Source organism: Microchirus variegatus (assembly GCF_963457635.1).
Source record: "Microchirus variegatus genome assembly, chromosome: 2".
Taxonomy (NCBI): Eukaryota; Metazoa; Chordata; class Actinopteri; order Pleuronectiformes; family Soleidae; genus Microchirus; species Microchirus variegatus.
Genome location: NC_139803.1, coordinates 7,451,373 through 7,739,730, shown reverse-complemented (window position 1 = coordinate 7,739,730; position 288,358 = coordinate 7,451,373). Strand labels below are relative to the sequence as shown.

Genomic DNA, 288,358 nt, shown 5'->3' with positions numbered 1-288,358 from the left:
TTATTTTACTACTTTTCTGCACATATCTGGTGTTGCTGCCAACAGTTTTCATCCACTATTTTCTCAAAAATTTTTTATTTTCCTCATCTAGACTTAATTTTTTAATTTGATTGCTTGATTGCATTCGTAATCCACAATACAGTGATTGCAATTAGAGGTCCGGCTCAAATATAAGAATAGCCGGTGATTGAAAGTTTTAATTTACTATTAATTTCATCTCCTACATTGCAGGCTTTTTTTTTATTGTCTCAAGATTATAAACTACATTGTTGGTATGTGTTTGTTTGCTTATGAGAAACACATTTGCAATACAATCAATAAAGATAAAGAAAAGTGTAATAAAACTACGATTCTTATTCTTATTTACAGTACTGTGCAAAAGTCTCACGGCACCACCAGCTTTTTAAAAAATAGTTTGGATTGGAATTCACAGTTTCTAGTTTTAAGAGAGTTGGTTGTGCACTTGTCTAAGGGAAGTCTAAGAAAAGCTGTTTCTTGGTTTGTGGCTATCGGAGAGAAGAGCGACTGTGGCTGAGATTGCTGCAGGAGAAAGGATCTTCCTTTCTGTCCTGAAGGGTGGGCCTCACATCCATCGTGATGTGCTGTCCTGATTTTTACCACCCTCTGCAGTGATTTGGCCGTCAAGTGTGTGGAGAAGCTTCCTTCCATCCAGACAGTAAAAAAAACAACCTTTTTTGGGAGTATCCTTCTTCACTAAACCTTCTCAGTCTTTGTGATGACATCAGTGCAGACAAACCAGCTGAGATCTTTACTGATGTTGATCCCGAAGGAACCAGAGGTGGAAAGTAACAAAATACATTTACTCAAGTTACTGTATTGAATACTTTTTTTGTGTATTTTGAATTTTTTAAGTACAATTTAAAGGATTTTGTATTTCACTTGAGTACGTATTGACTCAAGTATTGTACTTAGTTACTTTATAAATCCTATCCGTTACTGAGTAAAAATAAAAATTCAGCACAATGAATCGCTACAGGGGGAAAATATACACCAGAACCAGACGAATGATGATGTGATTAGCATTAGCACCATTAGCACTGGCGCGTGAACATAGAGGGCGTGCCCCAAAAGTGACGTAATATCCTGTGTCGCGGCGGGCGCGTGAGCTACAAAATAGTTTTGGATTTCTGACCCCTTGTCATATTTCGACTACCCTCACACCCCACGCAAAGTAACTAAGTAACTTTTACTTAAAGTACATTTCAAATGAACTACTTTTACTTCTACTTGAGTAATATTTAATCAAAGTATTGGTACTTTTACTTGAGTACAATATTTTAGTACTTTTTCCACCTCTGCCAGGAACTTGAAGCAGCCGACTCCTGTAGACCACAATCATCTCCTCCATGGTCTTGGAGCTCTGTGTGGAGATACTTCCTGCCAAAATGGCGTTGTTTTGGTTCTGACTCCATGATTACACGACATCCGCTCCATAAGTTAAATGCTGTTAGAGTAAATTTGCACGTTTCATTGTCCAGTCCATGTCTCAGTCGTTACGCAGTGAAAGGTCAGAGCGTGCAGCAGCAGCAGCAGCTCAACAGTCTCACTCTCCCTTGACAATCAATAGCAAAGTGACTCTGTGTTAAAAAGCCTTCCTGCCGGTGAAATGTCACCGCCCGTCACTGCAACAGATTAATTAATAATCGTTAATTAATTCACATTTTGTGGTGTCATTTATCGGTTGAAATAAATACACTTCAAAAATCCAGGTTGTGAGAGGCAGTGGCAGTTTGTCCATTTATCACTGTAACAGGAGCACGGCGGCGGCGGCGGCGGCTGCTCCACCGAGGGATTTCTCTCCTTACATTTCCTGCAAATTATTTCCTGTCCGTGGCCACGATTTATTGCCACGCACCAGAAAGATCACATTCCACCTCCATCTTCATCAATTCTGACCTGACATCGATTTAGTTTGGCTCCCAATATGTGTCGCTATGTTTCTCCAAATGTGCAGCGGTGATGGCACGTGCACTAACACTGTGCACTGTATTGATTCTTCCTCACCTTAGCACCAACAGGACATCACATGTCATAGAAAACTATTATTATTATTATTATAATAAGTACTAGTAGTATAAGAGGTACACTTGTTCAAATGCTACAGAAAAATCAAATTTTTCCAGTTTTCATATGAATATTAACACTTTTTTTAAACACTAATGAGAAGTTTTGCTCAAACAGTGTTAATTGGGCAAAAAGTCTACCTACAAAATCTGTTCTCAGCGTGACAGAGACGAGGCCAATTATCTGTGAGGGGAAAATACGCTGTGCAGCGTTCACAGAACACTTGTCACTTTCCCTTAATTCAAAAAATGCGAGTTGTTAACATCGTACGTCACGTGATGTGTTTATAATAATTTACAACAGCGGCAGTGGCGGGATTTGGGATTGGTATCCTCGAAAATGTGATAAAGGGACGTCACCAACATCGTATTCTGCTCTCTGCGGTAATTATATATAATTTTATCTCAGACTACAAGTAAGTTAAAAATTGCAGGGGAATAATTATAATATAGATGTTTAAAGGAAAGTGTGATAACTTTTTTGTAACGGGCATATATTACCACACTCCCCCTGGTGTTTCTCGTACGCTGTTCTCCTGTTTGTCCGTCTTTGTTTGTTTATTTCTTTCTCTCGAACCTGTAATCAAAACTAAAAATCTCTGGAGCAGCTAACAGATCCGCTGTGTTCACCAGCCACTCATTAACTTTGACGTTTGGCCCTTTTCAAGTCGAGCTCTCTCACTTCATTACTGCTTGAAAGGCTGCAAAAAAAAGCTACCCTTTTACAACAAAAATGCAGTGTTTTAATTTTTAGTCTTAGTCTTAGTGTATTATTTTATAGATAAAGCTCCAGGGAATTGAGACTGAATTCCCTTTTGTTGAAACACAATTGTGTGAGATGAAGATTGTAGGTGGTAATTTAGCAGCTTCTGTTCCCACAGTGTCACTTTTCACTTTTGTGTGTGCGAGGCTATTTTCAGTCTCTGTGAAGTTTCTTAAACGTCAACATATTTTTTAACGCTCGGAATATCATAAAAGACGTCGAACGTGGCCGTATGATGATATGAATTCATTAACGTAACATTATGGCGTGGTGAAGTAGGTGTGTACAAGTGATAAAAGTGTAAATTCATCGCCATCTAATCTGTGTTTAAGAGCCCGTTTTATGCACGACCATCTGCTTTAGGGCAGGAAGTTACAGCCCCCGACGCCCTAAAAGAAAGTTATTCCGCTGACCTCAAACGGTACAGAGACGCTTTTAAAAAGACAAGTTCACAAAGTCAAAAATGTCAAATGTGTCTTTCTCCTGAACTTGTTTGTCCTTGTTTTCACCCTTAAAGGTGCATTATGTAATAAATCTAAAGCAACTGGCCATAAAATCCTCCTAATATGTCACAGAGACTCAGGAATAATGTTCATATCACAAACTGAACTCACCAACAACAACAGTCCAGACAAAATATTTGCATTAAAAAAAATATTTTGCAGACTGCAAATCATGTTTATATTTTGAAATCATGTTTTGGCATGTGGCGCCACCTACCGCCGTCTACCAATCATTGCAGTCAGTAGAGTCTCAGCTGCCGAGTAACCACGGGTTGCCAGTTACGTCAGAAAACGAAACCTAAAAGACCTCTGTATTTTGAATTTGAATGTAGTAACAGTTTTTGACCACATTCTTACATATGGCGCCTTTAATGCCGCTTTTCAACTTTAAAACCACCAAGGTCATCGTCACAAAACGTCAGCTAAGGCGGCGATTTATTTTACCGCAGCACTGTGTGTGATTCACGTTGCGTGTGCGTTGTGTGACGTGGAGTCTGCTGCCCTGAAGGTGTGTTACATCAACGCGCTGACAGGAATAACCCGACTTTATCAAAGTGAAGTGACTCGTCGGTGTCCCTGCTCGCACATAAAAGACTCGGAGTAAAACTGTCTGTGTTTTACTTCCCCTGCACTTCTCTGTGTGAGTGTGAGTGAGTGAGTGGGAACTCTTATTAAATAGAAAAAACACACACTTTTTGTGCAGATGGAGAGAGATTCTCAGGTCTTTCTTTCAGGTGCAACTTGCCCCCCTGGGGGCATTCAGCATATACTCTGCGTAGATTAGCTGCACTTAGATATCTATCTTGTCGTGTCATCCTGTCGGCCAGAGAAGTAGGTTTAGAGTTTGTTTGAGGAGTGCAGCCAGGACTGGAAAAACAAAAAAAGGAGGCCAGGAGGATGAAGGAGGGAATGAAATGAGAGAGTAAATTAACGCAACGCTCTATTAATAGGACGGACGCATGGCCACGCTGGACGCTGCCAATCAGTCCTCCTCACTACTCGGCGGCGTCAAACCCGAGGTGGGTTCCATCTCTACCCCTGTTCGCCCTCTTCTTTTGAAGACAGATGGTCAGCGAAACCAATTAACCTTTCTTCTCGTCTCAGTCTTTCACCTTCAACACCGTTCTCTTCTCCATTCAAGGTTCTGCCTCTCTCAGGGGGTGGGGGAAGAGTTGGAGGGACTGGCACAATGTGAGCTTTTTCGCCGCAACACAAATGGCACCAAAGTGAACCACGAGCAGGAATTAGATGAGTTTTTTGTTTTTTTTGGTGTGTTTTTGTCCCTCCGGAGATATTGGCAGCCCATAAAAAAAGATAAAGCCAAACAGTTCTATGACGAGAGCCAAAACATCTCACGAGCAGCGCTTTTTTACTGTGGTAAATATTATAGAGAGTATTGAATTAAAGAGTTATTTTCAGGCCAGGAGAAAAGATAAACACATTTAGTGCACGGCACAGTGAGCAGAAAACCCTGTAAATTTGAAACAAAGTCAATAGTAAGAGAATCTGTGAAACTGTGCCTAAGTCAAATAAACAATGAAGGATAAACAAGTAGAGATATATTCTCTTCTCTCGGAGCACGAGACACAAAGTGATATCTCTAAACATGAAGCATTTTTAATGTAATGAAAATACATGATATAATTATGTGGTCGCTGCACACCGACTTTAATTGCCTCCATTTTATGTTTGGACCAATTTCATGTACGTTCAAACATGACAGCTCAGGAATGTGGATCCTCGCGATGATCTCAGTCACGTCATTAGACGCTTAGGCCGTGATTTACTCAAATGAATATTTATTTAGAGACTTTACTCCTGTATTTGTACTGCGTGCTTGCAGAATAGTAGTTTATAAAGACGCATAATAGATGGTTGTTGTTGTTGTTGTTGGTGTTTGGTTTGGGAAGAAGAAAACACTGTGTTATTCTTAACTGTAATCTATAATGACATGGCAGCAAATATAACGTTTATTTTCATGATATTTTATCCATTGACCAACCTGTTGATGTAATTAATGACCAATCAATAATAAAATCAATAGACATTTGGCCTAAAGGTGCTTTAATCTAGTAAATCCTGAAGTCCCTCCATCGGGTGAATGCCGCTCCCTGGGGTTCATTCCTGTTTGACCTCTGACCTTAAATCAACACAAGCATGTGTAAGAGGTGCAGTGTTGCAGTTTTAATGATTTATTTGTGATATGGAGCAAAAAATTAAGAAAATATTCACATTCAAGAAGCCGAATCAATCAGAAATCTTGTTTTAATCATGAAAAAACCTTCAAACTGATTCATCGATTGTCTAAAAAGTTTATAATTTAATTAGTAATTGTAGTGGGCCCCCCCAAAAGTGGTCATGGGGGACAAAAAAATCACAAAGGTTCCACATGACAACTTCCTGTAAACTTCTGTCCTATGTCAGGGTAAAAATATAAAAAATAAAACATACATTTTGTGTAATTATAACATGAAAATATGGTATAAATTGCAGTATGTTACAAGTGGGAGGGAAACTGTTCAACAACAAACTGCAGAAATGGATTCTGTCCTCCTGTTAATTGGTGTCGGCACGTTTTTGAGCATGTAGGACAATGGCTGACAGATGCAGAGAGGCACAGTGACGTTGATATTTGAGGATTTTCTCAAGATGAGGTCGGAGCCCGGTGATTGTTTTTCAGTATGTTGCAGGAGCACAGAGCGATTTATCTATCTATCTTCCTCTCTCCCTCTCTCTCTCTGTGTCGCATTGATCTCTGTCCCCCTGTTTGTTTCTCTCAGTGTTGTTGTGGTGATAAAGGGCCAGACATGACTGATGGTGACTGGCACACATGGATATTGCTTTTTTGGCAGAGGGAAGAAGAACGTTGACATACACGTTCACTCACAACGCGGTGACACTGACACCATCTCCAAGTGTTTTTACTCTGACACACACACACACACACACACACACACACACACACACACACACACACACACACACACACACACACACACACACACACACACACACACACACACACACACACACACACACACACACACACACACACACACACACACGTGCGGCACAAGAATGAATGTGAGAATGAGTCTTAAGAGGAGAGGAAGCTAATAGTGTCGCACCTTTCAGCAGCTGATAAAAGCGGCTCAGTGGGTTCGCAAAAATATCAACATCAAAGATAAACCTGCAATTAGAGGGTGTGTAAAAGTGAAAAGAACATGAGTTAGAATCCTCGTATTGTTGGTTAAATGGTGGTAGTTTCCATGGCGGTTTCCATAATTCAAATTCTCTACTTACTATTTAAAACATTAGGGAAACCTTTTCATAAATTACATACAGTACATAATAACTACATTTATTATGACACTGAATCCTATAAAAATACATAGAATAAAATTCAAACACTCGGGAGACGTCAAAAATACTCGGCTAAAAACAACAGAGATTCTTTCAAAATGAGGCCAAGAGGAAAAAAAAAAGCATAGACTAATGGAGAGTGAAGACGTGTGCTTAGTGCATCATGGGAGTTCCTGCAGCACTTTTGCTTTCGCTGGTTCCTCAAGGAGAAGAGAACATTCTATTTTAGAGACTTTAGGCACAAGTGAGCCCACGTTTTGAGAGTGAAGTGATCTGGATCTGTTATATGGTGGTTCTGTGTTAGTTCTGTAAAAAGAATTGGACTTAAAACATTTTATGGACTTATTGTGCCATGCTGATAATAAGGAACAATACACGTCAACAGGTAAAATAAAAATACAAATTCCCCAATCCTTCTGAGACTTACAAACACTCATACTCTTCTTAAGAGACACAAGCCTGAAAATAAATAATGTTTTCAAAATATGGAAATTCTATTCTCCAAGTATCCAAATAACCCAGTAATACAAGAACTGAACCAAAGCTATACTGATTTATTTTTTGCTCGTTGACTCATTTCAGTTTGACTGAAATTTAGTCGATTTGCATGTTCTGTGAGTCATACTTATATTAAAACAGAACTTAAGTAAAACTAAGGAGATCTCTGGTCAAATAACTGATCTTACGCTCCGTGCACAGACCATAAAAGGGCCAGAAAATGCTTTTGCCCATTTCTCTAGAATAACTGTCAATATTGGGCAGTTATTTACAATTCACTGCATGTTAAAGTAGTGTATTAACAATTCAAAATGAAAATTTGAACAGTATAAAACATATTTAAAATGGCCTTTGTTGGAGTTTTTGTCTCAATGTCCAAAAACAGGCCAAAAATTCTGTTTTTTATTCCAATTCTCTCTATTGTGACAGCAATGCTGATTTGCCGGCTTTCTGCAACAACGTGAGTGAAATTACCGTAATAACCACAAGTGGACCCTTTACGTGAAACTTCTCAGCTTTCAGAAACCGCTGTAATTTTTCCAATAACAAAAACCGTCACGTCATTACGGTCATGAAAAGTAAGCTTTACGCAAACATGTCGTCGTTTGTCGACCTTTTATAAAGTTGCTGTGTGTGTTTGAAGAGTATGAATGAAAGCTCATCAAAGCTCATTCATATCCCAATGAACTTCTTTGAGGTCTAATATGTCACTGAAAATAAAAGTGTAACTCTATTGTAGGTCAATGTGATTTTGTTTTATCTTCTCCACATCATGTTTTTACTAGTGGATAGGACACTTTAGTGTGCGTCTTGTGAGTCCAGAGGACACTTTATCGTGCAGTTGTTTTGTCCATGAGGGACAAATTCATTCATGTCCGGAAATGAACCAGAGGTTTTTTTTCTACGACTAAACCTCTAACTGTTCACGAGGAGCTGCCGTCTGCTGTGAATGTGTCCGCTGGGTCACGCCTTGAAATTACAGTTTGCATTAACTAACCCCATTATCAAAGCTAATAACTTCACGAATAAAACTTCTGTTCTGGACGCTCCTTTGGTCCCAGCGATGTGCAGTTTATATATTAAAGAAAACTTGTACATGAACCTTATTTAGTGAGATTATTTGTGATGAGGAGGAAGTAAGTTTGTGCAAAACAGCACTCTTAAAACGTCTGTGAAGTATATTTTTGTTTCTATCGATGAATACGGTGCGAGAATAATGGTTCCTGTACTTTATTTTGACAGAAGAAAAAAAGCATTTTCTTGTTTGTGATCAACAGTTGCTCTCTGCTGTCAAAGCACTCACATACTCTCACATCCCCGCCATTATCAGACACTGTGTCACAGTTGTTGCAGTACACAAGGGGAGGAAAAAGACGGAGGAATCATTTGATAGAGTTTCAGACAATGTGCCGCGGCTGCTCAACCTCGGCATGAGCCGATGCATGCCTATCTTGTCTCTCTGGCAATTCGCAGGAATAGCCTGATTGATATGACTGTGTGTGTCAGTGGAAGAGAAAAGGAAGGACAGAACTATTGTTTGGTTCATCATAGCCAAGACGATTTTGCTTTCAGGCCCATTTTCTTGAGCGTCTGATCGATAGAAAACCCTCGGTAACTACATGACATACTGTGATGTATAGTGAAGTCTCTCAGTGTCGTCAAAGCCTCATTGTTTTTGGTTGTACCCAGATGGCTGTGGTATTGACTTTTGCAGTAAAGCACCTTTCGTACGTCAGGAGAAAGAAATAATATAATGTGCATTTGTTCTTTACAATAACGGCTGAGTTACTGTATTTGATATAGAAACAGAAGCTGATGGAAACAGGCATTTATGTGCTTATGTGATTTCCACTATTAAAATCCATGTGGGCATGAGAGCCGATGATTTATTAAGTGGGATGGAGTCAACAAAACATATATCTTGTATTTACTGAGCAATGTGCTGGGATTATTGCTTTACACAGCGTGGGCAACACCAATGAGAGGGGTTTTCCTCTTTTACCTCTGGTAGCAGATGGAGTTTTAAATCTAAGCATCTCTTGTTGGTTTATGACACCAGAGTGAAGCTTTCTGAAATATAAGATGGAACCATGAGGAAATAAAGACATCTCAAACCTATTAATTATAGTGTTTACATGAAATCATAGCTTTTAAATTGATGCGACATTATTGATTTACTCTCATGCCTGTATTTGGAGACACATTCAATTCATTAATTCTGTTCTGTTATCATTTCTGACAATGTCTAGAAATTATAATATATAATTATATTATAATTGGAGAAACGAACAAGAAATAGAACAGAAGTAATCATTATTGCAGCACAAAAACGGTGCACGTACATAAGCACATTTTATAATAACATTTATTAATATAACCATCATGAAGATATAGTTCAAAAGTATCAGAAACACATCTCTGCCATTAAGAGAATGTTCTCGTATTATTATTCTTTTAGAAAATGGAAAAATAAGAAGAGGACAAAGGTTAAAAGATGCAAACTCCTTCGTCCAGTTCAGAGTTTTGATAAAAATGGATTTGTATTTGTTGATAATTGAAAATTCCTTCTGCATGTTCACATTGTGCTGAGCAGGAAGAAAAAAAAAGAAGAAGAAACTATTTCATTTGTACACTTTGTGAGCGTGGTTTTCCCCTGTTGCCCTTGAAATGTTTTCAGACACGGACGACGTGTTATTGGTGTTCCCCGTTTGGAGCAAAAGCCGGAAGACGAGCATGGCGTCGGGTAATGGCAGTAATGTGTTAATTGCTTTGGGAGATTCCAGCAGCAGCAGCAGCAGCAGCACAACGATGGTTGAGTACGACGGTTTTATATCAAGCTGCTCTCTTTTAGCGTGGCTCTGTGTGTGGTTTGATTTAGTGGCATTCACCTGCTCTGGGCTCTTCATCCATATGTGTTGTTTTAGTCTTTATAAGTAGCATAAGGTGCACATTTTCAGAGTTACTGGTTCATATTTTTCTCTGACGGTCTCTTCAGGGTGTACCCGCTCTTTTGACCTATATCCATACCAGAATAAGCTGTAGATAAGGGGTGGACATGGGACAAAGGGACAAAAATCAAGCCATCTTCCTCTTGCTCTTCACAACATCCAATTTTCTGACAAAACTGCTATTTGAATGGCACTTTAAAAGCAGCTTAATGTGTCGTACCCTCATGTTTTCCATTGTTTATTGCTCTTTACACACACAGACACAGAAAGTGGCCTGTAAACCTGGTCGCTCGCACTGTCACTAAACGCTGATTAGCTTCCGCTGACTTTGCGTGTCACCGGCGCAGTGCGGCGCCCCCCCACCGAGTAATTGGGTGATTTACGGCCCTGTCATTAAATGTGAATCGTTTAAATGTGTCGACGGGCCGCGCCAGTTGGCCACGCAGGAGCTGCCCAGTTCTGTGGGTGTTTAAAAAATTATGAAAGAAAATCTACCTGCAGATCGCCGGGACAGTGTCTGTGTCTTTCCAGATGGCCGTAGACGATGAATGATTGATGAATGCAGAAGAAAACGCGCGTGCTTGTTGTAGGTGGTCTAATTATTTGTGATTTAATTTTAGATATTTGCAGTGATGGATGACCACAAGTGTTGGTGCTGACAGAAAGTTTTATGGTGACTCAGAATTCTACTCAACACGTAGAAACTTTAAAGCGCGTCAACTACGGTGCAACAGGATCACGGCAGGTTCCACACCTGTCAGTCAGAGACACACACAGAGAGAAATCTGCAGCTGCAGTGATGGATGAAAAGTTAGCCTGTGTTTCCTGGTGAGGCAGATGGCCAGGTCAGAATTTGGCATAAAAATTATGAAAGGAATGGACCCAAGCTGCCGGTTACCAACTGTGCAGGTCGGTGTTGGGGGTTTAATGGTGTGGGGAAATGATTTCTTGGCAAAAAGTTGTGGTCCCTTGATAGTTTTCAGTCATTGTTGAAGTATAACGCTGCTTTATGTGTCCATGTGTCTCCCTCTGTGGAGTTATCTTTTGTTATCTGTGCCACAAAGAACTGAGGCTGTGAGCAAATGGAAGCCTTTTATTATCAATATGTTGCTGTAATTACTGAAAAATACATCAGTAATGAATGAATGAATGAATGGCTGCAGTGTGTTTTATTGTTAAAAAAAACATTAGAATGGGGACAGATAAGATGCAAAAAGGACGAGCAGCAGTGGAGAGAGGTCACGTTTTTGTGAGCTCAGCTTTGTTGAGACGATGCTTCGATGCCACAGATGAGTCTTAACACCGCTCATAAATTCTTTAGAGGACACAGTGGACACACTGACCTTTCTCTTTCCCTTATTCCCACTCCTCTCTCTCCCTATGTTCACCCCCCCCCCCCCCCCCACACACACACACACACACACTCAATCTTGCTCGCTCATTAACTCCTCAGCTTCATAACACTTTATCAATTTTTCACTCTCCCTCTCACACACAATCTCAGTTCCGTTGCCTTCTGCATTATCTGAACTTCCTCACTTTTCCACCCTCTGTATAACCTCTTCCGTTTCAGTCCCTCACTGTTGCCCCAGCAACTATACAAGGTGTCGGTGACTGACACTCGCCCATGTTGGTAATTTTGACATCATTTTTTTTTGTCTCGAGCGACCTCTGAATGAATAAAAGCCTGAAGCTGTCCGTCCAATCTCTCCCGCTCTAACTTTCTCTATGGGGCCAATTTAGCTCCTCGCCACTCGACTTCCCACCAAATGTGCGGCGGGCAGCTGGAGACTGGGAGTCATCATTATCCGCCCCGGCAACTAAACCAGAGCTGACCACATCTTTTACCTGCTGTTTCAGACCCCAAAGCTGTTTTCACAAGTCCTCTTCTATGAGAACATGAAGTAATTGCCCTGTGAAAAGTTTCAGAAGTGAAAACTGCTGTCGTTCAGCAGGATAAGTGCCTCTTTTCTCTTCTCTGCCCTCCTGCTCTGCTGTCGTATACATACAAATGCTCCCTCAGTGAGGTCTGATAATGGGGTTAATTGCAGACACAGCATACACTTTTCTGCATGTTTGCATGTTCTCCTCCCCTGTGTGCATGGGTTTTCTCCTGGTTTCCTCCCACACTCCAACAACATACAATATCAGTAAATTGGACACTTTAAATTGTAGTGAATGGTTGTTTATGTGTCCCTGTGATGGAACGAATGATTGAGAGAACGCCTCCCGTGACCCCCATGTGAAGGGTAAAGAGGTAGAAAATGTATATGGATGGACACGGCATACAAATAATCTGACATAGTTTCTGATGACAATGATGGAGCAGCAAAATAACATGAACAGCAGCAAAAATCCCTAAAGACAGTTACTCACTGTGCCTAAACCTCACCACATTCTGACAACATATTCATAATTATTAACCTAATTTCTGCCACAACCACTTAAAACATTGCCTCTATGTCCATTTAGCTCATTTTGGTTTGCAGAAACCTAATTCAAGGTTAATTTTGTTTACTGATCTAACTAATCATCCTAAAATAAAAATGTGCACAATGAAGTGAGACAAACATACAGTTTTTTCAGTTTCATCAAAAGTTAAAACTTTCTTTGGCTATTTCAAATCAAATCCAGATTTATTTGGGGGAAACTGTACGTCCAGATATTCTCACAAATAATGTAAGATTAGCTATAATTCAACTAATTTGACACAGATTGACTTGTGCAGTCATCACAGTATAGTTTAAAAAGATTTCACTTCCTGTTTATTCACATTAACAACCAGTCAAACACTGAGAGCAAACGGCAAAATCCACACATTGCTAATTTTGTCGTCTTGATCTGATCGGTTGTCACTCACTCGGCATTTACATACATTTACACATTATTCTCCCTGCTGCTGCTGCTGCTGCTGCTGCTGCTGCTGCTGCTGCTGCTGCTGCCTGTGCCCAGACTCTGCCGAGTATGTGTTTATCTAGACATGCACAATCAAACACGTGTGCATCCAGGCGGAATAACAACATCTGTTCATGTTACACAAGTAAGAGTGCGGTAGAGCTCACCTCCAAATGTTGCAGCAGTGTGGCATTGTTGTTTGTGTTATTTTCTGAGAGTAACAGAGATTGAGCGACGCAAGGGAAAGAAGGTTAAACAGATATGAGAGGAGGGAGGAGGGGGGTGAAAAAAATAAAAAAAGTAAGAGGCCAGAGAGTGGTTTGTGCAGCGAGTTAAGTTTGATAAAGATCATGTTCTTATCTCTGCGCCACCATGTTGTGAGCCACGAGCATCAAAGACAACAAGCTGCTGCTGCAGTGTTTCTGCGATAGAGGAGGGAAATGTACAACCACTGTCACCTGGATTTTGTTTTCTACAGTTCACAGCACTCTGTGACCTTCACCTGTGTGGATCATCAGTGCAAAGCTCCACTGACCCCGCACACAAACACACTTCTTCTGATGCTATAAGCTATCTGCAACTCTTGCTTTGTCTCTGTAACAACCTTCATAATGCAAAACATAATACAATCCCTGTTGAGATGTAAATGTATGGCAGCATAAGACATTACATTCTTGTGCTTTTGTAAGGCCAGATCCCATGTTTTTACATCAAATGGTTAAAGTAACATAATAATCTCCCCCAGGATTTAACTCATGACCATAAAGTTGTACTCTTCATGCTGTGCTGTGAAATCATGATAATGTACGATAAGTAATGTAATAAGCACTAAATTAAAGCCTGTAATTATTGTTCTATTTAACAGATTTTTGTTATTACTCCACTGCTATGAAATGGCCGGTGTTTCACAGGAAATGAGCCCAAAAAGTGAATAATTCACTGCCATGTTTAATGTAAAGTAGATTCATTTGGCTTGTAGGAGATGTTCTAAATTATGGCCAAATTATCAAATGTACACTAATGCATTTCTGCAGGTGAAGCCGCTAGCGGTGCTGCATGAGGTCAACCTCACCACAGCTGGTTGCCAGCGCATTATTAATTATAATAACTTACCATAACAGAAAGAGTAGCATGTATTTGGCTTTATGTTCAGTTTGGAAGATTTCTAAACTTTACCCTCTAACACACACCACATTTTTTTTTAATGTAAGAATTTGGGAGTAGCTGGAGCTGGAGCTTATCCCAGGTGACACTGGGCGAGAGGCATTACACACCCAGCCAATCACAGACAGACAAACCTCTGTTCACTGTAAAACCTACAGGCAATTTAGATTCTCTAATTACCTCATGCATGCATATAGACTGCAAACGAGAGGACTTAGAAGACAGGGAAATCTTAAGCCTTTGGGATGAACAAGGGGACGTTCACATGCTTATTATATTCTACATCACACTGAGATGAAAAAATCTAAACTTTTGGAATTCAGTGAGCACTTTCAATGTATAGTTCATATAGTTTAATTCAGTGAAGCTGCAGCAACTTCAGTTATCTCAGCAAGTGTAAGACCTAATAGTCTAAATGCATTGTTTTCCTAATCGTTTTAGATGAATTAATCCTAATTAGTCTCACTTTTTCTAAAGGAAATCACAATAGATGTCAAAAAACATAGCTTTTATGTTGCGTTTTTATTGTATTTATACCAAAAGGAAACGCTCTCCTGAGCACTGAGCACTTCTTGCTCTGACAAATATGAAGGTGTTGTGTTAAATATACGCTGCTCAACCTGTGTGTGTGTGTGTGTGTGTGTGTGTGTGTGTGTGTGTGTGTGTGTGTGTGGAAATTTCCCATGTGTAACACAACCTGGCCAAGCTGTGTGTGCCCCAGCCCAGTCAGTCACAGGTTCACGTAGCACAAGGCAGAATAAGGAAAAGGTGCAATTATCAGCGAAAACCTGTCGACAAGATTTATGGCCCACGACTTTTTTTCCCTTTAAAAAAAAAAAAAAAGAGTTGAGATTTAAACTTTGAGACTCGGTACAATAACATCCTGGCGACCCGTTCAGGGTGAACCCTTCTTTTGCCCCCGTGTCAGCAGGGATCGACACCAGCCGCATCCCTGCGGCTCATATGTGGAGGATAAAGTGGCAGACGATGGATGGAAGGATGGAAACTTTTCTAAAGTGTACATGTTTCCCATTTTTTAAGTGGAAACCTGCAGAAAGACAAACTTTTCTTCCTACATGAACCTTTGAATGGAAGATAATCTATGGAACCTCATTAGCTGGGAGGTAATTCCTTTCCTTGCGTAAAAAGCAAAGGCCACCGTAGTTCCCTGACACGCTTTGGGAAGAGGAGACCATCACCAATTCATTCACACTGGACCTTGAAAAAGCCTTTTAAAGTCTCCAAATGACTGAAGTTGTAGGATAAAAGAACCTGAGGATGAGAGGGCGTTCACATCATCGTTCAGTGACACAAACACAAGCTATAATCAGTTCAGTCCAGCCGATGTTGACTTGCATTTCTTTCATTTGTCAGTTTTTACTCTGCATCTCATTCCTCATATGTAGGTCTTCATTTAGGTGTTTTAAAATCTAACTCCTACAGTAATCAATACTGCAGCTTCCTTAATGACAAACGACATGAGAGCTTCAGGTTTTGAGATGGATCAGTCTGTTTCAAGCTCTTCCTTTTTTTCCTCCCGGTCTGTTGGTGATGAAAGAGCACCTTCAGACTTCCCCCGCACAAAAGATCCTGTTTGTTTTCCCTATTTTGTTACGTGAGCTGTCTTTGTTTGAAAGTGGTCTTTCCATCAGGACTCGGCACAAAAGACTTTCACACTGTGGTAAAAGGAAGACGACAGAGGTTTAAAGGGGAAACAGGAGAGATTGTGCCAAAGAGAAACAGACAGAGGTGAAGACAGGGGTGCCGAGAGGTGAGGAAAGCGTGGATTAAAAAAAATGCAAGTTGTGAGATTGGGGCCCAGTGGCACTCCCAAACACAAAACGCTTTCTAATATCTTTGGAGTTGGTCTGAACAAAGGGATGAGGAGAAAGGCTGGGCTCCAGACCCCAGGGTGATTTAATGCAGAGCTTGAATCAGAGTCTGTAGATCAATGACCACACTGGGGAATAGGATGTGTGGCGGAGGTTTTTTTTCTCTCCTCTCTTTCTCCACATGAGGCAATAGTTTCTCTGTTTTTCTCTGTTTTCCAAAGCCGGCATCCAAGCAAGTCTCTGATGGATTTACCAGCTCCATGAAGGCTCCTCTGTGAGAGGTCCTCTGCCTCTGCTGAGCAAAATCTCACTCCTGAGATGCATAAAAACGAGTTTTGTAACTATTTCTGCATCCTGAAAAAAAAAAAGAAATTGATAGCAACGCTCCCTGAGTGATTCAATACCACTTTGTGTTCACTTGTTGATGGGTGTGTATTTAGTGTACGACACAGTCAGACTGACAGACTGATGATTTCCATTTGAGATTGTCAACAGTTTCATTCCTCCACATTTTAAGTAATCACTGTGATGTAATCTCACACTCAACCCAGACTTGTTTCTGAGTAGAATTAATTTGTTTTATTTTATTAGGTATTTAAAAATGTGTCGTTTTATGGTTGCAATGAATGTTTGACAGTTTAATGTGCAATTTTAGTCAGACTAAGACAATAAATCGGTTTTCTTAATGTCATGTAAACATGTTAGTCCAACCAAAATTGAGCTAGTCTTAATCCTGGATAATGGGATTCATAGTCCGATTACTCCTACGTGTATAAGCTTAGTCGGACTTGAGTCGGACTCGAAGTTCTGCACAAAAGTTCCTCTTGTTTCGCAGCTACGAAACATACAGAACTACAGTGTATAGAGAGATACAGCGCCACCTATGGAGGTGGACGCAGATATACAGGGCTAATAAATCAATTTTCTCCTCTGCATGTATATTTGGATTCGACAAGTTTCTGTTTGTTGTCATATGTATATATATATCTTCAGATCAGTGTAGGGTTATGATTGGCCCTTTTTGGGACTGCACTGTACATTGTGTGGTCATAGAAAATCTGAAGGATGCAGCTCTTTCATGCTGCTCTTAATGGGGGAAATGAACTAAATGTATATTTGCTATTGTTGTCAACTGAGTCATTCAGTACTCATTCACTTTGAATGGACTTGCATCGCAGAGCTGCTCTGCTGCTTTGCCTTGCTGAATCGAATCATGAATGCAGATTGTTCTCGACAAGTGCTCGTCAAAGAAATCATGTAAAGTACATTTCAGACAAGGCTGTTCTCTCTCTATTGTTGACGTTTCTGCCATGTTCCAGCGGCTGTGCCTGAAGCAGCCTCAGGCACAGCCGCTGTCAAGCTTTAGAAGCACGTATACGTACATGTCAGTGCCGTGTTAGGGAGTAATCCTTTTCAGTTCCTCTTCAATGAAGTGCAAGGTGATTCTATCTTTTGTTTCTGTCCCTTAAAGAGCATCTTTTACATGTAAAGTTACCTTTATTCATCATCCATTAGGATTTCCAGTCAAGTAAACAAACAGAGGAAAGCTGCTCCTTTTTGAGCCTTGGATAAAGGGGAATCTTTCACATTTTACTCTAATGACTTTGCCTTTCTTAGCGTTAAATCGCTGTGTTTAATCAATGATGGGGACTCTTAATAATACACTACAATAGCCTATGGATTAGTGGACGCATTTAAACATTGGTTTTAATTAGAGCTGCACTTAAAGAGCTTCAATTGCTGGCGCGCGTGTGTGTGTGAATGGAGCTGGTCAGTCCAGAGAGGACGAGGACGTCAGAGGAATCAAAGCGAGGAAACAAGGAGTCCTGCGGTGGTGACTCAAAGTCACCTTGCGGAGGTCTGACCACTCATTAGGCTGAAAGAAAAATAACACGCTGGTCCGTGACCTCTCATCACTGTCATGCATTTGTCCCGTTGCCCTTTTAAATTAATAAAACAGGTTGTATGAAGTGGAACAAATTGTACAAAAAATAATGTCCTCATGACGAGAGAAACGTGGCCTTCTCTGTGGTTGTGAGATTGTGACAGTGCTGTCGGTCTGTTTGTTTCCTGTAGTCAGTGCTGGACCCCCCTTTGGACTGTGGTGCCTCTGTGACCTGCTGTGCCCCGTCTCCTCTCTGCTTTGGGGCTCTGCCGGCCATTGATTGGTGACTGTCTGCCCCTGTGAAGAAGAGCATAAAGGCCACCTTTTCCTCCCTGTGCAGACGGGCAAGTTGCACCCTCCAATTGTTGTTTTTTTTAATCTTTTGGTGTTTGCACTGCACACAGAGACACAAACACACAAATCCACAGATGGCTCTCCGTTTATCCCCCACTGCAAGCTCACACTGCATTCACACTCGCTAAAAGTGCATTTAAAAAGTTTAAATGTTGATTCGATCACAGCTGACAGTGTACCGCTGCTAAATTAAGGTACGTTCACACTCCGTGACTCCATGCTGTCTTTCTGATCAGGAGTTGTCGAATGAATTCATTATTAATGACTACTCACGCACATTTATCTCTCATCACAGTAGTTTTTTTTCTTTTAAACAACCCCAAAATATATATAACAACATCTGAAAATAGAAAAGATTATTTTGAGTATTCACTGTTAAACATGGTCTTTTTGGGAGTTTTGGTGACACCTCCTGGCCTTCATCCAATGACTGTGGATTTCTTTCCACAGTCTGTGTTGTATGGTCCTCTCAGGTGGCTCCTGCATCGTCTTATCTCCAACGTAACTCCGTGGCTCGATGCTCTTTTATACAACGACTGTGGGGTGCCATGTTCCCCCCTCCTTCGACACAGTCACATGCTGTCCAGGGTTAGTTCTCTGTGGCAGCTGAGGTCGTGGGTGTTTCTTCCTCACACAGCTGCTCTGTGATCCAGGTGCTGTCCAGGTGTCCCCTGTATTACCTGGGTATGCTCGGCTTGTTCAGTGAGGCAGTAACAGGTCTGGACAAAGATCAATTCTGTCAATAGGTGCTGCTCTGACTTGGAGTAAAGAGACGTGCAGGTCATCTCTATTCTGCTGTCACAAACGTCGTTCAATAAATACTATTTATAATATTTCTTTTTGGGGGTCGTGAGGTGAACTGGTGATTTGTTTTATTCACCGATCTGCTATTAATATTTTCATTATCATCATTACTGCATGGCTGGATACTGGAGTAGGCAGTGGATATTTTAAGTATGCATCTGCAGTCAACAACAGGTCATGGTAACCATCGATTTAGCAAAGAACAGAGGCTCTCGACTGCCAAGGCTTTGACGGCATTTCATTCATTCTTTTTTTTTAGATTTGCATCCTGATGATCTGCAAACTATTTCAATGTTCGTCATTTATCTTTGTCCAATAGACACTTCCTCTTGCCACCTGGCGTTTTTCCCAGTGCAAGCTCAATTCTGAAGAACCAGCATGCACGTATACTCTCTGGCCATCCCTGGTCAATGAGTTCTCTTAATGCACTGAGTTGAGTGTCTTGTTTTTCAGCTGAGACATGTATTATGGCGATGGCGTGCCTCTCTTCGATCGCATCGATTCCATCTACATGCTCATCCAGCTCCGTTTTCAGGGTCTTGGTGACCAGCTGGGAGTGTTTCTATTCTGTGTACGTACTTGACTTTTTAGTCATATCCCTGTGTCTTAATCAGCGAGTCTTGGTGTTTGCTGTCTGCAGTGGTTTGTGCACAGATGGCCGCCACAAGTGGTTTGTGGTCTGCTATCACACCGAGTGATTTCCCCATAAAGGGGAAAAGTGTGATATTGCTGCATTCCGTATGCTATTGCAAGCATTTCACGTTCTGTGTTGCTGTATCTTAAGTGGCAGTCTGTGTCAGTGTCTTTTGATGTGAAAGTTGAATGGTCTTTTATTCTGCACCAGTGCTAAGCCTGGGCCTTTTTTTTACGATGCATCCACTTCATGAGGCAGTGGTGTATTAGCATTATATTATTTCAAACATGCATGCTCTGTGAGTGCTGATTTGAAACCCTCTGAAGTCTTCTCAAGGTGTGACTGTGTATTCAGAACTTTACATTCAGCTTTCTCACTTAGTCCACTTGTATCTGTCTGAAGATGAGACACGCCGCCTTCAAATCAGGATCATTTTCATGTTAAGCAACTATTATGTTCTTCAGGTTTGTTAAGTGAGATGAATAACAGAAACTATGGTTGCGATCGTTTCAAGCGACCGTCGATATTTCACGACAAGTCTCAGAGATACCTAAGCCGAATGAACACTGGAGAAACAGCTTTCAATTGATTAAAACTGTCACGGTGAAAAAGTGGAAAAAGGGATCCAGCTATTGGAATATCATGAACACCGTTTATGACCATTTATCACACTTGGTCTTGCTCTGTTTAAGACGCTTGCCGTAATGTAATCAGCATTGTCCTAGAAACGCCGGCCTGTGCGGCAATAGATGTTTGCTTTGACGTTTTGTCCTGGGGTTGTCGTGAAATGGAAAAGGTTCAGTCTGGATTATTTTTCAAATGTAACAGATTAAACATAAAGTATTTCTTTAGTGTATATCTTTAGTACAGTAAGTAGAGCATAAAAATTAAATTTTCTTTCACATTTAACGCCATATGTCTGTTGGTTTGAATCTTTAAACCACTTAACCACAGAAATGTGAACTGTGCAATATTAACCTCCAAAAGATCAGTGAATGTTTAAGCTGCCTAATCTTGGAATATCCATAATGTGCCACATTAATCCCTAAAGGATGAAGTTTATAGATGTTTGAAGTGATCTCTCAAGGTTAACGTCTAAATATATTCACCAGATTGCCACAAAAACCTCTGAAAAGTGTAAATATATACAGATTATTATTTGTGCCTTTTAACTGGAAATCTCTAAGCTATGATCCTTTTAACCTTGCATAAGGTATGTTTCCAATGCTAAGCAGGTCTGTTAGCAGATGTCAAATTCATCTGTGTCCACAGAGGCACAGAAACTATGACCTGGACTTGACTCTCACACACATGTTTCCACAACATAAAGTAAAAGTAAAAAAACTCAAGGTGATGAGACCTCGTAATGATTTGTGCAACCACAGGAGATTAGATCGGTCTTTGGGTTTAGGTCAAACCGAGGCAAAAATGGACTTAACTTGAAAGAGTTGCCCCTCGTGTTCACTCGCTGTTAATTACAGGCTTTTGCTAAAAGCGCACCGTCCTTTCAAAGTGCCACAGGACCACATGCAGGTGCTCCCCAACAGCAGCATATTGATCTCATCATCAACCCAGACCTTCCCCCCTGCTGCCCCGTCTGCCTTCAATTAAACCACTTCTATAAAGCATCTACATCTAATCTTAATTAGATATTGAAGTCCGTTAATTAAAACATTATCTCGAGCGAAACACAGCTGGCCAGTCTGACGAACGAATCAATGAGGATGAGAGGATGCCATCGGAAGACGCCAAAACACTCGCACACACTCGCGGATCAAGTGTGTGTCAAATTAGACTGTGGAGAGGATTTGAGTTGCATGACCTGCATTTTTGAATGTCATCAAACAAGTAATACACACATTTAACTCATTTGTTTGTGTTTGAGGCATTTAAGTTGTACACTATACGAATATATTTATTCAACATTGTTCCCATTAACACATCATCAAAAATAATTGCTCCATCATTCCTCTCATGGTCGAAGTTACTTAAGTCATGATGAGATGAAATGAGCCATCGCTTTCTTACCTTTTCCCTTCATTTACACTAACGTCATCATATAATGGTCCATCAACATGGAACACATGAAGAATTCATTACATATTAATATTAATAAAAATAACGCAACTATTTTCCAATCACGCACAGAGACGTGTGATTGAAAAACAGCGTTAAATGATGCAGTCCAATCACCGTCGTGTCGCTGAAGCGTCTCATTCCCCCGCACACTAGTTTGATTGGCTCTTCCAGCTCATTTGTGGTGAATTTCCAGAGTACAGTGGCAAACTCTGAGACATGTCTGCATCTGGAAATTCAACCAATCAGCCGAAAAATAAAGCCATTGTTTCAATCTGGCTTGTATTCTTTAACGCCATCATCGTTGCTCATCATCGATCGACGTATTGGAATTTGTTGATCCAGCTGCAAATCTTCACAGTTTGGTAAAAAAGAGTTGAAATTATACTTGTTGTGATTAAAATCTACTGCCTCGTTCATCAAACGCCAGCGACTGTACAAACACAACAAGTTTGAATGGTTACAATACCATTTATTTAAAGCTGTGTGTTTTATTGACCGCTGCATCCAATTCAGCCTCTGCTAATTCAACTTGAATATTCCACACTAGGCGATCAGAGAGCTGTAAAAGGCAGTGATGATTCTATAGTTTCTATTTAATGTTGTTTTATTATTTGATATCAGCTTGAAATTCTGTTTGAAAGCCACCTTGTCCTTTTATATCTGGAAGTAGGCGGTGCATCTTGTGACTAATCTCGATGAGCTGTCAGCCTTGAAATGTCTGTATAAAGCAGCGCTGGTGATGACCCTGAAGCTGACACTGACTGCAGCGGTTCATGGTTTTTAATGTGTGTGGTTCAACAGTTCATATTAAAATGAGCTGTTTTCATTTTTGTATTGATGAGTCCACAACATACAACCACAGAAGAGTCTCATGATCATATGATTTAGGTATAGGATGGAAAATAATTAACAATATTTACCGGAGCACAGGCAGAGACAGACGCACTCATAAAGTATTGCCACAATTTTAGATCTCAACTATTTGGCTTCCACATCTCTTTTTGTAACCACCAGGTAATAAAAGTGTAGATTGTGCTGCCCTGGTCTCCTTTTTATCCCTTTTGCCCAGATGGGAAAAGGGAAATTTTCTTTAAAAGCACTCATCTTTGAAGTGATCAGAGTCCATCTGCGTCTCGACGGAGCTGCTCAGGTGCCGCGGTCCCTTTTTTCATTTCCCCTCTCTGATATGTCCTAGACTTCCTGGAAAATGATTGCCCGTCGTACTTTTCGGGCAATTTGTCTGGCTTTTATTATGTATATTTGGACTGTGTTTTGCCGCGTGGCTTCAAAAGATCTCTGCACTATATTTGCTTTTTTTAAATTCCATGCTCCTATATCTTATAAGTGCAGTAGCTTAAGAACTTTTTGATGTGCACTCTTCTGTGAGCTTTAGTGTGTCCTAACCTGTCTCACAAATCAGTGGACGTGTGTGATTTGAACATGCACAATTGCTTTAAATTTGTTTTTAAAAAGTGTAAAAATCTCAACACCCGCTGTCTTTTCCCGGCGTGTCCTGTGATCCTCGCTTGCTCGCTGCCAGGTGGTTGAATGCCCATTAGTCGTCTCCCTGTCTTCTCTGCTCCACCAGCTCCAGGCTCAACAGGCTCTACAGAGAGAATAAATTATTATCCACCCACAGGCTTTTGGCCTTCTCTGGCTTGGACCCCACCTATTTACACTCGCCACAAAATTGCATTTCCCCTTCAAATATTTGCCTTTATTAATGTTGTGCAGCATGGTAATTAATCTCCTCAACAAAGGTACCATCTGCCTGACCCCAAAAAATGGAATTATGCCTTTTCCATCCTGTGATTATCAAACACGTGGACATCAAACACGTGGACCGGAAAACAGCTTTAACAGAGGGAGAAAAAAACAAAACAGAGCAAAATGCTTGTTAAAAGATGAGCCAGCTCACCGTGTTTGTCCTCCCACTTCTCTGCCTCCGTGCACTCCATCTCGCTCCGACACCCGAGCCCCGCCCCCGCTGATTCACTACCTGACCACAGCTCTGCACTGCAGCCCTGGGAGATCACGTTGGGAAAGTGATGAACCTGTGCTAATGAAAATGAATGTTCCCACTTGGAACCCGATATAGGACCATTATGAGGTTTATTTGTAGGGGGTGGGGGGGCAGGATGCCAGACTCCGGGAGGAGGAGGAGTTTTGCTTGGCTCTCTGGGATGAGAACTCAGTGGAAGTCGTAGAAAGTCTCTCTGCCTTTGTGTTGTCTCAAATTCTCTCATCACACCGAAAGTCTCTTGCCATTGGGACGTCTATTATGTTTTTAATGTTCCTCTGCCTGTCAGCATCTGTGTCGCTGTTCTTTCAACACCAGAATGTCATCAAATCAGGTGAAAGCCTAATTTGTCTCACCTCATAATTTGTGCTGCACGGCACAGTCTAAATCACATTTTCTGCACTGACTGGAGGTGGGGATGTGTTGTCTTTGGAAGTGCACAAAAACATCTTCATTCTTCCATGTATACCTGGACTGACAGTACACATTCCATGTCCATGTCAGCACCTTATTGACATGGACAGCTGATGAAATGCACGTCCCTCATGGACACACTTGTAAATAATACATTTTTAGCTTCATGGTTAGAACATAAAGATGGATACATGCTGTGTTCCCGACAGGGAAAAGCCAGAGAACCTTATAACAGATATTATTAACCTTGGATGCTTTATCCACTGTAATATCCCAACAAGCCTCATGCATGGCCTGGAGAAGGTGAACATAAATATAGGTGTCTGTGTCGTCATAAACTTCCTACCATATAGAATTGAAAATGTTCTCCTGCAGGCTTCAGGGAGGGGCAGTATTCATGTAGACAGATGTTGCTGAATCATTTGGAAACACCAGTGGGTAAAAGGACCTTTGTGGTTCTACTCCCATCACAACTTGGAAATTCAATTTTAATAACATATAATCATTTTGAAATTGGTGTCTGATTGTCATTCACAAGTATGAGCAGAGTAATGTTGTGTAATTCGACCTCACACTGAAGATTCCCATTACCCTTTTTCCTCCAATATCCCATTTTCTGGGCCTCGTAGACAAACTCTCGTTAAGAATATATGATTGACGTGACGCTTCCCTGAAAAGTCTTCGGTAAATGTTTTTGTAGCATCCTCCTGCTTCTGAATCACCTCCACCCCTCACTGCAGCTCACTCTCCTGAGCTGTAACTCTCTCGCTTACATAACTTGTCCTTCAGTGTCTGGACTTGAATTTGTGTACATCAGTGCGTCAGTGATTTATGCCCGACGCGCCGCGCTGTTCTTGCGTTGATGTCGTTTGATGTGACCTGTGTTTTGTCCGGTGTTCTCATGAATATGTAAGTCCTGAACTGTGTCCACAACCCAGAAAAGTTAGACTAAAACTTCACCCAATGACAGAGCAGTGTTTATATTTCTCTCTCTCTGATTCCTCTCTGGATTTAAAAGGCCACTGTGAATTCAATCTCACTTCTCTTTACCTTTGTTTGTTATTGACACTCCGCGGACAAGGACACACGGATCTCATCTGAAAACGACTTTGCTCTTTTGCCATCCGTCTTCTTTTTAATCTTCCACCTCTTCTCCCTGTGTCTTCCTCCATTACCTTAAGGTCTTTGTCTTTTGGAGATCTACTTTGTTTCCATAAAACAATGGGTCCATTTGACTCATTTGGCCTTTGCTCGTGTGGTCAGGACAGCCTGCTGTAGATGAAACTGAGCATCAGAATGTGGAAGAAAAGGTGATTTCAGTGAATATGAATGTTGCATGGTCGTTGGTGCCAGATGGTCTGGTCTGAGTATTTCATAAACTGCTGATCTACTGGGATTTTCACACACAACTATCTCTATAGGCTTTAAAGAGAATGGTCTGAAAAAGGATAAAATAGTGTAGTTGACAATAACCAATGACTTGAGATGATAGAAAATAACAATAATGCCTCTCCTTCCACTGTATTAGGTGCCAACAATCTGAATTGTCCTGAGGTTCTGATTGGTGTGTGTCTACATTTTGACTCTTCAAACTGGGTTCCAGCCGTGGTGATTTAGATTTTTGATGACGCCGAATTCCAGTGCTTTCAGTTTTATATAAAAGGGATTTGCGAGTCGAGCTTTTCCACACTTACTCCTCATCTTTCATCTCTTCTTCAACTTCATAAAAGCTCACGCGTTTTCAAGAGGATTTTCAAGTTCAAAAGTCACTCTCACTTTTCCGACCGCTGGGCTCGGATGCTACTTTCATGTAGCACAAGAAAAGAAATGAGATGCACTTTTCACTTTGCCTCTTTCAACACTCCACCTCTGTTACCTGCAGTTCTTCTTTATCTCCTTTTGTTCCACTTGTGATATTTCTTTCTCTGCGTTTATTGTGCACTTGGCACATTTTTTTTTTTATGTCTTTCTGTTTCTTTCACTTTTCCATTTTCTTCTTCACCTCCCTTTCATCTCCCCCTCCCTGTGTCTCAGCTCTCCCTCATTTCACACCGGCATTCAAACCCCCTTTAAAACAGCTGAAGGGGATCTGAGGGAAGCTCCTGTTACAGCTGTTTATCCAATAAAGACCATTCAGAGTGGTAGCGGAAACATCAAAGTTTGCAAATATAATAAAAAGCCCCGAAGGTATTGAACAGAGATTTCGAGCCGTATTTTATTTATGAATAGAATTCATATTTTACACTTATCCGAGGCGCCGAGTTTAAACCCACAGGTAATGATGTAAACCAATTAGACAACTTTATGTAGAACAGTTGAGGCACAGCATGGATATAATGATCCTGGTGCAAACACGCGCACATCTTGATGCTAATCGCATGCAAAAGAACTTCTTTAATTAATCACGTTTAGCAGAGTGATACAGTCTCTCCCGCCTTGAGCTGCATTACAGGTCCACACACATCTTATCACCAGCTGTGATTTCATCATGCATCACACGCAAATGTTACCGTCTAATTTCTGGAAACTATCCACGCCACCGACTTGAGCGCCGTCTCACCCACCGGCTCCACGGGCCTCATCAGATTGCACAGGCCTTGTCAATAATTGAGTGCTCGCAAATCATTCATAAGGCGAGTTGCTCGCATGAAGCACACGCGGGGCTTTCGTCGAACTGCACTGCTTTAAAAAAAAACAAAAAAAAAAAACACCTTCCCATTTGTTTTTCTATCTTGTCACTTAATAAGAAATCATGCTCGACAGAGCTGTTGACAGAGAAGGATGTTAGTGATCAGCGCGGGGGAGAGCAGCTAACCTGGGTTTGAACTCGGTTGGGAAAGTGCAGTTGCTGTGCAACGCAGAGTGAAAGAGAGAGAGAGAGAGTTGTGTCTTATGCCATGAGCAATGGCTCAAACAGCATGAGTGTATATGTGTGTGTGTGTGTGTAGAGGAGGAGAGGAAGGGAATGTCTGCTCAGAGAAGCCAGGCCTCACACTTGGATGCGTCCAGCTGTGATGGTAATAGGAATGGGCAGAAAATCTGAGGCAGACTCTGTGCTAATGGTTCTCTCAAACTGGAAAGGATGGTGACCCCCCTGACCTCAGTGTTTGTTGTAGTCCCTTCTAGGACCCACGCGGTCATGGAAATATGTACACACACACACACGTGTTCTGACTGTCTGTTGAACCAAAGCGTTAGACATTTTATGACGTTTTCTGGACCCATTACTGCCAGAATTCCAGTTGCCCTTCGCACACAGGTTGTCATTTTTAAAGATGATCAATTGTCAAACAATACATTTAAATTAAAGAGTGTAATGTATGCATAATTTAACCTTGAAAAAAAAATGACATTTTCCTTTTTCCGGCACTTCTGTATTTAAACAAAAAAAGGAAATGTCAGAGCTTTCAGAAATAACAGTCTTGTTTTTATTCTAATGTAAAAAAAAAGGCCACTTTCATAGGGGACTTTTGCAATTTATCATAGCTGGAGAGTCACAGATGGGGAAGAGTTTCATTAATTAAGGCTCTGTTCCATCAAGTGTCCTGGGAAGCCTGTCCGGTTTGACAGCCTGTACTAAACCAAACCCTGGAGCTTCACACACACACACACACACACACACACACACACACACAAAAGTGCATCTTACTCTTGTGCTCTGGCACGTCAAAATGTCAGCTGTGAAAAATGTCTATGACAAGTTTAATGTTGACGGCAACATAAGAATCAGAATATTCATGCACACATCGTTGATGCAACTGTATCCTGCACGACTACAGCAGGCAGGGATAACTGCAGAAACACCAGTACTTTATTTTCTACGCCTCAGATTGTACATCTGCATTACTGCTTTATTATCATGTTAGCTGACTATGTTTGAAACTGTCCTATGATGCTACTTTGAGGCTTTGGGCAGTGTTTAAGGACCATTCACATTAAACTTTAGCTCGTTTCAGATGTTCACAAGCGTCCTGATATTTTTGCAGATAATCTCCTGTCGCTTTTGGGAGCCATACATTTAGCTCATATCGCCGTTTTACAGACTTTACCAAGATCATAAAAGGGGTCACTATATGACACTAAAAGGTGAAAACAAGCTCCTAATTCCTCAATGGAGGCAACAACATAGCACATAAAATGTTTGACAACTCGACCAGACGGACCAGTCACTCTGTGCAACTTAAATTATGCACCTTAATCAACTTTTGAGATGCACAAAAATTGATTTGTTTGTCCCCCAATCAATGCAGGTTTGAGAATCCTGCCAGAGCAGAAGGAGGACTGAGGCGAATCAATCAATCCGCTGAGGGTGAGTGGAATATCAAAGCGAGTTTGTGTGGTGGTCACACACTGACTGATAAATGCCACCACCACCTCCTGCAGCCAGAACTCAACTCGTGGAGAAACTCAAATGAGATTTGTCGACAACTGCGGCGTCGAGTGTCGCCGTGCCAGCGCGGCTCCAACGTGAATGGCAAAAACATAGATGTATGCACTCAGGGATGTACAGACAGAACACTATAACACTATAGGTTGCAAGACAATTTCTATTCTATTTTTGCCGTATTCTTTTGCACACATACATGATAATGTTGGCTTTATTTTTTGCCAGTGTAATTAAATCCAGACGTTGGGGGTTGTGCATATGTTCGTATACTGTACAGTGTGACATTTGCTTTTATCTCAAGGTAGTGGTCAACAAAGAAAGAGGCTAATTTTGTTTTAATATCCTCCTCGCCGTTATTGTCTTGTGTACGCGGTGGCAGGCGCGAGGCGAGGCGACGGGATGAATTATTATTCCTCTCCATCCACATTAAGGCCTGCAAATATAAACATTTCATTAATTTTATCTGATCAATTCATTTTTCTTTTTGCTTAGCTCGCTCCCCTGACTCTTATTTTTGCTGCACTTGTCCGTCTGAGTGTTATTCATTCATTACGTGTCCTCTTCTCTCTGATGTTGCCGATTACAGTTGTTTTGCACCAAATGCAGGGACTCCCAAAAACCAGCTCATTTCCACTTAAGAAAGAAGTTTGAATGTGTTTCTTTTTTTTGTTGCAGGCAGCAGAGGATACACTTTCAATAGAAGGAGGAACAAGGTAAGAATACACAGTGATTTCCAAGCATTAGATTTCCGAGCTCGTGCTCGAAGAGACGTGAAGACGCAAACGGAGCTGATAATGGAAAGAGATCAGATTCAGTCCTTTAAATTTAGGACATCTGTCGTCGCTTCTCTGCTAACCTACTCATCAGCTCTCAGCAAAGACATGTTTTTACTTTTATTACTTTCATCAAAAAGAAAACCTCCACATGTACAGCATCAATTATCCATTTATTCAACACACTTTATTTATGTAAGTCCGTGAGAAAAACAAGAACAAAAACAAGTGTGGAGGGCATGAAACTGAGGGAAGAGACAGACATTCTTGAAGCCTTGTGCCACATATAAAGTTATATCCACGGCATGATCTTTACCTGAACCCAAAAAACATGTTTGTGTGTATATGAGTGAGAGAGAGAGAGAGAGAGAGAGAGAGAGAGAGAGAGAGAGAGAGAGAGAGAGAGAGAGAGAGAGAGAGAGAGAGAGAGAGGCTTGACATGAAACTACTACGACTGCAACTTTCTTTAATTCATAACGATATTTTACTTGCTGAATATCATAAAAAAACAGCCAATGTCTTCTAGAATTAAACATTAGATGAAGATGAACACGAACAAAACAAAACATTCCCCTTCATTCAGCCTGACCTTCTGCCTGCATCGACTTATAGCACAGTTCCAGGTCCTGAACCAAAGTTTGAACCAAAAATAAATTGATTCGGACCCTAAAAGAAAGAAGTTTCCCAGCAGGAAACAAAGAAATTCAAACCATGACTTCATCAGTAGATGTCTCAATGTAATCTGTAGACAAGAGGACTAAAGAAGGACAACATATCAGTAGATACGTGCTAATCTCAGCTGACATCGGGCGATAGACGAGGTCACAACCTGGATAGATCGCCCGTCCATCACAGGGACATAGACGGTCAATTTAGAGTGTCCACTTTATTTAATCCCCGTATTGCATGTTTTTGGACTGTGGGAGGAAGCCGGAGAAAACCCACTCACACACGGGGAGAGAACATGCAAACTCCATGCAGAATGGAAAGCAAAAAAAGTAACTTTTCAAACCCCGTCTTCTCCTCTTCCTCGGCCCAACTTTCACTCTTCACCTGCTCGTCCCTCTGTGAAAAGACACCTGCTAAATTATCAAACAGTGTCCTTTCCGCTTCACATGGCTGCCCCTGGATTACATATCCGGGCTCTCCCTGCAGGCCTATTAAACACCAACCCAAGTCATGGTCACTGCCTGACTAGCTCCACATTCATAATGGTCATTAACTCAGTGACCGAAAATGAACGGTGGAACAATCCAATTCGGGGCAGATCTGAAATGCCTTTCACCAAGGGGGCCTTACATTGATAGTAGGCAATTTCACATCTCATTCGCCAAAAGTGGGTTTATTGAATATGAGAAGAGCGGAGAATTGCAATGGGTTTTCTTTACATTATAATCTGCGTAGAGAGGAAAAGAAAAAAAGGCTGCGAAATCTTTCAAGTCTTTGCAGTCGTCGTGTATCACACATTGCCTTGGGTAGATCCATTATCTGCTATAATCTATAATTTTTTTCCTTTTCACTTGGCCTGACAACCGGATTCAATGGAAGTCCTTACAGGTCCCCGCCAACGACGCAGCCACATTATTTTATTATTTCACAAAGACCTGCAGCTCCGATGAAAAGGAACGGGAGTCTTTTTTAGCCGCTTTGTTTCCATCAATAAAAACAGGGTTGGAAAACAATTGTATTCTAATCCTTTCAATCCGTCCCTGATCTTATCTCATGTATTCAAATGTGAGCCCAGGGGGCAGCACTGGGGGTTTGGAGCCCCCATGAAAAGAGGCAGTATTAGATTTGACTTCACCAGTCCATACCACGACACACCAGCCCGGAAATAACAACATTCAGCAGAGTGCACTTCACTTAATGAGACTCATATCCTTCGTGAGTACATCCTTCATTTGTACATCAATGAATAACCTGAATGCAAAGTATGTGCAGTTCAAATTAGCAATTTAATTTAGCAATGCGGTACAGTTTGATTACTGGTATGACATTTATTATCCCTGAATGAGGCTTTAAGGCTTTGTCAAACCAGCTCATGCAAAGAAAACTTTGCATGAATCCCAATTTGAAGCCAAAGTCCGCATCAGATGTTGGTGTCATCATCTGCTGCTGCATTGACCCGCGTGTCCTTGCCTCGCTGTCGTTCCTGCACGTCTGTCCCTCCCTCGCTCTCTCTCTCTCTCTCTCTCTCTCTCCTCTCCAAGTCATCATTTCTTTTGCACTGTTCCAGCGCAGATGTGCCTCAGGCTAGTCTGGTCAATGTTCCCTCTGATACGACGCTCATCAATGTTCCGGGTGTTTCTGCAGCAAAACCACCTTACCCAGGCAATTCACTGACCTTTGTGTCCGGAACTCTCTCCCCACACATCAGGTAAAATGGGTTCTCATTAATAGTTCACGACTCCTTCTTTCACCCTGTTTGTTACATTGATTCACCTTCTCGTTACACTTTCTCCCTTTTCTTATAGTTTTCAGGGAGCTGAACCCCCTCAGTGCTGTGCACTCATTTACACCAGAGCCTTTCTATTAACCTGGGGAGGAGTCTTTATTCTCTCACCCTCTCTTTCACTTCATCTCTTTCCATTTCCTTCTCCATACTTATCATGTCTTCACTGCCGTCCTTACCCACCTGCCAATTTTACACTCTTTCTTCCACCACTTTGTCCTTGTACTTTAGATAATTCTCTATTCTCATTTTCTGGTAATATCCAAGTAAGCAGGTAACAGACTAATAGAAAAAGGGGAAGGATAAAGGTCCTGTTGTGTACGTGTTCCATTGTCTTATAGTGTTTATTCTTTTCGGTGCGGTTTGCACTTTGTTTTATTGATTTTCTTGTTTTTCTCCTCCTTGTAAATACATGTGTGAGATAAATAAATAAATAAATAAATAAATAAATAAAGGGGAGCTGTCTGAGTCCAGGTTATTGTTTCAGTAATTCAAGTGTTGAACCGAAAACACAACAGAATATCAGTCATTTGCATTTTTAAGCACGAGTATGACTTAAAGATACTCATTGTTCACGATAAATTCATCATTTTTATTCTTTCAGCAGTCTCCCATCACTGATGGAAACATTTTAATATCTGCTTCTACACAAAACAAAAGAAAAAGAAAAATTGTGTCATACTGAAGCCATGTTTTTCCTAACAGCGGCAACTGTTTTGTAATACACTGTCAATGACGTTATTATTAAAGTTTGAATCTCTGACTGTCGGAAAACAAAGTCTTTCCGTTTTTTCTTGCTCTAATCATTTTTGACATGTTTTCACAAAGAGGAAATTAAAAGAAGACACTTAAAACACTGTGCTTCAACTTGTAAAGAACCGACTGATATCAAATTAGTGTTTTACTTATGCTGCGTTCTAAATGATTGCTCTTTCTAACAGGTTTCACTCTTCGTGATGCTGGGCACTGACGTTTGGCTGCCCTCTGCACTATTTCTTTAACCTTAAAAAAGGGGATTTTGCTGACCGTGCGTTTTTCCTTTTCCGTTGCACACTTTATTGCATTAATTTCCCTCCCACCTGAGACATTCATTTCACCAAAGTCTTAAAGTGTTGGCAGTTGAAGCAGTGGCGCTGGAATTATCATTCAGTATTGAGTGCCTTGCTCAAGTGCTTTTCAATGGCAAACAAGAGGGGAGAGAAGTTTTCAGTGGGTAACTTTCTCAGGTGCTTTATTTTAAAACGTTCCATCATTTTTGTCAGAGCAGAGGCTTGTCAGTGTTGAGTAGATTTACTTTTTTTTAATATATTCTGCATTTATTTAGAGACAGAGATGTTTTTGTACAGGATACTATAATAATTCTGACCACCTCTCATTTTCAGACTCAAGTATTTTCTATTAGACATAACTGGAGTGGGATTACAGCAGGTATTAGAGGTGTTAATACCTTTACCATTCTCCAAAGAAACAAGTAAATTAAGCCATCTGCCTTGACAGATAAGACAGAAACAGTTGAATTATACACTTTAAAAGCTTGTTGGTTTTGTATGAAGTCACGGTTTTGTGTTTTTTCAGGTTATTATTCGTGTTTTTCTTTTTATATTTGACTTTCCCTTTTAATCAGAGCTGGAAAGAAAAGTACTGGTCTAAAAATATACTCAAGTTAAAGTAAAAAAGTAGCTCGTTCAAACTTAGTTAGAGTTACTTTTTAGGTTAAAGTACACAAAAACCTACTCAACTACAGCAACATGAGTAAATTCTTATTCACTTTCCACCTCTGCTTTTAATGAATGACTAAGAAACAAACAGTAATGTTCATTCTATGTTTTTATGACCTGAGATAAACGTGTAACCATGAGCCGTGTAAAACCACAGAATTTGCTCCAAATGTGGCACTTAAAGGTATTTCTCACTCCTTGAGATGACACTAAGTTAATTATTTTTGCCACTCTTAATTGCTTTTTCAATCTGATAGATTGCTGTTTGAACATGATGGACGATCGACGGCGGAGAATCGTTAATGAAAGTGGTCACACGCACTTTTGGAAAATCATCAAACGGGCTGGCGTCCTTTCTGCTCTCATCTCCACTTCAACTGTGTTGCCGTCTGATGATGATTAATCAATCCAGCCACAAACTCATTTGACAACACCTCCTTTAGTGGTTTATATAATGCAGATAAGATGAGTATAACTTTTTCAAAGTGTTAGTTTAGTTCAGAAATAGTAATTTCCCAGTTTCACTTCATGGAGATGTTTCAGTGTAGATGATGCATGAAGATGGAACACTCACTTCTTTGGCCCTGGGGTGGGATTTAAACACACCACTATTATCTGTCCTTCAGTGGGATGTGACAAGCGGAAACCTGATGGTTTAAGTTTGTTTTTTAAATTTCAGTAGATTCAGGCTCATGAATGACTTGTATAAAATCAAAGCAATGGCCCCGTGTGAGAACCGACACTCGCTGGATATTTCCTCTGGAGCTGGTTGTGTCTGAAAATCCCAGGAGATCAATAGTTTCTGCATTAGATCAACAACAATGCCACGTTAAAGTGCAGAGGAGGTCAACTGAAGGTGCACTATAGAGGAAATGTCCTTAAGCCAAGATCTGGAAGCACGGTTTTTGATTTTTGTGTTCTGTGGCGGACTCGATGTTTGCATGAACCGCAGTTGAGATGGTGTAACTAATAAAGAGGCTGGTATCAATCGGGTATGATGACGATAACAGAAACACATTGGATGTGTTGTTTATTACTTCCGTGCACATCTCATCAAAGTCTGGCATCTCGCCAGGCGCTTCTGTCACGTCGAGATGAGAAGACGACGACGACGACGGCGACGACGACACGAGGAGCTGCTGAGGGGATCAGTGGACGCAGACACAGTATAATTACCCATTATTATTATTATAAACTGCAGCTGCTGAATGAGCTGTGATATAAAGACCAAACAAACTGTCGTTACGGAGCAAATGCACCTGGCTGCATGCACACAGACACATAGAAGGACACATTGACTGAGCTGTAGAAGTCAAACCACACCCCAGGACCACCCAGGACAACCTAGATTCACCCAATCCCTCAATTGCCACCTCCGTTATCACCCAGTCAATAAACTCTGGCCCCCGTTCAATTTGACAAGCATCTACATGGGGGAGAAAAGCAATCGCTTAGCACCGGCAGGTATATGATATTGACCGGGGGGAGATAACACTTAGCCTATTCAATCATGCAGGGGAGATTGGGCCAGTGAGGTTTAGGACCGGAGCCAATCCTGAGTGTCTGCACAGCCACTCAAGCAAAAGGCTGCAATAATGGAGGGCACGGAAGAGCCCAACAGCAAACAGACACATTTGTCCTTTCTATTACGATGAAGGAATGATGAGAAAACTAATGTGTGTGTGTGTGTGTGTGTGTGTGTGTGTGTGTGCATGGGACATCTACATCAATGATGTAGATGTGACCTTGTATGTTTTAATACTCACATAACTGATGAATTATTGTTTTTTTTTATTTTACTCTGTGTAGTTTGTTCATAAACTTTGGTAACTTTGCAAGTCTGCTCACTTTTTCACCTTTTCTCTCTACGGAGCAAAATAGTTTAATGTTACCATAATAATAATAATAATAATAATAAAAATAAATATGATTATGAATGGTTTCAATTTAAGTCATAAACTATAATATGCACCGTTTTATAATTACAAGTAACACAAAAGTACACACATATTTGCTCTAAATACATAATTATACATAATTATGAAGCGCCCCCCTCCCTCTCTCTCGTTTCAGGTCCCGGAAGTGCGGTCAACTCTCGCGATAGTTCTGAGTTGTGCCGTCAGAGAGAAAAACACCTGTGCGTCGTAAGTATGATTATCAGTTTAACACAGTGCGATCGCGGTAACAGAACGTTTTTTTTTTTAGCAATCTAACGCTGTTAGCGCTTAGCTATGTGTTAAATATACATCCCCACCTCGTTATTTTAATATATGAAGTGATTTTTCAGTCGTGTAACTGTACATTCCTGCTTTATAGATGATCCACGTGTGCGCGTCTGCTACAGATGCATTCGATGAAGCCGTGGTTTGTGCAGTAGTGGGTGTAGAATTAGCTGCTAAAGATGCTAAAGCTACAGATGCTTGTATTAATCAAGACAAGCAAAGTCATACATCTACTGTATTCTGACTGCAGTTGTGACTGTTTGCTTCTACATTACTGCACATTTGTTTGATGTTACTGTGATGTTAAAAATACCAGTTTTTTATTCATATTTATATTTAAAGTATAATTAAATTTTAAACTTGCATATGTATATATACATATGTATATGCAAAGTACACATATTACTTATATATATATACATATGTATATATATTTATGCACATATATACTGCTTATTCATATTCCCTATGTCTTTACATTGATGCAGTGCTCACTGCTCGGAGTCGTGCGTGCATGGAGGACCAAAGGAGCCAGAGGAAGATGCTGATCATCGACCATCTAACAGCAGGAGGATGAGAGAGAGTGAGGAACAGAACTCGACAACCATCAACTACAACCTCAGGTAAGTTCTATCCTGCTATTGTGTGTGATCCTGGGTCTCTTATTCCTGTAGTTTATACTGATAATAAATGTTTAAATATTGCATTTCCACTAGTGGCAGTTGCTGGAACAGGGGAAGCTCATTTATAAATTCTGCAGACGAACAACTAGATCGAGGAATGATTATGTAAAACTGAAATGCTATAATAGTGGTTTCCATTTACAGTGTATTTGTACAAATGAAAATGGTCCGCCTTTGTGTATGTTTCTGCAATAGCTGCAACATAGTCAATCAAAAAGTGGTTCCGTCTTTCGGGCAGTTCCTGCAATCGTTATGCAGAAGCCGAGCGTTCTGTTCGCCCACTGCTCCTTTGACTCTGAGAGAAGCTGAGCTTCCGTGGAAGTGATGTCTTATCTGCATTTGTTCAATCACCGTCGAGCTCACAGTAGTAAAATAAACCTTATTCTGTGTCGTTTTGAAGTTGAAGCTGAGCTTAAAGTGGTTTTAATGCGGAGACTATTGACACGTTCTAATAGCGTTCTAGTGCACCTTGACGACTGAGAGCAATCGCCACTGATTTCCACACATCTGTGTGAGCGTTGGTGCTCTTTGACAAAAACGAGGAAAGTGCTTATTGTGTTGACATTGCTTTCCTTTAGTCCTTAAGTGAGGAACGTGCTGCTGCGCTGATATTACCTTACAAAAACTACGTTGCTTCCCAGTGAACACAGTACATTAAATCCTCACACACTGCTGTCAGATTACTTGCAGTGGCTATTTCGTATATTGTGATTTATTTGCAGTATCACATTAACCCCCCCCCCCCACACACACACACCTCTCTCTCTTATTTCTCTCTCTCTCTCTTATCTCACTGATTTCTGACAGCAGAACATGACCTGCAGTCATCCCAGCAGGGCCCAATCAATACCAAGTTAATGAGTCACTTTTAGGTTGAATGAGAATTTGGTGTGTGTGTGTGTGTGTGTGAGTGTGAAGAACACCCAGACTGCCGTAACAGCCATTTTGGACATTTTATTATTCGCTACATAACCATTAAGACAGCGGCTGTGGCTTTTATTGTCTGTTCTAAACTGTCAGTTAAAAGTCTAAAGGTCAGCGAGGTCACAAGACTTAAAAATAGGATTGTTCTGATGTCATTGATTTCACTTCTCGGTCCTGTTTTGTCAAAACGTTGTCTTCACTCTACACCTGAATGTGTGAAAAGAAGTGTAAAGAATAGATTTCCTCATGCTCGAACTTGTTGCTTTCAGCAGTTTTTTGTAATTTAATGAGTTTCCTTTGGACACAGACATTTTGAACCTGGATTAAATGGAGACTGGTTGTTATTCTGACAGTAATCGTGGCATAGGTTTATCAATAACTTGCTTTTATGCTTATTTATGATTTAATTTGAAAGGAATGGAAGTGTGAAAAGTTGACGAAGTATACTTTATCAAGTTGTTACTGTTGTGTGGCGACACACTCTGGCGCCTCTTACTGCTTATGAAGTAATAATATAATTCACTTTAAAGCGGTTGATGGAGACGCACATAAATGCGTATTTTCTTTTTAGAAAAATTTAAAATTCTGGTTTAATGGCCTTTTCTGCCTTTTTATTCATTTAAATGAATATTGCAACAGTGTTTTTAACAGGATTATTTTGTCATAGTAGGAAACTGATAATGTTAATCAGGAAATAATTGTATTACTGTGCTGTTATGTAGGTCAATACCTGGGGAAACAGAGTTATAATTGCTGCAACATTAAAACCTCGTCGTATGTTGCCTGTAAATGGGAAACATGATTAGATTAGATGTGGAGGTTTTAATTAAAGGTAGGAAAAAGTTTATGGTTGAGATGAAGAAAGCGTTCAAGTATCAACAGGAGACAGAAATATTGAGCTGCAGTCGATTCTTAAAGATTTTGTGGATCATACACCGAGACCAGTTCTACAGAACTCAGGATCTTTATGCAGGTCATTGTCCAGGTAAACCTTCTCTCTCTCAGAGCTCCTGACAGTTTAACGTCGCCTGTAATGGAACATATTCGCTCGTCTGTGACTGTCACTTCAGCTCAATCACCTCCCGTTTTTCAGCGAGCCAGATTTATTTATTTTTTGGCACCTGACATATCGAGCCATTCGCTCTTCATCTCTGTCATCGCGTGGCACCGCGGCGACACATCACTGACAGTCGTTTTATTTCGGGTGTGTGCCCTTGTACCACTTGTGACATTGAGAGGTTTGCCCGCGTTTTTTTCCGCCTGCTTGTGTCTTGACAACGGGGATTCAGGCTTCACGCTTTAAAGTTCTTGTTTTGCGACTGGGAGACGTTTTGTGAATGAGACGTGACGGAAATGGAGTAGAACAGGCGGCTGGGTAAAAAGACCTTATAAATAGGTGACATTCTTGTTGGTCAAATTATCAGTTTGTAAGGAAATAAAACAACGGGAAAGTTCAGATATAAAGGAAAATAATTGAATGGGTATGAGTTGCAATCATATAATTATAATTTAGTAGTAAAAACTTTCATGAAAACCCTTAAAAATTCACTTACCACCTTCTACCACTTGAGGCCACCACATGGTGAAGTTGACAGTTTTGATGTATGTGTGTGTGTGTGTGTGTGTGAGGATGTGAAAGAACACTGTGGCTCAGGGTATTCTAAATAATAAGCTTAATTTTTCACGTTTTCTGTTGTTGTGCTTATTGGAGGTTTCCCCAGCTGCAGTCCTTGACTTTTTAAAGCATTATTTGTGAAGTGGATTTGCCACATCTGCTAAAAAAAAAAGCCCTCTCCTCTTCAAAAGTTTGACTCCTGGAGCAAACCCAGACGCTCCGTAAGGGTCATTTGTTTTAAACGAGACAGTGAAACAGCTGAACGGTTAGTTAGACAATGATCTGGGATATGACCCCGCTCACTCGCTGTAGAATTAACTGGAATGCATGGAGATAAAAGCAGATGATGCGTACTGACTTACCGCTGGTGATTCATCTATTCCTGTAACATTCCCGTAACATAATTAAGAAAAATGAATCACATAATTGGAAGTATTTAAACATGAAAAAATAGGTTTATATCCAAACCAAAAAAAGACTTTTCCGAACTCATTGTAAAGTTGTTGTACTTTTAATTGAGCACCACAGGGATGGCCATAAATCCTCATTGCAAAAAATGAACTTTTCATTTTTTAAATATCAGTTTTTATTAGTCAGCTCGTGTGTCTCTGGACAGCTGGAAGAGACCGCGTCCTCGCATGCATTATGGATGAGAGAAGGAGCCTCGTTACGCCGCATGTCAGCCCGAGTTCATACAGGAGAGGCTTTAAGTGCAGACTCAGGAAAACAAGTGTCGTCAGGACCTTTCATTCGCTATAAAAAGAAAGCCCCGAGTTCACCATCTGTAGCTCTTTTTTCATCAGTGGCAGGTATCCCTGTTTCATCAGTCATGTTGTGCCCTTTTTAAGTCACGATGGAATAAAACAGAGGGGGAATGTTTTCCTTTTGCGATAAACTCGTAAAAATAATCACCTTTTTTTTGTTCCCCGATTAATCTGCAACTGTCAGAAATTCACAGTCTGAATCTACCTCGAAATAGATTTGAGGTTTTTCTTTGACATAAAATAGTCAGCGAACACAGGGGATGTAGCATTAATGAAGATGCAGTTCTATTTAAATATGGAGCCTTAATTAATGTCATTAGCAACATGTTGGTTCACCTGCTTTCAAGGCTGCTGTGGAGAGTCTTTTCATCGTCTTTGATTCATTTTCTATTGGCCCGGTTGTCGTCCAGTGGGTGTTTTGACCTTGGGTTTACGTAACTTATATAACAGACACACCATATTGTCTGCGTCTTCTAACAATCTGCTGTTAAATGGGCGTATAGTTGAGAGTAAGGTTATATATTATACGCACAAAAGAGAGCGATCACACTATGTCAAGGCTACATGTTCCATCAGGTTCTGTCCCGACTCACATTGTCGGTGAAATTGGTCTCTCTCTCTCTCTCCCTGGATGAACTTCATCCCTGTTTCACACCAGACAATTTTTTTTTTACTTGTCTTAGCAGGACAAAAAAAAACAAAAAAACAATGGCACCAATTTATTCAAGTGGCCCAGTAAGTCATCACAGTGTGACAGTGATTCAGCATGCACTATACCAGGACCCTGCAAGCAACTCAACACACAGACACATTTATTTCTGTTGTTTTACCTGTGGATATTGCAGTGTATGTAGCAGTAATGTGTTTTAATGTCTAATTGATTAAGGAACTCTTATGATTTTCTTTATAATGGTTGGCTAGACTGTTTGTGATATCCAGAATATTTAAAAACTATGGACTGGCGATCTGTCCAGGGTGTGACCCAACCTTTCGCCCTATGTCAGCTGAGATCTTGTCCAGTTAAACCAGCATTTTGCATCGTGAGAGCAGCACAAATAGGGATTAGATGGCGACAATTAAAGTGCTTAAATCACTGCTCGAAGCAAAACTGATCTAAAAGTTAAGTAATGTAGTGTCTACCAACCAACAGTCAGATGAGCACTGATTGTACAGTAGTTTCTGCATCGTGTATACTGAATGTGAACAAGCATATCCTCAGTATTCTACTATAAAAGTGTTGTGCAGTAAGAACACACAGGGGTTATAGAGGTTGTTTACCACCACAAGCCTAAAGCACAGCTTTGGACATAGTTGAGTTTGAAACTCTCACGAAGGCTTGTAATGCTTCCATCTTAAACGCTGCAAGTTAACCCTCAAAAAGCCAAGTAGCCGGAAGAAGGTGAGAGCGTTTGTTAAAAGCAGTCAGAGTCAGAGTGATGGACTGTGGCCATTTCCTGGAAGCACTGAGTACGAGAGTGCAGCTCCAATTCCTCCCGAGCCCAGAAAAAATATTCCCATTTACAGAGCTTTGACACGCAGTGAATGAAACTTGAAATTTTCAATCACAGCACTTTATCTGTTTCTTGAAAGTCACCTGAGACGAGGGAGTATAAATGAGTTGTAATCATGTGTTGCCAAGCTCCTTTCTAAATTACCCATATTAGCGCGAACAGCTTGGACTGGTCCCAGATAATTACCGTTATCAATAACTCATGCTATTTTGCCTCATTTCCTGTGACTCTGCGCTGTTAGGCAGTCAACAATCTGTTAGTCACAGCATGGACTTTCAAGGAGACTTAATCACATTGTTAGAGGCTTTTGTCAAAGTAATGTGATTAGATTAGATGAGGAGAAGCATTGATTCTGAGGTAACAGACACGAGACTTTACTTGACGTTGACTGCAAATCACTAGGGTGTTTGTGGCTCATCGTGGCACTTCGTTTGCCAATTGTGACGTGTGTAGGATTTAATGTATGATATGTCGTTATATGTCGCTAGGGAGAAGAAAACAAGAGTGTGGTGACATCATGAAGTATTGTGTTCTCTATCACTGCAGTCACTGAAGCCACCTGGCTATTCATTCATTCTAGTTTTTTTCTTTTATTATTTATTTATTTATTTATAATAAAGTGATTCATCAGCAGAGGTCATTCACTCTCATTTGAAAAATGTGTCCCAAAAGGGCTGCAAGCTAAGCTGCTGCTGATGACTCCTCCAATTTGTTTTTCTCATATCATCCTGACACCTAAGATCAGTAATGGTTGCTTAAAACAAGGGATGGGAATCAGCACCAGTCTGAAATTGGTAAAAATCACTGGATTATTGGACAGTAGAGCAGCAACTAACGATTATTTTCATTATCAATTAATCTGTCGATTATTCTCTCTATCTCTATTTAAAATGTGTAAATTATGATTCTCTCGAATTACTTGTTTTTGTCCACAAACCGTTTAAACAGTTTTTAATGGATTATTTGATATATGGAGCAAAAAAAACAGAAAATATTCACATTTAAGAAGCTGGAAAATCAGAAAACCTAATAATAATGATGAAATATAACCTCAAACCGATTCATCAATTATCAAAATAGTTGACGATTTATTTAGTAATTGATTAAATATCGTTTAAACAAGTGATTGTTTCAGCGCTATTGGGCATATAATAATCCGATAGACTCCAAATAATCTATATATCGACTGTGAAAATTTAAATAAAAATCAGCAAAAGCATTTTTGCTGATTTTTATTGCTGATAAAAAATATTACTGAACAGCTTCATACGTTGATAAATGGTCTAAAATGACTGTATCAGACTAATATCGGTGTCTGCAGATACTCAAGTGTGTGATATCGGTATCGGATACTTGACAAAAAGGTACATTTGATGATTGGCACACTGGTACCATTAAAACATCTTGAACGAGATTTTACATTTTCTCTCGGTGTGAAATTTTGGGATAATATAAGCGCACACACCTCAGCCAAATATGTATCTTGTCAGTTTGTTAAAAACGAAAATAACCCCACCTTACTGTGTGCTTTATCTAGCTTACTTATATTCACACATATATAGCGCATGCAAATGACAATCTGTGAATTTTCTTTTCTTCAGTTGACGGGGGGAGCTAAAGTGAGATCATAATCTTAATCTCTTTTGATATGTCAGACCCGCACAGATTCCTGTTCGTGCCTTGTTCCATTCCGCTCAGTCTCGCCCTCAGGACTGTCTCACAGATAACGGGGGAAGAACAGACACAGGGATTTAACCTCCAGAGACGCAGTCCAGGAATGTCCTATTTGCATTAATGTGCATCACCTCGCACGTCAGGAATTTCACTCGCTATTGTATCGAGGAGGACAAAGACTTTACAGTGAGACACATACAGTAAATGGGTGATTTGTGAGCTGTTCATCACCAAGTGCTGAACTGAGATGATCACAGTATGACACACATTAGAGACGACACCTTCATCTTGCACTTATTTATTATCACATTACCTTTGCTTGTACAGTAGAATTTACCCAAAGAAACATTTGAGGGGAAAAACTCAAGCTTAATTGCTGTGAGAGTAGCGGAGAAGATTGGTGCCACTTTCCTCCGTCTGTTAAGTGTAAAGATTCATCCGGCAGACAGTTAAGCACAGCATTAAGACTAAAAACATTAGGAAACAGCCTGGTGCTTTCTGAAATTATACAAATCCAACTGCAATCTCCGCTAATGCTGCTTAACACGTTCGGGTTTGTGTTTTTGTCAGAGAATAAGCAAAAATAAAAGCGTTGCAGGTCGATTCATCATGTGTTATTGAGGTGGCTGCACTGAAGTCTAATTAAAAAAGCCTCCTGTGCTACAATTATCCATGTTTTAGAGGTGTTTTTGGGTGAAAACCCTGCAGCACAATCTGTTTTTTTAGGAATAAAAAGCAAACACAGCCTCTGTGAGAAAACGCTGGGCGCACATGAATGCACAAGTATAAACACGAGCACACATAAGCACTCTGTGTCGCACAGTTGATGTACTGTAGGGACGGAGTCTACTGTATCTACATGATTCATGAGGTGGCACTTGGACGGGGATTATGGTTTGACCCATTTTTTGTGTCATGTCTGCAATCAGTCTGGTCCCTGCCAGTTGTGCACACCTCCAAAAACAACAAATAAACCAAACATAAATCACTGTAAAATGTAGATGATGTAAAGAAATCAAAATTTAAGTTGATCCCATGTTTATACTTAGACTTAAGTGTCAAAACTCATAATAACTCAGTTTCAGTGTACAGTGATGGCCCTTTTTCGCTTCTCTTGCAGGAATCTTCAAATATAAAGGTCAAGGTGGAGATCAAAAAAATTGAAAATATAAAATATTAATAGAGTATTGGGCTTTTTTGGAGTTTACTCATTGACCATGAAATTGTGAGCATGTGTGGAGGGGGAAAGCTATTAATGACCAGACTTAAAAGGGAAATAAAAATCAATTCCACACACAAGAAAAAGGTGAACGCTTTGCTGCAGGCTTGTGTCAAATAAAGTTCCCCAAGGTTAGAATTACTTTTGCAGATTATCATTTTTGATCCTTGATCTCTGGCTGGACTAATTATTTTTGCAATTGTCAAAAATAATTGAAGCTTTGAGAGGTAACCTTGACTTATTTTTTGTTAGTCAATCTAATGATAACAGTCACAGTCACAGTCTCATATTTTAGTTAGACAAAAGTGTGTTTAGGTTCTGGACTCTTGTATGTTGTCCTGCTTTCAGTCTGCCTCAGGAGGAGCAGAGACTACTTAAAACACCGTGATAACACAGGACGACCACGAGTCTTTGACAAGTGCTCCACTGTGTGCCTGCCATGCAACTTTCTCTACGAGGAACAGAGACAAACTGTTCCTTGTACATTACAGTATGCGCGTTTTTTGAGAGTAGAGGGATTTCTCAGGGTAAGAAAAAAGGGAAATGCGGTTGCGGTAAGCAGGTGAAACAAAAGACAACACCGCCAAAGACACACGCGTCTGCATTTTAAATTATTTATCATGTGCAGTTTGTCGAATGTAATTAAATATTACAAATATCGCGGATCACAACATTGGTAACTTGATTTGTTGTTGTCGGTCAAACCGGGGAAACTAATTTAAACTCTTTTTTTGTGGTATCATAACTGTACTCTGTGCCACTGAGACACAAAAGCATGAATAAATCATTACCTGATCGTCTAAATGCAGTCTAAACTCTTTTCTGTCCTTCACAGCAGGCGTACTAGATAATAATCATGTTCAAACACAAACATGTTAATCCCACATGTCAGAAAATAAGTAAATATCGGAAACTGTTGCGATAAAATTGATTAAAACTACTACAACTCACAGATAAAGTGATTATAATGAAACATTGCTGTAGCTCAGAATCAAACCTCTTCACTTTTTTAGCCCTCCATGTTTTAAATAGTTGTGATGCAGTGTATGGAATGGTGAGATTGTGATGCAGAAGTGATCAGTGCATCAGTGAAAAAAAACATAAAAAAACCCTGAATCTCTTATTTTCTGTTTTCCGTCTGAATCAGCAGCTTTTAACTGGGGCTCGTTAGCGGTGACCTGCAGCGCCGTCGTCAGTGCAGCAATAACTCACAAATCAATTAAACTTATGAGCAGTGCTTGCGTAGGTTACTTTTTCCCAATGAACTCAACCTGAACTACTGACCTGAAACTGAGCACTGAGTAACAGTGATTTATTCATTTACTGACATTACAGCACATGTAGTCAAGGTCGGCCAGTTTCCCAGTTGGTCTTAATTCAGATGTAATAGCCTCAACTTGTCAACAATCTTGATGACATGTTTATTGATTATGCCGTAAACATTGTTTACAATATTTCCATCAAATATGTGCGTTTTTCTCTCTTTCCTACCACTCCCATTCATTAGTCCCTCACTTGAGATTTTTCTCCTCTTGCCTCTTAATTCACTCATTACCTTCATTATCTACCGTCGCCTACAGTGAGGCCTCATGCTGGTCTTTGCTGAGGAGCCGACATGTGTCACCGCTCCTCCTTCTTCATCCCAATAACGCCATGGTTGATCAATATACTGGATAACAGACCTTCTTGTCCTCCTCCCTCTGTATTATAATACAGTATTTTCATTGTCAACATTGTCATCTCACCAGTTTGCTGTCACTTTTCCCTCAGCTGTAATTGCCTGCATCACTCTGTCTCTCTCTCTCACACATCACTGATTAATCCCGTGACCTTGATAGTATACAAACAATTACAGAGTCAGCGTCATGCTAATTATCTGTTTACAACGTTGCCTGGTGTGAATATTATTCCAACAGCATCACCTCTCCATATCCTCCGTTAAAGGACGGATGGTGCAAGACTGCTGCAGATGCAGTCATGTGTACACTATGATAGTCTAATCTACACTGCGTCGGCCATGTTTTATGAGATACAGACACAGATCATCTTAATATTAAACTAGAAAAGCACTGGGAGAGCGCAAGGCAGCTCAGCCTCCCATAAAATAGCGATAAAAATAGTGATAGTGTCTACGGATCACGCCCAAAATTAAATCACATGTTCCTGGTCCCATTGGGGACATTTCATTCAAATCCGTCTGCGACTTTTCTAGTTATGTTGTTAACAGACAGACAGATAAACAAACTCCGGCAAAAACATATACCTCCTTGGTGGAGGTCAATAACACCATGTCTTCTCAGATGAGCATTTTGGATTTTTGGTAACTTGCAAATGTAGTCATTAGCTGTGGTTTCATGAAACTAGCACTGTCAGAGCCAACCCTGAGCCCTTTAATGACCTTCATCCAACTCATTTGCACAGTCTTTTTTTGGTATATCTTCTTCAGCTTGGTTTTAAAACAGTTAAATCCTCTTTTCTTTTATTGCCATTGTAAAGTGTGTAGTGACTCGGAGCAGCCTCTTTGTAAAGGGCCAGTCCTTCGACAGCTCACATTTATTTCACTCAGAAATACTACAGTATGAAAAAAAAAAAGGGTTTATGCCTTATCTCCAGTCCGGCGTGTTGTGCATGCTTCATGTGCGACATTCCGCACAAGCGCACATCCTTTCACTTCAAACAACAAAAGAAAAAGCCGGAGAGCTAATCAGACACCTGCTGCAGATAAATGTTGGGAGCCTCTTTTCTCTGGAAATGTGATTAAACTGTGTAGAGGGGCTCTGCGCTGAGGACAGAGAAACAGATCTGTTTACACATCTACGTGTCACAGTGGTCACAGCATGGATTTCTATAGATGTGCCACACTAGATATAGCATATCCAATCTATAAAGGGGATTAGATGGAGGCTCTCTGTGTATGCACAGCAGGAACCATAACAATGCTGTTAAAGTAAGAGAAGATGAAAACCCGGTGTGGTATCATATGTGGATAATGAGTTTGATGTGGATGGACTTTTTGCCAAGGCGTGAGTGGACATTTTCTGTTATATCTCAGGTTTAGGTCTCATATTATTGATCAGCAGCTCAGGTTTCCAGGTAATTTTTAAATGAAGGTGCTGCATGGGGGTTTTCTGACAAAGAAGCATTAAAGATTAAGATTAAAAAATGGAATCCTGATATCTTAAATGTGAAAAGTTATCCAGCAGTCGACGTTCCTGCTAATGTGCTGCAGGTTACTTTGTTTTGACCTTCTTTCAAGTTCACCCCAAACCACCTCCACATCCCTACGACTAATGACTTTTCTATATCTATAAAATCCAGTTAAGATTAGTGCTTTTACATTTTATAATTTGCAAAAAAAAAAAAACCATAACTCTATATATATTTTAGGAGTGAGAATACTAAAATGATTCCCTCCTGTGTGTGGACAGCTTTTTACACCACTAATTACATCCAACGCCACGGTTTTTATTTGAGCTATTATTTCTGAGTTGAGGTGAGGCCGGGGTGAACAACCCTCTTGTTTGTTACAGCCTCTCCTTTTGGTTGAGGCTGATAAGTTGAGCATGTTTTTATGCATTTGCCCATAAAACTGTTGAAAACAACATCCTCTCTTACACAGCAACCTCCTTGACCCCCCCCCCCCCTCTCTCTTCCTCACCCACTCTCAATTTCCCTCTGGTTGCCTCATCTCCGTCTCTCTCCACTCTCCCTCCTCACACTCCATCTGCAGCGAACTCCTCTGTGGTTAACTAGCGCCATCAGGTTGTGTTACTTTTCATTGTCTGCTAATTGGATTTAGGTGTTGTTAATTGTGTTCAGTGTTGTATCTGCTCACAGCTGCGCTGGCTGAGCCAAAGACCTGTGATTACTCTCATGTCACTAATTGCGCGGATGAGCTTTGCCAAAGCTCAGGCGAGCGTTTGGTAATGACGGTAAACACATTTTCAATTTATATGTCAGAGTAACGTGTGTACAAATTGAAGAGGGAGAATTGTGTACGTGTGTTTGTGTGTGTGTGTATGTGAGCAGATTAGTAGATGTGTTACAAATAATAATAGTCTGCAAAACAAAAACATGTGTAATGATAGCTTGTTCTAAAGTGCCACATGCTTTTGTTTTATTTTAAGTTATGCATGTATGAACAGTAAATGCACATGTTGCTTAAGTGGTTTAAATATAATATATTTAATATATTATTTATAACTCTTAAAACCTGCTTTTCATTCAGTCAAGTTTGAAGTCCCATTGTCCTTTTTTGTTTGAATTTCAACTTTAACAAACTGTTAATTAAGAACCACACAGTGTAGAGCTGAAACAATTACTGGATTAATCGATTATCAATCATGATTAGTTATTTTTTCATGATTAAAACAAGATTTCTGATTGTTTTAGCTTCTTAAATGTGAATATTTTCTTTGTTTCTTTGCACCATATAACAAAGAAATCATTAAAACTCAACAACACGACGTTCGAGAACATCATTATTTCCAGGTTTGACAAACACTGATCAAAGTTTTTTAACGTTCTCTGACATTTTATGGACCAAACCATTAATCGTGAAAATAATTTATCGATTATGAAAACAATCCTTCGTTGCAACTTTACATGATTTAATGTTTGGGTCAAGTGTTACTCACAGAGAATGTGTGGCCATTTATGAAAATCTACATCCTGATATGAAAGTGGATTCCCTCGTAATGCCTCTCTCGGTGTGCATAATGGTGTTTGGACAGTCATGAAACTGTTTTGACAGCTTAATTAATGCCGTCATCTCTGAGATTGACGCACTAATTACACAACGTGACAAAAATAATTATGATCTTTGATTCCGCTTTCCACTGAAGCAGGGGAACCTTGGCGTCTGAGAACCCTGCCGCCGTTTTAAAGTCTCTCTTCCATTTTATATTCTCGGCTTTGTCAGCTCTGACTTCTCCACCTGAAACAATTACATATTTGTCAAATAAACTGCCAGCACGCAAACCTCTCAACAGCCCTTCTCTCAACCTTGAATATAATGGATTTCCTTTTCGTTGTGAAGGCAACACCTGACGTATTGTCACCTCACATACGGTGAGATTGTCTGCTACAGGATGTCTGCAGAATCGTATTAGTGAAGTTCCAGGGTAAACGACTAAATAGTGAGGTAAAATAAGCTAAATCATCAAGCAAGGTTGAGCAGTTACTGCACGGATTCTGTGGTTGTTACATCTGTTTGGTCCATTGATGATATTAAAAGTATTCCAGGTCACACCACCATTTTATTTGGAGGATTTCATGACGACATTAAGGTGAATGACAACTTCTTCCCATTAAATTGTTTGAAAAATACACTTTTTCTTTGCACTCCCTCATTTGTTCTTTGTGCCAGGTTTTATTTGTTTGTGGGCGGGCCTTAGGAAGCTGCCTGCTGATTGGCCACTGAACTTTTGAGCGGCAGCTCAATGGACCGCTTGGAGTTGCTGTCTGTCTGGAACTTGTTCCCCAAGTTTTCCCCATCAATATCTGACAAAATAATTGTCGGATCTCAACGGGGAACAAGTTCCAGATATGGACAGCGAAGCCTGCTAGCCAATCAGCAGGCAGCTTCCTAAGGCCCGCCCATAAACAAAAAACCACAGCGCAAAGAACAAATCATGGATTGCAAAGAAGAAGTGTATTTTCAAACAATAAAATATAATATTTTTGATTATATTTTTATTAATATATTTTATTTGCTCCTTAAAAACTGTTGTGGTGTAAAATGTGTAACTTTCTGCTACAGTATGGACTACATGTCAACCATAAAGATTTGAGGAACAAATGGTGGGAGCCTTCCCCCCCAAGATACTTACTGTAGAAAACATAATCTGTTATTCCAGCCAGAGAATGTTTTAGAACGCATAAGATGCTGAGAAAAGCAGTGCTTTTGTGAAATAAAACAAATAGTGTTTACAATACGACAAAAATCTATATGTCCATCTGTTCATTTGTCTGTCCTCCCTCTATTCCACCCTCCTTTTGTTTCCTTCTCTCTCAGTCCTTTCACAGACTCTTTCACAAGCTCTGCATTACAGTGCTCTAATTACTCATTTGAACGCTCTGCCTCTCACAGTTTACAGGCCAAACACAAATAAAGTGGAGGGCAGAAAATGTCCCACGTAACATAAACCACCAAGTGCAAACATCACATCTATCTTGGGCACTGCGTGATGTCTGATATAACTAATGTGTTTGTGTAAGGGAGTGTGTGTGTGTAAAGCTGCATGTGCATATGCAGTATATTTTATGTGCATTTGCACATTTGTTTGTGTGTGTTTGTGTGTGTGTGTGTGTGTTTGTGATGCATTGACTTTGTAGGAGTGCGAGTACAGGATGTGTCCATTTGTCTGTCTCGCTGTGAATGTTTTAGTGTGTGAATCACAGAGTATAACTAATGTGTGCTGGCACCGTGATGTAAATGCATGAAGGGGGTAAAGCCACTTCAGCATTTACATCACGGTAACTGTCATTGCAAAAATCTGCGTCACAATCCACTCCCCTATAAAAGTCTGAACTAATTCAAACTAATGCATTTTGATGCATTCTTTATTAAGGGAGAACTGAAGGCATTTAAACTTATACATGTAGTGGTACGTGTGTCCACTGCCATGCTTCTTAGCATCGCATGCTTCATGGGTGTGCTGCTATACAGTGGTCCGGTAGATGGTTAGAAGGAACAATCGGTGACATGCTGACACCAAATTGCCAAATTGCACCTGATTGGATGAATGCTTCTGTGGGTCGTCTGCTGCCTGAGATTCAAATGGAGAGAAATAAGGCATAAAGTTTCTGTAGCTGCCTTTGTTTTATTTTGAAAACCAGTAGTTGTATTGTAAGTATGTTGTTTTGCAAGGTGGAGGAAGTTGAGACGGGATGATACCACATTTTTGTCTGATACCGATATCACTAACTACAGATACAGATATTAGTCCGAAACAGTCATTTTAGACCATTTATGAACATATGAAGCCGTTACCAGCACATATGACTCAGCTAAATTTGCCGATTGCTTCTGCTGATTTTTCATTTGACATTTTTAGAGTCTCAGTGAACAGTGAAGCATGTGATGTATAGATTTTTGGTTTGAATCAGATTTTATACTTTTGTCTGTCTGATATCAGGTCCAGTGATTTTGATACCGATTATAATATAGCGAGTGCGATGCCCCGTATCTCAAAACCCAACACTTTGCTATCAAATCTTTCAATGCATACACATTTTTAAAGAGTTCACACACTTACACTGACTGTGTTCCCCCTTTAGATTGTTCTAATGACTTATCTTTGCTCATTCTGCTCACCTCACCTTTTTTGGGGGGCAGCTGCTGCTCTCTAAACCCAACGCTGCGACTCCCCAGCGCTCGTTTTAAGGATTAGACTTTTTATGTAGTGTGGCCAATCGATAGCTCCTGCAAGTGATTTGGAACAGGTTATGCAATGTGCTCCAAACTGGCTGAAGCTCTCGGTTCTGTTGTGAATTAATGCTGAACTGGGAGAAAAAAAAGGACTCACGGTTGTATGTATGAACACAGTAAATCTTGATTATTTTATTTCATTTACCCCTTTTCATTAAGTCAAAAACATCTTCTGTTAAAAAAAAAAAGAAGCATCAAGTCAGATGATGTTGTGACAAATCTGAGAAAAGTTTCTCTGTCATCATTACAGCTCGGATGTTGACTTGAACAACACGTCAAGAAGTGGTAATTAGAGTGTCAGCACTGAGGAGGCACATTCCCTAATGGTGTGAGCCTTGTTGAGGCGTCAAGGACCCACATCAGCACATTATTAGTTAGTCACTGTTACTAAACAGCCTTGGATTCAGCGACAAACCTGTGTTTATAAAGTAGGCACTGCACCATTGTGGAAACAATGGCATACATATAAATTGTGACTTCTTTAGGCCATGCATAATGGGCTTATTCTTCTTATTGTTGTTATTATTATTGTAGTGGCTTAAGTAACATATGGTTGTGTTTCCACTAGCTCGACTCATGACGTCATAACCAGAGAAAATCCTGCTAAATGCTAAATTACATTTGTAAGTCCGACTATAAATCTGAAGATGAAAGAGTGACTCTGATGTGGTCACAATGTTCCCATCGGAATAAAGACGTTGCTCTTCTATAGGTTGTTAAACTGACTAATTTGGAGTCGTGCACTGTGCTCACTTTCCTCTCACTCCCTGCCACATTCTTACTTTTCCACTCTCGTCTCATTTTCCTCCATTGTTCCCATGAAATTAAATTATGCAAAATAGAAAAACAGTTGCCACAATCACGCACAGTGAGATTATTAGTGCTCGTCGCCGCGCTCTGGCTAATTAGTCAGATTTGATTGTTAATGCACTGCAAATTGGAGGTGGCAGGTGTCACTATGGCTCCTCGTGACAGCTCTTATTTAGAGGTGAGCAAGCAGCTCGGGCAAGACGAGCTTTGGCTGGGAGAAGGCAGACTGTTACAGACTGTCTTAGTCAATTTCTGTTTGTGTGTGTGTGCAGAGTTTATTCTCAACTATTTTCTCCGCCTCTCTCCTTTTCTTTGACCGTGTTTCTGTCTGTCACTGTGCTTTCACATGCTAAAAAAAACAATTACCTGTGTTTTAATGCTGTGTGATGTCTCTATAATGGTCGTATTGCATGTAAGACACTGCACTCCCCCTCCCTTCACATGCACCGAGTCTCTCGGATGCTGTCTCACTTTTTTTTTTTCTTGTTCTATATTTTTGGTATCTTATCTCCTCAGAGGAGAATGCCTGTGCTGTGCTGCCATATCTTACGCTGCTGCATAATACATGCTTTACTTTTAGATTCGCCGGTACTTGAGGGTAGAGTTTCTAAAATGTGAGTGTGTGTGAAAAGTTCCACCCTGTTGTTCAGTGTAATGTCACCAGTGGGTTGTAGGATTTATTTTATTTTGACATCTGATCATCAGCTGGTGCCCCACGGCCCACGTCTGGCATCCTATGATTTTTCGCTACGATTCATGAGACGCATTAATATATCAGAATATTTAAAGTTAGAATATCAGATATTTCCTCTCTGAGTTTGCAGCAATCGTATATACCTTGTTTTCACAACCTGGGTTTCACTTGCAGGTGCAACACTGATTGCACAGGTATAATCTGTTGTTGCTGCACTCTTGAATTTACTTGCTCCTAGAGCTGCAGCTAACGATTATATTCATAATCGATTCAGCTGTCGAGTATTTTCTCAATTAATGAAGTCATCGTTTGGTCCATAAAATGTCACAAAATATAGAAAAATATTGATCAATGTTTGTGAAACATGGAAATGATGATGTTTTTCTAGAGTTCCTTGTCATATGGAGCAAAGAATCCAGAACATATTCATATTTAAGAAGCTAAAACAATATGAAATCTGATTTTAATAATGAAAAAAACTACTTCTTATTAGTATAATGATATTTAAAGGTGCCATATGTAAGAATGTGGCCAAAAACAGTTACTACATTCAAATTCAAAATACCGAGGTCTTTTAGGTTTCGCTTTCTGACGTAACTGGCAACCCGTGGTTGCTCGGCAGCTGAGACTCTACTGACTAGAATGATTGGTAGATGGCGGTAGGTGGCACCACATGCCAAAACATGATTTCAAAACATAAACATTATTTGCAGTCTGCAAAATATTTTTTCTAATGCGCATATTTTGTCTGTACTGTTGTTGTTGGTGAGTTCAGATTGTTATATGAATATTATTCCTGACTCTCTGTGACATATTAGGAGGGTTTTATGGCCAGTTGCTTTAGATTTATTATATAATGCACCTTTAAGGTAAAAGTAGTTGCTGAAATCTGCTCTACAAGATACCGTTGCCGCCTGTCTCTTTAAATACCTATTTCTAAATTTACATTGTCATTTTCATCAATTCAGTGTGATATTCAATAGGATTCACTCTTATATTTTTCTGCAGATGTCACCCTTAATAGAAAATTGCATTATGAAAGAAAGAGTTCTGACCCAGTACAGAATGAGAAAAGATATGAATATATTGCTTTTATGGTCGAGTGTCTAGTGAGGTAACTTGTGTCTGAATTTCCAAATAAACCATCACAAATTACATAAAAAATAGTGGTTTTTATATTAGATGAGTGTCTAAATAAAGTTTTAAAACCTTCTCGATGTTGCCAGGAATGAAATGACACACATGACAGACATGAAAAATTAACCAGGATGTGTTTTTGCTTGCCATGCACTGTGCTCACGTCCTGGTGCTACCTGCTATGAGGAAGCACACGGCGTCATTCTGTGATTAACGGTGCGTGTAATGCGTCACAGTCGATTCTCGGGGAAACTCGAGAAAGGCATGAAGAGGCTCTGGGATTAATGTTTTTCGCCTTGTGTGCAGCATATGCATGCAAAAGCACAGCTTGCATGAGCACTCAATAACATGTACTTTTCACATATGACGTTATTACTTCACTCTAAAGTAACTGTACTGAAAGCCACTTAGCTCCCCTTCACCAGTATCCCAATGACTGGAGTGACTTCTCTTTATCCAAATTAGCTAAAGGGGAAAAAAACAACTTTAAAAATGTCATTTAGCCGCATTTATAAAAAGCCTTACAATTAGATTTATAATGTCGAAACCACGTCAACCTGTGTGTTATTCACACTGATCTTCAGGAATGATTTCATCTCTTTTTTATCACCCACAGTTCTCTGTGTTAAAAACACATTTGTATGGTAATCGTAGACTAAAGCTTGTGTGTCGTTCATCAGCTGTAAAAGCATCAGGCGGTTGCAGACGTTAAGTTTGGCTCTGATGTTTATTCTCCTCCACTTTTTTTTCCATTTCAGGATAACATTAAACACTCTGCCCTAATCTCTGAATGCACATCTTGTTTTGTCAGCTCAAATTTGTTCTGTCATAAAGAGTCCTGAAATGATGAATGATTAGCGTGAGGCGACGTCTGCAGCCTGCAGTGTTATCTGCTCTGCAGAAAAACCTCCGTCTACACTAAATCAAGTATCCGTCTGTTAAAGCATTCCATTCATTCGCCTGAATTATGGCAAAAACCCTATGGCTTTCATAAAAATGGAGGTGTAGAGAGAGAGAGAGAAACTACAGTTGAGTCAGTGTCTATGAACAGAAGCTAATCAGACCAGAACCCGGTGCTGCCTGCAGGTTCACCTTCATCAGGGCGCATACATTCAGGTCAATCACACTCCCGCTTTTGCTCATTCCTCATCACCTGTATGGTCACGAGCTTCTGGTAAAGACTGAAAGAAATAACTCCTGGAAAACAAGGAGCGTGGCTGCTGTTCAGGTGGATAGAAAAAGAAATCTCATGAAGGCTCAGCTATCTATGCGATCTCAGGGCCAGACCAGGGCTTTGCTGAATGGACTGTATCTCCCAGGCGGCCTGTGATTTGCCGGGGGGGATATGTGGAATGCTTGTTGTGATCACATCCCTGATACAGATACTGATAGTGGCAGGAGTTCTTGTACGATAGAGTCTGGTGGGTTTTTTTCCGTTTTGTCCTGAAATTAACCTTGAATTTGGCTCCAAATTGTAAATACCAGATCTTTTTTTGAGTCATTGACATTGATCAACAACCTGATCAGCCCCAAACAGATTTATGATGGTCTTTTTCTGGTTTTGTGTAGTGATTTGTTTCTTTTTTCTTTTGGACCATTAAGCATGAGTCATTACATTCCTTTAGCTGCCATTTTTCTTGGCAAATACAATCGCACATAACCCAGAGAGATCTTAAGTACACCAAACCAACATCTGGTGCCAATCTTTGTTTCTAACTTGAAATCATGCAGTTGATTAAGATAACAAAATTTATTCTTTGTATTTTTTAATTTTACCTGTAAATTTGATCTCTTTAGAGATTATTTATCTGTCAGTGACTTGGATTTGGCAACATACTGTGACCATTTTAAATAATAAATAAGGCATGAGCTGATGTTACTCCGTTGGTGCGATATTGGCCAACATCTCTGGATCGGGTTACATTGTGGGCTGTTTATTTCGTCTTTATAGTAATAATGTTTGTTACGCAGTTGCAGGATAGTTTGACATGGCTAGCACAGATGTGCACCATAGTCTAAAATGACTATATCAGACAGATATCGACAGATACTCGAGTTTGTGATATTGGTATCTGAGACAAGAGAGGAGGAAAAAGCTTCCATGCTCTGTGGAAACCTCTCCATTGAAAATCCCATGCAGTCTCATTGTGTTGTATCAGTTACTGAGCTCAGAGACTTATTGGCTGCAGTCGATCAATCCTTTGGGATCTGCTGTTGCTTTCAGTACTTTAACTGCTCCTCTCACTGTTTGTATTGCACTATATTCCTGTATATGTGCAGCTTCTCTCTTGACTACAATAAAAAGTCTCATTTACATTTTAAAAGCTGATCTTTGAAAGTGACACTCACCTTATTTTTTTTTACTCTTTTATCTTTCTATAGCGTCTTTCATTCTACGCACTAACGACTCATTTTCACTATTGAACTGCCCCGGTGGTCTACGCTTTTCATTATAGCTGTAATTAAATGACACCTGAAGCAAAAAAAAAGAGGTAGGCCCTGGGCTCTCAGCCTGAGGCAACATTACTATATTTAATCAACAGCCTTCTAATTACAGAGCATTCCTTTCAGCATTGCAAACACTAAGTGTGGTAGAATAAGGAGCACCTAGTTATTCTTGATCTTCATTTTTAAATAAAGGTAATATATATATATATATATATATATATATGCTGCAATTAAGCTTGCCACCAAAAAATGCTTATTTGCTTTTTTTAAATGATGCACTGTGGAATCTCACTCCCTTTATTACGGGACCTTGTATTTGTTAGAGCTAAGCAAGAAGTAGTTTTAATTAAGGTTGATGTAGTTTCCTGGAAAATGAATGTAAGTCAGTGTAATGTCCTCTGTTTTGTGTGTATGTGTGTGTGTGTGGCCATGGCTGTGCAGGCATTAGATTTGTGTATACACGTCTGATTGAATTTTGGGGGTTTGTTCTGCCTGGAGAGGAATCTTTATTTAACAGAGTTTGCATTTGTTCGGAAAGGCACTTAAGATAACGGAGGGAAATAAGAAGAGAGCGAGATAAAGAAAAGACAGTGAGAGAGAGGCAGTTTAGGGATACACAAGATTGGGAGCGCAACAGCCGTCTCTAATGAGAAGGATGGGACGAAGCCTCAAAGTGCTGTGTAGTGGAGGGTAGGGGGGAAGACGCTGAACATGTTGAACAACGGGGGGCCTGAAATAATTAGCTGACACTGGTGGCTGAATGAAACTGCGTCCTCTGAGACTCACTGAGACACGAGCACAGGGGAAGTTATCATAACAAGTTAACGGACTGAAAGCCTTTGCTGCACAGACGCCTTCAGGACAAATGCTAATTGTCATTTAGGCTGACATTTACCAACATCGGTTCAAATCCCCGGTCAGGATCTCTACATGAAGTATAACAACAAGCAGCAGCAACACGAGCAGCGAGACGTAAGGGAACAAGAGGGCAAGAGGCAGCGGTGTGTTGCAGGCTAAATTAATAATGATGAGGTATAGTTGTAATTATAAAAAGGAATTGACCTCTGGTGAATGAAGCTGTGAGAGTACGCAAGTACGCCCAACATGCAGATCGACAAAAGTTTGATATCCAACACTCAGATCCTCCTTTCCTTCTTGCCCAGAAACAAAATCACAATCGCATTTCAAAAAGGAGTCATATTCAGTGTCATATTGTTTCTACAGGTGTGGATGCAAATCAGGCTTTTAGCCAGCAGGGCGTCCGGACGTCCTGGGGACGAAAATAATGAGAAAATAATGAGAAATTAGACGCCCTACTTTTAGGCAGGACTTCCTCCCGTTTCCCCCGGTAACCACCGAAACGATGTTGTGATGACGCGCGTGTATAGACGGGCACATGCTGGCCGCAAAAGATCAGTTTGGAGCACCAATAAAACGATACCAACAAGACGCGAGGACACGGTGGAACAGCACCTATTAAATGCTGGAAAGTCTCTTTGCGCAAAAGCGAAACTTGGCTGCAGCGCAGAGCAGATTATGAACTCCCCGCAACAGAACTCTCTTCTCTCTCTCTTTGAGCAGTTAACTAAAGAGATCAGCTCATCTGATGCATCTTTTATTCCCTTAATTACAGCGCTAAAGTGTCTTCTACAGAAAGAATGAGAACCACGGAGTGAAAACAATGAAAAGTACGCTCTTGAGAATGTCAACATGTTTTACTAAGATCTACTCTGATCTCCTGTATTTCATCGCGACTGTACTCGATCCTCGTCATAAAGATGTATGTGTCATATATGGATGTGGGGATATAACTGCGCATAGAGATATTATCCATGATGCGTTGGATGTAGACATTGCGGAGAGCCCACTTACAGCAGCGCACAATGCAGGAGCGAGAGAAGAAGCAGGGGCGGTGCGCAGAAAAAAAAGGCCCGCACTAGATGAGGGGCACCCCTCAGTATGAAATAGTTCATTGCAGCATGTCTGCATAAAAAGATTATTATTATTTTTATTTTTTTCCCTATTAAACCAAATATTGACTGGTTACAAAGGAGTAAGTTTAACTAATGTGAAATATGTCTCAGCTCAGTTTGTTTCTTGATTCCAACCTACAGTTATCTAATAATCCCATACCTGTTATAGATATCATTGTAACCACTGTAATGGATGTTCTCCAACTTTTATTATGTAGTCATTTGATCTCAGACTAGTGTGTTTTTTACCAAAATCGTCTGCGGGCCTAGACTTTACCAAATCTTAACAACGGCATGCAGCCAGGTTTATGGAACCCACTGTACAAAACCATCAGCACTTGTTTGCCAGAGTATAAAGGTTGTACTTTTCCCTGCGATCATAGGGACAAGATGTTTCCAGAAGAGAAAAATGCCTGGTGCCTGGTACATACAATAGTAACAATAAGGAAAAGAGACAGAATAAAAGCAAGAGAAGGAGAAAAAGCATGGACATGGTGACACTGGCAATTACATAGAAAATGGATAGTTAACCATAGTGATCACTGGGTGCCAAACAGGATGCTTCTGCTTTTCTGTTGCCAACTAAAATGACTGCTTTTTATTTTATTTTTTTAAATACATGTGTCAAGTGGAAATTGTGTTGTGTCGCCACACTCAGTATTCTGTGCTGTGTCTATGGATCTTACCGTTGCACAGTGACTTCCAAATGTTTTTTGCAGGCACTTATTAAAAAAAAATGCACCATCACAGCTTACAGAGACTGAACAATCATCATTTTGATGTCTGAGCCACTGAAAAATGTAAATTTGACCTGCACCAGTGATGCTGTATACCATTCTTCCTCCATAAGGTGACAGAAACATCTGAAAATTGTCAGTGATTTAAAAAAAAAAAAAAAAAAACTACAGTATGGCCCCAGAGTACAGCTGTACAAACATTAAACTGAACATAAACAGTAGTTCCTGAAATAGAAGCATCAAGCTCCACACTTTTACAGTACCAAGTTTAATGAGTCTATTCGCTCTAGGTTTTCTTTCAGTTTGTCACCACATGCAGCATCTAAACCCGACTTCATGTGCTCACTGCAGTGGCCGAGCCCTCATTGTTGTTCATCCTGCCAGCTCACGACTTGCATTGGCACCGGAGATAAAACTGCACATTGTAGAGAGGTGGAGCACCTGACAGTGTCGCGTAACAACCACGTCCTTGTCCTCAATGTCAATAAAGGTGATGTTAATTGATTCCGGCGTCGTCCATTTGCAGTATCGCCCACTGCTGCCGAACCATTGGCTCATGGGCCTCATCAATCTGACCCGAGCTCATCAATCAACACCGCTGCCGTTGTTACTACAGTAGCTCGACCCAGACTAAACCAAGAAAGTTTCCAAATCCCAGCCCTGGACCCTTTTTATTGCTATTATGAAAGTGTTCTGACCCAGGTTTCATTTCCAATTCCTGGTTGGGGAAACTGCAAAAGACACAAAATGTACAGGACAGTAAACACGGGGGCAGATCAGTGGCTCTCTCCTCTGTCTGTTGCTAGACTTGTAAACAACATTGGTTGTGAGACCCAACATCAGGCACCTGGGAGGACATACAGGTGAATTATAACCTGAAGGATAAAACAGAGGTTGTCAGAATCATGAACATATTTTCTTGAGCACGCTGAACTCAAACTGAATTAAAGCATTTAGAAAATATTCATCTCCTCCATTTATACATTGTATTACTTCTCAGTGTTGGCCCCTGGAGACTGCATGACTTTAACATATTGAACTGGATATTTTATTCGTACCATTGTAACTCTATTCGAGACGTGTTTACTTTGCTTCTGCATAGTTTTCATTGGGGGAGCATTTTTATGTATGCAAGTACACAAAAATGACAAATGAAGGATGGTTGACTCATTTCTTCTCCCAGTTCCTATTCGTCACTGCCAGCTCCGATGTTTGCCTGAGGAGGTTTTTTTTTTACCTGCTAGAAAGCTTAATGTGGATGGGTGATGTATAGCTCAGTGTGGCTGCAGAGATACCATTACGAAAAAGAGGGATTGTGATTGGACGTGGAGGACCACTTGTGTTTTCTCCTACAGGTTTATGATGCAGATAAAGACAGCAATAAGTGAGTTGATTAAAGACTTGCTTCCTGATGATACACACTCAGCAAAGCTAGGGCCTCTTTAAACCAGTTTACCACAGTTACCAAATGGTACGGCAGGACTCTCGTATTCACTGAAGGGGAAATCAAAGTTACAGCACCATTGCTTTCACCTTGCGGCAGAGTTCACATGCAAGTTTTTACTCAGTAACATATAATTGATAGAAACTGTAATTATCGCTATGAGTAAGCTCTGGAATTAATGTGTAAGGAATTGAATGCATATTATTCCAAATTTTAATTTACGTTAACAAAGTAGTGGCTTTTAGTGCTTCTTATTTTCTTACTTTATAGTATACCTAATATTTACTGTAATTTTATTTTATTTGTATACCTTTTACATTTTTATCAATATTAATATTAAACTAGGACTGCACGCAGTCATCATAGGGCCCTCTCGTTCCCATACAAGTGTCCTCACTAAAGTGGCCCTCATGCAATTGTCCCTTAGGCAAGTCAGGGAGTGCAGCAGTTCCCTGACCGCAGAAATCTCCAAAATGGCAGAATTCCTGTTGAGTTGAGGCCTTGTTTACTGTCAACTTTTTTGTTGGTCTTGGTCTATGACATCTTCCCACCAAGTTTTGGGAAATTCTGTGAAACTCAATTTTTGCCTCACTCTGCAACACACTGGTCCAGAAACTATGCCTATATCGCATTTTTGCCAGACCTGACCTCCATGCCAGTGTTCTTATTTAATGAATGAACAAGAAAAAGGAATAAAGTGACTTTTTTCCACACATTATCCATTGCTTTTTCCCCCCAATCATAGCCTATGAAGTTAAATTATTAACTTCCCTGCATGTACTTAACAGTGTTTTCACCTCTACTGTATAGTTCAGTATTCAGTGGACACCATCATAGATAATCATACAGGTTCATCACCCCTTTACATCCCCTGTTCTCTTTAACAGCGGCGAGATAAAATGGAGTAAGAGTTGATATCCATCAGGGGATGGGCCCCACGGTGACTTTACTAGACTCTGTGGGATCATTAGGGCCTTTACACTTGATGTGATATTGTGTTTTTATGAGCTCTGTGCAGTAATCCATTAATAGGGCTGACACGCCATTAGGCTTTATTGATGTCCGATGCATGGTCTCACATGAAAACACCATTATTTGTCATGATCAAAGTTTAACACTGACACTCGGGTGATTTAATGGCACCGCAGGCCACCGAGACCTCGGTCTTTACCCTTCAAGGACATCCAGGTCGGTGGAATACACAAGTTGTGCGTACAGTTAAACTGACGGAGTTTTTTAGGTTAGATGCCACAGTTTTAGCACCATGTGCAAAAGTCGCCATTTGATTTGTTTGTTTAATACAGGCGACGCAGTAGTAAAATAACTAGTGTGACCTAACCGTTAACTTCTATATAGCACAACCCTGGCGCTCTTAAACCTGCAGTATTACCCTAATTAATGTTATTGATGAAACCTGTGTTTGTCCTATTATTTGACAAACACCTGTGAAAAAGGTTTATTACACCAGGTTTATTCAAGAATCTGCTTGAGCATTGCATACAGAACACATGTTGTACTAAAAAGCTGTTTGTGCCTCCTCCTGATGACACTGATTTCCCGTTCAGGGAGTGTTTATTCCATCCTCCTCTTAATAAAGTTACAATTACTGAATTTGTTATTTAATGACAAATTATGGGTCATTAAAATGAGTCCAAAAAATATTTTTGCCCTACAATAAAAGCATGTTTCTTTCATGTTGAACATGGACAAATTAAAGAGCCTTATTGCTCCTGCCTGCAGTACTTACCCTGCTTTAAGAGATAATTTTTCCTCAGGTTTCTGATTGCTGAAGCCTCATTTATTAAAGGGAGATATATCTCTTTATTTGTTTTGTGTTTTTGTAATGCTGAGTTAATACATTCTTTTTTTTTGCAGTGCTGCTGCTGCAGAACAACTCGCTTGTTCAGACTTTGTTCTCCGGCCTCGAGGGAAATCGAATATGTATTTGCCGTTCTCAAAGGATTTAAATAGGTTTAACTACATTAATAATTTCCAATAACATAAAAGAGGAAAATGTGGGTTTTCTGATGTGATATAAGAGCTTCTGCCACATAAGCATTTGGATGAATTCAGAAGTGGAGAGATAGATTTAGAACTTTAATTGATCTTAAAGCAAGGTTTTGCCTATACTCAGAAGCAGTAACATCTTTGTAAATTATTGCATATAAACAACTAATCCAGATTAATCCGGATTGTAGACTAGATACTCATATTTTAGTAGAAAACAGTTATTATTTAGCACATCACAAAGATAAGATAACACACATATAAAGAGCGTTTACTGAGAAGGACAATGAAACACCCCGTTTTGTGTTCACTGGCCATAAGGACCAAATAAAGGACAAAATAATAATTTAATCTCTGTCATTCATGAATTGAAGGTCATATATGGTATATATATTACCACCGCAGCTTAATAAATTACTTGAATTCAGGCAATATGTTCACATTATTTGCCATTTTCCCCCCGTTCTAATTTACTTTATCACATAAAAAGATAATCACGAAGACGACACCTGGTATCAATCATCCATCTGCAGTCACGTCAGGTTGCTAAGGGCATCCAGATGACACTGAAGCATGCTGGGACTTGTATGTTCTGTGGCTGCTCTGCGCGGCAAAGCCCCGTTGGTCAGGGTTAACGTCCAGGCGCCCTGATGATGAATGACAGTTATCTATTTTTATGGCTTGATATAGATCCATCAGCTTCCTCCAGAGAGTCCTCAGCATCCTCGCTGCCCCTTTCTGGAGGAGATTTTCCAGGTCACCAAAGCCAAGGTGAAAAACAAAACAACGCTCGCCAGCACACAGTTAACGAAACAAACACACATTCTTGTGGACACACTGTGTCACACACACACACCTCTGCCTCCTCTCTACTGGACATATGGAAATGCCAGCGCCTCCCAAGAGATGTTGGCTAATGTCAGGACATGTGGCTGTAATGGACCCAGGCCACACGTAAACTCCAGCTGTCCAGCTGTGTCAGGGAACGCCAGCCAAGGCTGTACCCACCACCCCCGCCCCCCTTCGTGTACCTACCTCTGCCTCCACCCCCAGGAGGGAAACTAATTGTGAGCATTATTGATTGCCACAGCAGATCTGCGCTGTCCAGCGGGTAAATAAGATGGATGGAGTTGTCAGGTTGTCATCAGGCAAGGTTTTTTGACAGCATGCCTCAGGGTGTGTACAACACAGTCCGGGTTAACTGAGGCGTACGCTGAGCGCTGGTGAGGCAGTGCAGTGCTGCAGCTTTGACTTTAGCACAGAAAAAACTCATGGCGAATGAAAGGCGTCCTACTTTTGTGTGAGATATCCAGCGCTAATAAGTACTCAAAGAGGTGACAAATGACACTTTTAAAAATTCAACATGTCTTTTCCAGAAACAGCCTCCTTGTTCCTCTGGGTCCCATTTCGCTAAAGTGATTTGCAGGCACTGCTTACATGCACCTTACAAATGATATCAGTCATACACAAATTGCTAATAAATGTGTGAGTTCCAGCAGTGTTGGGTAGTAACGTATAATATAATGTAAACAGCACTTTAAATAGACACTATTGTTATGCCTTTTCCCCCCTATTTGCTTATGGGCAAAAACAGAAGATAGCCCTTTGTCTCTTGTGCTATTTTTATTTTAAGATTACCTGGAGCAAGACAACAAAGTGAAAACAGGAAGTTCTGTTTATTTGCATTTTGTTTACTTATTTGCGCTGGAGTTTAATGTTGTGGTTTTCATCTTTGCCGGTGCTGCATTTGTTTGCTGTTTTATGTAGGCCAGTCCTGAAGTAATCCAAAAATATTTAAAATATCCAACAATTACATTCAAGGTAATATAGTTTGTTATCTGGAGTGAGATTCATTCATGGGCTCGCATGTTAATGGAAGTGTTTCAAATGCAAATTATTTCACAATTTCTTCCACAAATGTTTTCATGGAGCCATCAATAGACTTTAGCAGCATTTGTGTCGCTCAAAACACATCACAGACTGCACGCTTATATGCTATTGTTATGTATTTAGTATGTGTATAGAGGTTTTACTGCTTTATTAGGATTCATAAGGTCCCTCTCAGTGCAGCAGAGAGAACTGAATATGAAGCAGGCCTGTCAGTATTCCTGTGCCTCCTCTCTCTGCTCAGCACACTTTACAGATTGTATGAAAAGTAAACACTTCTTTTGGGCAAGGATTGCTTTCTAAATACTGTTGAGGATTTGGATGATTATGAAGGAATTGGATATAAAGGAAACCAGTGGAGTTTTAGATATCCATCACCCAATGCAAGCATCCTTTTACTACAAAGTTTCTCTGATGCATTTTAATTATTTGGAGGACAAATCATTGCTATTTTGAGGTAAAGAGTGATTCAGTCATCCATTAATGGATAACGGTTCAATACTTGTCTCATCTATTGATAAACAATGACAGCTACATGGTTGCTACTTTCTGGCTTTAACTCTCCCTGACCAACCGAGTCGTTTTCCAATAGCATCTTCTTACATTAATTCATTCAGAGGAGCAGCAGTGTGATACGTCAGGGTAGAGCTTGTTAATAGACGGACTGCCGGTGTTTGACTGCTGGTCAAATAATTTAAATGGACACAGGCATGATATTAAATATCATGCCTGTGTCCATTTAAATTATTTGTGTTATTTGTGCGTAACCTTTAAATATAACAAAGCTGTTGCCATGTGAGTTCACATGCTGAATAAGGTAATTTTCACGCCAAATAGTCCCCGCTACATTCATGTTCAGGGCGTGTAATGCGTTTTACATCATGACTAATGAAGGCCTGGCGGAAGCATAACAGCTACATACCGCGAGTAAACAGCTGCAAACAGTTAGAATATGGCTGAAAATTCCTAAAAGTTCCCACAAAAAGTTTCCTTATAGCTGTAACTCCTGCAGAAAACCATTGTGTGTGTAAGCTTCAGATCATAACCACTGAGAAACTGTTCCTCTCTCTGTCTGTAGAGTCTCTGGTAGTGTATTGGCAGTTACTCAGACTATGTAAATGTAGATTGTGTAAATTGAGCTATAACGGCTTGAAAACTTATACTGTATTTTAGCTTCTCCACTGAGAAAATACCAGATGAATCTTCTGTCACCAACAGTCGTCCACACAAAACTCCTGGATGAGCCGTTTATACTTGTGATCTTTACACTTCCTGTCATTGGTTTTAACAACACAGAAGTTGTGCAATGAGCCTGTTGCATGTTACAGGCTGCTCTGCCCGATTGAGGCTTTAATCCATTTGCAAATTGCATTGCTGCACTTACGAACTGATGATGTTATCCTCTGCAATGCAGCACATATGCACACGTAGGGTTAACACCTTAAAAAAACAAAACAAGACCTCAACTGATATTCCTCATAGTGCACCGTGGAGGCCTTGACTTTGAATCTTTTGACTTAATGGGCCTTTCTGTTGTATTTTACCTGGTAGAAGAATCCCCTAATGGTATCTGTGTAATGCAGCATTAACTCTCACAGGTGTCTGTAAATTATTCTTGGTAAGTAGTGCTGCTCCTGTCAGGTGGCGTTATGAGTCCCAGTTACTCAGAGAGACAGTGGTAATGGAAAGGTAAAGACAGCACAGGCATTTATGTCAAGCCTGCTGACAATGAACTGAAGACACTTTGGCGAGTTTGTCATCTGGAAAATGTTACATAAAAAAAAAGAAGATGAAGAAGAAGGTATTTACATGTTGAACTCACCCAGCAGCTTCCAGAAGGGCCCACATTGCATTGCTCCACATGACAACACCCCATTTACAGCGGAATGCTTCATCCTCAACTATCATTGGTGGTGTGACAAAAGAATTGAAAGTCAACAGATTATGTTTACTTCCAGAACAGAGCTTATCAAAGTGTCATTAGGCTGCTGTGATGCTCCCTTTTATATTTGTGGCTAATGATCCATGTAATATCCGTCCTTTCCCCCCGGATGTGCTGTTTTCCATCAAGAAAAGGCTATTAGGTATACTGTGTGCGGGCTATATATGTGTGTGGGGGGCTTTTTTGTGTGTGTGTGTGTGTGATCTATTTCTCGAATGATATGAATGACCCTTTGAAAAGAAAGGAACACAGTCCTGGCACACAAGGACACCAACTCTTTGCTTTTTCTGTATCCTTGAACAGAGCAAAAATTCTCTTTTTCAGTTTTCCGCACATTGCACGAGGCCATGCTTGATTGGTAGACTAATGCATGGGCTCATCTGTTATTATAATGTCTAATTAAAATAACCAAGTGGATACATAATTTGTCCTTTTTAAAAATAGAGTAATCAGGGGGGAAAGCTATGATCCCATATTTGCTGAATTTATAAAGTGTGATGCAAAAGAAAGAAATGAAGAGAGTTCTTTTTCCGCCTTCTCACAATGGTGAAAGAAATGCTTGCAAAGTGAAGAGGTTGCATTTATTTAAATGTGAGATTAAGCTGTCATTTCTCAGCTTTTAAGAAAAACGGTGAATTACACAGTCTCTGAAGCGCAATTAAAAATGTAGTATTTAAAGCTGCTGATGAAAGGTCTTTTCATCACGACGAATCCACAGATTCCATCTCATGACCCCCAAAGCAGTTTTTTTATCATTTAAACTAAGTATTTTTATTGTCTTTCAGGCGCCTTCGTTTCTCTGTGACCTTAAATTCTCTTTGGTTTCACCGCTGCTGTTTTTCCAGATGCAGCAGAAGCCACTTAATGAATGCAAAAAGCTCCGATCGGCCAACTGAACACCAACTGCCCACAGTGCCAGGTAGTTCACAGAAAAACCTTGCCCAAAATGAATTGGTGGACATAGTGGAGCACTTAACTACTGAACAGCCAAATACCTCCCCACAGGAGTACTCGGGCCAAAAGGAGAATGAATATTGGATCTGTTGGTGTTGCTGTATATAGTGTGATCGACAGCAGATATTGCCCTTGTAGGCCGTGCTAGTCCAAATAGGTTTTTAGGTTTAAAATAAAATCAACACTGTACTCTTAACTCCATTGCCTTAATAGATACAGCTACTTGAAGTCACTTAACAATGAAATATAACGTTTTTTGCTTTAATAAGACAATTTAGTACCACCAATTTAGTACCACCAGCGATAATATTATTATCGCTCTATGTCAGCTGAGACTGTGACCCTCCTGTGGAGGATAAAGCGGTAGAATACGGATGGATATAATATGCAAGTTTAAGCAAAAAACATGGACCAACGTGCTTTTCAAGCTCGATATAGTCCATGTGCTTTCCCCCCATGATTATCTTCTTCTTTTTTTGTATTTTAACATGCTCAAATTTATTGATTCTCTAAATGTGTGTCAGATTTTTGTTATCAGAAAATTAAAACCACTGCCCTGTGCTTTCAATAAGCAATAACAGAATGAAATGACACTGCTATTATGAGTTCAGTGGTTTATACTTATCTTATTAAAGAAAATGAACCTGCCATAATATTGAAGCTATTCCTTCACAACCAAGAAAAATGTTTTTAAGTTTCTTTTCATTTCTATTTGCCACTTTGCTTGTTAGGATAAATTTTACGTGCCTATCCAGATTCACCTTGACCCACTTCGCTGGTCTGTGCCCGTACACAGTCGCTCCTCCGCTGACAGAAGCGACTGGACCATGTGGGACACTGACTGCGCGGCGGGCTCAAGGATGTGTGTAGTGGTAGATTAACATGACGGCAGGCTGTACATATGGCAGAGATCAAACAATTAACCTGCTAGTGATTGGCCCTGCCATCGGGGTGCAGTAATTAGAGCTAAGTGGCCCCGAGACCAGACTGCAGTAATAGGAAAGCTCGCCACAGGGAAGAGTCAGCCTCTCGACGTCTGTCTGACTCTTCATACGTCCTGACACTCGGGGCTCTCTGCTGTTCGGTGCTTGTAATTACATATTTAAGTTTTTCCTTATGCTTTGACCTTTATACTATATGTATCATATGATACTGTGTCACCTAAATGCATGTAGTCGAAGGTAATCTAATCTATGTTCTCATTGATTTTCATTATCACGAGCAAATATAGAGTATTATATTACGGCATGTGCCCTCGTACACAGTCGGTCTGTTTGCATTTATCTTACACGCTGTCAAAGCATTCCCATGCTGATGTCTCGTGGACAAATCCACCGTGCATCACTGCACTCTGTGAGTAAAGTGATTCTTCATCTGATTCAGTTATTGATTTCTTTCGCTTTTTGGGAGGGGCGGGGTGGGGTGAGCTACAAGTGTAGCTGTTTTGTTCAAAGTTGTGCATTCGAGAGCGAGTAGGTGAGTTGTTTAATCCCGTCGTAGCCCAGGGACTATAATTGATGGAAGCGTGCTCGTTAAATTAACAGCGTAAAAAAAGGATTCAAAGCCACTCTGTGCTGCCTGAAGACTGTAACGATCTGTCTGCCACACACTGCGCTTTGGATAGCGACTGCAAGGCTCTCTTCCGACATGTGAGCATGCACCATGTGGCCTCTGTACTGTAGGCCTGTGGTGACTCTGACTACAATTATCTCTGCAAACCAAGTTCATAAGCAGGATTCTTTCACATTGCCTCGGCTTGTTTATTATGTTTGTTTCTTTTTACTTATTAAGTTACTGCAAGAAATGGTGCTAACTGCTTGTAGCCTTCGTCTGTTATTTGAGATGTTTCCACATTTGATCAGTTGCACGTGACCTATGCAAGCATGGAAGATAATGTTCGACCTTTTGAGACGTGAAAGTCAGTTATTGTGCATTATTATGCTGTCTTTAGTGTCGTATTTATGTAATGCACTGCAGCCTTTGTGTTAATCATGTCTTGAATTTGCTCCATTTGTCCAAAGTGACAGCATCAAGGTGCATATTTAGGAAAATGGATCTGAAACATGGTTGACCACATTAGATGGAGACTTGCATACACAGTTTTTATGTCTAAAAGAATTGTGCTGCAAATGAGGCTGTAAGGTCTGAATATCCAGTGGCTGGGAGGAGTTTCTCATGGTGCAGAAAGGGAGTGCTGGAGAACACCAGCTGAGCTTAGGTGAGCGCCGTCCCATCTCATTGGTATAGAGGAAATGATGCGATGCCTCCCATCCCAAGGTCATCCCATGCTACAGTGCTCCCCGCAAACAGTTTCCAGCATCGGAAATAACCATGTTGCATGAAGAGCCCGTGATGCTGGGTGATTTCAGAGCCAAGTGGTGGCTGTAATTCCATCGTTTGTGCCTGGAGGAAGTCATCTGTGCAGCTGTGTTTCCATGTTCTCTCATTGTAATGTTTCTTATATTTGTCTCCATGTCAATTTATTTTTTTATTTTAACTCTCAATGTGTTTTTTCTACTCCGCATACACTAATAACAGATTTTTCACAGTGCTATTTAACAATCAATTATTCAACAGTTGCTCTTAATGAATAGTCCGCTAATTTTAATAAAGTATATGCACTGTAGGCGTATGTTTTTTATAAAATCTGATTATTCCATTCATCCATCATCTGGTCTGTTTACTTTTTCAGGTTTTAGGGGTGGAGCTGAAGCTTGATCTTGGGCAAGAGGCCGACGACGCGCTGAACGTGTCACACAATCAACCAATCATGGTCACAATCGAAGGTATGTTAATTTTCAGTGTCGACTGTTTGTTCGACCACTTTTGGACATTGTTGTGATCTAAAAAGGTATTTATCCGTGTCACTATGGGAAAATTGCCCCTCTGTCACCAAATGGCACACATTTAGGCTACACCATGTGATCTCCTTTTCATATCCAGCGTAATATAACCAGCCCTGAATCTGTTTGGAGTCCCCCTGGGGAGACCTGCTTTAAAAACCTCTGCTGTAGAAACATTTCATTTTCTTCAATTTTTCTTTTTTTATATACTATATCATGTCCTCATTTTGAAGTTCCCTTTTTCCAAAAATGTAATTCCATTGTGTTAGATGGGGGTTATCAATGCACATTAATAGTACAGGTGACTAAATGGCTTATGTCCAATAATGTAAATGGAAAATAAATAAATTCCCCCCCCGTTCCTTTATTCAATCCTAGGCTTTTTGAAAAACACTTTTTTTTTCTTTATTTTTACCTCCATTCTCTCACTTTCTTAACTTCCCCTCTCACATTGTTCTCAGCCTGTCCCTTCCGCTCAATCCGAGGACATGTCCTCTCTCATATCTTACCAGTCAATGTTTACTGTCGGCTATAATGCAGCTCCCTCTGTAGAGAGGTTCCTCACACCAGCAGTGTTTTATCCTTGCACTTGTCTCTGGTGCCTTTTACCTCAAAGAGTGGCCATAGATTTATGTCAACGCTGCAGCTGATTGCAGGTTTAGAGCCGTATCAGCCAGCTGGCTGCTTTACTCTGCAAATAAACCCCCACTACCGGGAGGAATGGGTTTGGGAGGCAGGAGAGCTGCCACGTGAACGCCTTCCCAAACATTTCACTGTCTTGTCATTTGTCACAACTTAATGACTGCAGTTTTAATGTTATTGCCTTTTGAAGACCAGAGTTTCCTCTTTCACTCAGGTTATCCATCATTAAAGTGACATTGATTGCTATTGGATAATTTTGGATAGAGCAATCATGATTCATGACTGTCTTAAATAGAGATTGGTCTTGTCCAAATAGCATTTTTTTTTGCCCTCCGATAAAAGAAAAATCGATCTTGTATTTTGCATATTTTTTTTTTAGGATTTGGAAAGAAATTAGTTTTCATTCTTAACTGAACTCATCAATTTATGTTTCTCAAGGAATATTTCTTCATTGAAAAATATTTAGTTGAAAGTTAATCCTTGACCTCTGAGCAAAATGTAGTTTCACTCGTCAATTTCAACTGAAGTTTAATGGATAGGGTTTCCAAAGGAGGCTGACAAGGAATTTGATGGCTAACCCTAACCCTGATGTGCATTCATCGTTAAAGCAAGTGTGATGTTGTATAGAAGCTTTGGATGGTTTAGTTTATATTAAAAACCTTAAATATAACTCGCAGTAGATGTAGCTTACACTGTTTCTTATGAACAGTACAAAAATGGTCGCAGAGCTTGGATATATTTACTTTTCTCTCATTTTGGTGAAATTGTACTCATAATTTAACTTTGTTTGGTGGTAATATTATGGCTTAATGTGCACAGTCCCTTGGCTTGTACCTACTTTCTTTTTCAGGACAGTGAGAAAGTAAAAATTCAGCTAGTACTTTTATCACTGCTTCGACATTCATTGTAGTTACAGAGGAGCATTTTCGTCCTTGGCTCCTCCATTTATCCCACTCTCAGGCCTGCACCTTTTTATATGACACAGTGCACAGTGTTTTCTCTTCTCCTGCTCATGGTATGAAGCTATAACACAGCACTGAGCTGAGGGAAGGACAGGTGGTGGAAAAACCTCTCACACAGGCCTTTGTCCGATCTCCGATAAAGCCCAAATAACCCATGATGGATTATATCACAGCGCTGAAGTTTCTATACAGATTGACAGCTGTCAGCAGTTAAGATTAAATTTAAAGGAAAATATAACTTAAAATGATCATTGTATTTTAACGTTTCTTACTCGAAGCATCATTTGACACTTGTTATGGACGGATTGTCATTTTTCCTTAGACTTTGACATGAATTAACTTAATCTTGTTGCTCTCTGGCGTAGAATGAGGGGAAAGCTTATCAGAAAGTTGAAGATGTAATGCTGCATGTCTGGAATAATCTGGACTTCGGTTCTATCAGGATCATATACATTCATTCTGTCAGGTCTCTGTGGATTTAAAGTGTGCGTTGAACTCTTAAAACTTGAAACTGGCACTGGGTGCTGTGAGAAAAACTCAGTCCCTTGTTGTCCTGAGCTCTGTGGAATATTTATGCGTTCTTATAGTGTCTCTGTTGTATAGAGATACATTTTGAATAGAGCGGAAGCCTCTGCAGTAATAAAACTACTGAGTTACTACTACTGCAGTAACCAGGAGCTGGAAAAGTACTCGTATGTTTGTGCCCCCCTACTAAGTATTTTATAAATTTTTAAACTGACCTACAAGCAATGCACAAGCTTCATCCCACTGTTTCTTCTTCTTTTTTTTAATCTTCTCTGCCTCAGACTCACCTTTTTTAGGATGTCTTTTTTTTTAAAAAGTCCCAGCAGTGTTGCTTCCATGCTGCCAGGCAGACACAGATGGAAACAAGGGAGGGGAGGAACCATAATTCATTTTATTATTTGGACCAGTGTGTGCATAATTTTGTTTTTCCTGTCACGGCGTTTGTTGTTTCAGTTATTTATCTTAAATTCACGATTATTGCGAGGTTTTCGATGACTGCAGTTCAGCAACAGGTGCCTTTTTAAAAAGCTGCAGCCTTAAAGTCCTCCCACCTCCGCCCTCTTGATGCGCTCGTACACTCCCGGTGATTAAAGGCGACAGCGTCATGGATTCTCATCTGTCTCGCTCTGTGAATACTGCTGCACTTTGTTGCTGCTCGGAGGGACAGCAGTGGTGTGTTTAAGTATGTGGGAGGAGGGTGGGCCCGGTGTGTAGACAAGCACGATTGCTTTAAATTATATATACGGCTCATTGTTTCTTCTTAGTCGTTACAAATTTTAACCGTAATTACCCCCGGTGTCTGTGGAAGAGAGAGATTTACGCCACAAATAAAAGGTTATCGTGAAAATCTGGGAAAAGTGAAAACATGAGAAACCCCATGACTTGGGAGTGTCTGCTGCGGTCAGGAGAAGAGGAATTAAAAGTTAAACTGTTCAGTCAAGTGTGTGCAATATCAAAATTACCATATTCCATCATGATCTGTGAAAGTATTTCACAGAATTTCTAAATAAAAGTAGGGACCAGCACTTAGCCCTACAAAAAGAGAACTCGGCTTGTATCCGAAGGGGTTGCCGGTCCCAAGCCCTGATAAATGAGAGGGTTGTGTCAGGAAGAGCATCCGACGTAAATATGTCAAATCTTATATGCGGATCATCCGCTGTGGCGCCCCCTAAAGAGGGAGAAGCTGAAAGAGCAATAAATAAATAAATACATAAATATCAAAACCAGACATTTTAAGGTGATATTAAGTGCCGAGCCGCATGTGAGACCTCTGATTTAGCACCTATAGATGATGTATACATATTGAACTGGCTTCAAATGTGATATCTGCTTACATGTATTTGTTATATTTGGAATTCAATTCTGTTGTATCATGCTCTGTGTTGAGTGGTTGTTGTATTAGTGTTGTGTGTCCTATCAAGGGATTTGTGCAGTTTTAAAAACATATGAAACATGGCAGCGCCTGCACATAATCCACATGCTCACATGTACACTTACAGTATATGTGTGTTTGTGAGGGGGTCGTGATTGGTCATTCGCTCTCACAGAGAGAGGAAGAGCCATTTTCACAGGATGAACCATTTTATGGCAGAGTGGATGTTCACACTGACTGCACACACAGTCTCATTTCTTGTAGTAGACTGACCATTTCAATGTGAGTAAAAGTACTGCTCCTTTTATTAAATTAATCTGTTAAATAGGCTTCTTTAATGGACAGAGAAATAGTCTATAAATGACGTGGAGGGAGATGTTATTAAAGATGAGATGATGAGATTTTTTCCAAAAGATGGCTTGAATTTTAGTTTGAGGTCGTGACACTGAAGGACATTGTGTTCGGGTAATTCCTACTGCTGATGGTGTGTGTGGTTGGATTGTTGCAGGGAATGAAAGGACCGTGACAGAGTTAAAAGAAGCACATTTTGAACTGCTCATCGCTCCATGCAGAAGATTATTTTCTCAGAAGTCAGAGTAGAATTATCATCATAAACAATTTTAGACTTGCCACGCTTCTTTGAAGGTTCCTAAAAATTGATCATGGCAAGGAACAAGAACGACAGATGAGTTGGGGGCCGCACACACACGCACTTTATACTCAAAATGGATTCGGTACATGCAAAAGAATAGCAGAGCTGTGACGCCTTGTTCAAAAATGTATGATGAGATAAATAAGAAAGCACACAGATCCATGTGTGAGTGTGGGACACAAAGGCAAAGGCGTGATATACATATGCACACGCTTTATCTTCGTGTGTGTCTCTCTCTCTCACGTTCGCTGTCTGTGTCACTCCATTGTCTGCCTCTTTCATGGAGGTCTGCTTTTGTTCCTGAAATAGCGACAGAGAACAGACAACATGGTGCAACCGGAAAAATCTGAGACGACTGACAGAGATGATGACATCGGACTTGTTTACCTGCACAAAATATTCCAGATAAAAGCACACATCTGCGCAGGTGATATTCAAAATGAAGTGTTTATGTGGTCCCGTCCTCTCTTAATCTAAAACGGCAAAAACAGCAAAACAAGAGTCTTCAGAATTAAAAACTGTAAGCAGTACAGAATGTGTTGTGCTTGTAAAGATTTATAAAGTTCTAACGGTTAAACAAAGGACTGTCAGTCCGTGCAGCAGCAATATTTAAACGCAGCATCCAAAACAATGTGTTACACTTATCCCAGCAATCAAAACCCTGAGTTTAAAGCAGTTAAAGCGCGGAACATCGACTCATAACGGGGGTAAATGTCACCCCTGTCATCGTCTGCTTTGGCACTATGTAACTGCTGCTTTTTGGGTCCGTGCCACAAAAAAGGAACTGCAACATCCTGCTTTATAGCAACGCCTGAGTTATGGATCCAACCTGCGTAAAAACTCACTATTCCCATAAACATTAGTACTGGGGGGTGCAGAGCTTTGAGCGGCAATATCTGGCCAGACGAGTAATGGATATACATTTTCCTCCTCTCCATCTTTGCCACCTTCATCCGTGAAGGCGTGGTTGGCGGCGGAGGTAAACGATACTCGTAACAAGGCAGACATTTTGACATCATACTGGGCCAACAATGGCATTGTTCTACTCAAGTGTTGCAGTGAGCCCATGTCAGTGTGACCGTGCGAGAGCATGGACCGCACCACCACTGCTATATAGAAGTTAATTATTTTTTCATGTGCCATGTCAAAATGTTGCGTCTTGTTGGCTGTGACCTACATTTTAACAGACACTCCCGTCCCTGACACACATATGGAAAAGAGTCTCACTTTTAGCTCACTTCCTGTTGTTCCTTGTAACATAAAATGTGTTTTTTTTAGTTTTTAATGTGCCTTTTTATTTGTTCTCTTCAAACGTCATCTCTTTGTTTTGCTACCTCGGCTGTCAGCCGGTGCGGTTGTCTCTCTAAAGCCGGGTAAAAGAGGAAACTAAAGCAGTGTGTGAACTGCAAAATAAATGACATCAGACTGCTTTTATGCGTCTGTTAGTGTGGCTACTTTACCCGTTTGAACTCTCACTTAACTCCCTCATTAAGTCTTTCCCAGAAAGAAAGCGAGCAACAATTATCAAATGTACATTCTCTGAGAGAGGGAGAGCGTTCGATACAAGGATACAAAGTAAACAGACGCAGAACAAACAGAGGTGTTTAGTCTGAGCGTGGCTTCACAATACTAATAAAAGAAATCAAAAATTGAATGTAATTTGGCCTTTTCGATAGGATCTCGCAAACGATATTGAAATGACACGTCAGAGCGGAACAGTTGCTTTTCATCTTAGCATATTAATTACACCGAGGGAGTGACAACAACTAATGAGGATCGTTGCAGAAACCAGTCCCTCTGTGCCAAGCTGGCTCTCGGTCAACCATAATGACTAAGATTCACATCTACAGTATTGATCGGTCTCAGGGCTTTGGCAGGGCCAGCAGTCATTTATAATCCCTCTGTGTGGCGGCTCCTGATCTTTTGCCCCTCGCGGTTAAATAGTTTTTCGTTTCTCCACAATCTGGGAGTAGGGGAAAAAATAAAAAAAAAACGACAGGGTTATTAACTCTACCCATAAATGTTAAGTAAATAAAATGCTTTTCTTTCTTTCGCATGTCGGTGTACGGAGAAAACAGAATATTACAACTTGCATTTCCAGTCTCCATGGAATCTCATGTGTGTTGGAATGAAAGAGCACATATTCATCATTTGTAGTTTGATGTGCAAAACAGTTGCAAAATAGGAAAATCATAATTTACTCCATGATTGAAAGTGTGTACAGTAGAGTCTCATACTGTATGTGCTTAAATACTGGCCACTACATCACCTGAATTATAAAATAAAGCATCAGTACGCTTTCTATTTGGATGAAAATATCTTCACTAGCTGCTCTTATTGTAAAATTTCCTCTGACAAACTGTTAAAGTTACAGTATTTAAGTAAATGGATTATGATTTAGTCAAAGCTTGCAGTAATAGAAAATAAATACTTAGTTTTTTGACTTGGCTGAAGTTAAAATGACTGTAAATATTATTTGAAAAGGCATTTTTCCCCCCGATAACTTGTATTTTTGTTTAAAATGTCAGAATGTGTGTTTATATTTTGTATTATTGTATCATTTTTCCAGTTTCCAGTCCCTAAACTCTTTGCTGAAGCTTGTGACGGCTACAGCTGCAGAAGAAAAAAGGCTCCAAGCTTGGTGTTGGCAACAATGTTCTGGCTTTTTAGTTTCTGCACTGCTGTGAATGAGCTTTATTAACATAATCATACAATATAATCATTTCATAACATGAACCTCCACGTTGTTTTGCACAGTGGAACTAGTACTTCAAACTATGAAAAAACCTGGTTGTCAGGTTGAGAATGAATTTGAGCGTGTTATTGATTTATTTGCAGACTTTGCATGGGCTGGACTCTGTTATCCGTCTGAATCTTTGATCCTGTATGAGCCTGCTGGGCCCTGTTGACTCTTGGCCTCTCTTAATTTGAATCCCTGTTGCACCGTCTGAGTGTTTTGTTCAGTTTTGTGTAGATTATTCATTTATTTGTCAGTGGTTTGTGTTTTATTTTGATCAACTATGTGTGTTCAACCGTATTTGCTTTCAAATACAGCCTCAACTGTTTGTTGAATGGATTCTACAGGAGGTTGGAATCATTCTGCTCTTGTGATGACAGGATGGCATGCGATCATTCCTGCGCTCATGTCAGCTGCACATTTACGCTGCCAATCTTCTGTTCATCCACATCCCAAAGGTGTTTTACTGGATTCAGATCTGGCGACTGGGGAGAGACGGTGAACTCATCATCGGTGCGTTCATGATACCAGTTTTCAAGATGTCTTTCGCTTTGTGGTCGTAAAAAAAAAACATTTTCATGCCGGATGCAGCATTTAGAGAAAATGTTTAATGATGTGGTTGGTTAAGGATGTCAGACGGTCAGCAGTGATAATGAGTTTAATCAGTGCCATTCAAACAAAGACTGAATGGTGTGAAGGGGCCCAAAATTTGCCAAGAAAACATTCCACCACACCATTAAACCACAATCACTTGTCTGGACTTGGAGCAGTGTTGGGTCCATTGATTTTTCGCGTCGATGCCAAATTCTGACCGCGACCATCTGCCTCAACAGAAGCTCCATTTTCATCGTGCAAGTGTTTGTGAGCCTGTGTTCATCGCAGCCTTGGATTTTCTTTCTTTCTTTCTTTCTTTCTTGACTGACCAGAGTGAAAGACGTGATGTGAAAATCTGCCCTTGACATGTTGACATCACACTTCAGCAAAGCCATTAGTTACCACAGCTCCAACCAGTCTGGCCTTTCTTCTCTGACCCATGTCACCAAGTGCAAACACACCCCACATTGTGAACTTTATTAGCAACCACACTGTGGTTTTTTCTTTTTTTTTTTTAAATCAATATTTTATGAGGACTGTAAGTCCCGGTGTCCGGGCAGAATCTGGCAGATCGGTGACTGATTGGGATGAAAGTGTGAGGACATCCAGTGGGAGGATGAGGGAGTGGCAGGAGACCGAGGCCAAAATAAACTGGACCGAGACAGAAGTTGTGATCGACATGATGCTATGTCCAGAAGAGGGAATAGGGGACCTCAAATAGTGTACTTGTTTCCACACAACAGCCTAAAAGCAAATACACGTATATTAGTCCACACACAATGTGACACTGCACATTTTTGCCCCACAGGCATCCTCACCATGACTGTGTCTGTGTATTCAACCAAGTTCAGACCTCACTGTCTGGTATTACTACCCCCGCCCCCCCACCACCCCTCTAACTTTGTTAAATGTGCCAAATCCCATCAGACAGATCATCTCTTTGAGGGAATTACACATTAAGCTAAATGGCAGGAACACATTTAGGCCTCATAAACTTAATCAAAATCACAACTAATAGTACACGCTGTTATGGCAGCTACCCTTGAGGATCCCAGGGCCTGTATTAAAAAATAAAATAAAATAAATTTTACTCTGAAGAGACATCATTGGATTTTTCCGGCTAACAAAATTATATTAAGATTCATAGGTTTCTATTTCTGTAATCATGTTCCACCGGCCTATCCCAAAATTAGAATTTAATGAAATGAAATCAAAGTGTACAAGATTGACTGCTGTGCAGTTTGTTACAGCAGGACATGAACACAGTCATTTGCTGTTTTTTAACTGTACAGTTCCACTCGTAAACAGTTGGTAACAGTAAATCCAATGTGGTTTGAAGTCAAATGAAGTGACTTTTGGACCAATTTGGATTAAATGTTCTCCTGAATGTATCATTCAGCAGCTGAAGGGTTTTACACTCAATGTTGGGGTAAACTTTGTGTGTAAAGTAGTTTTTAATGTTATTATCAAAGTTCATGAGGTGGATTTCTTTTTAACTTTGTCTTTCAGGCTTGTTTTCACATACACAATAATATTACAAAACTATTTTACCGTTTTATTTTCAATCTGCTCAGACAAAAAAAACAGGTGTTTGACTCCAGTGTGTGTGTGTGCGTGTTAAGAGAGACTGACTTGAATGAATGAATGAATATATAATATGTAAAATCCCATTTGTGGATGCTTTTAATTGTGCTCAACATGTTAATTATTTAGTTGAATTCTCCAAAGGGGAGAAATTAATAAAAGAGCAAACCGTTTCGCACGCTTTGCCGGCAGTGCATCATTTGCATATGGCCTCCCTGCACGCCCTCTGTTATACCTCCACTTTCCCCTTGGGGGAGCACCTCCCAACTGTGAATGAATGATGTCTATTTTTAGCTGTAACTGGTCAAGCACTGCTTGACTTGGCGTTTCCCTTGTGGCAGACGAAGGGGTTATTAAGCAGGCATATTAAGTATATTTAATCAGAAGTGTGTGTGTTCATGTTACGTCCTCTGTGTGTGTGTGTGTGTGTGTGTGTGTGTGTGTGTGTGTGTGTGTGTGTGTGTGTGTGTGTGTGTGTGTGTGTGTGTGTGTGTGATCCTCCCTCTCTGTTGCTAACAACTCCTCCAAGCAGCTCACTCTTGCAGGTGTCACACGGAGTCAGGGCAGCAAAGCCATCAGAGAGAAATATGGGCTGTAAGTTGGAGCTGAAGCACCATTACCACCAGCGTCTTACTGCAGCTTTCATCTGTTAGCTCTATCTCAATGGTCATCTGGGGAACCTGGTGGCTTGGCTGCCATCATATTAAAGGTGTTCGGGAGGAGGAGGAAACAGTGACCATTAAATAAGGGTATAGGGGGCGAGGCACTGCGGGTGTTGCACCAACACGGGGGCAGAGACTGACAAATGTGGCGGAAGTGTGGAAGCGTGTGAGCATGTTTGTGGGAAAGAGAGCGAGAGGAAGATGCTGCAAAAGCCCTGGGTTTATCCAGAAGAAACATCATGTCAGAAGGCCACAGAGAGAATGTGACTGTCATTGAACTAATGTGCTGTACCTGATACTGTTCAGGTTTCTCTGAGCTTTGTTTAATCAAGTACTATAATAATAATAGCTTTATTTGTATAGCACCTTTAAAAAAACAGCAGTTAAGTGCTTTTTCATACAAATTGAAATACACACATATAAACAGTATAAATAAAACCAATATTAATTAATTTACAAAGGATAAAAATGTAACATGTAAGTGTGTGATTGAGGTGCGTAACCACAGTGCTTTTAAAGTAAGAAGCTGCGTGTTTGTGTTTATTATTATCATTATTTAATTTTTTAATAAATGGCCTTTACTTTTAGTTTTCACAAACTAAAGCTGACCAAGGTAAAAGTATCCTCCAGGACTCCAGGAGACGAGGAGGGAGTTGCCGCTCTTTAATGCTGCAGCTGCATGAACCATATTCCACACAACATTAATTTTTCAACTGGTGGTGCAGCACAAATTCAACCCGATGATTGATGTGCTTTATTTAACACGTTGCAGTTCACTAAATTGCTGTAAACCTCAAATGCGAGCAAAATAACTCAAAGATAGAGAGTGAAATATGGAGGAGAGACAACTTTTTTGTCTCAGAAATCTTATTTTCAATTTTTTCTTAAACAATGAATAATATATAACATTTAATTCAAACAGCATGACAACAATTTTTTTGGTATCGCTGCTCTTAAACAGCAACCTGCAGAGACTGAGGAATGAACATTAGAAACGCAGAGAGAAACAGCTAATAAGAAAATAGTCTGTTCTTTATGGAACAAGCTTGAAAAACTGTGGTCAGTTATGGCCGTGTTAATCCAAACTTCAATATTGTACAGTTATATTAACTCTTAGAACCCAGAGCATTTAAGCTGCTTTTTTTCCATTATTATGTTTAAATGTACAGAATATACAGAGATTATAATAATGTGCATTATAGTGTCTTATGTCCCTTTTTTCAGCGCAAGCTGATGAAAGATTTCTTTCATTTTCACCAACCATATAAAAACACCACTCAAAATGTTAAAAATTGGATTGAATTTATGACATTTGAGAGTTCAGAGGGCACTTGGCTCGTTTCTGAACAAAAGGAACAGAAAAACGGTTCTATTTATGTGGTTTCTGCACCAATTATTGCTGCTTTATATAATTGCTAAAATTGTGATTATTAGATAGATAGATAGATAGATAGATAGATAGATAGATAGATAGATAGATACTTTATTCATCTCACAGAGAAATTCACATCTCACAGAGAAATTCACATGATTAAAATGAATCATAACTTTGATTCAACAATACATAAGAAGATATCTGATGTTCATATAAGGAGTTGTGTATTATTCCCACAGCAATTTGCCATGGGTGCTATGGGTTAACACTGTTGTTGGCTTGAGCAGGTCATCCAGTCGATGTAAAACCAAGCACAATATTCACATCACATCACATCAATTATTAAGTAGCTCAAGATTCTACTGTAAATGGTGTAGATGTGTGTGTACTTGCTGTGGTGAGATGTTGGAAAAGGACTTAAAGTAGAGTTTGTGGTTCTATCTCGTGGTCTCTGTGTCTCTGTCTCTTAGGGAGCAGCTCGGTGAGAGCAACCTTTTAGTGCTGACACATGCCTCAGTGCCCTGAAGGTTGAAGGGAGATGATCTTATGTTTCAGATGTATGACTGGAAAAAAAAAAACACACTTCTGAGCTAATGATGACTGCTGTGCATTCTTCATCCCTAAAAGCTAAACTCACTTTGACCCGTAGTGGATGTAGCTGTAGGTAAGAATGCACGTAATGGTGCTTTGGCGATGCGATTCATGGATTCATGAGGTCCGTGTGAGCCCCCCTCCAGGGTCGATTCATATTTGTACCATTTAGGTATGATTGATTCGCCACTCAGGGCACGCCTACAGCAGTCAGATCGTCTCGGCGTTGCCCAGAGAGCTGTAGGTTTTATGAATAGATGTGATATGCATTTGTCAATAATATGGATCGGGACATTTCCACCGCAATGTCCCAGAGACGGTTGATGGAAAGTGTGTTTGTGTCTGTGAATTCTGAAGTTGTCCTTGTGAAAATTTATTTTGAAAAGTGTGTTGAAGTGGGGGTTTATCAGTGTGTTTTTCAGGGTCAGTGACAAATTTTGCGTCACGTTGCCAAGTTTAATAGAGACTTGAGTATAAATAAGAAGTGTGTTGTTAGAGCGACGTCATGCTCAGTGTGTTACTTTTACTCATTATAATAAGTCACTAATAAGTCGCTCAGAGTCAGAGGATTGTTCTGAATCCCACACCAGAGGACATGCTGTCATTGTGAGTCCACTTATTACCTCTCTTTGGTTTAGATAACTCTCAGATTAATAGATTATTGGACTGAAATCATCAATAGCATCCAAAATCCAACAAAGTATAGGCCTGTAAAAGTCCGATTTTACTCAGACTAAGACAACGATTAGAACGATACAGAGCCACCTATGGAGGCTGAGTGAGACGTACATGGCAAATGAATACATTTTGTCCTCCATATGTTTACTCAGACTTGGCAAGTTCTCTGAAATCTTAGTTTTAGTTCTTATCTTAGTCAGACTATGGCTCGTACCTTACAAGAGATATCTTTTGCAATAACAAACAACAGATGCAATTAAAGTTATATAAAACACTTGCACACTCATTCAATGAAACAAGGGCTTGAATTTGAAGTTCAGATTGTAATTTAGATGTAAACACATGCACTGACTCTATAGCAGCCAAGAATAGCACCACCTTAGCCCCACCTCTTGAAGCTGTAATCCTATAGGGCACATACGTTTTCAGGAAATGTGCTAAGTAGTTTTTTTGTTTTTTTCCGTCTTCAAAGAACCAACCCTCTCTTCTTCTCTGTCCCACATCAGCCCCCCACCACCATTTTAATTGACTTCCTTATCGCTACCTCTTTGTTATGTGTCCAATTAATTTAAAAGCAGATATTTGAAACACAACCATAAACTGGCATTTGTGAATTATATATAAAAGAGTATTTGAGACTTTCTTTCTTTCTTTGGCTGTTATTCTTTTTCCACTCGTCTTTTTTTTTTTCATTATCGTGATAAATGTTACATTGACCATTAATGTTTTAGCGCCACATGCAACTTTGATGGTGGTGGGGGGCGCCAACATTCATGTGTGTCTTTTGAGTATGGTATGTAGGCCTAATTGTGCTGTGCACAGTTATCCCATGTCCCACTTTAAACCAAAGGGAAGAGGAGGAGGAAAAGGGGTGAAAGTGCTTGATGCGCGTTTGCAGTCACTGCATTCGGCAGCCCGACAGTGTTGGTGCGAGTAGAAAGCGAAATAAAATATGGATTATGATACTTCTGTCAACATTTGACTGTTGAGTATTCTCGCTGGATGAACGCAGACATGAGCCACATGTTTCTGTTTGCCTCTGATCTTCGGTTTCCGTCATCTTGGCATCTTTGATTGTCTTTATATTGCTTCAAACTAAAGATAACACATTTTATGAACTAAATTCATTCAGGTAAGTCCAATTTAAGTTATTTTTTGTCAACTTGTCAATGTTCGAAAAGTTGCATTTAAGTGCGTCTGGGCCATGTTATCTTTATATTATTGACTGCAGTAGATTAAAAAAAAAAAAAAAGCTTTATATTGCATTTTGTGCCTGAACTTAACTTAAAAACTCTCTCAAAATGATGCAATTTTGCAAAAACCTACATTTATTAACAAAGTATAATAATGTTCCATCCCTTAAATGAAGAAATGAACCTTAAACATCTGCAAATACTGTTTGAAATCCCTCCATTCTTTGGTCTCTGCTGTAGTCTCTTATCACTCACACCAACACTTGCACGCAGGCTGTTTCTGCACATACACAACTCAGACACACACACACAGACACACACACGCGCATATGTCGCTTTCCAGTGCGATGAATCTGCAGATGCTGCCTCGCCGCATGTTGGCGTGCAGCGGTTGACGTCAGAGAGAGAGAGAGAGAGAGAGAGAGAGGAGTGAGTGGAGTTGAAATAGGGCAGAGCAGGAGCGGGAGCGCAGCGCTGTGAACGAACCAGGAGCCCGGACGAGCCGGAGGATGGCAAACCGCTGCAGCTGCTGAGAGTTGGGACATCGCTATATATATATAAAAACCCGTCACTACTGACGAACACAGCTGCTACTGACACCCGAAGCCTATTCATTCAAAGCCCGAGCGACACGAGAGAGAAGAGGAGCTGTGGAACTAAAGGAGCGCAGTTTGGACAGCGTCGCCGCGAGGAACGCTGTGGCACGTTCAGCTCGAATTTCCCTTTTCTTGTCTGTCCCTTTTGCCTGAGAGTAACGCAGGTAAGAAGACAGATGCGTTTACCTACGCTGGCTCTCGTGTGTGTGAAGATATATTTGTTGTTTTTGTTTAAACAAGTTTGGATGTTTTTTGGGGGAGCACGACGTTGCGGCGTCGTGTGTGTGTTTGTGTGTGTGTGCGTCAGGAGTGAACGCAGACAGGGAGGATGTTGACTGCGACTTATTCATTTTGGATTAGTTGTGTGAGTAAAGCTGAGCGGAAATGTGTCATTAAATAAGATGGGGAGCTCTCGGGTTTGCAGCCGTGGAGATGCCAGTGTATATGTGTGTGCGTGTTGCTGCGTTATAGCGCAGGTCGATGTCAGTGACAGCCTGTGCTGATGTTTAACCACACTCTCTGGTTTGCCGTCTATTAGAGGTTTATCATTCAATATGTAGCCAATATGTCAGATTCAAACCCTGGTGTAAAGAATTCAGCGGCGCTGCCTGCTCGAAAATAATAACAGCGTAGTGTTTGACAATAATGGCTCCAGAAGAAGTCTCCGCTGCCCGGATGCGCCAGGTTTGCTCACGCAGCAGAGGCACTGGCAGTGATAACACGGAGAGTCACGCACACTCCGCACTTGGCTTCTCGGTCCCCACCTTTAACCTGCTCTCATGCCCAATAGCTCATTTCAAGACTTCATCTCTTAATAATTTAGTGTCTTTTTAAAGCAGTATACTCCCTTCACCTTGTGCTAAAACTCTCCTGAATAGCAGGGTTCTTAAAGGAATGAGATTTCCCCTCTTCTAAATGTGTTAAATGAGCTGCTCCATCTCTCTCTGTCTCACGGGGAAATCGTCATTGCACCCCGGCAGCTGAGGCTCCGGTGGCGGCCGAGCAGAGTTGAGCCACTGGAGCTCTCCATGGTTCTGAACAGAGCTCTCCGCGGTTCTGAACAGAGCCCTCCATGGTTCTCAACAGAGCTCTCCATGGTTCTGAACCGTGCTCTCCTCTCCGTGGTTCTGAACAGAACTCTCCATGGTGCTGAACTGGCTCCAGCTCCTCTACCCTCTCTACTTTCCCGCTGTCGCACTCCATCCTTTCTGGGTTAGGTGATTTCACCCCCTGTACCCTGAACAACATAATCATAACTATTCATCACTGTGCTATCTGATGAAAAAGGGGAATAAAGGCTGTAAATTCTACCGTTCCACTCAGACACATTTTAACACACGTGAACACACACACGTACACATACAACACGCTTACTTGCAAGCTCACGCAGAGACCCTGGATCAATATCTTCCCTTTGCTCCTGTATAAGAATATTAACGGGCAGCAGTTTCTCTGCTGGGATCTGTTTGTTACGGCAAACCTCTTGCCTCCAACTCGTAAATTTATTGTGACACACATCCGATAGTTTTAATTAGCCTATAGTCGCTCGCTCGTTCTTTTGCCAGAGATGAGAATGAAGCATGAAAGCACAAGCATACTATACTGTATGATTCCTGCCATGGGAAGGTAACATGTATGGATGATTTATGGATTCATTGGTTTTTCAAGTCATTTGTTGTGCTCGTGACTTACTCAGTGATACTGCAATTTAGAAAAAGCGGGAATAACAAGGATGAATCATTGTCTAATTCGACCCATTTCAATTTAGACTTAATTATGGACTTATAGTTCAATACTATATGAATAAAATTGGATAATGATACATGGAAAATACAGCCCAATACATAGACGATTCCCAAAAGCACACATACGTGTATAATACAGTATCTCAAAAGGTATATGAATATCTATACATGTCAAAGGAGGTATCTGTACCAAACAGGACCAAACTTATGCCAATTAGTGATGCACAAACAATCATCTTGTGAGAGTCTCAGGGCATCACCACCTGTAGTAGATTTGTTCATGTGTGCAGGATGCAGAGGTTTTAAAGAGATAATTGGAACACTTATTTAACCTACATGTGAGCATGTTAGCTTGAAAATACCAGTTCTAAGACCTATTGGATCTACAGTTGAGTAAAAGAAGGTTTAACAAGACTCCTTTCGTACCTTATGAAATCACAGAGAAACTCTTGCATATTCTTTTTTCCCTTTCTTCTTCCAGGGGCCACATCATGTCCTCAACCCTTCAGAGCAGTTTCACAGCCCACCCCGGGGTCACAGTCAGCGGGGTTGAGAAATAATGATGTGGCCCAGAATAGTGACTCAGTTGGGCTTATTGCAGTTTGCAATCTGGCGTGTAACTTATTAGCTGTCTCGCAGAGAGCCATTACAGTGCAGTGTCCAGCAGATTATGGCTGCTTGTTGTGCTTCAGAGACAGACTAATAGTGGGATGAGTCACACACTTACAGATAGTTACCGGGAACACACGCCAGCATACGACCACATGGGTGAGTGTGGTCACACACAGACACATACTGTACACACGTACATGTGTTTTATAGATGCACACAGACTGAAAAGTGTAACATTTCAGTCATAAGAGTTGAATTAGCCCCTTGGGGGTATCCTCTTTCTTTCCACTATGCAGTTAAACCCTGCAAAAACCACAACCAGCTTGAAGTTATATATAGTTATATATGTGTGTGTATAAGCATGAGATAGTTTTCTTCTTCCCTGCTAAAATAGAGTCAAACCTGCAGTTTTGTGGTTGTTCTTGAGGGAGAATTAGATTTGTTTAGTTGCCAGTAATTTTTGTGTGGCTTGCATTGTTGATGTTTAATTAGAACAGACACTGGTTTGTTTGTGCACCAAAGAACTGAGCTGTGCAGTGCTGAAATTAATAATTATAAGCCCTATATAGAGTTTCTTAACCCTGCAAATTTTCTCTTATAATAAACGGGACACATATTGGCGTAAGTGGAGAAATACTCTTTTGTGTTGCCCCTTGAAGGCATGAGGTCAGATCCAGAGACAAGATTGCAGGTTTTGAGTTCAGTGTCTCGCCCCGGGACATTTTCACTGAGTAAAATGCTGGCAGACATAAGAGGGTTAAGACTTCGGGTTGTTTCGGGGCGAGAAAAAGCACCTCTTGACTTCTCTGCTGCTTGTGTTCCTAAATCCTCGGAAAGAGGGAAGTCTGAGTGTGGCAGTGATTCTGATGTTTTGGCAAGCTTAGAAACATTGCTTGTTTTTAATTTTGTAGTGTATTCTTTACCGCCATTCATCATCTAGCATCTCCGATTACTAAGAAACCTATTAACCTCAACATTAGATGCAGTTTGAGTGCATAGTTTTAATGTTGTGAGTGGTCTGTTTATCTGGTTTTGTTTGCATTTTCAAGCCCATCTTCTTTTGCTCTGCTCAGATTTTTTATTATTTAACCTTTATTTAACCAGATAAAAAAAATTGAAATAAATGATGTTTTGTTCAGTTTGGAGGGTATTCCAAACGTAAGGCAATGATGGCTTTTGGTTCTCTGAAGAAAAGTGCAAAGATAAACAGGAACCAAATCATCCAGTGAGTGTAGCTTCTTATATTCAAGAAAGACATGGCAGCTTTTAGCATGGATCAGTTGTTAATGCAAGAAAGCATAGGCCAAGATTTGAGATCCCCAAACACACAATGGCAGTGATGGATGATAAGACGGCTGTTGTTGAGGAGATAGAGCAGGTCATCCACTTGTCCTTGTGTTCCTGGTGCCAAGACCCAAATTGCTCCCGATGGCTTTGCTCTTCGTGTGTGAAGGGAAACTTAAGTGTAAGACGTACGAGTGCTTTATAATTGATGTGACTTTGTAATGCAAAGTGCGTTTGAGTGGTCATTGTAAACATGAACACCATTTTAACGAGGATTTTGTTTTCCCCAAGTTCAGACTTCAAGGTAAGCACATTTGTTACATGACGCCCTGGATGGCAATTCCACGTTACTTTTAATTAGAATGAATGAAATTTTGTCAGATGAGTTTTAATGTCCCACTCTTCAGCGCTTTAATTGCTTGGCATCACGTCGCCTCGGCCCCATGCTGAGCTTGTCTAATAAGGAGCAGGATTTATTTCCACACAACTAAGCAATTCCCCCGTGGGTAAAACCAACCCCCACTTACTTCTGTTCTTTTTTTAATGCCTCGTGATTTGTTAAGGTTTTTCCAAAAGAATCCAAAACAAACCAAACAGAAGCACAAATGCATTACAGATGGTGAGTCACACTCTTATGGGCTGGCACTTTTGAGGATGAGATTAGTATTAAATTGAACCTTGTGTGTTTAGCTTGGGGGCAGCACACTTGACACCCTGATTTGAATGAGACCTCTGACAATAGGAAGCACTTAATAGCAATCAAACTGAAAGTGAGAATGATCGCAAACTTGCCCCATTGCATTCTACACTTCTTTATTCCAGAGAACAGATTACAGTCGACTCAGTCCTGTGTTCTCCCCGATGAGCGTGTGACTACACAATGGGAACACACAACACTGTTCACTTGAAATTCCGCTCACTAATGTTGAACTTGGAGAAAACGACCTTTACCGCTGCATCCCATATGAACGCAGCAGCTGAGCCTCAGACCATCAGCTCTGCCTGACTGTTGGGCAAATAGTGCTTTCTGCCTCCTTTTTGCCTGAATGCAGGGGAAACTGATGAAAGAGTCAGCAGAGACATAGAATCGCATAGAGGGGGGTTATGGAAAGGTTACAGGCAGATCTGTTCTTTCTGCAGCTGAGTTTAGTCACCAATCTGCCAGTCCCTTATCCCTTATTCCGTCCGTGGACTCTGACAAAGCTTTTCCCCCCTCAAGTTATTTCGTTATTGTCCAAGCCATTGTCTAAATCCTCTTGCTCAGTGCTCAATTAGTAGTGATCATCTTGCTTTGTGGTGTAAATGGCTTGTCGCTGCGGCAAAGGAGAGCAGCGAGTGTAGCTCATTCTCTTGTTGGACTAAAAGGAAGAGAAAAAACTAGGTACAAATAATCATTTGGAAGTAATAAATGTCTTTTTGATGGAGCTGCAGAAGGAAACAACTGTCAGAAAGTGACACTCATGCAACATGCAGACAAACAAACGCCTTTGGGAACATTAAGAACACTCTTCTGAAGGTCCAAATACTTCGGGAATAGGGAAGTGCATTAACTCTGGATGTGTTGAGATAATTTTGTTTTCTTGAGCCTGCGGTAACAATGCATTGTGCTCAGGTACACCGCGTGTTACATTAGCAGCCCTTTGTCATACAAATTATACTTCTAAAACTGTAGCAGCAGATACTTTTGTAGGTAATGTAATCACTCGTATTAGTTTGTTCAGACGAGGCAGTGTTTTCGTTGGATAAATGGAGCTGAACATTTTGTTTGTGGTGGCAACAGAGTCGGTGCAAGGTGAAATAATGAAAATAAGCACATAGATCCACTCTGTTTTCTGTATTAGGAGAACAAAATATGTCCTTCACCTTAACCAAGTGCTGTGAGTTTTTAAACCGAACCATAAAAATGTTAAATTTAGGTGAAAATTGTCAAGACGAGACTGTGTGCCTTGAAATTTGTCACATTCAGGACAATTTCTTTGCAAAATCTGCCTTTGCTTTTGCGTTTCATAGAAACGTTTAGGAGACAGGGCTGTATTATTAAAGATGAATCATTTTCCCTCTTCACATATATTGATTTCTGGTTGCTGCAGCCCAGAGCAAAGGCTTCAGACCACAACAAGCAACTATTACTGTGTTCCAGTGGTTCTCTGGTCAGTGATGATGATCTATACAAACCATATATTTCTCCAGAAATGCCCCTGTAAAGCTATTTATCCTCAGGAATATGTTGGTTTTTTTTCCATGTTGTTTGCACCCACCGCTGCTTTGCTTCTGCTCTATAATTAGATGGAGTCTGTTAACCAGGGAAAACACTCTGTCAGGGCACTACAAGTCCCCCAATAACTCTATTTCTTTATTTTATATTATTATTTTTTCTTGCTCTTAGAGTCACACCATACAGCTTAGCACGATTTGGGCTTCAACTCACATGGACTGCTGATGTGGTCACACAAGAAAAGCCAAACATAAAGAGGCAGATGATGAGAATAGAGCATGACACACACAAATAAAAGAAGGAGCTCCCATTCTCCCCTCGTCGTCTCCAGATTGAGGCTTATAACCACCTCACAACCTGAAGCCGCTGCTTCTTCAAAGTGACAGAAAGAGACAAAGAGAGAGTGTCAGCCAACAATGAATCCTTAGGTAACAGAGAAGCCAAGCTGATAAGGAATATGTGGCCTTCCCCGAAAAAAAAAAAAAACATCAGCCTGGATTCTTTTCTCTCCAGAGTCTCCGAGCCCTTTTCTCGTTTCTCGTGCACGCTGTGGGTGCAATTGAGCACAATCTAAAAACACACATGTGCAGATGTTTCTGGGCAAAATGAATATATTAAGCACTGACATAGTTGTTTTTTTCTTTGACATGCTGTAATTGCTTTAATTGTGTCCCTTTTGTTTCTCTCATTGTTTTCTCCTTCAATTTCCTGTCTTTTTGCGTCTCTCAAACTCCTCTACAAATGACGGCATGTTTGTACTGTCTCTTTTATTACTTCACTTCTCAGCCAATTTTCCATCAAGTACTACTATTGTGACGTTATTGCGGCTAAAATGTCCTCAGCTTATATGATTTTATGACTTGGAAGGCGCATGTTTTAGCCATATTACTACAAATGAAATAGAGATTTCCCTACCCTAGATAAACAGTTTTTTGGGTGTTGGGCTGGGTAATAATTTCATAAATCCATATCCCGATATAGCTTTATTATTCATGCGTTGCATAAACACACTTTAAGGTGTAAGACATGGAGTCACTTTGAATATTTTGCCTCTTTCTGTTCCCTAAACATGTCAATCAGCTGATATCCTGCTATGATATCAACTGATCATCCTGATAATCTGTTTGGTTAAGCCCTAACTGGGTGTCATTTAGGGCTGAAAAATACTCGCAATATCTTATAAAGCCAAAATGTGTGTCAAAATATCATTTAAGATGAATTATTTTCTTCAGACTGAAGAAAACATCTTTGTTTCTCACAGATCTGTACAAATATCACACAGTAATCATTGCAATCATCATGAAAATGAGAATAATGATGTGTAAAAATGACCATTCCCTCTGAGTTTGGTGTCATTCCCTGCAGCTGTGTCCATTCATTTCAAGATTGCACATAAAATCCACAGCATCTTGAGACGTTCTGAATTGATCAGTCTGGCCTCATACAAACACAGTATATTCCTCCGTGCCGCCATAGACCTTCACTGTTCTTCTAACACTTTTAAATTCACATCACTGTCTTAGGCACCGCTCTGCACACGGTGGCACATGCCTTCATTACCATGGACTCACACACACACACACACACACACACACAGTGTAGTTTATTTGTAGTCGGTGCCAAATCCACAGTCACAGGGTTGAAAAGAGAAATGCAACTGTTTACTACTGTGTGTTAGAAAACTACTACACTTCCTCGCTCTTATAGGAGACACAAATATGATGCAAAACATACGAGCTATAGTTCAGAGAGCCTGACTCAAGTTTACCGCCACACTCGCACATATGACGTACTCATCTCACGGCAACCCACACACGCCCTCTTCATCTTGTCCGTGTACTTAAACTGTCACCGCTTGGCTCTTTTTTTTTTTGCTACTTACCTGCTGCTGACTCCACTCACCTGAAATCTATGTCACAGCTTTTTTTTTTTTTTTAAAGAGGCTCCAGTTTCCCCGGCTTACAGTCGCACATCTCAGAGGGAGCTCGATGAGGGAGTAACGAGGTCAGAGCCCAGACACCCAAAATTAATCTAGTAGATTTTCCACATTTACATACTGCAAAAAACTGATATATTTATGACTCGTGTCTCATATGACACCAGTCTGAAGTCTCCTCGAATGGGTTTGGGTATACAGTCATATCTAGTTGTGATTTTCCATTAAATATTTTCGATTGTGAGCAGTATTTGCTGTGTACACTGCAAAAAATGGAAATATGTTTTTGTGTTATTGACTTGAATTCAGTGTATTTATCTAATTACACACATTTTTTGGACTTATTTACTTATTTAGGCTAAAGATACTGAAGATATTTTTTCTTGTTTCAATAAATTTGGCTTGAAACTAGTAATTTTCCCCTAATAGTTGTTATAATGAATAATAATAATAATAATAATATTTTCTTGTTTTTTAGAGGCATTTTTTGCAGTGCGGAGCAAAATATTAGCCACTGTACCTAAGAATGAGAACATAAAGATATAAATTATAGCGAAAATTGCATTTTGTTTTATTGGTTTTGATCAAAAACCAACATTTTTTCGAATTTCAAATTGGAATTTTGATTTGAAAACTATAAATTGCTCACCTAGTCTGTTCCCCTTTCCTGTCCTTTTCCCAACTGCCACCAGTCTCCATAATCAAGTCGATTTTAACTACTCGCTGTGTGTGTTGACTGTCAGTCCCCTGCCTCCTGTCCGTGCAGCAGTGTTTATGAGTCCTTTACAGTACAGTGAATGACAGGTCATAACCTTATCTGTCCCACTCTACTGTGCTGTATTAATCCTCTTTGGGGGACACCACTCCAGAGCGTCCTGACATTTATTACAGTTCTTGTCATAAAGTATATAAATAAAAGCGAGGTGGGGGAAAGAAAAAACAACTTGCATATCTTGTTCACTAGAAGATAACATGCAGTGATCCTGATGTGTAGACTGAGTGACACCTTTGGCATCTTCAGGATGTTCTCAGAGCCCACTGTAATAAAAAATGACACACGGATGAGTGCGGTTGTTTTTGCATCCAGGTGTCGTGAGCAATTTTTGGGCAGACTTGGTTCCCCGGGCGGCTGTGGCAGCTTCATACTCTCAGTCTTAGTAAGTGAAACCTGGAGGCAGCCGCGGATAGAGCAGCCACATGCAGCACGATAACAGAGATTCAGCTGGAGAGGGGTTTTCAGCGTCGGTTTCACACAGCACTCTGACTAACAGCACGTCGAGTGGTTTTCTTCCAAAATGGAGCATGCAGCAATTGGAGGGGAAAAACAGTGACTTACTCTCACAAAATAAGAGAGTGCAGTATGTTGTTCGCTTTAAAGGTGAGTAGGCCAAACCGATCGACCACATTCTTTCTCTTCCTATTAATCAGAGGATATTTTCGACATAAATCTGTATGCACCACAGTCGTAAAATTAGCTTAATACAATGCTTCATATGCAAAATATTTCACTTCAGGGCGGTGAACTACAAACCTTACAGTTTCAGCATATGCTGTTCACCGTTTCGCAGATGTTATTTCTTCTTCCCTGCCCCTCCCCTCCCCTCCTTTTGTAATATTTTTTTAAATGCTCAGCACTTTGCAGGGAGGTAGCACGCTGTGCAGGGACTGCTTGTCTTACTGGAACTGAACGTGTCATTTTTAACGGTGACAGCGAAACCTACCTGGGGCACCGAGAGCAGGAAGGAGAGCTCAGACTGATCACTCGGATTTGTCTGAGAGCTCAGCTGGAGGCCTTCGCTTGGCTCCCGTTACAGAGAGAAGAGGTGCCTCCACATTTACTGGCTTCTTTCGCTCGTGCTTATTTTGGTCACATTCTTGCAGGCAGAGGTCACATTAGCTGCTTCATTCATTGTCTAATTCTCATCCTTAGAGGGTCACAGAGGAGCTGGAGTTAATCCCACCTAATTTGGGAAAGAGGCAGGGTTACAAGAGCTGGGTTTTGCATATATCACCATATGATACATACTGCAATTTCACATCATTTACAGAAATAGACATGTGCCATGTGCTGCTGCATTGATTCAGTACAGGGTTGACAGCGGATCAGTCACCACTTTATCATTGTTTTGCTCACATGTATCGACAAACAACCGCGGCTGCACAGTTCACAGTCACACAATCTCATTAAATTAACCTTTAAAGAGTGTGGGGGAGAAAACCCTGTTCATGTAAATAACACACAAAAATAAGCGGGATTCAAACAAGCTGAGGTCACAGGACTAAAAGAGCATTACATATTTTTGACTCAGAATCTGAAGTACTGTATATGTACACATACAAGGGATTTGACCGTACTAAGTATAGTTGTTGCTGCCAATGTACTTATACTCAGTTCATATACTGTATTGGAAAAATGCTGTAAATGGAAGGGAAAAAACCTCGGGAAACTGCTGTCTCGGATCCATACATGATATTGCTGACACATATCACCATTATCCACCGTGTGACAGTTTGCGTGCTTTGTTTTTTGTAGTTTCTCACACTGAAGGAGGAACATGTTTTTGATCCGTAAATAATCACACGAACACGCAATTTTCATCTAGTATCGGCACGGAGACTTAATTCCCCACTGATTCAAGGTCATAATTGGATCCAATTTAGTTCAAATTAGTCTCTTGGTGCCTGTTTTGCATGTGTGTAATTATATTTGCTTGAAATACATCACAACCTCCATACACCTAATTGTCAAGAACAACTTTTGCTACACTGAGATCCTCGACAACCACAACACTATCCCTCTATTTATATTTGTATATATACTATTTACGCCTGAATTATCAGCTCAATGTTTGACTGATGCCTTAAATACCTTACACCGACTTCCTTTTTTAAAGTGTGATGGTTCCCAGATGGCTCTGCTGTACCTAAACACTGCATATTAAAGACAATGAGATGGCTATTTAATAGGAAGAGAGGTTTAGTTCCTGGACTGTCTGCGTCACAAACAACCAGACGCATCTAAAATCAAGTGAAGTGGTTTTGTTTTCCAATTATCTTCCTGTGTGAGGTAATATTTCAATGACAAAGTACTTTTGTGGCAATAAAAGGTCCAGTGTGTGACACTGAGGAGGATTCACTTGATATACTTCCCATTTTTTGAGGCCACCATCTTGTGAGTAGTGCATTTTGCGTTGTGAAACAGAAGCTTGAACGTGCTTTCTGTCACGCACAGGCTACTGTTGTTCCCTGATGTGCTTGAGAAAGGCAGAGGTAAACAATTTAGTCTCTTTTTACACTCGACACCTTTAATAAACTTCTATAGTTATTATTATACACACTTTTTTAAAGTTGTCCCACCTTGAACCCCATCCTTGTTTTCATTGATCTTTAGCCAGCGCTGGTGTGACGGAGCGTATGAATGGAGGCTTCTTTTTCTGTGGATGGTGCAGTGGCATTCATGGTCAAATGTCAGGTGTCACATGACATTAAAAATGCATTTGTTTATTCCCTTATGTGCTCACTGTTTGCTTTTTTCTCTGTCCAAACTCTGAAGACGATTCCTTGCTTTGCATTTAGCACTAATGCGTGAGAGGAAGTGTGTTCCCCCCGTGGTCCTGTTTCGTCCGCTTTATTTAATTTTTCACCTTTCTTTTTAAATCTATTATTACAAGCTTGTGATTCAACTAATAACATGCTGGTTCAGTTGCTAATTTAAAAAGCCCTTAAACCATTTCCTCCCCCAAAAAAAACTCATGTAGAGAAAATGAGTATGAAATTTCGGAAGTGACTGAAAATGGAGATTAGCTCTGCAGTGCGCTTTAATCATCAAACAATACTTTTGTTGGCAGAAAATGAGCAGTTGTGAGGAGGGGAAGAAAAAAGGCAGATAGGGAGAGACAGTGGGCTGGGATGACATGCGTCTTTTAGCACATTTTAGTCGGCATGTAATGCTTGTCCCTCGCTGAGGAAGTGTGATCTGAACAGAGCTGCCTCTGGGTGTGCCGGTTTTTAAAAAGTCTGTCTCTTTAAGCTCTTTAATATTCTGGTCAAACAATGGCTTCCTCTTAGACTTTCTCCCTCCTGAGGAATTTCAAAAAGGGACCATTCATTCTGCACAACTAGTGCCCTGTTTGTGTGTGTGTAGTCCTGTGTGTGGGCCAATGCCAGAGGGCCAGGCGCCACCATTAAGACAGTGACTGGCAGATCTCATTTGGTGTTTAATTTCACAAGGGTGTGGAGTTCTCATCTCTGAGCGCCCTTTAGCCCAGGGCTAGCTGGGCTAAATGATGTCGGTGTTTCCTTGTCGAATGATGTTTACAATGACAGGACTTTTCCATATGATTAGTGGCACTGGCTAATAACTAAGTGAATTTCCTCGAGTACTCGAGTATATACGTTTCTTGCAAGTTCTGTAAAACTATCTGCTGTTTTCTTGGCTCTGGGGACATAGTTTTGGCAGAAATAAAATGACAAATTGGCAGCGGTCACAAACTTAAATGACCTTGGGGGCCTCCAAGCATCTCATCTCTCCAGTTTGGGGCCAGCGATATGAACTCTTACTCGTTTTCAGTCGTAAAATCTGATAGATATTTCATAGAATTTCAAAATAAGATCGTCTGTGTTCATGCGAAACAATAAAAGTGTAATTGTGACTCCAAAATCGATCTATTGCTTCAAAAAAATACATAAATAACTCCATTATAACTTCACATTAAGTGGCAGGAGACATACAATTGATTAGAGAGCCACATTTTTGATGATTATTATCTTTATGTTGAGAAATCAAGCTTAGGCTACCTTACATGTTTTAATTCTCGAACATGGGATTGCACACCTCTCCTTACTTGTTACTCTAAATTTATAACCATATGAAGACCACAAACTTTAATTTATGAGTTGGAAAGAGCCAGTGTAAGCTCACACGTACATGATGGAGGCTTCAACTCCACTATTTTTCATTCACTTAGATAGGTAACACTCCATTAAATATCTGACAGTACTGTAGAGTGCTGTACTACAGGCCAAATGCATTTTAATGTGTTTAAAGAGTAAATTGACTTTCCTTTGTAATGGATTTCACCACTGAATAAAATAAAATCCTACAATTTTGAAGTGGTTTTAAGAAAAAAAATCTGTATTTATTAGAAAATGAAAAGATTCAATTGCAGTCAGCGGGACCTGAGCATGATAGGTCAAGGTGAACGACGGTACAGTCGCTGTGTTCTGTATTCTCCTGAAGAACTGCTGCAGATGTTAAACTGCTGCTGCCCATAAACACTGTTTGAGATGCACTGCGTTGTTTTTGTGCCCTTGTTTCAGTTCAGTTCAGACATTTTATGGCCTCCCCCCCCTGAGGGAGGGAGATTTGTTTTCCCGACCGATTCTGCAGTAACACACACAATAAAGTCACATTATAAAAGTGTAAGATACCAATAAAAACAATAAACACATTACCTGAGCGCGTCTAACGAACTGCCGTGTCACAAAGTCTGCCCATAAACGCTGTTGGCTGATAAGATGAGAGTCCTATAAATATTTCTCATAAATGCAAAAGTTCTACTGGAGCAAATCAATATACATTAACTCATTCGTTGTCTACTGCTATGCTTCATGATGTGTCAATACTATGGCGTTTATTAGATGCAGACACAGACAGGCACGACAAAGAGGACAAACACACAAAAGAGAAGAAGACACAGCAGGAGGACATGAGGGGGAGAAAAAGTGAAACAGCCTCATCCTATCAGACGACAGCCGTTTGTTTCGACTGAAATTACCTGGAGATTTGTATACGCATCTCGACGTGTGTGTGTGTGTGTGTGTGTGTGTGTCATGTAAGTGAAATTGATCTGTGGAGTTTGGACTTCAAGCGTCCACGCCGCACACTCCGCCGTTTGCAACTTCAGAGGAGCTGTCTCTTCAAACGAGTCAAGGATTCAAGGCTTCGTTGTCATGTGCAAGAAAACCAAAGATGTTATCTCTGCACTACCTGATCAAGAACAAAATAAATACTATATGTTTAGAATATATAATACTACAAGGAAAGACTAAAACATACTATATACAGTGTTTGAGTTGTTATATAAAGTGCAGATAGTGGTATTGAGTCTTTCAGCCTTGGTGTTCTGCGTTACACGCTCCTGCATTGTCTTCTCGATGGCAGGAGTGTGAAGAGGTCGGTGCTGAGGGTGTGTTTGAGTGTTTGATGACATTGTGGGCCCTTCTGAGGACCCTTCTCTGCTGGTGAATGTCCTGCAGAGAGGACAGGGCCGCTCTTGTGATGCCGCTGTGCTGTTTTTAAAGACTCTCTGCAAGCGCCTATTGTCCATAGCACTTATGGAAAGTTCCTTTCTTGTGACAAATGTACTTATTGTAAGTCGCTTTGGACAAAAGCGTCTGCCAAATGCCCTAAATGTAAATGTAAATGTCTGCCTGCAGTGGTTGATGTTTCTCTCAGGGTTTTGCATATGTCTGCTGATGACACGACGGGTCGTGCGTGTTGTGATCCATGCATGCAGATAGGAGGGGTCTGTGAGCTATTTGACTGCTAAAAAGTGCAGTGTTATTGTTTATGATTGTCAGTTTTTTGGGGCTGCTGAGATCAGGCTTTGCCACATTTGTCTGGAGTCAACTGCAGAGTAGAAACATTACAGCCTCTGTCTCTTTCTTAATCATCCATATTACCTTATATGTCCTCTGTTTCAGAGGACCATACCTTAATTGGGGCATTATGTGCTGCCTGCAGGCTGGATACTGAGAGTCTCATTGGAAGCATTTGCCTTTGTTTGTATACATGTGATTAAGTGTGTTTTTTTTTGTTTTGCTCTTGTTAGAATATTAACATCTGTTCCACGTCTCTGCTGAGCAATGCTTGGACACAGTCTGTGCATCCACACACCCGTGAGTTGAGATATAAATACACCTTCCTGCTCCTCATCCTCCTCGTTTGGTCAGCTCTGCGGTCACCTTTGTAGACGGAGTGTGTCTGCAGCTGGAGCGGCACAGTCGAGGGGGTCAGCCAGGTTTCCGTGAACAGTTGAGTTGAGTTAGAAGTCTGGCTTTTAGTTTGTTCAACTTGCTTCCCAACGTGTCTCTCTGTCAAGCTTCGACTGTTGTCACAATAATAAAAAGTAGAGAAAAACACTTCGATCAGGAGAGAGACACAGAGACGTCTGCCACGGTGTTCGCCATCTTACGTCTCCACATTCTCTTTGTTGTATTGTCTCTTTGATGTTTGTACAGCTGTATTACGCTCTGTGTGTGCATGCATGAATATCATTTGAGGTGTTTATTTGTCTCTTAAAATATAGATATCTATAAACAGCAGTGTTTAACAATTCAACTGTGGCTTTTGTAGCTGCTGTCAGCACAAAGTCATTGAGTTTTGAGGCATCACAGTTTAGTCTGTCCATGTTTGTCTTTGTTAGGTCATGATGTTCCCGCTTGTGTGTCATAAATAGCTTCTGAAATACGGCTCGGTTATTTTGGGAAAATCTGTTTTTGTCATGAATCCTGTACATCAATGGCATGTCCTCCTAAACAAGACGTACTTAATACTTATTTGAGCTCAGCTCATTTGTCTTCATCTGAGGAGAAGGACTTGAGGTTGATGATGGCGTTCTGTTAATCACAATTAAATCTAAGTGAATGAAAGCAATTTGCATACAATAAGGATTATGACAGATTGCAATCACAGATATGGTGCGAAGGTTTACAGGTACATTTATAAAATAATTCACAAGTGAACAACTTTGACATGGTTAATCTAATACAATTAGAACATATGAAGTAGATTATGCCTCTGCGTGATTGTGCACAGGTACAGAATTGAAGTAAACTGTCCCATTAGCTCTAAACCCAGATGAATCTAGGGCTATTTTAGGAGATGAGGTTTCGTCTAAGGATTTAGTTTTTATTGTGTTTTTACTGTCTCACTCCAGGTCGACACTCATGGGAAGCCTGGGTGTTTGGGCCGTGGCTGTGGCCGCGCTGCTGGGAACGTGGGGTTGCTGTCTGGCGGAAGGACACAAAGGCAGCCGGCGAGACGGCGTGGATAGAGCCGGCGTGTCCCGTTCCTCCTCTCAGGAAACACATTTCATGGTATGTATCCCAACACACAAAAACATCAAGGTCCCACCGAGGCCATCACCTTCACTCTCTATCACGCAAGAGAAACACTCGGGGGAGTATAAATCAATCATATCACACGTAAATCAAATCAAGAGTTAGACAGAAAAATAAAGTCAGCCAAAACATACGTGTGTTTAGTTTAAATCCTGTTGAAAAAGCTTGTGAATTTCAATCCCCTGATATGCCCATTTTAAAATATTTAAAAGTTAAATTGACTTTGAATAACTGATGTACACCCAGGGATCATTAAGGAAATATTTGGAATGCAACTTTGAGGTGTAAATACAGATGAGGCTGCAGGACTCATACATTGATAAATCTTGAATCCTCTGATTTTTAAACATTCCTACGGCACTCGGATTAGTCTTAAGAAGTGCACTTAAACACCATTTTGCCCAAAGTATGGTCACCCCATGGATCAATAAGTCACACCAAAGCACTGAATACAAATGAGAACACAAACACTGACACAAATCTATGGAAAACATGGAGTGGGTAGCTGATATTTAATGATGCATCTACTGTAACATATTAAAATGTGTGGATAACACCTCTTTTTGTCGGTTGAGTTGCGTCTGGTGAGCTACTTTATGGCCAAATAATATAAAAAATCTTTACTCTGTTGGTGCTGTTGATTTGATGACCCTAATAAGTCATATCACAAACCATATCTCTACCTTTACTGTGTCTCAGAAATGTGTCTCAGCACGATCTGACAAACGTAACAGTATGTTCGGTGTTAATATACACGGCTTGTTGCCAGCTCGCCTAATTCTTGGCAGTGTCTGAATAGCTGTGGTTTTTTTTTTCAGCATTCGCCAAAAGCCCTAAAAAAATATATTCCAAGGATTTTTGATCAATGCACGTGTTTCATGATTCATTTTGCTTTGAAAGCTAATCAAGGCCAATGAACTGTTATTGTAAAAGTAGAATATTCTAGAACAAGTAGAAAGAAAGACTTTTAAAATAGGGTTCATTTTAATCTCATCCATGTTCCTTACAGAATAAACCCTGGATTTAAGCTTTTACTGCTTATTCTTACATTCATATTGTTAATAAATCATTTAAATTTGACAATGAGGCCTTAGTGTGGTACATTGCAAACAAATGATGGATATTATATCACTCATGACACCATGTAGACAATGGAAATTGGAAATGATCATGACCGAAACCGAAAATCTGTGTCTGTGAATGCTTGTCCACCCTTAACCAGCCACTATACGAGCCAGGCGGCTAAATTAGCATCTCCAGTTCTGGAGAGATAACAACTGCACAAAAGCCTTTTCAAAACTGACAAGCAGTGAATGTAAAACAGCAACAAAGTGCCACTCTAGTAATTATCTCACTCACATTATTATTAATCCAAATAATGTGGGATGTGAAAAGGAAAATGGATTGATCGTTTTTTCTCCCTCATCTTTGTACAAAACGTTCCAGTTAATTCAAAGTTCAATTGTATACGTATAGCCGTGCTTCAGTTTTGTCAAATTTTACTGCTAACAACAACTTTTCCTTTGCGTTTCTTTTATCTTTTTTGAGGCGTGATTGGTTGAGATAATTACTCAAACACTTCCCGGCGAGTTTCTGAATGAGCCAGCCTCCGTTTGCGCACACAAAACGAATCGTGGGTTAAAAGGGAGAAAAAAAGACGAGCCCCTGCGAGCAAACCGTTCCTTGCCAGCCTGAATGAGCCCTTTAACAAATGTTGTCTGCATAACAGAAAACATAAAGCCCGAGCAGATTGTCGAGCAGACAGACACATAGCACACAGCCCTGTGGTCGTCCTAATTCTTTGTGAAATGAAGCATGTACACCCCCTGCTCTGCTCTGTGAGTCTGACTCACTTCGGGCTCTGCCAAGTTGGCAGAGCTGCTGTGGAATGTAAGTCGCCTGTGGTTTTGTCCCCTGAGATGCCTCGATGTAAAAAAAGAAGAAGAAGAAGAAGAAAAAAAAAAAAAGACTTCCCCCATGGACGCGAATCACAACTTAAAAAGCTGTCAATTGATGCCAAAATTTAAAATTGACCCTGGAGTGAATTATGCAAATCATTGAATTCACATAATTTCACAGCATGCACTCTCAAAGCCTTTTGGAAATGAATAAGTCGAGCCAGATGCCTTTTTTTTCTCTCCGAGTAAAATCCCCTCAGAACAATACAAACATAGGAAGTGTTTGGGGGAATAACAGGCTGACAGAAGAGATTTAAAGCCTAAGAAAATCCATACAGGGTTAGTCAAATAAAAAAAAAATATATGATATATTTTATAGCACTGCTGGATCGTAGTATCTGCAGGTAACTGAGGTCAGCGTGAGTCCACTCTGCAAAAGACAACTGGAACAATAACTGGAAATGATGATGTTCTCAAATGTTGTGTTTTGTCCACAAACCAAAATGATTCACTATTAATGATTTCTTTGTTATCTGGAGCAAAGAAACAGAGAAAATATTCACATTTAAGAAGCTGAAACGATCAGAAATCATGTTTTAATCATGAAAAAACCTTCAAACCAATTGATTGAGTATCAAAACCGTACATAAACATGGCTGCGTCAGTCGAGATTGTCACTTCTTATTGAAAGTCAACACTGACGAGTGTGCATTTGTTCTGATTTGTTTTCTGCTCTCTGTGGAGAAAGAAAACACTAAAGTGGTTAAGCGATTTCGTGGGGAACCAAATTGAGGGAATTGCACTCATTGGATAAAGAGTTTGGGATTGAAGTGGGTTATGAATTGAATAAAAACAGAATATGTGCAGAAACAATGAAGGAAACATGAAAAAAAAAGCATTCTCTGTCTCGATAATTGCAGGTTGTTCTTGTAGCACGGCTGCCTAACTTCATTTACATTTTGTTTATGAGTCAAATATTTCCTTATTTACTTTTGTATTACTGTGTAGGCCTCAGAGGGTTATTTGGTTTTTTTTCAGTTTCACTGTTTGATCATTTTGTGCCCAAAGGTGTTAAACAGAACCTGTGCAGTTGTTGCCATCAGCAGCTATACAATACAGTGTGTTAGTATGTCTACCTTCAGTAATGTGACCCTTTTCTATTTGAAACAAGACTGGATTGGAGCCGCGAGAGCCAAAATGTGGCAGTTACACCACAAATGGAGATCGACACTGAAAGGGGTTGTTGCTTAACTCTCGATGTGCTGAATAATTGAGGATTATACTTTTGCTGTCGAGTTTTATGGTCTCATAAAAACCACGGAACTACTCCTAAAACATGTTGTTTCCAGGATGTGAGAAAGTTAAAGAGAATATTGATGGAGGATAATACATGACAGTGTAGCCCATATTTTGAGTGAAATATACATGGAGAGCAAATTGGGAAATGAAGGAGGGTGAAATTGGGCCGTGTGACTGTGAAGTGTGAAATAGAGGTAAGAGCTGTGTCATATTCTGACGAGGAAACGGGCGACATGAACTTATTACGCTGAAGATATCTTCGCTGTGGCACCCGTTTGTCTAAACTTGGTACGGTATGTAAAGAGGAGTCATTGCGAATCAAAGCAGATGTTGTTTTCATGTCGTGCACGTCAACTCTTTCTCTGTCACATCCATCCACACTGTACAGTTCTGGGTTAAAGGACACATCGGCACACTCAACATTAAGATTATAATTCTCTCTCCTGAAGGTCAGATTTGCTGTGTGCAGTTTGCCGTGTGTGTGTGTGTGTGTCAAAACCAGACCTTGACGTTTGAGTTTGATCCGCTCTCTGCTCTCGGCGGAGAAATAAATTGCATTACTTACAAAAACATCAGTCAGCACTCAGAACAGTGATGGACAAACATTTTTAAGGCACTTATTGTAGAATTGTCTGGCCAAGTCTGGTATCAAGTGGCGTGTTAGCACCGAGTGGAACGGTTCACTTCTGGTACGGTATGTCATTTTTTTGTGTTTCCATTAGGAATGATACCAATCGTTCGGTACCAGAGCAATAGTATGGTACGGTACAGGTGGAGACTTTGTTTCTGGAAGCTAGGAACACATTTAAATTTATGATGATGCACAGAAGAGTGTTTTTTTTAGCCTTTGGTTCTATTTGAGGATTCATCAAAAGTATGCTTGTGAAGGTATAGTTCATTTCCAAGGTTTTTTGGCTGCTTCTAATTTAGCTCATTAAGTAGTGTGTTAGTGAATTACTGTTAGTTAAGACAGTGTTGTATGTGCATAGGTGAACTCTTGAGAAAACGCAGACGTTGCACTTTCCGTCCCTGCTTCACCCTCTTTTGTTCTGATCAGGCAGCGTCTTGAAAAGGTCAAAGCATATGTGTTCTTTGTATTATAATAACCGAAGCTGCAGCTTAACGAATATACAAGAGCTGAGTTGACTTTGGTTTTACATACACACAGGCAACAACTGGTTTAAGAACCACAGATAGATAGTGGGTAAATGTGAACATATTATGGGTCCTTGAATGCAGAAGAACCTGCATTGCACAGCATAAGAGACACAATATATGTTGCAGTGACGGTGATATCAGAGTCATCTTTGGTGTGAGCAACAAAGATGGAGGAGGTCATAGTTTTTACAATAACCTATAGAAATGAATATCCACTTCAACTTGAAATGCACTGAAATGCAAGCGCTTTTTCACTATGCAACCCCACACTTTGCTGTGGTATATGACTAATTAAAAAAAGATAAGTCATCAGGCTCAGAGGGAATGCCAAAATAAATCAAATTAAATATTGATTAACAAAGGCAACAACGTCCCTTTTTTTCAGGGACCTATCAGCATATATAATTACCTCGAGAATATGTATTTCTATATTTTTACAACCCATTGAAAGCCCTAGAGTTTCCAGCGTGTCACCCTCTCTGCTCGCTCCTCACCGTGCCAACAGAAACTGCCACCTCACAAGTTTTTCTTTGAAGATAATGCCTGCAGAGCGGCTCAGAGTCAGCTTCTTTTTTTTTTCTGGAGAGGTTGTACGTGTCTCTCCTCTCTCCTCCCTCCTCCTCCACTCTGCTTCTCTCATCTAAACCCTGCACTCTTGTCACTGCACCTGCGGCTTGCACCGCCACCATTCCACTCTCACCATCTTGGCCTATAACTGTCGTTGTCTCAGCCCAGAGAGGCGTGATCACTCTCCTAAAAGTCAAGGAAGGTGCATCGTTTGCACACCCGCGCCCTTTTCATATTCGTCCTACACTGAATTTAAGTGGACATCTTCAGCTTATAGTGTTTTGCTTCATGTACGATATTTTTATACTATAGAAACTGAAAACTCACCAATATAGACCTCCAATATGCTATTTTAGATACCATAGGTATCTCTTAACCATAACATTATAATTATCAATTGTGTATTGACTCTGAAACCACCCTCTCATATTGTGCTCAAAATCAACCTCTTTATTTGTGTAAAGTACACTTTCTTCACTTCATATGATATCCTGCTTGCAAGTCAAAGATAGATAAATTCCACATTCCGCTCCAGACACGAGCATTGCCAAAATAATATCGTTAAAAGTTGATTGATGGGAGTTTCTGAGTGGCCTTACTCGTCCTGAAAATAACAATGACAGCAAAGCAGTGCCTTAGACACGTACTGCAGTAAGCATTAAATAAGCCTGGAAATGAAGCGAGAGGAGGTGAAGCATATTAAAACACAATAACTCTTTCTCTTTGCATCATCGCTGTCTCGCCATTTTGCCAACAACTAATCCTATAAGCCGGCGAAGCATTGTCCCATCTAATCAGCCTCTATCAGCGGCTTCTGAGCGTCTAAAAAGCTTCAGATTTCCCCCGTAATTGAAACTCACTGGGGTTTTCCCTCCATTTGCTTCATTTAAATTCTGTTGGTAGTTATTTACATTTCCTCTTGAGAGAAAAACACAAACAGCCTCCAAATCTAATGTGTGTGTGTGAAGTTATATTATGGACACTTTTGTCCCTGAAAGCTGAACGTGTCACTAGAAAAGGCGAGTATGAAAAAAGCTCATCCCGCAGAGTCATGGTGAGCGGAGGACAGTATTTTTAGACACACGGCCTTTCTTTCACCTCCATGCTCGGTGTGACTCCCTAATCAATTGATCAAACAGCAGCACTCGAGATGATGGAAGGCGGTGCTGATGAGTACACTCAATTTTATCCCGCCATCATAAGGAAGCATGTCTGCAATTAAGATGGACAGATGGCAGAGGAGGAAAGAGTGATCGAGGAAGAGGGAGGCGGTGACAGGAGGCTCTAAAAGTGCTGGGTTTTCCTCGCGAGGCTCTCGGTCCCCCGGGAAGCTGAAAGGGCCTCGCAGACACATATGTTTTATCACGGAGCCTCATTACTGGTGACATCCACACTGAGGGACACGAATGCAAAATGTCACAACACTTCAATTGCCGCCACATATCGCCTTCCTCTGAAGCAGCGTGTTGTATCGGAAAAGACCTCCCTCTGTTCTATTTTTAAAACGGCGTGTTGGTCGCCTTTGTTTTGCCACGGGTACGAAAACATTCCTGGTGCTGCTGTAACAAGCGCCAAGTGATCAGCGGCTAACAAGCGAGCACACGATGCACACTGCACAAAGGACAAAACACAACAACTGCAGGTGTGTTAGTAAGTACAATACTGCACTGATTCTATAGTACTCAGTACTCATAGTACTGGACTGGAGTGATGAAAACTGTACATACACCAGCTGGAAAACTTAATTTCTAGTGTGTTGCAGTGAATTTTATGGCGTGTTTCCACCTAGTGGAACAGTTTGGTTCGAATAGTACCAAAATCGTTCCATTTTTTTCGGTACACTTCTGTTGGGTAACCAGAGTAATGGTACGATACAGTGAGGGTGGAGCTAGATGCATGGCGATGAGCTCATTGGGCGACAGGAAAAATGTCTCTCCCTTGCGACCAGTGTTTCTTCAACGCTGATCGTCTATTCTCACACAACGCTTGCCGTCTTGTTGAGACAAACAGCAACAAACCGAACAGGCTCGGAGTTGAAGTCTAACGTTTATAATCTGTCAAACTTTTCATATTTACAATTGGTTTGTTCCAGACAGACAGGGATTCCGAAGCCTGTGGCAACGTCCGGACCAATGAACTGTCGCTCCAAAATGCAGTAGCCAATCAGCAGGCAGCTTTAACAATAAACAATAAAATCCACTATTTTTTAATGATAATATCAATATTTTATTTGCCTCGTATATAATATATTTAAACACAAGACTGACTGAGGGGCTTCACTGTTCCAAACCAAACTATACCGTGATGGAAGCACGGCTTTAGTACTTAACATCCAAACCTTAAACCAGACGTTTTCCATTTAAATCCTGTGTCTGTACATTTTCTTCCTCTCCCCAATCACATCTGTCACATTAGTAGGACAATGGAGCCAGAATATGGCCTCACATTTTACTTATCTGCCCCTGTCACTGATGAGGATGAGGCGATGCTTACATTTACAGAACATTTGGTATTTTGCTATGTCATGTGTCAAAAGAGAAAAAAAGAAAATGTTGATTGCACTGTTCTGCCTCATGCAGCAAATTGTTTTTTAATATTCCACCGTGTCGGTAAATCACAGCTGGACATGATTGTTCTCCTTTTTATCGTCGAAACACTTGCGTTGAAGGGTCAAGTATTTGCAGTTTATTCTTATGGTTTCAACGTGCGTGACACGCTGATAAACATGCCACGGCGATAAAGTAGTAACACCTGCATCTTGCGTCCTGTTGTTGTGTTTATTTCCAGCTGTGTAATTGAACCGACTCGGGGCTGTGCCATTGTGAAAAGGTCTTCTTGTTTCCTTTCTGTCATCCTCCATATATTCTTCCGCCATCTGGTCACCGTTGATTTTTGTTGCCGCTGTTTGTCTCCACAAGCACAGAAGAGGAAGAAGAAGAAGAAGAGGAAACGACACGCTAACGAATGGGCTGCAAAAAAGGCTGCAGAAAAAAGCCGGTATTCGTCTCACTTTCCCCGAGCCCTGTAATAACCACTTTTGTGTGTGCTCTCTGTTTGCAGGAGAGGGGGAAAGCAGACGTGAACATCGATCAATGTGAGTACACTTACTGTGTTCAAAACAAACAGCATTTTTCAAAAAATATGCCATGTTGTTCTCCACGACGTTCCTTTTCATCTGCAGTTACAGCGGCACACACTTTGACTTTCTTATCACAGAGGAAACCGCTGTTGGAAAGTAATCTGAGTTGAAATGGCTCTCATAAAAATGGACCATGCGGTCTTTCGTGTCTGTCGGAGACTTCTGATGATGTGTGGGGAAAAATCAGAATCACATGTGTGGAAACATTTCAGATTTAAAGTTTGAAAGCAATGTCAGTGCATGACGCCATTGTGGAACAGACAGGATAAGCCATTTCGCTTTTGAGTCGCATTTGACCAAACCAGAGAAATGAAAAAGGGAGGACTTTATATTGTGACACACCGCGATCCTCCCCTATGTCAACATAAGCACCTGAACCACTCAATTCACAGTGACAACACGTCTATAAGTTCAACAATATATTTGATCCGGCAGAATAATTATTCCGCTGTCAGCCAGTGTCAGCCCCTCTGTCAGGAATGATGACAGGAGACCGCAGATAGAAAGAAGTGCTGTTTGTTTGGCTCCAGCCTTGTAGACAGTTTTTACAGTGACTGCTCAGACAGGTGATGCTATACAAATTAAATCAGGCATTTTTTTCCGCATGTGGATTCTCAGATACCGTTGTGTCCACAAACAGAGAGACTATTTCAACTGCGTTGTTCAGTCCTTTATTTTCTGTACCGTTAATAGACGGACAGAAAAGTGATTTTTAAATGCTGCAATGCACTAAAATCACTCGATCTGCGTCAGGTATTCTGATACGTCATGGTACCATCATGTAATCCATAGATTTCAAAATGTAACTTTATTCCAAATAGCAAAAAACCCATATACTCGTAATGTCGCTACATGTATTTTGTTAGTTTCCATTACTGACTAGTAACTTGTTGTTGAATGCTGTGTAAATGCCCAGCTTTCAAGGCCTTCCTTGTGAAAGCCCAGTATAAATTTGGCTGTTTTAACTTTGGTAGAATGGCAGCAGAATGTTTTACCACTAATGCAGCCATTAAAGACTTAATCTGTCGAAGCATCTGAGCCGGCGATCACCACTCTGAAGATTACAGTTTCATTACAGGTTCAATCTAAAAAAGTTTCTAAAAGTCCAACGTTTCAATACTTTTCAGCCAAGTGGTGTCAGCAGTTGTAGCAGTAAGAAGTTATATATATATATTACATATACAATATAGGTTGCTCAGTGAGGTGTTGCAGTTTGGAAACAATAATGTTTGTTTCTTAATTTCGTTTTTTGGTCGCTTTTACATCTCATAATTCAATATTTTTTGAGTTCTCTGCTCAATGTTTTGTCAAGTATTTGTAATGACACGGCTTCTTGTGACATGTCCTTTCTTACTGTTGTGTTTATTGACTAAACATTCACAGTTTTTGTGTGTGTGTATGTGTCTGTATTGTGCCGTGTGACAGTGAGCCCGAGCAGTCGCTGTCTAAGTATGTGTAACGGCAGTATTTCCAGGGCTCACTGCTTCCTATTTGACAAGTGACTTCCTCTGAAAGCATTAGGCCTATTATGATGTGTTGCCTTCATCTTCACGGCAAAAACACTGTTTCTGTTTTGGCCAGCAGGTTTCTCTCCTCACCTAAACATGACCCGGAGGATTTATTTCCTTCTCCTCCTTTATTATTCGACATCCGCTACCTGTTTTCTTTGTTATTTATATATATATATATATATATATATATATATATATATTTGTCTCCTTTTAACACTGTATCACTTATGTAGTTTCCTAAGTGATAATTGCGTTTCCTGGTTAATTGCGTTTTCTGAGTTTTACCACAGTTATACATCATCCTTAGAGAAAACATAATGAGGTGTTTCTGTGATGGCACATCACAGATGTTGATGCTTACATATTTGCATATAATAGATGTACAGCAGCATTGATATGGTAGCTTGATGAGGAGTGACGTGCAGAAAATACTGGACCAAAAATAATGAATAACCTTAAATAGTACACAGGTGATGTTAAAGGTCTCAATCTAATTGTCATTCATCACATTTTTGTCCAAATTGTACTAATTTGCAGTTCACAACAGTTCATATTAAAAAATAGAAAATAGTTTTACTTTTCCGAAGTTCCAGTTTAGTTTCCTTCTGTGCTTCATAAAGGCTGTGCATTAGGGTCGGGCAGTTCCAACATATGCAAGCGAGAGTGATTCATGCAGAAAAACCAGGAAAATAATTTTCTCAGCAGCTGTACCTTTATTTATTTATTTCCCTTCTTTGCATTCCAGGTATTTTTCTCAGCGCATATGCCACATAGCAGTAATCAGCTGGTTTTTAAAAGATGGGAAGTGGAAAAGTAAGGGAAAAAATAGTTGCAGTCGCTGTCTTTCAGTAAGAAGCTCCGACACACTCTGTGTGTGAACGTTGAGATTGTGTTAATTAACGTATTAATATTGACAGCACCACATTTTTGTAATATTGCGGCTTTGGCTTGGTGGCTCGCCCAAGGAGGAGTGTTGATGCAGACGTTTTCATTTCGATCTCGTTCATGTTGCAATGGCGTCACTGTATCTACGGAGTTTCCTCGGCTGCATCATCAGTCGCAGTCAGGGTTTTGCCCTGAAGAGATTAAACTATTCCGAAATAAGCTCAACTGGAAAATCAATAATGGAGTCGCTAGGGTATTTAAGTGTTTAATGCAACTGAAATGTGTAAGTACGTTATTAGAATTTATATTCAAATACTATAATATACAGGAATAGTGAGTCATTTCATCTCCACCACTCATCTCCAGATCATAACAAAGATATTCAGTCTAGAGAACTTGTGATGATCAGATTAATGATGAACCCTAACCCATCTCCTTACAGACGTCACAAATATTCTGCTAACCACATGCTTGTGCTCAGACGTTAATTTGAATATGAATGTATTAAGTACATTTTTAGTTATTTCATCACTGTAAATTCATCAGGGACAAGTGATATGAATAGGAATGAAGAATGCAGTCCATATAGTTTTACAGCATAGCCTTTGCTCGCAGAATTGCAGAATCATGTGCTTTTTATTTTCTCCAGTGTGAGAGACATCCGACATAAGTGTCTGGTTAGAAGAATTAGAGGTAAACCTATCAATCTTTTCTCTTCAGACCAAAGTAAAGATGCGAGTTTCCATGTTTCAATTGCCAGTTCCCTGAAATGTCAGTATAAAGCATTGTGGTTCTCTTGTATGACTGGTGCCTTTTCAACAATGCAGTACTCTTTTGCTGTTTGTGCTCTTTTACTCTGTGTTCTTTTTAACTTTGATGCCTTGAGCAGACCATTTCCCAAAGTCTTCTTGGTCTCACACATCCATGTTTGCACGAGATCTCCGGTCATGTCAGACTAAACGGTTTTGTTTCATTCATTTTTACAAAAAAAAGAAGAAAAAGTACCATAGCCTCAAAGGCATGTAATGAAAAAACTTGTGATATTATGAATAACTATGAGATCAATCATATTAAGATCCGCTGGACAACAGCAATTGGGGTGAAGTGTCTCTAGAGGCCCATGATTGCTTTTAAAGGAAGAGAAAATCACATTCTAACATTCTACGAGACTGATTTCAACACCATGCCAGTTCACTTCCTGCTTCATGAGGCTACTTCTTACTCATTTGCATAATGTGCTGTAGTAAAGAAGCAGTATTTATCAATCAATCAATCAATCAATCTTTATTTATATAGCCCACAGTTTACAAAACATAGTTTGTCTCACGGGACTTCACAGGGTTGGTAACATCCTCTGTCCTTAGACCTTCGACCAGGGTAAGGAAAAACTACCAGGGAAAAAAAAACCCTTGTAAAAGGGAAAAAGGGTAGAAACCTTAGGGAGAAATAACCAAAATAACCAAAATAACCTTTTCCTAACTTTACATTTCCCTTCAGAGTAAAGGTGAACCTTGTATTGTCATATACTGTATGTATCAATATCAAATTATATTAAATGAATTTCAAAAATTCATTAAAATTATTAAAATTTTCACTTTCACTTTTCAAAAATTTAGACTTTAGTCTCAAACACAAAAAGTATCCCGGAATGACTTAAAATTTACCATCATAATAGTCGGCATCGCCCTGAACAAGGATCCATTGAAAATATTTGCAAACCTTTTAAGGAATAATTTTATTGAATTTTTGAAATTCTGGAAATGATCCATTTGCCCTGAAGCACTTTGACAGTGAGCTGACTTTAGTCAAAAACAAAAAGTATCTCGGAATGACTTGAAATTTACCATCATAATAGTCGGCATCGCCCTAGTATATCATGCTTGAGCTTGAGTATCACAACCATGTTTAGTTGGTTTAATTTTTTCAAACCAGTGCTGATGGCTCTCCAGCACTCCTCCTGTGCAGCATAGCTATTGCCACTCTTTCACATGAAGTGCTAAATTAAGGGGAAAGGGTGAATATCTTCACCAGCTGACAGACCTGTTATTTGCCCGGGCCTGTCATTTGAGGACAGCTGCTTTTAATATTGTGAGCCTCTTTCCACTCTGCATGCAGATTTCCCTCTTGAGACTAATTATCCGCTGCCTGTTTGTATGCTAAACTACATGCATGCTGTGTCAAATTCAGGCAATTTCATTTCATTTTCTTGATTTGCTCTCCTTTTGATGATGATCGGTGTAGCTCTTTTGGTTATCGTTTGCTTTACCGAGTCACTGTAACTATTTTTCGCCCTCGTCCCTTAACTTTACTCCCTTTTTCACTCAGCCTTTTATTATGCCATCTTCACTCCTCACATTGAGAGGATGACATTAATCAAACTGCCCCAGTTTTACCTCTGGACCACAGATGCTACTAGGAAAAGTGCTACACTGCAAACATTGCATACGACGGTTTTAAGATAGCTCAGACAGGAATTTGCATTTAATTACATTTCACTGGTTGGTAATGCTTGAACCACCCCTGCTGAAAAAAGTCCCACTGTGGAAAATGTGCAGCCATTTCCATTGAATAAGCCTTTCATGGTGCATTGTTGTTGTCAGTAGGATCTATATGCAATAAATTAATATTGCCCATTTATCTTCCCAGTGAGCGGTGATTAATTTGGCCTTGAGTGCTTAATTTATGAACCTTTGCGGAGGCCTAATCAGAGATTGTTACCATCACAAATTAAACAATGTGAGGAGGCAAAGCAAGTTAAGCAGTCCTGTGGTTCATTTAGATTGTAATTGGGTGAGAACTAGGGACAAAGTTGACAAAGAGACTCTAATAAGCAGCAAATGACTGGGGAGGAAGCTGGGAGGAGAGTGGAAGCAGCCTGAAACCAGGGATAAAGGAGGAGCGATGGGCCAACACAATATAAATGCTTGAAAGCCATAGCTTTTCTACAAAGACACAATATTTGGTTTCATGTGATTACTTATTTAAAAGAATAATAGTTCATGATTAAATTCTTGAAGTTTGTGTCCCTGAGATAAGACACTTTGTCCTTTTTGCTGTTGAGTTTGATGATCTCATCAAAGTGACATCAAAGAAAAAGTGACACAATTTGGATGGTAGCACATCAAAGGGGGATCAAAGGAAAGGTGGTAGTTTAAGGTTGGTTATTTAGGGTTGTGATCCAAACGTCTCCTCCTAACTGACTTTATTGCTGCCCATCAAACACCATTTAAAAAACTCAGTGTCACGGATATTTGCTAACTCAAGATGCAGATCTTTGTGAAGACCCTGACTGGCAAGTCAGTTACCCTGGAGGTGGAGCCCACTGACACCACCGAGAATGTCAAGGCCAAGATCCAAGATAAGGAAGGTATCCCTCCAGACCAGCAGCGACTCATATTTGCTGGCAAGCAGCTGGAAGATGGTCGCACCCTGTCTGACTACAACATCCAGAAGGAGTCAACCCTCCATCTTGTGCTCCGTTTGAGGGGGGGAATGCAGATCTTTGTGAAGACCCTGACTGGAAAGACCATCACCCTGGAAGTGGAGTCCAGTGATACCGTTGAAAACATCAAGGCCAAAATCCAGGATAAGGAAGGCATCCCTCCAGACCAGCAGCGACTCATCTTTGCTGGCAAGCAACTGGAAGATGGCCGCACCCTGTCCGACTACAACATCCAGAAGGAGTCAACCCTCCATCTTGTGCTCCGTTTGAGGGGAGGAATGCAGATCTTTGTGAAGACACTTACTGGAAAGACCATCACCCTGGAAGTGGAGTCCAGTGATACCGTTGAAAACATCAAGGCCAAAATCCAGGATAAGGAAGGAATCCCTCCAGACCAGCAGCGTCTCATCTTTGCTGGCAAGCAGCTAGAAGATGGCCGCACCCTGTCCGACTACAACATCCAGAAGGAATCAACCCTCCATCTTGTGCTCCGCTTAAGAGGAGGAATGCAGATCTTTGTGAAGACCCTGACGGCTAAGACCATTACATTGGAGGTTGAGTCCAATGATACCGTTGAAAACATCAAGGCCAAAATCCAAGATAAGGAAGGCATCCCACCAGACCAGCAGCGACTCATCTTTGCCGGCAAGCAACTGGAAGATGGCCGCACCCTGTCTGACTACAACATCCAGAAGGAGTCAACCCTCCATCTTGTTCTCCGTTTGAGGGGTGGAATGCAGATCTTTGTGAAGACTCTGACTGGAAAGACCATCACCCTGGAAGTGGAGTCCAGTGATACTGTTGAAAACATCAAGGCCAAAATCCAGGATAAGGAAGGTATCCCTCCAGACCAGCAGCGTCTCATCTTTGCCGGCAAGCAACTGGAAGATGGCCGCACCCTGTCCGACTACAACATCCAGAAGGAGTCAACCCTCCATCTTGTGCTCCGTTTGAGGGGTGGAATGCAGATCTTTGTGAAGACCTTGACTGGCAAGACCATCACTCTGGAAGTGGAGTCTAGTGACACCGTTGAAAACATCAAGGCCAAAATCCAAGATAAGGAGGGCATCCCACCAGACCAGCAGCGACTCATCTTTGCCGGCAAGCAACTGGAAGATGGCCGCACCCTGTCTGACTACAACATCCAGAAGGAGTCAACCCTCCATCTTGTCCTCCGCTTGAGAGGGGGAATGCAGATCTTTGTGAAGACCCTCACTGGCAAGACCATCACCCTGGAGGTAGAGCCCAGTGACACCATTGACAATGTGAAAGCCAAAATCCAGGATAAGGAAGGCATCCCTCCAGACCAGCAGCGTCTCATCTTTGCTGGCAAGCAGTTGGAAGAGGGCCGCACCCTGTCTGACTACAACATCCAGAAGGAGTCAACCCTCCATCTTGTGCTCCGCTTGAGGGGTGGAATGCAGATCTTTGTGAAGACCCTGACTGGAAAGACCATTACATTGGAGGTGGAGTCCAGTGATACAATTGAAAACATCAAGGCCAAAATCCAGGATAAGGAAGGAATCCCACCAGACCAGCAACGACTCATCTTTGCTGGCAAACAGCTGGAAGATGGCCGCACCCTGTCCGACTACAACATCCAGAAGGAGTCAACCCTCCATCTTGTGCTCCGCTTGAGAGGAGGAATGCAGATCTTTGTGAAGACCCTGTCTGGCTGATGGTGATCCAGTGTGATCACTGGAGGTGGAGCCCAGTGACACACTTGAAAATGTCATCTCCCCATAGTTGAAGATCAGCAGCATCTCGTCTTTGGCAGTTGACATTACAGACAGAACATTACTGAAAGGAAGTGCAAAAATACATTATGTTCTGCTGTAGTTCTCAATTTGAATCACTTCATTTACAAATCTTTCTCTTTGAAATTCAGTATGCTTTATATCAATGAGCTTTCTGTTAGTGTGTTCATTTCGTCATGCATTTTGTGATAAATGTGCCAGTTTGCGGCGCTTCCATATGTAATACTATCACATTAACACGTTGCATAATTAGAACTTGCAATAAGAAAAAAGTCTATCTTTTGCACAAAGTCTCGATCACTATCTCATTCCCATCAAAAATCTGTGTGAAATGTGATTTCATGAAACTGGAAAGCAATAAAGCTTAACAATTGAAAAGTGCAGGGAGTCATTTGAGACCTAATCAACACAGTAAAATTGAAAAAGGCTTTGCTAAAATCAAACCTGTCATAGACATTCTGAGTATCTTCTGAGAAAAGCATCTCTGTTAAACCCGGCTCACTTGAGGCATGGCTTAAGTCTGCGGCCAGTGACACTAGCAGTGTTTTGGCAACAGATGCTACACATTGCAACTTTAAGGTTCCTAACAATATAATTCTAACAATTTATGGTGTCATGAATCTGAATTTATTTTGGCTGGGAGTTGTGGCTCATTTCCTGTTTTATCTCATTCACATACAGCCAAAGTTTCATGGTGCGATCATTATGCCAAAAAGTCTGAAAGTCAAAACACAAAAAAGGGGGATTGTTGTGGCAGTGATCTAAGCTCCATGTTGAGCAAGGCTAGAGACACCACTGAAGGGCTTAAGGAGGGCACACAGTCTCTCCAGGGGCTTAGTAGGACTGACATTGGCACAAGTGGACCTTCTCTCTCTCACACACACACACACTTGAGTGAAGTTAAAGTGACAAGTGCAGCATCTTAGGCTTCGACTGACTCACATTGCCCTGTGTGTACTCTTTCTATTGAGACAACTCTCTTTAGGCATTTGGAAATAGCTTGTTTAGTGACGTATAGTGCAGCCCTGAGCAAGGTACCCAACCATTGCTTACCATATCTCCGGTGACCAGTGATGAGTACGGGCAGGGGCCTGTGATTCCAGTCACTTTACGTACCATTATGTTGCCTTTTCCTTCCAATTTTAGGTATCACTCACTGCAGGTCAACTCCTGTACGAGCCCTGCTGCTTCTGCTGTGTGTTAGCATCATTATGGGCCCTCTAGATCCATTCTTTACCTTCATCCCCCCTGATTTTTACTGCCTTACCCATCAACAGTGGAAGGCTTTATGAGCTGAGAACAAAAATGATTGCTTTTGAATTCAGATTATATGCCTCTGTGCTCGGCTCCTTCCTTTCCCGGTCGAAAAGGAAAGAAGCCACTCGTCCCTCTCTTTCTCCTGCTCTCACACCCAACACACACACACACAGATGCTGGAGTTTGAAGATAAGTTATTGTGATTTGGATCTCGACCAGCAAGGTCTTCGGTAGCACTTTGCAGAGGACAAGGTGTATTTGCATACCCCCAGGGAAGTTGAAATATTAATAAGCTGCTGTCAGGTCACATCTATATGACTGAGTAAACACGTTCGCTCTTAAATACTTTCCTATAACTCAGATGTCACCAGTGTCCTTCTTGGGCGTTCACTGTTTTTTTGAATGTACTGAATATTTATTTGTCACAGATGCTACTGATTTGTGACGTGGTCTTTGTTTGATGTGTTGTGGGGTCAGAATTGGTCAGATTGAAGTAGTCAGGGCAGTTGTTTTTATTTGTTCCTCTTAATCCTTTAAAGTGGCATATAAACATTTTACAATTGGCTTTTATACCAACACAGAGAAGGCCCTGCCAAAATCCCTCTGGTTCGTAAATTGCATCAGAGACGACCAATGTTGTAGAAGATCCAGAAAGATGGACCAGTCTCACAGCAGAAATACCCATTTCAGTGTTGGGAAAGTACATTATTGATGCAAAACCGTAGCTAAGAGCTCAATGTTTCTCAGTATAGACCTGAGCGATGAATAAGTGTTGTGTTTTAGCTCCGGCAAGAACTGGACATAGCCGTGGCCACCCTGCAATAAACTGTAAAAGTGACTGGCAATGGGTCATTTGAGGAGACAATTACTTTCAGGCGGGGATTAAATTAAAATTTTTCGTCAGGGCAATGGCAACAGCCACTTGAAAAATTAACTGTTCAGTTTCTCATTCTATGTATGCAAAAAAAAATGGTTGGTTTCCACTAAATTCAAGCCTATTAATGCTGTAAAGAAAAAAAGCTGTGGTCTGACTGCAGAGCGAGAGCATGTCTCCTCGGCTTGCCCTTCATCTCACACAGTAAAAAGGTAGTGAATCTTCTTTGCAGATAAAATCAGTATGTGATGCCTCCAAAATGAGGTTATGACTCTTACAGACACCTGATTTGTCACTCTCTCTACATCCACGACGACCAAAGCTCTCAAGAGTGCTGATAAACGTCATGATGCAGATGAGCAGCATCAACTTGCAAGTCAAAGACGAACCTCCAAGCTTTGAGTTTGAAAGTGAGCTGCCAGATTTTGGCCAATGCCAATGCAGAACTTACCGTATTGATATTACCTGTAAGTATTGCACTGTATTGTGTGAGGGTGAGAACAAGACAAAAGCAAGGTGACGCAGAGAAAATTGCCTGTTGTACAAGTACGGAAGGTCTCTCTCAGACTCCTTATTGATTTATGATCTCACTACTGCCGCCAAGTGCTTACTCACTTTGGTTTGGAGTTGTTGGGTCTCTGTAAATAAGTGTCTTTATGAAAAGTGCCCTGAGGTAACTTTTCTCATGATTTGGTGCTGTATCTTTAGTCCCAATCTGTAAACTAGATCACATCAGTGAGACATTACTCTCGTTTTGCCCTCTTCAGCAGTTTGCGAAATGGACGATATATACGCCATGTTTGTATGGAAGACCTTTAAATGACAAAGAAATTTAATTTGCTTGACTTGAAGATGCCCAGGTTTCAGGCGGAACTCTTGGGGCTGTAAGGAATCGAGACAGCGAGTGTGTAGAGATAAAAATAAATCAACTAGGCTTAAATATAATGATTTTCTTTGTAACAAAAAAGCGTTTTAATATGGAATTTTGTATTCTCCAACATAATTATGAAATATGACAAGCAATTATCATTGTCTGCATATTGGCAGCGTGCGTGAGCGAGGGCTCTGCCAGGATTCTGCCTTTGCTTATGTGCTTTTAGAATTCAATGAGCAATAAGATGATATTTCTTTGAAGCTCTTTGTCCAAATCCACTCCTCTTTTTTGTCAGAGAGAGAAAGAGCACATGAACGCATTGTGATTTCAACAAACTACTATTTACCTTTATCCCACACTGAAGAGTCTCCAGAAATAACCTCACAGGTTTTTTTTCTTTTTTGCAGGATTCTCGTAGTACAGATAGAGAATCTATTTTTAACCCCCAAAAAAGTCGCCTCAATCCCAGAAGCCTTTTAAAAATGCGAGAAGATTAATGAGAATCCTATTGTGGATGTAATTTAGAAACAAATCAGAGCGGTAATGGCACCCGTGGCTTGTCAGGTGGGTTTGCTTGTCCTTAGATATATTTGCCGCTTTCCTCTGGAATTAAATCACTGAATAATTTATTATCCGACAAATTCAAATGTGAAATGGCTTAGGCAGCCGTCTACCAAGGGAGGGAGCAATGCAACAGTGGCAATAATGGCAAATAGAACAGGCATTGACTTTCTTTTTTTTGTTCTCGGATAGAGCCAAGGATTGTGCCGCCGCAGTGACTGGAGTCACGCGTGTGATGACATGATGGATGAGATCATTTATGGTATAGTGCCAGCAATCCCAGGTTAATTACGTTATGAAACAGTTAAATCATCTCAAATTAAAACAAAATAATAATAAAAAAAGTTCATTATTATTAAAACTTCCCACTCCACTGGGCTGGAGAATGTTCCTCTCAAAGGTCTAGCTTGAGTTAGTTTTTTTCTGATAAGTGCAGTTCAGAGCATGTTAATAATAAGCAGCTTTACAATCTCATAGCTCAGGTTCTCGGTCTTCACAAGAATTAAAACAAATGTGATTACATTCAATCAGATGTATATCTTAATTTCAAACATGTATATTATACTCTGTTATACATGTTCTAAGTTCTCTCACTGTCAGAGAAAGAGAAAGTTGTCCAGGCTTGGATTCATGAGACGTTTTACTTTCGCTTTCCTTGCCCTTTTCATTACGTTGTTTCACCGTCTTCACAGTCATTTATTTGTTTTACTGCCAATTTTCATGACAGTGGTTTCTCTGTAATGCATCGCCACTCTGTCAACACTGAGGAATTAAGATTATTGCTCATGTTTTGTGCTGCAGTTGTCCCAGGATTATCTGATTGTTTTGCACCAAACTTAAGAAAAAAAAGTATCTATCTGTGTTTAATGTAGTTTCTGACCCAGGTTTTGAAGACTAAGACATGAAGAAGAACATATAAAGAGGTTGTATAGATCGATATGATAATGGATATTTGCATGCAACCATAATAACTTCCCAGTTAGTGACTATTAAGACTATTAAGTGTCACTGTTTCTGTAGATTCTCACTCCTAAAATACCACAAACTTATCTTAAAGTTAACGGCAAAGTGGAGATGAATAGGCAATCCTGTAGAAGAATAAAATATCCCTCACATCTCATCTGCTCTCTCATGGGATAGATATACAGTCTCCAGTCACATGCAGGAATTGCATTTCATATTCAAACACAAATAGAGCAATTTGGTGCAAATAGCATGAATAATAGTGTGTAGGGGGGACACACTCCCAGGTGTGTGAGTGACACCCAGGTCCTGGAGAAGAGGCCGCTTCAACCTGAATGCATCAGCAGCCAAAGCTCAGGCGCATGGAAATATGGCGGTGGACGACTTAGGGTGTCATTGGTTAAGGACATCAGTGAGGAGCAAGAGAGGGAAGAGAGATTTGTAATGAAACTGCTACTTGCCATACTAAGCAGGAGTATAGCAAGTAGTAGGGTGGAATCAAAACGGAGGCTGCTGTGGCTCGCACGGTCATTTTTTTTAAAGAATCAGAATGAGCCGTCTCTCAGCGGAGTGAGCTATGAGATGATTCAGCTGTCACTGTAAAAGATGATTAAAAGTGGGCTGGGATTAAAGTAATCAGTCCAATGTTGCTTTGCTGAAAAACTAATTTCAGAAAAGTGCCTCTCTGGGCCAGCTCCATTCAAACAGAAGTGTTTTGGAGTCTTTTGGAACAGTTAAGCATCATTTATACTCTATTGCATGGACACTTTTGATAATTGTCGCTTCACAAAACAAAAAGTCAATTTGTGTTTTTAAACAACATGCTTAAGTTGTCTTTATAGTTCGCACACTGTCCTCCAGCAGCCTCTTTAGTATTGTATCGGCTGCACTGTTGTTAAACAACAGCTATTTTATTTGTGAATAACACACCTGAGTAAGATCTAAACATAACACCTAAATAAATCTCCCTGGTTCATTGTGCAATCCCCGTGTTTACCTTAATCATTCAGTGACACGCGGCGCTTTGGTTTCTAGCCGACAGTCTAATTTGCATCTATTATAAATGGATAGCGTAATAACAAACTGTAGGAGTGAAAGTCAACCACTAAGCGTTTGCAGCAAAGCGGAACACAACCCACGTCGCTGTACAATAAAAAGTCTGGAGAGGTTTTCGTTATTCTAAAGACGGTGTTTTCGGAGCGAGCCTTTATCTTAATCACAGCTTACCGTCAACAGTATGAAGATACCAGAAAGAGTAGCACAACCAACCTCTTCTTTTGTTTTCTTACCCAGACTCCTGCTCTGCCATTGTTGCCTCTTTTTTTTGTTTACATCTGTACAGGTTAACGTTCTCCGAGATTGAAAATGCATAACAATAACCACTTAGCTTTGAGACCAACTGACGTGGATTGACCAATAATGAAGTTGCAGCTTTTTTCAATTCAATTGTATTTGCATAGCACCAAGTCACAACATATATTATCTCAAGGCGCTGTACATAGACAGAACCAGACTCAAATATGTGCAGCCATCTGCCTAGACAGGTTGGGGTGAAAGGAAAAATGGGGGACAGAGGAGAGGTGGGAGAGAGTTCTTTTATGCATCTCCATGACTCACTACTCACGACTGTTAAGTGATGAAAGTGTCTCTGTATGTGAACTTAATAGGGATATTATTGTTAAACAACTTGAAATAATAATTTTATAAGATACAAGGTATTTAAATAGTTAAATAATACAAACGACCCCTGAATACACCAATGACTGTCATAAACGGTCAGGCTTTCTATGCCTCGGCCAGTCTTCATATCCTTTCAATCTTTTACTCTGAAGATGCCTCCAGAAAGCTTTTAAAAAATCCTTTGCATGGCTTTTTGAAATATGTTATTGCACCATTTGTAAATGTAATAATAAAAAAAGGAAGAACGAAGTGCATTCAAACCCAAGCCCATTTGCAGCCCCCACACACACACCACACACTCTGTGTGACTCATCACACCAAGCTCATACTGTTCTGAATACAGTGTTCTATTTAACTTTTAAAATGCAGAGTATTATGGGTAGGACGTTCAAGGACCCCATTTGTCTTATCGTGCTGGCCATTTTTATCTTTATCGTTTACTATCTGCACAATTCACAGAGCATCCAAAATTATCATTAATCATATCAAATAGTATATACCTTAAAGGTTTTTTTGTTTGTTTGTTTCTCACTTTTTATCTTCAGCTGTACTAAACTAAGGTATACAGTATATATACCCTATTTACTGAGCTGAATGCTGTAGCTTTAAAGCATTTCTTATCATCCTGCTCTGCTCCTACAACATAACCTGAAGAATAGAGGATGAAAATAGACAGAATAGTATCTGTGAAGTTGAATGATTGTGTTTGCATGCTTTTCAATTGGCACTGACTTGTCTTGGTTGCTTGCCCTTGCTACCTTTCTGCTTTAGAACTCTTGCCCATAATTATTAATTCATTTGGACAATTGATCTGGATTGCATTTATACATTTGTTGGATGTGGTAACAGTTGTGGCTCATGATTGTGTGTTAAAACATTCGCTATAACCAAAGCTGCAAAGATGTAGGTGTTAATTTCTTTACTTTAGCTTCCTCATTAGCAGTTTCTGGCACCACGGCACTTTGAAGCGTGTATTTACACGACATGCCGCAGCCTCCTGTCAGTGCAGAGAGCAACTTTTTTCTGTTATTATCCAACTTTTTGTACCATTGAGCCCTCCAGCAACACGTTAACAGCCATTTTGCATCGCAGCTTTTTGACATTCAATGATCACCACCCCCCCATGCTGCACAGACTCATAAAAACCCCTCTGCAGTTCAAAGGCAGCACTCGCTCCCGCGGGGGATTCTCATCTCAGATTGTGACAGAGAGTAAAATTAGCTAATGATTCTCCATTTTACCTGACTTTGAAGATGCATTTAATTCTGACCTCTATTAAAAATCTGAGAGCCAAAAAGGCATCTGAAGTCATTTGTTTGCACTTTCTTTTTCTCAACTTGTATCGACTTGAAGTCGAAATAGGAGCCGCGTTGCCCACGGACGAGGCGGCTAATTAAGGCCCTGCTGTGTTTTCATCATTCTCCTTCCACATTCATTTGGCATATTAGGAGAAAATGCTCTGAGAAATGTAATTACATTCATGCATCATTAATAGCATATCTCAGTGTTATTAAGATGGGTAACAGAGAATCATGGACTCGTGGCCCTTATCGATTGATTGCGCACAATTTAAACACATAATATTTCAATAAAGTTATAAATACTTAAAACGTTCCCCCTCGAGAGGAAGTGAGACACTCAGCTGTGGGAGATAATGAAATAAAATTTGTCATCGGCCCTTTGTTTGCATTTTAAGAAATGGATTATGGGATACATGCATTCAGTATTCATGTGGCTTTTTGAGCAGTATCAGTTTTTCATAGATTTGGACATCACTATGCAAAGAGTAACACAATGTCTCTCTCTCTGTTAAATGTCTGCTCTCTTTGTTGTGGCTCATCATTGTTTTTGCTGTGGAATACTAATATAGTGACTATTTCAATTCTCACGATTATTTGTCCTCCACACACTTTTAAGATGGCAAATTCATCTTAAAATTGACTGAATTAATAAGAATCTAAATTGTCTTTGTATGTCAGCATGGGAAAAAAAGAAAATTGGAAGCTCTGTGCATGCACAAATGAAAGTATTGTAAATTTCCTTTTTCTTTCTGCCTAGGGATCAATAAAAGAAGAGCAGTGAATGTTGGATATTTTTGCAAATCTATCTGCCATGTCTGTCGGCTATAACCAGTTTGATGTTTTTGTTTCTGCTCTGTATGCTCTGTTTGTTAGACATGACAAAGTTTCATAGATGTTTTTCTTCTTCAACTTTAACCAAGGCGCTTTTAAGATATGCAGATACCCAAATATTACACATCTCATTGGACATTTTCACATAATTTTTCGTATCTGGGGGTGCTATATGACAATACATGTAATTTAATGCTTGTGGACGTGAATAACAGGCATGCACATCGTTACTTGAAAGCCTCGATGCTGGATGTCAAAGCTGAAAACAGAGAGCATTGCTTCCTCTCTATCTCCACGCTTTATTGATCTCTATTGGATTTTTTGCCTTCAACGTGCTCTCACCAAACCCCGAGGTTAACCTCCACAGACACCTTAAAGGCAATCTGAAGTTTATAGTGACTCGACCAGTAAAGGAGAATGAATGAGGCAGACTCACTCCTTCATTACCCAAAGGTAACTTCAGTGCAGCTTAACCCTCAGTGCGGTAATTCCAGAACACTAACTCTCATGTTTTCCCATTCTTCTTCATGAGGCTTCTTCTGTGGAGATTAGAGGTAATAAAAATAATAAAAAACTGTGTAATTGTGGAACCTCCATCAAAACGTCAACGGCTTCCGTTGAGTATTTACAAAAAAAACACAGTGAAAAATATAGTTAATATGTGGATTTAATTGTCACAGTTCACAACACTTTTTAAGAAGCAAATAAAATTTTATTGAGCAGCAGATAGCTTCTTAAGGCCCGCCCTTGGTCAGAATAACATTTGTACAGTATATTGAGTTATTTTCTTTGTTACATTGTTAGGTAAAAGTAAGTTGAAATACATCAGCAGAGAGAGGTTGCATAGATGTTTACAGCTGGAGTTATTTCTGGACTCACGCTGAACTGAAGCGTGCGTTACCTTGAGGGCTCGGCAGCGTTGCCAGGTCGTGCTGTGCCATGCTGTAGCGTGCTGGGCCGGGCCGGGCCTGGGTGGGTGTCTGTGCAAGACGGCCTTTGTTCACACTGGGAGGTCGAGCTGGAGACGGTGTACTCCTCTTAATGGAGTGCCTCGCTGAAAACGATGCTGTTTGTTGTAAAAACAAGACTTTGCTCATAAACTCAGCACATATATATATATATATATATACTGTAATATAAACACATGCCTCTGGCTCTCACCACTCCCATTGATCAGCGCAGCAAGAGCTCTGCTACATCAGGATTCAATCGTCAGTGTTAATTTAACTTAAGTGAGGGTTAAAATCAACATCCTGCTCGTCTTCATATAATTCCACATCCGTCACTGTGGTCATTTTTAAAAAGATATCTGCTGTAGGAGCTTCTACTACTTGCTGAGCATATTATGGTCAAAGTAGAGCAGCTATTTCACCTTCTCGCCTCATGTATGCAAGAAGATGAATATAGAGCTGTGGCGTTGATTCATGCCAGTTGTCTTTTCTCCCTAACTTTGTTTGTCTCTCCAAAAACACTCTCCTTCTCTCTCTCTCTCTCTCTCTCTCTCTCTCTCATTCTGTGTCAATATCTGATCCTTCCTTTGATCGGCTGCCTGTTTTCTGAATGAAGCATGACTTGGCCAAAAAACACAGGCAAATGTTTGTTGTCAGTTCTTGCTGAATAAGCCAAACAACGATTGTCCCTGGTCTTAAATATTGATTCTGTAGGCCAAGGATGTTGTTTAATGAATTTGTGTTTTGGAGCTTTTGTTGGCTGATGCAGGGGCTGTGTGAGTTTATACGGCACTTAGATCTGCTTTAAATTGCAATTTCTTCAACGTGTAATCTTGTATTATCGGTCATAACTGTCACTCTATCCCACTCTTGTAGAGAAGTCTCCTCCTCTCTTTTTCCTTTTGTATTTACTACTTTTTTTTAGGGGTTAAGGTCATGCTTTTAAGAGAGTGATTATTTCTTTTAGGCCAAAAACCATAATGGCAACCTTTTGATTTTTGAGAGCAACTGATTGGCTGCGGCTTCCCCCTCTCATCATCAGCGGCAGCAGCAATCATGAGACTTGATTGAAGATGATTGGTCACCTGTGGTGATGGTCAAATTCAGGTGATGGAGGGTCTAATGTCGGCTGCCGATGCTCACATGTCTCACCTTTGATCGCAGGAAATACCAGATCACAACAAAAATGGGTGTACGAGTCTGAATTTTGCACATCATCTGAGAGATGCACCTTTAGAGTGCTGTGCATGTTGACTCCTGAGGAAAAATCCATTAGTTCTTCTTTGAGCGAGCACTTAGCGACAGTGGCGCTGGAAAAAAAAAAGTATCTTTTGACAGAAACAAAACCTCTGACGGTGCACGACTCAGTGTGGACAGTCATCTGCCTCAGCTGCTCGCTTAGAAAAAGAGAAAGAGCTCAATGGATAAAGGCGGGTAGACAGAAGACAGGAAGACTGGTTGTTATCACAACAATAATAATAGCAGTGATTTTAGGTGTAGTGCTGTTATCAGTTGTAAAAGATGGACTATTTCCTCTTCAAATCTAAATAATTAGAGCCCTGGAATTACTACAGTGCTGTATGACGTCAGTGTTCCAACTGTTTGCTGTGAGCAGACATTTATTTATAATTTGGTACTTTTCAGTGTCCAGCATCATCTTTCTGTTTTACAAAGTCTCCAACTCTGTCAATAACTTATAGCCTAATAACATTGGCAGCCTTCGGCTTCACTGGGTGCCCGCCTGAGCTTGTCCCTGTTCCCCGTGTATAATCAGTTTTTGCTGCTGATCATATTTGTATTTCCAGCCCCTCTCTCTCTCTCTCTATCTGCTTACACAGCATTACCTATTGCAGTGTTTCATTATCAGGTGTATACGGGAGGAGCGAGAAGAGATATTTGCTAAAACAAACAATCGCTCCTTTGTTTGCGAGTACGTCTATCGCCTCCCCTGACACAATTATCTGTTTGTGTAGCAGGAGTTTGTGAAAATGGAAGATAAGTTTTGTTTGCTCTAATGGATTTGCCTGAGAGAATAAAGTAGAAATAAAGAGTGTCATATGGGAAATGAAGGAACTGTTAAGCTCAATTACCCAACATATGGCATACATTTCCAGTAGTTTTGGTTTAGTCTGTTTATTAGGACCCAAAAACACAATAGGAACATAATCTGCAATAAATGACCCACAATTAAAGTCTGTCACTAAAGCCCAGATGGTTGATAGAACAATATCCCAGGGCTGCGAAGACATCATCCCATATATCACGTATGTGTATCTGTGGAGGATATGGATGTCAGACTAGTTTAATTTATGTTTATGGTTTTTTTTTTTGAAAGAGAGGAAAGTTACGTGATTAATTACGCTGGAAGACCACGTATGAATAAACTGGATTGTGCTGAACTGCAGGAATTGTGATGTGAAAATAGAAGAAGCAGATTATTATATGTTAAAACCTGAATAAAAACATTGTATTTATGGAAAATACTGTGTATGATTGCACTGCTCTGCAGACATAAATGCAGATTTGAATTTAAGCACAATTTGTATTATTTGTTATCATTAACACTTGTATTTTAACAGATGGAGTGAAAAAGAAATTGGCTTAAATATATCAGCCAAATAAATCTGCACATCATTTATCAGCTACTGGCTGCCCTCATTTCCAAAATTTGGCATCATATTGGTCCATCGCTACCTCCAACCAAAAGAAAGAAACTGCTTTTCTTTTAAATGGCTTTTGGAGCAGAGCAGAGCCATGTGATCTGGCTTTCTTCAAAGAGCCACAATTCCCCATCTCAGTGGTGTGCGTTTCCACAGCAGCTTAATGCTTCCCCAGGAAGAGCCACATGCTCCCCTCAACTAACAGCTTGTGGGGCGAGAAAACAAACCACCGAGTGTACAAAGAGCTTACTGTACGGTGAACAGAGGGAACCGGGTAAACAGTGCCGTCCTATGGTTTTAGCAAGTGGATTCCAGTTAATATTGTTCCTCAGATGGAGGAGGGAGGACATGACCTCAGTCTAAGACAACAAAGCAAAAATACTAATATTTCTGTTTTGACTTAGAATTCTTTTTGACAGTAAAAGTCAGCATCCATGCATATTTAAAGCAGCAACAGTTGTTTAAGAGAGAGTGGCGGGTACAGTTTATGTGAAAGGGCTGTCGTGGATGTTGAAAAAGAAGTCAGCAGCACTGCAAAAAAGTCTGGAGGCTGAAAACATCAGCTTTTTATCACTGGGTGCACGGTTGACTGCGTCCCATATTGTTCGGGGACAGACAGGCCCCATCCGTCTCTATTGGTTTCCATACAGTCGGCGGCTCGATGGATCAGAAAAGGAGCGTTGAGCATGAAATGTCAGTGTGATTTGATTGCTTGGTTTATCACACACACTTTTTTTTCTGAGAATGGCTGCTGTTGTTGTTTGTCACTCTTTTGGCTGTCCTCCCTTCATCGTTTCTTCAAAGCGCATTTGAATAAACACGGCTTACATGATGTCTTTATACTCTACCTTCTCCTGCCTTTGTTTTTGCTTCTCGAGTTCTTCTTGTGTTTATTGGCGTTTGTGAGTGCACTGCTGCCTCCTATTGGTCTGACATGTCCACACTCTGTCTTGTTCTGTTCCACTGAGAAGCTCCAGCTGGGCTCGAGTGCAACAGTCGCAGTGGAACTCAGGGCGAGCTGTCAGGCCTGGTGTTTGGCTCATTCACAAACTTGTGTCCATTGATGACGTGGAGTCGATAAATCTAGAAAAAGCACAGGAGGAAAATGTCTCTACCTTTTGTCCCCCCCCCCCCCCCCCACGAGTGAAACTCAACCTTGAGGTTTCACACTGTGCCAATGATGATGACCGACCACAAAATGAAAGCAATTTCATCCACCAACGAGAACCTTGAATGGGCGGAAATCACACTCGCATGCACGCTCTCTGCTACAAGTGAGCCCGCATGGACACGTGCATGCATGCATGGAGGCGTCTCTGCATCAGTCTCAATTGAGCCTGAGTTTTTAATAGGAAACAGAACAGCGTAATAAATAACACAAGTCATGCGTGTACTGTTACTAATGATCTTTAGATTAGCCATTATGAGGTAGCAACAGTGCTAACAGTCACTTAATTACTCTCCGCGGATGCCTGCGACATTTTGTTTTTGCAAAATTCAAAAGTCAGGCAGCCACGAAAATACAACTCATACGTTGTTGAAGAGAAAGTGATTATTAACACTGTACGTGTGTATGTGAGCGTGCGTCTCTGTGTGATTGAACAATCTAATTATTTGTCCCTGCAGGTTAAAGAATCATGTGTGGGCACTTTCATACAATCGAGTCATGAAATTCACTTGGACGATGAATCGAGGAGTTTGTAATGATGCGTGCAGAGCGAGTCGAAGCATGTATTTAAATTATGAATGTTATATTGGGGGAAAAAAGTGACCAGGTGCACTCTAGATTTGCTTGTGGGTCTCATGTGTCGACGATTAAAGAGCCTGTGCTGCTCACATTGATCATTTAGATTGCTTGTTTTTCTTGTGGCACTTCAGCGCTGGCAGGCTCAGATATGTACGTCCATACCTCCGCGTGCCCTTCTGATTAATGGGGTGGCAGCGTGACCTTGTGCAGTGATTGACCCAGAAGTTGTTACAGGATTTGTTTCTACTTCAGTCCCCGAAAAGCAGCTATCAATAGCCACTCACCCCGTGTAAGTCACTCTGAGTAATAACCTTATATAACATATAACGTTTTTTGGAGTGCAGCTTTTCCCCCCAACTGTCTTTGATGAATGTTTTTAATAACCAGATGTGATAGAAGATGACCTTTGTTAGCATTTTTGCAATCAAGACAATAGTTGTATTTCTTCTCAACGTGTGCCTACGTATACACATTTAGATGTCACACTAATCCACCCCGTGTCTATCAGCCGTCCTCAGTGCTGTCAAGTGTCTCTGTGCATACATACCTCCTCCTCTGTGGGTGATCCATAACACATTATTATGAATTTCAGTTTTAATTTAGCTGCAGGAGGCACGATAATGCAATCTCTGCCTATGCAATTACAAATATACACAACAGACGCATTAAAACTGTACATTATCTGAAGTCATTAAGTCTGGCTGTCATGTGATAATGCCCTGAAAATACATTTTCCATATACGTCAGTCCTCCACTCGGCTATAAGAGCAGTATAGTATAGTCTTAAGAAAACAAAGCTTTAAGATGCTGCAAAAAGGTTGTAGCCGCTTCATTTCTATTTATAATTATAATTATTACATTATTTGCCAGATATTGTACAGTGTAATGGTCTTATACATGAGTATATGTGTGTGGTTAGACTGATATTTTCATTTTCGCCAACTATACAAACACACCTGAGCAAAAAGCACTCAAAATGTTTAAAATCAGATTGAATTTGTGAAACTAGGCTTGTTTTTATGAACAAAAACAAAACAATATTGGGACTTTTTGTGACAATTACTGCTACTTTATATCACTGCTAAACATGCAGTATGAAATGAATCATAACTTTGATTCAACAACACATAAGAAGACACAAAAAGTGCATTTTTAGGATGTCCATATAAGGAGTTCATCCAGGCTGCTGCTACACTTCCCCATCAGATAACAACTATATTTGTTTACCTCATTTTTACACGACGTGACACTTTGATTTCATTTTAAGCTCCGCGTCGTTTCTCACCTCCCTCAGCAATCTCTCCCCCCCCCCAACCCCCTGCTGTGTGTGTGTTGTCAACTGACGACAAAACGGCGGGGGAAACAATTAATGTCTTCACGCATGCATGTCTATATGCCAATATATCCGCTGTATCCACAACACTTAATGGTGTTGACGGTGACGCCGTGTTTCCGTAAGGCAAGAAAAAAGATGTGTGTGTGAGAGAAGTAAGAAGATAAAGCAAGGCACAAAAGCAGCAGGCAAAGAGAGACATTTAGTCGTGTAGATTCTAGACTCTAAAGAGGAGGAGGAGGAGAGCGAAAAGGAACATTATTAAAAGTGGCACATGATTGCATTGTTTACTCCTCTAATCCTTTCTCTTTCCTCCCACCCATCACTGTCCTCTGAGATGAAATTCCTCGTTCTCCACTGTATATATTTATAAGTGCTCTTGGCTGCATATGTGTTAAATATTACTTATTCCTATGCATATACGGCCATAAACATGGAGGAAAAGTGTGTGAGAAATGTTGTGTTTCTCAGGGAATCGATGCCACACAGTATAGAGCAACATCAATTTTATATTCCATTTGCAGAATATTGAATTGATCATCCTCTGGCGGCATTTGTGCAAAATTAAATGGTTTTCTAAATCAGTGCCTTCAAGCAGTCCTCGCTACTTCATTTGCGTCGTTCTGTCAGATCACACACACACACACACACACACACACAGCTGAAAACATTGGCCTATAAAAAATGACAAGGAATATTAGAATAAGGTGCTGAAAGAAACTTGGAAAAAAAAGAGAAGTGGCTCCACTTGCCGTTGTCAGTTTTGAAAGTTGTATCAATGAATATAAATAACAGTTATTGGAAGACATTTGTCAGACTTGAAGCTGCAAAACTTTTCCGAATTCATTTTTTTTTTTAAGAAGCAATTTTCCCATCTGTGTACGCTTTGAAATATATCAAAGCAATTTCGCTATCCAAGCTGTAACAAACACTTTCTGTTATATCAGTTTCTTGTATTGATCTTGTGCCAGAGGGGCAAAAAAACACCTCACTCGTACCCAAAATCTTTGTTTTCTTTGTATGCAGATTCCTAAATATGACCTTGTTGAAGCTGTTAAAGCTGCAGTTGTTTAAGTTTTGTGTTTTATGTCCTGTGTCTGAATTTGATTTACGATGCCAGCCCACGGGGCGGCCTTGAGCGGTGACCTCGCTGTGTTTGTCTCTCGCCACACAAACGATTTTTATACCGCTTATGAAATTAGAAATTATTGCATTGTTCTGAAAAAGAAAGTTTAAGTTTGGTGAAAAGAAAAGGGAGAACATCATGCTCAGCATTCTCCTCTCTCTCTGGTCTGGTTCCCACAGCGATGTCCATAATTCAATTAAAACCTATCGGGGATAGCACAATAAAGCCATTGAGATCATTCCCATTGAGGGTTTTTGTGGTCCTTAATTAACATCCCTATCTCCTGCCATGGCTGTTCATGGAGAGTTAAGGGCAAAAGAAGGCCACGGCAGCTCCATAAAAATGCAAATGGTAGTCACCTGTTTAATGCAAATCACTGCAAAAGGTGAAGTTAAATCCAGTTTGATTTAAACTAAACCTCATAGAAATTCAGCCTCTTTCTTTTTTAGTTTGTCATGTTAACAGGATGCGTTAATGTGGCCACGTTATCATGATATTATCATCTGCATGACATGCACCTTTATATGACTTTTCCACAATCAAAAACAACACTTTTTTGTCATTGCTAGTTTGGATATGCAGCAAAACATGCATTGCTGTTTATCTATTTAACAAAATCATTTTTATATGTTTCCTTAATGGTTAATACACCAGTGTGTAGAAGCTCTTTAACCAAAGTAGTGCTTAAATATAATTATTATTGTTCATATTTACTGTTTTGCAAAAAATCTGAAAAGCACATTACTATTTCTTGATTAAGATGTCAAATTATAGTTATTTATTTTCATGTCTGAACAGAAAAATTAGTTTTAGTTGTTGTAATGCTACGCTTGATTAATTTCTGAGTTCTCAGAGAAGATGCCCAATGATTAATATTTGGGTAATTGAGTTTGTTATTTTTATGTTTTCTCATTTTTTTTATGACAGGTGGTCTAATAAATGAAGCACTATACCTAGTAAAATAAATATCTCAAGTAAAAATCACAGTTATTTACCCACTGCACACCCACAAATTGCAAATTTGCATGAAGACCACACTATAACAATTATGCAACTTCATATACATGTATATGTATATGTGTGTGCTATTGTACTACATTTTAACATATATATACATATATATATGTTAAAATGTAGTACAATAGCAGCAGTGTGAGTCCATTACCAATAACAGCTCAGACTGAGCTATACAGTAGTAACCTATTTAACAAAACTGGCCCAGACTCCTTCAATAATCCATCATCACCATCCTCAGCACGTATGACCTGTAAACACACAGCGACGATTACATTTGCATATGCTTTTTTTTTTCCTCCAAAGGAGAAGTTATCACAATAAATCTCAATTAAGTGTTGACCTGTTGCACTCCCAACCTCCCAGTGAGGACAGGCCCGAGGCTTTTCTGTCATTTCTCGTAAAGAATGAGCAGATTTTCCCGCTGCACCTTTGACCTGGTGATATTAAACATTTTCCTTATTATAAATACCACTGAATCCCAGTTCCGTGTCATACTCTGTAATATACACAGCTCTCTTATATTACCAGTATTACAGGTCACAGCTAACTAGTGAGCCAGAGAACTATAGAAGAGGGGTAGGTCATTGAATTCATACATTTGAAATATATACATTAGGCTGCTAAGCTGTAGCTTACGGCTCTTCTATTGCTGCTTTGATAATATACTGTAAGTGAATTCAAAATATAAATCAATCCAGATATAAGGGATCTGAAGTCTGAAGACCCTGGTATACTGCAGCACAGATTTTGGAACCACATGCAAAGGTGAAGTTGGGTACTCGCAAGTATTAAGCCCCCGCTCACGAAGCAGAAAAAAGCATTTCAACAACAGAAGAAGTAGTTGCCAAGTAAAGTCTTTTTCTGGCAACCCTCAGACTCCCCTGCAATCCCCTCGAATCAGACTTGTCCAAGGTAGCTGTAGCATCGTTCTCTTCTTTTTTGGTAGGAATGTGTCCTATTCCTTGCCATCCAGGTTAGATGTAACCCTCATCCCCTTATTTTATTGGCATGGATGGAGGGTCATTCCTGCTTGTGACAGTTTTAAGTGAAATTATAGCATAATAGGGTAAAGTAGAGGGTCTAATTGATGTCCTTTAACCACCATCATCATGGTATTTTTCGTCATTGTCTCGCTCTCCTCTCTTTATCACATTTCCCTTTTACCAGAGACATCATGTTTCAGACTCATCCCCTCCTCCTCCTCCCACCACCACTCCCTCCTTTTTTTCCCCCTGTCTGCATCTAAAGTCTGGCTTCACATTGACATGACGGGCCGCGTTCCCAGGAGTTCCGCTGGCCAGTCAGTCAGTCAGCCAGCTGAACTCCAGTGGCTCCACTATGGTGGGATCCAGGTCCATTATCTCCATGCCAGGTGGGTCTCTGTGGAGATGCAGAATGGTTGATGACTCCCACTCACCCCACCCCCCCCCCCCCCCCCTCCCTACCCCCCATTCCCTTCGCTTAATCCTGCCTTCTGGACAACTAACAGGGGACGCTCGCCCGGGCCTCATGCAAACTTTATGATAACGGAGACCGTCGTCTCTTTTGTGCGCGCTGTATGATGTGTCGTTCAATGCTGCACTTATTCTAACCCTGATTTCTGCTGAATTATTGATAATCAACAAGGTCAGGGGTTTGCTTTTAGTTCTCCCCTGCGGCGCGGCACACAGCTTAGCGCCGCATTTTGCTCTCATAATATCATCACCGCCCAGACGGCGGTAGACGACGCTCTCAAAAGCAGCCAGGCTTTCATGCGTTGAAGTGGTGAACTTAAATAAGTCTATATGCGTATATGTGTGGGTGTGTGCTTAGATGTGTCTTATCTTAGACATTCTGCATGTTTTGTCTTCATAACTTTGAAATGCAGTCGCGTGAGGAAGATAGAACTGAGAAGATGACAATTAAGAGCAGTTTGCGTAGTTTACAGACATCGCCGACCTTTCCTGCCCTTTGCGCTCACGCAGTTAAAACACTACTGACTCCGCCTTTCGCTCTATGTCAGCTGAGATCTGCACCAGCACCCCATGTGACCCTCATGTGGAGGATAAAGCGGTAAAATGGATGGATTACGGTCATTATCATCGATGTCTGTAATGTGCACTACTCTAAAATATATATACTTCCATTTAGATCCAAGCTAAGGTCCTTAAGTAATTGTTAAGGACTTTCATTTAAACGAGAAACTGCATGAAATAGAGGGTAAAAAAGAGAGGGCTTTTAAAACATGTCTGTCAGACCTCTTCGTCCGTGTTAAATTGTTCCAGTGAACATTTACTCAGCTGCTATAAATGAAATCCTCCGTCTCTCCCAACAGATTCAGCCCTGTTAGCATGTGGCGAAACACCTCTAACGCGCCCATTTATCCTCATTATTATAATCCCTCATCATATATAGAGGATTGTGACAGATTAGGTTTGACTAAAGCTTTGCATTTTTATCTTTTTATCTTCATTCATTTTGTGGGGAAAGCTAATATCTGACACCACAGTGTCTTTCACCTTTTGCTTGTAGAGAAAAATGTGTGAATCAACATTTATCCAAACATTTTGACAGCGTTGTATCACAGTCTGTGTTCTTCCAAGTGTTTACTCAGATAAGTTGAGTATATAACATTCACACAATATATAAATACACTCTATGACACTTTTTTATTCTTGCAGGAACATGACAGATGTCTACTCTTTGCGGTTCTTTGCATGTGCACACATCTGTGTGTGCACATTGCGACAGACAATCATTTTCTCCATGGCTCCCCTTCATAAGATATTTACACGGCCTATCTATTATAGATTGTGATCTAATTGAAGCTGAGTGTTCCGATTTTGCCCCCTCAATGAACTCAAAAACACAAGCACCAGGTAAAAAAAAAACTGGTTTTAGTCACATTTTGTTTAAAAATAATAATGCATGAGTCGTAGCCAAAGTTGTTTGGTTTCTTTCACTCCTTTGTTTTGGATAAATGTCAAGCAAAAAAAAAAATATCACAAAACAACAAACCCCAAGTGGTTTCAGCTCAACATCTCCCCTTATTTGTCCTTAAAATACACAATTTAATGAAATACTAAGATATGTAGCTCTTGAACAACACAGCGTGGTCAAAAGTTGAATGATTTCCAGTGTTTATCTTACTTCTTACTGTGCAATTTGTGTAAAAAGATTCAACTATGTTTGCACTCTTTGCAGACACATGGGTGTTTGACTTGTGTATTTCAACTCTGTGTTGCCAGAAGCAAGGATATTGCTCCACATCATCTGCTCTGGATTCCCATTTATACCCCCATCACTGACATGATGTCTTTGCCTCCAGGCCTCAAAAATCTGGAGAGTTTTTTTGTACAGTGGTTGAGTTTGGTGTAGATGACGTCTTAGTGCAGACCGGCAAACGTGGAGCCAAGACGGTTCACTTCCATGGGCTCTTGTACTGTATACCAAAAGTCAGTTAGAGTGTTTTTTCTTTTCTTTGCTCCAGATAACAAAGACGTCGTTAAAACCGAATCATGTTGGTTTGTGGACAAAAACAAGACGTTTGAGAACATAATTATTTCAAGGTTTGAGGACCAAAATTATTCAGTTTTAATCATTTTTATATAGTCGCATTTAAAAATCAGAAAAAAATCAGAAATCTGATTTTATAAACACTCAAACAGATTCATCGGTTATCAAAATAGTTGACCATTAAGTTCCTGCTCATCTCCACTTTCCATAGGACAAAGTATAGGAGTATTTCTAGCCCTTCGTCAGAGTATTTAACAATGGCTTCAAACAAGGATAAGCTCATCATTATCAAGGATCAGAACAATCTATTTAATAATCCTGATGTTATGCAGCAGCATGTGAGCGCTCCGTGTAATTCAGCACAAACGAGACCCTCCGCGTTTCCACGAATACCAAATCACACGGACTCTGTCCGTCAGATTTTTAACAGCTAAATCTAAAAATCCTGCTCGTGTCCATCGCATATGCCCACATCTCCAGGCAAGAGGCGTATTTCTGGACTCCTGTAAACACACACACTGTCTGTTCCAACGCTCTAAATCCCTAATCCTCAACACGTTGGGCCAGATCCACCTCTCCCTCTCTCTCTCTCTCTCTCTATCTAACACATTACTACGCCTCACACTGACAAACGTTGCCAGCACACAGACACACACACACACACACACACAGTGGTCCTTTAGATGCTTCACTCATTCATTTCATCATGCACGCTGCCCTGCAGTCACCTCATCCCTCCATCCCCAGTCTCCCTGAACTGATTCCATGTGTTGTCTTTCCATCCCTTTCTCTCAGTTTCCCCCCTTGATCCTCGCACCTTCCATCTTCTTTTCACGCTTTTATCTCTGCCTCAAACACCAGGTCCAGACTTTATCCAGCGATCTCACCTGTGTGTCCTCTTAAAAAAACACACACACACACACACACACACCGCTCTCTATCATCGCTTCATTCTTTAACGATCACTTTAATGAATGCTGAAACTTGGAGGTGAGGTTACTTTTTCTCGCTCGGAAAAGGAAGGTCATTGGCAAAAGTGAACTCTCGAGTGTTTAATGCAGAGCTACTGAGGCAACGTGTGCAGTACATATATATATATATATATTAAAATGTTCAACAAATAATACATACCTTGGCTTAAAGGTTAGCAATTGAATAATAACAGATTTAATCAAGAGAATTTACATAATTATGTGTTTGTGAGAAATGGAATCAGAAACATTTGGAATTGTATCTATATTTTTCCTTTCATGCCACCCACATGCCTGGTTTTTAACCCACTAATATCAAAACAGCATTATTCTCATATTTCTATGGGATTCTAGAGTTTGCTATCCCCTCTATTGCACTTTTTGGAGATTTCCATCAAATCAAGGTTGGATATGATTCTTTCGATGCTTGACTTCGACACCATTTGTAGCTTTCAGTAACGTCACTTCCACAAAGACCTGAAGGGCAAAACAAAACCCCCAACTTTTCACCTATATGCAGAAATCACTGCAGAAACATTTTGGTATCAAAAAAAGAAATTCTCATTTTGGTCACTTGCAATCCTTTCACTGCTCCATATTTCAAGGGCTGAAAACAGCAAAGTGTCTGCCTCAGCTCGACTTCAGCGATGTCCACCCACATTATATCCTGTGGAGAATCCTTCACCCGACCCTGTCCAGAAATGTGTCATTCCACAGCTGATATTGTTCATTATTTGTGTGTTTACAGCGCCTATGTTAACAAAATCACAGGATGCTTAGTAAACCATCTGAGAACATAGACTCTGAATGTACAGTAGTGCAGTGCTTGTCCTGCATGATGAAAAAAAAATCTGTAATATTAAGCAGACAACACATGCACAACAGTTGACTTAAGTCTGACACAGCTCATTTAAGAATGTCAAGTTGGAAATGCTACGACTGCCTGAGGGAAATATCACAACAAGAACAAGAGAGGGCAAGAGCGGAAAAAAAAACGTGAAATGTTTTATTCAACACAGGCCACAGAACTACTATTTACAGCTCTGTTCACAGTTTACATTTAAAGCGTAATATGCATTACAGTGTGTAAATGCTGGATAATCAAATGTTTTCCTCCTGATGAACTCACAGTAGAACATAGGCATGAATTAAGTCCTGTTCTCCAATAGAGAGAGTAATAAAAAAAAAGTAGAAGTGACAAAATGAACCCGTCTCAGTTCACGCAGCTCGCAATTACTCTTCTGGCCGAATTCTATCAAGGTCAAAATGTCACATTACTTTTGTCTCTTATCTACAAAGGCCTCCCGTTCCCCACCTCTTTGTCCTTTGTCTTCTTCAATACGTCGTCTTCCAGAGAGAACTCTCTCCTCGTTTCTCTCCTGCCAACACTCTTCCCTTCCTTTTGTTTACTGTCTCTTTCTCTTCCTCTCCATCGCCGTCCTCTCCTCACTCCTGGGGTGATGACAGTCGGCTGTCGGAGGCCAAAAAAACGACTCTCTCTGTGACCACAGAACAGAAACGACAGTGATGACATCACTCACTGAACATACTTTTTAGTCCATACTTTACAGTTGTTCTCTTTTATTTATTCATGTGTTTGTGCACAGATGTATTCATGTGTACGTGCCTTTATTTTCCTTTTTTTTTTTTTTACCACTGATTATTAAGTCTTACAAGGGAGAAAAAGAAGAATATTTTTCTCCATGCCTTTTGGGTACCTCGAGGCAAATCATCATTTAAATATTAGGCCTGTCAGTTTTACAAGAGGGAAAAAAAAATGGTGATTTATTATTCAGTATTTCTAATTCTGTGCTGTTTTGGCTTTCTTTTCCTGCCTTGGTCCCCATTGTCTCTGAGTAGAACTTGACTTTACTGTAGCGTGATGGTAGCGTCACATGTGAATTGAATGACATTGTTATAGTCCTGATTCTGGTTATAGTATAATATTTTGCCTCAAATCTGTGGTTTATCTTAGTTTTCAGTAAGGATAGGACGATACCACTTTTTGGCGTCTGATATGACACCGATATCACAAACTCGAGTGTCTACCGATACCGATATTACTAATTTTTGACCATTTATGAACGTATGAAGCTGTTAACAACACATTTGAGTCATTTCAAAGACGTAATTGTCCAACTATTGTTCTCTCACTGCATAGTGAAGCGTGTGATTTATGTGATTTTATGTGATCCAGTGATTTTGACAGATACCGATTCCCATCCCTAGTTTTAATTCAGATTTATGAAGATTTTCCTCAGTAGTTTTCTGTACTTAATAATCTAAAGACATTCTGACCTGTGAGAGTAGAGAAACACACACACACACACACACACACACACACACACACAGGTGTAAATAAAATGACAACAGCTGAATTCACTTAAGCTGCTTTGTTCTTGCCAGCTCGCAGTCACGCTGTGGTGCCTTACTGGGACGAAATGGACCACAAAATCTTAATACACATCCTGAGGGTTTTCTTGCGGTGAAATAACATCCATAAAAAGGCGTATTTAGATATTAGATTTCGGGTTTAGCTTTCAGTGTGGTTCAATAAAATGAAAAATAAGATGTTCTATTAAAAAAAAACTCTTGTGAATCTCCAGACCTTAATACCTGAAAAGTATTGCATTACCACACTGTTAAGGATGATAGAATATGCTATTTTACCAGCATCTGTACTGTAAAAGCTTAACAAATGTGATAAAAGTGTACTTAGTTTGTCTTGATCATTTCATCATTATAGAAATAACACATTTATTGTGATTCTATGGCTTTAGAATTGGCGATAACTTGGTCACTTTCAATATCTGGCAGTTATTCAACCGTACAGGAATCACAGAATCTGAGAAGCTGACGTCACAAACGCGTGACAAGCTGGAAAATCTTGTGACGTTTTTGTCAAAAAATACACTATTACTAATAAAAGTGCTCAGTCGGCAAAGTTCAGAACTCCCTGACTACATGGGGATTACTGGACATCGGGAGCAGAAGAGCACATCTTAGGAGTTCTTCATTATTTCTCCACACCACTCTTTCATTACTCAACTGAATCAAGGAAACCTCCGACGTCGTTGTGTCTGTTATTATCCCGTGGCTCTGTTCCGAAGTCAATGCGAAGTTTCTCTCTCCTTGTTTCCTCTGAAATTAGTCATCAGTGTCACTCGACATCACTTGGCAGCCTTCCCCACCTTTGTTCATCTCTGCCTAATTGGATCAGTCTGATTAACTCTCTTTGTGGTAATTGGTCTGAGTCTTTGTTCGTGTAATTGGATTTTTTTTTTTTCTTCCTTCACTTTCTTTTCACTTGTGCCATTAAAGTAGACTCACAAAGCAGCCAGATATGGAACAATTTCCATAGCTCGAGCAAAATAAGTAAACACACACACACGTGTTTAAATATATTCAAGCGATTATGCAGTGTGTATTTTTGTATAATTCCATACGCGCGTTTCAGCGCGACATGATTGGAAAATTGATGGTAATAACATTGTTAGTGATTTTTTTTTTGTTCACTGCGAAAGCCACACAAGCTGCTTCTGCTTTAGAGTCCTTGAGAGGGTGAAGCCGCAGGCGATTGAATATTCCGTGTCACAACTCTGAATATATTGCAACAATGCACTTGTAAGGTACTCGTGAGCAAGTAAACAAGTCCTACTTGTTTATATACTGTCAGATATAAGTCCAATACCATTACCATCCACATAGTGCTCCCTTAGTGATAGTGTGAGAACACTCGCCAGGTTTTTCCAGGCACTACTCGTTCCCTTTGGTTATTTTATTTTATGGCATTTAACACGTTGATGACACTGTTGCTGTAACTTGAAATCCCTTCTTTACATCGCAATTGTTTGCAACTATAATCTGCAAGTACGCTTGTGGAAGACTAAATCCATATTTGCATAAACAAAGGAGGGCACAGATTTCCAGTCGTAGTTTCGAAATTTATTCATTGAATATTATTATGCAAGCACAGGGGAATCATAAAAATCAATCTAGGGGGGTTTATATGCACACATTTTACATACAGCATGTATCTCCCACTCCTTCAACAGTCCATTTAGGTGCTAAGCTCGAGATGAAAAGAAGCAAATTGCCCCATTTGCACAGGACTAATATTACCTGAGGGACGCACACGGATTCACAATGACAGCGACCATCTTGGGTTTTATCTTGTGTAAATCTTCCGTGTCGAAGAGCGACGTCCCCTCGATGATACTCATCTTATGCAAATAGTTGAGTAAAACATGATTTATTTCTCCGCCACAGTTTGTTTGTCTTAATTTAATCTTGTGAATATGACATTTATCATTTTATTTACATCATATAACCTTTTGAATCAACCCTCAGTGTGGTTTTGATGTGTGCTAATTATTCAGATTTTGATAGTGAGCCAAAAAATGTAAATAGAAAATTACTTTCCAACTGTATTGGAAAATTACAACCTATAATACTTATTTCCATAATAATTGTTAGTAGGGGTCGGTCAAAATATCGACTCGGTGTTGGTGTATCCAAGTCCTTCCTTGTGCAATATTAAGAAATCATGTATCGTGATGTTATTGGTATCGTATCACAGAATCGCTGTATCATGATATTATTGGTATTGTATCACAGAATCGCCGTATCATGATATTATTGGTACCGTGGACCACGCATTGTGTATCACATCGTGAGATACCCTGCGATTCCCAAGAAGGTCACTGGTTTGAATCCTGGTGTAACCAAGTGTCTCTCTGTGTGGGGTTTTCATGTTTTACTGGCCCCCTCCCACAGTCCAAACATCCCAATTCTCGGTTTAAAAGGACATTAAATTGACATTACACAAAGTAGTGTCCATCCAGCAAAACCATTGCATCATCCATTGCATTGTTTTACTGCTCAAACACCACAATCTAATTTGAGCTCATACACAAAGCCAATCGATGCATCTCTTATGGGCAACATGCTGTAGTCTTTTTAACTGCTCCTCTTCCATCTGGCAAACCCATTGCTCTTAAACAAGAATCTATTGTGGTCAATATTGTTTGCCCTCTAAATGGACTTAATTCACACCACTGTGGCTGTGTGAATGGGGGCATTTAGCAGCAGCAGCAGCAGCAGCTGACCCGACGGAGGAGGCTTATGTAAGTCGTGTGAGAAGACGTAGCCTCTTGATCTTCTTCCTCACACCTTTGCACCTCTCCTCTGTGGCCTCTCACCCTGCGGGGCCCTATTAGTCATCCTGGCTGTGGGAGGGAGGCCATCAGGGGCGTTTGGTCTCTGTTCTCCCAGAGCCCTGCAGCAGAGGGAGGTGCATGTGTAGTGTCAGCACAAATACAGTATTCTATACTGTAGAGAGCGAGAGAGATGTATAAATAGAGAGATAAATAACAAGAGGTGAGAGCAAGATGAGGCTGAAGATGGATCGAAGGGATTAAGATGTTGTTGATAATAAACGGCGGAACGGAGAGCACATCGGGAAGCTTTGGCCGATATGAAAGACGTTATTTTTATAAAGTACTTACACAGACTGAAGCACACAGCAAAATCCAACACCCATTTTTTTTCTCATGCATGTTTGTAGACTGAAATGAAAGATTGAGATTTAATGACCCTTATATGGTACAGGATTTTTTTTCTGTTTATTTCTTTCACTTTACATTTGTACACTAAAGACTTTGGAGATCTATATGGCTGCTCAAATCTGCTGCGGGGAAAGAAAAAAAAAATTGCATTGTACATCTTATTTTATCTTTTGCTGTGCCGGCATGAATGTGACCATGTGAGTGTGACAGCTGAAAAAGAAACGGATGTTCAATTCCAGGATTGCTGTAACCTTAGTTGTAACTGCAGCAGCAGAACAGAGCAGTTGTAGATAATAGTATTATTATTATTATTACAGATGGTGTGAAGCAGTTTTTGCATTTGTACTTTTTTTCTGCTTCTACTTGACACATGTAGACATGTAAACACAGAGCATATACATGTACAGCTCACACCTACACACCGTTAACTAACAAACAACAAAGTGTTCTGTGGAACTTTGGTCCCTATAGTAAGTCAGAGCAAATTATGTGTCACATTTGCATGAAATTCTCCATAAAAACAGTTCATTGTTATATGGGGTATAATACAAGTGTCCAATCAATGCTTGGATTTATGTATGTGAAAGAAAATCATCTACTATTTTAGCTTTTGTTGATTTTTGTTGTTGTTTTTTGAGGTTGTTAGTCTGTAACATAACAGGTAACATAATGTGCATCCTGTTTTTCAAGTGAATACAGGTGCTGTCAAGCAATACTATCAGACCTGACCAAGCGAGCGCTTGTATGTGAGATCTAAACACTGAGAGAGAGTTGTGTGGAGCTGATTGGCTTAATTAGCATTGTGTGGACTCATTTGACTATTTGTTTTTGTTTAAATGTGACACACTACAGTTTAAAGTCATTTACAAATACATTAGAACAGCAGCTGCTCTTTTACCAAACTAACAAACATCTCTGACTCAAACTGAACCAGTCTGTCAGACTGTCACCAATCAGGGCTTGTTTTTTGCCCGTTTCCTGACATTTTTTTCTTAATTTTTTTATACTTAATTAGTGAGGAGAGCCCAGAGGCTGCAGCATTATTCATTATTACACAAGAGAGGAAGCATCGACACCCTCCAAAAATCATTCCCAGCTCCCTGTAGAGAAAAGCCCACTCAGTGATACATGTCAAGTGACCATGTGACTGACAGCTGACGGGTGTGAATTTCATTTCACTTCACCTTTTATGTTTTTTTTCCCCCAGCTCTAATCTCCATACCCTTTGGGCAAAAGCACTGCAGGTTGCCTAAAAAGAAATCATGTCGTGTCTACTGTGACTTCATTTTAATGCTTGAACTCACTCTTTTTTTCCCCCCAGTTTGTGAATGTGATTGATAATCAGCTAGTTACTTTTGAGTTAACACTCCCTTTTTTTTTTAATGCACTCAGTTTATTTTACCTCCCACTGCAACATTTTAAGAGTCTCAGCGGATGGTAATTAACGGATAAGCACTGGCTTGCAATGCAGTGGAGCTTCATGGCCGGCGTTCGGGCAGTGCAAAAGCTCATCTGTCGCTGTTGGGTAAAACGCTCGAGGTTGGAAAGTGTCAATTCAAATAAATGAATAAGGGAAGCAGCCTTGCATGTTAAGACTTGATTCAAAGGGAGGAGTTATACAAAAAAGTTAAGAGTGAGGTGCTACATGGAGAAAAATGGTTAAAGTAAATATAGTGGCTATATTTACATGTTCAGTTTTATCAAGCTAAGGCCGTAGTCTGACTAAGGCAGGCAATCTTGCAGAGTCTGAGTAAACGTAAAGGATTTATTGACCGTGTATGTCTGACTCCACCTCTGTAGATGGCGCTGTATCTCTCTATAAGCTAGTGCGTATTGAAACACCTGTTGAAGTCCAACTCCAGTCCGAATAAACGTATACATGCAGGTACATGGAGTAATCGTACTCGGGCTGCAACTAACGATTATTTCCAGAAAATGGCAGAAAATGTTGATCAGTGTTTCAGCTCTAAATCGGACTATGAACAGCATTATCCAGTTCTCTTAGTCCGACTAAGACTAGCTCGATTATTGTCGGACTATTGTTTTTACATGACATTAAGGAAACGTCATTGTTATCTCAGTACGACTAAAATCAGACTTTTAACATGCATGCGAGTGAGAGATGTACTGAATGATCTCGTAGTGCCCTGCCTGGTGACCTAGATTTTTCCAATCAGTGAGGAAAAAAAAAAGAGTTGCCCACAAACCCCCTCGAGAGAAATCCCTGACGTACTGGAGCATGTAGGAGGTCCGTGTAGCAGCAGCATCCCCAGCTCTCACAGGTCATTCCTTTAAGAGAGGTGAGCCTCCCGGAAGAGCGGCTGCAGATACGAAGGGATCAGGAGATCAATACAGGCCTTTCAGCTCAAGCAGTCAGATGAGCCCGGTGACATTTCCATTCTAAAGCGCAGACCAAATATCCCCCTGTTCTGTGGAGGCTGAGCCAACCTTTCCCACGTCTGTCTCGCATCTTAATATTCATTCATTTGTGTTTTTCGCTCTTTAACTTCTGTGCAACTGCTTTTGTTCATCTCTTGACTTTGAATTCCGAATCCTTTGCTTTGTGAGTATAATGTAATACCTTTTTTAAATTGTTTTTTTTCCCTCATATACTTTATTCTTTAATGTTTTCACCACAGCACAATCAGCTCTGTGTTATGTTACTACAACAGTAGGCATAAAATCTCATGTCTATAGCTAACATTTAAATCTATAGGGACAGTTTTCTTCGCAGTGAAAGCCAGCAAACTCAAAAAGACATTGTTGGTTTGCCTTTGTCATTTGTGGAGTTGTGAACTACGGAATTCGCCGCAGGGTCAAACTTGCTGTCACTCAGAGACGTTTCTGCCTCAACTGAAACTGACCATGTGCCAACTTGTTGCTATTTCATAGGCATCAGCGAAAAAAAAGCTGATCGCTCCCCACACCTGTCTGCTCTCCGGATTTGGCTTCCCGTGATGTCTCTCTCAGAAAACTGAACTGAAGCTGAAGGGGGTGGCCTGTTGACACAGTAGAGTAGATCCGGCGCGCGTCACCAGATAGTGCACGATGTGCCTGTATCGAAGGGTACTTTGAGGGATCATTTCAAGCATCGCAGCAGCAGCAGCAGCAGCAGCGCTGGGAGCAGCGTATCATTGCACAAGGTGACTACTTTTAAGAGGAAGGCAGTGAAATTTAAATCAGGTACACGTTCCTCTTCATAGGTGCATTTTACAGTGCATTATACATCGCCTCCTCCATGTGAATCCTCACATTAAACTAAAGGACAATCAATCTGATTAGTAGATCATGTTTTCATGGGAGTAGAAGCAACCAGGTCCTTATTTTCCTTCTCTGCTTTTCCTATTTAAATAATAATTGCAAACAGCGGGTTAGAGCAAACAAAACATGTTTATTTGTGCAGATGTTTGTTAAGGAATCAAGAACTGCACGGAGAACAATATGCTAATTCATGTATTAAATGGAAAACATAGCATCTTGTCATTTTCAGTACAACTGTTCCATGTACTCTTTTCTTTTATTTAACTTTTATTTTATCAGGATAATCCCACTGAGATTGCGAATCTCTTTTTTCCAAGGGCGTCCTGGCTTAGCACTTAGTCTGTATAAGTGAAGTGTGACACGAAGAGAGTGTCACAGTGCCTGCAGATAACGGCGAGTATTAGTGAGTGGGTTCTAAATTCAGTCATCAAGTTAGCGCTCTTTAACAGCGCCAGTCCACTCAGAGTTAACACTAAGGCACTAACCTGCCATTAAGACGGAGATCACGAGGACACTTCATACGCTGACATTCAGACTTTGCAGCACTTAGTGTTGAACAATGGCTCTCGTAATAAGTTAATATTAAATTAAATCATCTCCCTGAGTTACTTAACCGCCGCGTCGCTTTAGTCTCTCGTGTGCAGACGAGACGGAAAGTCTGGTTTACATCAGTCTTCTTTGTTTGGATATCAATGCAGCTCTTTGTCGTGCAGTGTACTGTGCATATGCAGTGAACGTTCCCTAGGACTTATTAATGTCGTCTATTTGCAGCTTTCTGTGTCATTTAATATGCTGCTCTATGTGGAAAAGTCTTAATATGCTGCAGTTTCTGTGTAGTATTTTTAGGTTTCTGTGGTTTTAAGGTCTATCCCCTTGCTGTTGTTGCAGTTATCGGAAAAACAGTCTGCTCTTCACAAAAAGCAATAATATACAGTATGTATGTCACTTATAGTGTTTCAGATCATATCAAATGAATGTGAGGGTCAGTTGTAGTTGATTTAGATTAGGTCAAATAAGGCCATAAAAAATGACTGATATTCCAGTTTTCAGAAATCGACACCGTTTTGGTTTCATTGCAGCGAGCAGATTTTGTCCTCTTCTGCATTTACAACCGCAGCTTGTTTCACCGAGAAGTTTCCACTTGTTTTCCATTGATATTCCTGCTCAGCGTGCACGTCAGAAGCAGTTTGTCCTACTGTGCAGCACAAGGTAGACAGCATTTGACCGTGCATCTTTGAAGTTAATTATCTACAGCTGCTTCGGAGCAAACGGATCAGCAGATGTGACGCGGCCGTGAAAACAAACGTGCATTAAAGAACACAAATGTTTACAGTCAGCTACACATCTGTACTCTGGCATAAGTTACAATTTAAAGAATCAACACGAGAACAGCTTGGGGGCTGAAGCCCCTCCATTCTCGTCTGTAAATGTCAGACGTTGATATCTTGGAGGATTTGTGGCTGCACAGCCTCTGTGTGTCCATGGATCAGAGAGGTTTAGAACATGGCTGTGCAGCAGGCGGCGAGTCCCACATCAGCAGGGCAAATGTTCTTCCATTCTAATTAGTAAGAAGCTCAGCGCTGTCTCTCAGTGAGGAAAATGTCTCAAAAAAAACAACAAACTCTCTCTCTCTCTGTAGCTTTAAATTAAATGCAAAATAAATATAGTCTGCTGCAAATTGCCTTTAAATGTTTAAAGGGTTTAAAGAGCTTGAGTCTCGCCTTAGGTATAAATATATTGAGGCATATTTTTGCTGCTTAATAGAGCGGGACTGTGTTTTTTTTATGTGTGTGTTTGTTTGTGCTGCAGGTATTACTCATGTTGTGGGGACCGAATATTTGTTTACACACTTGTCTTCACTTTGGAGACAAAATCCCCATAAAGTAAATGATCACATTTTAAAGTAAAGACATGTTGAGGAGCACGAAGTTAGGTTCAGGTAAGGGTTAGGGTTAGTCCAGTAGTAGTTATGGTTAAGTCAATGTAATGTCCTCTGAAGTTATGGAGACTGTGAACTTTTCAGGACCCATAGTCCTCAGGAAGATAAAACCATGGTCCTAATGTTATTAGGTTAACTGGTTATGGTCATGGTTAGGGGTGAGGCTTTCATTAGGTCAGGCATGTCCAAAGTCCGGCCCACAGTTTCGGTTTTATAATGTCTTATTTATGGCTCGGGACGGAGTGGGACAGAAAATCATCACCACTTGCGTGACATCCACGTTAGCTCAGCTTGTCAGGAGAATTTTGAAACTAGAGTCTTGAGTTTGCAAACCCAGCCATGATGCACAAATTCATGCATTCATCTCTGATTTTGTTATCTATGTTATATCCAGATGGGCAAAATAGTTCACTCCTGCATGGCTTGGTTTTGGTTATATTGCCATTTATAAATGAAAATTGTAACTTTAACTGTTACAAAAAAAGGTCTGAACATACAGATTATTCACTCTGGATTCAGATCATCAATGGCTTTATCACAGCAAATATAAAACGACTTAGGGCTGTCACGGTGAAAGGATTCCCACTGCACTTATTGAGAGTGCAATTACAATGTTGTGAAAAACAAACACTAATATCACATATACAAATCTAAATATCTCATAAATCTAAAATACTCTCCCTTCAGTGTGACATTGTGTCACCGTGTCTGCAGGGCATTTATGTCATTCACTCTGTTTTTGATTTCACGGACATCTGAATGACACAGAGTAGTCTCCTCATTGTCTGTGTTCCTGTAAATGGGAACATGATTTTCAAAATGTTTGCAGATGTTTAATTAAGGTAAGAAATAGGGAAAGTGTTCTTTTTCGGCTCTGCCCTACGTTCCACAGCCTTCACTTTTGAAAAGCAGAAGGCTCCATCCATTTTTATATACAATCTATGGCTGAGACTGACAAGATTGTAGCCTCCCCTTAGCAAAGGCTGTCTGCCTGACTGACTGCCTCAGTTGTGCTGTGCCTCCAGTTATGCTCTCATCCACTTAGGCCAACATAAAAGGAAAAATAAAAGGGGGGGAATCTATCGCGTCTGTCAAAAAGTGTCTGAAATAGTCTTAGCACTTTTTTTCTTTTCTCCCCCCCACACAAACCCACGTGTTCACATGCAATTATCGACAGAGTTCCTTTGCTAAACATGTCCAGGAAATCTCTGATTAGAGCGGACAATGCCCGGTCTCAATTTCCCCGAAGCCCAGCGGAGCTCGATAGCAGATTGGTATTGACAAAGAGAGACACAGCGAGTGTGCAGACAAAGAGACGAAAAGACAAGAGGATCAGCAAAGAGAACTAATGTCAGGGATGCAAGGCTTTGAAAGCATGTGGTCAGCCTGGAATTGTTTTGGCACCTCGGAAGCGCCCTGAACTTGTAAGAGCCGTTTATAAGCACTGTGACGGCAGCTTAGCCATGGAGGATTATCAAATGACACTTTTAGCTTTCTAAAAGCGAGCCACTGCTGCAGCCAATATGGTCCAAGAGCGTTCAAGACAAATGAAAAAGCTCGAGCAAGTACTTAGTTTAATGTCAGACAACAAGTGTATTGTAGATTCCATTTTTTGTGTGTGTGTGTGTGTGTTTGTTTGAGCGAACGTTTAATCTTCCACGCTTGGAGAACGCATCTTGTAATCGCCCCCCGACCTTGACATGAACGGCAAGGTCACGGGGGAATCGGGCCTGTTTTGCATTTGTCGAGACACGCACAACAATTAGTAAGCTGGATTAATTGAGTTTGTTCTCCTCATCCTCTCCACGCTCCATTCAGGATTTACACTACCTGATGCCATAGGTTTCATTAACATCAGTCATAATCGCTCAGCTCTAGCTGCTGTTTTCAGGTGATTTTAGTTGTTTTGACTCAAAAATATCATCATGAACATGTACGTATTTGAATAACTGGACGTGTATGCTTCACGTGGGATGAAAATGAAGCTGTTTCACAAACAAACATCTCAAAAAGAAGCAGTGAAAGGATTAGAACTGAGGGGTTGTTCAGCGTTGTTTGCTTTAGCGATTGTAAATGAAATAATTTGATTTACATCAAATATTGTGTTGATAAACTAAGTAGTAATTAGTTTGTTTATAATGTGAGTGTGCAAGCACAGATGGTTGGTATTAATGACTGAACACAGGAGTGGAGGGTTTGTTTTCTTTTGTACCGACACCTCAAAGTGAGTTGGAGGTTTTTATGTGTGTGTTATATATATATATGTATATGTATATATATATATATAGGGCTGTGAAGCACACACATAAACACAATGCATGTGTGCTTAAAGTGGGACACTCAAATAACTTGTAGAGCTGTGTTTTCAGAGTGTAGAGCAGCTCTCAGCAGTTCATCAGCATAATAGACAAGTCGCACCTTGCTGTGCAGCACATTGATCCCCAACAGCAACACAATCTCCTCTGTTATTGAATATCCTGAGTATTAACTATGATTGTTCTCCAAATCTACAAATTCCGTTCAGCAATGTTCCTGTAAAGTCCTGGGTTTTCCACCGAGGGGATAATACAGAGCTGACCTCTTATCAGCATCTCACCCTCAAAACATAAATCCATCTCTGATATCATAACAAGAGAGGAGAGGAGAGTCCTGGTCAAGATTGTAGAGTCAGGAAAGATCAATCCAAGGTGGTGCATGTGGCTGGATCAGCAGCTTTTTGACTTGCTTTAAGTGCAAATGGATTAAATCAGGGTAGAGGAGGGAGGAGGGAGGAGGGAGGAGGGAGGAGGGCGATGCCTTGTGTCCTAGACAATGTGCGGTGATGTTAGAGATGCTGGCGTGTGCAGTGTGCATTAGTGTGTGTGCTCTTGTGTGTTTGTCAGACTAGAAGTGGAACAAGAAGAAACTCTGTGTGTGTGTTGATGGGTGCAGAAGTAGGTTTCCGCCTGTGATATGGGTGTACTCACACGTTCAGGTATGCAATCTCCTCGCGTGTTTACACACAGATGTGCAAACACACTTGTGGATGAGCGCTGAGAGGTGTTAATAAGCACACCTGGCTGTTTGATTTGTAGGATTGTATTAAAAAATAGGATTCTCCTTGTTAGCACCATCCTTTAACTGCGATCCTGACTGGAGGCGTGAGGCTCAAGTTTGCACGTCTATTTCTGGGCACATGCTGCATATTTCATCTTGTTACTTTTGTTGGAACTGAGAAGTTTTGTTTTTGTTCTAGTGCATGTAATGTAAAAATTAGTTGGCTCAAAGATGAAGTGCTTTTTTTATAGAGTATATATAAGCAACATTAACTTTTTTAAGTTTGCATACGACCATTTGGATCAGGCAAGAAGAGGATTACTATGTCTCCTTTATCAGCTTTTAGTAAATAATGTGATTGCCACAGACTGTACAGAAGTAAATGTTCTTACTTTTCAGATCATTTCATCTACTGGATATCAAACAGCTCAACCACAATGAAGAAATGCAATTCTTGCCTTCTTCTTTTTCTAAATAAATCCTCCTCTCTTGCTTTTCCCAGCCCTTCCCGACCCAGACGAGGATCCCTGTCAGAGGACCTACTGCGGACGCGGTCGCCAGTGCGTGCTGATGGCGGACACCGGCCGCGCCGAGTGCGTCTGCCAGGAGAAGTGTCGGCCCTCGTTTGTGCCGGTGTGCGGCTCGGACGGCCGGTTCTACGAGAACCACTGCGAGGTCTACCGCACCGCCTGTCTACAGCGGAGACGGATCTATGTGGTGCACAGCAAGGACTGCTTCTTCAGAGGTAAGACACTGTTAAGCTGCTGAAAAACACAGCTCGACGTGTTATTTCGAAAGCGCCAGAGACACTTTGATTTAATCAATCTGCATTAAATCTGCACTTGGATTGGTGACCGAGTGAAAAGACATAACCGCCTTTGTTTTATCACTGTAGTTTGAGAACTTTTAATTTATGCTTAAAAGAAAGAAAAGTTGCTAAAGAAGAATTGACTCGGGGAAAGGAAATGACACCAAGTGTGTGTGATTCAAGAGAATTACAGAAACAGAGTGAAACTCTAAATTATCATAACACATGAAAACCCATGCACGTCTATTAACATCATCAAGATGCTGAGATCATGTTTTATTTCCTTTGTTTTTTTTGCATTTCCGTCGATGCACAAAGCAGCACAGCAGCTGTGCGACTGCATCGCTGAGTATCGCACAGATTAACACTTTTCTGCGTGAAAATTTCCCTCAGATGTTTCCTTCCTTTTTAATGTGATACCTGTGGGGGCAACATTTCAGAGCTATTCCAGAGTGAAATGAGGCTTTGACTTTAGTTTAACGTCGACGCAATTGTTTTGTAACACTTTGCCACCCGTCAGGTTCTCGTCACACGCATCAATCACTGTGGAAATCACGCTGCTGCTGCTGTCAGCCACATACTCAGCACATACAAAAGAAGGGAAATTGTTTGTCGGATGGTGCTGCAGGCTGTGGCTCAGGGTCAAGTTCTTTTTTGGAAATAATAACACAGGTGTCATTGTCGCGAGTGCCACGCTGTGATTTCATCTTATCATTTAAAATAGTCCATTCTTTTGTACTTTCTCCACATAAATGGAGTCCTATCCGAGGATTGCGAGTTCATTTATTGTGTACACACACACACAGAGTCGAACCACCTGAGACACCGCCGGCCCCGCATTGTATCTGCTTCTGCGTCGATAAACCCCGGCTCCCACAAATCACCACTCGGTTCCTGTGGCTCGCCGGTTCTCTATGGTAAATCATTAAAATGGTCACTTCTCGACGATCACTCATTAGAAGAAGCGCTCGCTCAGCATGAACGGTCACAGTTACTATCCAGCGAGCGGTTCAGTACGCTTCATCATGACTTCGATTTAGTGTTACCTATCTGCACAAACGCGATTAGTTTAATGGTATATGTACAGTGCACCTGCAGGCGCCCACTCTTTAATTTTTGTTTTCCAGAATCTTAGACTTATATTAAATGTTGTTAATTATCCCTCAGGGTTTTGATGTTAAGTGTTGAGAGCTTTATTCCTTTATTTTATAAGGGCCTGAGGATTGTTATCCTTCAGATTATTATTATATCTGTGGCTTTATGGTCATTTTTGAGGGGGTTAACGTGCTTAAAAATTTGGCATGGAGGTCAGGTCGGTGAAAAATTTTATAGTGGCATAGGGCTTAAACCTGTTCTTATAGCGCTATATAGCTCTATAGCGCCCCCAGAAGTTGGGTGATGGTCATACAAAAATTGGTAATTTTTGACACGAGAGAAAGTCACCAAAATTGCGTGAAATTGTCTAAGTCGCACATTGTTGTTTTGATTTTGACCAAACTTGGTACACTTGTTGCTCTCATGATTCCAAACAAATTTCTAATCTACTTCCATTAGCTCCACCCACCCAGCAGTCGGCCATTTTGGATAAAAACAAAAATGGCTCGTCTACACATTTGAACAAACTCGTCCCAACGAGACAAGTTAATTATTAAAAGCTTTCAAAGGTGTGGCCAGAAGATCAGAAGGGGTGGCCTCAGAACTCCGTTAAAATGGCAGGAAAACGACTTTAAAATTCCACTTTTTGAAAGCTTTAACTTAAAGAACTGCATGAAATGTATCACAGTCATCGAATGTGATGAGATTTTTTTGCTGCTCTAAAGCAAACTCCTGATTTAAAACCTCATCACGTTTTAATGGATTTCGCAGGTGCCCTAATATAAATCTATAATTATCAAATGAGTCAAATGACTCTAGACTTTAAAATCTATCCCTAATGCAACAAAAAAAAAAAGGGTTAGGTTGGAATTGCTCATGAAGTTGTGCACGTTTGTCTTGCTTCCCCCTGCAGAGTTTTGTTTTACTTTGAACCAAATTGAATTAAAAGTAGATTTTTTTTTTTTTGCAATAAATGTTTTGTGCCCATTTTTAGAGCCTGGGGATTATTATATGTTAGACTGCAAAATGTTCTTAAAATCATTCTCTAACCCACACTCTCACAGAAGAAAATAGATCATTCAATTCCCTGTAGCTATGCACTGCCACATGGCCAAAAAAAAAGCCTCTTTTTTTTCCTCTTTTTTTCACCCTTTTTTTGTAATTCTGCCTTCAAATTTGATCAACCAAAAAACGCTCTGCTGTGAAAGCCAATTTCCTTCAGCTGAAGGCTACGGCCAGAGTCACACTGTCAAATTTGGTGAGTACTTATGCAGGCTTTCGTTTCATCATATCGGGATTACTGTGATTTTACTGTGCACAGTCGGCTCAAATCTCTTCACTCCAGCAAAAGTAAGAGGAGCCGTATTTTTATTGTGCTGACCTCCTTTTTGCACGAGCACTCACTTACATACCAGATTTTGTTGTTCTTGAAGGTTCCGCTCTTAACCGGCCGCTCACGTTCAGCTGAAAATGTATTTTAAGTGTAAGAGAGAATTGCTTTGATTATTTATGCCTGCGCCGAGGCTGCAAATGAATAGATTTTGTCATCTTTAATTTTATTTGAATAATGTCGCTGCTGATTTTTACACAAATATTTCCTGGATAAATTAATAAACCATCAGACTTACCCATTTGTGCTAAATATTTATGTCAGTCTTCAAACACCTGTTGTAAAATCTGTTGTTTAACAAGAATTTAAGTGAAAAGGTTTACTTTTTTTGAGGAGAAGGGGCAGTTCAGGTCATATTTCTTCAAATGTCATCTATATACATCTAGTTTTCTTGAAGCAACTGGACTTCAAGACATTTGCAAGTCCTGTTGCGACTGTTTCAGTGACATTACCTCACAAGTTGAGTCACATTTTTACTTATATTGTCTGAGAGGAGATGGTTAAATGGTTCAAACCACAGTTGAGGAGAACAGTGACGGAATCTGTATGTGCGAGCTCATTTATTCTCCTTTTATTCCATCTGTAGTCTGCGTCTGACCTAATAGGACTGGTGTACTCGAGAGTGTTTGGCGATGGCTTTGTGGTGTGTGTGTGTGTGTGTGTGTGTGTGACAAGGAGTTCTGAGTGTCTTTAATGCCAAGTAGCTGAGGTCTGCTCACACCATGAAACCTTAGACGGTTCCACTCGGCTCAAACCGTAATCCATATTAACAGTAAGTGCAGAACAAATACCAAACATCCCATTTTTTTCTTCACAGTTTAGTAAAAGAGAGGCAGTGTCGGTGTCAGTGTTGAAAACCAAAATAGAATAATTTCATTACTTTTACATGTTTTAGTGTGCTGCTGGATTCTGTTTTCTTTTGCAGCCTTGGTAAGATTAGTGTGAGCTCGCTCAAGCTGTCTAATCCACCCAGACTCGGCACAGAAACAACAGATGACTGTCACCGCGGCTTCTCTGAATGACAACTTGATAAATGGCTCAAAGTTATGTGACCCCCAAATGTCTTCATTAGGGACACGCTGGCACCAAAAAAAAGACTGAGAGGGCAGAAGCACTCAAACTTAATAACCCGTATAGATCGTCACTGCCAAAACTCATAAAATGGCTGTTCCTTGAGTTCTTTTTTTTAATCTATGTATAAGAGAAGCTTAACAGTAACTGACGCCTGATGTGACGAGCAACACACTGATCCATGTTGATCTGCAGATCATATTTACAGGACAAAAGAGCTCATTTTACAACAAACCAGCTGCTATATTCTTGGTATCTTGACTTTGAAAATAGGTTTATTATTTATTTAATAAACTTAAATAAGTAATTACTCCATCCAATGCCTGATTTTGAAAAAATGAGAGCTGAATGAGCAAGAGGAGGGAGGGAGAGTGGGGAGCAGTACACGGGGGTGCGTTTGAAAACCTTTAACCGTTTTACTAACACAGTTGATTAATCACTGTCATCTTCCTGATGAGTAGGAAGCTCCGAGTGAAGTTCACTTCAAAGAGACATCTGTTTCCGCCGGGTCACGTCAGGCCCTCGGCGTCACACTGTGACTACGACCGCTTCATTAAGGACAAGCTCCGCTCTTTTTTTTTACTTGGTTGTGACGCTGTTGCCTCTCAGACCGGACGGTTGTTGTGCCGCCAATGTGAGCAGATCCATGCATCTATTCATGTGGCCATCCTTGTACGTCAAGCCCATTATTCCTCAACCGTTTGCCCGATAACCCCTAAGGAGGTCCACCTTGATCACAGTTGGCGTTATGTATTTTCATTAAAGCCCATGATATCGAATTCAGCAGCTAGATTTCAATATATCCCTCCATCATTTCCCTTTCACCCATCCATCATCTTTCCGTGGATATCTTCCTGTGAGAGCTGCCCCAACTATTCAGATTATTCCTTATCATCGGAGCTTGTTTGGTGCATTTGAATAGAGGGCAGCCGCGGTTATTGCATTTGTCATTAAAGCTGCCTCCCTCGTCTTTTCCTCTCCACCCACTCCACAGCCAGTGGCAGCTCTCTCTGCCTCTGCTTGTCCATCTTATTACTCGCTCCTCCACTGCTCCACTCTGTGACTGAGGCCATTAACTTGGTCACACAAACACATATGGCTCAACGTTGGTGTGAAGTCCAGCCCTGCAGCTTTAGTTATGTACACACAGAGGTTGGATGGGGTCACTGCGAGATGCTTTTTATGGCTGTTGTTTTTTTTTTAGCTTGCAGATTCATCAATTCTTCACACTCCTCCTCGTTTCCAAGTGTGTCACAGGAATTAAATTGTCTTTATTTTCTCTCAGCATCACTGTTGCAGAAGATCTCACTCAACAGGGAAGGATTACAGGGAACTTTTCAAAATAAAATATAATATAGTCTTGATGTTGACACAGAAGTTGACTTTAATTCCTTTAAAAAATAGTCTTTGAAACAATATATTATGCACAAGCACCAAAGCATGGTCTCAGAAAGAATTACTTTTTTTAGTACATTACTTAAATGTAAATGTTTTTTTTCTTTTGTTTGTTTATTTCGCTTGTAAAAATCAATTTTGGGGTTCTGTTGTCTTCTACCAAACATCTTTCAGCTCAATATCTCAATCACACTAGTTTATAGATGTTTATTGATTTTATTACTCAATTATTAATCGATCACTAAATTAATCGTCCACTATTTTTATAATCGATTCATCGGTTTGAAGCTTTTTTCATGATTAAAACAAGATGTCTGATTATTTTAGAGTCTTAAATGTGAATATTCTCCGGTTTATGACACAATAGACATTGTTATTTAATCTTATGACAAACAGTAGATAATCATATTACACAGCAATGCGTCAAATAACATATTATCATTGGACTGGAAGTTTTTTGTTAGGTTAATAAGGACTAATACCAGCTTGGGCAGCCAGGTGTGACACACACACATAAACACACACACGCCCTCCAGGCATCCCTTGACAGCCCTTTATTTGTTATAGTGACTTTATTAATGAGTGGTCATCTATCCCCATCTTTCTTCTCATTGGTCACATGGGTCTTACCTCATTAAGCCCATTTTTTTTTTTTTTTTTTTTTATCTCCACAGATTCATTATGGTAGAAGTATTTTGCCATATGAAATTGATGCCCTGTCCCATATAGAGATGCCCCCTGGTCCTGCTCCTGGTCCCCAGCCTCATGAACATCACTCTCCCCTATAAAAACAGAAAGCTCTCTTTGGACACTCGTGTCCCCTGCTATACTGCGGTCGTGGGACATCGTCAAGGATACAAGGATCAGATCTGGTGATTAGATTTAGGCTTACGGGAGTCTCACTTTCCAATTCTTTTAAGCCTGTCCAACCAAAGGAATGATAATTAATGTAGTCTCTTCGTGCTTTGGTTTAATTTTCTTTTCAAAAAGCAATTGCACACATTTCTTTTGCCTCTCGGTAATTCATTTCTGCAAAATTATAACTTCACTAACACAACTTTTGCAAGAATTCATTCCTTACTTTTTTTTAAATAAAGCCCACACTAAGACATGCAGGGCAAAGGAAAAAATATGTCGTGTTTCATACAGCGCGTATGTGTCACTGCCGCACAGAAGATTAAATCTTTATCCAACATCACTCAGTGAAAATAAATTAGTAAAGCTGCTCCACTTGTTGGCAGCAGTAAATGGCGGCAAAGATGTCAAATCTGGGCACACTTCTTTACTGGAGTCCCAGAGGTAATAAGATTTGTGTAGTGGTGCAGCTTCAAAGGCCCTGACACTGTGTTGACAGCTGGCTGTCATTGAGTGTCTCGAGCTGACTCCTTCTCTCATGCCCTTTGAGGGTCATTCAGCACCAGTTGTTTTTCGACTGATTTTGGTGTTGGAGTGTAAAGGTGAGCAGCCTGACTCACTCAATCAGTGAGGGGTTTTTTTTTGTTGTTGGCTTAGGCTTAGATTTTTATAGGATATAAGGCTGTCATGATATCAGATTTTCTCATAACTCACAGTGACAGTGATGCAACAATATCCATAGAGTTTAAAGATAATGATAATGCTGCCAGTCAAACTCCCATTTAATGCTGTAACTATCTTCAAAATACAGATACAACATAGGATTGTGATGGTTGGTGATCGAAAATGGTCACATGAGTGCACTGTGAGTCAGTTATTTCAGAGTAGCTTCTGAGGCTTCAAACTTTGTGGTTTGTGCAGTTCATTTGAGGAGGTGTGAACGTGCAACCCGGAGTCTCACGTGCACCCAAGAAGCAAACTCCGGTCTGCCTAAAAGCATAGGTTTCACGCAGAGCATTGTGGGTAAACACAAGCAACACATACGCGTGTGTAGAACGATAGCCGGGATAGCTTATTATCATTGTTTGTCTCGTCTTCTCCTTAAGTAGTTTCTGATGCGGCGAGGAGGAGAACATGTTATTCAAAAGGTTCAGTGTGAAAGCAAATTCGGACCAGCTGAATGTTGAGGACTATTGGGTGTGAAAACGACCTTAGAATCCTTTAAATCTTGGATTTGGGATTCATGTTCCCTGTGCTCGTTTTTTTGCATACCTTGTTTCTGGTATTCCTGCGTCATCTTTTGACTTCGCAAACCAAATTACCGACGACTACAATGAAGATTAACTTTCTAACTAATTTAATAGAATTGTCTCATAGAATCTAATGAACACCAAGTCTTTGAATGTTTAGGAGTTGATTAGTCTCACTTTCCCCAGCTCTCTTTTTGCACACAAACACGCCGTCTCCTCGTTTTTTTTGTCTTGGTTTACTCGCACAAACACATACTCACGCATGCAAAGATGTTCGTTTCCTCACATGAATGAAGACACGCCACCTCTGTCATGACAAAACAAACTAATCTCTCCTGAAAGAGAATGTTTATTCACGGCTAAGAGATTTTGACATGCTTGTCACAACACTGGCATTGCCTATCACTTTGCCTTTTCAGTCGTGAGCTCGACTCCGTGGCTCCACAATGGGCCTCTTGGATCGGGTGAGCGGCTTTAGCTTGTGATGCATTTTGCCTACGGACTGGCGCATGTGGCTTCATTGGTAATTGAAATATAAGCTGGGGGAAAATCAATTGATATTGCAGTGCATTTTAGAATTTATCCTCTCCATTTCCTTTTATGTCTGCCTACTTTTCATTGTTTGAGTATTTACCACATCGCACAATGTTGACTATATTTGGCAGAAGCCATTTCTGCAAATCTGTCTCATCCCTTGTGGAATTAACAAGTGGGTACTGCATAATTTCCGACGCTGTTCGTCGACACCGTCTGCATTTTATGACTCTTCATATCACCACTTTTTAAAAAGCTGTTGGCAAATGCGCTGAGAAAATTGCAAAGTGACGAATGAATTTGTTTGGCCCACACCCTTCATTTCACAATGTGTTCATCTGTTTAATGGTTGCATAAAAGGAGAATACAGACGGCTGCCAGCTCCTCTGGACCCAACTTTGAAAACTTTGCTCGTCAGACATGTTTTTGTTATCAAAGCTTGGATATAATAACTAAATACTAAGATTACACACTACATCGAGTGTGCTATGAGTGCCAGTCCCTAATTGGGAGGGTTGCTTCAGGAAGGGCGTATCATCTAATGTGTTGAGAAGTGAAATGACTTTCATATAACATGAAAAAGCAGTGGTTTATCTCTTTATCCACCTCTTAGAGTGCATCCACATCTAATAGCCTACGTTGTTGGTTTGCATTTGATACGGTTCGTCATTCTCAGCTGGTTTGGCTCACGTTCACCTGCCAAACACAGAGGATGGATATGCCTTTTCATGGCGGTCTCTTAGCAGCTCTCCTCCTGGTTCTCCCGTCTTTTTCCTTAGAAATAATCCACGACCACCTCTTTCAAGTGAGCTAGAGTTTGGTTGTGTGGTCTCAGACTAAATTCACACTAAAGGCCACATGATACTTCTCCGACTGCGTAACCACGGAGACCCCTCAAGCTTTCATACTTCTGCGTCGTGGACGGATACGCGCTGCAATTTCCCGCCCGATCAGTAGGGGTCGCTGTGCAAGGTTGTTGTGCTTTTGGCTACAGTGAGCAATGGCGTCCGAGAGAGAAAGAGAGAGAAATACTGTTGTTGTTGAAACAGTGGCTCTTTTGTCACTTCTCTGTGTCACGGAACACAGTTTTAAGATAATTTGAGGCGAGAAATTGGCCATTTAGAGTCTAAACATGTGGTGATCAGCTCCGCCTCTGTGGACGCTCGGTGCGCACTGTGAGCCGCTTCGCTTCACTCGGCCTGTCCTGAGGACCAATCGCAGCTCTTGCCGTCTCCGTTGTCCCTTGACGGAGTGACGGACACTTAAAAAATATTTTGTGCAGTCGGAGTCGACCCAGAGGAGTATAAATTGGGCTTAACACACCATACTAAGTTGGTAAATGCACCATGCAACCATAAGGTTCATATGAGGAGCTGTGTCTCTAGCCTGTGTTGAATTGGTTCAGAGCTTAAGTGTGAGTCTGAAAAACATACAAGCATCACCTCGAGGCAAAGTGACCCTGGGTAGAAAAAAAAAGAAAAAACATCATACACGCTATATGTCTCTGACAAACAGCCACAGACACATAAAACTGGCTCTGGGTCTAAAATATACTCAAGGCCACGCTCGCTCCTAATCCATCACAGCATTTTTTTAAACTCAGTACGATCTAAAATATTCATTTCCACATCCGTTTAATTTGTGTTTCCAATACAGTGTTTGGTATGCAGTGAGTTCCTCTACCCTGTGTTTAGAAATGTTTTTCCTCCGGTGTTCATCACGACTGCCTCGGGTCCCAAATAAGAAGGCCCTTAATATTTAATAATACAGTTCTGCCCACACACAAATACGCCCGTGCTGCATGTAGGCAGGTGGACCAATGTATGTGTTTTTCTATAGATGAATTAATGTGGATATAAGTGAATGTTTTCCGTATGAGTCGGCTCTAACTGGTCTCTCGCTGTAGCTCCACTAGTTTGAGTGACACTGTGCCCTTGCTCATTATTAGCAACTACAGCATATCAGCGCCACGGGCCTATTTGCATCATCGAGTCGTGCGCTCTACCATAAGTCGCTGACGATGGAGAGGGCTCCGTTTCTAAGACCCAAAGGGAGTAATGACCCCCCAAACAATTGCCTGCGGGGAGATTATCCATCCGTGTTATTGTTTTTAAGCTCATCCCACATGATTTCCTCAGAGAATCGGAGCGGTATGGATGGATGCTGCTGACCTTTTTTTTGTTTTAGGGAGCGCTACATGTGTCACCGATGTTAGCGGGGAGCGGTAACTTCCTCTCGAAGGTTGGGCTCCATCTGGTCACAGTCCCCGTGCTGCTCCTGTGCCTGCTGGCACCACTCACGGCGTCGCTGCCAAATTCATCTACTGTATTTACAATTTACTTTTTTAATTAGATTGAGTGTTTGGGCCTGTTGGCTGAGTCTTATTGTTTAGAATTCTTACATCACAGTTTTTTGTGTTTTCCTGCGATGGGGAAAAGTGAACATTTAAAAGTGTTATATCATTAAGTTCTTCAGAAAAATGCTAATCATGTGTAAACTTAAGGTTAAGTGGTATTTAATTCTGTCTCTGGCAAACCTCATTTTAATTCCACTGTTTTTAATCCTTCTGAAAGTTAATCTTATCTAAATAAACTTGAAACAGTATCTACACAGGACAGTTTAGTGCTATACATGTAAACCTTTCAATACATATACTACATCCATAATTATCCCACCCATATTGCATTATTGACCACGCTTGAATTCGAAGCGTCCACTTTAGGCTTCTGTTTATTGGACATAATGTCATTTGAAATATTTGCTCTCCAACAGAATCAATATATTCAAATCAGTTACTGGGCTAATTGTATATGAAATGCCTCTCCTCTGATGCTGCAAACCGATGGTGTCCCCTATGCATAGAAAAGTCCATTTATATGAAAATAAAATAAAACATTAAAGTAGAAAAGAGTGTATATAATTGTATTTGCAAATCCCCTTAACTCCTTTATTGTTTTGAAATGCGACACAGTGCACAATTAAGCAGCAGCAGCAGCTCTGCAGTCCAATTACAATAATATATGAAACCACATTTTTTTTCTAGTTAACTTAAATTTACCATAGAAACTAGAAGAATACAATTTGAACAACAGTAATACATTTCTGCGAGTGGACTAAAGAAGAAGTAGTATTTTTGACAGTTGACTCAGCTGCAGTAATATACAGTGTATATAGATATTTTCCCTATACAGTTAAAACCTTATACAGCCGTTATGTAACTTTAAAGTCGCTCACACCTGCAAGTTCTTTGCTTGTTCTCAACATGATCAGCGTCTCTGTGTCTCACTTAAAGACCTTTTTAAAGAACATTGGTCCACTTAGGTTGTCAAACCTGTGACCTCTCTTTTGACGATTCTTAAATCACTCGATAACTACGGCTGTTACAGACGATTCACAGCACAGCGATCTGTTTGGACACGTGGTCGGACACACCTTGATTATTCCTCCTGCTTATTTCCATATCAGTCAGTTAGATTTCTCTGCTTGTGTGTTTTTAAGGTGCTTTTACATTCTTACATATTATAGCAAACACTGAATATAGAGCTGGGATGTGTTATAGGAGAAGCACTCTGAATACGGGTCATCGTGAGCGAACCTGTAATGAGAGATAAACCGCACAATCTCCGACACTGTACACACACAGTTATTGTTTCTGTGTAAGCTGGGTTGTCCACATCAGAGTGTGTAGTGTGTATATAATCCTGGACCGAGCTCATTTGACACAGGTTAATTAATTTGTTATCTCAGATGACGGCGATGAGAACATGTGTGGGATTTACAAAAAAGAAATAAATAATCACACCTGAACTGAGACAAACTACTGCACGGTGTCTGATTGGTGCTGCTATTTAGATGTACTCATATCCATTGTGGCCCCGGTGTCTGCTGCCTTATCTGTGGGAGACACACAATGTTATTTGTCTCGGTGTGTGTCTCTGTCTCTCTTTAGTGTGTGTGTGTGTGTGTGTGTGTGTGTGTGTGTGTGTGTGTGTGTGTGTGTGTGTGTGTGTGTGTGTGTGTGTGAGCGCAGGATCACAGGCAAGAGAGGATGATAATTGAAATCCTGAGTGGCAGGTCACTTTCATGATAAACAAACACTGCATATTTGTGCTTCAGTAATTGCTTTTGAAGAGCAGCGATAGTGCTCCTCCAGGAAATTTGCAAAAGTTACTTTTAAAAAGTACAAATACACAATAAACACAAGAGTGTGTGTGTGTGTGTGTGGGGAGAGAGAGACCACAAACGCAGCTCTTTTCTGCAGGACATTTGCTATGGAACGCTGCACTAGTGGTCGGCCTGAGAGCTTCAATGACAGGGCAAGTGCACGCCTCCCTACCCCACACACACACACACACATGCTGGAGTTTAGGCCCCAGAGCTCACAGTGACTTCCATCATTGCCTTCTTTTCTAGTGCGAACAGAGCAATGAAGCAACCATCCCTGCAGCTACACCCATGTCTCTCTCTCTCAGCTTCTTCACTCATTTGTCCCCGGTGCCTCAACCTAGCTGTCCGAGCCCTCTCCTCTCCTTTATCCTTCTCTCTTCCCCCCCTTTTCCTCCCTCCTTCCTCCTGTCCTCACTAGTTATTCACTCATCCACTTCACTCTCTATCCCTGAGGCCCCCATCCTGCTGGCCCATGTTCCCTTTTTCCCCTTCTACTTTCCTCTCCACCTGCCCCACGACACTAAAAAAAGAAAACGGTTGACAAACTTAATGCATTTGTTCATTCAAACTGACGCAGGTGGGCTGTCTTCATATAGCCTCCTATAGTTTAAGCTTGAATGAACTCAATTCGTTTAAGTCCGACCAATTAAAGTATTTAGTTTTCTTTTCTCCACTCTCGCCTTGTGCTCATTGTTTTATAAGATAGTGGGAAACCTTGCTGTGCGTCTCAGACTCTTTATGTGCCGTTTTAATCATGATTCAATGCAGAAATGTGAGTTTCTCATTGCGATTCTTTCTACCTCGAGAGCAGCTCTGCCCTAAGAAGTCTATCTTCCTTTGAGTGTTCTCACCATATACAGTCAACTCTTGTCCCTTGGCCATATATTTCCTGACTTCATTGTTCTCTTTTCATCACCTTCCCCCTTTTTCCTCTCCGTCTGACGACCTGAAGGCGAGCCCTCTATCGTCAGCCGTCGCATTAAGCGCTCCCCTTCCCCCCCCCCATGTTCAAAATCCACCTGAACATGAACTGTCTCTCCGTTATATCCCAGTCCATCACTTCCAAACGAGCCGACAATAATCTGTCTAACACAAAGAGACGCTCTCTGTCTCCTGAGCTGTGTGAGGCGACGGTGATTCAGGCCACCGCGTTACCTCCCCACAGCTGCTGCTGCCGAGAGAACAGAGTGCTGGCATTAACCTCAAATATGTCTCTCACTCACGTATTAAGTTATTATCCTGAATGTGACTATGCCTGTAAACCCACAGGGCAGTGCTATTGTAAAACTCAAAGACTTTTTTTCTTTTCTGCAAGCTGCTGAATGAACTTGACCTGAGAAATACTTCCTGTGTGGGGACGACGCGATACAGTTAATTTTGTAATAAACCACTGTGCTGCAGTTTAAAGGCTCTCTTGGTATCCGTTGACTTTATCTCCATGAATGCACATTCATTTTTAGAACTTCTCTTCAAGGAGGCTTCTGCACTAAATTCAGGGCTATTGTTTAGCCCGCTTTCTGGGTCATTGTCATCCGTTTTAGCCTCACAGCTAATGGCCTCACTAATTGCCGTTGGCCTGCAGTAGTTAAGGGCCAGTTGCTCCAGTGTTTGCCGTTAATGTTAACCTCGTTCTCGTTGGGTTTTGTTATTGCGTCAAGGTGAAGCGCACCCATGCCCAATTTGCCAGCGTCGTGTTATTTATGGATACCGCCGTGTATTCCCAACGTAACCCCCACTCAACAGGTTGTTTTTTTTTATTGTCACTGGCGCCGATTCTTTCAAGAAAAGAGATTGAGCTTCTGTACCTCTGCACTTCTCTTCTGAGCCTAAAAACACCTAAACTTTTGACTCATTTTCATTTTTTCATCACTGCATCAGAGCCGCATCTCCTTAATAGGATGTTAATCCACCCTGCCACTGTAAGAAGTGCTTAAGCACGCGACTGTGCAAAGACGCTTAATTACTCAAACAGGTGCTTGCCACTGAAGCCGAACGGATGCTTTCCAGAGCACTCTATTAATTGAAACCCATTATTAATAACAGACTGCGGCTCATCCCTTAGATCCCCCTCTGATTTATTTAGCATCACACAAAGATCAGGCCGTGGAAATTAGAGATTTACAAGACAGTGGTGGCGTCAGGAATAAAATGTGAGCATTCGGCGTGAGTAATTCATCATCACATACTCTCCAAACGATGGCTTTTTTTATGCTTTCATTCACTGGCCTGTGACGGAAGCTTAAATGAGCAGTTCATGCTACATTAGTGAGTAACATACTGCCTTTTATAACCCTGTCTCATGAGAGAGCACACATGACAGACATGACGAGAAATTAGCAGGTGTGCAGGAGAAATGAGATGATGATGCTCTCTTTTCCTATCGCTGATTACATGTTATGCACTGACCTTGTGTGGAATGGGTTAATGCAAAATGTTGTGCACACACAGCCAACACAGGCAGACGTGCGTACACATCTACACACACTTACACACTTTTTTTTCTAATGCGATTACCTCGGCAGAAATTTATAGACCCAGTTAATCTAACAGCAGGCGCCGAGCACCATTTCATATACTTGTGTTTTAATTCCAATTAAAACCCTGGGCTGTGGACAAACAAATTTTTCTAAAGCAATTACTTTGGGAAGGAGATAAAATACGGCACCGACCTTTGAGCAACCCTTCCCGATACCCAAAATCTCCAACCAAAAATAAAACTCCAGATCGACAAATCTCCTGGTAAGCTTAGCCACATGGCAACGGAGCTGCAATAAACTCTCGCTGACATTTGTCAGATTTATGTGTGTGGGAAGTGTGGCTGTGCCTGACAGCCTGCAAGCAGTCTTTCTTAATCTAAACAGCCAATAGAGTTAAAGCTAATGATTCATATCTGCAATTATTCACATGCAATACAGTGGGAAAGCACAGTGGCCAATATGGTTGTAACTATTCCAGGGGTTACTGACATGAACCCTTTTAATTTTTTGCACAATTTCTTGTGCTTCATTGTAGATTTTAATATAAGTGGATTTAAAATCTATTTAAGATCCTGTTAATACGTTTTTTTTTTCCATATTACAGTTCTGTTTTTTTTGTTTTGCATGTGTTTGATCAACCAGTGGTGAATTTAACTGATTAGACAAAGTCAGGTTAAGTCAGGTTCACTTTGATCTAGGAGGGGATGGTCATTCTGGCAGCACTCATGGTATAGTATTAATACATAATGACAGCAAATCATTATTCCATTAATTGTTTAATTTTCAGTGAGTTTCCATTTGGAGGGCATTTCTTATTTCAGTTGCTGACAGATCATGAAATCTATGTAATAAAATATCCTGATTTTAATATAAAGATTTTGAAAAAGCTTGATGTTTTATTGCAAAAAGCCTCATTGGTCCTTGCAGTTTTAAATCACATGGAGTGATTTAGGGTCAGTAGGTGAGTGTAGGTGAATATTTATCCTATTGGCAATTCATCCACACAGAAACGGCATTTTGGAAGACCTGAAAACCGATCCCAGATTGTGAAAATTTCAAAACGTGAAACCTTGTTTCTCCATGTAGGCGATGAATACTCTTGTGCTGGCATTCACTGTCCCCCGTCTTTGTCATCGTCGTCATTGTCGTCGTCCTTCTCTTGTGTTTGGAGATTGTTTGGCAGTGTCTGTGCCAACTGCTTTCAATGAAAGCAACTAAAGCCAGACTGAAAAGACACTTGATTTCACTGGAACACATTCTGTCCTCAGTGAATTCAGACGTGAAGGTGAAGAAGAAGAAGAAGAACTTTCTCCCTCCCTGTGTCTGGCACAGTAAATAGAGCTAGATGAAGCTCATTGGGGTGGAGACATTTCCTGAAACATTCCCATGAAACCTTTTCAAAACGACAAAGGAAAAAGCTCACTCACATTTTCACTCATTCCGTGTGGATCCAGTCTTAGTCCTTGAAACCCTCCCCAAAAATTCAAGCTCCTAACTTGATCACGACTCCTGCAGAGCCTCTGTAACTCCAGGTCTTTGATCATCCAAGTCAAGAGCATCCTATGGCTCTGCCTTTTGAGCCTGGCCTCATGCGTGGATCCCCCGCTGGTGTGAACCATAAATCTGCTGGCTGGCAGATCCAGAGCTCCTTCCTCATAGAATAAAAGTCGTTATTAATGTTGACATGGACTGTCTTGATTAATACGTTTAGCAGCAACTTATTTTCCTAATTTCCTAATCTGTAGTGTGCCACTGATGAATTGAGAATTCCATATATGTGACTCTGTATATGCCCTCAGGTGTGTGTGTAGTCAAATATTGCCAATTATGGATTAGACAGGACTTAGATAGGCTTATGTTTGATGCGAGCCTGCCCCAAATAAACGCCCGTTATCCTATGTTAATGACATTAATATGAGCTCTTTCACTCAATTATACTGTAGTATATGCTTGGTATTCTGCTAAAAAGAAAAAAATGGATATTGTTCCTCTTGGATTTAAAGAGGTGCTGCCTTTGTCTCGCGTGGGTGGATAGTGATTGACGTACAGTACAGCGTCTGCAGTGACGCTGCTTTTGACCAAGTGGTCGATCGTGGTGATGTAGAAGCTGAACGCTGGATGTTTTATAGCTGAACCATGTTTCATCTATCACTCCTGCATATATATTTGATGCAGTGAGTGTCAGAATAACAGTATGCACTTTGCTCACTCTCTGGAACAGGGCAAAGCTTGTGTGCTTTTTTTGTTTTTGCCCAAAAGTATAGAGAGACTTGGTTGGTTGGTTTGTAGGTAGGTAAAAAAGAAAGCAAACTAAATATATAAATGCAGAAAATTTAATTGGAGATGGTAGGAAACACACGAAATGCTTTGACTTCATTTTAGGAATGCCAAATTGAAAACAAACACCAAATGGTGCCATTTAAAAATCAATCTAAGAGTTAATTGTGCGTATCTTTGAGGCCCTTGAGGAACACTTAGGATGTGTATTTCCTCTCTCATAAAGCATTTGCAGAGCTGATTTTTTCTTTTCTTTAAATTGGTTGCTGTATTTTCTACATCCATATTTCCCCCCGTTGACAGTCCTTTCCTGGCGCTTTCTCGTCGACTGCTTGATTTCCTGCCGTGTTCCTATAAATCAGTGGCATTGTGTGAAACAATTCACTGTGACATACTGTACTTAATAGGCCAGACTCCTAATTACTTTGTTCTGCCATTAATTTTGATGCCTTTTACACCTGACGAACAGCAGGTAGTAGTTTATTACACAAGTTGCCAATTTGCCCTTGTCACATCATACAAGAGCCCCGGGGTAACCTGATTACATACGTCGTTAGTCACTTCCACTTCCTGCCAGTATGCATTTGTACATTTTCAAAGTATTAATGCTGTGACTTTGCATCCGGTGGGACTTTCGTTGCAAAAGCTTCAATTACCGCAAGACACCAAGCTTTTCGTTTTGCAAGGGATTTTGATTTCCCCTCTGAAAAGGCAAATTATTGCATTTAAAAAAAATCTGATTTATCAAAGGCAGGAGGCTGGAAAAGCAAAAAAAAAAAAGGGCAAGAGACCAAGTGTGCAGGCCATTTAACACTTGGAAAGGAAGTCTTGCCAGTGTAGATCAAATAGATTGCAATTAGCTTTGCAACACAGGACCTTTCAGAGATAGAAAGATAGAAAAGAAGACATGGAATTCTGGTGAATGTGAGATAAATCAAGACTTGATCCCATTAACTTGACTCCCCTGCACTCTGCAGCGCTTAGTTTTCCCCCTCTTTGTGGTCTCAAATCAGGCCACGGAATTTTCATATGTAGAATTAGTGTAATCTTGTTTATCTCTTTTCAACCTCTGCAGGAGTCCTGAGATACACGGGGGATTATACGTCTCTGTGTGTTCTGTTGTTGAAGAAACCCTGTGGAGCGTTTGCCAAAAATTTGGTGTGCCCACTTCCTAGTCTTTGTTATCTCATACTTTTTATAGCACTGTCTCTGGGGCGGGGTGGTGGGGACTGTATGAAAACTGCATATAGCTCCCAGAAAATAAAACAATTCCCCAGCAAGCATTTAAAAGTCCAATACTGTTGAAAATATTTCCTCTCAAAAATGTCAGGGCCCCAGAGGCCCTGTTACCACTTCGCAGAGAGAATAACCTCTCACCGTCAGCTGTGCTGCTGTACTGTATGTGTCCTTGCCTGGGTGTGTGTGTGGGGGGTGTGGAGTCCCAGTGCAGAGCAAGGATGTGTGACCTACTCCTCAGAAACCCTCAGGACCACATGTGGAGATGTGGACCCTATGTGAGGATAATGACCTCCTGGTCTCCCAGCACAGAGGGACATTCTTTGAAGACCGATGTCCAGACCAGAATAATGTGGGGTCTCCAGATGATTGTTATCTCCGTGGCTTTTTTCCTCAGGCCTACTTCTTTTTTGTTAGGATTGATTTTATTCTTTACCTGATGGTGTTCCATGTCCTCTTTATAACTTTTTTTGACTATTGTTGATGCAGAAAAGAAGCTTTCTGCATGGAGTTTGCATGTTCTCCCCGTTTGTGTTCTGCGGCTTCCCCCACAGTATAAAAACATACAAGTTTTGGGGATTATGTAAAATTGTACACTCTAAATTGACCGTAGAAGTGATAGTGAGTGGTTGTACCCCGCCTTTCGACCCTATGTCAGCTATGTCAATACTTAATAAATCCCGGTGTGAGAAATCGGGTGCGTTACCTTCAGAATTAAAATAACACTCGGCAAGAAAATAAAGAATAAGAATGAAGAAAACACAATTATTAGCAGCAGATTAAAATATATATACCTTAACGTGAATTATGTCCATAAAGTGTGTGCTTATTAAGTCAAATGACCTTTACGTTCTGTGGCAATAAATATCACTGAATAATGAATAGAATGTAGCAGTTAAAGTGACTTGAAGCAGATGCTGTTTATAATGCAATTATGCTGTCAAACCCACAGGGTTTAGAAGAGCACATGATTTACCTGAGCAGCAGAGATGTGTTTTTGTACCAAGTATTTTAGCATAATAATATATTGTATAGTATATATTAATATATGACCTTAAGATTTGGATATGACCCCTAGCATTGGGGCTCATGTCATCAAGTGAGAGACGAACCAGCAGCATCTATAGAACTTTGACCTGCAACAGTGACACCAGATAAACGTTAGAACCTGCAGATGAACGGTATCAATACTGCATTACTAATATTAGAGATTATTACTGTTGGAGCTCAGTGAAAATCTGTTTATAAGTTATATAAAATGCGTTTGGTTCGTTTTTTTTAACAATATCAAGTTTTCCTTTACCTTGTTAACCAGTTTCGGGAGTGCATCTTCCGCCTTCCTCAGAAATGTACGCACATTTCCTTATTTCCACTGACTCCATGATCCCCTGTGCACAAATGACTCTCGCTTCTTCCCAATTCATTATGTGATTCTGTCGTTTGCGATGGCCTGGAATGGATGATTTGAAGTTTTCCTTGTTAACCAGCGAAAGGAAAGCTTCCTGTTGTCTAAAAAATTGGATTCACTGTCAAAGTAGTCACAGATGATCCACTTTATACCCAGATCAGACGTTTTTCCTCAAGTATTGAAAGCAAAAGATCAACGTTATGTGTCCAGACCTCACAAGGAAACGTGGACGTTAGTGTTTTTGCTGCTGCTGCTGCTGCTGCTGACTGACAGAGATCGAGCCAGAGAGAGAGAGAGCATCAGTCAACAGGTAGAGCAGGTAAGGCAGTGCCATGAGCTCATTACAGCAGTTGATGAATAGATTTCTGCTCGAGTGGAAGAGGAGGCAGTGGTTTGTGCCCGAGGATGTTCCTTTCCAAAGAGCAGGAGGGACTCCAGGACGCAGCCTCTGAACTCTTCCCCAGGTAGCTGGTGATGGCCCACGACTAGGCAAACACTGTTCATCATGTCATGCCCGTTGGCAAATGGGAAGAGTACTGGGACAATATTTGGAAAGTGTTCTTCTGGAAAGTCTGTGTGACAGAGAGAGAGAGAGAGAGAGAGAGCTCATTGTGAATGTTCCAAAAGGTTGTAGCTTTTTCCCCATTCTTCTCTCTCTCTCTCTGTGTCCGTCTGTCCATCTGTGTAATAGCTCATATTCATCGTAGTCACTTTTCACCTTCCTTGTTGTCGACGGCATTGCGGTTTTCAAATGATGCGTCTGTTTGTGAGAAGCAGTAGATAGAAATTACAGTATATTTTATTGTTTCTCATTGTTTTACATCGATCCTGCTGAACTACTCAAATGAATCAATATTTATGAAGCAGTGCTGTCGTCTTATAGCTGCAGATGTAAACCACAGTCTCTCTCGCTCTCTTTTTAACCGTTTTGAAGCCAAGTTCGTTCTATATTTAGCTCGTAAAGCAATCAACAAAGAGCCAAGCTGTGGTTATGGATTATGCAGAGATACCAGCCGGAACTTTTTTCTGTGCATAGTTATACCAATAACTTCAACACTTCAACAACTTTATAGTGATTATTGAGGAAATAAAAGCATTATATTTTTTAGCATGTGTCACTCTTACTGCACACTAATAGAGCTCAACATTCATTTCAATTAAATCATGGAAAGTAGTTCTATCACTAACTAAGTTTAAGTTTCAAAAAGTATATCTGAACTTAATGTAAGAGTAGTCAATAACTGGTTATTTCCTTGTGTTCTCGTGCTCTGACGGATACCTTCTGTGTTTTTGTTGGCTATTAATGATTCACACAATAGATGAGAAGAAATACGAAATAAGAAAATGCCTATTGGAGGATTCAATTTCCTGTTTTTACAGCTGGGTTTTTTCTTCTTCTTCTTTTCTCCCAGAGGGAATCACTTACCCACTCAACTCTCTGTGGGAATTACACCAAAAATAACTTGAGGTGGATATTCTTAGAGTTAATACTGTTATCCTGACATTCCTCTGCAGTCGCTTCTCCATCTTAACTCGAAGAAATGGTGATAGCATTGGTGATGAAAACACTGCGGCATTGGTTTTGATGTCGTCAGCCTTCGTTTCTGTGTGTTCCCATGGTTTTAAAATTCTACCTCCGCTAGTTGCATTAATGTTTATTAATACAAATCATCACTTTCAATGTCGAGTATGCACTTACCTTCTATTTTTATTTTTAAGCGTCACTTTCAGCAGTGTCGTTTTTTCAGAGTGAAGCCAATGTGACATTTGAAAGACTTTCAGGGTAATTACAGTGAGTTTGAAGAAAGTCCTTATGCAGTGACAGAAGAGGGTTTCTCTGTTACTCGTTACCTTATTTTCTCTGGAGTGTGCTGTTTTGGAAGACGGACGTCACCAACACTTCATCCCTGTTTTCCTTTTTCTGAAAGTACATGGTATTTCTTTGTGCGCGTCCCGGAGAATGACATTTAGTCAGGACTCATTTGTGTCAAAGCCCCATCATTTGAGCTTTGAGATACTTTTTTTCCCATCCAGTTTGCTGTGAGATTATTTCCTGTAGTTGCTTGGAATTGAAGACCAAAATCCAGCAGCTTATGGTGTTTGCCGTTATTGTTTTACATGCCTAAGCAAATCGGAATATACGAGTTCAAATCAGGCACAGAGAAGTGCCATTGACTACAAATTATAAATGCAAATTGCCTGTCTTGTTAATACAGGGGTGTCAAACTCATTATAGTTCAACTCAAGTAGACCAGACCAGTAAGAGAATCGCATAATAACCCATAAACATCGAGAAATCCAAACGTTTCCCTTTGTTTTAGACTTAATGAAGTATCTTTGTACAAAATATATCATGAACAACTTACAACGCGAGTTCCTTCACGTTGTACTCTTTAAAACGTGTCCATGAGTTCATAATTCTAAAGAAGAACCTATCATTAATGATAATATATTGTCTCTCTCTTTGTGTACCACAGTAATCTGAAATTTAGTACTAATTTGTGTAACATAAAAACATTACCAACACCAAAGATTAAAATAGCAATACCGCACTTCCTCTTAAAGTAATTGAATCTCCTCCCATAATTTATGACCACGAGTGGATGCTGATTATGTGCCACAGACGGTGCTGTAGGAAAAGCATTAACCTGTCAAAGGAATTATTTATCCTTATTCTTTATTCTCATTATTTCATGAGGGGAGCCAGGACAGTCTCTCATTATCACTGCCATCTCTCCCCGACTCCCCATTATCGGCGCCTTCCTCCTGGGCCAAAAGTTGCCCCCTTTTCCTTTAACAGCTGACAAACTTGAGCCGGAACGGTGCATCTAAAATGAGTTTGAAAGCGCCGTTTGATGGCGGTTAGTATTAATGTCTCCTTGGAAGACGTTAGATGTTAGTGATTCTGGGGCCAGATCAATCTGCATATATTCATGGCAATTATATGGTAATTTAAGAAGGAAGCCTTGCATTCATGAATACCGCTCATCAATCACAATGCCAAGGTTTAAAAATTCCGACACCGTCGTAGAACATGTAATGCCCGATGGCCTACTTTGCAGAGTGCATGGCTGTCCGAGTCATGTCAGGCGTACGAGTTTGGCCAATTAAAGGTATTTAATTTGAGTAGATTTTCTGGTTTGTTTGCTGTAGATGATTCATGTGTCCAGACGTGTCTGCTCCTCTTACTTTTATTGCTGTAGGAGAAAGGTTTCATTTTCATTTTTCTGTTCATTCTCGAGCTGATCAATAGCAGGCGATATATCAGCCCAACACAGAAGCTACAATATAGGTTCCCAGGAAACATTTTTCACACATATTAAATCGGGGAGTTGCACCAATCCAAAGTTTATTGGTCAATACAGAGCACAGTATCAGATGGTGCTGCGAGCGGGGGGAATGCGTCTGAACTGCCAAACGTTTGTTGGCAGCGCACTTTGCTGCCTCATTACGTTGACATAAAAATGGTAGGAACATACTGTAGATAGCAGTGTTTCTCAACCCTGGTCCCAGGGACACACTTTTATTGCGTGTTTTTAGATGTCGCCCTGCTCTGACACACACGAGGAAACGTTTAAAAAACATGCAGGGACGCCAAGACAAGGGTTCGGAAGCATAGAATTTTCTTCATCTGTGTAAAATGTCCTCATTCGGCAAAGATTTGTCCTGATTGGAATTTACAATTCCATCGTCTACATGGATGAGAATTTAAATGAGCAAATGATGGTGTTTGTTCACATGCATCAAGCATTCAGTCTTACTATTTTGACATTTGCATTATTGTCTAATTCTCCAGAAGTAAACGCGGAAGAAGAAGCTTCACTTCAGCTTCTGTAGTAAACACTGTCCACTATTATCCATCTCATTTTCCTCTTCTGCGTCTGGGACTTCCTTGTCTGTTTGAAATATGGCACGTCGGAATATGGCACCAAACAGGAAGTCATGATTGGATCGAATGTTCATATCACACCAGCCGTTTTTCCCCGGTATTAAATTTGCTTACGAAAGTTGCATCATATCAGAGAGATGCCATATTTAAATGATATGCTTGTATTCTGATCAGGCTTTTATTCTGATGACTTGTACATCAGTGAATTGCTAACATTAGATAAATATGTAGCACCAACACCAACATAAATAGCTGCATCTTCTGCATAAAAATGGTCTGAACCCTGGCAAGACAAAAGAGCTTGATATTCTTTTTGTTTTCAAACCTTTTAAACGTGTGACAAAGTGAAGTGATTACTGTTTACACTGTTGCATTTAAGGCCAGATCACAGACTGCTGCACTAAATATGACAATGGGAGTAAGAACAAGCAATTAGCCAAAGATTGATGTCGGTTTCCCCCCCGCCAACAAAGTGAGATTGAAACCGTTTACCTGGACTGTAAATGAGATCTTTGGCACGACAACTGGCAGCGTTTAGAGTCGATCACCAGGTGTCCAGACAGATGCTGTGTGATTCCCTCAAGGGTTAGAGAGGAGCAGTGTGTGTGTGTGTGTGTGTGTGTGTGTGTGTGTGTGTGTGTGTGTGTGTGTGTGTGTGTGTGTGTGTGTGTGTGTGTGTGTGTGTGTGTGTGTGTGTGTGTGTGTGTGTGTGTGTGTGTGTGTGTGTGTGTGTGTGTAAAAGTGTATCTCCATGTGTACAGTGATGCATGTGCGAGCGAATTGAATTATTTACACGGAGCTACATGAGAATGATGCTTTTAGTTCAGAGGGAAGGAGGAAGGAGTCACAGAGTCACATAAGGAAAGCAGCAGGGAAGAAGAATGTGGCCAGCTGTGATCACGAAGCAGTCGGCCATCCACTAATCACAAGGTCTGCGGTTTGATTCCTGGCTCCCTCAGTCCTTGGGCAGGACACTGAACCTGAAAAGTGCACAAAATCGACTCTGTATGTCCTCTGAATGTGAATATGTGAATATGACTTGAGTGGTTGTTACAAGCCCTATTTTACACCCAGTTTTGGGATGTTTTGGACTAATGCACTTGTCGTTTTACCATCAAGCAGCCATCTTGTTAATTTAGAGACTGCAGCACTGATGTTGGCATGTTTGTCCTAAAGCCAGAAGCAATTACACTTGTTTTGTTTAGGGATGTACGCCCTCGTGAAACACAGTGCATGCCACAAGCGCAAGCTGTTCCCTTGTCCTTATACAACCTGGAAAGTCTCACAGGTTGCAAACACATTAAGCGTTTAAAGGAAGCAGGAGATGAAAACATACACAGGATTACAGTAATTAGAGACTAAATGCAACCACACTCATGGCACAGGAATCCTTTTCTTTTTGGATCTGGACACTCCCTACCTGCACTTTTGCCACACACTTATATATGTGCTTAGATTGTTAAAAAGAGCCCACAGTGTTTCTCATCCTGATTAAATTATGAAGTGGCTGCAGCAGCAGTTGCCGACATATGCCCAATCACGGACAAGCACTGCAGCACTCCAAGGAGAAAGAAATCACACACGTTTTAGCAATGGAAATTAGAAGTGGGAGGGAGATGGATAAATAGAGCATGCTGTGAAAGGTGTGTGTGTGTGTGATTTTTTCCATCTTCAGCCTCTCATCAGTTGAAGTGGCACTCCATCACACACACAAACAAACAAAAGCTGATTTATTATCTCACTCTCATCACACCCAAGTCCCCATAACTGTAAACACTGTTCAACATTTTCATTTTGACTGCACAATAACTTTTTTTTTTTTTTATCCTAATATTATTACAGCCTCCACTGATAAATAATCATCTAAAAATATTGTCGCTGTACATTTTTTCCATTCGATGGATGAAGGATGTGCTCGACAAGCGATATCTGCATTCCAGTGCTTTTTAAACAGGAATATTTTTAGTTATTTTAACATTTATATATCACCACACTCCCCTTGGGAAATGCTCGGTACAATTTCAGTTGCACAGTTCCTGCAAAAAAAAATAAAAAAATACAAGTGGGTGGTTAACAACTTACACAAGGACATGTTGACAGCAGTGGTCGAAGAAAAAAGAGGGAGTAATACTCATTATGTCCTGAAACCAACCAATTTTTCCTGCTCTGTCCAGGGAATTAAATGTAGAGAAAAACCCTCTTTTCACAATCTTGTTTCTCATTTGCTCCTCCTGCACAGATCTTCCGTGCCACTTTGCCCTGTGCTCTTACAGCCATTTTTATTATATTTTTCATTAAAAAAAGCTTTTCATCACAGCAATCAATCAAAAGGAGCCTCGCTTATGACTCAAATTAGCCGCGTACGTCCTTGATGAAACTGTAGTTTTTTGCTGAACGTTGGAGCAGAAATGTGTGCAAAAATGATTTGGTTCTGCGGTAAACAACCCGTCCTTGTTTGGCGCGTTCAAGGACACTATGGAATCAGCAGCTGCACTGCAGAACAACAAACAAGACTTGTAGTTTTGTCTTTTTTCCTTTTGATTCTTCTCTTGTCAGCTTGTCAGCGTCCTTGACGAGATCAAACGTGATTTTTTTTTTTTCAGACCCCATCCCCGCTTTAAAGAAGAGATTATACTTTTTAAATGGTGATGCGATGTGAAACATACCTGTCTAGTAGTCGGCGAGCTGAAACAGTCCTTTAAGGCTTGGTTAAAAGCTGTCAGCAATGACTGTGTTCAACGTCAAAACCCATGTTCCTTTAGTAATATCAGGACCAGTGAGAGGAGTGAGTTTAGTCGTTTTCAATAAGTTACGTTCCTTTAAAAAAAAAAACTATCAATTTGACCTCATATCAACCAATATTTTCTGTTTATTTTAATTACACCACATTGTACAGTATCCCACGGTGTAATATGAGTTGCACTCTGCATTTTTTCCCTCCTAATATTTATTTTGGGAGTTTCCACAAATATCGTCGTCAGCGTGCAGGTCTTAGGCGTCCCGTCACCACCGTTGACGACTCTGTCTTCTCCTGCTGTAATCGTCGCTTATTCTCGTATTCATCCCATAATGGGATCATTGCTCCGTGTGACGGAGGATTATTTTGAGCAAAGCGTGCGGAAATAAAAGTAAACTCATTTACATGAATTCATAAATTCATTCTTAATGCTGTGTGTACTTTTGCTGCAAAAAGAGCCGGTTGTCTGCTCTTTACTTTCTTTCCCCTAAAGTTGCTGTGTGTTCTTTTTTGATCACCTGTTGCTGGACCCAGTTGTGTCCTGATGTAACCTTCCTTGTTCTGAAACACCTGTTTCCTGGCACTAACAATGTTATCCTCTTTTGATCTCGGCCATGGCAGCGTGTGTGTGTGCGTGTGCTATACACCTGTGTGTGTAATTTCTAATTAGATTAAACAACATCTTCTGAAATGTTGCTCTCCTTTAGCGACATTTGGCAGAAGTTGGCAGTTTCATGCAGCCGTGCAGAGATGACTCCGCCCATGTTGAGTAGGTACTATTTTTGTAGTGGAAAACCAACCTGTGCCGTGCCGTGCCATGTCCGTGCCGGTGCCATGCTGAGGCGAGTGGAAAATCGAAGTCTTATAATATTAAGTCTCTCCAACTGTGAGCGGTGCGACTGATTTGTGTATAGCACAGAAATAAAAACACTTCACACTCACAGAAAGTCACAGATTGGACATTAATATGATTAATCAAGGACTGAATAAAACATTTAAAATGTCACAATAGCATCATCTAGTTATCAGTTTATTCACGGCATAAATGATCAACACTCCTAAAGGATATAATTAATACTAAAATAAAGTAGGACTTTTCTTTTTTTTTCTTTTATTGACGGCTGCAAATAAGCCTGAGCCTGAGTGGGACTAATTTGTTCAGAACTGCTGACAAAACCTTGGAGCATGGAGAGTGAGCGTACGATTAGCATAATCTATAAATGTCTGACTGTGTAGAATACAGTTAAAGTGAATCAAATTTGGCTCAGCGGTTCATTGCAATTGTGGGCTACTTAATTAAAGCATTAATAGGAAGACGGATGTTCGCTGACACACTGAGTGTGAATCGGTTTTAATTGAAAGCGCAAAAACAAAAACGTACATGCAAACGTTTGCCTTCGCTCTCTACTTTTATTGAATCAAAATGGCGAGATGAGTTGAAAGCAGACGGCACTCGGATGGCCTTTGTATTTTGTAAATCGCAGCGCTGTGTATACGGATGAGTGGCTCGTATAATTAGATTCAATTAGAAATTTCATTCAAAACGGCAGATAGTATAATTAGTTTTAATAAGGCTTTGAACAAATTAATATTGAGATTTACTTCCATCTTCCTTCCCCCCCCCAAGAGAGGATGACAGTTAATCCACTGTTTGGGATAGTAAACGCTTGGATTTTCTTTCTGCGTTATCCGTTAATTGCTCACTTTTAATTCATTATTCTGGTTTGGTGAAGAAGCTCCAGCCTCATTATGTCCTGCAACCAGCCGATGTTTCTCTGCTTACGTGCAGACAGATGCTCCTAAAACAAAGATGGTCGCCTTGCTGCTGTAAGTGCCTGGCTGCCACTAACCATTTTTAATAAGAACCCCTTTTTGTGTGTAGTTTCTCTCGTACTGTACATGGAGAGAGATGAATAATTGTCGTTATTACTCTTTGTGTATCTGGTTGTGTACAATATCTGGTAAAATAAGACTAACCCTAACCATAAACACTTAAATAAAAGAAAATGTCTTCATCATTGTTCCTAAATCAAGTGGTTTTGGAAACCCCTGAGTTCTCTACTGTTGTTTGGCAGAAATTAAATCATCAGAATCTTGATTTAAACGTTAGTTTGTCCCCTTTAACTTTTGCCGTTGCTCTTACACTGTTCCCCAAGAAATTAAGAGCAGCCACTATAAGTCATCATGGACAGGGGGGCATTGTTAATTAAAGAAAGTACAGTGATGAACTGTGTTTCCCCTAATGTCTTAAATTAGTCACTGCCAGGAGCATGGTGTAACACACTGTTACACCATGCTCTACTGTACATGTGACCAACTGGCCTAAATACGCTGTACTACTTCCCCACATGCACATGCATCTCATTTCTTTAGTCTCTTTTGCTGTTTGTTTAAAACTACCCGTATTTGTTAAAGTGGAGTAGTAAAGTAGTGCACCGTACGATTTGCACTCAGGGTCTCCCTACAGTTTGTAAACAGTATTGTTTGTTACAACTATTGCTTACTCTGGTGAGGTTCCAATGGAGCTGAGCCGAAACTAAAATGTGGACGTGGACAGACTGCAGTCCACTGATTGGTCAGAGAGTGTCAGTGTCGTCACTGGAAGAGTCATGAGCCCAACGATTGACGCAAGAATCAAAACAAACATGCTACACTGTAGATCAGTTAAAATGACTTAAAAATCCTGAAAACATGTGTACATATAGATTTAAATATCAACCCTGCATAAGCAGCAACTCCTACTATACATCTGAATCTACATTGTTTCTCTGCCTTGAATATGTTATGATATAAAAGGGGAAAAAAAAACGCCACATCACAATAGAAATGTAATAAAATGTCATGAAATAAATCCCCACACGTCAGAGCTCAGAGTCACTTCATCCCAGATCTGCATGTGCTGAGTGACAGTCTTCGGCACGAGCGCAGGGATCTGGAGGCTTGGCCCCCGGATCCTCAGGGGCCAAAGAGCCAATGGGTATTTAAGTAGCTGCAGATCCCAGAGCTTTGAAACACGTCATTCCACTTGACAAGCTACTGTCTGAAGCACTGGCTTCCACTGTAATGAAACTGTAAAGTCAGAATGCCCTCTATCCTCTGATAGTCTGTTGTACTCTTGAAGAACGCCATCACCAAAGGCTTGTATGGAAGCAAAAATATCACAGTTACACTAAAAGTCACATATATATTTATAGAAGCAATCCTCTGAAGGCACGTGGACTGATACAGGTATCATAACTGACAGATTTACCTACTCTGTGCTCATTTATTTGAATAATAACTCATAGTCCATCCAGGTCACCTCACTGGTAATGAGGAACTACTACAACACATAATATTTCTTTCTTTTTTGTGTGTATTCACTGGTTTGTGTTTGAATTTTTTCTCTCTCTTATTGTTTGATGAATTCCCCCAACAGTGGCATGATGTGTGTGACCCTGATAGTTTCACATAATGAACTGAGGAAGCAAACACGCACACAGGAAGCCCATATCAACAAGAGCCAGGCACAGAATTCAGAAGTGCTGTGTGTTGTTGTTGTTTTTTTTAATTTCCCCCTTCATTAGTTCTGTTTTCTGGTTAATGGCCTGCTCTGCTACTGTACTCCACCAGCTGGCAGAGAAAAGAGACCAACTCCAGTTGTGAAACCTTCAACGAGTCAATATCATGTCATTACTGCCAGAGAAATACCGATATAAATAAATAAATCTGTGTTTTCTTTGATGTATCTTCATACCTGAAAATGGGGACATAGAAGACAATAGGGCAAAACAATAACTTAGTGTTTTGATGCCCCAGAAGTCGTCGGATGTAAAAACATCCATTTTGCTATGTTTTAGTGCAGCTTCGACTCCTTCTACTCTGACAAAAGGACACTGAAAACAAAGCTTTTTCTTCTAAGGAAGACTTTGGAATTTGAACCTGTATTCAGGTCTAACTGTGCCACTTGTGGAATATGTTAAAGTGCTTATAACATCTCAAATACGGGTACTTTTTAACCCTTTAACACCAAGACTTTGGATCCATTTTCTGGCCTGTTTTTTGGACATTGAGACAAAAACTCAAACATATGTCATTTTAAATATGTGTGATACTGTTTAAATGTCAAATTGATAATGCACTATTTTAAGTACAATAACTGCCAGATATCGAAAGTTATTCTGGAAAAATGGGGCAAAAGCATGTACTCACAGGACATTTTCTGGCCCTTTTATTGTTAAAATAAGCAAAAAAAAAAGTAAAGACAGACATTTGAGGCTTAGCTGTTAAAGGGTTAAAGGAGGGAAGGTATTACTTGGATTATATTGAGTATATAGGCAGTATTTTGGCTTTACAGTGTCAGTGTTATGATCCTGGTTTTGGGCGTTTGGACAAACAACCTCTTCCCGAAGTGTTGTCAGAAAAAAGTTGATTCAAATCCAACAAGATAATCGAGTTCTAAAAGATATCTCTCACATGTTTATTGTAGGTCGAGAGTGGAAAGCCAGGAGGAAAATACATCTACATTAATATGTTTTTAGTAATTGAATCGTCAAGTGTGATATGAGAACAATCTCAACAGTCGAATAAGTGCTTTTCTTTAGTGAACAATGTCCACAACATGTGCCTCTCCATTGGCGGTGTAATGAACTGTCTCCAATGACCTAATGAACTTAAAGAATGGAAAAGAAAAGGCTTCACCTTTATGTACCAACAAGCAATAACGGCTGTATTATAATCACTGGAAGGGAAATAGATGACTACATTATCAGGTGATTGTGTTGCCTCTCATTAGCTCAGGGGGAGGAAACATTCCCATTATAATTGAGAGCTGTCATCAATGTTGAAATTAGCTCCCTATGTTTGTTTCATGTGCTGCTAATGAAAACACCGTCGCTATTTCATGATTGTATGAAGTCAAATGTTGCCAACCCATTCATTTTGCCTCCCGGGGGAATCATCTGAGACTAAATTGATTTCCATTGTATGCTTGGAATGGCTGCTGATATAAGGAATATTTTTTGGATTTTAAGACAATTAGCATGTTTCCCTTTTTATATATTAGAAAATTATATAAGGTGGTTTCACTTTTGCAAAGAATCCTCTGAAATATCACACCCATTAAACTACAAATGAAGCCGTATGTCACACTTTAATGCCATCATTGCTCTTTTAGCAGTGTAGTTAGGTGTTGGCGCTGGTACATTTATGTGAGAAAGAAAAAAAGAAAAAAAAAGAATAGAGAAAGAAAATCTCCTGTCAAGAGACTCCCACACAAAATACTTTTGCCTCTGAAGCGGTTGTGACCTATTGAGAAAAAAAAGAATAGTAGATGAACAATCTTCTTAAGGCGATTGTTCTCATACAGAATTTAGATGCACACTAAAAAGGGAAGAGAAAAAGCAATGTTCTCAGTGTCCTTTGTTCGTTTTTCTCTTTGTTTTTCTGCAGAATATTTTTGGTATGTCGAGGATCACAACGAGAAACCTAAACATTCCTCTGACCTGGCAACCATTATTAGTCCATAACATTTGCTGGTTGTCATTTGAGATGTTTCTTCATGAGCGTTTTACATACACCTCTTACTGTCTTGTGATTACATAAAATATCTAGATTTTTCACTAAGATCAATCAGCACCAAAGCTAATATTTAAGGTTCTAGTACAAGGTGCTTAGAAACTCAAGGAGTTATTCTTGAAGTAAATTGCGTTTTTGAGGCCTTCCCATACCCCACGACTCCAAAATTTACTGGTGAAATCCATTCGGTGAAAAAGCGTGGAAAAATTGGAAGTGGGAGGGGCTTACAAAAATGAAAATCAGCTTTCATCAGGTGAACTTTTTGTCGTGTTTCACGTCCATGAAAGTTGGTATACACAGTCCTACAGGACGGCCGCCATCTTGGACTAAACGGCAATTTTTTGGTGATTTTGGCGAATTTGCACCAGCGGTATTTGAACGAACTAAACTAGAGTTTTCGTGCGATCATCTTCAAGCTTGTTTCCTCTAAATTCATATTTAGACATATTCCATTCGGACTTTTATCATGCTGTCATCGTGTTTGCAATTTTGCCCGACATTAAATTGAGTCAAAACAGCGTTCTTAAGAAATGGACAGTTAGATATTTCCCCTGATCATTTAAAATTGGGCCTTACAGATTGCTTTTAGAAGGGAGGGGTGGTTGGATGATGACAAGTGCACTCTTCAGAGATTGTGGAAATTGCCTGAATAAGGGAGCCACAATTGTCAGTGAATCAGTTTCCAAGCAACAACAAAAACATTTTTAGGAAAGATTAAGCCCAGTCAATGCTTATATATGCTATAGTCTGCTATGAGTGCTTTACATCAGGAGCATTGTACACGATCAACAAAGACAAAGAGAAAATGTGTGGAAGCTGGTGCAAAGCTCATTACATGAAGAGGAAGTCAGAAGCAGCTGGGTTGTGGGATTAGTTTTAGCCTTTCAATAAGATGAAATCTGGTGATGATGCTAGAGGACAAAAAAGGCTTGTGTATCAGTGTAAAAAAGGTGTGCGAGTAAAAAGGCCTATACTATATGTGACGTCAAACATTACATTAAGTACAAGGCAGCGTGCCGTCGTCATGCCAACTGTTTGGAGTGTCAACCGCAGCAGTGTTTGCGGAATTGAACATCCATCATTCAGCCATCATCCGCAGGTCGCTATTGGCAATCTGGCGAAGTCCAAGCAGAGGTGATGTAGTGCAGCTCAGAATGCTAATGACGGACAGACCTATGCAAAGTCATGATGTGTGTGTGTGTGTAACATAAATCAAACATGATTGAAAAGACAAATGGAATGTACAATTATAGAATTTAGTAAAAATTGTTTACCATCAAAACAAGAAAAGAGATTCTGATTAGGTGTGGGAACATTCACATTATCACAATTCATCGTTCTAACACAACATCATTTCATGAGGTTTGTGGAGTCTGAATATAGGTTTTTTTTATGCTGTTATTGATGTAGAGGTGGAGGAGGGAGTGGTAAGAAACTGGCATTGAAAGTGGAATTCATTTTGAGGTTGACTGAAGGTGTCGAGCCACTTGGTGAATGGTGATGTTGGTTGCCTTGAACGAGTACGGGGAGAGAAATACAAATTGAGTGTGCGAGTACGTGTGTGGCAAGTTCAGAACTATTTAAGCATTTAGTTTCAGCACGGCTCACATTTTCACTTACTTAAAATGACCACTTTTTTTTGTGTGTGTGTGCCTCTGAAACTCCCCCCCCCCCCCACCCCACAAGGTCACAGTGGTATTTGTGCAGGGTAATGTGGGATGTTAGTCCAGGGTTCTCTGTCGTCACCGGGGATCAGCTAGGCCACATGCAGCCAGAGGCGGGCCATCTACTCCCGTCTCCACATCTAGGCAATTTAAAAAGCTGTATACTCGTGGGATCATCAGGCAGCAGCTTGCAAGCCTCAGCAAGAGCAATGAATGGCCTTGAGATTACTGTAACTTACACTGCAGGTGTACGGGAGAGGGGAGGATAGATGCTAAAAATGTAATCAACGCCCGCGCCTGTTCCCAGTCTCAATCTATTAGCAGTAGTCGTGGCTGGGTAATTATTTTTCTTTTGCTAAATCCGCTCCAGCAGGCCTGAAGGTGCAAGTTCAACTGTATTTATATGAATTCTCTGCTTTTCAAGATCAGCTTATTCTGTGTGTTGTTGGTTTTTGTGGTGAACAGGAACCTGGCTGCGTCCTACAGGTCGTTACTGTTCTTCTGCAAAGACACACCGGAGAGTCTGCATTAGTGCAGTATAGAGGACGGCTATTACGGCCAAAACAGAATGCAGATTGGAGGCAATTTTCTGTTTGACTGGACTGCAATTTGTGAGGGAGCCACATATGGCGGGCATGAAAAATGTGAACGCAAATCCACCGAGGCCACCAAACACCCAGCCCTGCACCTGCGCTACGAGGCATTTTGCTTACAGCACCAGCTGCATGTGAAACATTTGTGGAGGCCGAGAAGACCTATGCCCCTCAGTTCTAAAGGGAAAAAGGACCCCTTACCTTAAGTCAGAGGTGTCAAACTGGCGGCACACATCACTTCATACCATGTTACTATGAAAACATGGCCTGTAATACTAAATATTACCATGCAATTACAGAATACGCTTCTCTGGTGTCTTAATTTACAGTTCTCCATGTTATTATTGGCTTAATTTTAGATTTGTCTATTTATGTTGCATCATAAATATGTTATGATTATGAGGTATGCATCCTTCCATTTTAAAACAAGCACTTTTACTTTGAAATTCTGCAAAGTATCATCATGAAAATCTCTGTTCATGATGGAATACTGTGTAATGCAGGCATAGGACAGGGCTGGATAATGTCCCAAGTGGAAGTTAATTATATTTAATATAAGATAATTAACAAAACTGGTCAGCTATTACTCAATTGACAATGAACCAAACCCAAATACGACCTTAAACAACAGCAGCATTTAAAAACAAGCTCTAAATCAACAGAAAACCACTCACTTCCTGAGAAAAAGGGCACCGGAGATGGTCTCGTCTTTTTCAACTGTGTCATCCATGCAACTGGGGTTTTTTTCTGTGAAAGTATAAGAGTGAAGGATGAGATGCGGAGACAGGAATAGATATAGTGCTGATGTGTGTAGTGCTGATTTGCAGTTTTAAGAAGACTAAAGGCTTGTACACAGACAGCAGGCACTCAGCAGAGTGAATGCTACTGTACTATTTCTGCTTCACTGCCTTGCCAATAACTTTGGTGTTTGCAATGGGTCTCTCGATTGGTCCGTGCCAAGCTGCAAACACTCTGATAAGGCTGCGCGAGCACACACTGGTCCATTCTGTGTATGGCGAGGCAAACTGGCACACAATTCGCCTCCACTCAGGATATCAAGAGGCATCGTTTTAAATCAGTGAGGGTCATGCATTAGTCTCGGGGGGGAAAAAAAACTATGTATATGAAAAAAAAAGTACTTTTTTAAATGTTTTTGATATGGGATTATTTTTGAAAATGTCAATGAAAGGTTTTCTTAGAGCAGGCCCGTAATCCACCACTCCTGCCCCGTGATATTACATTCATGGTCAGTCGTGACAGCTCGCAGCCAATCTTATCAGTGGACTCCTCCAGTCCCCAGTCACAGTCAGGGAAGTCTTAATAGCTTGACAGTTCACAAGCTTATACTCCACTGATCGTTCACACTGCTGCTGCTGCTGCTGTTGACCCAGGTTGCAGCAAACTCCCGCCACCTCGCCAGCCTCTTCCTCCTCCTCCTCCTCCTCCTCCTCCTGCTGTTCTTTGTAGATGGATGCTGTGCAAGCTGTTTCTGAATAATGGCTGAGTTTGTGCCGTGGTTTTCATATTTATGGAAATGTATGAAATCTACGGAGCTTTTGTACAGCACTTCCTACAGAATGTCTCACGTGCTGCTCGGGATGCATCTGGAGTGGAATGCTCTCCTGTCAGATGAATCCTTTGTTTTAATAGCATGCTGCAGCTTTATATTACTGCACGTGTCTAACTAAATTTAGAATGCAAATATGGATTCGGTTTTGTGCCATTGGATATATTTAGGCGCAGATACTCACTTAGTTGTAATACCGTATTACCGCTTATCAGAAAGTTAATCGTGATGAAATTCTATTATATGTTGTGTTAATTGTGAAGGAAGAAAATGGTCAATATATCACATGTGTGACTGGAATATCCTGTCTAACTCATTCTCATCATCTATGATGCTATTAAATTATCTTTCACTCAAAAATATGTATCCCATCTGCGATGTCTCTGACCAAACAGAAGAATGCACCTGTTTAAGAATGTAAAACTAAATTATGTGATGAATCCTTTTGGTCCGGATAATCACGATATGAAATTATAAAATCGTCCCATGCCTAATTGTACATACATAATATATATATTATATATATTAACTATGCCTAGTTTATGTTTCACACGTCATACTAAAGACTTGATGTACTTGATGCTTGTTTCATGCAAGTTCGACACATGGAACTTTGGTGTAATGAATAATAGAACAGGCAAAGTTAAAGGTTTTGAGTGTTTTCACTTACAGAAAAATGGCGGATCGACTGTTTGGCTGCTCGCAGTAAGCCGATTTAAACAGCTGCCAACAGCGATTATGCAACACGGGGCTCTTCGGCGACTCGTGTTACCCTTCCAAGATTGGTTCTTTAGACCTCGCTGCCCTGAGGAGCAAAGAGTGTCCATCATATTCATAATTATCCTGAAGTGAGGTCTATCACCATTGCATATTAGTGGTGCACAGACAGCATGGCAGTAAATAATCCCATCATTTCAGCCACAGGAGGGGGGGTGAGACAGACATAAATTTAACTGGGAACATTTTTACATCCTTGGGGGCAGTGTAGGGACGTTTCATCATCTGAAGGATTGATGCTTTGGATTTCCCCGTCGCTTCTTACATTTTTTTCTGGAGAAGCCCAAGAATTTTTTTTTTGGGGTGGCATTTATTTAAATCATACATGATAATTTGGAATATATCCCAAACTCTGCAGCTATAAGATCCTGATAAGAGCACCTACACTTCACTCACTCCATCAGGATTGAATATGAGGTTTCCCTCCTCACTCACTGATTCATTTTTAGTAGAACATTCAATTTAACACCATTTTCCAAGCTTCATTCAATCTTATCTTCTGTCCTTTATCCATTTTTATGAATGTTCTTCTTCATACCATTTGAATTTACAGCATAGAAGTACCTCAGAATGTTTTAAGTAATTACCACAGAGGAACAAGGGTGACAATAAATGATGTCCCCAGGTTCCTGTGTGAACAGGGCAAATATTAGAATAAATGTGTGAATGTAATTTTACATGTATTGAATATCTCTTTTATAACATTATGTGTAGTTTTTCATTAAGAAATCAGATGTACACAAAAAGAAGTGTCACATAATATTCATTTAAACTTGATTTTTGGAAATCTGTACTTCTGTACAATCTTCTTTGGCAAACATCAAGCAAACCAGCATCAAATTCTTGCGATTACTTAGTCCTGGAACATTTATACAGTACAGTACTGTGTCTTATGCACTGAAAAAATCCCACTGCAGCTCAAACAGGAGCTGTTTTTCCATGTTGCAGCTTTATCTCTCACGGCTGACACTTCCTTATATACAGTATCTACCTCCCTACAAAGTTCTTTGACTTTTTGTCCTCCCTTTTCAGTCCATTCATTCGAGCATGACAGCAACTTTCTTATCTGCCTCTGTTTTCCTCCTGCTCCGACACTTAAGAAAAGTGCGAGCGTTGGCGAACGCTCGATCCGATCGGTGGGGAGGAGCTCAGTCTCTGAGACATTTGGGGGCCGTCGGTGATGCAAGCGGCTTCGCTCCCGATCACTCACTTAAGTGGCTAACATTTCAAAACATGAAGATAGTCTCAGTCCCTCTAGACCAATAAAACAGCGTTAGAGTCATGGGAGGTGGATGCACTGTAATGCAGACAGATATTTCTCTGCCACTGCTGCAACTGCTGTGCTCAGCAGAATATAAAAGAGTGAATCAAAGGGCATTCACTTCAGCAAATATTCACCCTAACATCCAGGTGTAACGACGATGGAGAATACAAGATGACGGAGCCGAGGAGATAAACAGGTCATCATGGCACAAAAGTAATTTATGACCTTAACCTCTGTCAGTGCAGGAACACTGGAGGAATATGTTTCCCCCTGACACGAGTCTTTAAAATGCCGTTTAAGATATGAAGCTTTTTGCTTCCGTGTCGGTGACGGCCATGGCATGAGATTGGCTTTTGGATCGTCCGTTCATCCATTATGTATATCTGTCATTTTTAAATGCCCACTATCTACTCATACAATGTCAGTACAGTGTGTGCTTGGTTCCCTCTCTATGTATGAAAATGACTTCATAATAAAAACCGCCTTGCCGACTTTGTTTGGACTGACATCAGAACGCCACAAGGCGTGGGTGCCATTTTACCCTGGAAGGTCAGGAACTCTCAAACTGTAGGTCAGATTGCTATGGTTCTCCACGTGAAAATCATCTTCTAAATTAAATCACATATTTGTTTTGTCTTTTACGTGAAGTTGTTGGGAGTGCAGAGAAACATCTGACATCACAGCATGATCGGCTGTAAAGAGCACACACTGCTGGTGCTGGTGTTGGTGTGGATTACCCTTGCCTCTTGATTTGTCCTCTTGAATTTCTGGTCAGAACAAACAAGGGCCTTTCTACATGGAGCTTGCATGTTCATGGGTTTTCTCTGGGTTTTTTTGGTTTCCTCCCACAGTCCAAAATAGAGTAGTGTAGCTCTGGGGATTAGGCAATTTTTTTTGTCTCCATGTGGCCTTGTGCTGGACTCCGCCTTTCGCCCTATGTCTGCTGGGATCGGCACCAGCTCCCCTCGCGACCCTCAGGTGGAGGATAAAGCGGTGTAAGATGGATGGATGGATGAATTTCTGCTCATAAACAAACATGATGAAGTGACCAGACTTGAAATCAGTACACAGTATCTCACAACATGCATGGCATGTTTTTTTCAATTTGGCACGAACATTCACTTGGACTCCAAATTAAATATCTCAAGAATCCATAGATAAACTATGATGTAAAACATGTAAATCAGAGTGCTTTCAAATGTCCTTTCATCATACTTTCTTCCCTGAATAGATTCTTGTGGGGGCAGAGAAAGCCGGAGGAGCAAAAAGACAATTGTTCTCTCCGCCTATAACAAGATCTAAATCTACGTGGGAAGGGGTGTTAATTTATTTCTGTCCTTCCAGAGCGGGGACATGAGTGACAGTTAGGTGATGATCCCTCATGTCTGATCCCTCTCACGCCCCATTCTCCTTTGCAGGAATAACATTGAACGGGGATTTAGCCGAGACCTTGACTTTGACTGCCTGCTCGCAGAGAGGAGTGCACATTGTCTTTGCTGTGTGGGTGTACAGTCCAGCTTTGTGTTTTATTATATAGAAAGATTGCCAGTGTGGAGATGTGTATGTGTGTGTTTGTTCTCGTATATGTGGCTTTGTGAGGGCCAAAAATCTTATAAACCAGACAGAGTGAGGACATTAAATGTGGGTTAACCTAAAATTTTTAGCTGGTCCTTACATCTTTAAAGGGATTTTGGGGCATTGAGACCTGGTTTTAAGGGTTTGGAGTTAGAATTGTGATGGTTAAGGCTGTCTATGAGTGTCTGTCCTCATTATGAATGAAGCGCAAACGTGTGTGTGTGTGTGTGTGTGTGTGTGTGTGTGTGTGTGTGTGTGTGTGTGTGTGTCTGTCATTGATAACTGAGATTTATTGGATTGATGGCTTCCTTTCATTACTCAGTGTCTTCTGCATTGATGTCCATCACCGAGCTAAACCGTCCAAGGCTTTGATAGATGATGTGCATGAATAACAATTCAAAGAACAATAAATTATAGGCCCTCCTAACCTAAATTCGGAATAATTTTGTACTTTATTCTGTCAGTTGATACCGTATGCAGTTAATCAAAGCAAAATACAGTATCAAATGTGTATTTTTCCACACCTATGTGTTTAAAAGTATTAATAATTAAGCCTTTTAAAGATCTGTTAGTGTTGGTTGTTGGTGCTCCTGCCTTATTGCTTTTTTATCAGCTTACTGCTTTACAAACTACCAGTAACATAGTTGTATACCACAATTATTACGGTTACATAGCTAAATATCTCAATATTCTGTAAAAATGCAGCAGGTCAGTCGGACATTGTACTAAATATCAGTAACAACTACAGTAAATGAGTCATCGTGTGTTCCAATAATAGCTTTACTGAAATGACAACAGAGAGGGTCATTTGTCATGTATTGTGCATTATTTTTTGACACAGATTATTAATATTTCAAGGGAAATTGTTTGTTTACTACACAGGGAGCAAGCAGGACATGTCACGAACCAATCTATGTTGTATGCTTTCGTCACTCAAGTGTCGACCACTTTAAAAAGATAATTTACGTTTATTGAGTCCATGATAATGACTCGGCCTGAGCTTTTTTTTTTTTTTAAATCCATCCAGCCCATGTACTCCCAGAGGAGAATCTTCTGCTCTGCAGTGACGGGGTGGGGACGCCACTTAATGATTTATTCATCTGTGACATTTTTTTCCCCATATCTTTTCTTCTGTCATCGCCATGTTTTTTTACTCCCTCGTGTATGTTTTGCCATCCCACCACCATCAGGAGATGCTAAAGCAAAGGAGTGACGAAAAAGTAAAGAAAACAATAACTCCTCTCTCTTTGTATCACGTTCCCCGCAGCATGTCACACTTTTGTTTTGCATAATTATTGATTTCAAGTGTGAGGAGTAAGTGCCGAGTGCTGCGCCTGATTAATTTGTTGTCTCTCATTTTCCAGAGTCTCGCACAGAGTCTGGCGGTCCATTTTGAATCATGAGCTCTAATCCCATAGTGAAAAAAAAAAAAAAAAAAACACTTGAGAAGGTATAAATGAGGATGTTTACCTTTTGTTTTCATGTGGATTCAAGGATTACTCGTACTCATTAATTAGACCCCCTGCATTGAACAGCTGTCAGACAAATTATACACACTAATAAACAATATTTTCTTAAATGAATAAGCACTCAATAAACCACAGATACTCATTATTTACACCTCTTACCTCCTTTTACCTCTCCTCACTGTTTACGACGCATAATCCAATTTACAGCTTCCATCCAAAGGCGTCGGCTTATGTCGTCGAGGTTAATCGAAATTGTCGTGTGTTTGCTTTGCTTCTTGCAGTGAACGCGTGCACCATGTCCGAGTACAACCGGCTGAAGAGCATGCTTCTGGACATGCAGCCCAAAGTGCTGAAGACCGCGGAGCAGAGCCAGCAGAGCGACATGGACGAGAAGAGAGCCGTGGTGGACGCCATGTTCAAATACCTGGACGTGAACCAGGACGACCGGCTGGTCAGTGACGAGCTGGAGAAGGTGGGTGTCAAGCAAAGGTCGGCGAGGATAAATATGGATCTGTATTATACCGTATAATTGAGAAGATGTCCGATTGATCCCTAAACTTACGGTATATAGTAGGTATATAGTAGGCGAGTCAATCTGGTTCCATAGGAGGAAAAGAGGCTATATGCAGCAATAAGAAGAATAAGGGATCCTGCAGCAGATGGTACGGCCCTCATAGAGCCTTCATCTCAACATATGGTATCCCACGAAGAGACAGAAGACTCTTACTGTACATCCGTCTGTATGAAGTAGAGATATGAAAAATGACCCCTGGTAAACTTAGCGTACAAAGGAGAAGATAATCAATCATCAAAGTATTTTGAAAATTAACTACTTTTTTCTCCCCTTTTGCACAAGAGTTGACCTTTCAGTGTTTTTTATTGAAATGCGTTTTATCTGAATATTTAATGGATTTTGCGACTGAATTCGTTTGACTCTTTCAAGACCTTCCCTGTTAAAAGTTAAAAACACATTGAAATTCTCAAAATAATGAAAAATGTTTCTTACATTTAATTTTTTAGTGGCGTTCCAGTCAGATTTTTTTTCTCTTTTGTTCCTTCTGTTCGTCAATGTTTCTTAGACTATGACCAGTTGGAACAATTAGTCATTATGTTAAACAATGACAAAGTGTTTACTGGTCTAATGGAAAACAGTTGGAGAGATTGGGAAGGGATTGGCGTTGATCTCCACTGGCATCATCTGGTATCAGGGAACTGGGCATGAGAGATAATTGCTGATGAGACACCTCTCTGTCAGCCAAAATGCAGCGAACCACGTTTGAGTCACTCCAGACTGAACCACAAAGATTCATTTTATCATTTTCTTATTATACTGCCTCACATGTAGAATATGAAAAAGTGAAACCAAAGAAAAACAAGCAGCTAAATATAGACTCAAATGCCACAGCTATTAATCTTTTGTCATTTCATCGCGGTTCTAAATGACAACACGTGCCGTCCTCCTGTAAAATTAAAAAAGATTGAGTGATTTTGTTTTCTTTTCTTTTGCCCTAGTTTTATAGTCGCGAGAAATAATAGAAAAAATCGATTTGAAGCCGCATTGAAGATCCAACAAAAGATTCTGATCAATCACAGCAGGCAGTTACTAATGCTGACACGTTACCAGGGAGTCTTCTTGAGTGAAAACATTCTTATTCTGTAGGAATTCATATATTTAGTGCGTCTGAATGCTTCTTGGTCATCAATTCAGTCTCCAAAGTGGAAAGTTGTCTTGTGTCGCGGGTGATTCTCCGAGGCGGAATTCCGAAATCTTTTGAGTTTAAATGTTTCATTTTGGACGGATCAGTGGGTCTGATTGAGTCAATGCATGGTTCCAGTCGGCTGTCGGCGTCTCGTAATCGATCGCGACACATTTGCAGCGCCGTAGAATCCATTGGGGGAGATATTTACCGACTGGAAAACCATCACTGAAGGAATCAAACGTGGAATTTATGCTGCTTTAGTCCAAAAGAAAAGAAAAATAAAGTCCTTTTCTTTCTTAAAAATGATGAATACGAGCAGTTTCACATGACCTTTACTGTAAATGCATACATTTACTTTGCAGACGTCAAATATCTTCTACAATAAATTGAATAACGTGGTATGGCAACTTCAAGCTGCAATCGTTTTACAAAGATGGACTCGCATTGAGTTTGGCTTTTTGTCACCATTAGTCTTTTTAGTGCTTTTGCAAAAAAAGAGGCAGAGTTTTCTGTTTATCTCCCTAAAAGTGTGTTAAAAGATGGATCCCCTGGGAAACTGAAGTGTCAGAGAGGGTTCATATATGACGGTGAAGAGATAGGTTTGTCTCCCCAGTGAAACATCCTTTAAATTAAGTCAGGTTCATAGGTATAGATAGAGATGTTCTGAAAATGAAAAGCAATCAGAAACAGGACTTCAGGTGACAGATTACACTTTTAAACTCTTCTCTTTCTTTTCTCTAATATAATGAACTGTCTCTCTCAGAACAAGCCACTCTCTGCGAGGGGATGTTATTCTATACATCGGGGCAATGAAAAGCTCCACTGAACATTACTTATAATGATAATTTCATTTAATATGCAACTCATTTCCAATCACCACTGCTCCGGCTCTAAACTCTGTAGATCACTTTTACAACTTGGAAGTGAAGCAAAAAAAAAAAAAAGCTTGCACCATCATTTCCAATTTAGATAAAGCACAATCATTCAAATATATACAACAGACTGTAGACAAATGTACAGGATGCTGTGAGTCCGGCTGTGGTTTGCAAAATGTCAAAGTTCTTTCTTCTGTTGCTGTATATGAACACATATATCTTTGTGTGTTAGCTCTCCATGAAGGAGCACCTAGAAGACAGCTTGTTGGAGTGCACCATGCAGGACCTGCTGCGTTACGACGACTACAACAACGACGGACACCTCAGTCTGCACGAGTTCTACACGGCTTTCCGTAAGTCTGTTCTCTTTCTTTCAGTCTTTCTGTCCTTTCATTCCAAAACCATAGACCAGGGGCGTCAAATTCAGATGACCTGAGGGCCAATGAGCATCGTCTAATCTGGTCATGGGGGGGGCGGTCTGGAGGAAAACAGAGGGAAAACACAACTTTGATCACAATATTCCATCATGATGTCACAATAAAGATATTCATGATGATATATAACAGAATTTCAACGTAAAAGTGCTTGTTTTGACATAGAACAATGTGTACATCAGTATAATGACATAAATGAATCTAAGTTTAAGTCAATAATAACACGGCCATCTGCAATTAAAACACCAAACAGGCTTTTAAATACTGTATATGTAATTAATCATGTAACTTAATGTTGAAGTAATGCATGCAATACTGTGATACTAATAACCAAATGTCTTATTACTATTATAATAAGACTTTCCACATATGGCCCACAGGCCACCACTGCCATAGACCATAGTATCTAACATTTAAATGGAAAACAGACCATTTAACCTATACATTTGTTTAGCATCGGGCTTTAATGCCTTACCGTTTTCTCCTTTTCAGTCTTGTCATGGTCAGTTTGGTTTCATCTGCCGGTGTTAAAGACGTCACCCATTCTTTGTAACACGAGAAAGACACAGTTTTACTCTCAGTTGCTGTTTACATCTTCCCTGCTACACTCAGCCTCCCTAAATCAGTATAAAAGTGTTTCAGCCTCAGATAAATTGGTAATTGCACTATAGCTCTTGTGCCCAGACCCATCGATGATTGTGGCATCTGGGACAGCCGTGATAGCCTTTAAAGCTGGAGCTGAGCGAATGCTGAGATACCAATAATCGGAGTTTCACCCTGTTACTGTGCTTTTTTTTTTTTTTTTTTTTGATGGATTTCATAGAGAAACTTGCTGCAACTTGTGCTTTGTGTGCTCCAAACTGCACGGAAATATCCTTCAATGGAATCTGAAATGAGCGTTTCTAAAGTTGATGAATCCACGGTTTAGCTGTGGCAGGTGGCCATTTTAAAGACTCTCACCTCAGCCTGTGCAGCTCCATTAAGCCCAACTACTAATTCAACCTCCTAATGACTGGTTGTAGGGGAACCATACTGCTATTATTTGGTTACACTCCCCTCACCTTCCAGATGGGCCGTGAGCAGCTTGCCTGGTACTTAGCTCCGCCTGCAGGTTTTTAAGCCCGAGTTTTGTCAATGCATTTTATGTTTGACAAGCAATTGGAGCAATAGATTGGGAGCAATAAAACAAGTTATTGATCAGATGATGCTGAAAGGTTAACAGCCAACTGTTGGGCTTCAGAATGGCCACACCGACGGGGGAGTTGTAAATCCTGAGTCAGGCATCTGGTGTTCTGGATCGTGTCGATTGTGTTGAATCGTGCTAGACTGTGTGCGAGTCTGGATTGTGTGCAATTAGCACTCTGCCGTCTGAGCAGTCCAAGAATCGCAGGTGTGTTTAGCAGCGTGGAAACTTACAGCATGGTCACAGGCTCGGAAAATACAATGCAAATTATAGACGTGAATGATGTGAGAAGGGATTTTGCCCTGGTTGATATTCTACTGTCGAGGTAGTTTGAAATACAAGCTTTGATTGTATTTCCGAGACCCTAAAACTCGTGGAAGTGGAACTCAGCAATTCTCTTTCACTTGGTTTTCCACTGTTGATATTTTTTCCCTCTTCTGCACCTTTGATATAAGACTAAAAGCCCTTTGGCCGTTTCCCAGCATCATTGTTGCTCCCACAGTCACTGGTGTCCTTAAGAAACGCTGATTGTTGTTTTGCCCTTACGCTGTCTTTGCTTTATTTAACATATAAATCTTGACAAGCACCCCACTCCACAAAGCTCTGTTCTCTCTATTTCTTTTTTTTCTTTTTACGAAAGAAATTTAATAGAGAGGAACACACTCAGAATATCGTCCTGGAATAATTGCATTCTCATTGATTTCCTCCCTCCTTATTCCTCAGGTTGTTTTTTCTGCATTGTATTATTTTTCTTTTGCCACTACAACCTTGCTTCTTCTGTTAAGTAGACGTTCTTAATAAGCACTTATTTCTCTCATATCGATATTGTAATCAAAGAATAATGCAACTGAGTCTCAACTGCCAGTTTGCTGTGAAATGGCCAGAGTTGTCTAATCCAATCAGTGCAACCATGGAATAATCTTTCAGCTCTGGAAATAACAGTTTGCAGAATATCGTGTGTCCGATTTGGCATTTTCTGGATGTCGAGGTGTAGTTCAGTGACCTCTTGTTGTGAGCCGCAGCAGAAGTGAATAATGAACCTTTTTCTCTGCCACAGGACAGAGATAAGTGCATAATGGCTTTAATTCGGCTTGGTTTCACTGGGTCCTGTGTCCTAACATCTATTAGTCTGTCAACAAGTTGCAAGAGGAGATGGGTATTACACATTATGCCCTACCTTTTGTGTGTCCAAAGCCACTGTGCACAACCTTTACACAACTGCTCGGGACTGCTTTGCCTCACAGATGTTGCAGTGAAGCCAAAATGATTCACATTTTACCTGCGAGTTCCATTAGCACTGCAGCTAATAGGTGAGCGAGTTTGCTGAGAAATGTCTGTAGCCTGCAGATGTAATACTGTATATATACGCAGTCACACAAGGTCAGACCTCCTTTGTGGATACATGTGTAATATATGAAGCTGCCCTGAGGTGATATCAGGACCGCACGCGTATTCTGTATGGGATATAACCTTTTATAAAGTACAGTCAGAGATATCTGTGCTTCATAATAATACCAGCTTTTCCCACACAGTGTCTATAGTGAAGCATATTCACATCAGGTGCTGGTTTATTTCTGTGGCTTTCTTGGCTGTTTTTCCTTCACTTCACTGTCTTAAATTAGCGTCCACTGTGGTGATTGTGGTGAGAAATTAATTTAAAAAAAAGAGTTGTCGCGTGCTGCAGAAAATCAGCATGGATGCAGCGAGTACAAAGATAAACAAACGATGGTCATGAATTCAAACTAATGCCCCGCAGGCCCCGCTCCCATGTCAGCAGCACGAGGCTTGTTTATTTTACTAAATCTTCATGATTTACTCTAGGTTATCAGACCAGCAAATTGGGAAGGGAAAGAACGAGCAGTGGAGGGAAACGCCAGAAGAAAGATGACACATGGAGAGAGAGAGAGAGGAGGGAAAAAAAAGAAAAAAGCAGCAATCTTGGCAGGAAACAGCAGGGAGAGATGAGGAGAGACAAAAAGAAAAAACATTCTGAATAATTTTGTTTGTCTTAATCTGTGCTGAGCATCGTTATGCGCTGACATTGGTGCTCTGGGAAAGTTTCCCTTGTAACCTTTGGATTGTGCTTGACAGTTGTAGTTTGGAAGAGCAATTTGTAGAACTTTTCCAGTCTGTGCCTCACATTCTAATGTGGTTTTTTGTATGTTAGAGCCACTGCCAGACGTTACTTCATGGTGCATATCAACACCCATAGCTCTACAGGTACTTCTGGATAAATGCTTTAGCACATCCACTCCTGCAAAATACCACACCTCTGACAGCCAGGACACACTCAAAGTGTTTGTTTCTGCAGAACAAAATGATGGAATCAGTGAATATTAACAGATGCAGGAGATGTAAAGTTGGAGCAAATTCAACACATTTTGTTGTTTTTAATTTACAAACACAGCTGGTGAGTATTTAATTAGGGCAATGCTGGATTTCCTCTTTCACGTTTCTCGCCCCTCTATGCCTTGTCTCTATTTTGTATTTATGCATTTTTTTTGTATGTGTTTCCCAAGGTTTTTTTGTGTGTGTGTGTGACAGTTTATTGTGCAATTACTGTATATGGAGATGCTGGGCTGGCAGGTCCACACAGCACGTCAGGCTAATTAATCAACAGAGTGAAGCGGCAGAGATTTAGTCGAGGAGGAGGAAGATGTGGATGAAATGGGGGAAAGGAGAGTGTTGTGAAAATAGGAAGGGGTAGTGAGGAGAGAAGGGAAGATAAAGGAACAATTGTGGAAGAAGAAAAGTGCTTATTTTTATATCCACATGGAAAAAGACTAGTAGGAGGAAAGGAGATGTCCAGACTCATAGGTCCATTTATCCCTCTGGAACACAGCTGAACATATCGATGCAAGGACGTATGAAAACCTCACGTGTGCAGCATTGCATTCTGACAAAAAGGACACAGAGTAAGGTAAGAACACGTCTGTAATCAGCAGGGAATTCACAGCCAACAGTTGCTATGGCAGAAAGTGGTTATAATATTTGTCATGCTGGGTTTTCGGGTCAATTTTCGACCTTGTGTGTAACAACCGAAAGTCCAATAGAGCCTCGAAGCCTCTTCAGGCAAGATAAAATGTTATGTTACTCAAGTTATGCTACCTTAATCTGCATAAATAATCTTTTTCATAACAATAAACTTTTCTTCTTTTCTTAATATAATGATACAAAGAAAAAACCTAATCAATGAGCAGACACTAGGCAACAGTGGAGAGAGTATAAAAACATCTGTCTCTGCCAGTCGGAGAGAGAGGAAAAGAAGAGAGAAGGGAGAGATTAAAGATAGAGACAACAAATCAAACAACAAGTATGTTAAACCAAAGCCAAAAAAACAAGAGTGGCCTCCACAAAAACCACAAAGGAGAGAAAAAAGAGAGGAGGAGGGAGGACAGAGACCAGAAACAGGAGTGTATGAGAGAGAGAGGGAGAGGATTGAATCATAGAACAGTAGAAAAGTAAATTACAACAGTCCAGTGAGGCCACGTTATCTCACCGAACTACTGTTAAAAGCCGGTGAGAAGAGGGAAGTCTGAGAGAGGCAGCTCTCACATGTAAAGGAAGCCTGTTCTCACAGCTGAGAGAGTGAGTGAGTGAGTGAGTGATAAACCTCCAGGTGAGCTCTTAACAAGAAAGTGACTGTGAACTGGAGGTCTACACACTCACAGCATCCCTTCCCTCCTTGCCTCCTCTTCCCCTTTTTCCTCGTCTCTCACGTTGTTATTTGCTTTCATATTATTTTTCTCTTCCTTTCCTTCAGTTCCCTCTCTCTCTGTTTCAGTGCTTATTACCACTCAGTGAACCTTTACAGCTAATTGCCGGTGTGTATGAGGGTCTTTCTGACACCGTGCAAGTGTCATCTCCAGCTCTATTCCAGGTTTAATTACCCAGTAACTGCAGTAACAGGTAAAGCACTTCCTGTAGATGTGTTGCAGTACGTCGTCGTTTAATTAAGTCACGTTTGGATTGGATCATTCCTCATGAAAGGGAGATTATTGGGATGATTTGAAACTGATTGTATAGCATTGGATGTCTGCCGGAGTACTTTGAATACTGATATATAATGTGTTCTGAAGTCAGTGGTTCATAATCAAATACTCTCCTCTCTGTTGTAGCTCTCATTGCCAAAACAATTTGTCTATTGAAAGAAGCAAATAGAGCAGCTACCACTGACTAGATTATAATCTTAGTGACAGATTGTGCATGTATATGCTGTCGTATATTATTATTTTGAACTGGACTTGCATAAATAGTTGCTACATCTTCATTTCCTCTTTGTTTCCCCACATAAAACCACACGGCCAGCAGGCCACTTAGATTTTTGGTCCTCAATAATAACAGGCATTCATATCCACATACTCGCATGACAACTCGCAACCAGTGGTCAACTATAGCAGTCTGTTCTGCATCACGATCGTGAGAGAGATGCCCCAGTGAGTCGTCATGGCAACTGTGGCTGTCTGTTTAATCTCCAGGAGTCATTTAGTACATAGTACTGTAGTTGATTCCAGCGAGGAGAGGAGACAAAAACACGCAATAAACAGTTAAGGATGTGGAAATATTCTACACAAACATAAGTGTGGAACATAAGGAGAGGAGAGACAGACAGGAAACACATGAGGACTTATTGACAGCGTCTGTTGAGACTCTTCATATCAAGCCTTTATGGATTTACCGTGAGTTTATTTGCCCGTGTTTGAAGCCCTCGCGTGAGACAAGAAACACTACACTGGTTGTGCATCAGTGTTTTGTACATGGTTTATGTGTAAAGTGTTGTCTTCTGTTCCCTTGATCTCTGTCTTTATACGTCAGTGAAGGATGACAGACTTGTCTCCTCGTCACCTTCTCTTATCTCCAAACCCATCCCGCAAAACCCAGATTAATTCTTATTTTCACTAACCTTATTCTGTTATTCACAGTAAAAGCACCTGGAACTAAATCATTCTGCCTTTTTCTATTTGCTTCAAGAACTTCATATAGACTGAGCACTGCACATAAAACAAGTTAAATTAAACGTATTTGAAGGAAGAGTGAGCTGAGTATACAGTATATACACTATTTATTTTATGCAAGAATAAAGAAGGAGAGTAGTTTTCCCTTGCATCATTTTACACTGGGGTTTTCAAGCATGAACAACTTCTGGCTGTCACACATTCAGATTATTCTCCATCTTCACAACATCAGAAGTGTTTTTGAAATTATATTTTACATTTAAATTCCCCTCTTGTTTGTTGTGATCATAAGAAAAACAAACCTGGAATACTCCAGGGTTTTGTCTTTCTTATCATACGTATTGTCAATCACATTTTGATTTTATTGTATTAATAAGAAACCACTTAATGAAGCTTAAGACAACTGAAAGCAGAAAACTACTACTACTATTCATAAATACAGCCAGATGCCTTGAATTCAAGCAGGTTCTTTTGTGGATTTTTATGTTAGTTTGAGAACAGATAAATGAATAGGATGAGTCAAATAAAAAGTCAGCACTCCACTGATCTCCAACAGTGAGCAAAGTAAAAAATTACATCACAAATGGGTGATGCATCAAACTGTAAGAGTTGCAAAATGTTCTTCTATTAAAAAGAATGACTAACAAGACGTTCACTTCAGGTTACTGCTCCAATGAAGCAAACAATAAAATAATTAGACGCACCAAACAAGTTCTCATGTTCCCCGTAATGCAGTCATTTAATTATTTATTAAACACTATATTGAAGTTCTTCCCACACATCTTTTTTTTAAGGCTTCGTGTAAAGTAAATCACATAAATTTGGACAATCTCAGCGTGGTATCTTTGAAGAAAGAGCAGTCGGATCATGTGTGCGATGTGTTAAACGTGGTGCAACGAAGTGCAAATTGCGATTCACTGTGACACACGCGCGCTCGTCGAGTAATCTGAGACGGCGAAGACGTGACGTTTCATCACTTACGGGCTCTCACGTTCTCCACCCAACATCTCTCACAATAACACATCGCTCAAACGCTGTCTGCACGTCCCTCATCTTTCATTTTTCGACCAATTATATTTCACTTTTACATCTCTAATTAGCCACAGAGACGTAAAACTCCCCCAAAAAATCTCACTGCAGTTTTCTTATTTCCCCCCTTTTTTTCTTCCATTCTCAACCAATGGATCCCAAGGGCAGCGAGTGTGTTCCAGCGCACCGTAATTCACAGGCAGCTGCCCCCGGGCTGTTAGTGGCCCAGCATGTGGTCTGCTTTTATCTCTCCTCTCTAACTCCATCTCTGGTGAGGAAATAATTCATTATCATGCCGCCATTGATTTGGTCTTTCTTTTGCCTCGTTGCTGAAACAAGCCCTCTTCTCTCTCTCTCTCTCGCTCCCTCACCTTCTGCAATTTCAAATAAGTGTGTGTCCACACAGATGTGTGTTTGCCACTCTGCGAGTGTGCGTGCATGGGAGTTGTGCTACTCCCATTTTTTCCTCCTCTGATCTTCTCGACAAAATCCCCTCCAGCTTCCACTTTTAGCAGCTTTGAAAGTGTTCTCTCAGAACAAAGGAGGTGAACTGTAAAAGTGTTTCTCTGTAAGAGAATAGGACTTTTTCTTCTTCCCGTCGCACCGAGAGCAAGTGTTGTGTTCTCAGGGTAAACATTTGTTCTGCGTAAATCATCGGCACCACGTTGCTCCAGATAACGTAGCTGTAATGACGTTATTATTTTTGTTTAATGAAAGCGTTTTTCGTCTTTTATGCATTGGATATGATCACAGGCCAGCGCTGACCTCGATGTGCTGATCTCAACAAACAAAACAACAAATGCTCAGATGATAAAGGGATGAGAGGGAGAGTGGAACAGAGGTTAAGAGAGAACGAGAGGGGAAAACCTGACTGTGTGCGTGTGTGTGTGTGTGTGTGTGTGCTCCCAGCTAAAATTATTATTTCCCAAACAGCCCGACTCACACACAGCCAAAAACCCAGACAAACACCTTAGAGGCCATTGATTTTAGTTCCTCTATGATCCGAAAGTGCTTTGATCAGAGTAAAGGACGACAACATGCAGGCGAGCTGCATAAACGCGCTAATTTAACCTGGTGATGCTGCATGTTAACATGTGTTTACTAGAAAGGAAAGAGAGCAAAAGCATTTGGCGGGAGAAGAGAAAGATGGAGATGATTTCGGAGAGCAACTGATGAATTATTCTATGTTGACATGTAAGGGAAAGGTGTTTCACTCAGTCAAATGCATGTTAGAAGTCTGATTGTAGTCAGACTAAGACAATAATTTGGTTTTCTTAATATCTTGTAAACACGTTAACGTCCAATTAAAATCGAGCTAGTCTTAGTCAGACTAACATACCTGGACCATGTGATTCATAGTCTGATTAAAGTCTGATTATAGTCGGACAACAGGAAACTGATCCAATATGCACTAGCTTATGGGGAGATACAGCGCCACCTACGGAGGCAGAGTCAGACATACGCGGCCAAAGTTGTCCGATTGCCTGTCTTAGTCGGACTACGGCCTTAACTTGATTAAATCAAGTGCAAGTGGGTAATATTTACATATACACACTGAAGGTATATTAGCACGTCATTCGTAGCAAAAGAGTCCACAAAATGAACAAATATGACTCGAATCCTGATTCACGATTACCAGCCGTGTAATTACAACAGTCAAAAGTCAGAATTTTAATGATGTTTTGAGGTTTTTGTGCCTCGCACTAGAACTAAATATCAAAAGCAGCACGTTTCGATCAAAGAAAGCCACAGCACCAGCTGGTTATAACTTTATTTTTTGATTTAACTCGACAGATAAAAGGAACACACGTAGAGCACAGACATACTCCAAAAGAAGCAAAGTTGCACAAATAGTATTAAGAATTGACCTTAAATACTCTGATGATATGATCATTCTTTGGTCCAGTTGAGGGTTGATTTGTTGGGGGGGAAAGCAAACACAATAAAAACCTGAAAAGACTTGTTTATTGTTTTCTCCGAAGTTTTCATTCCGTGAACCAAGAATAGCATTACTCCTTTACGAGCACTCGCGCTCACACAGCCGATATTATTTACTGGTTTTTGAAAGAATTTCCAAAGCCGGAGTGTTTTGTTCAGCAGACCTTGAAAGTGTGGCTTTGACAGCTTTACAAAGCTGAAATAGTCAGACATTTTGAACCACCAGAAAGTATGAGAGAGAGAGGGGGGAGAGATTGTGACGACAGAGGAGCAGGTAATCTCATACCTCAAAGGTCTTTATTCTGCAGCTTCTCTCCGGCTCAGCTCATTGTTGCATGCTCCCAGCAGAGAGTTGGTACACATCATCTCCTTTTCCAACATGCTGGCTTCAGGGGTTCCAGCTCAGAGGCTTTTCTTTTTTTTCTTTTTTTTTTTGTTCTAAGATGGTGCCGCGTTTGTTTATTAATGAATTAATTGACTCGGTTCACTCGGTAACAAGTTGCGAGTGTGTGTGTGTGTGTGTAGGGGTGCGTTTGAAGTGATGTTGCACTTCACATCAGAAGATCCAGGAGTAGGAACTGTGATGCCTTTTGAGTTTGAGGGATTGATGTCAGGGCAACACAGCTGTGACAGTCAGGACTGCAGAGTCATGTCGACAAGCCCCCACCGCACTATCTGACAGCTCCAACCAGTGGAGTTAAAAACCGGCCGTCATATCCAATTCTTCTCATCTCCGTCTGACCGATGGATTTCTGTGGAATTCATCATTATTTAAAAAGGATCTAATGATGCCTACCTAGAGTTTTTATCTCTTTTTATGTCAGACGTTTCATCAATGGCACCCTTTCCAATTGCAACCTCTGCGTATAATGTTAAAACGCAGCTTATTTGTAGTGCAACCTATTGTTTTCTTCCATATTTTGGCTCATACCTGCACTGCTGATGTCAGAGTCTGTGTGTGTGTGTGTGTGTGTGTGTGTGTGTGTGTGTGTGTGTGTGTGTGTGTGTGTGTGTGTGTGTGTGTGTGTGTGTGTGTGTGTGTGTGTGTGTGTGTGTGTGTGTGTGTGTGTGTGTGTGTGACAAATATTAGCATCACTATCTTCTGCAAACACACTACTTGGTCACTTAAGGGAAACACTTCTACCCTCCGGCCTCTGTGGCGCTCGCTTATTTACCATTAAACCACAAAGTAAGCGAGCAAGAACTTGAGCTTGGAACCTTTCGTAATTATTTGCAAAATCCCTGTCATGCTTGGGGGATCCATGGTAATTTAGCGGTGTGGCGTTATCCGTGGTGTAGACAAACTTTATTCTCCCATAATTCATTGCCCAGTGCACACACACACACACACACCCACACAAAGTACTCCGGCGGGGGAAAAAAATAGAGTAATTAATCAACTTCAGCAACTCATCAGCAGCTCTGTGAAACCCCTGTTAGTGGCTATAATGGTGCCATGTAAACGCTGCCTGTTAACGTTCACGTTCCTGCTAAATAATCAGTTGCCATTTCTACCAACGTGGAGAAGAAGGAACTTCCAGTGCTTGTTTTAATATATTTTTTATAAAGAATGTAAATCCAATTACTTAAGAAATGTTAAAAGGTTTCCTTAAAAATAATTCTCTAAACCATTCAGCCACATATTTTCAGTAAATAAAGCCAAAAGCATGCCTTTGGTAATTGGTAATTTGGTAATTATACAGTATAAATGTTCTACTCTCATGTCTAGATCTAACTTACCTACTTACAGTTTGGTTGGGTCAGTATTGTCACATAAAATGTGGCGTAGACATCTGCTAGTTTTTTAAATCAAATTTTCAAGGTGACAATTGATTTGGGACACACTTAAGGTCACAGCTTACACTTCCAGATTATACCACATCACAGCTATGACACGAGTATAACAGTACGTCTTCTATGGTCTCTGTGAACATACATCATTATGTCACCCAGTCCCTTCCTCAGCTGCAGAGGTGGCGACATCAGAGATCCGTGAGTGACTCAGACGTTTAGTTATCTGTCCCCAAAGCAACAGCGTGTTGTTTAGGGAGCTAAATATTCAGCTCCATTAAAGGCACCAAGGCTATAGACAAGGCTGTTGTTTAGCCAGGCATCGAAAAACCCACCGGAAAAAAAATGTTGCTTTTTAATCCAAAAGGTTGAACTATGCTGTGTAAAATATGACTTTCCTGACACATTCTCACAGGCTGTTTTACTGATAAAGTACTTGATAGAGTTCTGTATTCTCGTGATTTCATATCTTAGGATCCTTTTGTGAGGAGATGATCGTCCCCAACAAATCAATTGAAATGTTTCCTCATCATAATAAAACCCTGGGTCTCCAAATTGGCCAAAAGGTAAAGAAAAAGGGAACTCGAGCTTTGCCAAATGCTAATATGAAAGATAAGGTTGAGAGGTTTGCTGAGCACGGGAAATTCATGCTGCCTTGCTCGGTGTGGGGATGCAATCCAAAAAAAAAAAGATATTTCTTTTACTGGGGAAAAACTGACCTGGAGATTTTATAATGATTTGAATGTCCACGATTGTAATGACGATATATCCATTGTGAAAGAAAGGAACAGTCTATGATGGAATTGGGGGGCTGTTTCTTGGGCAGCAGGCTTCATTTTCCACTCGTCCTTGCAGCTACATGTGGTTGTTTCCTTGTCTTTGGAAGGATTCCATAATTGTTCCTTTGCCCAAGAACAAAACTCTGAATAGACTAAATGACTCTCTGGTCATGAAAACTTTGACAAAGTAGGTGAACAATGCACTTATACTGTATATGGACACTGTACAGGATAAGTTGGAGCCCTTTCCTCCGCTTTTAAGTCCATTCAACCTCACATTTTGTCTTATTCAGGCCTCATTTGCTGCCTGATGATCTTTTTAAAGAGTAAGATCACAGCGAGTGAGTGTCCCCTCTTTTATTTGCTTTATATACAAATGACTCACGAGAGATACTAAAGATAACGTGAACCTTGAACTATGTTATTACTGTCCTGTAGCGTTGAGTGTTACCGTAATGGAGCAGTTAAGGTGGCGAGTGAACACAGACGTGCAGTTAAGCGACGTTTAAGTGCGTACAGTGTGCAAGTGATACAGATAGCGAGTGTTTTCATAGTGATGGAATCTTTCGTGGCAAAATAATGTGAGCATCAGTAACCTAGTTTTAAACCACAACGCTTAGTGGCTTTAAAATATGTAGTAGCGTAAAGTGTTTTCAATTAATCATACGCAGTAAAATGAGCACACATTAGTTCTGACAAAGTACAGTGAAGTGTTGTCAGCGCAAAAGCAGAGCAAGTATCTTATCTCCAAAGCTTAACTTGAGATTAAATATATGGAAAGCAATCTTTTTTCTTTCCTTTGTCTCTGTGGATGTAGTGTCTAGTATTTTTTTCTTCACATTTTAGCCTTGTCAGTCATCTCTCTTTTTCTCTGAAGAAACAAAAAAACTAAGCTCGACTAAAAAAAAAACTATTCCAACTGAATTCAAAACAGTACCTCGTGTTTCGCTCTCTGAATTCAAGAGACCACTTTAACAGCCCTCGTGAGAACGACAAGAACAAAAAACTATCCGTCTTTCTGTTCTCCTGTCCTGTAGCTCTTTTTTTTCCTTTCTTCCCTGTGCATCACCTGCACTCGCATGCGCATATTTCCCGGTACATCATTGTGCATTCTGTTTCTATCACGGGCAAAGACCCTGAGGTCAGTTCGAGCCGTGACTCCTGCAGCGCTGAGTTGTGCTACAGGCCACTAATCTCTCTTAGCCTCCTCCTTCAGGGCTGGAAAGGTTTTTTTAAAAAGAGACCACTTAGCCGAAACCCTGTCAGAAAATGCCTTTGCAGTTTACAGTAGGGAGTACAACTGGTGGAGAGGGAGAGAGAGGGAAGATTATTGAGATTGTCGTAGGGTCTTGTGCTTCTTTCGGGTATAGGAATAAAGGCTTAATGAATTGCGGCTTATCTGGCCAAATGAAGTATGGAAGATTAGCTCCAAACTGTCGGCTTGTTTCCGTTAAGCCTCTCAGAGCAGGATGACTGTTTGAATTCTTTGAGATTTAAGATATTTTTTGATTTTGATCAGATCTTTTTCCTGTAAGCTTGATTTCTCTTAATGTAGCATAATATGGTAAGTATTTTTAAATGGAAACAGGATAAATAATGATGTATGATGATGCACCAGTGTGCACAAACTTTTGTCGCAACTTGTAATTACATTCTATTTTCAGCAACAGAAATGAGAGTTAAAAACAAGCTGCATATACGTCTGACTTACAGCAGATGAAATTCACAAAAATAGACATTTTCTGTAACTATGCGAGAAACTTGATGTCCTTCACACTGTCTTTTGTTTCCTTGCAGGGATTCAGGCACAACTGTTAATGCGACAAATAAACTTATAAATGTTGCACTGTTCTGAGTTTAATAGCCGTCTGCTCACTAAAATGTTCCCTTTTAGGGTGAACAGAGAACATCAGAGACCTCTACCCTGTCATTACCAAACCGATGCCGCTTCATTATTTTCGCCTCATCCTCTGTAAATCCACCGTCACCGTGCAATCCGCTGCTCAGGTGCTTAGCAGCAACACCACCCACTTCAGAGACGGGCTCCTTCCGTTGTTAGCAGCCTCTTCCTTCCCGAAAATTGGTCATTAAATAATGTCGGGGGGGAAATTGTTCCCTTTGAATGGCCCTGGTAAGTGTGCACTTCCAGGCGGGCTGCTGTATATATCTTGAGTAATAGATATTGTTGACAGCAGCAGGGTTATTTTTAGTGATTTTTGTCAACATTAAACTCAACAAGTTGCTTCCGCTCCGCTCTGAAAACTGTCTTATTATCTTATAATCCCGTTTATAAGTTTGTTTTAGTTTTGTTGGCTTCTTTAAAACTGTAATTTAACTGTCCTCGTCTTGTCACATTTTGTATTCAGTTCCCGGGGGAAAAAAGCCACAGGTCACTTTTTTCATAAAAAGAGGCAGCAATTTCGTCGAATAATTACGCGCTCGCCCGTAAACTTATGGCTCTTTATTCTGTTTTAATTGAGAGGCAGAACAAGCACAAGCGGTTACCGTCGACCTGCAGCCAACACATGACAGTAAAGGTCCGGCTGCAGTGAGTGCGCTGTCCCCACCTTCATATTTTACATGCATATGGAAGCGAGAGCAGAATCAGATCTCCTGCCAAACCTGCTGCTGCTGCTTTATTAATACAACTTGAAACAGATTATTTTAATATACTACTTTCTGCACACACTCTTCCGCCGTGTGCCTGCTCTCTGACTTCCTCTGTGACTCTTAACAAGCTTAACAAGGAGCTTCTCCTACTGGAGAAGAAGCACCATCTTGGATTTGCAGGCAGCTCGGCAGGAAGACACTTTAAATATAACAACGGCGACAAGAGAGCAGATTAAAACCATAGAGACAAGAAAAAGTGTGAGACAGAAACGGAAGAGTCACAGACGTATCTAAAGGGTTTGAGGCCCTGCAAAGGACGGAGACTGAGGGGGAAAAAATAGCCAAAAGATGCACACAAAACATCAAAAAGAGACAATGAGGTGGTGGGTGGATGAGAGGAGGAGGCGGCGGCGTAAGATAGAGAGGGAAGGCTAAGTCGGGGAAGCAATGAGTAGCGGCAGCGGCAAAGGATTCCTCTGTACCTGTGGAGGAGATTAAGGGTCTGCATCCAGTGTGATTAATGAGCTGGCTGCTGATTGCTCATCCCTATCTCCCTCCCATGAATAATCACCACACCAGCAGGAGTTTGAGTCTCCATGTGCATGTGTGACAGAGAGAGAAAAAGAGTAAGTGCTTATGTGTATAATGAGAGAGGAAGGAGTAAAGAGTGAGTGTGAAAGACAGTAAATGATAGAATGCATGTGCACAATACGGCGTATGATGCACACGACTACAGTTTAGTGTGTCGGCATGTTTGAGACATGGATGATGCATTTTTACTAATAGCTGCAGCCCACCTGCAGAGAGCAACAGGATCATTTGTATGCACCCAGTGGGAGTTCTGTCTCCCGACACTTGTTGTATGAACACAGAGGACACAGTCAGAGACGGAATAATAGTCTCAGCATACATCAATTGTTTGTAAAAAAAGTAAATAAATAAGTAAAAAAAATAAAACTGGAGAGCTTTAGGTTGAGATTTGGGTGATAAAACGGGTGAAACTTACAATTGTGGGCCCAAATATTATATTATTACAAATGGGGAGCTTTTATTCTGAAGGAGGGGAAAGGAAATATTATTCTGAAAATAACGCTTTTAATATTGTGAGGTTGACTGACTTCCTGTCCCGCTCGTCATCTGGCAAAAATAGAACACGCAGTGGAATTGCCGGGGTCAAAACACAACGTGAGTAAAGATATGTATACAATATACATAATAATTTAATTATTAATTAATTAATTTTTCGTTATTTTAAGTTGAATTCAAACAATTGTCATGTTCAAAGCCACGTTTTTTTCCATAATCACCGTTAATCTAAATACGAACAACACACTTAAGAGAGAATAACAGATTTCCTTGGGTCGTCTTGTCCCAAATCCCCAAAAGTATTTTTTTTAATAACCTGCAGATTCAACAAACTTAGTCAACCATTGGTGGCCAGCAATCTTGCCTACTGCAGCTTTAATAATGCTGTGATACTGCTGGATAAAGAGATTTTTTAGTTATTCACGAACAAACACAAACATTGATTCTTCACGCGTTAGATTAACCCACACAGCAGACTAAAAAAAATGACCCATACACAGTATTCTATATCTAAAGTGCCTCTCCTAACCAATTAGGAGTGGAAATGTCCCAAAGTCCCAACGGTTTTACCACACAAAAAAAGGAAAAACAAGCAAAAGAAGCATGTTTTATTTATTTATGTACACTTTTATGAACATAATTGTCTGCCATCTCACTGCCCACACATTAGTTACGTCACTTTCTGTGTATAAAATCCTGATCCTGATACAAAACCGCAGTGTTGCTGTATTCATATCCGACGCCTTAATGATGAGAAAAGTCAAGCTGTGACGACAAAACCCACTTTCACTTTCTCTGTGACTTGAGAGGAAGTGGAGGAGGAACAAGGCCCCGCACGTCAAAGCATCCTTCAGTAATTCAGTATCCAAATACAGCTGCCGGTGCCGACACGTGCTTGTGTGATTCTATTTTTACAGCATTGATTGATGCACTTTACGATCGTCCTGGTTACCTGAGACCTTGCTCGTGTCGTCGCCGTGACTTCTTGGCGGTGGTCTAGCGACGATAAATGTTCAAAATAATTGAGATATCGGGTTCACCACCAGAGTGCATTAATAACACAAATCCTACACCAACACTATTTAATAATTTGTCGGCCGAGTGACACACACACACACACACACACACCTACGCCCTCCATGGCTCACGAGAGAGCGCTGTGGTTTTCCAATAAGCGTTGGAAGTGTCTCTGTCAGCGGCTCAAAGCAGTGAACACTATGTTCAGCGAAAGGAACTCGTGTTTTGCGAGCGTATCGTCTTCCCACGTGTGTCATCGCGGAAGTTTCCCCCAACAATTTAATCCCAAACAAATTCAATATGCGACTGAATAACTTCCCACAGGACTCTCGAATCCATCAGAGAGGCAGTAATCACAGACTGTGATCAATCCTTCACTGTATGGATGAACAGATAATTAAAAATATCACTCAAACACACCATATGGCGTCACATCGCGCCAATTTAAATGAAGCCCTGTTGCACTAGGATTCATAAAGAAGTCTTTAATTACACTAAATAATCATGACGTATTTTCTTACCGGTGGGGGTCAGCCGGTGGTTTAATCTAAAGACGGTGTTTTCTGAGGACAACATCTGATGACAAGATGTTTTGGGGGAAATGCTGGAAAGTGCTGTTTTTGCCTGATGGGAGCGACTCACAGAGATCTCTGCAGCTGCTGCCTCTCTCACTCAAGTGGGCGTGTTTGTCTTGTTTAGCCAAGCATTAACTTCACAGAGAGGCAGTTTCGAGAAAGAGGATCGAGATAGGATAAAAAAAATAAAAAAAAACATCAGTAGATCAATTCGTATGAAATAAGAATAGCAGGTTTATGTATTTATATTTAAATGTCCTCGTGCTAAAAGAATGAGGACTTGTTTTCGAACGATAAGGAAACAAAAAGCCCCGCCAATTATTTCGTCTGACAGTTAAAGTGTCTCACAGGAAACTGCCACTCTGCACATTTTATGTGTCACTTTATAGCGACATTAGACCGGACATCTCGTCTCTAGTTTGGATTCTTGTTTTTCCGAATCAATTTTTAAATCCTTTTATTGCTCTTTAAAGCTCTCATTGTCTTGGTCTTTGTTTTATCTTTCCTGATTTGCTTTTATCATCCCTCAAATACATGCAGGTCTTCTGGCAATGTGTAAATAATGGTATTTTTCCCTTGGTTAATTGCCTTATATGGACATCCGGGGGTCTGTGTTTATAGGTCACATCTTCAGGCTTTACAAAATTTGTTTTTTCCATGTTCTTATGTGTTGTTGAGTCGAAGTTATGATTAGTTTTATTCAAAGTTAGAGTTATTTTAACAGGAGTAGCGATACTTGTGCAGAAGTGACTTTGAAATGCGACGTATTTCCATATTTCTCAAATTCAATCCAAACTTCTTGAGTATACTTGTTGCTGAGGTGTGTTTATGTAGTTGGTGAAAATGGAAAAAGAAAATAATGTTATCACATTGCCTATGGGTTGTGCTGAAAATATATTCTATATTCTTATAGCCTCTGTGCATACGTTTGAACATAGTGATACAGCCCCTGACGACCTTTTAAAAGCAGACTCAAGACCTAACTACTTAGTCTGGCTTTTAATTGAATTCCTGTTGAATATTTGCTTTATTTCGATGTTTTATTTGTTTAAATGTTTACATCATTTCTATACACTGTTTTTTATCTCCTGATTGATATCCTGTTAAACCAGTCACCTATTTCCATCTTTATTTATACATTTATTATATACTACATCACCTCATGGCATATAAAAATATGTTATATGTTCCCCTCTGATAATTTTTCAGGGGCAGCAGCGTTCTTCTGTGACTGTTATTCTTCCAAAATAGCACCATTCCCTACTGAGCTGCATATCATGTGTGGTATGTTTTTTATGATGCTTTCAAATGCCATATATTTTTTTATCTCCATTATTATGCATCATGCGGCGGCTCGTGTGACCTTTAAGTCCCGCAGCATCAGTCGGAAGAGTCCGAGTGATTGCAGCGTATTGTCTTCATAAATGTTCTGTGAAGAGCAGCTGTATTTTTGTTAAAAAATGTCCATGTGGTTTTTATAAAGCTGAGGTTTTTTTTTCCTCCCATGGTAACTGCAGTGAATCTGGGACAGTAAAAAGATGTCTCACTCACACAAAAGATGCTTCACAGCTAATCCTATCCACCGGCGTCATTGTTGTTGTAAAAATGAGCATCTGCAGCTGCTAATGATTCTTTTTAATGATTATTGGTGTCAGGTGTCAGTAACGCTGTAAACCCGCCCCTCTCTGATGCCATCATCCATAACAACATTTGAATGAACACATTGCCAACTCAGCAGCCCATAATGCTCGGACAAATATGGACTAATCCATGCTCGTTGGGCACCAGTCGGCTCGTTTTTCTCGCTTCCCGCCCCCCCTCCTCACGTCTCACTCCTTCACCTATGACCCCCATCTCTTTCTCTGCTCCTCAGCTCACCTTTTCTTTTCCTCTTCCCGGTGTAAAGTCGGGATGGTTATGTCGTGGCCTATAAAAAAGTCACAGTGTTCTGCTCCTGTGCTTTGTGGTTTGATGTCTTTACTCCTGTTCGGGGAGGGGCAGCTCTCTTAAAAAAAAAAGTGGATGGGAACAAAGTCTCCGAGCCGCAGTCTTGAGCTCAGCACATTTAGTTATTCCCTGGGAGATCGTCTTCATGCTTTGAATCAAATTTATCTCCCCCTCCTGTCTCACGTGCACTCATATTTTTACTTTTCCTATGCCCCAGTGGGTCTTCCTTTCTTCTGCTCGCCCATTTTTACATACTATAGAGTATGTTTTTCTTTTTCCTTTGTCCTTATAGACCATATGTTTCTGGCATTTACATCATTTCTTTTTGTCTCTGCCTCAAATTTCTTGCTCCACTTCTCTTTCTTTTGTTTCACTTTTTTTCGCACCGTTGTACGTCCCTCTGGAGCAGGACACAGGAAACTTCTCTTTGGCCCTGTCGCTCTGTTGTCCGTAGCTCAGTTAGTGCGACGCTGATCGATCAGCCGAGCGCCTGAATCCCCTGGAAAGTCTAGAACTAACTACAAGACAATGGAGCTATTTTCATAAAAACTTTTGGACTCATTAAAGAAAGATAATGTCATGAAAAACAAAGCCTGTGACTAGGTAATTTGTCTATTTGTATATACATACAGTATATATATATATATATTTGTGGACCTTCTGTGAGAGCAGGAATAATCTGTTCTGTTGGTTAATTAGTTACGATAGTGCTATAGTGCTGGATAGGCACAGCGTTATGGATTCACATCCAAAATTGAATGATGAATTAATTAATTTCTGATCCACTCACTCATGCACTTAAGCCCTGCCAATATTAAAATGTTACCCTGCTTTCATTAAGTGCTTAAAGGACTCTTTTTTGCCAAATTAAAGAAAAACAAATAGTCATTAGTGCCTCCAATGTGTGGGCTGTCAAAATCAAAAAATAAGATGTCTTATTTTTTTTTATTTAGTTCTTAAAATCCTTTAAAATACCATGTCTTACATTGTTATTCCCTTGGACTTTGCAAGGGCTTCTCCATTATGGCCAAAAATTGTTGGTTAAAATTGTCACAATAATTTTTGATCACACGTGATATAGACAAAATAGTTCAATTGCAATTGTTTATCTACTTTAATGTTGTGCCACATGATCTGGGCATGGGACACTAAAGTGTTACAGACCTCAAATCTCGGATGTTCGGAAAGGTCTGTTTTTTTTGTTTATTATTATACTTATTTTATCATTGTCTTCGTGTTCCTGAACCAAACTGACCCAAATCAGTTGATGACTCAGTCCTGGTGTAGCGTGATATTTTACAGAAAAGGTCGACTTCAGCTCCTTATGTCAACTTACCCAGGCTTTTATGCCATTATCTTGTCTTGTCCAACCTTTACTGTCTCTTTTTTTTGTCTCACTCTGTCTCTTCTGTCTTCCCCACGTCTCCGCCTGTCTCCACCCCGACATCTTAGCATTTAAAACACCCTCGAATGTTAACAACTCTCCGAGACCCAGTTTCTCTCTCTAAAGGTGTCATCAACAGCAATTAGCAGGTTTCATTTTATGACTTTAAATCAGGATTAAAAATACATTTTCACTGCTAGCCCATCATTCACAAAGTTATTAAGTTTTTATGCTTTGGCCTTTTGCGGCGAGACGGTGAAAGTGATGACTCATATATTAAATCAGCAGAAAAGTTCAAACTTGTATGAGTTTGCTGCAACAAATATCTAAACATAGCTTTTTTGAAATGATGATGGAGTATTTTTCCTGTCTGAGTTTGGTTTGTAGGCAGACGTGCAACAGGGGCTTTGAGCTGAAGGTCATTTTAGCGTCGTAGTCTGCGCTGATTTACCTCAATGCAACAAGCTTTATTTTAAAGAATTAACACTCAATCAAACTAAAACTATTCAACATGGTCTCAAGTTGACTCGCATAACTTCAATAAGTTCCGAGAAATTCCTATGAAGACTGTGTTCACCAACACAAATAAATAAGGAAATAGCATCAGAACGTTGAAAAGATCCTGTAAGAAACTAAGTCTGTTTCAAGTAAAGAATCATACAGACTCCGAGGAAATCGTCACTTTTCTTATTTTATTCTAATTAACCTTTATTTAACCATTAAAAAGACCCACTGAGATCAAGACCTCGTGGCTAAGAAAGGCCGCAGCACACGACATAGTAGTTAATTAAACCAGGGGAAGATAACAGGCGCAAAACAAACGTTGAAATATAAAAGTGCAAGAGTTATGGCTGCAGTAACATTTTTTTTTTTTTTTTTTTTTTTAATATTCATGACAAAAATTGTGTTTAAAAAATTAGATTCGTTATCACATGTCTGAGTGCTTATGTTAATGCTTCCTGCTGCACATATTGTTGTGTATTTTGCTTCGTCATCTTGATCCATAGATGTTCATTTCCCATGCACAATGACGGATATAATTTCACCTATTTCCGTCTCTAACTCTGTCTTTAAATACACATCAGTAATGAAAGGTGGTCAACATCCTGTTATTTACTTCATTTAGATTTATCCCATTTGATTTTTTTATTATTAAACCAAGTGAATCCTGTGTTCCTGAGAACAACATTGACCCAGGGTCACACATGTCAGTGCTTACGTGCACCACATCCAAATTCATCTAACATCCCATTCGTGTTGTTTGATATTTTTATTCTCTTTAAATATGAAAGCTGTATGAACAGAGGCAGCGAAAAGACAGAGGATTATATAGTGTTGTAAAGCAATAACAGTCATGAAATAGACTTATCACACACTCTCTATACCACAGAGCTGCAGAGATGCTCCTTTTATGTCTTATTAAATACAAATACACAGCACATAATACGACATGCTTTAGAAAAACAGTGCAGCTGTGACCCTCCATGGCCACACGGCTTGGCAACAGATAGAATTTATGGCAGCGAGAGGAACGAGTGAAGGATCATTCTTAATTTGCCGTGAAGGTGAGTTGAATTGTGCGGCCATTTCAATGAACATAAATTGACTTTAATGAGATATTTGGGCGAGCTGTGTGTCCTCTGACATGTGGTCCTCCTCATGCAGAGTATCCTTCACTCACGGACAGCCGTTTGTCCTCCGCGGTCCACTAACAACAAGACGGATGCTCGGAAACGTGGTTCCGTTCCTTCGCCCCAGCACGATCGCTCAGTTGTGATTTTTCCGACACCAATCCTCTCCCTTTTGTGCTCTGACCCTAACAGAAGTCGTCCAGCTGATCCTGGCCGAGGACCAGCGCATCAGCGTCTCCACGGTAACAGTGGGCCTCAGCGCCGTCCTCACCTGTGCCATCCAGGGAACGCTGCGTCCACCGATCATCTGGAAGCGGAACGGCATCATATTAAACTTCCTGGACCTGGAGGACATCAACGTGAGTGCATGTTTATATCTCTCCATCATATTTTCTCTCTGCTGATGTCGGTAATGACCCCGCTGCTTGACTTGCTCCAACGCGGTGGATTAAATGTGTTAAATTTACTTTTTAATTGAGCCCTCAATTAATATTTGATGATATCAAGTAGTGAGGAGGGACATTAGCAGTTCAGGGAGTTTTTAATTTCCCAGCATGAGCTGCGGCTTTATTTCTTCTTTGTATTTACATTGTTAGAAGAAGCACTTAGAGGTTATGAGCTCTTACGGTAAAAGGTGTGCTGAGAATAGTACGTTCCTGATTAAAAAAAGAAAGGGAAAAAAAACTTATGAGAGGTGGCTGAAGCAGTCAAATGATAATTTACTCAGCGCCTAATGAACCGCGCTCCTCTTTAGACTCCACGTCGGCACAGGTGACAGCGCCGCGTTGGCCTTGCACACAGCCCCGATCACAATGCACTAATTGCCTGTTAATGAGCTGCCTTGTTGGTCTGCTGCGATGATGAGCCGATAAACAATGTCAAGTGTTGAGGTGGAGACTGCAGGAGAGGAAAATGGCAACAGAGGGCCCTCAGGCTCTTGACCGTACATAATGAATTTCCACACGGTGCCGTGATCCTCGTGGAGGAGGCAGAGAGCGGCGGCAGGAGAGCCCCGGCTGTGTTTGACTTTCTTTTCATTGATTCGGGGTCAAAGATGAAATAAACAGAATCCTTAAATGGAGGAGCACTCGTCAAACCTGGTCTTGAAATTTGAGTGATTTCTTCGCTAAATAGAGGATAAATAGGCCATGAAGATTTGAGAACATCTTGACATTAAAATAAATAACCCAGAGTCGATAAAGGGCTGAAGACAGAACATCCACAAGTGACCACACTTTAAAAGCAAAGTAATTCCAATTGCATGCAACTCAGACTTAATAACACAATAGTGAGGCCATCTGTAATAAGTGCTTATTATACTGCACCAGCCAAAGAAACATGGATACAGATTAATTCAGATATTAAATGAATAATGTATATGCTTTATTAAAAACAGGTATAAAGCAGATGCTTTTTTTTTTATTTGCAACCACTTGGTAAACAACAGGACTGTTGCATCAGTATTGGACTGTGTATTATGGAAAAGCAATGATGATTGCATTTGCTGAATAGGTCAAAGGAGACATTCATGTAGTTTTGGATATGAAAAGAAGTTTTATTATTCACTGTGAATGTGTCCGTTTCCATCTCCATGAATAATACGTCCATTTTTATGTTTTTTCCTGTTGGTCTGTGTGTGTGTGTGTGTGTACCCTCAATTCATTACCTGAACTCAAAGGTTAACAGCTATGCCCATCACGGTGAAGTTAACTTTCATGACAGATTAAGCAATGTCACAAATCTGAATACTAAGACCGATCCAGTTCGTTCTCAGTCACTGAACAGAATTAGAGCTGCAACTAAGGATTATTTTCTCGATTAATCGAGTAATCGCTTGGTCTTGTTTTGTCCACAAACCAAAATGATTCAGTATGAATGGTTTCATAGTTATATGGAGCAAAGAAACAAAGAAAATATTCACATTTAAGAAGCTGAAAAACCACAGAAAAGTGGTTTTAATTATTTGGAAAACACTCAAACTTAAATGATCGATGATCAAAATAGTTGCCGATTTATTTAGTAATCGATTAATAATCAATTAATCGAGTAATCGTTTCAGCTCTAAACTGAATTGCTTTCTTTCTTTGTGATTCGGACACTGATCTGGATTCAAGATCTATAGATAAAAAACACTATTGTCAAGTATAATAGCTTTGGTAAGGTATGCACATTCATTCGTACTTGTTTTGATGTTGGGAGGAAACCCACATGCACAAAAAAGACCGGGAATCAAACCCAGCACCTTCTTGCTGTGAGGCAACCACTAAGCCACTGTGCATTGAATCATCAACTTTAGGAGTGAGCATAACTGCACACACACAAGAAGCAAAACTTATAATTAATGGTTTTGGCCAAAATATTTAAGCATAACCAGCCAGAAATAATATTGTAGTCACACTTTTAACCCTGATGGTCTATTCAGTTTTAATTGCCCTCACTGGTGTCGTTGTGTCTCTCACCTTTTATTCTATATTCAGATTTCAAATAAAAGCTTCTTTAAAAACTCCCTCATCTAAGTCACATAACAACCTTCTGCCAGGTCACATTCATTTCTTCAGCCCTCAAAAAGTAAAAATAAATAATAATAATAATGATCCATGTCATGATGGAGCCACATCAGGACATCTGCTCTGCCACTCGATGGGACAGCAAACTATTTAATGCCTTAATCCACCCTGAGCTGTGGCTGGAACCCCCTGGTGACTGCAGCATTCTGCACCAACAACAACCGCCTCCATTCATCAACCTAATGGGCTTTATATTTTTAACCCTTGCCATTTATCAGGCTGAGGCAGCGTGATGAGGGGGGGACAGAGCCCCCATCAAATTCCCCCAACGCCTGCTACAGCTCAACAGGGAGACCGTTGATTCATGGTCTCTCTCCACGTCCAAATCACTCTTTTTCCTCCCTTGTCTTTTTCCATCACTTCCTGCTGTTGTGCGCCTCCCTATTTCCTCACCCGACTCTCTCCACGCGTCCTTATGTATTCTGTCAGGCTACTTTCATTCCTCCCTCACTCCCTGTGGCTCTTTCCCTCTCGCCATCTTTCAACACCGTTTCCTCTCCTGCTCCTCCTCCTCCTCCTCCTCTTCTTCTTCTCCCATCTTTTCACTGCACTGACTACATTTTTTTCTTCTATCTAATTTAACTTCCTCCTTATCTTGCAGGACTTTGGGGACGATGGCTCCCTGTATATTACCAAGGTGACAACCATCCACATGGGAAACTACAGTTGCCATGCCTACGGCTACGAAGACGTCTATCAGACACATGTGCTGCAGGTGAATGGTCAGTAGTGGCTATTTCCTACTTAAAATTGTGGATGAAATGCTTGTGCTTCTTTGTGGATTCCGAGAAATCAGTGACATTCACAACCTTGTGGTTAAAAATCATCACAAAAACAATCGTGCTAACCAAATATTATACAAATAACTAACCATTTACTACAATGTGAGAATAGAACGGAATAAAATACAATTAAAAACACTTTGACACAAGTATTCAGACCTTTTTAAAGATAGTTCCGCTTCTTTCTTTGAGTCCACATGTGGCAAATTCATTAAAACAGTAGCAGAAAAGTGTCTAAAGCACAGTCGGAGGATTGTGTTGAGGGCCACATCTTCCTGAGTTGAAGATTTACAAATGCAAAGAAGCCTTTGCTCAATGATTCGTCCTGCAGTGAATCGATAAATCTCATTATTGTTATTCGCGCGGGAAGCTCGCAGATAATTAACAAAAACAACAAAGGCACAAAACACATGTGAGAATCAGCAGAGATGCTGCACCCACACTGATTTTGGCAGTCTGAACTTTTCAAAGCATAATATTCATGTATGCATAACGACCGTTCTCCTCTACCTTTAGTTTTTTTAGTTGTTGGTGTCTCACCAAAGAACACGCACCGAGGAAGAATTTTAAATTACCCCGGCCGACCTCTACTACTCTCTGCATTTCTGTCACAGAAACAGGAGTGGATGGAATCATCATTGTGACTCTTTTAATTAAGACAGACAATAGGTGCGATTGTTCTGTTTTTGTCTGTGACGCTAATTAAAAAAAGAGAAAATGCAGCCGCTTCTGAAACCTTGAATTTGAAGAGCGAGAGATGTTAAGGGAGTCATGGAGACCAACAGGCTGCTGCAGGGTGAGTTATCAGGAGAGCGCAATTACCAAAATGTTTGTGTTTGGGGGATTCAAGGCATTTCGAGTAAGATAACATTGGGGGGGGGGTGAGATAAGGGGGGAGCCAAGTGGGCGGTGTGGAGACCGGTGTGCATCCTGTTGTGCTATTGAAGCCGAAAAACACCCACGTCTCCCTCTGTACTGCACTGAAAGCGCTTGCACAGCTTCAATGTCAGTCAAGTTGTCATAGTTGCTGTAAAGTACTCGACTCTGTTGTGCTATTGTGGCAAATTAAGTGTGTGCTATCAATGTTCAAGTGTGTTTCCTCCAATGTCAAGCATGCGCACATGATCGAACATGGAAAGGAGGAAGAGCTTCTCGTGATCCTCAGACTGGCTGAGGATCACGGCAACTCCATGCAATATCTTTTATGTGCAATATTTTATTACTTATACTACTACATAATATATAATACTATATTGCACTTGCAGGGACTTTAATGTCAGATCTCTTGGTTTAGTCAAGTCAATGGCACATTTAAAAACAACCAGGGTTAACCAAAGTGTTTTATGACGTACAACAAGTACATAAAAGACAGTCAATCATGATAAAAAAAAAACTCTTATCCTGAAGTGAAGACTTTAAAGTAACATGTAGGATTTGCTCTTTCGGGAAAAGCCCTGCAGTTACACAGTAACATGTGCATAACAGCGAAGTCTGAAGCAGGACATCTAATGTGCAAACAACCAGGTACAGTCACAAATGTTGTAGCATTTGATGCAAATATGATTGAGTTGTTTTTCGAGACATTAGAAACGACCGCAAACTCTATTCAACCCAGCTTAAACTGTTCCATAACTTAAGGGCAGCTATCGCCGAGTTTGAGGCTCGTCTGAAAGCATGTGGTTATTGGGACGAGGTGTGAAGGACACTGTGTGTGCTGTGGTCCCTCTTCTTCTTACCTGTCAGAGAATTCTGCAGGAGCTGCAGGCGTTGAACGAACAAACGGATGACTGAGTCTAAACCCCGCGCGTACAAAGAATTACAATAATCCAGGCGAGACGGTACAAACGCGCGGATCGGTCGCTCTCCGAACTTTGGGAGGGAGATAAGACCTTCACCTTGGCGATAAGCCTCAGCTGCAAGAAAAGAAGAAGCTGGACTTGACGACTGAAGAAATCTGCTTATCGTGTTTAAAAGCTCGGTCAAAGACGACGCCAACTGAGGAGTGACTGACGTTGCTCTTTTAATATAATAATAGCTAAAGCTCTACACCAACATAGTGCAAGGTTTTCATTGTTTTCGTAAATATAAATACCAAGAGGCACTCGAGGAAAGTTACATGAGTGGATTCTACTGCCGCTATAAATGCACAAAAGTTGAGCGAGTATAAAAAGCCAATATTGTGATTGAACGGATTGACCTCTTCGCGTGTGAGACCGTCGTAAACTGACAGCAGCCTCGAGGTGGAGAGGATCCTAACAACAAGAGAACAACACGTTACCCGTTCACGTGTAAACTCTTACCTTATATTTCACTTCCTCTTTCTTCTTCCACATCTCATTTGTGTTTGTCTTCTCCCTGGTGTAGGCGCTAAGTGGTCGACACTTCCAACATCTTTTTTTTTTTATTCCGTGCAGGACTGGAGCTGTAATAAAGCCGCCCCAGACCCCGTGGATTCTTGTTATGTGTGAATATATTAGGTGCTGGCTGGAGTAAGACATATATTCCTCTCTGCAGCATTACACGTGTGGGGATTTGTGCCAAACTTCCCCAGGAAATCACAGTCTCCCCGTGAAACAGTGTGCAATTATATTTTCACCTGCCTCTGTTCTCTCTCTCTTTGTGTTTGTGTGTCCAGTCCCTCCGGTGATCCTGGTCTATCCAGAGACACAGGCCCAAGAGCCCGGCGTGTCTGCCAGTCTCCACTGCCACGCCGACGGTATCCCCAATCCTAAACTCCTCTGGCTGAAGAACGGCATGGATTTACAGCCGAGATCCACCAAACAGCTTTCTCTCATAGGTGAGGGGGGGTATTTTTATTTATTTGTTTTATTTTGGGAATGTGCTGTCAGCTTATTGAGCATTTTAGAATATGGTGTGTACACTACCGTTCAAAAGTTTGGGGTCACTTAGAAATGTCAGAAATACACTCTATACATTGTTAATGTGGTAAACGACTATTCTTGCTGCAAACGTCTGGTTTTTAATGGAATGTACATAGGTGTATAGAGGCCCATTTCCAGTGTTCTAATAGTACATTGTGTTTGCTAATGGCGTTAGAAGGCTATTGGACAGTTAGAAAAACCCTTGTGCAATGATGTAAGCACAGCTGAAAACAGTTTTATTTTGAATAAAAATCTTTATTTCTAATCTTGTCAATGTCTTGACTATATTTCCTATTCATTTTGCAACTCTTTTGATGAATAAAAGTGTAACTTTTAATGGAAAACACAACAAAAATTGTATAGGTGACCCCAGACTTTTGAGTTAGTAGTGTATGTCATGTGTAGTTGATGCAGTGCTCCATAGCAACACCTTTATACTACGCCAAAACTGCTGAAATCTTCATAAACCAAAGACAAGTTGTCTTTGTATTATGTGGATAATGAAAGCACAGCTTGAAACCAAAGCTTGAATTATGTTCAAATACTTTCTTTTTATTGTATTTATTAAAACTCCAGTGGTGCGACTTGTCAACAGTCAAATGTGTCTTCGGAATAATGAAATGGGAAATTGTTGTCCCCCTCTTCAGTCGTCTCAAATTTGTCTCAGGAAATGTATTCATCAAAAAAAACAATGACTCTAAATATGCCGTGTCTGTTTAGAAATGCACCAAAACCCCAGAAGAAGACATTTTATTTGTAATATTTGAAAAACTATGCATCGCAATGTACGCAATAAAAGAAACAGAGACAGAATAAACCGAGCCAGGGGACTGAGGAAATAAAATAAACGTTATCATAAAGCGAAAGCGGGATTATGACATCATCGTTTTCACATTGGGTGGCATTTTGAGATTTCCCCCCCTCTCTGGGAAACCGTTTATCTGTTTCTGTGTGGACAAAAACACAGGATTCACCCCCCTCAGAGAAAAAAGGGAGCAGAATGCCCTTTTATTTTTATGGCCCAGTTCTCATTAAGAGAGAGTTTATTGGCTGTGTGTGGGTCATTACCTGTGGTAATGGCCCTCAGACACTCAAACAAGGGAGGGTTCTGCAAGGTTCACCAACACATAAACACTGCAGAGGCTATGGTTTTAAAATTGCCGACCAAAAAAACGACACCGGGAGCAGGAGTCCTAGGCCAGGATCTGTGTGTGCGTGGGAGTTTTCTATTAAAAACATAAAGGAAAGTGGAAATAATAATTGTGTTGTAAGGTGGATTAAGGTTAGATTTGTGATTTCAGGTGGGCGGAATTCTTCTTTCTTTGGTATTATCTGAATAAAACCTCCCATCACAGCTGCAGGTGCATCAGTACAATCATTAGTTTTGACTCATCAAGGCTCATCGAGTCGTTTGTTAATCAACGCTGTGAGCAACATATAGTGCTTGTTCCTAAAACGTCCAATAAACTAATGTCTTATTTAGAAGTCGTTATGAGGTCAAGAGGGAATCGTTCATCAAAAAGGAGAACAAAAGCAGTAACTTTTCATAAAAACACAGAGTCACTTATATACTTGTGTTAAAAAATATAAAGAATCTATCTGAGAAATGTGTCCTAATCAAATAGAATAAGTATTTATTACTCTTTTAATCCACTCATCTCTCTTTTTTTCTCTATTTTTCCAAAGTATGTGTGTTATTTCCACTTAGCATTTCAATTTGTTACCTAACAAGCACACACATACAACTGTGACTTTTATTCTCTTTAACAGTGACTTACATTATCATCACTAACTCAAAACCCATGTTTTCGGCGAATATACATCGTACTTCGTTTAGTTTTGCCGTTAAATTTCATCAGAGGTTATCTCTATGCTGAACTCCTCACCACATTAACCAGGGACAGTCGCTTAATTTGTCCTCCTGCCCATTCACTGCTCGACAGGTAATATTATTATTATTATACGGAGGATAAGGATGGATTTTTTCCTCTTTTAGTGCTTAATCACTGTAGCAGAAAACAATGTTATGAGAGAGATCCAGAAGAGTAACGCCCGTGGACCAGAAACTTCAACACGGAGCTGAATCACTAACGCTATAAACCTTCACAGAAAAGTGAAGTGCAGAGTCAGGTTTAAAGTCTGTGTGAGTCACTGTTGTCGCAGGGAAGGAGACATGAGGTCTGCTGCATAATATTATCATTAAAAAAGGGAGCAAATTACAACCGATTGACTGAAATGACAGGAGGGGCATCACAAAGTCCATATTTTTGTGAATAAAACCAACATAATATGTATAAACAATGATATTTTTGATGATATTTCACAGCATTTCATCGTAAAAGTGTTTGTTTTGAAATAGTTGACATTATGAAACAGACTGGCGGCCCACGACTGGTTTGAGATTTCTTCGAAATCTAGAAATTGATCATTCCGAACGAAAACTATTCCATCCGTGTCAAAATAAACCTGCAAATGAGAACATAGAGATGAATCCAATGGTGGTCAATTTTTGGTGGTTTTCAATTCAAACTGATTTGATAACATATTTATGAATTAAAAGTAATTAGCGCGTACGATGAGGCTTGCCTCGCGGCGGGTTTTCACATCAAATCGTCGCCCAATTTTTGCCCAATAAAAGAGAATTCTTATCAGAATCCAGAAGACGTTTCACTAATGCGAAGAGCTTTGCATCAACTCCTTTAACGTCTCGTTATTTTCTGGTCATAAATCAGACGCCGGGAATCATTTCCATCATTAAAATGATTCAGTGTCTGTTTTATAGCCGTGTCTTAAAATACTTGTTCTGCAGGGATGACAAAGAGGTCTCAGAAAAGCAGACAGAGAGAGTGTTGGATGTCACGGGAGGTGCACATGTGCTATACTTACATGAAGATGTATAGAAAAGAGGATGAAAAGTAAAGAATTCCCTTTCATGTTGTTATCTCGCCGGGGCTTGTGAAAGCTCCACTTTGACACATCGTTCGCTCTCAGCAGGCTGTAAAGTGTGCGCCGCTGTGATGTACAGTATGTCGCGGATCAGAGTGCAGCTGTACATCAGAGGCCCACGACGGCCACGGCAAACAACAGAGCCGCACCCGCGCGCTTCTGCTTCTGACGATGACTTTTTGTCTGAACATGTCCAACATCACCCGTCAACCTACCGTCACCTTCATCCCCGCATCGCGGCTCGACCGCAAACTCAAACACAGCAGCATTGTGCAAAAGTACTATATCAGGGAAAAAAGCCATTCAGGGCCAGTGAAAGAATATTTAACACACCTTTAATGTATCATCTCATTTTAAAGTGATAATAAACTCAGTGACAGGCTGATGGATGTGGGACAGTAAAGTTTAGGAGCACTCAGTCAGCGGAGGGGAGGTGCAGATCTGGATGCTAAATTTGTGCTCATTTATCACCGCGCATTGATATTATAGAAAGAGTGTGTTTTATCCACCTCTTATTCTAAATCTATGCTTTACTCAGCGACGCCCTTTGTTTTTAGTCACTAATAGGAAATATATATCTTTTAAATTTTTTAAGTAACTTCTTGTCCACTTTTTTTGTCTTTGTCTAAAATTAATTCCTCATCCCTCATCAGCTTGAAGTATCTGTATATACTTTTTATATCATAATTATGACCTTTTTATCTCCTAATTTCGACTTTTCAGCCCATCATTTCAACTTTTTATCTAACAATTTTGACTTTTTATTTATTAATTTTGACATTTTATCACATAATTTCTAATTGTCTCATAATTATGACTTTTTTTCTCATAATTTCAACTTTTTATCTCATAAATTCGACTTTTTATCTCACAATTATGACTTTTATCTCATAATTTCGACTGTTTTATCTCATAATTGTGACTTTTTATCTCATAATTTACACATTTTGTCTAATAATTTACACTTTTATCTCATAATTTCGACTTTCTATCTCATAATTATGACTTTTTCTCATTAGTCCGACTTTTTATCTCATAAATTTCGACTTTTATCTCTTTTTTCTGGCAGAAATGGGCTTCCATAGTTGCAACAGTGGCACTGCAGGAAACAACTTTAATAAACAGCGTTCGAGCTGCTGTTCCAGTAACACTTTTTCTTGTTGTCATTGTCTCTCTTGTAGCTAACAGCAGCGAGCTCTACATCGGAAGTGTCCGCTATGAGGACACCGGAGCTTACACGTGCATCGCCAAGAACGAAGTGGGAGTGGACGAGGACATCTCGTCTCTTTTTGTCGAAGACTCGGCCAAGAAGACGCGTATGTTTTTGTTCAACTTTCACTTCTTTGACACAGCAGTGCAGTAGCTTCACGATTTATATTTACACCTTAAGTCTGCAGAGCCAGAGAGAGACAGAAGTGTGATCTCTTATTCCCAGAATGTTATCTTTTTTTAAAACATACACCTGTCCAGACACCAATCTTAATGAGACGTCTGACTATTGACAGCGTTGCAAAGTGAATTTTTCTCGTGGAAAACTGTGTCACAGATGAGCAGCAGTGCTCAAAACCCTGTTTCTCTAACAGATGAAGGACAAGAGGGCAGGAAAAGTAGTGTCTTATGAACATTAAACACATTAAATCCACTGTGTTGATGATGGATGAGTCACTCTTTCCCTGACTCGGGGCTGTGTCAGAGGCTTCACCGCAGATTATGTACAGACAATGAAATCACATGTTAGGTTTCATTAACAAGCGCTCTTTCATTTGATTGCGTCACTTTTGGGCAAGTTAACGATCATCATCATCATCGTCGTCGTCGAGGAAGAGCTCATCAGGCTGAAATTAAAAGGAATAATCAATGTCTTCTGTCGAGTCCAGTCACATTATTTCCTCCTGAACCCCTCGATTTAAAAGGGAAATCTGGAAACAGCAGTGAGGGACATTTTGTAGCTGTCAGATGTATTTTGTGTTTGACATTGCTAGAGGGAAATCATCTCCTCTGGTTCTTGGATCTACCTCCTAAATTCTTCTTGTTTTTTTTCTCCTCTCCTTCTCCTCTGTCTTTTTGTCCTCATTTTCCTTCCCGTCGCGTGGCCCGGGCTGATTCTGCAGTCGCAAACATCCTGTGGAGAGAAGAAGGTAATACATCACAGTCCTCAAAAATACCTTTTGTGTGTTTCAGCCGTGAATAAGGAAAACGTGGCGCTGGTGTTCTGTAGCTCTTTAAGGGCCTGCAGCTGGATATCTGCGCTTCCTGAGACGTGTGTGCTGCTGTGTGTGTTGTCCAGAAGAATCCCAATGTTGTTTTCTTTCATTCTTTGGCTGTGTGCTTTTATCTCTTTGAGTTTTATTCCAGATGACCTGGGGACGCTGCGTGTACCTATTTACACACTTGCAGGACTTTTTTATGTACAGTATTTTTGCAAATAAAACTTGCTTTTCTTGTAGAGAGCGAGTTCGCCGTCGACGATAAAAACCACCCTGCGTTTTCAGCAGTATACAAATTGTATACATTATGAGCACAGTACAGTTTTACGACTGTTATTTAATATCCACTGAGGTTTTAGTGTATAATCCAGTCTGCTTTATATACTCACTGCATCTGCAGGTGCTTATTTCATGTCTGTCTGCAGAGATTTGTTTTGTTTTTTAAATGATTTCAAACACATGAAGACAACTATAACACTGGTCAACACCAAATGTATTGTTTTTAGCTGATTTAGGATCATTTCTATGTGCTGAATACAAAAATCACATTGGTTTTGCTCAATCAGGTCAACTTTCTGAACAAAGCTACAGGTATTTTCACGTCATATGATGCAAAATTCTTTTATATTTTTTGCAATAAACACATTCTGAAGATTTTGCATGTGCCAACTTATGACTAATTGTTTTTTTACATATATATTATAAATATTACAAACAGGAATCTAGTCCCAAGTTTCATAAAGCTTACCACGCTTATTTTGCTATGGAGCTTGGTGACCAGGATAAAGCTTAAGGCTAAATGTTATCAATTGAGTCAGAAGATCGGATTTTTCAAATTCAAATTAGCATAAAAACCTGACCTGATTGAGAAAAATGGATGTCATTTTTGGATTCAGCAGTGCACAATGGTCCTAATTCAGTTGAAAAGACATGTTTTTGTAGCCCAGTGTAATATATGCAGTATATGCATGTGTATATGTAGGCCAATGCCTCAGCATCTAGTGTGATGTGTTCCTGAAAGCATTATTACTCCATGATCCCTGGTACCTCATCAGCAGCTGTTTACAGCGAGCAGACAAGAGAGGCCTTGAGTTTGACGCCTCGTGCTCCGCTCTGATGTGGACGTGTTGCTGACAGCACACCTTTGTAGGCATTGTCAGCGCGGCTGTGTACTTCCCTATCTGTTCTTAACGTGATTGCATGCTAACAGGAGTGTTTTCCCCGTGTGTCGGCCGTGCATTTTCATTGCTCATTAAATATCAAAAAAATTTGTATTTTCCTTTCTTGTGTTCCAGGATTGAGCGTGGGGAACATGTTCTACGTGTTTTCCGACGAGGGCATCACCGTCCTGCAGCCGAGCGAGTGCGAAATTCGGAGACACATGAAGCGGACAGAGAGGATCGTCGCCACCTATGTGAGTTTGAAGTTTGCCGTGTAGGAGTTTTTAAAGCAGAATAATCCGAGAGGGCGTCTCACTCTCGGTTAACTCCACACATACACGCACAAAACGGCGTTCCAAAGCACCAGCTGTTATTCAAAGAGAGAAAATAATTATCTTTCACAGTTTCAAGGATTTTTAATTATCTGGCAACTTCTAAAAATCAAGGCCATCCTTCCTCCCTTAAACCGCATCACTTTGTGGTTGTCCTCACCTCGCTAATTTATAATGTGATTACTTGTTTCCATTACTCGACAGTTCGCACCAATGAACTGTACGGGGTCTATACCTTTTTTTTTTAATCCGATGGGCTTCAGATGGCAAAAGTTACTTGTCTCTCCGGGGGATTTGGGTGATACAGGAACCTGTAATTGTGTTAGAGATCAATGCAAACTCAATAAGCCACGTGTTAGACACTTCCTGCTGGAAACAGCACTTTCACCACTTTGGTGGAGAGGCGGCGGAAACTCGTGAAGCACAGGGCTTTTGTGTGTCTGCGTGCATGTGCTTTACACGCGAGACAACGTGATGTGTGTGTGTGTGTGTTTGATAATGTTGAGTCAGCAAAGACGGCCGGCCATGGGGTCTGTGGAGGTGATGCTTTGCTCGCGTAAGCGCTGGTGTCAATTAGTTGACGTTTGCTTTGAAAAAAAGACGGAAAATAGGCTCCTTTTTTTTTTTTTTTTTTCACAGCACACAGGAGTTGTTGATCGACTGCTGCTGTCAATACGTTGAAATGCGTCGTGTTGTCCTTTGTTTGTTTGAATTCAAACAAGGCAGACATTGACCAAAAGCTCCAGTGTCCTTGCAAGGTAAAAACCTGTGAAAAAACAGTGAAATAAAGCACCAAACATACTGTATAATAAAGATATTTTAGACTTAAGTGGGTGCAGATTTTATTAAGTGAGCTCTTTGTTAATTGACTAAAATCAGTTTTTCCCTTGTACCTTGCTCAGGGGCACCTCAGCCCTCAACCTGCCCCACGATTCACACCAACAACCTTCAACTTCAATAACCCTTCCATTTGGCCACAGGCTGACTTTGTGTAAAAAACAACTTCTTGAACTGTAACTTTAAGCTGCCATGTTGTCGAGAGGTGTTAAAAATATAACATGTACTCGTCGTGTTGCACCTCATCAAGACAAAATATTCAGTGCAATGATTTGTGCTCCACAAAATCTCAATTTAATCAAACAGGATGTTAAGGAGGCGTCTGACATATGAACCTCAACAAACCCTGGTTTGAAAACCTCACCTACTTTTCCCCCGTCTGTACATTTCTGGTAAATTATTTAAATTGAAAAGAAATACTCAAATATTTCTCGATGAGTCGATGTCCACAAACCAAGATATTTCAGTTTTAATTATATCTTTTTTTATTAAACCAGAAAATAATCACATTTAAGGAGCTGGAAAATCAGAAAGTGTACGAAAAAAACCTCTGGCCCTACACAATTAAGACTTTTGCCTCGCCAAAATCAGTGATGGATGATAGTGAGGAACATTATGACACAGTAGTACATCTCCTCAACCTTTTCCTCCATTTGTGGCTTCTTCTCCTCCTCCTCATCTTCCCCTCTTTGCTCTCAGGAGGAGATGTGCCCTAAAGGTGAAGGGGTGTCACCTCAGCACTGCGTGTGGTCCTCTGCAGTCAACGTCAGGGATAAATACATCTACGTGACGCAGCCGCTCCAGAGCCGACTGCTGGTGGTCGATATCCAGGCGCAGAAGGTGGTGCAGGTGGGTGGAGTCGATCTGTCGCGACTAAAATTCTCCTGTAAAACGTTGCGTATTGGCAAAGTGTTAAAACGGTTTGTTCATGCTGAAAGAGAAGGCTACGTCTGTGTTTTAATACCTTTATTTTATTGGTGGTGCAGGTGGTTCTGTTCCTCCTGTCACCAGTGACTTTGTGCAAATCAGTGAACCCCAATTTCCTCCCGATGGTCAGGCGCGGCAACCTTTGTGTGTGCCGCTGAACGTGATTGTGTGTGAATGACAAAGTGGGAAAGCACCTCGGGTAAAAGTGCAATATAAATGCAGACCATCTATCATTTCATATTTTATTAAACAGCGACCATAACCAGTCGTCGCCTGTCAACTTTTGGATTCCTCGGCTCGGCGTGATGAAGTGTCGTGTGCGTGGAGCTCAAATCAGAGCCTCACTCCCTGCATTTAAAGAGTTTGACAAAACACAAAAGCCTTTCTGTGTTCTCTTTGCTGTGGCGCATACTTTATTATTATTATTATTATTACCAGCAGTCTGAACTGGAACCTTGCAATAGTTTTTCAAAGGCAAAGAGTTTATGAACTACTTTATTTTATTTGAGAACAGCTGTGTCCACTGTGTACGACTTCCTCGCCCTGTAAACTCGTGTCTGCTGAGTTCACGCTAATGTTAGCAGCTGTCCTCTCCTCTCTTTATTAGATTTTAGGAACTTTACACTCTTTGCAACCCCCAGACGCACTCTTTATCTATAATAGTGTCACATTTAACACATCTGTTAGTGCCACATCCTCATTGTTTTTGTGATCTGTGTTGATGCAAATTGGTTAAAAGTTGTGTATTTTAGGGTGAATGTGGATATTTTGTGATTTCTTCAAGGTCTTTACTACACAGAGGAAACATGCAATAGAGGCAATAATGTGTTTGGCTTTTTTTGTGCCTTTTGTTGCTGAAATCCCTTCAAAATCTTAGGTTTTGTTGTTTTATATATGTAATTTTTTTATGTAACGTAAATCTATCGCTGACGGGAGTAATTTATTTACAACCTGACTTAATTGATAAAAATCAATTTTGCTGCCCATTTTTGTCACAATTTGCATGAATGGGATGGAAAATAATAATATTTTTAAAGAAAAATCTGAAATTTAAGGGGTTAAAAATGAGAATACATTATTACAATCTGTTATTTATGGTAAGGACTGAAGTTAATGAAGTTAGATATCCTGTATCAAAACAACCAAACATTTAAAGCGGACCTAGACTGGAAGTTCCAATTAACGCTGTTTTTTAGTGTGTATCTGCATCATTACCTTGTTAAAGAAGCCCTGAAGGTTCAAAACAAACAGTTCAGCCACTGCTGAGAACGCTGTGTTTTATTGTAATCTTGAGCTCAGCAAGATCTCTGAAAAAACCCGGTCCGGTTACATAAACAGCTGTTCTCCTGAACAGCAGATCGTCCTGCTCCGGGCACTAGTCCGATCACATCCGGTTGCGTACATTGAACCGCAGAAGAAGAATAACGTCCGTTATGGAGGTGTTTCACGAGCGACAGTGTCTTCTGACTCTGGCTCTGACTCCGGGTCAAAGTCATAAAAGGGACTGCGGCGGGGAGTCGTGAAGAAGCTATTTTTAAACATTGTTAAAACAATGTTTTGATAATGAGTAGCAGTGCATCCACCGTTCCAGAGGGGGGAGCTGCGCTTCTGAGAGCGGGTGTGCTGATTATGTCACTTTCGGGTATTGGCCAATCACAAGACTCTGTCTTCTGGGTGAGAGAGTTGAGTCTCAAATCTCGCGGCTGGGAAACAGCGTCAGAAAAGAGGATTTCTATCGGCTCGTTTACAGCAAGGTGAGGTTTTTGACCATAAAAACAAGTTAATGTATGTAAGTAGACCTCCATAACTAACATATATGTGCAACAGGACCACGCTATGTGAGCTTTAATGTTTGGTTGTTTTGATAGAGGATATCTAATCAATATACTTCCTCCCTACCTGTTTGGCCACATGTCAAACAGTACGTCACCAACCTGCCAACAATGTAAAATGACTACAGTGCTGCCGTATATGCAGGGTAAAATGAATCAAAAACACCTCGAGCGCGGTGTCCAGGTGGGTGCTTCCCGCCTCACCATTCATCTTCAGCCCGTACAAGCTGTTTAGAGACTGAGTCCCTGAGGGGTTCTTCCTAGGGTCAGCATCATTTATACAGTGATGCACAAGGAGAAGAAATGGGTTTTAAGTCAAGGAGAAGGAGACGAGAGGGAGGAGAATGCAGATCAGTGAAGCAAAAATGCCAATACAGACATGTGTAACTTATATAATGATCCACCAAAAACAGCAATGTATACAGATACTTGAGTAACAGTAGAAGTATGTTACCAGAAAATGACTCTGGCGGAAGTTGAAGTCACTTTTTATAACATTGCTTCAGTAAAAGTCTGAAAGTATATGTGTGTCCTTGAGCAAAGACACTTAACCCCACGTTGCAGCGTGTGAATGGGTAAAAACTGAAGTGTAAAGCAGCTCATCAAGACTAGAAAAGCTCTATATACTGTAAATACAGACCATAATACCAACTCTTCTTCTTCTTCTCCTGATTTTATTTGGCAGTAACAAGCTCACAAAGATAGTTAGAAGAAATGTAGTGGAGTACAATTTGATAGAAATATCAATAACAAAGTAAAGATACAAGAATGTTGTAATGTAACAAAGTAATCATACTGTCCTTTATTTGGCACAAACTTGAAGCACAAAATGATGGTGTCACAACAATCGAGACACAGATCCATGACCTTTGCTGCCTAACAGCCCACCTGCCCTCTTTCTTCCCTTGGCAACACTAAAAAAACGTCTTTCTTTCTCTTTGATTGCCCTTTCTTTTCTCCAGCCTTACCCCCATCCCTCTTTCTTGAAAACCCTCTGTGCTGTTCTGAGTTCAGGAGGTTAATGCAGCATCCAATTTTTCTGTTCTCTTTCTCTGTTTTCTCAAGGCTCCTTTTTTTTTCCTCCCATCTGTGGGTGTCTGCACAGCCGCGAAGGCTTTTCAAAACAAGAGAAAAGAAAAAAGGGTAGACGGCGTTGAAAACACTTTTTGGAATGCACGAACAAAAGGGTTTAATTTAATTAAAGTCAGGTGATAGAGAAGCACGTTGTTTTTGCTGATTTTTTAAAAGCTTTTTGCGGGATCGCGTGCACCTTTCAATACTGTGATGCACTTCCCTTGAACCTTTAATCTTGTGATTCCCAGCAGACACTGAAGGCAGTAAACATGTAGAGAATGTAAAGGCTTTTTGTGCTTTATGTGCTCTTACATGGCCAGGAAATACAGCACGAGTGTAATCCTCCACCGCACAGGGATCTAACCTTAACTGTGGCGTGTCCGACCTGTGCCCGGGCGACATCTCAATTCTGGAATCAAACGCCACGCGGGCTGATTAAAAAGAAATGTGAGGCAGCGTCCAGTTGTATACGAGGGGTTTGTGATGTATCTCTTTCTCCTTCGCTGAACTCAAATGACCGTCTGTGCGAGCGGTTTCAACGGTGCTTCATGTTTTATGAAGCAAGGAGATATTACGGTTTCCTGAAGGACACAAAACAATCCTTTTCCCCGTGTATTCTCTACTCGGTAAAACTCTACAGACAATACATGAAGTGTTTTATACAGCTCTGCATCATTTAAAATCATAAAAATGGATTAGATCTATAATATTATCTTGAAATAGCTTCACTTACAGCAAAAACCTACAGTAAACAGTGTGTGTAACATACTCTTTTGTCCCCAGTCACCGGATTCCCTTCAAAAATGGTCCACTTTTAATGATTTATTGTGTCGAGGAGAGAGTTTTACATTTATTGCAAAACACACCGTCTTACACACGTTTTAATTAATACCGCCTTCGTGTGAATTTGGCATTTATGATAACACATTTATGTACACCGCGCACTAAGTGGGCATCCCAGAAGCATTTTCATGATTATGCCGTGCAGCTCTCTTGTTGTAGAGCACACAGAAAAAAAAAAAGATCTTGCGTGTCAGAATAAAAATGCAAGTTAACTTAAGAGGCCCCCTGCTGCTACAGCAGCAATCACACGACACGGGCCATTAGTGATTCTGGGCCAGAGCAGCAAAATACACAAAAAACATTTGTAAAACTTCTGTCTGTGGGTCTTGTTAAACGAGGAGAGCACGGCCCAGTTGAGACTGAGGAGTGAGCACAACACAAACCTGTTTGCACAAGCATATTGGGCTCTTTAAACTGCTTAATTTAACCATAAAAAGACCACAGAATGTCCTGGAACTAAGTTAGTCTTTGTCTATTTTTCCAGAATAACTTCCAATAGGTGGCCGTTTATTTACAATTTACTGCAATTTGAAATGAAGAAAAACAAAAAGGTCTATGAGACGTTGCAGTTGTACCAGTATGAAACATATTTACTACAATAAAATTTTTTGTAAAATGTTATTGAATAAAGTCAAGTGACTTGACCCTATTCAAAAAAATTACTAACCCTAACCGTCGCCCTGAACAAGGAATAATTGTAATGAATTTTTGAAAATCAGGAAATGATCCATTTGCCCTGACTGTAGTCTCAAAAACAAGAAGTATCTCAGAATGAATGACTTACACAGTAATAGTCAACGTCGCCTTGAACAAGGATCTGTTGAAAATATTCGCATATCTCTTAAGGAATAATTTTTATCAATTTTTGAAAATCAGGAAATGATCCCTGATGCAAATACTCGTTTCGCTGTTTTCGGCGCCATCTTCGTTATGTCAGAACAAGCAATGCATTCTGGGTAGCTATTGCTCCCAAGGGTGGTCTCAGAAAATCTCAATATTGAAGGCGATACAGCCCTTAAACTTGGCCCTCAACTTAATTTTTCTGAGAATTAGGACGCCGATTCTCCGGCCTCAAAATGTCCAACTGGAATTTTTTTTTTTTTTGCTTATTTTAACCATAAAAGGGCAAGGAAATGTCCTGTTTGGTCCATTTTTCCAGAATAAATTTAAATATCTGGCAGTTATTTACAATTTTAAATAAAACAATCTAGTTGTACATAAACACCAGATTTTGCGTGTTAAATGTTAAAACAATGTTTTTTCCAACTCTTTCCTCTCTGGTGACTAAGACTCTGATTCGCCGGCTTCCTGAAACACCAAGAGTTAAATTACTGTTATAACCACACGTTTATTCTGATGTGCGACTTCCTCCGCTTTCAGAAACAGTTAACATTTTTCCAATAGCACAAACCGCCGTGTAACTACGCTTGTGCAAACGTCGTCGTCATGTGATGCACCCTTTGTCTTCAAGGGGCTAAATTACAACCTGACTGTATCCATAGCTGCTCGGTTCCTTTTTTTCCTGTTCAGCAAACAAAACACATTCAGGCGTTTGCACGAAGACTTCTTCCATTAAACCAGTTATTAGGACTCTTTCCTCCCAGTCCGACCTCAAGCTTTTGTCTGCTCTTATGGTCACCGAGGGAGCCAAAGTCACACACAGAAAGCAGCCGACCACCACCTCTGGATACTCAACATAATGTACATACACACACACACACACACACACACGCTCACATGCTGAGTTGACACTTAGCTGACCAGTGTGGAGCAGAGGGCCTGGACCTCCCATTACTGAACACAGAGCTTGTGGTCTCGCTTCACTAGTGAGGGTGTCAGCAGCTCCCTGTCCACCCAGCCAGAAGCAGGGTAATGGATTGTGTTATTCCTTGTTGTTGACATTGCAGCAGACCTGAGGTGGAATATGCCCCACACTCTCTCTCGCTCTCTCTCTCTCTTTCTTTTTTCCTCCCTGACTGCCTCTGCTCTGTTCTCTCCCTTCTGCTTTCATCATCTCTGCGAGGTTGTTTTCTATTTTTGTCCTTTTTTTTTTTTGGGGCGTTTTATATATGTGTGTCAGACGCTCTCAGTAAAAATCTCTCTCTCCGGTGACACTAAAAGCCGTCCACTGTCGCCCCGTCTTCATCCTTTCTGGCGTTTACACATTCCTAGTGTTCCATCACTATTCCTGATGTCACAGCAGATCACCGTCAACTGGTGAAGATGGTTAAATCTGGTGTTGCGTTAAAAATCCCGTTCTGTCGTATGTTTTCAAAACAGTTTTATTTGTGTCTTGTGAGTAAAGAGTAGATTCTTCAGGTTTAATCAGTAATATGATGAAAAAACATGGTTCACTCTCTCTTCTTTCTTTCTAGGCCGTAGCTACAGATCCTTTCCCGGTGAAGCTGCTCTACGACAAATCACACGACCAGGTGTGGGTCCTGACGTGGGGAAACATGGACAGAACAGACCCGACACTTCAGGTTAGTGTCTCTGTGTGTGTGTCTGTGTGTGTGTGTGTGTGCTGCTAAAGCTGAGGGACACACTACAAGATGTTTTAGCCTGATTTTACCAACGATTCACAGTTCAGGCACAAGTAGGCACTGTTTGTGCACAGTCAGCACGATGAGCAGCTCGAACCAGACGCGTCTGAGGGAGCTATAGCATCGTTCTCTTCTTCGGAAGGGAATATGCCCTATTCCCTTTGTTCTGGACGCGGGTATACCAGGGTCCCCGATATGCGACGTGCAATGCACTTTGGTGCGTCTGGCGTGTGTGTGGATGTATACCAGGGCCTTTATTATGACCTTTTTGAATTTTGCACCTGGCAAATACTCCATAATTACAAAAAACTAAGCATTTACAAAAACTAATAAAAACCACTATAACTACGTAGTTGTAGTAGAAGTTAAATGTGCTTTCCCCAGTCTTCCAGTCGTCATTGAGTCTTTTTCAAAAATCAGTAATGACTCAGCTTAAGAGTCTTGTCTGTTCAAAGCAGTAAAGTTCAAGGCTGGACAAATAAACAAGCTGAATCTGATTAATCTGTTGATGAAAAATCATCTGCATTAACCCCAGTGCAGCTTTATATTCACCATCTACTGTATCTACTGTTGCTCTACTACTTGTGAATGAGCAATTATCTACCTGGGAGAATATAAACTATGGAAGAAAAGTTCACCCAAGGAAGGAAAAACAGAATATCATAATTAATTGAGCTCAATTTTCTTTACCCGCGTCCCTGTTTACATTTAAGTGTTTATGTGACAACATTGAATTCCTGTATATTTCCGAGCATTTACGGAAAGGAAGGGAAGCAGCAGCAGCAGCGGCAGCAGCGACTCACAGCTGCTGCGATGCACTCGGGCTTCTCATGCTCGCCGTTCCCTTTGGACCGCTGGTGTTAGAGGCTTCACAAATGAGAAATGATCACAGGTGTGGTTGTGTTTAATCCACCTCGGGGGGATTGGGTGAAGGCGAGGCGAGCGCAGCAGAGAGGAGGATTCAGACAGGGTCGAGGAGGTGGAGGAGGAGCCCGGTGCCTCTGGGAGAAGAGTGAGGCTGTGTTTTTATGGGGCCAGCAGTACTTTATATATGTGTGTGTGTGTGCAACAGCGGAGGACACGGCCACAAGTAAAAGCCACCTAGGAATCCTATTTCTAATCTGTGTTATAGACACAAACATGTTCATTGTGCTGCTTTGTCCCATTGAAGGGGAAACCATCCCATTACAGCGGTGTGTGAGGTGTCGTCCTCAGTCTGTGCTGTAAGATTCTAAGTCAGAAAATCACTTTTGAACTCTAGAGATTTTATGTTGTTTTAAAGTCCCATATTATACAAAATCACATTTTTAATCATTTAAATCCTTGTGTTTGAGACTCTGGAGGTCCTATTAGTCGCCATAGTGTGAATAAAGATGACTCACTCATGTTTTTGTGGTCCTCCTCAGTTTAAGTACAGGAGATAAAACATGCAGTGTTGATTACCGCGCTTATCGGGACGTCACAAAGCGCTAAATTCCTGGAATTGTTGTCCCGGGAGCTCCGCTTTGTCCGTAAAACACGTGAGAGCGCTGGCGAGGGCGACGGCATCCAAAAACAAGAAGTCCGCGAAAAGTTCTATTCTTGGCTCCACTGTGCAGCACAGAGTTCTACACAAACTTCCAGCCTCAGAGGATTTATCTGTCCGTATACACATATATAATATTCACATACAATCCTGAAAAAAGCTTTAAACCGATTATCAAAATAGTTGATGATTAATTTAGTAATATATCGTTTCAGCTCTAATAAATAACACGTCACGCTCCAAGTAACACTTATTATTTAAAGACGTTTTAACAGTCGTTAAAGTGTCACTATGTTTTGGCAAAGATATAAGTAGTGACAATACACTGTGACCACGTGTGTGTGGGATTTAACGGTTTTCTGCTGATTTATAATCTACTCTCTCTCTCTCTCTTTCTCACTCCTGAACATTTTGTTCAGCCGGAAATTCCTTTGCAACTTGGTTTTTAAACTTCTGTCACACGACGCAGTTTTAAACGAGGCAGAAAATTTGATGAAAATTGTTTTTTTTTGTCACAGACTAAAACAATTTTCCCTCATGAAGTTTGAAACAATAGAGGATATTGAAAGCAGCTTTGATTTTGCATAATATATAGTCTTTTTTGTTGTTGTTTCTGCTGCCTGAACCACAGAAAAAACACTGTCATTTTATTAATTCCTTCCCACAGTCATTCAGAAGTAATGAATAATTAGATTTTGCCGGGCCTGAATCGCTCAAAAATGCAATTGCAGGGAAACCGCGTAATGGATTAGAGGCCACATGGATCACACCACAAATAAATGGTCTGATAATGTTATTATCATTTGGACTGAAAGTAATTGACCTGTGTCGCCACCACCACAGGCGACGACGACGACGACGACGCCGCCACGCTTCGGCGGCTCATACGCGGTAATATGTGCGCCTATCATGTGAGAGTGTGTGTGGTAATTTCAGGGAAAGCTGGGTTTTAGGATGGGCTCAATATCTCTGTGTAAACATCGCAGGGGAGCGTGAGCGTCAATTCATTACGGAAGACAAATGAAGGAATCTCCGCTGAGCAGAGAGAGAGAGGGAGACGTGGCTTTTCTGGAACACGGTCTATGAACCTTAATGTTGCTGTTTTGAATATAAATAAGGACCGACTTTTTTGGCTCTATCTATAATCAATAACCCAAAACACGTGGTGATTTATAACACTTTTTAAGAGAGTTTGTTGGTGTATAGTTTGCCCGTCGTCTACTTTAATTACCAGCATATTTTGGTTTTTTTCTGCTCCCTGAGAGGAATGAGATGAGCAGCTCTAACAGTATGTTAAAAAATAAAAAGATCAATATCATGTATCATGCATTCACTTGGGATTATTGTAGGGTTTATTTTAATTCTTAGACGACAGCAATCCACTGGGGCGTTTGAGGAAACGCCCCAGTGTTAAAAAGAATTCTGTTTTCTGATTGAACGTTGTTGAAAAGCAAACACGACTCAGTCAGAGCAAAAAAAATCCCCCTCAGGTATTTGTGCAGAAACTCAACCGTGGGGGCCTCATAAACTGAACGTGGTGGAGCTTATGAGAATCTTAAGGGTGAGCGATGACGATGAAAAGGCAGCTCGGGGCGTTAAGTTGGGAGCACCTGGCGCCCTGGAGACCACAGCTGCTGCCCTAATAATACATGAGCGATACTACACTCAACCTCATTAACTCCCCGTCACTGTTTCTCTGTAATGACCGTTTTTAATGAGGATTCTTTTTTACTGAAAAGAAGAAAAATAGAAAAGGATGAGGATGAGAAAAAAAAAACAACTCAAGCAACAAGAACTTCTATTTTTATTTCCTTGTGAGGAAAGGCTTATGTTGAGTCTGGACCCCCGCTGTGCAGCAGGTAGCGGTCTGGCTTTTTATTGGCGAGGATGTGCAGAAGACTTCAAAAATCGTTTTCTTCTCTCTCAGTTCTTTCTCTTTCCTTTTTAAAAAGATATTCTATAGGGTCTACAGCAACATTTGCTTCGGAGTCTAAACCTGGAACTACTTCAGTGAGCCGTGAGAATATGAAGAGTGAAAGAAAGTTGTGGTTTTAACACTGGAAAGTAATGTTACAGAGCAAAAAAAAAGTGGGTGTTTGTTCGACTAATAAAGCCACAGTTTTTAGGGAGGTTGCCAGCATTTTATATCTGAAGTGTTGCTGGTTTGCAAAATAATATTCAGTGTTAGTGAAACTTTATGCTCAAGAAAAGCGAATTAAAAAAAGTTTGGAAAACACTGCTGATAAACTTTGTCCTCGTCTGTGACCTGACGGCGTGATGAAGCGTGGACGCTCTGCTCATCGCACTCTGCAAACTCTGCTGAATCGGTGGCAGGTATACGGTAGAGTACGACGTGATAGATGTGTCGCTGTGGCAACAACAACAACAAAAAGGTGCTTTATCAAAGTGCAGAGACGCAGGCCTCGTATAGCGTCGCTGTTTATCTGCGTCCCGCGATGTATGGACGTGTCACCTGCCGAGCCAAGACCTGAAATATGAGCCGTTATTTTGTGAACAGGAACGAGCAGCGGGACATCATCATCATCATCATCATCATCATCATCATCATCATCATCGCACTGAAGCTAAAGGTCATTACATTCAGATTACACTGATTTGGGTTGCAAGTGGTGATATAGTGATTATTTTTCTCACTTATAGATACACTGGGAATGTATTTTTTTTAAATGCAGAGACGTCACGCTTCCATCACAAACGTGTGATCAGTGTTGTTTTGTCTACATGATGTGGAAATAATAAGCAAGAAGTTCTCAGAGACGAATATGACTCACTGTGTCAGAGAGTGTTGACAGAACTTTTTCCATGTTCTGCTGTTTATTTATTCTGCACATTATTTCGCTGAACCATTTTATTTAAAGTTTGGGGATGAGTCAGTCAGACAATTTTAGTGTTGGCTTGGATTTTTTTATTCCTATATATTTGTTCACTGGTGTCGTTTTGTAAAAAATGGGTGGATATGAGGACGATGATGGAGCAATTAGCAGTTTGTGTTTGTCATGAACTCATGCACATACAGAAACTGGATTACTGTGATCCATTCTGACTTCTTCTGTCATTAACTTATACTACAACTATAACTATATAAACAAACCGGAGCAAAAAGTACTCAAAATGTTTTAAATTGGATTGGATTTGTGAAGAAAAATTGTGTATTTTACGACTTCTGCACAATTATCGCTACTCTCGTTGTTCGTCTTTAATATGTGACATAAACTGATTCATAACTTTGACTCAACAACACATAAGAAGATGCATTTTGTCAAGCCTGAAGATTTAAGACCGATAAACACACACCGCAGGATGTCCATATAAGGAGAAATTTACCAAGGGTTCACCTGTGGCACTGATCTGTGAGCACTAAGGGTTAAGGACCATCGTTTTTTGTACTGGACATTATCCTCAATGATAATCTGGTTATCTGTACCTCTGTCTAACTATTTCAGAAGTGTCTATCTTCGTTTTTATATTCATGTGCTCGTATGAATTGTCTCACAGGTGATTCCTCAAGCCAGCGTGGGAGAAGTCCATCACGCCATCCGCACGACTTTTCAGAGAGTCAACGACTTCTTCATTCCCCCGACCAACCTCATCATCACTCATGTGAGGTAAAGCAGCAGCACACACACACACACACAGTGGGCCACCTCTGACCTTAAAACAGAGGCGACCTCATTGCTCACACATCACTGCTGTCCTTCTGAAAATACAGGTGGAAGTGAGCAAATGAGAATTCTAATGAGAATCTCAATGTTATTAATCACCGGCCGCGAGAAATCCACAGAGGCTATTAACCTTTCCTTTGAACTTTGTCGCTTTAGGTTTGCCTTTGTCTTCCTCAAAAATGAACCGGCGGTGCACAAGATCGACCTGGAGACGCTGCACCGCGTCAAGACCATCAGCCTGAAGAACTACAGCTGCATACCGCTCAGCATGGCCTACACGCACCTCAGCGGCTTCTACTTCGTCCAGTGTCAGAACAAGAGCCGCGCGCTCGCCCCGCCGCCGCAGCTCCTCATCGACAGCGTGACGGACGCCGTCATCGGGCCCAACCTCAACGTCACGGGGCAGCCGTTCGTGTCGCCGGACGGCCGCTACATCGTCAGCTCCCACCCGCTCAGCTCGATGCTGACGGTTCAGACTGTGTCCTTCCAGGGCGAGCTGGGTCTGAACCGGGAGATAGACGACGAGACTCTGGTTGTCTCTGATCTGGTTTTCCAGCCCTCCTTTACAGAGTCTAACCAGCACGTGGTCGTGGCCACGTCCAGCTCAGGCACGGACCTGCTATTTGCCGATCTGGCCTCGGGCCACGCCGAGGTCCTGCGGAGCCTGAAGGAGCCGCTGTCCGTCCACGCCTGGCCCTGGGGCGGCGCCAGCAGGGTGGTGGTCTCGAGCGGCTTGTTCGGACAGTATCTGGTGACGCCGTCGGCCGAGTCCCTCTTTGTCCTGAACGGCAAACAGAGAACACCGCACTGCGAGGTGTCAGACATCAAGAGAGGGAACACAGTTGTGTGGGTCGGTGAGGTATGAGTACAAACACGCATAAAAGCAGGAGGATGTAGGTGTTAAAGAAAAATCATCAGAGAGGGGGTAAAAAAAAAAAAAGATCAGGCCAAATTACCTATTATAAAGATTTATATGAAAACAAGATGTGGACTCAACCCTGGGACTAAGCGAGAGGGGACACATGCCTGGGTTTATTGTAACGCTTAAAAATAGAGTCATTGAAAAAGAAAAAGAAACATAAGAAACCCTGTTGTGATATTTCTATTGGGAGAAAGTGTCAATGCCATCCAGTGCAACAGTGATCTATGTGCACTTAACGATAAGAATTGTACATTATTGCACTTCCTTCCACGTTATCACAGCAAAAAAAATAGGCACCTGAGGGGGGGGAGGGGTTATTAACAAAAACTATGAACTATGCACAATGCTCACTTTTTTAGAGTAAAAAGCTTTCCAATTCTGTTCATCTCAAAGCGTTTGTCGTCTTTCACCCAGTTACCACATATAATCACCACGATCTGTCTGTCCTGTCTGGCCTGTAGTGTCTCTGTGTGTGTGTGTGTGTGTGTGAGTCCTTTTAAGAGCTACCGATCCGTCCGTTCACTCGCCTTTTCTCCATGTGTCGTCTCTCAGAAATATCGTTTCTCCTCACACCAGCCGCCGCTGGCTTTATGCATACGTGTAATACTCTCTCTATTGACGTTGTCTATCCAAAGAGCCCGATTGGTCCATTTCCTGTCAACAATGGATGTTTTCGCTCACTGTGAAAGGTCTTGCCCCCCCCCCGTCCCCCCGTCCGTGAATGAGCACTACATCTTACAGTCTCTGGCAATGGTATAATCTGTCCCACGCTGTCTCTCCAACAGTTATTTTTGCGCCCGCAAGCACAACTCTGTGCCGCCGAGCCTGAAAACACCACTTAGTAGATTCCCTCAGGGTAATGACTCGGGTTTATGCTGACCCACATGCCGAGGCCGTGCCAAAGTGGCATCAAGTCCACTCTCTGAGCGGCTGTGAGCATTTGTGTATCCTCCTCCCAGATCAAACGTCAGGGCAGATAATCCTGCAACAACAATGGCCACAATTAATGATTCTGTCATTTGTGTTTATGATTGACTTTTACTGTCCAGGTTTGTAAACGCAGGTCGGCGTCTGAATAAACACCAGCAACTTTACATCCGTCAATAATACACCAGATATTCTTTCTCTCTGTGTGGACGAGCATCATCATCTCTTTTGCACAAACGTAACGATCCATTAGCAGAAAGACTTCTTATGCAGAGGTGATAAAAAAAAAAGGGAGGTGAAGGAAAAATGATGTTTTTTCATAGCGTCTCGTAAACATTCCCGACTCTTGACAGTAGCCCGATCTGTACGTTAACACCCCTGATGGCTCTTTTATCGGGTGCAAATGGATTCCGACGTCTTAGGATAACGACTTATTTCCTTTAATGCTGCTTTGCAGTGAATATTATTCCACGGAGGTTTTTTCCAATTCTCATTTAGAAAACAGTGTTAGAAAATTAATCAAGGGTTCAGAAGCGTACTCACAAGACAGAGAAAATAAAGAAACACAAATGAAACCATCCTGACTATTGACGTGTTTACACCGGCTCGGCACAGCACGGCACCGTTAAGTTACGTTTCCACTAGCATAATACCTGGTACCATACCTAATACTTAAGGCGAGTGCCATCACAGGAAGAGACGTCAACAGTCAAGCTGAACTATGCCGAACAGTAGATCAGTTAAAAAGACTTAATAATCCTGAAAAAAATGACCAGGGAAATGTCTAAAATCTGTCTAAAATTTAACACAGGCGTCTGGTGTATTTAGCGACAGTTACAGCAACGCTCAATCACAGAATTAACAGAGGACATTATGAACGTTTTCCTCGATATAAATGTTCCCTAAACATTGGTATCATGGCCAATCTGGACACATAAAGCTGATCTTTTATTGTACTCTGATTTAACACAGTCAGTATCAACAGTGCAGCGTTTTATCTGCGTAATATGAGCGTCAACTGGAGCATGTGAATGTGAAATAACACAAATTATAACAAATCTCCAACAGCAGCAAACAAATCTGCTCCTTCTCTTTCCCTCATTAACAACACCATTAGTCCAAAGGGTTTCCTCGGTTAATATAACATTTATTTTTATTTATTTTCTCTTACCAGTGGCTAAGTAAGTTATGTAAATTGATGTCTGGCAACAAACTTGGCTGTTTGAGATTGTTTTGCTCTCTGTCTGCAAATAACAACACTGAATCAAGGGAGGGGTGAAATAAAAAAAATATAACATCCAGCCTCCTAAATTCAACAAAAATAAGATGGAAAATGATAGTCAGTGTGAAAAAAACAACATGTTTTATCACTTCACTTTGCAAGGTTTGCTCAACCTCATCACACCTCAGACACCTCAGTGTTATTCTCCTGAGCTGAAATACACAGAATATCAGCTGCACAAATACTCACAGCCTTTGGGATCTTTATTTTTATTTTATTTATTTATTTTATTTTATTTTTTGTTGTGGCAGCTCAATATCAGATGATATTAAACTCACATTTATCTCTGAAGGCCTGGTCCACCCACAGACCTGGAGGTAAAAGTCTGACTATAATGACGCTCATCTTTTATTCCCCCACTAACAAACAGCTCCCCCCAATCAAATATAATCATCGTCTACTAATAGGTAGCTGTGCCTGTGACTCCCCCCCCAAATGCAATGTGTAGGGTAGAAACCGAGCTTTGTAAGAAAAAGAAAAGAAAAGAAAAATGGGAGTGAAACAGATTTGTCGTCCTTTGTTTGTGATTTTACTGTAAAAGTATTTGCTGCTAATTCTGCCATGGGACAAAAAAAACAACAACATTGTGGCACCAAGGCCTGTTTTTGTTTGAAAACACGATGTTCAACCATCTTAGACCACTGTTGCACTGAGGAGAAAATGATAGTATGTCAACATAATGTGACATTCGTTTTTGTTTTCTCAATTTGTCGGTAACACGTTATCATAAATACACACTCTGAGCATGAGTTAAGCATTAATACATATTGAATTCCATATAATAATATAATAATACTCATTAGTATGCAGTTCATAAACACAGTTATAAATGTTTCACTCATTTAGCTGAGGAACAGTGTCCAAATAGCTGCTGTACCCAAGCGGCCAATAAAACTCTCTGTGTTTTAATTAAATTATTATTTATTTATATTTATTTATTTGTCTATATTTATTATTTATAATTAATTAAAACCTACACAAATAAAATGTATTTAATTTATTTTTAATTTTATCTGTGCATTAATTTGAATTCTGTCTATGTGGGATTCAGTTAACATCATGCTTATGTTTTATTTAACGACAATGGGCGGATTTTATTCCAAACATTTTTATTTGAAACTTAACTAAATAAATTACCACTAAATACCACAGAATCATTCATTACAGTGTACATGCCAACACTTCATCAACATGAGTAAAACATATAATAACAATAACTGTGTTTATAAACGACATACCAATGAGTATTCATGCGTTATAAATGATGAATTCAATATTTATTCATGGTTAAAGATGCCAAAAACGGTTACTACACTCAAATTCAAAAGTTCAAAACTTTTAGGTTTTCGTTTTCTCCGCCATTGTTGCTCAGACGTAACTGGCAACCTGTGGTAGCATGGCAGCTGAGACTCTATTGACTGCAATGATTGGTGGGCGGCTGTAGGTGGCGCCACATGCCAAAACATGATTTCAAAACGTAAATGATTTGCGGTCTGCAAAAGATTTTTTTTTAATTGCAAATATTTTGGCTGTACTGTTGTTGTCGGTGAGTCTCTGTGACATATTGGGAGCATTTTATAGCGAGTTGCTTTAGATTTATTACATAATGCACCTTTAACTAAAGCTAATAGTGTGTACTTATTATAACGTGTTACCAATTTGTCAAATAAGTGGAACCTTTCAGACTCTGACGTCCGTCCGTCTGTTTGTCCCAAACTCAAACACTCCTCGACAGTATTGGACCACTCAGTGAAATGCATGTAAAGACAGAAAGTAGTGTCAGACTCTCATACAGTTTACAGTTGCTTGTTGAATAAAGTCACTCCCCGTCGTCGCGCAGCTTAACTCTTTTGACGGTCAATCTCGTCAGACCTACGGCGTCGCTAACTCGAGCCGCGGCGCGCAAGAACGCTGCAGAGTCGTCTGCAGCACCTGCGCTTGCTGATGTAACTACACGTTATTGGCTAGCTCATGTTTGTTTGTTTTTGTTTTTTTGTTTGGATCTACCGTCAGTGTCACATGACTATTTCTGTACCTCTCTTCCCCCCCAAAAAAAACCCACACATGCGGGGGGGGGAGGGAGGGGGGAGGGGAGGGGCTGCAGAGCTGGAACTGCTTTGGTTGTGATAGACATTTATAGGAGCCACTGTTGTTGTAGATAACATTTTGTTCATGTTTAAAAACAGGTTCCGACTGACTGTACAGTTTTCTTTATGCATTTTGTGTGTTCTGGTTTATGAGGGAATTGTTTTGTAAGAAAAAAATCGAATTAAATATATTGTAAAAACCAGCGATTTTTTGTTGCCGTGTCGTTTCTCAACCCTCGCTCAAACACAGCATCTCAAACTCTCCAGAGCCCATCCAAACAAATGGGATGTGGGACTTATCCTACCTGAATTGTACTTGCTCCTACTCCTACAAAGCATTCCAGGCAATTGAAGTCGAATTTCAGAAAACATGGACGATCGCGGCATTTTTGACTGTCGGCAATTCAAACAACTCTACACGCAGAGAAGTAACATTTTTAGCCTATTCATGTGACTCCATGGGCACCGCCATTATTCTCAGACTTAATTTTGGTGAAGTGGAGGTGGTAGATCCCACTTCGACAGGCATTCCAGTGCACATTTTCTTGTTGGATGTAGGATCAGTCCCACGTCCAACTGGTTTGAATTGTCTCTGGAACGCACCATTACACCTCACAAAAGAAGAAAAGTAATCATTTGTCTGCAGATTACTTTCTCTATTCTCCTCCAGAAAAGACAAAAAGGTCGACGTGTTTCTTTTCTGGACACAAACCACAGGTCAAATATGACATTAACTAAACTAAAACGATTCATCAATCAAAGCAATCGTCGGTTCATTTTCAGTTTCTCAATTTTAGCGATTAGCAATTTAATTGTTTCTGCAGTGGTAAAATGTCAGTTTAGAAATGAACGCATGTAAAACTGAGCCGAGCTGTCAATCAGTGGATGTCAGAGAGAGTGAGTGAGTGAGAGCACACCTGTAGTGAATGACTGAGTGATTGTGGGTGAGTGAGTGAGTGTGACAGGGTGAAATCAAAAGAGTGTTCCAGTTCACTCCTCTGTCCACTCTGCTGCCGTCTGTGGAGACGTCTCACTGCACTGGACAGATGCTCAGGGAGGCTCTCAACACCCGTGAGAGTTAAGTGATTTTAAAACGTATCCATTTGTTTGTGATTGTTGTTGTTTATGTCGTGTGTTTTGTGTTAAATTTTGAATTATTAGTGCATAGCAGTAGTGTGGAGATTGAAAACAAGTCCAAAACGACCAATTTTTCTCAACAAATGACAGCACAATGAGCAGAAGAGGGACTTTAAACAGCTTTTAAAAACGATGGAATATGGGCTCATCTTTCTTTTTCTTTTAATTCTAGGACTTTAAACCAATTATGTCATAAAATGGAAGTTCTCCCACATCCCTCTTCCTGATGCTGTAGGAAGCTTAGACACTGTGTTTTCTTATTATAATAATAAAGATTATTGTGTCCTATACGAAACATCCCCTTTTTGGTGTATTGTTGGACTCCACACCTGAAAGAAGGTTTATTACAGAATGTAGGAAACTATAAGGCGTTTTTATTGTTAATCAATAGTGAACACGACTTGGTGTCATGTAATTTGAGAATAACAGGAAATGAAATGCTCCCTTCAAAGTAAAATAACTCATTCAATAATAACTGGAGACTTTATTTTTTTCATTTAACTCTATGTACACCCATAAAACTTACAATGAATATTTCTGTAATCATTTCTAAATTCTACAGTTCTTTGCAGGAACATTTACTTGAAATTCTTCTTAAAAATATTTTAAAGGTAGTTTGGTAGGCTGAATCATCAAATATCAAGTTTTCACTATTTCAAAATAAAAATAGAAGACAGAGAATAATTTATAATAGTAAGTGAATGGACCGTGCACTAACACAGTCTCCTCTGACTTTAATGTCCTTGAAAATACATTTTGAACATTTCTGCACATGCAAAAGACGACCCGGCTAAAAGAGACGTCAGAGGTGATCTGAGGGAAGTAAAAATGCAAAAAAAAAACCAGAACAGAAAGTCTCTTAGTTTTGCAACTGACAATGTTTTCAGGCTGCGATATCTGCCAAGGATTAGTGAAGAACAAAACACTAGTTTTTCTTTTAGAGACACTTTCCACTGCCAAAATCAACACAAATCTGTTATTTAACAACCGTAAATGAAACTATTAACTGTATAATGTTTCAACATTTCCCTGCAGTACATACAACAGGTCACTGGAAAACAAACTTATTGTGATATTTTGAAGAAACTTCATTTTCAAAATCACATGATTAACACCTTGGAAGTGTCGGAAACTGGAAAGTGACCAGACGTTTGTGCTAAGTCTCCATTTGTCATCTAAATTACAACTAATCAATTGTGTGTCTGTGCTCAACACGCTCCAACAATCAATGAGCATCACTTATACTGGGGACACTGTCAATAAACTCTCCATCACTGTCACGGTGGCAGAAAGACGAGGGAATAAAGACTTCAGGAGACAAAGATGAGACGAGAGGAGAATCTGATCAACCAATTACAGCCCTGTGCATCCCTGTCTGTCTCAATCTCCTTTTATTTATTTTATTATGGTTTGTAATATACTGTAAAGTTGATTGTTGTACCGTCTTTACCCCCTTTTTTTTCTGCACTTAAGTCTCCATCCCTGTGCCGTGTGTCCCACTGGTACCCAAAATAGTTGGAGTAGGATTTATCTCCGCTCGCCTCTAAAACGCCAAATTGTTCCCCGTGGTCGATTTTCCCTTTCCTCTCCACCTCCATTTAAATACCAGCAGGAACTAGTTAGGGTTTTATTAGCACCTGATTCATACAAGTAAATTACGCCGTAAATCCTGGCCTGTAGCGGAATGTGTTGCCATAACGATAACAAAACAGTGTTCAGTAAATAACAACTCTGAGAGCAGACTAAATGATGAGTAAGTCCTCCGTCTTTTTTTTTAGGATTATGACGCATCACTTTCACTCGTATAAAGATGAAATTAAATTGGTTGAAGCAAAGTTAAAGGTACGATTAGATTTCAGCGACAAACAGGTGAGAGAAAACAGCTTGGTAGTGTTTTTAGTAGCATCTAATCTCACGTCTGTTCATGCTTTATTGCAGTTAATGTTAGTTCCTGATGAAAGCAGTTACAAATATCCATATTTGTACTCAACTGTGTGATGTTATTGGAGGATGAAGGCTGCAGTTTTCCCTTGTGTCTCTTTTGTTTGTGTTTCTCTTTTACAGTCCAAAAAACATGCAAATTGGGATTAGGTTGATTGCAGAATCTAAACTGGCCATAAAAGTTAAGTGAAGTGATTATTAACTGGTGACCTAATCAGAGTTTAATATGCTCGGGGCTTGGATTAAGATCCCGCTGGGGCCAAAACAAAAAATAAGGATTAGCAACATTGACAATGGACGGATGAAAATGATAGTTTTCTAGTATTCTTAGCACCGCATCACAAGCCAATGAGACCAGGCAGAGCCACAAATCAAATTATTGGATTAGGTATTGGAGATTGGAGTTGTGTTTCTGGCAAATAATATTAGAAGAAAACGCAGCTGTTGGAGCTTCCTCCGTTTGTCAGCAATGTCCTGTTTGGGGTGTTTTTATTCCATCCTACTCAAGTGCTGAGTGTTGTATATTATGAGTACAAAGTCAAAGACAAAAAACATGAGCTCCTGTGTCTCATGGAGAACAATAATAAATGGAAAACTACTCAGCAATAAGAATATATTTATTTTACAAGTGAGAATAAATGCAGCTTCTCGTTTCCAAGTTGCACATTTGTTTAAAAAAAGTTGATCTATTGCTCTTCTCCCCCTCGGTCGGACACCCAGCACGCTCCTCCTTCCTCTTCCTCTGCCGATCTCCTGTGCCTCGTATCTCCACAGTAGCACGGGCCATAATTGATATGTTGTCTTGTGCGCACTGTGCGCGTCTCTGCGTGAAAACACGCAACACCTCGGTTCACTTCAGAATCACTCGGGCAGAAGCTGGCGGGCGGTGACCTCCTCGTCGTCGAGTCCTTGAGTCGACTGCGGGGGGAACGCGGATGGAATGTTCTCCGGTGAACCCGTGCGACTGCTGAGAATGCAATCCCTCCTCTCTACGTGATAGCACAGGGTTTTTATAGAGCAGGAGAAACACGGTGTTATGTCTGTCATTTGGTCTTTCTTCAGGGACGAGGATAAGAAACGGAGCTTTTAAAGAAGCAAAGGGTGGCTCGTCATTTTGCAGAACCTTGATGTTGTTTCACAGCGGCACAGACAATAAAAGTGCATGTTTCAGGTCTTTTCAGATCTGACCTCGTATTGCGATGAAAACATGTACCAGTTACTGTGATTGCAGACCAAATTGCGTCCATTATCCATCACAGGCTTAAATGCACATAACAAAGACCTCCGACAGACTCACAGCAACTCAGAATTTATTACATTTATAACATTTACAAGTCTGTGAACAGGTTTCAATTCACAGATTATGTCAGCATACACTTAATAATCTGTTAACTATTAGCATCAGGTGGTTGTTTCTGTGTCTTTTGCAATAATGCAATACACTTCAAAAGGAGAAGTAACTCGTTGTGTCACAGATTTGTTGTCAGTTCAGTTTAGATTAGATTTTATTGATCATTCACTCGGGGGAAAAATCTTGTATTTACTGCTGTGAATGTGCAATCACATGGTTACTTATAAATGTGTATGCAAGGAAAATACATGAGGGTTTTTATAGTATCATCGTTTTTAAACTGTATGAGCCTTGTTTTTATTTTTAAGCATCTTGTGGCTCTGTTTGTGCTTGTTATGTTTCTGCAATTCTGAGAAACGGTTGCATCTTCTTTTCCGTTTAAAAAAAACAAAGTTAACTACAATTATAAACTGAAATGTATTATGAAACCGGAGCTTAATTTGTTTGCCGGACAAAAATGCACTTTATTCTTTACCCAGTGTAATGTCTTTTATGTCGTTTCATCCCCCGTTTGCGGCAGATGATGTAAAAACAGACGCACAGAAGCTTTTTCGGTTTATGATAAAACTCCAAAATAGCAGCAAACAATTCTTTGTAAACACACGCCTGCAGACACAGAAATGTGCTTCTGCGGTGGCACTGGCCCAAACCTATTTGGAACTACTGGGGCTTCAGGCTTATCCCACTTAAATAAGCAGCCATCCAGAAAGAGAGTGTCTTTATATACAGCAGGCAGCGCGGTCTGTGTGGTCTGTAGGCGGGAAAAAAGGGTTTAATGCTACTTCAAAAATGGGTAGATCGACAATAAGCGTCCCCGAAACAGAGCACGCAAATCTGGTTTGGTACAGTTTTGGAGAAGGCATTCGAGGTGGAGATTATTCAAATTGAGAGGCAGAGTCATCTTTTAAATTCATTACTTCTGGACCTGGTTTTCGGGAGCACTGCTTTAAGTTGTAAGCCTCAAATATTTCTCACACAAGGGCTTCCTGCAATCAAAGCGAGAATATTACAGCAATTTAACTCCCTGTGCTTCCAAGATGGTGGTGGTGAGAAATATTCCCTTTGCTCTGCACATGGAAGACTTTACATTTTTTTTTTAAAGTCTACTATAAGAGTCGTCTTTTATCAGACAAACTGCTGACATGTTCATCTCGCCTGCACTTTTTAGCCAAACTAGCAGCACTTGCTCTCGGGCTAATGTCAGTTGGTCCAGACTTTAATGAAAGTTAATGAAGCCTTATTATTCTAACGACCGCCCTGCTTTTCTCTAAGGGCAGCGTTTGTTTATTTGGTGACCACGAAGAACAACAAAAAATAGCAAATTGGTTGTTTTTTTTTCCCTCTACTGATATGGATGTGTTAACCTTCCTCTCTGTTTAATTCCCGCTCGTAAACTCTGAGTTTGTTTATTCACATCCCAAATAAACAGCGTGTTATTTCTGCTGGGGACGGACAAATGATTATTTAAAGGACTCAGCAAATTATATTTAACAAGGACGTCTGTGGTGACAAAACGGGCCATAATGAAAGTAATGTTTTTACTGATGTGCTGACACTGTTGGAGCGTTCTCCCCAGCTGTAGCCCCCCCACGTTTTCGCTTTATGGGACAAATAAAAGAGGAAGCAGAAGGGGACGAGCGATGACGACAGGTGGGGGAATAAAGGGGTGCACAGAAATAGCCTTTAAGGAAACAAGAGGTCATTTTTGTGCCGTGTTGTGGTTACGTCCTGTGTCAGCACTGGACCACAAATATCTGAATTATAAGATCAAGACGAGCTAATTTCTTATTTTCAACGGTTTTCCTTCTTTTTTTTCAAAGGTTAGAGGCGGGATGTTATGTTCATGTGTGTTTTTAATCTGTTGGGTATTTCATTTTTAGTCAAATATGAGTGATATTGTGTTAATTAATATACATTTATTAATTTGTCTTTGGGGGTTGAGGTGTCAAAGTCCCCAAAGAGTGTGGTTCCCAAACTATGTGTAGAACCATATACGGTTCTTCGGCTTGTCCTCATAGGAGAACCTGTTTTGGCTCCAGGTAGAAACCTTTAAACCCTTTATTCAGGAAAGGGGCTTTAAAGGGTTCTCTGAAGAAAGGGTTTTTCACAAGCAAATGGTTCCAGGTAGAACCTCAGCCCTTGTAGACCCTTTAGGAACCCTTATTTCTAAGAGTGTAGGTTACAAAATAAGGACAAAAAGAGGACAGATTACGTGAAGGATGTAGGGCTCGCTGGGGTAAAACAGTGAGATCTCCCCCAAAGTGAAACTGTACAAAAATTCAAATTTCTCTCCACTAAGACAACAGGAATGTATCGAGGCACAAATCAAACAGATAATCCATCACCATAAATACTGCAAGATCTAATTAAGTGATATCATGAAACAGGCTAAGAGGGAGGAGTAATATAGCACATTTGTAGGGGTTTTGGGGGGGTAATTTGTGGATTAAAGCAAAATTCAGACAGCATTTCCACTTCTAACTTGAGAATGAGAGACGATGAAGGATCAAACACCTGATGTGAGGAGTTCTCTAGATAATTGATGCTGAAGTCGACCCTCGACACAAACTGTCTCCCTCCACGGCAGCTGCAACAAGCATGTCTAAAAAAAAAGTGTGGATAAAGTGGTGCTTAAGCACTCAACTCTGCCAACAAACAAAAAAATAAATAAAAAAATACATAAATCTTGTTCCATCTCCCGGGCGGATTTTTTGACGAGTAGGACGATCGCTGTGCAACAGCCAAGAAAATATGCGGCGTGTCTTCCTGTCAACATTGTCTCATCCAACATTGCAGTTCAGACCACTCAGCATAAGCTGGTGTAATCTTTAAAGTGAATCCCGCTGCAATTACACTCCTGTGTCTTTCAACAACGTGCCGGCGAGGACTCGCTCAAGAGTCACTGAGGAAACTTCACAGAGTCCTTTTAAACTCGTTTTAGCTTCATCTCATTGTACGTACATGACTGTATGACTGATGCTAGTGAGCTGCTGAGGTGACGACAACGTGAAAGTCATGTCAAGGCGAGATACATTCTGCTTTATTTCATTCATCGTTAAATGATGGTAACACCTGGCTCCTGTTGAATCATATTAAAAAATACAGTTTAGTGACTGTATTTGAACATATAGTAATACCACAATGTCTCCTGTAAACAGAGTGAAACATTTTCCTGCCCTCAGGTTCCTCTGGCAGGTGTTTTTTAAGACTTTTTAAAAGTTGTTATCACCTTCAACAAATTACACATCTGGTATTCTTCACACTTTCCCAGGAACAGGATATGACAGGGGGAAGGAAGTGTGCAACATGAGCTACCTGTTTTTTCTTAAAGGAAGAACGGCAGGTGTTTAGACATGTAGTCTAATTAACTGACTTCCACACAAGCTGTGTGTCAGAGAGAGAGAGAGAGCTTTCCAGGAATAATTTTAATGCATTTTTGAAAATCAGGAAATGATCCATTTGCCCTGATGCACTTTGACAGTGAGCTGACTGTGGCCTCAAAAACAAAAAGTATCCCGGAATGACTTGAAATTTACCATCATAATACTCAGCATCGCCCTGAACAAGTGCGAATCTATTAAGAAATAATTTGACCGAGGCAGGAAGACCATGAAGAGACAGCTGCAGCCATGTGCTCCAAGTGTAGAAATTGTCCGTCTGCATCGTTATAGGCTGAACAGTTGACAGGTGGCTTTGTGTCTCTCTCTCTGGTTAAACAATGCCCATGGTACACAAGACATGCTGTCTGTTTCAACAGGTTGGCCCAGACTGGGCGTTGGCAGTCTGGCAGGTTGGCCCAGACTTGGGTGTTGCACTACTATAGTGCAACACCCAAAAGAACTATAGAACTATAGAAATGCACGGTTTGTACAGGAGAAGAAAAAGATGTTTGACTTTTTGTCAAAGATCAGGCACAAAGTAGATTTGGCCTCAGGCTCTTCTTCTTCTGTTGTTGTTGTTGTTGTTGTTGTTTATTTTTGGAAGAAGACAGAATTCAACTTGATACTACTAGACACAAACATTTGCATTTTGCTCTGTGGTTTGTGAACTCTTCATGGTTGTTTTTCTTTAAAATGTGAAATTCAATGTTCCCTATGCTAATTCCATTCCTGTCATCTTTATTGCACCTAAAATTGCAAATGCCAATAACGCAGGATAAGAGGGAATAAAATGGATAATGTACCTGAATAGAAGAGCAATTGGATTTAAGGACATTGTGTCGACGACAAAGGATTCCGTCGTGTTTACTGCACCCTTTTCTTCACATCTGACCTTTTGTCATTTATTTACAGCGTCAGACGATGCACATTGTCCAGTCTGCCTTGTAATTACAAGCGCTCCTGAATGATCCTGGATGCGTTCCAGCAAGAGAATGCGTCGGGGCTGCTATATTATGGGGTTTCGAATGCGACAGTCGATAACTCATCAGCAGTGACGGAGCACAAACACAAACGGGCAGGCAGTCGTCTGTGCAACGAGAAGCACAGCCGCACTGACGCAGTCCTTACCTCCAAAGACAATTACTCTGTCTCACTCGCACAAAACTTAACGGGCGTCGTCGTCGTACACAAACATCCGCATAAAATCCTCCAGCTAATGTTATGCACACGGGCGTACGGACCCCCGAGTTGGATTTAGATTCTGTAAATGTTTGAAGGCACATAACGGATGAGCCAAAACAACCACCACATGGTCCTGAGCTGATCCTTGAAGAAAGAATCCAAACACTGGCAAATGTGGGGAATGTTCATCGATATGCATCAACAGGATAAACAAGATAGTCCAGAAGACAATCGTTGACACTCTTCACAGTTGTGTCCTGTGAAACAGAGCTGTACCTGTAATTATACTGCTCCATGGAGCTTCCTGTATTCTTATACATCATGTTCCACACTGTATCTGCAAAATCCACTAATGAGGAACGAGAGCAAAAGAGACTAATGGACCTCGCACTCATTAATGAGCGGTTAGCATTTGTGCGCCCGTTTGTCCATATCGTATATTAGTTAATGCATCACTGTCATCGATTAGCTCCGATAAGGCGCTCGAGTCTTCGGCGATTAATGCATTTAAATTCAAATTTAATACATGAGCCGACCTCTGACACAGAACAGTTCACATGGAACTCACACAGCATCAGTGCTGAATCTAAATTACATACATAAGAGGAGACTGATATGATGCATTTAGCAGCACATTATCATCTAACTTGACACAGAGAATTTTTTTTTTTTACAAAAACGGCATACTATACTATTTGTCGTCCAAAATTTAACAAAAAACAACAGACTATACTATGTTGTCCTAAATTTGTAAAAAAAAAAAAAATGTCATGCTGTAGTATGTTGTCCAAAAAGGGTCAACAACGTCATAGTATGGTATGTTGTCCAAAATTGAAAAGAAAAAAAATCAATTTCCACATAGGAGTTTTAATTTGCATCATATTTGAGACAATATTCTTGAAAAAAAAATCAACAAACAAATGCAACAAATCCAATAAAAATAATGTAGCAATGGAACTGGCAGGGTAGAAATCGATTATTTAAAAGTTTGTGTGGCTTCCAAATTTTATGAATGAAGTAATATCACGTTTGTCCACCGGAGGGCAGTTTAGATAAATCTATTTGGAATAATCCACTTCCTGTTTGCCATTCAGAAGTTCCAAACATGTGGAGCCAGCAGGAGCAGGAGGAGACACCCGGGAGGAGGACGAGGACGAGGAGCAGCTGGGACAAACATGTGGTAACTGCTGCTTAAAAATGATCCACACATTTCTTAGATGTTCTGTTACAACTGTTGTTAACATCTGACCTGAGTGATCTGATCACAGGTGTTCACATGCTAATGCTAATGTGCTCCACAGTAAAACAAACACCTTTCATGTCGTTTGTCTTCACATGTTTTCTGTTTGTTACAGAGAGACAAAGAATCCAGGAAATGTTTGAAAAATGTTCATCAAACCTGGAATTGATGATTCTCAAATGTCTTCTCTTTTTTTTTTTTTATCCACAAGCCAAAAATAATTATGTTTTAATTATTTCTGTGTCATAAAACGAAACGAACTAGAGTTTTTGGTTCGAATGGATCGTTTGTGTGCGCACCAACTGCTGTTGGTGTGAAAAGCGCCCTAAGACTTGTCAACAGAGCCTCTGTTTATTGTGTCTGCATTGATTTCCATGGTTAACATGTGACTTAACACACTTTCATTTCACTTTTTTGATTTGTGTAGGTGCATGATACTCGACGATATTTCATAAAAAAATGTTGGGGTAAAACAGAGGACAGAGTGATGTTTAAGTGAAAAACTAATCCACATAAGAAATATTGAGGTTTTAACACGTCATTCTTTTTCTATCCTCCCGTACTTAAATTATCTTTAAAGCACACCTCGTCTATTTCCCCCCCTGCTGTGTGTCTTCCTCTTGTCAGCGCTCTCCTTTCATATGTGGCTGCTGCTGCTGCTTTAGTAATAGTGCATTAATGTAGCATCCATGATGGGTTACTGTACTCATTCTCTTAAATGTGACATTATAGAATTTTTGGAATACAAGAGGATTCCCCCACAATATTGCTTTTGCTTCCTTTTGAAGATTTTGTGAAATACGCTCGTTTCGGATCCTTGAGCTTCCTCTCAATCTCAGGCTGAGTAAATGTTATGAAGTGATTTCTTTTGGATTGATGCGCGATGACTTGGTCGCCTGCAGGCAGCTATTATTTCAACTTGTTTTCAAAGCAGCTTTTATATCATTTATGGCCACACATGCTCACGATGCTGTGTTCCTCAACCACAGCAAGTGTGACTGGACCACTTCAAGATTCACCGTGTGTCTGTGTGTTTGTGTGTTTGTGACTTAATTTCACTCAAACATACTCCCCCCCCCCCCCCCCCTCCCCTCACTAGAATTAAATTACGTCTTCAGCCTGTGTTGCTGAGATTCTCTGTGCCTCTTCACTGTCCTTTAGTGCCGCAGAGGAGGGAATAATATGTCGAGTCTCATTAGCGGACAGACTGTGACGTCTTTAGTGCATGCGCTGCTTATGCTTTCACCATCTGTGTGTGTGTGTGTGTAGTTGTTGTTTTTTATTTATGTATATTATGTATGCGTTTGTTTCTGGCAGCAGTATCTGAGTCCAGGTTTTTTACGTTGCTGATGGACATCTCTGTCTTTCCGTTTTCCCCCGCTCATCAACTTGTCCCTTCATTTCATCTTCACACTCCCTGTTTTTTATTCTGTAACGACAATCTTCGACAAGAAAACAAACACAAGCGCCTTGGTTTGATTCAGAAACTGGTTGTAACGAGTTTGGAATCTATCTCTGGGTCATCAGTGAAAAATGACGAGACGACTTTGATAATTGATTAAATACATAAGAAGAAAGAATAATCGATTACTAAATGAAACGTCAACTATTTTGATCATCGATTTATCAGTTTTCCTGATTAAAACAATATTTTTGATCGTTTCAACTTCTTAAATGTGAATATTTTCTGGTTTCTTTGCTCCATATGCACAAAGAATTCATTAAAACTTAATCATTTTCGTTGACATTTGAGAACGTCGTCATTTCCAGGTTTGACAAACACAGATCAATATTTGTCTACATTTTCTGACATTTTTATGGATTCAATACACTAGTTTCACATTTGAGGGTTTGCTGCCTGCTTTTGTTAAGGACTGAGAAACATTTACTGACATTTTATGCAGAATTGTCTACATTTTGTGCACGAAATTGAGGAAAAAAATTGACCGATTCATTATTATAACGTCTCATTTTGGAGTTGGCTATATGTTGGCTATACATGGACCACCATTTGCATCTCAGCAGTTTTGCAAGGCATCTCCAGACCTGTGTGTATATGTTTTTGTTTTTAGAATCTTCTCTGGCGTAAACACTGAAACCTAACCTTGTCAGGACTTGTAGTCCTAATGGGGACAAAAAAAACCTTGTCCTAATGAGGCAGAACCTCATTTCTGAGGATCTGGTTAAGTTTAGGCCTAATTTTATTAATTGTGGTCAGCGTTAGGATATGAATGGAAGTCAATGTATGTCTTAATATGGGTAGAAATATGAGTGCATGTGTGTGTGTGTGTGTGTTATGTGAGACCACAGAAGGGCAATTGGAGGTGAATGATCACCTTGTGCTGCTCTGTTTAATCGGATGGAGACTGCCTGTGGCGAGTCTATCTCTCTACCTCACGCTCTTAGTCCAGCAGCAATTCAATTCATCCATTTGCAGTCATTTCAATGCAACAGTCATTTTCTGAGGGACAAAAGGCTGTTGATTCAGCCAAGGGCACGCATAATGTCGTGCCATCCGGCGTCTCTCGTTCTCCACGTGTGATCGATGGACTTGGCGATCCAAATCGCCGCTTCTCTCGATCCTTTCCTCCTCTCTCCTTTCTCTTTAATCCTCTTTCTCTCTCTTCTTGTTCATATTGCTGAGGAAATAATATTTTTGGAACAGGTGTGAGCTCATTTACACCTCTGCAGTTGCACTGTCGAGGAGCAGTGGGTATAAAGGATGGTGTAAACGGTTGTTAAAAGAAATATGTATGTAATTTCAAACACTTAAGACATACATTAAAGACTTTTTCTGACCATTTTCCTTTTGCCTTTACTAAAAAAGACAAAAGAGAAGTTAACGTGTTCATCAATTCATCTCTTCACTTCATTTTTTAAAAGAGAGAGAGATAAAAAACCTTTATCTTCACAGTAGAAAGGAGTTGCAGTCGAAAAAGCACAGGTGTACAAAATAAAACTTACTCAGTCACTTGAATAGAAAGGCTTTAGTGAAGCATGTGCGTTCCCTGCTTTGGAAAGTTGAAAAAGCTCTGTTATTGACCTTGAGGTGGGGCAAAAAAACCAAGGTCCAGCCACATTTTGTGTTCCTTTCATCAGAAGCAGTGGACTCGTTTGGATTATTTTAGTGATAACAGGTGGAAATGCTAAATAATTGATTATAGTCTGTGGTGAGATTCATGAAACATGTATTTAAATGTAAATATGACAAGAAACAACTCATTAAAACACAAATTGACTCAGATTTTAGAGTTAAGTGAGTCACTATCCACTGTGTGTGTGTGTGGATGAAGGATGAGGTGTAGAATTCTGCAGATGGAAACTTAAATTAATCGATGTATGTGTGTGTTTGTGTAGGTGCATATATATTCCCCTGCACTGCCAATATATGAGAAGTCTTCAGCAGTCGGAGAGAGAGAGAGAGTCGGGAGTGCTCATTACCTGCTAAATTACCCAGGATCCTGTTGGGCGACCGGCGCTGTCTGTCTGTGCTGCTACGGTAACTCGGTGGAATATGGAGGAAGTGAATGCAGGTAACAAACTCACACAACTGGACTCCATTCAGCCTCCCTGAGTCTTTAAATTAACTATTTTATCTATTTATATTAGGACAAATCTGTCAACTTTCTTGTTCAAAACACAAAAACGTTTCTATATTATCGTAGATATTGACCAATGAGCAGTAGAGGACTGATCTTTGCTCCAGGGCACCACCTCTTTTAGAAGCCACGGCCTGTTTCTGTTTAACCTTCACATCTCTAATCTCGACACTCCCATCGGGCCTTGTTTGGTTCAAGTCTCCTTTGCTTCACCCTCGGTAATGTAATAATTTTTTATCAAAGTTTTTTTTTTCTTCTTTTGCTCATTGATCTGCTCTGACATTTATAAATTGCGGGATCAAAGCGAGGATCATACGACATCGCTTCTCTGAAAGGCGCCAGACGAGAAAGAGACGATGAGATTCCACAGCTTCTACTTCACTGTACATCTAATTAATTGAGTTTCTAGTGTTTACCAACAGTCTTCCGATGAGTTAAATGTTGTGCTATAGAAACACAGCAACACCATCATCACGCTCTCTTGTCCACCGATGTAAGGTTCTATACGTGACATTTGCAGCCAATCAATACTTTGTTTGTGTGTGACATTTTGCAAGCACTTCATAATTTGGCGCCGGCTGCAGATTTAATGGCTTTGGACCAAAGTGCAGCCGGCGAAGGTTGAACCAGTGATCCAGACGGTAGAAATCTCTAGTTGACGTGTGGCGCTGATTATTATTATACACCTTGGTGTATAGATGTGTGTTTCGTCCGAGAAGAAAATCTGTGCAGCCTTTAAAGATGTGAGCCATGGAGCAAATACTAGAATGTTCATGGGGCTGTGGAAAAGGAAATTAATCCATGACCTTGACTTTGAAAGTTGCAGCATTGTCAGGTTTGTGTTGCAGGGGGAGCCGATAGTCTTGATAGATATTTACTCTTACACATTTCCTGTATAAGCAATATTTTGTAGTGCTGTCAAACGATTAAAATATTAATGTTATTAATCGCAATTAATCGCACATTTTTTTTTCTATTCTAAATGTCTCTTGATTTCTTTTTGTACCATTATTTTTCCTCATTTTAATACTCTTAACATAGAAAAGTGGATTGGCTTGCTTTGTGTAAATGTTATTTGCATATTTTGGCTTATACTGTAGTGTAGGGCTGAACAATTAATCGAAATGTATCTAAATTGCAATTCAGCTGCAATTTCAAGACACAATATTTATAATATAATATTTTTTCAAACCAAAATCTAATTTTAGATGAATTATTATTACACATCTTATTCTACAGACTGAACCATCCTGGCAGACAAACTAATCTATGTTACAGGCTAAACCTGGTGTGTGTAACTTGTGGGTGTGTGTGAGGAGCTGTGTGTGTGCTGTAGGAGGTACGAGACGTTCGTGTGTGACGTCAGAGAGGTACGTAGGTGAAGCAGGAAGTAATGTATTCCATGTGTTTACATTAGCGAGCCGCAGGCGAATATCTCCGTCACTCTGCATATTTTCAGTTATTCCTCTCATTGTGAGAGCCGCACAATAATAACAGAGGCTGTGTATCACCCCGCAGTGCTGTGAATAAAGAGACGTTCTTTAACGCAGACAAAGTCCTGTGGTTAAATGTGTTGTTGCCGTAATGAGCTAATCCGAACTGAAGGAGCTAGCAGAGAGGCACACATCGCTCGCCATCCGCTCAAAACAGAATGTTTACTCTTACTTACGCGAGCCGACTGCTCTTTGGCCCACTCACGCAGCATATCTGTTGTTTTGTGTCTATCTAGGTCCGGTGTGGTTTTGTAGTTGTTCTAACGTTACTAGTTGCTGCAACAGCATGTGAAAAAAACGACAAAGTTTGCTCAGTCAAAAAGAGCGTTAATCGGGCGATAAAAAAAATTGACGCCGATAAAATGGGTTCGCGTTCAACACGTTAATTAACTTTAACTAACAGCACTAGTTAAAAGTGGGAAAAAACAAACCTCTGGGGCTCCAGGAAGGCGTGGTATGTGGCCAAAGCTATAGGGGGTCATGGGCCAACAGGACTGGCTAAATAATGGCGCTTCGAAAATGAGCAAAATTCATCCATGAACATGGCTTATTCAAGCAACTATCCACCCCAAATAGTGTGAATAATGTGTTAAAAGTGGAAAAAAACAAACCTCTGGGGCTCCAGGAAGGCGTGGTATGTGGCCACAGCTATAGGGGGTCATGGGCCAACAGGACTGGGTAAATAATGGCACTTCGAAAACGAGTGAAAATTAGCAAAATTCATCCATGAACATGGCTTATTCAAGCAACTATCCACCCCAAATAGTGTGAATAATGTGTTAATAGTGGGAAAAAAACAAACATCTGGGGCTCCAGGAAGGCGTGGTATGTGGCCACAGCTATAGGGGGTCATGGGCCAACAGGACTGGGTAAATAATGGCACTTCGAAAACGAGTGAAAATGAGCAAAATTCATCGATGAACATGGCTTATTCAAGCAACTATCCATCCCAAATAGTGTGAGTAATGTGTTAAAAGTGGGAAAAAACAAACCCCTGGGGCTCCAGGAAGGCGTGCTATGTGGCCACAGCTATAGGGGGTCATGGGCCAACAGGACTGGGTAAATAATGGCGCTTGGAAAACGAGTGAAAATGAGCAAAATTCATCCATGAACATGGCTTATTCAAGCAACTATCCACCCCAAATAGTGTGAATAATGTGTTAAAAGTGGGAAAAAACAAACCTCTGGGGCTCCAAGAAGGCGTGGTATGTGGCCACAGCTATAGGGGGTCATGGGCCAACAGGATTGGCTAAATAATGGCGCTTCGAAAATGAGTGAAAATGAGCAAAATTCATCCATGAACATGGCTTATTCAAGCAACTATCCACCCCAAATAGTGTGAATAATGTGTTAATAGTGGGAAAAAAACAAACCTCTGGGGCTCCAGGAAGGCGTGGTATGTGGCCACAGCTATAGGGGGTCATGGGCCAACAAGACTGGGTAAATAATGGAGCTTCAAAAACGAGTGAAAATGAGCAAAATTCATCCATGAACATGGCTTATTCAAGCAACTATCCACCCCAAATAGTGTGAATAATGTGTTAAAAGTGGGAAAAAACAAACCTCTGGGGCTCCAGGAAGGCATGTTATGTGGCCGCAGCTATAGGGGGTCATGGGCCAACAGGACTGGGTAAATAATGGCACTTCGAAAACGAGTGAAAATGAGCAAAATTCATCCATGAACATGGCTTATTCAAGCAACTATCCACCCCAAATAGTGTGAATAATGTGTTAAAAGTGGGAAAAAACAAACCTCTGGGGCTCCAGGAAGGCATGGTATGTGGCCACAGCTATAGGGGGTCATGGGCCAACAGGATTGGGTAAATAATGGCGCTTGGAAAACCAGTGAAAATTAGCAAAATTCATCCATGAACATGGCTTATTCAAGCAACTATCCACCCCAAATAGTGTGAATAATGTGTTAAAAGTGGGGAAAAAACAAACCTCTGGGGCTCCAGGGAGGCGTGGTATGTGGGCACAGTTATAGGGGGTCATGGGCCAACTGTACTGTGTAAATGCCCCTTTATTTCTTTTTGTACCATCATGTTAACTTATTTTGATACTCAAATTTGACCGGAACACAACACAAGGGTATAATGTATGTAATGTATACTGTTCATGGCAGTGGTGTTGTGGAGGGAATATCACCTGTTTGTGTCCACTGCAACAAGTCTGCTATTTTGGCTACCACCATGACCCAGTGTTGTAAAATTACAACAAATATGTAACAAGCTCTAGATGAAATTACAATAACTAAATATGCACATGTTCTATACATTGTAGTCACAACCAAAAAAATATGAAAGACGTTTTACTTACTTTAATCTGATGAATCCAGTCCAATAAAACAAAGATATTTTGTTCGGAGGAAATCTTGAAAAGTTGTGTGCCTTCATGGCCATAAAGTGGGACTTATAAAGAAATGTGACTTCCACGAACATTGTTAGACTGAAAAATAAGACCCAATGACTATGTACAACAGATTGTTTTTTGGGATTGCTAAAGGTAACGTTGTAATTTTACAACCATGGGTCTTACAGGGTTAAAAAGTGTTTTCTTCACAAAAAACTATAAATACATAGAATTCGAATTATCAGAATGGACCCAACCTTGTTACATGGACTGGTTTATGACTTGTATGATTTATTTAATTAGATTTAGAATCTATTCAGATAAAGCATCCTTCAGTTTTTATTCATTATTAATATTGGGGCGATTGTGTTTCTCCAACTTAACGAAGAAAAGTATTAGGGAACGTTATGTTGGATTACCGTGACGCATTACCCGTTATGTAAGTTCTAATGAGCTCATGATAATACGACACAAAAGTGCAATCACTGAAAATTAGTTTTCCAACATCCTCTCCATCTCTCAAGCCTCATTCCCACACTTACCTCCTATAAGCGTGTGTGTGTTTATATATTAGAGCTGTTTCTATAATGTTTATTATCACACGGAGGTTAATCCAAATGCTTTGAATATTTAAAATGAATGAAAGAACATTTTCTCTTCACATAGTCTCAGTTCATAAATATCTCCAGGGTTAATTGAAGCGTCAGAGCTGAGAGAAACTCTGCAGCTTCTCAACTTTCTCAGTCTTTGGGTTATGAGAGGTCGACTTTTCTGTGTTTGATAACGATCTATAATCAGTGAAGCTGATGGCTTGTGTGTACGCCGCCGCCGTTTTTCCGATGCCTGAGAAAATATAACAATTTAATAATACAAAAATTGCTCCACTTAAACATTTATTTAAATATTTATCAAACAAAACTTTGTCCGTCTAAACAAAATACTAAATGCATAAAAACTAAAATAACCTTGGCACTTGGCAGCATTTATTGACCCTTAAATAAGTAATAATCCGCCAATTCAACAATATTTCACTGCTGCTTATTATTAAAAATAGTTCATCTAATGACTGCCAGTAATTCTGACTCAGGAGTTTTCTCTTTATAGCTCATAAAAGTGTTTTAATTGTAAAGTCTGTGAGCTTAGACTTATAGTTATGTTCTTTTAAAAAGTGATGAAATATGGCATTGTGATACCACCTGACCTTAAAATATCAATCTTCATTCTCGGAGGCGCTGTCAGTCAGCTGCACTGTCGCTGTGATTAATGATGTCGTGTCTGTGCGAGCGAACTCGCAGTCAGGTCAGGACTTTTTTGCTGCTCTGGGTTGCGGCGCCAATTAGGAGGAAGTGGGTGAGAGGAAATGGAAGGTTCGAAAAAGAAAAGGGAGCAGTGGTGAGGAGGGGAAAAAGGGGGTGAAGACTCTTGAGAGAGGAGATAATAAAAATAAATAAAAGGCAGGGGAAGAGAAGCTGTAAGGCAGTGAAACGTTGGCAGAGAAGGATCATGGGTAAACAGAACCTGACCTTTGTGCCGAGGTCATGCTTCTGGCTCGATTATAGCGTGATCTAACAGACATAGAGTTTTGGGATGTCTATCCAATACAGTGAGCCATATAAGAATTAAGTCTATTATGTGTGTGGGAAAAACATTGATTCTTAATTGCATTGCCTCAAATGTCCAAATTCTGATGATTTAAATTTTAAATAACGTAAAATAGATGGCAGAACTCTGAGATACAGCGGCGCTATTTCACTGACACGACGATCAAGACACTCGACAACAAAATAGAAATAGAAATACATAGAAATGAGGACGACTGGAGGCTAATGTCACACCATGTGCTCCAAACATCAGCAATGAATGAATGAGAGCCACACAGGTGCTAATGATGCTGAGCTTATTGCACGTAAAAGCATGATTAGTTTCACATTTTGGTCTTTAAATATGTGAACTGACTGTAATTCAAGATGTTAATTCTTTACATTGCAGTTGTAACTTTCCACTTTAGACATTGCATTTAGATTATAAAATCATAATGGAAATGAGTTCAAATGAGTTAAACTTGGCAAAAGTTGCATCGATAATCGCCCTTATAATCGAATCGTGGCCCCTGAATCGTGATCGAATCGTGAGGCACCTAAAGATTCCCACCCCTAATGATTTAGGGGTTTGAGTTTAATTTTTCTTCTGACTTCTATGATGCGCTTGGACGAATCAGTTCATGTTGACCAATGAGGACGCAGAACGGCGTGGTCTGCACGTGCAAAAATAACAATGGTTTGCTTTGGTTGTCGTTGTTTGATTACAGTCTTCTTTTAGGTTGTCGTCTCGCTTGAACAGACGGTCCAGCCCCTCCCTCCCTTCCTTCCAATGTCATCATGTCAAAGTTGATTTAATCTGTGATCATCTCACCTGACACGATGACCAGAGCGTTAGTCAACCACTTTTTAAAAAGAATTTCTTATTCTCACAAACTGCAGCTGTATCTACTGTGACACAGACACACACACACACACACACACACACACACACACACACACACACACACACACACACACACACACACAGAGTCCTTCGTTCACCACCTCCTGCGATGCCTACACACCACCCGGTACCACCTGCATTATTGAAATACGCCTGTCACCGCCAAAGTAGGGTGGCCAGGCCCAGATCAAACAGTGTCAGTGTGGCAGAGGCAGAGGGAGGCCCTGCTGAACTAGAAAGTCCTGGTTCACAGCGGGAGAGTGAAAATGACTTTTTGGTGACAGTTGGGGTGGGGGGTAAAGTTTTTACTTATTTATATATATATATATATATATATATATATATATATATATATATATATATATATATATATATATATATATATATATATACACACTGTATTTTTTAAACCATATTAAAGAAACCTGTGAAGGGGGCACACTTACTTTCTAACACATTTCATCCTGGTCTATTGATGGTAGTTAAACCAAGTTGATTGAGTACATTATACAGGACCACTACATCATTGATATTTTAACCTTTTAAAGGCCAGTTTGTTTTTGTTTGTTTTTTAAACCCCCCCCCCCCCCACAAAAATTACAATCATTTCCATAAACTGCATTTCAAGGAGAATTTGATAATAATTATTATTAGGCCCTGAGGTAGATCAATGATTGGCAGAAACAGATTTTGATGGATTTGTTTTTTTTTTTATATATTGGATATCCAGTGATTTTTGACCAGTATTAGACTGATACCGATTCCAATCCTTAGTGGTTAAGTTACTGTGAGTGAAAACCTTGAGATAAAATATGTTGTCAGACTATAAACATTCTCTCTCTGCCCTGGAGGTGAGGCTGGGTATAAAAGCCCCATTTTGTTGCAGGACCTCATTGATAGAGTAATGTCACACAGTGCAGACAGGTTCATCTCAACCTGTTTGCCTTTTTCCACTATTTTAATGAGTAAATTCTTCCTCCTTTTCAAGATAAAGACGGCAGCGTCTTGCTGTCAAGGTCCTTCCAAAGTGACGACCTCACTCACTCGTTTTTTATTTTTTTTTATCGTGAAGCAAGAGAGACCGGCCTCCCTACAGAGAAATATCATCTTGGCCACTTGTCTGTGAAAAATCATTTTTTCAGTCACTGCCAAAAGCTTTGGCAGACAGTGACAGAGGGATATGGGGCGGTCAACGATGAATGACCAGTAAATTGCGGCCTGGGCTCTTAACCAGCAGTCAATCATAGGATTTTTTTTCCTTTTTGAATCTTTGTGGATATGATATCTATTGAGTTATATTCTTATGCGTATAATTGGAACCTTTAAGTGACCATTTCCTGAATGTGAAGTTTCAATTCGCCACGGGTATTACCGTTTCAGACATCACCTCATCTGCCCGCTTTAGGCTTTTAAGAATATCATATCAAGAGTAAAATGAGCTTAAATCTGGACATATTTTAAGAAAGCAAAATGTTAATCAGATGACTAAAAGTTTACTTTAATGGCATCCTCTGCATGCATGTCAAGGTTTAACTGATGCAGCCGTAGCTCTCTGCCAAACTCCTGAGGAAAATAAGCTGGAGTGAGACCGTTTTTCTCCATTAGCTGTGCATCAATAGCACTTCCAATGCATGCCAAAGCTAATAAGTGACCAGCTGGTGCTTAGAAACCGAGGGCCTGAGGCCTTGTCAGGAAGCCCACAGTCACGGTCCGGCCCCCACTACAAAACAAATGTGTGGTGACAGCGTGACATTCACTTAAAACAGAGAGGACCGTGGCAGTCCACTTCTGTCCTCTCTATTCATTAGCGGTAGGTGTGCCAATGCCAGAGGAGTATATGGTGTATGGACACTTGTTTTTAATGAAACTAAGAAAAACGGTTAGATCAATCAGAGTCAGAATCAAAGATATCATCTCGTCAGTGAAGAGGAAACACTCTCAAGCAGCGTCCTGCCAACGCATCAGAGCCAAGTGATCTAGATTGTCACACAAGTGCTTTATCAAATAATAGAAATAGCATATTTAAGAGAATGCTATTAAAGTGTTTCAGGCTCAGCTAATCAAGATTTAAAATATAATAACTAGAGAAGTGGGATTGCTGTTTTCTGCCGCATGCTGCATTGAAAATGGTATGAATGAGAAGTTGAAATGAGTTCAAGTTTCAAATTGAGTTTGTATACGTTTAGAGAGATGTTGAATAAGTGCAAAATGAGGGTTTGAAAGTAGGAAATGATCTCACTTAAGGAGAAGATATTAGAGAGGGAAGATACTGTGTGTGTGTGTGCACTCTAATGTGCTGATCTGAATCAGCTGTTCATATGTTGTGCACCTGCAGTTAGTGTAGAATAGAATAGATGTAATTTACTAATCCCAAGATGGGAAATTAGTGTAATGAATAATAAATATACATAGTAAACTGTGATCTTTGAATATGCAGTTTTAAAATTGTGAACTTTTGTGGGGTTTTTTGCCTGAGAGAGAGGTCAGTTAATATTGTGCTTTATGGAGAAGCTGAATGGTTCTCCTCTCACTCAGAGAGTCACAGTTCAAATTCTGTAAGCTTTGGTTGTTCCGTATGAAAATAGACAAAATATATATGTGTTGTGGTAGAAAATCGTGTAACAGTAGCATTTGTGAACTGGAGAGAAAGTTGAAAAACCTCTCACCACTCTAGGGTGTGATGTCCTCCACATTAAAAGTGAACCTTCCACACACACACACACACACACCAATGTCAAATTCTGGAACAGGCTGAATATTCCATGAATTCTTAACTGCGAGTGTGAAAAATCTGTGAAGGTCATAAAAGAGCTGAACCGAGAGATAAAAGTAGGAGTATGTGAAGTGTGTTTCAATTCATATAAATGAGATCTTATCTTTAAAAAGAAAGTATTTTAGAAAGCATGAAATATTTCCAAAATTCGGAATGGACTGAATAAGTTCATAATTTAGTTGAACTTTGTTTAACTCTGAATTACTTTTCTACATTTAAGTATGTGGAACTAATGTGTGTTTTTGACATTCTCAATCGGGAATACATTTTGGAAATGATGAACTATTCCAAAACTACAACCGGTAATGTCCTAGTTTCCATGTTGCACTATGTGGTACAAGACAAACAGCATAATAATAATAACAATAATGCAGCAATCCCACTAATAAATAAATTACAGAACCATTGGAGAAACCCGAGACTCATAAATAATGACTAAAAGTCGCAAGTATAATTACTAAATGGGTCAATAAATAGATAATGTGCAATATTTCATGAGAAATGTGTACATTGCAGTAATAAAGCTGCACTTATAATGCTTTGTTTTACATCGTGGGGACTGTAAACCTCCGTGCAGAGGGGAGAAGCTCTCATAACTTAACGTTAACCAGTTGTTTTAAAATATTCCTATGCATTAACGTGTGTATAGTGTCTTGTTTTAATGTCATATCTTGTTCTGGGCGTTTAAACCTCCAGAAAGTGCTGCTTAAATTTCTTTTTAACTTTTACTTTTACTCCCAAAAAAACTAGCAGCTTTAGAATCCCACACTAATGAAAGTCCCCTCCTCTCTTATCTGTTCTCATGAATTTTAACACCGACATAGTGACTACACTTCTTTAGATACTGCGAGGCCTGAGGTTTTTGGCTTGTGTGCATGTGGAAGAACACTTATTGTTCTCTATGAATAGATATATATCAGCAAAGCCAGTAGTGAATAAAGCAAAAATGAAATTGTCTAATCTACTTTCTTACATTTATATTTGGATTTTTGTCAGGATAAATTATTTTGATATTGTTTATTGTGATCCAAGTGTAATAATCCTTAGATTTACCAGACCACATTATTAATGACCTGTAGAAAAAATTGTGCTCAGTTAATCACTCATACAAACAGAGTTGTCTCTTTATTTGACTCCAAACTGCAGTTATTCCCGTTCCCATTCCCACTTTCCTTTTGCCATGTTGATGGAATGATTCATATTTGTCTTGTTTAATATCCCCAGAAGATCACATGCTCTCATTTCTTTGTTTTAGTGTCAATCGTGAGGGTGGGTGGGGGGGTCACCCTGTCCTTGAACATGAAAACAAGTGACACTAAAGCCACCGAAGTGCAGTCGTTTCGTCAGGAGATGCTTTGCTCTACATTTGGAAAACCAGCTCTGGGAAAAAGCAAGAGCATCTTTTACTAACACAACTATATTTGACAAGGGAAATTACTGCCACTGAAGGACCGCTAACCTTCACACGCACACACACGTGTTTTGTGTAAACATGGAGCGATATAAAAACCACCTTCTGGCCCCCCTCGCGTCTCCCCGATTGACAATTCCCCCGCTCAGACGTAACAGAAAATAAAGCTGGTTTGTGACTTTGTTTCAACTTGTGGCCATTTCTCCAATTTCTGACGCTCAATTACTGAACCACGAGAGAAAAGGAGGGAAAATTGCACTTTGAGAGGATATGACCCAACAACACGGTGCATTTTTTTGATATTTTCATCCCCTTTGGAGCAATGCCATCCACTGGAAAAACCATATGCCACAATGGTGGTGTGATGATGCGTTTTACTCTGTGTGTGTGTGTGTGTGTGTGTGTGTGTGATGGGCTGCCTCTGCTGCTCTGAACACCCTTTAGATTACTTTCACCTCATCCGCCCACACACACACACTTGACTGAGACCATCGGGGACATTCTCTCCTGAGGATCAAGTGTTTTCATTGCACCACATGCATATGTTCCTGCATGTGTGTGTGTGGAGATACAGAGTAAGAAGAAAAAAAGAGAATCCAAAGAGGACATAAATGGTGGGAAGGAGAAGACATTCACGGAAATGGAGACACAGAAACACAGAAATGGTTTCTGGACATCCAGGCATTTGTGAGGAAAAAAACGACTTCCAGATGCGCTGGAACTGAGGAACTTCTCCAAATCTACACATCTGTGTAGAGCTATTATTATATAAAGTAGTATATAAATATTACCATATATTATGTTACGGCTGAAATCAATGTATTATAGAGCCCCCGCTCCTCCACTTGTCCCCAACCCTGTCCTCTCAGCTTGACGTCTATGTTCATGTCACGACGCCAGGTGTTGAACGACGGTTTTCTCAGGGTGTGGCCAATTCGGCCCTTCAACCTTCATCGCAGGATCTCTTGCTCCACAGGACGCTGCAGGAGCTTGTCTTCTGCCACAAATCTATACATTCGCTGATGACCTCTGGCCAGCGAATTGAAAGCATCCGATGCAGTCTTCCGTGTTTATACTGGAGTTACCAGATGGTTTTCAGCCCTAGAGAGGAGGTGAAGTCCTTCACTTAGCTCGGCAGTGTGATGGATACGCAAGGATGTGAAGTCAAGTCCAAGCAGCGTTCATCCAGCTGATAAACATCTGGAAATTGATGTATGCATGTCCAATAAAGTATATCTTAATAAGATGAAGTTTTGGTTTGAATTCATTCAAGTTTTTACACGTTTAATTACCATGCAAGTAGATAATTGAGGTAATAGTAATGAACTAATCAAACTTTGATGGATTCATCACATGACAGTAAATTCATTCCCTTTTGGATTCAACTGTTTTATTCGGGGAAAAAAACTAGAAATGCACCTTCCAGGTAGATTTCTTTTATAGCTGTTGCTACAAACGGAACAAACAAAAAAAAAGTATTTCAGAGAAAATACAGACACATCTGGTTTAATATTACATCATGGGAAATTATTCTTTATACAGCCAGCACACTATATTTAGTCTTTAAAAAAAATACAAAGCAGAGAAAAACAAGGAAGTGCAATTTTATTTTGAGGCTTGACTGCAGGAGCACAGCTTTTCACACCCACGTTAAAATGCACTCTGAGAACCAAGTCCTCTCCAAGGTTGCACGCAAAGCAATTCCAGGCTGTCAGTCATATCACAGCCATTGAATAAAAGTATTATTTTCTGAGGCTGGAGCTCACGCTGCTCTCACCTCTAAATGACACCCGGCGCTCTGCAGTGGCTGTCGACGCGAGACACAGAAGGAGATGGCTGACCATTAGATGAATTAGAATTTTTTTTCTAAAAATTTTCATGCGTTGTTGCCTCGCTTCCCTCCCCTCGTTATGGGCGCTGGCTGACGGCCGTGTCCTTGTTTCAGTTGTGGTCACTGGAGACGCAGGTAGACAAGGTGACCAATCGGTCATCGCCTTCCTACATCAGTTATTCCAGAATTTTCTGAGCCAAATAATGACCATCTCTGTTTACTACTTATTTTATTATTATTATTATTATTTAATTGCTTAATTTGCATAATATGGACACAGAACTACATACGGAGATGGGCATTTATCATCGTTATCACATCTCATTAAATCCGTTATCTTGGTGAGCAATTGATTTCACGGATAATCTAAATGAAGCCACATATTGATCTTCTTTCCGGCCTTTGCTGCTCAATGAAAGCTTGTGTTTTTTTACTCATGCATCAACAATATTATTCACAACAATGTGATTTATTGTTGTTGTGGTGTATTGTATATCAGCGTTATTTTCATCCAGGGTGAGGAGAGCGCGTATCACTCTAAAAAATTGCATTCACTTCACTAAAAATAAAACAAAGCCACATGGTTTTATTGCCCCGGCACGGAGCCAAGACAAAACAATCTTTACAGTATATGATGATGAAAACGAAGGCCTGATGTCTGATGTAATGATGTATTGACTCATTTCACATATGAGTTGCAAAGGCAAAAGCCTGGTTTCTGCTGCGAGATAACGCAAATAGTCTGACGCACACTGTACATCCTCTCATGTATCGTGGAGGATTCTTGAGTAACACAATTGGAGTGCATTGCACATTTTTACTCCTCTGTATGGGATCCTATGTTGAAAAAATAGCTTGTCAAGTACTTTTGTGTGAGCTCATTTGTTTGTACAGACGAGAGCAGAGGTTTGACACTGGCTGAGACGTAATATTTTATTTCCAAATGTGTGCTACAGTCAAAGCTCATCATCATATTCCATCTCTCAGTCTTTCCCTTCCCTCTCTTCTGGCATCCCGCGGGAATCTATGGCCGCGGCCAGCCGTCATTAAACTTACAACCATCAAGATAAGGCTCAATTACTGCGAGCCTCTGCATTGGCATTCAAGATCAATACTGAGCTAAAAAAAAGAGGGGGAGGAAAGAGGGAGAAATGAGACGAATAAAAGAACAGACCAGAGGATGCACTTTTCCTTCCTTCCTAGATAATGGCTCATTTGCATGCATGCACACTTCAACCATCTTTTCTTACAGATTTGAAAGAGATTACTTTCAACCATGACTGAGCCTCCAGAGAGGTATATACGAGTATGTGAATTTGCCTCTGTTTGTTTGTGCAGTGTGCAAAATCCTAAATGGACTATCTTCTGTCAAACTACTTCATATGTGCTTTGTGGGTGCAGGCCCTGCTTTGTTGTATGTTGTATTGTCAATTAGAACGAACATATGTTGAGCACTTAATGCTCTCCTCACTTCATCTTATAGGTGTTATTCATTATTGGATATTCTGAATTGAGTATTCTCTAAGAATCAATGTCCTTCAGCTGCAACTTTTCAAAATAATTGTTCTCCACACCCCAACCGCAACCCCTTCACAAAGATTTCCTGGAAATAATCTTTGAGTAATGAAACGGGCAAGAAAGGCAAACGGGCCTCAAAGTATAACTCAAGGACATTAATGGCGTGTTTCAACCGGCATTTGACATCCAAAAGTGTGATTTTGATGCAACCAATAACCGTTAAGATCCATGGAATCTGTCTCCATGGTGTCTCACTCCCACAATCTGATCATTATTTATGGTATTGTTTCTTTAACTGCAGCAAACACACAAGGATGCCATTAAACTAAATGGTGTGTGCATTTATGGGTGTGAGTTTAAAGGTCACAAGGGCACAGACAAGTTAAATGTTTGGTTGAGGGAGTGAGTTTTTCTCAGCCAGGAACTATTTGTTTTGGAAGAAAGAGATTTGTAGTGAGGCAGAAGGAGGAAAGTAAATAAATGGTTCTCAAATATCTTTAACATAAATGTTGATGCAGTTACAGATGAGTCTCTGCTGACAGACTGCACAGCTGTCACTCCACAAACCCAGAAGAGGATGAGCAAAGAAGACAAAGGTTAATGCAAAGTGTGGGTCGTAATGTATCTCACACAGGGTTCAGTGAGTCTATAGTGGGAGCCAGGAGCACTCGTGGCTTAACTCCCTGTCCGGGTCTCATCATAAATCCACCGCACACATAAAAAGTGATTACATGGTTCTTCTGGGACCCACGCGGTGAAGGTGAAAGCAACAACAATCATGGCTCATCAGGAAATGAGGGAGGCAACAATGAGAAGGGACCTTGCCATTACAGGTTCAAAAACTGTTAGTGCGATGGCTTTATAATCTTTGCTAATGGAGTTTCTGCAAACAAACACCCAGTGGGAGTTTGGAGTGTGATTTCTGGGTAACTTCCACCCCCATGCTTCTCAATATGGCCGTCTCTCTTTATGATAGTCAGCCCTCATGTCCTTAATTTTCTTTCTTTTGTCCTTGGACTGCAATTATGTACTGGAGAAGGAGTGTCGGTTATTTTCATGTACCTTTCCAGCGCTCACTTTTTAAAAAACAAACACAGTATTGCACTCAGCAGCAGCTAAACTCACCCCCAGGGCACTGTATTAGCTGCTGAAGTGGCTGTTTAGAGTGAAAGTAAATGAATCAAGGGACATCAGGTGAGCTGAAGGACACCCCACTGTCTAATGCCTCTTTCTCTTTTTTTTTTAGTAACTTCAGGCAGGAGGTGGAAGAGGACAACTAGTTTTCCCAGCTTCATCCTCTGCTCCTGGCTTCTCCCTGACTGTCACAGCAGCTGTGTCTCAATCCATAAGGCTGCATCCTCCTCGTGTGCCGCTGTCGTCCAGATGTCGTCAAAATGTGTCACGGTACTGCAACGTGGGCTGTCCCGATTTGTCACACGACGAAATGTGGCCGACGTTTGCCCGTCCACATATTCCAGAATTCTTCTGCACACCACAAAAATAGCTGGCAGCAATGCAACCTTCAGAAAAACCTGAAGAAGAAGAAGAAGCCTGGAGAATTACAAATTCCCAAAAATATATGAATGACTAAAATAATAAAATATACAAAAAAGTATTATTATTTTTTACAATTTAATGAAACCCAGGTTACAGTATACATAAATAGTTCCAAATGTAATGTCATGTACAATTTAATTAAGACCTTTCCCTGCATGTAGCATTCACCAGTCAGAGATGAGTTGTTTTGTTCTGTTTTGAAGTCCTGACTGTAATGTCAGCATTTGTATGTGAGCCCACTAGCTTTGGATTTGGTTTGCTTTGTTTATTTTCTGTTAGCCTGTTAGCATTGGCTTGCTTAAATAGATTGAACAATGTTAACAGTGTTGTTTGTTTAGAGATGTATGATTCATCGTTGGGTTTATTGATGGATTAGTTAAGGATTGATTGCAATAATGATTGTCAAATATTATAATCCTAAACAGATTTAATTTAAAGGGTTGTACAACGTAATGGTTAATTATACCTTTGTGACCTATTATAGGTCAGGAGCATGATGATGACGAGCTAACCCCGAGAACAAGGAGAAAGGACCACGTCTTCCACAGGTTGGGGTCGGATGTTGGACGCTCTTGAACTTTGGAGGAAAAACTGGAGGAAAAACAACTGAACTGGGAAAGATCTGAAACTGAAGGAACTGGAACAAAAGTATGTTTTCATATTTTTCTGATTTGCTTTATCATTGTCATATTGTCTTGGTACTTTTGCACATTGGGCTCCCATACGAATCTACGCTTCTAAGTAGTTTGTCAACCTAATTAGTAATTAAGATAATTCAAATTAGTAACATTAACCAGGTTTATTTTACCTAGTGAAACCCTTGTTTGTCCGACTCCTTCTGATAAGATATACTGTAATAGGTAAACCATGCATGGATAAAACCTGGTGGGAAGCAGAGAATAAACACTGAAACAAAATCCTTTGAAAGCATTGAAAGGTCCCATATTATACCCTATTAACCCAAGTTAAACTAGGTCCTGGTGCCCTAATGAACATGTCTGTGTCATGCTTTAGTCAAAATATCATAAGGATGAAGCACAATAGCAGTTCAATAACTCTGCCAAAACAGCCTTTTTCAAAACGCTCGGTTTTGTGCCTGGTCATTTATATGTAAAAGAGACCCAGGTAAACACACATCCACTGCTTCCAGGGGAGTGTCGCCACTTATCACCTATTGTCATGCACCGTCGTCCCAACCCCCGCTCCATATACCCCATAGTAATGTCCGTTTACCTGTTGTTACTGAGTTTCACCGTAATGCATAGTGAGTGACCACGATGTTGGCTTCTCCCGATCATAAAAACATTAAAATCAAAGAAAAACGATTAACGCGCGCCTCATATCACCGATCCACACGTCACTCGCTAACCGCAGGCACGTAACTGGTGCGTTCAAGGTGTCCCTCCAGCATAGGAATTTACACACACGATCAACAACAAAGGGCTTGTAAAGCTTGTGAACATTTTTTTCATAAATAAAATATATCCACTGGACACACAAGTCCTCTGAGGCTGGAAGTTTGTGTAAAACACTGTGCTCCGCTGTGCAGCCACTCTTCCTACCTCGCCTGCAGTCTCGTATTTCACAGGGACAAGGGGGAGCTACGGTGGAACTGTGCCTGGCGGGGTGCCAACATTCACTGTGAAATGTACGCACTGTCGTCACTTGGTCAGGAGGTGTAAACATCGCGTTTTATCGCCTATACTTACACAAAGTGGAACCACTAAAACATGACTAAGTCTTGTTTTTTCACATTTTGGGGACTGGTATGGCCCCCTGAGTCCCAAATATAAGTACTAAAAGATTAAAAAGTTGATTTTGCACAATAGGGGACCTTTGAAGTAAAATGTTGGAAGAAGAAGAAGTTGACACAGAAAGTTCAATGGGGTGGAGATAAGATGTCAGCCGTTTAACAGTGTGATGTCTTTGTGCCTTTAAACGGTCATTCATGGATCATGCACCGGCTCTTATTGCCCCCAGCAGTGCTTTGATATTTCACGGTGTAATCCAAGGTATATGAGGTTATTCATTTTAATAATCTGATCACATGTCTCTTAGCAGCGATATTGGATGTCCTGAAGGAATATTATTTGATATGTACTTAGGAGTCTATATCTGTTACATCATCTTGACTGCTGTAGCGAGATATTAGAAATCCATACACTCAGAACATGATGTATGAGTGAGCTGCTGCAGGACTGACTGAGGCTTTGGAGAGTTTCTTTTTTAGGGGGTGGAGGGGGAGAGAAAATGAAATTCACGTGCTGCAAAATTCAAGAATAATTTGCACATTCAGTATAGAGGGAAAGGTCATAAGGCAGCTTAAGAAAAAGGCCATTAGTCTTGATGGGAACAGATAGCATGTATTCATGGGCTGCATATGGAGCTAAGTGGCTGCCATCTGCAGCCTTTATGTTCTATGGAATGGCCGCAGGCAATTTGGCCAGATTTGCACCACCATCCTGTCACAGTTGGAGGGATTTCTCATATTTCTTAATGTCGTCATTTTAAAGTGGTAAAGGAATGGGTAACTGCATAGCTGAAGGCAAGACAGAGAAAGGTAAAGTTATGGAGTTCTATTGAAAGGTTAGAAGTGGGTAAGATTTGGGTGAAATTCAATAAATCAGCTTTGGCTGTAGTGCAGTAATTTTTGTGTTTTGGGGGGGATTTCTACTGACGTCTCTCGCATTTCTTATCCTTACTAACTCACTGCCAAGTTTGTAGTCTTAAGGTGAATTCCAATTCCTTGCTAAACCCTCAGTCTTAACCCTCAATCTCAAAAATGTGCCCTCCCGTTAGTGCAAGTGCTGTCCCGATTCTCAGAAAAATTAAGTTGAGTGGCAAGTTTAAGGGCTGTATCGCTCTCAATATTGAGATTTTCCGAGACCACCCTTGGGAGTAAGGGCTACCCAGAATGCTTTGCGTGTTTTCACATAACAAAGATGGCGTCGAAAGTAGCGAAACGAGTACGCTACAAATTAAGTATTTTCTTTGTAAATAGAGATATAAAAATTATGAAAACCATTGTATTATCTTAGTTTAGGCCCATATTATGGATTTCTGACGTCATTGTTGCGTAACATTTATTTTTATTTTTATTTTACGATCTTTTGTCAATAGCTGGCCGGTGCGCACACGCAATCGTTTGCTATCGTTTACTTTTCAATAAGCCGTGGTGTGTGGTAACTGGCAGCTGAATATGTCCGTGGTTGTGGTATTTGTATGACTGTCATCTTACGACAACTGACGACCTAATAACTAATATAGTTATTATAAATAATAATTCTAAGTGACCAAATAACCCTCAACACTTGGTTTTGAGGGCCAGTTAAGATTAAAGGGTTGAGCTTGAGGGTTAAGATAGGAATTGGAATTGGCCCTTAATTGAATTAATTATTTATCAACAGATGGACAGAGGTTCGTTGCATTTATGGTTTCAGTTTTTGTCATCGTTTTTGCTCACACAGCTATTCAATTTGACATGTTCCCACCTGTTTCAGTGCTAATAATTGTTTGAAAAAGATACAAGCATAGAAATAAGAGTAACAAGAAAGTCGTAATGGAGTAGATTTTCACTTTAGGTACTATGTTTCAGAGTTTCTACCTTCCTTAAAACCCTTTAACCACACACTTTGCATTACCATAGTTGCATGACGGTTTGTGCTTTCGGAAAAACTCCAATAGTTTCTGAAAGCTGAGAAGCTTCACGTCAACGCCTTCGCTCGTGCTGTTTCAGGAAGCTGGCGAATCAGCATCTTTGCCACTAGAGGAGAGAGTTGGGGAAAACGTTGGACATTGAGTCAAAAACTCAAACAAATGTTCTTTTAAATATGTTTTCTACTCTTCATATTTAAGATGAAAAAGTGTGTGTTCATGTACAACTACAGTGTTCTAAATTGCAAATAACTACCAGATTTTGAAAGTTATTGTGGAAATAAGCAAAAATGTTCAGAGGCTTAGGCGGTAAAGGGTTGATTCAATTCAGTTAAACTCAGTTTAGTATAATTAAATAAATAATAATAATAAAAAATATTGATTTAATATATATTTAACAATTCCGGGCACAATTTTCAGCCAATGGAGTGAATAAAAAAGGGCTATAGATGGCAGGTTAATGTGAAAAACATACACTTTACTTTAGAATCATCGGTTTTTTCATATTGCCTACTCTGACTCTTCTGTCTTGATTTGAAATATGACGTATCAGGAGCTCGACTCCATTTTAAATGTGTGCCCTCACCCTTGACGTCTGTTTGTTTGTCTGTGTACACTTTTTAGCAAAGAGTGTGCAAAAATATTGTGTGACTGGTTTCTCGCCAGTGTTTTACTGCCAGTCCCAAGACAGACATTTAGGGTGTGGTGGGTGCGGGGTTGGTGTGGGGGTTCATCCAGTAACTGCTACATATGCCATCCTAATCTGTTTTTCCCCTGCTGTGCCAGGTGTGCAGGCAGCAGGCACTTGTGCAAGGACACCAAACTAGGCGGAAACTGCACTCGAGGCAAAGCCGAGGCTATGCTGGCATTATAAATCCTCTCTGTAATTACGTCGTAAACAAAGCCGGAACAGTAAAGCTTTGTTTTAATTTTTTCGCTGCAACAGAGTTGGAGGCTCGACCCTCGGATGTTTGCGTGGCGAGCGACGGCCATCTTGAGTCAGCACTCTTCTTGTTGCCGCATGTGGGAAATGATTGAGTGGTGGTAAATGTTAGTTGCCAAGTGACAGATCGGTCCACGGGGCCTTTTATCAGCTGTCTGTTCTGACGAACCATCTGGTGCATGAGAGACTGTTAGTGTTTCCATTGTTAGGGCTAATTTTAGGAACTAACACCATGTGATTCTCTGATATTTTAGCAGTTAGGCTAAATGGCTAGAGGCTAATAAAATATAGTTTAATATAGTTTAAAGTCTAGTGCAGGGATGTCAAACGTACGGCCCATGGGCCAGAATCGGCCCACCAGAAGTTTTGATCCGGCCCACAGGATGAATTTAATAATCTTAATAATGTGAAATACTATAATTTTCAGTCTCAGAATCATATAAATCCACTGTGATCTGTAAGTTGTAATGCACATGTGTAACTCAGTAAGAAAAAAAAAGTTAATTAAGCATAATATTCATGAAATGTTCTACTTATTTTTCTCAGGAAATGCCCGGTTGTTCATAATGCTTTGTGGGAAATGGGAAAAATTGGGAAAAAATGCCTCGTGCAAGATGTCGTCTGTTGCAAATGGGTCTACATGTCATTAGGATTTCAGTGTCATTGTCACATATAGCACAAAATCAATTAATAACATTTGTGCTGTAGTTACTGTAATGAATCCTTAAGCACCAGGAAAGCACATACAATTTATTAGAGATTATAGAAAGTGTGTTCACGCGTCTTTTATCCCCGTACAACCGTGTTATTTAAAGTTTCACTGAATAAAAAGAATTGCTCAAAAATAGACAGAAATAATGCCTAATGTCTCATGACATCAGTCAAATTTAATCTGCAGAATTAAGTGTATACAAATGTGGTGACCCGTGGTCGTCGATAGCTGCGTGTAATAAGTCATTGCACGTTATTGGAGGGAGGCTAATGGGGCTCTATGCAAATTAGAGTTGGCATTTGGTTGTTCTCGGCGGACCTGAAAGGTGAGGTGAGGAGGTTAACAGGAGGGACGGCCATTATCATGACTCATATGAAGGCCACAGCCGTGTACTTTACGTCTTTGGCCTTGTGGGTGTTGGGGGAGAGAAATTAGAGAGCGTATATGGGGGTCAAAGAGTTGCCTGGAGGAAAGACACTGAGAATAACAACACGCGGGGAAAAATTTGAAAGATTTGGAGGCAAAATTGAATGGAAAGGGGAAATTAAAACACGATGGAGTAAAGGAGGAGAGGCTATTATCCTTGCTATTAGTCACTGCACCGTGGTTCCTTGGTGTTATGGCGCGTTTCCTGTCACGGTGCTGCCTTTTTAATTGTCATTTAAGAGGCACTGACCAGTGTGTCAGTGCTTCCACGCTGTATAGCCTCACTCCCCTTTCATTTACCTCTTTAACTCCGTGCATGACTGACGTGGGCTGTCATTTGCGTACAGTGTGCCGTGACAGATACTGCCTCACACCTCACATCATCGCCGGCAGCTGTGATGGCCGCCGTTTTCCCTCTCCTGTCGTTTTTTAGTTTTTTAACGTGTGTAAAAAACCTTTTTCCTGTGTTCTGGCTGCCTATCTGTACAGGCACCAGCTTTTTCTGTGCGTCACTGTCATATTTCATGGTCTTGTCATGTGTTTGGAGAGAGAAAATTGCCTCTTGCCAAGACAAAAACATGCCGCGTTCCCGAAGGAAATGTGGAAAAGCAGCTGCTGCAAGTGCAGCAGAGCATTCAGGTGCCGTTTAAGGGAGGAGATGGAGACTAATGCACAACTGTGAAATGTGCACATGCTTGGCAGAGACGGCAGCTTTGTAGAAATATATCCTAAAGAGTTGTTTAATTCAGTAAAATGAATATCTCTTTCCTTGCTCACTTCATTCATTTATTATCAGACAGAGCTGAGGCTGGTGGATCTGTGTTAATGTGAAGTGTGGAAAAAAACAACAACAACAACCTGTCACATAAATTAACTCTAATTTGAAACGGAGCCAAGGACCAACATACTTAATTTGCCTGCGAGGATTAAACACAATAACACACTTGACACTAACATGCTTAATACTCTGTTGGAGCTGTTACAATTACTCAATGTTTTGAATGATAAGGTCTGACAAATTAATATTGGTTATTAAAAGCGACTGATATTATGTGCTGCGGGTTCCTCAGAGTGAAATGAGAAAATGTGCAAACATCAGTTTGGCAACAGACAAACCTGCTCCTGGTTGCGTTGTTGACTTCATTTCCCTGTCGTCTGTGCGTCATTAGCTCTCAGGGTCAGTGGAAAAACAAGGAGCTGTTGTTTTTGATGGTTTTCTCTCCACTCTCGTCACATAATCGTCCACATTCACACACCTTTTTCACCGCACTGTCAGCAGTACAGTAAAGACAGTCAAAGCGCGTACAGAAATCATCGTACATGTGGTTTACTGCTGCAGTCGTTTTGCCAAAAACATTGAGCATTTTGAACAGAGAACGGCTGGAACATCAGCATTTTACCTTTCTGCTTCACCTCTTTAGATCAATAACAGAGATATAGACTGCTGAGACAGAGAGAGAGAGGGAGGGAGATACTAACTTCTCGTGCCGTAGTGGAATAAATGACTGTGTGGATGCTCATAATGTGATCTTGAATGTTTTAAAGTGTGTAGCTTAACTTTGTCGTTGACCCATTTACACAGAAGTGAGTGGTTTGATGTGCGGAGTTACTTTGATGGACAGTTACCTGTAGAAGGAGCATGAGGGGATGGATGAAGGACAGACAGAAGACAGATGGCCTATTAGAGATGGAGAGAAATATTCAGTGCTGGAGAAAGTGAGCTGACACACATGGAGTAAGGTGTGGACGTCATGCTGTGTGCTAAAGCCAGTTCAAGGACACACTCTCTCTCCTTTCCTTCCCCCTCTCCTCTCAGTGTCAGAAATGTATCTGGATCTCAAGTTCAAGAGCTCACGTCCTCCAAGACTGCTGCCCTGCTCCATTTCACCACTCCGCTGTTGACTTGGTGTGAGCTACAGAGCCCAGTCCGCTCTACACATGTACCACGTCTCCATATATAAATAGAGTCCGCACACACACATAGAGCTTCCTGTTTCCCCACCACCACCTCGCCTGAATTCTACAGATTATCTTGCGGGGGAAAAAAAACCTGCTCTGCAAATGAGCTCCCCGTTGGTCTTGTAGATAATGATGGTCATGGTGAAGCGTTAATGAAGTACAGCTTCCTCTGCACATGGGCTGCAAGGTGACTGATGTACCAAGAAAAGACAAAGAAATGTAATTTCTGCTCTTTTTAGTTGTGATATTTCTAGGTTTTTTTGCAAAGTGTCTGCTTTATTTCAGTGTTATAAAAACGTATTTCTAATGTAAAGAAGAAACTCGACATCAAGATGTGATAATACAAATATTGGATTTTTAATGGCATCTCTACCAGTTTAATGAGTTCATTTCAGTGTTGACAGTTTTCATCTGCCGCCATAAATGAAATAGTGAGTAAAAAAAAATAAAAATAAAGAAGTACTCTTTTTATGGCTAATAATTCCTCGCACATAACAACAATACATCTGCTCTTTCTCCTGAGCAGTCAGAAATAATTGCTCATCTAGCTTTGTGTGTGTTCATGATTTTAGTTGATCCTGGATAATTTATTCCCCTGCTTCATTCTGCAGAGTGACAGATAAATGACTCAAATGTGAACACCTTATGGCAAAGCTGCACCGACTGCTATTGGAGATGTGAGATAATGATATGATCAGAGTCTCGTTAGAGCAGCGCTGGGAGAAACCTGCTGCAGTTTCCAATCAGGTTTATTACACTTTTAAATTGATTCTTTTAGAGGGCGATGATGATGATGACTCTATAGACTCTGTTGAGACAGGAAAAGATTCAGATATCATTTGCTAAACAACAATATCCCTGTACTATGTAATGTACACAGAGAAAAGTTGAGGTTTAAGTGGAAGGCATATTCACTGTTCCCAACAGAAATCTGACTCATTATCTGTTAATGTGTCCAGACTTAAACCTCACAAACTGCTCATATACTCATCAGGTAAAGTCCTAATTCAATCTGGATGATTACATATTATGAGTGTCTCATGTGATTTGTTGCACAGCCTCCGTTTTGTTTATAATTTGCCGTTCCAGATCTTTTTCAGATAATTACTTTATCAGATATTAAAACTTTACACATGTTGTAGATGTCGTTGTCCGAGTCTGAGCTGTTTCTCTGGATCCTGGAGAAGGATTTTATACTGTCGCACTGCATATAGTTGATTTGAGCGTCTTTAAAGTCAAAATCTGTGACATAATCCACCAAAATATTTGTTTTTCTTGACCGATAGATACACAGCGGTAACAACACCTAAGGTTGTAATATTTGCTATATTTTGTTAAATGAATAAAGTTAATATTTACTTTTTATCTGTCAGGATGAGTAACAGATCTAATGAATTGTGCTCTCGAATAGATGATACTTCTGATGTGTGAGATTGGAACTAGGAGTGTGTTGCGTTCAAGTGTTTTTGTTGTTGGAGGGAAATGGAAAAAAACTGCATTTTTTTAAGTGTAAGTAGATAAAATTAACATTTTCTATACAATCAATCAACAATAAATGAATTAGAATAATTCTAATAAAGGAATGATTTACGATTTGTGATGTCAAAGGTTATCTCCACTCTTGCATCGACTGGAAATCACGACATTCATGTGCATTTTGCATGTCAGGAACTCGTATTTACCGTATTTCTGATACTGGCACATGAAAAATTAGGTCTTTTTTTATCAGCCAAGGAGGAAAGTGTTGTCTCCTTTTTATATCTTTATTAAGTCGACTTCTCCGCCCACGTATCTTTGATTTCCATCTCACTTCTACTCTCTTCCATTCTCCCTTTTGCATTTAAAGCTGCTTCCAGTGTGTGTGTGTTCTCCTCTGTTTTCTCTCATTTCTCAAAAACAATGTTGCTGCCACTTTTGTCCTCATCTCCTCCCCTGAAATTGCTTCACAGTAATTTGCTCTGAACAGCGAGGAGAAGGCAAAGATTAGTGAGCCTTGATTGAGAGTGAACCAGATTCAGTGTGTTTTGGGTTAGTTATTACCCATCGTCGTCATCATTATTGGCAGCGTTAATACTTTCAGTTCGATCAGTGCTGTTATGAGTTACCACCAAATTCTTATTAGGCAGAAATGAAACGGGCAAATGGCTTTTATTTTGTCAGAAAATGTCTTTTTTTTTTGTGTCGCTGAGGTTCGTGATAACTGTGACGGCTCCAATATAAGTCGTAATTGCTTCGTTAACGTCCATCTCGCCCTGACACCGGTGTGACAAGAAAGTTGGGAAGTCGTTATCTTGGTACAATCGGCAGAAAAAGAAAATATTTTAGGTTATACGAGGATGATTTTACATCCTTATACATCATGCATGAGGAAATATAGTCAGATGATGTTCTGTTGTAAAAT

General features: G+C 40.5%; 1 protein-coding gene across 1 annotated transcript; it reads left to right on the top strand.

The window, feature by feature from the left end:
• Positions 1-100,395: 100,395 nt before the first annotated feature.
• On the top strand, positions 100,396-244,661 carry fstl4 (follistatin-like 4; the record flags this gene model as incomplete). Its single annotated transcript, XM_083910628.1, has 15 exons — positions 100,396-100,545; positions 108,552-108,585; positions 152,171-152,413; positions 193,004-193,194; positions 195,530-195,650; positions 217,849-218,015; positions 220,825-220,945; positions 223,641-223,802; positions 228,015-228,149; positions 228,945-228,971; positions 230,336-230,454; positions 232,069-232,218; positions 238,421-238,528; positions 243,630-243,739; positions 243,953-244,661. The coding sequence occupies 15 exons, from the start codon at positions 100,396-100,398 to the stop codon at positions 244,659-244,661; spliced, it is 2,547 nt and encodes an 848-aa protein (XP_083766754.1).
• Between the last annotated feature and the right edge of the window lie 43,697 nt (positions 244,662-288,358).